Source organism: Diadema setosum, chromosome 13 (genome assembly GCF_964275005.1).
Source record: "Diadema setosum chromosome 13, eeDiaSeto1, whole genome shotgun sequence".
NCBI classification, from domain to species: domain Eukaryota; kingdom Metazoa; phylum Echinodermata; class Echinoidea; order Diadematoida; family Diadematidae; genus Diadema; species Diadema setosum.
In genome coordinates, this window is record NC_092697.1 from 13,557,205 (window position 1) to 13,845,562 (window position 288,358).

The 288,358-nt window shown below is 38.4% G+C and overlaps 5 protein-coding genes across 5 annotated transcripts; 2 read left to right on the forward strand and 3 right to left on the reverse strand.

Annotated features, from left to right (window-relative positions):
- Positions 1-8,710: 8,710 nt before the first annotated feature.
- Positions 8,711-14,439, reverse strand: LOC140236997 (TM2 domain-containing protein 1-like). Its single transcript, XM_072316944.1, has 6 exons — positions 14,370-14,439; positions 12,698-13,293; positions 11,958-12,031; positions 11,343-11,436; positions 10,461-10,626; positions 8,711-8,923 (listed from the first exon to the last, which is right to left on the reverse strand). The coding sequence occupies exons 2-6, from the start codon at positions 12,835-12,837 to the stop codon at positions 8,810-8,812; spliced, it is 588 nt and encodes a 195-aa protein (XP_072173045.1). The 5' UTR covers positions 12,838-13,293; positions 14,370-14,439; the 3' UTR covers positions 8,711-8,809.
- Positions 14,440-21,269: 6,830 nt separating this feature from the next.
- LOC140237229 (multiple PDZ domain protein-like) lies at positions 21,270-103,902 on the forward strand. Its single transcript, XM_072317172.1, has 38 exons — positions 21,270-21,318; positions 22,046-22,688; positions 33,718-34,048; positions 34,431-34,595; positions 41,821-42,177; positions 45,286-45,388; positions 46,419-46,513; positions 47,271-47,418; positions 48,923-49,075; positions 50,154-50,233; positions 50,922-51,098; positions 52,006-52,263; positions 53,521-53,697; positions 54,804-55,031; positions 55,798-56,049; positions 57,095-57,322; positions 62,940-63,315; positions 65,738-65,933; positions 66,627-66,755; positions 67,448-67,581; positions 68,698-68,807; positions 69,391-69,510; positions 88,223-88,315; positions 89,537-89,612; positions 89,860-89,944; positions 92,419-92,530; positions 93,052-93,201; positions 93,753-94,004; positions 94,255-94,543; positions 95,581-95,676; positions 97,086-97,190; positions 98,960-99,138; positions 99,668-99,751; positions 100,684-100,907; positions 101,553-101,697; positions 102,256-102,388; positions 102,840-102,936; positions 103,516-103,902. The coding sequence occupies exons 1-38, from the start codon at positions 21,303-21,305 to the stop codon at positions 103,781-103,783; spliced, it is 6,864 nt and encodes a 2,287-aa protein (XP_072173273.1). The 5' UTR covers positions 21,270-21,302; the 3' UTR covers positions 103,784-103,902.
- Positions 103,903-114,815: 10,913 nt separating this feature from the next.
- On the reverse strand, positions 114,816-115,649 carry LOC140236427 (uncharacterized). Its single transcript, XM_072316352.1, has one exon. The coding sequence runs from the start codon at positions 115,647-115,649 to the stop codon at positions 114,816-114,818; it is 834 nt and encodes a 277-aa protein (XP_072172453.1).
- Positions 115,650-123,291: 7,642 nt separating this feature from the next.
- Positions 123,292-226,335, forward strand: LOC140237233 (phospholipid-transporting ATPase ABCA1-like). The gene is made up of 49 exons (XM_072317176.1): positions 123,292-123,371; positions 127,005-127,098; positions 135,082-135,223; positions 138,709-138,890; positions 147,294-147,418; positions 175,985-176,193; positions 181,159-181,300; positions 182,069-182,266; positions 183,491-183,556; positions 184,299-184,566; positions 185,398-185,564; positions 186,486-186,563; positions 187,121-187,420; positions 187,927-188,020; positions 188,441-188,558; positions 189,038-189,214; positions 189,683-189,905; positions 191,033-191,254; positions 192,802-193,009; positions 193,534-193,659; positions 194,047-194,227; positions 194,884-195,015; positions 195,471-195,610; positions 196,219-196,356; positions 196,880-197,109; positions 199,539-199,617; positions 200,244-200,461; positions 203,074-203,272; positions 204,478-204,627; positions 209,292-209,446; positions 210,492-210,718; positions 211,371-211,628; positions 212,502-212,622; positions 213,174-213,251; positions 213,826-213,995; positions 214,470-214,647; positions 215,202-215,317; positions 216,743-216,893; positions 217,439-217,562; positions 218,134-218,260; positions 218,783-218,903; positions 219,416-219,484; positions 219,998-220,246; positions 221,064-221,198; positions 221,871-221,974; positions 222,613-222,705; positions 223,425-223,668; positions 224,993-225,110; positions 225,449-226,335. Exons 1-49 carry the CDS (start codon positions 123,306-123,308, stop codon positions 225,844-225,846), a joined length of 7,908 nt encoding a protein of 2,635 aa, XP_072173277.1. The 5' UTR covers positions 123,292-123,305; the 3' UTR covers positions 225,847-226,335.
- A 9,302-nt stretch (positions 226,336-235,637) lies between these two features.
- LOC140237084 (biotin-dependent 3-methylcrotonyl-coenzyme A carboxylase beta1 subunit-like) lies at positions 235,638-248,566 on the reverse strand. The gene is made up of 10 exons (XM_072317023.1): positions 247,994-248,566; positions 246,736-246,914; positions 245,846-245,926; positions 244,965-245,143; positions 244,262-244,451; positions 240,619-240,710; positions 239,810-240,086; positions 237,696-237,791; positions 236,973-237,095; positions 235,638-235,906 (listed from the first exon to the last, which is right to left on the reverse strand). The coding sequence occupies exons 1-10, from the start codon at positions 248,445-248,447 to the stop codon at positions 235,820-235,822; spliced, it is 1,758 nt and encodes a 585-aa protein (XP_072173124.1). The 5' UTR covers positions 248,448-248,566; the 3' UTR covers positions 235,638-235,819.
- Positions 248,567-288,358: the final 39,792 nt, after the last annotated feature.

The window sequence follows — 288,358 nt, forward strand, 5'->3', positions numbered from 1 at the left end:
ATAAAAAACCTTGCGAAATATTTGGTATATACAGTATATAGTGTACAGTGCACTCCCGTTATAACGAACACGGTTATAACAAAATTCCGCTTACAAAGAAGTAAAAATTCAGGCTGCAACATTATCCGCTGTTTTTTTTTTTTTTGTTTTTTTTTTTGTGTTCATTTGTTCAGTTATAACGAAATTTCGATATAACGAAAGAAAATTGCGGGTCCCTGAGGACGTCGTTATAATGGGAGTCCACTGTACTGTGATGATATCAGTATTGTATCTGATTATCGTGCTAATTGCTTTTAAACAGCCTTCATGAGCAAGATGGCACTGAACAGGGAGGTGTCACCTCCCTGCACTGAACTATTCTTTGCCCTCATGCATTTCAGGAGTAGTTGAGAAACACAAAAGGACTCACCTAAGCCATGTTGTGTAGAGCAAGGAGCTAAAGGGTTTTTCAATGAACACATAATTATTTGATGTACTTTGTATAAAGCCAGCAATGTTGGTTACTTACATGGTTGTAATTTAAGAACTTCGGGAGATTAAAAATATATATATGAATATCTTTAAATGTGTATATATCCTGGCCCAGAGTAAGTCTGGTATGCATACATTTTTCCGCTTAAAAAGTGCTTGTTTTGATTAAACAGTGGTTGAGAGCCTGGTGAGAGACCACTGTATGGTGGCTTCAAGAGAGAAAAAAAAATCATCAAGAGTGTATTCTTGTACTATCATGAAATTGTACAGGTTGCTTGGATTTTTGTGTATTTGATACGACAACAAAAAAAAAAATGGAAAAAATGAGAAAATGTGATGCTCTCCAGGGATCTTTTCCTTTCATGTTTATTATACTTCTGTATGTGTAAGAAATTTAAGAATCTTCTTGGAAAATGTGCGATGTTAGGCTCCCATTCTTTTTTTTTTTTTTCTTTTTTGATGTGAAATGTAATAATTTTACAAATGTGAAGAGTGACTTTGAATACAAATATGAAGAAAAATCCAATTACTTGTATTACTCCTTGTTTATTTTACGTTAACTTTGTGCGAGAGTCTTATAGGAATTCCATTTCATGATAAAACTAACTCACACACTCATGTATGCATACCATTGTACTGTACTACACACTTGTGCAATTCATTTACATACACACACACACATACACACACACACACAGATGAGTGCCATGCATGCCATCTTTATAGAGAAATTATTGAGAAAAAAAAAAAAATCTTGTGCCAGACAACTTTTAATTCTTTGATACTCGTGAACTACAAATGTAAAAATAGAAAAACATGGCACCACTATTTTTAGTGTTTGTACAAATACATTGCTGGGACATGTACACATACCTTAATTAGGTGATCCGAGTATCCTTCGGATCACCTTCTGTATCTGTACGGATTCTTTTTCCTTCTTTATTTCTGGACAAAATTTGTGTAGAGATTAGCTCAGAAAGTGCATTGCCTATGAATGTCAAACTTATACCATATATGTATCATGTCCCAAAGACGACGGGTCAAGTAAAATCGTAGTGATCAGTCGACCGTGACGTCACTATGACGTCATTATATGAAAACACATTTTCAATCATATCTCATTAATGGAATGGAATTTTTCAATGAAATTTACGTCACGTAAATTTCAATTCAAGGGAATTCTACTCATGTTTTCAAAATTCATCGCATCGTTAAAACTTGCGCGTACGCGCGCGTTGAAATATTTGTATGCTCCAATCGCGCTCAAATTTTTTTTGCATACGTTTCAGACCATTTGGCGCATTTTTTGAAAAATTGAAAAAATCGGACGGACGCGTACGCGCGCGCACATATACGCACGCACAGCTCATATACAATAGAAATTTCCCGTTTTTTCACTTTGATCGGATGTCTGAAATGTCAAGGAATATTTCTACCAAGTTTCAAGTCAATCCCACTCAAAATGACGTCATATGGGTCCGTCAAAGTTGAAATTCCGCGCGCGCGTCAATGGCGATATACAGTGCAACAATGCCAAAAAACTGCCAATTTTAAATCCGATTTTACTCGTCAGGATGGACGGTGACCCCCCATTTTCTTTACATATTCTGAAAGCTGATGAGTTGTACATGTCATTTCATGGGTTGGCAATGCTGGAAAAATGATTAAAATATATGAAATTTCTTAATAAAGTTAAAAAAGTAAATTTTCAAAATGACGTCATCGAATTTCAAGTTCATTCAAGCATATCTCACTTATTCTTTAGTTGATTTTCGTCCAAATTTCAATATGTTGTAGCTTATTAAATGGGCTTTCAGATATATAATAACAACAATTTGATTGGATGACGGCATCACCTCGTAACAAGGGATTAAAAGTAACATTGTTAAATTTGACCAGTTTACGTGTTATCTCTATGGGAGTGCAGTTTTTCTGGAAATGAAAACTGACATGACTATCTTTATCGAGCACTAGCTCACTTATGCTTCGGTGAATTTCTCCCATATTTTAGTATGTTGTAGCTGAGACTTTGGGCTATCGTAAGTGTGCCCTTTGTTTTTTCATACGGAGTCGGCATCATGCCCAAAAACTTGGTTGAAATTAAAGCTTATCTTCCATGTATTTTCATATTCCTTTCTTTCTGCAACTTTCTTTGCAATAACTCAAGAAAAACAAGCTCTATCAGCCCAATATTTTGCACATGTTTAGTTTATGTCACGTACAATATTTCATAAAATAACAACTACTTGATCGGGCACCTTCTTGGGTATGTAAATTAGGGTCAAAGGTCAAAAATGTTTCATCCTGTATCTTAGTGAATACATGTCTTATCTTTCCCATATTTTGCATACGTAAAGACCATGTTACAAGAATCATTTCACAAAATAACCACTTTTTGCTCAGACGCCATCTTGTCTGTGCAAAGTAGGGTCAAAGGTCATATGTACTTCTTTCTTTATCTTCATTATGACGTGTTATCTCTATGGGAGGGAATTTTTCTAGATGTGAAAATTGACATGATTGTCTTTATCTACGACTAGCTCACTTACCCTTTGGTGAATTTCTTCCAGATTTTAGTATGTTGTAGCCAATTTAATACTCTTTAAGTTCTATTTATCAAAAATTTAATCGGATGATGTCTTCACCTCGTGAAAATGGATATAATGTAACCTTGTCAAATTTAACCAGTTTACGTGTTATCTCTATGGGAGGGAATTTTTCTGGAAATGAAAATTGACATGACGGTCTTTATCGAGCACTAGCTCACTTACTCTTCGGTGAATTTCTCCCAGATTTTAGTATGTTGTAGCTCAGACTTTGAGCTGTCGTCAAGGTTCGCTTTATTTTTTCATACGACGCCGAGATCACGTCAAAAAACTTGGTAGAAATCAAACTTATCTTCGATGTATTGAGATATTTCTTTCTTTCTGCAACTTTCTCTGCAATAACTCAAGAAAAACACCCCCTATCATCCCCATATTTTGCACATGTTTAGTTCATGTCACGTACATTATATCATAAAATAACAACTACTTGATCAGACGTCATCTTGGGTATGTAAATTAGGGTCAAAAGTCATAAATGTATCATCTTGTATCTTGGTGAATACATGTTTTATCTTTTCCATATTTTGCACACGTAAAGACCATGTTACAAGGATCATTTCACAAAATAACCACTTTTTGCTCAGATGCCATCTTGGCTGTTCAAAGTGGGGTCAAAGGTCATATGTACTTTCTATATCTTCGTTATGACGTGTTATCTCTATGGGAGGGAATTTTTGTAGATGTGAAAATTGACATGATTGTCTTTATCGAGCACTAGCTCACTTATGCTTCGGTGAATTTCTCCCAGATTTTAATATGTTGTAGCTGAGACTTTGGGCTATCGAAAATGTGCCCTTTATTTTTTCATACTATGTCGGGATCACGTCAAAAAACGTGGTTGAAATTAAAGCTTATCTTCGATGTATTGAGATACTTTTTTCTTTCTGCAACTTTCTTTGCAATAACTGAAGAAAAACAGACCTTCTCACCCCCATATTTTGCACATGTTTAGTTCATGTCACGTACATTATTTCATAAAATAACAACTACTTGCTCAGACGTCATCTTGGGTATGTAAATTAGGGTCAAAGGTCATAAATGTATCATCCTGTATCTTGGTGAATACATGTTCTACCTTTCCCATATTTTGCACACGTAAAGACCATGTTACAAGGATCATTTCACAAAATAACCACTTTTTGCTCAGATGCCATCTTGTCTGTGCAAATTGGGTTCAAAGGTCAAATATACTTCATTCTGTATTTTCGTTAGTGTATACGGAATTGTGTACCATAGATGTCAGGTCTGACTACCTTTTCTAAATGACAATCCAAACATCACACGGCCAATGTCCACTAAACACAGATGAAACCGGTATGGTCATGCCTATTGGGATCAGGAAACTCAAATCGTTCATTTACGAACAGATCGGATCACCTAATTTGTCAGTGTTGACAAATTCCAAGTCTAGTATGTGTACATGTATTTCCAAAAAAGCATGAAACACGTACATCAAAATTTTTCAACCAAAAAACTGATAGGAATACTGTATTATATGCTAAGTTCAAAGAAAAAAAAATGGGGGCTTGTCCGCGGGGAAAGGTATATATATACACCAGTTGTAATTGGAGATAACAACAATTTATAAACTTTTCTGCATCTTATGTGTGATAAATGTAATATATTCCAAGCATGGCAAACCAGTATACAAAGCTCACTTGATTAGATCTATAAAACAAACTTCCTGTCTGTGTGTGGTACAGGCTTATAAGAGTTATATAGAGTTCACCATGCTACGATAGAAACTTTTTTTTTGTATCCTTTGCATTTAATGTGCATTATTTTGCTCTCACATGTTAACACGAAGCTGTTGTGCAATCTAATACATGCATTGTTCATGAGAAATTTAACTACATAAAGAAAATAGTGTAAGAACTACTGATAACCCGAGTATACATGTATGTCAATGTTTTCCTACACAGTTAAAGGGACTGTACAGTACTGGTTGAGGTAGAGATTCATGTTTTGAACATTCCTAAGTAAGATAATGAAAAGCCTCTTATGAAATATGAAAGAGCATGTAATTTTAAGAAGGATTCAACGTTTATTTGATGAAAATTGGTTTTCAAATGGCTGAGATATCCAAAAACGTTCTAATAATAAAAGGCGACATGCCCCAACTTTATTAGTATCTCTTTGTTTCACCTTGTTTTTGGATATCTCAGCCATTTCAAAACCGATTTTCATCGAATAAACTTTTGATACCCCTTACAACTGCATGCTCTTTGACATCTCATAGAGTGGTTTCTGAATATCTCACAAAACGTTAAAAGCTAAATCTTCACCTCGACCAGAACTGTACACACCCTTTAATTTGTATACACCTTGGATGTAGGGCATACATGAATCATACATGAAAACATTTCACCTTCTTTCAATGCAAATACATCTATAGTGCCATTAACATTAGCAACACGAAGGCCAGTCACAATGCTTCTTACTTTCTGTCCTTTTGTAGTACACTGTACCATGATTACCTAAACGGTACAGATATAGCTCTACAACACTTAGTTACCTTCTCGCCAAACATGGAAAAGAAAGGGGATAGTGGTCAAGCACAGAAATGATTTAATATAGTTCTCAACAAATCATGTGGTAAAGTGCATACTACTCAATCATAGTCAAGTATCCAATCGCATTAGTGTTATAACCTTCCCTTGTTTTTGCCAAAGGGTGCCTGTCAGACACCCTCTTTGAGCAGGCACAGAAAAAGAAAAGAGAAAAATCACAAATTACTTTCACTTTTTGTTGCAAAATGCATAGATGGCTATAAAGATATTATGTTGTACTTTTACACATACCTGGCTCTCCTCTGCTCCAGTATATACATGACTGTATCAACACTGCACTTTCCGAAATTCAATTGAAATGGTGGAGGTATTACTAGACTACTTTCCAAAAATACCACTGGGCTAAAATTGCTGTTTTTGCTGGTTTGCCTGCTACACAAAAGAAAATAATGATATTGCTTTGGTTTCTTGGCATGTTGTACTTGAATATAATTATACTTTGAACAAAATTTATGAAGGACTACCAAGTACATGTAATCTTCATTATTACACTGGAGTTCACATGTTAGATAATACCCCCAAAACACAAGCAATTATCATGCAATGGTTTTCATCATTCTTTCAGCCTCCACGGCTAAATTGCACATTAATTTTGACAGAGTTGCCAGTGATCACACTAAGTTTTAACAACAATCATGAACACAATACATCACATATTAAACAGAACTATTCGATACTCTCCACACCTTTACTGGGTTGAACCTAATCATAACTCAATTTCACCATGATACAAAAACCGCTCACACACAAAAGAATGGCATTTTCGTGCTTCACGATTGGACAGGGAAAGCAAAACCTACAGAGTTCTATCTCGCTTATCATTTTCATCAACATTCCATCAGCTCCTGTGCCCTTTCTCGGGATCTTCACAAGACACCTGTACAGGGCTTGTATGTATTATTAAAATGCCACAAGATTCTTTAGAATTCAGCCAAATATGCCATATAAAGATAACGCCACTGCAGTGTATCACACGACAATTGAAGTTTGATTACACGTACAATCAATTTTGCCTAGCTACTATATACTGTCCTTGCACATGTTAATAAACATTGCCTCAACTTTTGATGAGATATTCTTGGACATGTGATACCATCCTTAGTCCATAAAGAATGTACCTAATAATGGGAGCTGAATTCATACAGTAGACAGATGGAGCTTGATTCTCATTTTGCAGACTTACATTGTGTTATACATTGCCAAAACTCTTTTTATCATTCTCAGTGCTCTGTACCTATTTTCACAAAATGGTATCAAGAAGTTCTTATTTTCTTTTTGTTATGACAATGACATTGTTTAAAGTGTATTCATCAGCATTTCATGTGAACTGCACTATATAAAAGATAGTTCAATATCAATAATCATTCTCATCTCGTTTCCATGGGAGGAAAAAAAAACAATACAAAACTGTATGGTATTGGTTAAACTTTGGCTACATATGAGACTCGCTACTAACAATGAGCAGTGCAAATGAAAACAAGCAGATACATTCAATTTTCAAAAACATGGATACTTCATTTCTCTGGTAGGTCTGTCTTCAAAACACTGCTTCTTTCTACTCAAAGTGGTGATGCACTCATGTCTATGTAAGTTGGATCAGAGCTCATACAGCCATCAAAACCTAGAACAAGAGACCCTGGGGTCACGCGCTCACCTGAGTATCGCAATTTCACCTTCCATGCATTCTTGCACACTCATACCTGAGAACATTGGAAACTTAGGTCTACATGTATGGATCCCCCCTCCTCATCTCCAGGGTGGGGGGGGGGGGGGGGGCAGGCAGCCCTGGATCTGCAATGAACAAACTTGGAACTAAAGTCATCAATGTACAAACTCATGGTATTAACTTTGCTTTATCATTTCTAGTTCTAGAGTAGAAGATTTTAAATATTCCTTAATGTGGGGGGTGGGCCCCCTAAGGGCCCCCAAGAGGGACATGGTGCCCATTTGAAGGAATTGAGATTCTATCCCCCTAGGGATGCTACCTGCTAAGTTTGGTCAAAATTCATCATGAGGTTTTCAAAAAGAAGATGAACATGTACAATTCAGGTCCCATTAGGACCCATCCCCATCCCCTCTCCTGGGTCACAAAGGGGGGGGGGGGGGGCACCACTGATTCCACCAATCCCATGAACAAACTTGAAACTACAGTCATCAATGTACTAACTCATAGTATTATGTAAGCCCTGTCACTTCTGGTTCTAGAGAAGATTTTTAAAGATTCCTTAATTTTAGGGGGTTTGGGCCCCCTGGGGGCCCTCAGGTGGGCCATGGTGCCCATTTGAACAAATTGAGATCCTATCCCCCTAGGGATGCTACCTACCAAGATTGGTGAAAATCAGACATGGGGATCTCAAAGTGAAGATGAAAATGTACAATTTAGGCCCCATTAGGACCCCTCCCAACCCCCTCCCCTGGGTCCCAAGGGGGGCACCCCTGATTCCCCCATGAACAAACTTGAAACTACAGTCATCAATGTACTAACTCATAGTATTAACTAAGCCCTATCACTTCTGGTTCTAGAGAAGGAGATTTTTAAAGATTCCTTAATTTTAGGGGGTTTGGGCCCCCTGGGGCCCCCAGGTGGGCTATGGTGCCCATTTGAACAAATTGAGATCCTATCCCCCTAGGGATGCTACCTGCCAAGTTTGGTGAAAATCAGTCATGGGATTCTCAAGAAGAAGATGAAAATGTAAAAAGTTTACGCAGGACGGACAACGCACAACGCACGATGCACGACGCACGACGCAGGCCGGACGAAGGGCAATAGCAATAGCTCACTTGAGCCTTCGGCTCAGGTGAGCTAAAAAGAGCCTGACCACAATTTGGTTGCAAAGAAGAAGTTTCACATAACAGATAATCAGCCTTCTACGAGTGAACATATGCAGTACAGTAACCAACACAGATTTATATTCAAAGTTTACTTGATTCACCTGAGAGGGTATTGCCGCAATTTGAACTTTGAACTTTGTTACCAGAAGTTATGACATCACAGAACACACTCTCACAGTGTTCATAAACTATGAACATGTTATCTGCATACGATACTTCTTCACACTAATTTCTCTTTCAAAGAAAAAAAAAACTTAAAGCCTATTATGAGATCATGTGGGTGCATCTATACATGTAGTAAAACAGTAAAAGCTCTTTGATGTGTGAATATCACGTAATTATATCTTGAGGCACAAAATATGTCTCATTGTTAATTGTCATCTTTACTAGTCTTGGAGAATAGAAGTCCATCACGTATGCTGAACCATCTGCAGGACCAACAACCTGTGAGAATTATGGACAAGACAGATAAAAATCTGAGTGAATTATTACATCAACGTAAATAAACAATGCTTAATATTTTGGTGATTCAATTTGAAAAAAAAAAAAAATCAAATGTCGCTAACTCATACAGCAATGTTCAAATGGATGAAGCAAACACTCTAGCAAACAAAATCAGTGAAAATTATTGTCAATAGCAAGATATCTACGAACAACTATCACCATCCTAATAAATGGTCATGGTGTATTTATTTTAACACTTCTGTCCATGGAAAATTTTAGTATGGTAAATTTTTTCAGACACAGATTTTACTTTTCCTATTTTGGAATCATGTAGTGTCCATAATACTGAACATTATTTCTTTTTCCTTGGCTTTAGTTTTACAAAATTTCAAAGACAACAGTAACATGTAAGATCATGCAGCTCAAATTTTCATATTGGAAATGTTGTTAAACAATACCTACATTCTGCACTGCTATTACAACAGACTTAAAAATGAAGGTCATTTTTTCCCTCAACAGAAAACTTCCTTTAAGAAGAGATAAACAATTAGCACAGTTCTTCAACTGAAATGTCCTATGAGCTAAAGAAAATGCAAAGCCTCACATGCTCTTGCACCCATTCAAATTATTGCTAGGGAGAAAGAATAAAGTTATGTGATTGGTGTGACATTAATAATATTTTAAAATATTGTATTAAAGAACAATTCCGTTAAGCAATGACATGAAAGCATGTCTGAAAGTTCCCTCTACATTCTTTGAGTGCCTGGAACTTATGGCAGTCCCACTGAAGAAAAACAAAAGTCAGCCTTTCAGCAGATGATGCACTATAATGACAAATCAAATCTTTTGATACATCTAGTATATGAGCCACTTTATGGAATAAAAAGGTTTGCCAACAAAAACACATTTCTATTCAAGACCACCTTGATGCTGAGCAGACAGGATCAAGAGATGCCACAATGCATATCATGCCTCTAGTTTCCTATACTTCTTTAGAGGTTTTAACAACTTTGAACAGACCCAAACACGCTAAGGGTAACCTATGAAATCACAAATACTACTTGAGCTGTATGACCATACTCCCCATGTGTCATTGTAACCTGTAAAACAGAAACCTTTGCGGCATGAAACTTTCGTGAATTGGAGCCAATAGCCTCTTTTGCAGCATGGTATCTTAGCGAATTGCCAACCATGAAAAAATTAGGATTATAAAACTATGTAAAAGTAATACAGGAATTTGTTGAACACACACTGCCAGTCAATATAAAATACACAAGAAATCTGAATGGCACTACTAAACATGCACAGTACAGCAGGAAACAGGCCAACACTTTCAAGTACATCATACAGTGTGGTATTGGCATTCAAGGCATTGTGGAGACAAAAACTTTCGTGGCCATTTTACTTTTGCAAATCTCGACTCCCAAGGAAATTCCCAAAAGTTCCATGCATGCGAAGATGTCATGAATTCCGTGAGGAGCCAAAATTCGTAAAAGTGAAATGCACACGCAAAATTTCTGGTTGTACAGTACACTACCTGAGTAGCGATGAGAATGACATCCACAAAATGCCCGACAAAGAGCAGCCCCATGGTACAGAACTTGAGGAGTCCCAGTGCCAAATAGCCAAGGTAGAGTCGGTCGATGCCAAACATCCCCAGGAATATGGACAAGAGCAGGGTCGTCCTGTAGGAGTATCCATTTCTGAGAGGAAGAATAGGGATTACGTGGCAGCTAAATCAAACTGCCCTGGTTTATTTTACTTTTTTTCCTACTCATTTTACAGTCTGCTTTTTCTAATGGAAAACTCTTGTTGACCAGGACCATTAATTATTTCGCTATGACTGCTAGTTTGCTTTATTTCAATAGCTGCAAAAACACAAGAAGAAGAGAAAAGAGGATTAAAATGTAATTTGAACCACAAGTGACAGGAGACAAAGCTCATTGATTTTTACCACCAACCAACAATCTACCTCTAAGCCCCTAAAGATGATGGAAATATTTTCCAGTTTATATCAATCCTTTAAACCAAACAAAATTATCATTGGACTAAACAAACGGAATTTGAGGATAGAAAATGGCATTTTCACTTAAATTTGGTGGCCTTTGAGTTTGACCTTTGAGCTTCAGAGAGTTCAGAGACCTTTGACCTCTACCTTTGAGTGACTTCACCCAAATTCTAATCAGAACATCTACAAATGTAAAATGCCTGAGCCACGTACCAAGGAAATTCATCCAGCACTTTTTTCTTAAATCATTATAATCAACTGTGGAACAGATGGTTGGAGAGACAGACAGATGAATAACCAAGAACATTATGCCTTTGGAACCATTCGAGGTAGAGGCATAAAAAGAAAGAAATAGAATTAGAAAAAGTAGAGACAAGAAAGATGAAACCTTAATCCGAGGCCGACACTTACGTATTTCTACAAGGAATGGGCTTCTGGAATCCAACCGTTGATCCATTATGAACAATGCCATCACACATAATTCCTGGCGCAGGATAGCAGTTTACTATAGGGGAAACACAAAGTCATTTCATATCCAGCAGTCATTCAATGAATATTGACAGAAATAATAAACAAGCATTTCCAATAGAGTACCGAAGTGATGATGTCACAGTTCATTGTTGTACTAGTAGCTTGGGTTGGAACCCGGTGCAAGCATTGTGAATTCACATACTATGATATTCCGGCCAGGCGAGGTTGATTAGAACAAGATTCCATGGTGAGGAATAGCTATAACAGCACACCTTGGTATACTATACTAATGTCAAGATTTATTTTCAGTAAGGGAGTGAGCAATTCAAGTTTGCATAGTGTCGAACTCATGGGCCTTGTTTGCCTACTGTCGGACTCATGGGCCTTATTTGTTCAAAGTGTCGAACTCGTGGGCTGTATATCTCATAGGCTGTATGACTCATGGGCTGTATGAGTCATGGGTGATGTGCACCTCTGTAATATCATGACACAACAATGGCATAGATAGAACTACAACTACATAAAGGGACAAATGATGTAAAGAACAATTCTTACCAAGTGCTTCACCGTTTGAACACCCCTGAGCTGCCTGGGTTGACAGATTGACCTGCGGTTCTGCACATTCAAATCTAGTGACAGGAGGTTAAGTTCAAGTACAGTTGTATATAATTTCTCTCACAGTGCTGTATTCCAAAATACCACATAAATAAAGTGCTACTCGTACTGACATGGCAAATTTAGAGTATGTATTAGAGAGAAAAACTACGAGATTATAAATCAAGTCTACTTGCCCTTTTCCAATGCATAATCTATATAACTGTCAATGTCTACTCAATAAAAGTACATGCTTTGGAGACAAAGAGCATCAAAACCCTATGATTATCTCTTTTGGGTACAAGATTCATTACAATGCACAAGATGACGTGCATGGACTACTAGACCAGAGCACTTCTTTGGGGTTGTATGCAGTTGCTAAATTATCAAATACATTTACCCCATGACCTTTTTTTTTTTTTTTTTTTTCTTGTACAGGCTATAGGAGAGCTGTGAGTTGATGACATCATGCCTTTGCTAATTTACATGTATAACTGGTTGGGCCCACTGCAATCAATCAGTAAAAACATGGCAAATTGTTGAACTTCTGGAGGGGTTTCTCACTTCCCATCTGAATTTGATGAAATTTCTACCGACTCTCTTCATCTCATTCAACTCTTCACACGGTGATACAGACTCACACTTTTCATGTAAAATTGTGTTAATCCTCGATGCAAATAAATGTGCCCCAAAAAGGATACTGTCCAAGAAGCAACTCTGTGCAGGTGAAGTCAAATTCCTCCGGGTGTGCTGAATTGGCCAACATGCCAACTAGTAATACAAGGCACAGCCAAATCCATGTACGTGACAAGCTCCTGAGCAGCCTTGCTGGAACATCCATTTTTCAAGTTCAGTCTTCTTGCCTTCAGAATCAGAGGTAACAGTCAACGTTGTGGGATTGTAAGTGTTGCACTGAGCAAATCAGGCTCTCAATGTGTCGTAGAACGTTGCTACTTCACCACCTTATATGCACATTGGCAATTTTACACTTTCTACAGTCACCTTTTTAAAAGTCTTGCATTTTACCAGTGATGGGGATTCACACAGGTTAACTGGTATCTTCGATCATATTATGTTGCAATTTGATGACAGGGATCAGAACAAATATTGAGTCGTCAAACTTGCAATTTCACTTCACACTCAATTACAAAATGCAGGGGATGCGCAGTGCGCTAGACTCTACTCTAAGTCTCTAGTTTGTGACTGTCTCATTCAACAAGCAACATGGTGAGGGTATCCACCAACAATGCAGTTCTGGTCATCAAAGTACATCTGAAAGCTCCGTGTGGTTGATGTTCTGCCAATAAAAATGAAATTTATAAATATTTTAAGCAAACGGAAAGTTCATTCCAAACACAGGGGAAAAGGTCAAGGGATTGAAACCAATAACATGTCAATATGCAGACTTGACATTATACATCATAATCCATGAAAACTCATGAGCACTTCACAATGCCAGTTTTATCATATGATTGTCATGCCGCTTTATTACAGTTGAACCTCTCTTATCCGGCCTCCCTTTATCCGTATCTCTCTATTATATGGACGCAATCTCGCCGTGATTATTTTTTTTAATAATTACGGGAGGAAAGGGGGATTCCCAACTCCTTGAGAACTCCTACACAAACACACATGAATAATACTTCCAACATTAACATACACCTCTATTTTGGGGTCTGTTACTGAGTGTAACAATAAAAAGGTTGCAGTATAGAATCTACACATTACTACATGTGGTACTACAATGGGCTACATCAGTACATGTGTATATGTACATGTATAAAGCATTGAGTCTCCCCGGACTACATACACATGGTGTCACCGCAAACTTTTTTCCCTCATCGACTCATACTTCACCACATGCAAACCTTCAAGCAACACATGATCAGATGATTGATCGTTGTTGATAGGGCCTAGCGTAGTGTAGGCTATAAAGCAAAAGATTTTTGTAAATTTTACTCTCTTTTCAGACATGAGATGATACTGTCCAGTTGGCCCCTATTTAGGGGTGTTGGACAGCATCAAAGAAGAAGAAGAGAAAGTCTTCTGCAAAATCAGGGAAACTTGGCAGCTTTCCTGCCTGCCAGTGTTTTCAAGGCTCAACAATAAAGACAAATTTTTTCTTGGCGAAGCCGAGTGCCGAGCTAGTGCACGTGAATATGAACGCATGGGACTACAGTGCTTTCGCCCAGATTACAGCATCCACATCGGGGATCCTGTTCGATTATTGACATTGCATTGTACTTCAGAAAATAAAACATCCCTGTCAGAATGCCGAATTTTCAAGCACTTAAACTAAAAAATAGGGTAATCAATCAACCCCATTCCATTCATATCGAAATATACAAGAACAACAGAGTCAGAGAACTTTACCGTAGTGCCTATGTCTCTCTCCTGTGTTGTTGTCGTTATTGCATTGTTGTGTTGTTCTTGCTGTTTCGCTCTTTGGTTGAGATACTAGTAGATGGGGCTTCCTCACTTTTTTGTAAGTGTATGATGATCGAGAAACCTCTTATGAAAATGAAAGAGCATGTACCTGTACTCTACTATGCTTGGCCGGCGGAACCGTGGGGGCCGTGGGGGCCGTGGGGGCCGTGGGGGCCGTGGGGGCCGTGGGGGCTTGCCCCCCACCCCCCCCCCCCACTTTTTTATGCACCATACAAAGAAATGCATAAGGTGTCATCACTTTGGGTCCCCCCCCCCCCATTGTTTTAACCCGGAAGTACGTAAGTGTCACTAATTTCATAAAGAGAAATAGAAAGAGATCTTGAAATGTGAGTGCGGTAAGGTTATGTTTTTCCGATGAAGACCTTCTTTTTTTGCTTGTCAGCTGAAGAAACCCGGAAATGGAAGGGGAGAGATGATCTGAGGACTTTTTTTTTTTTTTTTTTTTTTTTTGCTTGTTAGCTCATGAAACCCGGAAGTGCCCCCCCCCCCCCACACACTTTTGAAAACGCTCCGCCGGCCCTGTTATTAAATATGAAAGAGCATGTCATTCTAAGAGGGATTCAAAGTTTACTAGCAATATGAAAATTGTTTTTGAAATGGCTGAGATATCAAAAACAAAGTGCTCCTAAGAAAAGGTGGGATTCGCCTTTTGTACTGTTACTAGGATCGCTTTGTTTACTTTGTTTTTGGATATCTCAGCTATTTCAAAACCGATTTTCATGAAATACACTTTTAATGCTCTGTAACATTTCATTGGATAAGTTGTTTCTAGTGTCTCGCAATGGGTTAAAAGCGCAAGCCTCCTCTCAACCAATACTGATATCAATACATATCATCCATTTTTAGGCCTACATTGTATTTAAATTCCATCAGTCTTTCGCCGAGTCTCGTCCGCACTCACAGTAGACGTGTGGTGTACACGAAGGAAGCTATGTTCTCTCTAACTTCTCATCGTGGATGATATCCTACGAGGCCGTTTAGACTACAAACCGATGTACATTTGTACTTTGCGGCAGCTATATCTATCACAATAATCTTGAGAATTGTGAGAATTAGAAGCTTAATACAGTTCCATAGTTCATCACGTGGTGTGAAAAAGATATTCTCTTAACGCCTCTGCATGGCTATAGTGGGGACAGTAATGATAATGATGATGATGATAATAATAATAATAATGATGGTGATTGTGATGATGATGATGATAATAATAATAATAATAATAATAATAATAATAATAATAATAATAATAATAATAATAATAATAATAATGGTAATAATAATAATAATAATAATAATAATGATAGAGTAATAATGATAATAATAATAATGATAATAACAACAACAACAACAATAATAATAATAATAATAATAATAATAATAATAATAATAATAATAATAATAATAGAGTAATAATGATAATAATAATAATGATAATAACAGGGGTGTTCATAATGCCGTTTACCACTCAGTCTGAGTACTCAAAGGGCATGAAAAATCCTAGTATTGCAATTTTTCATCAAAATCTAATGTAGGTCTACCCTCTTTAATGGACTCATTGGCGGATTCAGAAATCTGAAAGGGCAGGGGTTTTTTTTTAGAGGGATGGGCCTAATTCATTAAAAACTTTGTTCAAAAGTCGCCTTTTGATAACACTTTTAGAGTCGGGAAGCACAAACATAAACATTGTTATTCAATGAGTCAGAGACCGGGATTGGTTGTTTGTAATAATAGAAAAAGGGAGATGAAATAGACCTATCGCTTGTATTTGAGTCATGATAGAAATATTGCCTTTATTAATGCACTTAATCCATTTTAGGCTCATCATCGTCATGATGAGGATCACTCAGGTCAGGGCACCATTTCATGAAAATTGTCAGCCTTGGGTCTGTTTCGTGAAAGTCATATGAAAGACATTTTGCTCATTAAAAAACAAACAAACAAACAAACAAACTTCCAGTGCTACTTCTGATGTGCTATAGGACCTACTTATCAGAATTTCCATAATTCAGCACAAGAATTGATCACCAGTCGCTCGTATTAAGTTCGTAACTTTACGAACAGCTCTATGAAACACCCCACTGGTTAGTAATAATTCAGCACAAGAACTGATCACCAGTCGCTCGTAAGTTGTTCGTAACTTTATGAACAGCTTTATGAAACACCCCACTGGTTAGTAACTGTGATATTGGTGATTGCAGACACGGACAACTTGTCAGGGTTGACACCTTTTATGAAACGATGTCGAGGTCTTACGTGAATCAAACCCTTTTCACATGTTATACATTCTTTAACCCAACAGGTTTTTTTTTTTTTTTTTTTTTTTTTTTTTTTTTTTTTTTTTATAGTCCATCAAACTGACAAGTCAATACCGAAAAAGGGCTGAATCTGGATCCAACTTGTTGCACTATTTTTATGTGTGTATCTTTCGTCGAACATCAGTGTTCATCTCTTTTGCATTGTATAAAGTGGAAAATACATGTACCACATTAAACTCATCGTAGGAGGCGCCCTCTTCCTGTAGGCACACGGGTAAATAATTCCCCATAGAGACGTATGTTCAAATTTAAATTTCAAAAAATTCTGTAAAATAGCTGGGAGAAATGAGGTGTTTCAGCTTCACTAACCTGAATAAGTGAGATATACCCTTTCATCCATCAGATTTCCAGGGTGGGTTGTTCTGCTTTAATTCTGTCCAAGGGTCCGCAAAGCCAGACTACGAGTTCTTGTCACTCAAAAAATCACCTATTTTCTGTACACGTACCTAATGAAATATATCAGAGAAGCTTTCATCTTCCAACCAAAATGCAGTTTGTAGAGGAATCCACACTCAATGTCTACAGCTATTCAGTTTTTTGCCAAACTACATCATTGATTTTTAATTATTTTTTTCTTCATTTATTTTGGTATCTTTGGTACGAATTTGTGAAGGGGTCTGGGACAGTCCATTTTATTTACAGGTGTGAGCCCTTAACTGCATGTATAAGGAGATGGGCGCCTCCTAGTGGTTTGGGTGATAACAAAATATTGTTTGACAGCGGACCCGAAGAAAATTCACGAAAACTCGGGCTATATTAAAGGCTATTTGACAACTATACTAAAAAGAATGATAATGAATACGTGGCTTTTCGAAAAGAAAAGAAAAGAGAAGAGAAAAATTATCCTTTATAATAAATACCGCTGTCGTCGTTTGTAGTGAACTAAATTCAGTTCAATTCAATTCAATAGTTTATTGATTTCCATTAAAAAAAAACTGTATAAAACGGTAAACATGTGTCAATTTGACTTTCATTCAACTGATAAGGACAGTTCATTGAACACAACATGCACGAATGATATTATAACAAAAAAATGCACACTTTGTCATGATATACCAAAAAAGAAGAAGAAGAAGAAGAAGAAGAAGAAGAAGAAGAAGAAGACGTGATCATATCAAACGATGGAAAAGAGTATTCCACTAAAAAGCCAAGCTTGTAGGACGTGGAACACCGGATTGAAAACAACAGCAACACCAATATATACAGTAGGTCCCTACCAACAGAATATATTAATATTGAATTCATCTATAGAACACTAATACACTCAAAATCAGTGATAACATGATGCTGATAATACAAGCATACTATCAACAATACTTACAATAGTTTTAGAATGCATATAAAATATATCATAACATATAGCAATAGTATGGCACAGGCACTATCTATTTGGCGTTGTATACCAGGAAATGTGACCAAAAGAGAAGATATACACGCAAAACAACAACATCAACAACAACAACAACAAAAATCAAAGAAATAACAGAAATGAAGAAAAATGCACATCGCGCAGTTACTGGACAACGAAGAACATAGGAAAGAGGAGCAGGGAAGAATGGAGAAAGAAAATGAAGAAGAAAGGAATAGAAGAGGTCTGTGGACACTCTTCACAATCTCAAGGACAATCAAAAATATGGATGATTTTTCATAAACAACAAAGTGACTGGTATATGTGAAAAACATTTTTTTTTTCAGTTTATATTTGAATGTAATTAACTTAAGGGATTCTTTCAAATCATCTAAGCTATTCTAAATCTGGGTTCAGTATATAAACACATGTATTTTGGCCATACAGTTCTCATTAATGAAGATGGAATTCATTGGATTGTTTTGTGGGATAGTTATGTAGGCTACGTGGCTATTACGATAAAATAAAGAGTGGAACATTTTGGGTAGCCTAAATGGTTGCAATTGTAATTAAACATAGATCGACCAAGTTGAAATAAATACAAATCTTTTTTTTTTCAGGATTTTATGTTCAAAGAACAAATTATCAGTATGTGCTCGAAAATGAAGGTTAAAAAGGGGGTATTCTGAGCGCCATCTTTTGCAAAAGAAAAAGTTTGTCTAACAATGTCAAATAATAATGATATTTCCCCAAGTAAGAATTCCATAATTTACATACAAAAATGGAGTGAAGAGTCATCAGAGCAGCTGAAGGAAGAAAATATTTCCACCTATCATTGAAATAATATATGACACTTTGCAACGCGATATATACTTTGTAAAGCAATATATATTGATATGACACTTTGCAAATCATTGCAAAACAATGATCGTCACATAAAGTAATTATGAGCTTGAAGTGGAGCACGTAATACTCAGACAACTTCGCAGAGCTGTACATCAGGCATGTAACTATATGGATGGGGATATATTTCATGTTTCGATAATTATTATATACAATGTATCATGATAATCTGCTATGCGCAACATAAACTTGGGGCATCATGCTGCGTGCACGATAGCGATCCTCTTGGTTTGTAAAAGAGGATTACAGTATACTGCCACTGAGATGAGGAGCTCAAAGTTTAGCCTACTAGTAAGTATATGGGTGCAAGTTTTCATGAAAACTTGAATTTTTAGTTCGTGGCGGGGGGGCTGGGCTTACATTGTTGGTATCACGCTGATACAACGCGCTACACTATCCTCGCCCATATTTACAAATCTGTGGTACACAGAACGCGCACACACTACGTTTGACAGGCGCTAGGTTAGCATTATAATAGCGCGAGATCACAATGGAATGCGGCACGGTTAAGCCGTGAGTACCTCGCCTCACACACAGACTACTACTAGTAGTGTAGAGAGCTGAGATCCTATCCTATCCACCATCGCGATCCTCTCTCTCGAATCAGACATTCAGAGTGCGGACACTTGCGAAGCACATACCGGACAGTTGTGGCGGCGGACTCTTACCAGCGTAGTGGTACCGCCCTTAAATTCCTGGTGAGTAATGTAATGTTGAAATCGGTGTTTACATCAGATTGTGAACTATGCGTGCGGGTTACAAGCAGAGTGTAAAGCAGGTACATATGCCGCCATATTAAGTTAGGCCTAAATAGATTTTTTGCTAGTTGCGATCCCATTATCTCTACCATCATACGAATTAGACAGCCATTGCATTGTTGCTGTCATTTACAGTAGTAGCAGGCATATTGTTAATAGATCTAGCTCATAGCACGTCAAAACTTATTAGCAGCGTGAAATTGACCAGTTGACAGGCGCAGGTAGGAGCAGGTCCCCGCAGGTCGAAGATAGAGTCAGAGAGACGAGTACAGCTTAGCCTCTTTACGTTAATACCTTTTGCCAGCAGGTGTTAAAGGCTTACCTTTCTAACATGCGCAGGGATATATATGGAATCTGTTTTCTCAACCTCTAACCTCAATGTTGTAAATGACAACGGCCCTACTATTGCAACGGTAGAGAATCAACATCACTAAACAGCAATTGCATTGTGCACCCACCCACTGCACTGGACACGGGTCCAGTACTAGAAATAGTAGAGTAACGTTAATATGTTTAGTGAAATACTACAAACACAGTGAACATCATGAAAATGGTGAAAGCAGATGGCATGTTTGTGTTTAAAGCGACATTAATTTACCTTAATGGTATTGCCACAAAGATGTTCCGTAATCATAAATGAAATGAAACAACAAAAGTAAAACCCATGCAAAAATTAAGAAAACACTTGTCTTTGTTTTAAAAACAATTGTGTGTGTACATGCGGGCACAGGCATATGCATGTACGCATACCATGACTATTTAATAGTACGAGTAGTGAACAAATCTTAACTGGTATGCATTATTTGTGCATGCACTCAGCTCAGCAATGCTTGCACTAGTTTCATTATATTTTTTAATACTTTGATAGCCACAGTCGCATCATAGTGACATCGTAGAAAAGCTGAAACATGAGAATATAATTCTGTTGCCCAAAATATGAATAGGAGTCATTCTGAGGTAAAAACTGTGTATGGCCCCAAACCTCCTTGATTGCTCAATATTGTGTATATCTCTCATGATTTCAACATGATTGAGAACATTAAAACTTTGAATTTATGCTTGAAGTCCTGTGAAGTGTAGTTTTTGTACATGTGTATCATCTAGAGTCCTTTATGCTTTAGTTTGATACATCAGATACTAAACATGAAACTGTCATATTAATGTCAGATTACATGTTTTAATTGGCTGCATTAATTTTCCTACTTTCACTCCCAGTTTCACTCTTCAAATTTCTAATTCTTCTGTGGTCGAGACTCGGCAAGTGATCAATTACCTGTTAAATTAAATTGTTTATTTATATGTGTGTTGAGAATTTATATACTGTGCTACACACACTGTTGTCAAGAAAAGTATGGTACTTTAATGTGCAGAGAACTTGTTGAGTTGGTGACAGTTGCATGTTTATTAAATTACTTTGTTATTGTCTTGAATGCATTATTTGAAGTAAAAATGTATCACTGATTGTTCTCATTCTCTTTCTCTCTCTCTTTCTTTGAAAACAGATATTTACAAGTGTTAACTAAACCGAAGAAGAATGGCAGTAGTTGCAGGTATTGCTCTTGTATTTTTCTATTTTATCTTCGATATTATATGATTATCCACTTTCTTTCTTTCTTTCTTTTTTTCTCCTTTTTTCTGTTCAGAAGGAGATCAAAACATTGTGGATTAAAGTTACTTTACCAGGCAGGCATCCTACATGTAGTTAAAGAACTGATCATTTCAATCTAGCTGTGCGATTGTGGATTGGATCTTTGATTTTAAAAGTTTATAAAACTTGACATTTGTCATTGTTGTGGTTAGTTATAGGTAGTGTAGCATCATTAGCTTCTTAAAAAGTTGATTTTTTACCAAATAAACTAGTCCTGATTATTAGAATGAAGGTTTAAGTGTTGAGTTTTAAGAATTAATAAAAATGAAGATTAGATACAGTTGTACGATAACCTGTCATATTGACAATTAACATTTAGGTTCAAATGGGTTTGATCCCCCTTTAGTGTGTAATATTCATTGACATTTTCTATTTGCTCATTCTGCATATTGTAACATTTGCAACAATTCAAAGTATTCTCTGAAAATATTTGATGTGGTCTGTTGACATTCTTTTTGTTTGTCTCATGACTTTTAGTCTGGCAGTCATTAAAAATCAAAAATATCCAGTTGCATCTTCTGCTGGCTCAGAATTGGAAAGATTGTATCAAACAAGCATTGTAGATGGCGCCTGTTTGGCTATTCATAGACAATCAGTTGACTCTGGGTATTTATGGTATTATATTCCAGACACACAGCGAGCAGTCAGTGTGCTGCAGGGTCTGCAGGGGCGGCTGGTGGCGTCGGGAGAGCCAGAGCTCGGGGAGCAGGTGGCCTCCATGATCGACCTCCTCGCCAGCCCCACCTTCCGGCACCTGCTCAACCTCCAGCAGTCGGTGCGCCAGCTCAAGCACCACCTGGACACGGGGACCCCCAGCCAGACAGTGGAGGACTACAGCTTCGCCATCAATGGAGACCTAATCCTGCCAGAGGTGGAGTCGGACCAAGAGCCAGAACTGCCCTACCTGCCACCCTCGCACCCCTACGCCTTTGAGAACAAGGTGTTTGAGGGGGACGAGCCGCAGATGAAGAAGACGGCTGTGGCACCGGTCGCCTCTGCACCCGCTCCTCGAGACGAGGAGGAGGAACAGGAGGAGGAGGAGGAAGAAGAAGGGCAGCCATTGACCACGAGGAGTATACCGATGGAGGAGGCCAGTGAGGACTTGGAACAGGCCTTGAGGTTGCTGGCCCTGGGCAGGGAGGTGCTGAGCATCGAGTTGATGAAGCAGGAAGGGCGGGGTCTAGGCTTCAGTGTGGTGGGCTTGAAGAGCGAAAACCAGGGAGAACTTGGAATCTTTGTGCAGCAGATCCAGAAGAATGGCATGGCAGCAAGGTAAGCACCAACCTTATATTTAAAATCCCCCTTTTTTTAAAGCTGATGGGATTTATTCATCAGATGTGGTTTGAGACAAAACACACAAGTACGCTCTGCCATCATGGACTTTTCAGGTAATAGTTCACTGATCTTTTATTTATTTTTTGCTGGGCACTAGGGAACAAGTTGCCCTACATACCTTTCAAAAAGCTTGTAGATGATGATGTCCTGTGATACACTTGAAGTCAGGATTACCAGGTATGCTTTGAGATTGCTAGGAATCAAGTCAATCATTCTTTACACTGTCTTTGACCTGTCTCAGACAATGGAAGTCTCTCATAATGTGTCATTGTCCATATAAATGATATTAAATATTTTTAGTGGAGAAATACATGCGTATTGGAATATCTATAATGTATGAGGTGCTGATTAAAAACTTTTATCTAATATTCTTAGCCATTTGTGATGCCCAGATGCAAACTTCATGTCGCTGTTTTCTGTTTGTTAATCTAGATGCAGATGTTTAATGTTCAATGCACAGTTGAATGAAGTACTGATATTTATTGTAGAAGACAGTCTGATTTCATCAACATTTCACTCCAGATCATTTTGCATAGTCCTCTGAAAACCCAGAGAGGTTTAGGTATGATGAGCCAGTTGGCAGCAGGTATTGATTTAAACTTGATGACTGAAATCTGGCATTGTCATTATAATGACTATTGCCTTTAACTTTCATATCACTCTATTCCTTGGTAACAGGTGTTATATACAATTTGTACATGAACTCAGCCAAGCAAATGTGTGGATTAAACAAGACTAATGCAATGATGTATTCAATGAAGAAAATAATGATAGAAATGCACTTCAGAAACTTTTTATTGTGAAAGCAATTCTACAGTGTAGCAACCATATGACAATTTGTATAATTAATGGATTATACATTTGTACTTGTCATGGTAGATACTACATACAAGGGGATTTGGAAAGAAAGCTTAATTACATGTACCGGTACATTGTACACTGTAGACACAACATTCCCCCTGCTACTCCTCTTTTTTGTAAATTTCCTCATCATTTTTTTTAGGTAAGTTCATGTTTTATGAGACATGAATACTGGCTGATTCCCAACATAGATTTGTACAATTTTGTAAGATTATTTTGGAAAATCATGCAAGTTGAGCTTCATTGATGGCTTGCATTCATTACAGAAAATTTGTGGTTATCGGAAAATGATAAATGGTTGGTGAGCTAACATGTACCATATGCTGTGTGCAATTGACTCTGTCTGGAGTAACATGAGCATTATGATAGAAGTTGCATTGTAACATCAAAATTGGATATAAAAGGAAAGTAACAGAATTTTAATGTTCCGCATGTTTTCATGTTACCATTATGAAATGATTATTTCATAATGACAAAATCCAACGATATCATTCCCTCACAATTTGACAGGAGAAATGCAAAATGTACAATCTCATTTTTACTGACTTAATTCAAAAAGAAAATTTGGTGAAGATTTACATTGTAACTCAGTGGAAGGCTTGTGTTAGCAATAACACCATCACCTTTGCCAATTTGAGTACATGTTATTGCAACTAAGTACCACTGATTTTTGAAAACATGGACAAGCTGAATACGCCCTAGTTCCACAGCTCGCTCACTTTGAAACTGAATTTGATAAAACTTCTACCATTCCTGATTTTTATGCCTCCACCACTAAGTGGTGCCAGAGGCATTTTAATATGTTTTCGGGTTGTCCGTCCGTCCGTCCTTCCGTCCGTCTGTAATGAATTTTGTGGACAGGGTAAGTACCAAAACCTTTTGAGGTATCCTAATGAAACTTGGCATGTATGTGTATTAGGGGATGAAGTTGTGCCTATCAACTTTCGGGTGCACATGCTCAAGGTCAAAGGTCAAAAGGTCAAGGTCAAATGCTTAAAATTTTACTACACTGTATTTCCCCCATATCTATGCCATGCCTGAAGATATTTTCTTGAAACTTAGTGTATACATGTATTACTCAATCAAGATTCTCTAGTGAAAGTTTGGGATCATGCTGTCAAAGGTCAAAGGTCAAAAGGTCAAGTAAAAAAATGTGAAATTTAACTTTTTTCTCCATATCTTGGAAATAGTTCAAGGTATCTTCATGGAACATAGTATATATGCATGTACTGACTGGCAGTGATTAGCTAGGGAATTTGGGGTTCATGGGGTCAAAGGTCAGGGGTCAAAGGTCAAAGGCAACACTTCAAAATTTTACTATTTCCCTCATATTTGTGCAATGCCAGCAGGATTTTTTTTTAAAACTTGGTGTATGCATTTTTAACCTGATAGTGATTCTCTAGAAAGTTTTGTTTTTGTTTTTGTTTTGTTTTTTTTGCCAAAAAGGTCAAAAGGTCAAAGATCAAGTGAAAGTGCTGAACTTACTTCTTCCTCCATATCTCGGAAGTGGCTCAAGTTATCATGAAACTTAGTACATATTTATGCATGTTCTGCCTGACAGTAATTCTCTTATGAGTTTTAGGGTCAATGGCCAGATGAAAATGGTAACAATTTACTATTCAATACAATAATTGCATTTTTTCTCCATACCTTGAAACTTACTCAAGGCATAAACTTATGAAAGGGTCAAAGTCAAGTTAAAGTCCTTCAATCCCCAAATACGTGCTCTCCTATTCGTCCAATTAAACCTATGTCAAGGAAGGTGAACATTCAACACTTTTGTGACAAACATGTCATTTTGATATTTTGCCAGTTTTGTGAAAATGTAATCACACATTGTCCACATGTACTATTGACCGATTCTGTGACGCGCTATGTGTATTTTTGGCATGGGCGCAGCCATAGTGGGTGTATCACCCGACCCCCCCTCCGCACTCCCCCACCCCTCTCCCTACATTAGCACGCGCGCAGAATGAAAAACTGCTTTAGCCAATAGGCGTCTCGTACTGAGTGCGCGAATGCTTGCTAGTGCGCGAACCTTTGTTACAAGTGCGCGATAAACATGTTGCCCGGGGGTGGGGGAGAGCAGGGGGGGTCGGCTGATACACCCACTATGGCTGCGCCCTGTGCCGTAAAATGTCTGCTGCCCTCAACGAACCCGAATCGGTCAATAGACCTATTAGGAGAATCATGCATTATGGCGGAGGCATACCAGTCGCCATAGCGACATTTCTAGTTCTTCCATAATTCACTATTTAAAGTCATCTTTATATGGTGGTAATTTGCACTTTGGTTTTAAAGTGAGGTTAAAATCCCCAAGAGAATGTTGTGTGTATGTATTGAAAGGCAGCGGCATGTGAGTGTGCAGTGTTACAATGGTTGAATCATTGAAAGTTTCATACCCATTGTGGTAAAACGAGTGAGCAAAGTAACCACTTGTGGTTTCTGCCAGGTACCCTGGAATACATCATGAGCCAGCAAGTGGTATCAAACAGACATGAATGTGTCATCCAAGAAGGAGAAGAGTAGAAAATTTGAGCAAAACCACACAAAATGAGATTTTATCAAGAAAATTCCTGATTATGTCAACATTCTGTAGATGAAGTGGAATTAAGACATTTTCCAGCATTTCTTCAATTATTGAAATTTGTTGTCTCTTAGTTTAAAAGAAAACAAGCAAAAGGAGCAATAATGGGAAAAATATGTAATTCAATTTTTTTTTTCACCATGGAAATGTAACAGTTCTAGATTTTAAAAGCTGGTGGCACACTGTATACAAATCAATGTACTGTGAACATAGACTTTTGATGCAATGCATTATACAGTATGTCCAAAAAAAAAAAATAATACAATCAGATTTTCGCATTGATGACATCCAATATGATTAAACTGTCTAAATGCTACTTCAGGGTATTAAAATATAACATCTTAAAGGTAGGGAATCCCATTTGCAGGCCTTAAATGAAGAGTTGTATAAATACAGTGGTATGCTGGAGAGAGTATCATTTTAGAAACTCCCATAAAGTATTGAAAGTGGAAGGTAACATTTAGTACATTTTTATTGACCGTTAGATTTTGAATTGAATTTTTTTCGGGGCTCACCGTAAATTCCAGTACATTACTAGGCTACCTTTGCAGACCCATGCACTGCATGTGTGTCCATCATGTGTATTTTGTGAAGAAAGTTCATCGAAACTTACAAACATTTCTATATACATTCTTGCCACTATGTTATTACATCAGCTCTTATACTTTTAGATTTGTGTTTATAGATAAAAAATACAGAAGACTGCAACAAAAAGGCTTAAGTGTGGCTGACACACAGAACTACTGAGTAGTTGAGTTTTGTGCATTATTCAAATTGTAGATAACTGTTTACTTCCAAATTTCTCAGCAGTGGCCTAAACAAGTCCCCTGAGGTTCATATTTAATGTTTTGCTGCATTTTGGGAGGTCTGTAAAAGGTATCCCCTACCTTTAACTCTATTTTGCAGAAAACCCCATCTGATTTGGATAAGCGGTCACAAGAAATGTGGATTGTTGTAAAGCATGTCATGAGTCTGATTCATCCAAGTTTAGCACTTCGATGATCTTGTGTGTGAAAACAATAGACAGAACTTGGAGGGAAGAGATTCCTGACATTCTCTACAAAATTCCTCATTTCTCTTTGACCACTGAAGCAAATCGAATGGGGTTTTCTGAAAGATGTTGGTAATGAGTTATAGTTTCATACCCTGAAATTGTATTTGGATTGATTCACTATTCTTAAAGCTGTCATTGTGGAGGGTACCGTTGTAATTTTTTGGGGGACATACAGTATATATGTGTCGTCAGAGACACACTTGCTCCTTGCCAAGACTGTTGTGTAGATGTCATTCAACTATGCCAGGAAATCAAAGAGAAAAAAAAAAAAAGTTTTTCCAAGGATCACACTATTTTCTGCATATTACCAGCATTGAATTTTTTGTTAAATCAAATCTTGTCAACAATATTAAAGCTTGCCATTAACACTCAAATGATGTGATCATTCAAGGTCTAACTTTAGACTATTATTCAGACATGTTTCCATCTTAGGAGTAAATTGTTGGTCTTGATTGGGTATTTATCAATATTTATGTTTTGTGTGAATATGCGTGTGCTTAAAATTGATATTACCCTTATGTTTCTCTGGGAATTGATATTCATAATATTATTGATTATGATTTTTCACTTGTCATTGTTTGTGTTTGATTTAGTTCAAATGAAATACTCTTAAGTTTCATTTAAGCCCTTTGCTGTTTACTTTCAAGTTTATTCTGGTTTCAGAATTTTCAAAGCCTGTAATTACTCAAATTCACAACTGATTATTAGATTGGCAAAACATTAAAGATAGTCTTCCTTATCCTCTCCCATTTTGTCTTTTGGCAAATTTCTTTCTGGCATTGCACAGATTTAATTGTAGACTGAACCAGTTCCATCCGTTCCCCTATATGAGATATAAATACCCAGGCCTGTACACAGCCATAAAAGCAGGAAAATTCTGAGGTGCAAATTTGATAATGACAAGATCATCATTTTTGCAGCAAAGTTAACAAGGCCTTGATGAGTTACGAATACGTACCTGACCCTATCCCGACAAATGCAGACACACCTGTTATCACCCATATTCTGCATCCCAGCGATAACTCCAGTAAAATCCTGGCCATGTTTGCCATTTCTGCTTTAAACGTCCACCCTAATTTTTTACCCTGCATTTCATGGTTTCCCTGTAATCTCACCTAGCTAAACAGCATGGCTGCTTCTTTAATGCGTGCACATCCTTCACCCCCAACTTCTGCGGCTTGTCGAGCTCTATGGGGCAAATAAGCAAGCATCCTGACAAGAAATGAATGCAATTTCGAAAAAATTAGCACGGGACGAAAATCTAATCCACATCAGACTATCTGCGCTACGACTCCCGACTGCTAGTTTCTCTCACTCCCTGTGCTGTTTTTTGAAATGAGACAGTGCTCAGACAGTTTACACAGAAGAACAGCAAAATTCCTGGAGCTTTTTCAGTTTTCACATTTACAGAGCTTGGGTTCCTCTCTTGATACATCATACCAGTAAATTGTGTATTGTGTATGCTGCTTTTCTGACTCCAGCGTTGATAGTGATTGGAAAACCTCTTGTGTAAGTAACCAAGTACATTGTGTGTATTACCATCAACCTCATATTTACTGTACAAATTGTTGAATATGGTGGATGTCATACCAGTAGTTTATACAGTGAGTGATGAAACTCTGTGTGTGTGTGTTTGTGTGCGTGTGAGAGAGAGTTGTACATTAAATCATTAATGTGTGTACATTTGTACCGTAGTTATGTGTTGATGTTGTGTCTTTACAAGTACACTTTTATCTCTTGTTCACACCTGTAGGCATGAGAAATGGAAAGTATCTACTATGTATTGTACCTTTATCAATGTCTCCAGCTCTTCAAGAATTAAATGAGTTCCACTTTATTTTTGTCCTCTTAAGACGTGCAATACACAGGTATCATTCAGTATCAGATGCTGTGATACCTTTCATGATCAAATTGATAATATGTTTTGCCAATATTTGCATCATACATAGCATATATGTATACTCCATGGTCAATACAAGCACAATCTGTGATCAAGAGTGCATAATAGCTGTCTTAATTTGATAAAGTTCTGATATTGCTGATGGCTTTCTTTGTACTGTGACATGGAACAGACTGACCACGGCATCAACTGCATGTCGACCCCCATCTAAATTTGGAAAGTGAATAATCTCACAGCGGAATGAGCAATACTGGCAAATATCAGTGAGGAGTGAGTGTCCCATGTAGTCAGGATGCCAAAGTGCAAACTGATGTGAAAAAGGACCCAGATTTCCCACATGAACAGGTGATGTTGCCAAGATGTTGTCGTAGGAGACTTACGTCAAATTGTGAGATCATGGATATTAAAGTGCTGAATCACTTTGATTCTTTACAATAATCTTGACTCATACAAAAACCCTTTTTAACCCGATGAAGACGAGTCCAGAATATTACTCGGGCAGGTGTCTGTAGAAAATGCGCATTACAGTTGTATAGCAAAATTAGCCCATGGGTCCCAAATGGGTTAAGAATACAATTGTAGATGTACACCTATTTGTAGAAAAGACCCCAGGGGTGTTCACCTCACTTGAGCCCAGGTACTGGTCACTCGAAATTGAAGTGATGTGTGAGTCATGTCAATCACTTCAGAAGCCTGAATACACAGCAAGGTTGATAAATCATGATTATGACTCCTCTCACGATAGTGTGACTTGACTGTTTTTCATAAGGCTTTCTTTTTATTTCTTTTTTATTATCTACAATAGTGTACCATGACAAGTAGTTATCAATCCATGAACACATAAAATAATACAGAAATTGCCATAATGGCTGATGATATTGCTTTCACGATAAAGATTGTGTCTTGTGATTACTATTAAATAGTTTTCATTTGTCTTGTTTAACTTTTCATGATATTTGCTTGGGTGCAATTTGTACAGCCACTGACAATTATTAAGAAAGGAAATTCCAAAGTTACAGACAGCAGTTATTATTCATTTACAATGCGAAATTTTAGTTACAGTACTGTATACACCATTAATATATTTCGCGAGTCTAAATTTTCACGAATCGGAAATTCCCAACAATTTTGCGAGTGGTTAAATTCGTGATCGTGGAGGGTTGCATTGAACGGAGAAGTGTACACACATACATGTACATCACATTCACATCGGGATCAGAGTCAATATTTTCGCGTGTCTTTAATTTCGCGAATAGCACTTGACTGGCGAAATTCGCGAAATTAAAAACCTCACGAAATATTCAGCGTATACAGTATCAGGTTTCAACCAATACCTCCTGACAACTTGCAAAAATGTACCTGAAACTCCGAAATTAGAAGACTATGCAAAATCATTTGGAGAGCAGTGCTGATCGACAACGTAACTGGCACTGGAATAGGCAGCACTCTACAGACAAGCTCGCCGTAGGATCACTGCAAATGAAAACAAGAAATTTTCACATACATGTTGCATGGTATCCATTGACAATGACGACCAATGACCTATGAACCGACTCCTAGGGTGGACCTACCTAGCAACCAAATAGTATTGTGGTCACACAAATTATTCTTAAAGGGAAGATAAACCCCAAGAACAATGTGGATTGAGTGAAAGCAGCAACATTAGTAGAACACATCAGTGAAAGTTTGAAGAAAATCGGACAATCGATGCAAAAGTTATGAATATTTAAAGTTTTGGTGTTGGAACCGCTGGATGAGGAGACTACTAGAGGTTATGACGTATAAGTGGACTACAATATCAAGAAAATATAAAGAAAATACTACAAAAATCCATTTTTCATGAAAATTACAAATTCCGTCAACTTGATATTGACATAATATGTTAAGGGTAGCAATTATTCCCCTGTTTTCTGAAAGCGGTTGGTCCACTGCTCTTTCATAATTCTAGAAAAGTGAATTTTTGTTGAATATCCTTTATATTTTCTTTGTATTGTTGTCCACTCATACGTCATATCCTCTAGTAGTCTCCTCATCCAGCGGTTCCAACACCAAAACTTTAAAAATTCATAACTTTTACATCGATTGTCCGATTTTTCTCAAACTTTCACTGATGTGTTCTACTAATGTTGCTGCTTTCACTCAATCCACATTGCTCTTTGGGTTTACCTTCCCTTTAAAGTCCATGAAAGTGTGAGGCATTCTCACATACAGTACCCCTGTAGATTTCCTCTGTGTGTTCAACTACAATGTAAATGTTAAATTTATGTGTAGCGCTCTAGTTTCTAATTTGTTGAATTTCTGCGAACATGACATCTGTTCTTCACATCTCATTTCAAAACATCATGGTAAAAGCTTTACAATAGTCAGAAAGGTAGGATGTAGCATGGAGCAAACTACATGTACATAAAATTGGAAAAGTCTTCGGTTTTTGTATCACTGTACTACATGTAGATGTCAACAAGATGTTTTATTTTAAAGTACTTGTAATAGAGAAACCATGCCACATGCTTGTACATACTGTGCATAAAACTGGCACATGAATTTAATTTTGCTTCAGTATCGTACAAGTATGTTTGTGTAAGTGTGATGTGTACCTGTACAATGTAGGTGTGGGGAGGGGGGTACATGTGGTACATGTAGATTCCCCTTGTCGTCGTGTCTGAGAAGTTACATAATATAGCCATAAAGTGATTTTTAAATGGGTCACATGATACACCTGTTCTAACCAATCAATTTTAGACTCATTCTTTAATTGAGTTCAGTCTCATCCTTTGTAAAGTATGTGTCTCTGAATTGAATTATTGAATTATTGTAATATCAAGGGGGCAATGAAGAGACATTGACTGTATACTGTACCCCTAATTGCAACTTAAAAAGATGACTCATGTCATATACATGTCACATCCACTGTAATTGCAGTGATGATCTGTCTGAAACTGTACCTGGAGATAATGCTCTCTTAAAGGACAAGTTCACCTTCATAAACATAAGAATTGAGAGAATGCAGCAATATCTTAGAACACATCAGTGAAAGTTTGAGGAAAAGTGGACAATCGATGCAAAAGTTATGAATTCTTAAAATTTTTGTGTTGGAACCGCTGGATGAGGAGACTACTAAGGCTCGTGGTGTCACAACAGTATAAAGAAAATGTAAAGAAAATTCAACATATTTTCACTTTTTTCGCATAATAAAAGAGTACTTGACTTGCCTCTTTCTAAAGGCAATGGGAATAATATCACCCATAACATATGTCAGTAACGAGTCAAGGGAATGTGTACTTTTTTCAAAAGATGAAATTTTGTGAAATACTCTTTATGTTTTCCTTATATTGTTGTACGCATGTGACATCGTACACTACAGTAGTCTTCTCATCCAGCGGTGACTGCACAAAAACTTCAAAAATTCATAACTTTTGAACGGATTGTCCGATTTTCCTCAAACTTTCACTGATGTGTTCTACTATTAAATATTGCTGCATTCTTTCAATCCTTTTAATATGTTAATGATGGTGAACTTGTCCTTTAATATGAAGACAGTTGGAAGAGACTAATTATGCAAGCATTCATGGGGAAACCTGAGATATGGCAATTTAGACATCAATGGATATAACAAGATTTTAAAGAAATATTTCTGTTTCAGTTAGCCTGACAAGGGCAGCTTGAGTCCTTGAAAGATTGTGTGACTTAAAATCTTAGGCTAATCATTATCTATAGAGGAGAAAAAAAAATTATGTAGATATGGTCCACTCTATAATTTTGGTTGCGGATTTTTGTGTGTTTATGTGTTTTGGGTTTTTTTTTTAATCTTTGTTTTATACTGAAAGTTTCAATACCATGTACCATTGATTTTAAATTACAAATATGAGTGGTATAGTTAGCTTATGGAGGGAAAAATTAGATTTCCCTGAAAGATTGCAATTATCAAAACCTTTAGAATACAATAGAAATCTGAAGTATTCCATTCATGAATGCACTTATCAATTCCAAGAGGTAGCCCTGTCACAAGGCATGGCGGCTATAAAGGCCTTCCCATAATGCATCAGGAGACATGCGTGTGGTTCATGACTGTGTAGCATTTGTTTGGAGGAAGGGATATTCTAATTTGCGGATGTGCTCTCCATTAAAGCATTACACTGCAAGCTGACTACTCTTTGTATTCATGATAGATGTCCAGCATCCTCCAGCAATCAGAGAAATTGTAAGCTTTGATGTTGTTTTATGCCCTAAATTTTAAAACTTTCATATTTGTGATACTTTTGTTACTTCTATTTCTGATGGATATTTGATATGATGCTTATATTCTATCTTTGGTCGGATAATACACTTTACAAGGAATCATTGTGAAGACGTAATGCTTGTTTATAATGTGTGTTTGTTTACGTGTGTGTGTGTACGTGTGTGTGTACAACTTTCTTGTACACGATTTCAGTTTCATTGTACTTTTCTTTGCATATTTTTATAAAATTTTGCAGGAGACACATCTAAGTAAAGTGTGGATCCATCAAAAGTTTGTCTTTACACAGTTTGTAGCATTCACCTCGTCCCGCTCCTTGTCTCTCCCTAGGGACGGAAGACTGCGAGAAAGTGATCAGATTTTGGCTATCAACGGCGCCCTCGTTGACTCCACCGTGTCACACAAGCAGGCCATCGGCATGCTACAGAGGGTGAAGGACAAGGTCAATTTGATCGTTGCTCGGGGTGGCTTGCACCTTCCGACGCCACCGAAAGGCGAGGCGCCGGCCCAGGCGCCCGCTCCTCGCGTTGACAAGGAAGCAGAGGTGCCCAAGATGACTCTTGATGAACCACAGGCACCAACGGTTGCAGCTGCAGCTGCTGCCGGTGCATTGGATGAGCCGCTGATTCAAATGAATGCAGAACAAGATGTCCAAGGAGCGGTGAGAAAAAGCTACAAGTTGTACATTATTTTCATGAGTTTCATCTTGTGTTATTATGATTATTTTTATCATGCATCATACTGTGTATTTTTATAACAGTAGATGATCAACGTTGATAGTTCCAGTTTTCTTATGTTCTCTTTCATATTGCTGGAGTGTAATTTTTTAATGTAGGACAAAATGGTGTATTAATTGAAATTACTACACAGATGATGTTTTGTATTATATTCATATCTAAAATGCATCTCGCAAATTACTATACAATAATAGGAAAGCTTTTCTCTGCATGTATACAACATGTTAAGTACTGTACATGTAGCTCTACTGCTGATTAAGATCCATATGTTTAATATATACAAGTATATTGTTTTGTATTTTGAAGCCGTCCCTCGGAAGACCAGAACCATCGGGTGAGGAAGGGTCCCCCCCTGACATAGAGGTCATCGACCTTTACAACCAGGGGTCGGGGCTGGGATTTGGCATCGTCGGCGTGCGGGACATTGGTATCGTTGTCAAGACGATCGTTCCAGGAGGAGCTGCAGAAAAGGTTAGAATGACTCCCCATCACATTTATTTTTTGTTTTGACATTTTGGTTCATTAAGCCATTCTTTTTTTTTTCCACTTTTCTCATGTGTCATTTGTTCTTTTATTAGCTCACCTGAGCCAAAGGCTCAAGTGAGCTATTGCGATCGCCCTTCGTCCGACGTCCGTCGTGCATCGTGCGTCGTCCGTCGTCCGTAAACTTTTTACATGTTCATCTTCTTCTTGAAAACCCCACGACCGATTTCCCTCAAACTTGGCAGGTAGCATCCCTAGGGGGTTAGGAACTCAATTTGTTAAAATGGGCACCATGCCCCACCCAGGGGGCCCCCAGGGGGGCCCAAACCCCCCAAAATTAAGGAATCTGTAAAAATCTTCTTCTCTAGAACCAGAAGTGATAGAGCTATGTTAATACTATGAGTTAGTACATTGATGACTGTAGTTTCAAGTTTGTTCATGGCAGAATCAGGGGTGCCCCCCTTGGGACCCAGGGGAGGGGGGTGGGGAGCGGTCCTAACGGGGCCTAAATTGTACATTTTCATCTTCTTCTTGAGAACCCCATGACCCATTTTCACCAAACTTGGCAGGTAGCATCCCTAGGGGGTTAGGATCTCAATTTGTTAAAATGGGCACCATGCCCCACCCAGGGGGCCCCCAGGGGGCCCCAAACCCCCCGAAATGAAGAAATCTTTAAAAATCTTCTCTAGAATCAGAAGTTATAGAGCTAAGATAATACTATGAGTGAGTACATTAATGACTGTAGTTTCAGGTTTGTTCATAGCAGATCCAGGGGTGCCCCTCTTGGGGCGGGGGGGTTGGGAAGGTCCAAATAGGGGCCTGAATTGTACATTTTCATCTTCTTCCTGAAAACCTCATGATGGGTCAGGATCTCAATTTATCAAAATGGGCACCATGCCCCACCCAGAGGGCCCCAGGAGGCCCCAAATTAAGGAATCTTAAAAAAAATTGGGCCCTTTTTTTTTTATTGTACATTTTCATCTTCTACTTGAGAATGCCTGGTCAAATTTTAGTAGAGCTGTGAATAATTTAGATTAGTGACTGCGTGAAAGGTGAACTTGCGATACTCAGGTGAGTGCTAGACCCGCGGGTCTCTTGTTAGTAGTAGTCATCACAGACTTCTTGAAAAATAGGCAATTTCAGATAATTGTATTCAATGGTAACCATCAGAAATTCCCTGAAAGTATTCTAGTAATAGACATTTGTTCAGGAAAAAATTATCCCAAATGGCAAATTTTGGGGTTGAGACTTAGCAAGTAAAATTTGATTTAGCAATTATGTACACAGAAATTTAATGGTATGACAAGAATGTCAGTTTATCATTTGATACAACAGTATTGGTTCCTTGAAGTACATTGTGGCTACCATATGGTCAAGAAAATGTACAATCACTTTCAGTGCCATTATGCCCTTCTTCAACTTCAAATATGTACAGAAATCCATCAAATTCTTAGTTTCTCATTCATATTTGATGGAATAACCCTCTGTTGTCAAGAGTGCACAAAAAACCATATCGTTAGAATTTCATTTTCTCGTCATGGTTCAGAGTGAAATATACCTATTTTTCAAAGCCAGAATAGGTTGATATACATTCTTTCCCTCCGCATGTTGTCCAGTTCCCAACTTAAAATCGTTTGCTGTGATCATTCTGAATGACCGTAGAAATGTATTATAGGGCAGTATGCAAAGATAGCTGAACACATGGTCAAAAGTTGGATTAATTTGAAGAAAAAAAAAAGATGTGTCCCTGCCAACAGAAATTAATAATGCCTTTGTACTTTGGGTAATCCCCTTTTTCAATGCCAACTGTTTTGTTAAACGGAACCCACCCATTTTGCTTCATTTCCCAACACCAGTCGTGAGCGGTGTGAGGAGAAATGTGGCAAGGAAATTGAGAGTGACTGCCATGATGGTGATCGCTGGGTCGCTGAAAACCGTCTTACTCTGCGGCAACAGCGTCTGGGTCTCTTAATTCCCTTTCCTTGATCCCGGGGTGTGCCACTAAAGCCATCCGCAGCGCTTCATCTGAATCTAAGCTAGTGAATTCAGAGCATCAGCTCACACTTTCAGTAATCTTTGCAAGGATTCCAAAGATTCCATGGCTGTTGTATAGAAAAAAAATGATAATGTGCACAATTCTCTGTGATCAAAGATGCCTGATTGAACCTACATACGGTGTAGTCATCGTGGATTTTTGTCTATTTTACATTTTTTTTTACCTGCCTTAGTTACATGGTATGCATATTTGTCTGCAAAGACAAATCACCTTTGTATAGATATATGCTCACTGCCAGACACTTTGTTCTTCTCTGTAGAGGAATTTTACCATTTTCCATCACACAAATGTGATCTAAGTACACAATCGAGGGTGTATTGCATGAAAGCTGCCAATGGAAAGCATATTTTCTGTTGTTCATATATACATCACTGCATGCCATTGATGAATGTGTTCAGATTGACAGTCACACGTTGATGTGTTTGAAATGGGTCTTTCTGTGCTACATACTGTTGGTGTTCACTGTGATTTAAACTGATGTGTGTGCGAGTGCGTCAAGTGCCATTTCCAAATAAATTTGTGATTGTCTTTATACCTGCCACCATATTTGAGGGAAGAAAATGATGTCAAGTCCATGTTTAGAAGCCCTTTGCAAATTCAAGTGTTCTAGTCCCTCATTGACAAATGTGTCAATGCATTTGACCACTTTTTTTTTCTTTTGTGAAAGAGAATCACATAGAATTGTTGAGCCTTTGATATCTGCTACTTGACTGTAACTGAACATTAAAAAGCACATTTGTAGAAACTAAACTGCTCAAATCACAGTATGCTGTAAGACTGTAAGCATACACTGGCAATGTTTTGTAAATTTGACAGTACAGCAAACATCATGTACAGTGTACGTAGAATGTTTGACTATTGTGTGTTTTGTATCAAAGTTCAGTCACTGTGTGAGAAGTCAATTTGTAGTTGCACAGTCACACAGGAGTGCACAAACTCAATGGGAGGCACAGTTCGACCCCACATTCCTTTCTAATGAGATGAACCACAATAATTTTGGATAAAAGGTCATCGCGAGGGTGTAATATGAGTAGAAATAGCAGAGTCTGAAAATAACAGGGTGCATTTATATTTGCTGCACACAATTTATGAAGATTATGAGACAAGATACAAGTTAAAAGTTTGAATGTACATGCACAGTTCATACACCCATTTAGTGCATGTATTTTTGACTATTTTCCCTTGAAGAGTTGCAAGGATAGAGCATGGTAATTAATTAAAATGTGTAAGGGGCATAATGTTAGTGTAGACAGGAACAAAATCAAAACAAATTACATGTAGAGAGATACAATGTGTACATGTACTTTCGATACTATTGCTAAGTGCTGTACAAAATGGTGCCATGCACTGTATTTACGGTTGTTTTTGCTGTGTAAAAGTCCAAATTTGACAGAACATCTACAAATGCTGGGTACTACAGTAACTGAAAACTATGCCTTCTGTAACATGGTAACTTGTGTTTGTATGTACACAGTTTGGAAAGTCATTCAAAATGTAGACATAAATTAGCATTGGAAGTCCTGTAAGATGTGATTGAAAACAGATTCTGTGGGATAACTTGGTTTTTGCCATAATGATCTCCAAATGTAATCTTCATTGCAGCATAATGATGCTGATAATTATGCTAATTTCTGCATCTGTTTCTATGATTACTTCATGTACATGTTGTATCTCCATTTTCTAACATTTTCAAAAATAATTTCTGGAACAAACTTTGCAGCTAAATAGAAAAGCAAAATTTGGCTGAATTGACACATGTTAGATTGTTGAGAACCAGTGCAGGCAGTTAGAAGCAATTTGCTAAAATGTGCTACTGGTTTGGATTGTAGAGAACCAATCAGAAAAACCCTTTCCAGTCAGTTAGGAATATCACAGATCACGATAAATGGCTCTGCAGTATGTGACACTCAAACATCAGTCTGCCAGTGCTTTGAATTTGAATGCATTTCTCTGGCTAATTTATCAGTCATTTGCTCATTCAGTTGGCGCGTTTTATCCCTCAGTGTTGTGCCAGACTTTTTTTCTTTTTTTTTCACAGCACCACTACTGCCTACATTGGTTAGCATGCTCATAGCAAGAGTAAAAAAGGGGGAGGGACTTCAGGAGACAGTCCAGCTTGCCCATTGGCCAATGCAAGCAGCTGACTCGAATGTTAGTCATAATCACTGATGCCTGGATCGGTGAAGGCGGTGACAGAGATCCCCGCATGGGTATCCCCACGTGGGGGCAGTTTGGTTGTTTTGCTGCTCCGAGCTCAGTCTTCGGAGGGGTGCGTGTAGTACGGGGGACCGCTCCTCCGATCTCAACGGGGAGCTTCCTTCCTCCCGCAAAACAGCGTGACAGATGCGAGGCAGTCCAGAGGAAATTGGTTGTCATCGCCAAGCCACGCTCTTAATTCCATCAGTCGGAATCAAATTAAGCTTTCACTTAAGAGTGAGCGTACATTGACAGCTCTCAGCTGAACATACTCAGAAGAAGAGGAGGTTTTCATGCCAAAGGCTAATGTTAGTCCTAGTCATGCTACTTTTTTTAGCAAGGCATCAAAGAGAATGTGTATTTTGAAAAAAAAAAGTGTGTCAGGAAAAGATGATTTTAGTGCTTTGCGTGCAAATCCTCATCCTCCTTCCCCTCTTTCCATATCCTTATATCATACTTCTATCCTATTTTAGTGTAGTTTTATTGTTTAAAGGTTTCGAGGGAATTCATTTTCTTCTCTCGTCCCATTTGTTTCATTCTTCGCATGGGCAGGTACTCTTTTCTGTTGAACATCTTAATTTTCCTGCTAATGTGTCAGTAGCAATACACCATTTATATCTTCATTCCTCATTTCATTTTGCTCCACTCTTTTTTTTTTTTTTTTTTTGCTGTCATTTATTTAGAGTTTTTAAAAAGAATTGAAAATCTAATCCCAAGTCATTCCAGAATATGTGACCCGCTACAACAAAATGGTCCTAAAGTCGCGCACGGTCGAAGCCGTGAAAATCGAGTTTGAAGTTAGAGCATCAAAATTGGTCAAAACTTACGATTTTCTGAATTTGACATATTATTAGAGTCTGACATGTCTTCTATCATCTGTCGAAATTTTGAAGTGAAATGATGAAAGGAAAGACCAAAAAATAGCTTTTTTTATGGGCCATGTTTTTTTGGCGTTTCAACGAAGCAGAAACTGGTTCGAACATTTGGATTGAGTGCCACACATAGGCTCCGCCCCTAACAACGACCAGAGTGATCTCATTGGTCAGTTTGCTGCTTGCCGCTAACCGAAGCATGAAGCTCGCACACTACCCAGTCGACTGGTGCGTGCGGGCGGGATGCACTATGCCTAGCCGCTTCTCCTGACATCCTGGTCACTGATTGGTCGGTGAGGAGACCACGGACGCTGTGTTTGAATGAGCATTTTGGGGGTTGCTAGGGCTTAACTTATATTGTCCGGAGGTGAATACTGGCTTGCGTGTCTCTTGATTGTGATTGCGTCGCAAGGAGAACTTTTAGGGCGCCTTTCTCGAAACAGTGATTTCCCAGACGTCTTGACATGCTCTCTTTTAAACATCGATATCTCCGCAGCCGATTATTTTTGTGAGACGTGTTATATATCAATTTAAAGCAGAAAGATTAGGGAATTGTGTCATGCAATTTTCAAATAATCGACCTCGCCCGACTTTAGGATCATTTTGTTGTAGCGGGTCACATATGCTCCCCTTTTGTACAGAGAATAAAGGATGGAATATTTTGAGGGTCCAAATAAATTATCTGGAAATCTATAGCATTGTTTCCTTTTCCATCATAAGGAAGTATTCAGTTTTATTCTTCTTAGGAAAGGTCTGAATTACCTAACTCTGCAATCTACCAGCTTTTCAAAGGAATCTAATTTGGGGGTTGCAAAAAGGACACACAAACTTTAAGTCCTTCTTATTAAGGTTATCAGCAACTTAGAGTTGCTTGGTATTGCATTATTGTACAAGTACATGACAAACTTGATATCCTCTCTGTCTCTTTGATACCACCAGTCTCACTCTCCATCATTCCTCTTTTCCTCCCATCACTCGTCTTTTTGGCGGGGCATTGTGGCATGCGCCTGTAATCCACCTACTTTGGAGGCAGGGGCGGTGTTATGGCTCAGTTGATAGCGCATCTACCTTCAGATCGAAGGGTTCCGGGTTTGATTCCTGAGTCTCACTGAGCAATGTTGTATGTAGGCATTCTGTCCCCTCTAGTAAGAGGCAAAAATGCTCTGTCACTCGGATAGGACAATAGATGGAGGTCCTATGTGTGAGTTAGCCACGACTCATGCATGTAAAAGATCCCACTTCATTCATTCATTGCAAAGAGCAGGGTTCCAACCCGGTAAAGTGGTCCCCTACCCACCCACTCAAGAAAATGGGTGTATGATGCTGACCCCTCATGGTTTGCCCTAGGTGACTAGGACCCCGTTTACAGTGCGAGGCTCGGCCGCGGCTCGGCCGCGGCCGAGCCCAGCCTTGCTTCAGTGTAAACGCGCAAAAGGCCAAATGTGAGGCCGAAATTGGCCTCGCATTTGGCCTCGCTCTGGAGGCCTCTTCTTGGTGTAAACGCAAACTGGGCCAAATGCGCGGCCAATTTTAGTCTGGCTTCCAGACCCTCTGCCCGTACTATTTTGCTATTCACGATATTAACCCCCTTAATGTGGAAAACTAGTATAGTTTAAGGTGGTTTTGTCCTGCAAAGGATTTTTCCTTCGGCAAAGGCCTTTGCCCGAACGGCGACTTCATCGCCACGGAATCCAGTTGGCAAAGGGTCCGAAAACCAGGCTATACCAAGTTGTGTTTGTTTACAAGCAGAGCACCACTACGACAAAATATTGAAAGGTTTGAATTAAAAGCGCGGCCGAGCCCAGCAGTGTAAACAGACAAAATTGCGAGGCTCGGCCGTGCAATTGAGGCCGGGCTCGGCCACGGCCGAGCCCGGCCCCGCACTGTAAACGGGGTCTAGCAATAGTCAACAAACGGTATCAACCAGGCACATCATGTCATACACTTGAATAAACTTCTCTTTATATTTTCCATCCTCCCTTATCTCTTTCTCCACTCTGTTTCTCTGGTCTTCAACCACCTCTTTTCATATGTGTCGCCTCTGATCTCTAACCCCCCCCCCCCCCAATCTCTCGGTCCCTTCCGGTAGGATGGACACCTCAAGAGCGGCGACATCATCCTCCGCATCGGCGAGACGGACCTGGAGGGGATGAACAGCGACCAGGTGGCCAGCGTCCTGCGGCAGTCTGGCAGCCACGTCCAGCTGGTGGTGGCCCGCAGCACCCTCTCCATCATCCAGCCCTCGCCCCACCCACCGATGGAGGGAGACGGGGACATGGAGGACATGGAAGATGATGATCTGGAGATCGAGGAGGAAGAGGAGGAGGAGGAGGAGAAAGGCAGGGAGCAGGAGCAGACGCGACTACCACCACTGGGGCTGGACCTCGGTCAGGGCCAGACGATGCCAGAGCCTCTGCCGGTCTCTCCACCACCAATCTCCCTGGAGGTTAGTTGAGACAGATGGAACATCCCTTGGGACTTCACAAACCTTAGTACACCACTGGGTAGACACACTGTTCAGTCAGTCATCTGATGTTAAATAGCCTAGGGTCTTTTTCATGAAATCATCACATAAAAGTCTTTGCATAAATTTCAGAATGACCAAAGTTGCTCATAAGTAGCTACGTAGAGAATTAAAATGCATTTCATAAAGTCTCTCAGAAGTGTGTCATATGGGTGAAAAGTCTGTCATAAGTTTTTCATGAAGACCCAAGGAGAAGTATCCAGAATATACATGTGGGCAATTCCACGGTAACGGAAGGACATTCAGACAGAATTTTCACAGTTTAAAAAAGTACTCTAAGAAAAGTTTGATGGATGCAGCATTTTATACTTTATAGATGTAATACCAGAGCCAAAGACTATGATTTCCACCAAAATTTTTGTCATACCTGCTAAAGAGTAATGAAATATGCATATTAATGAGGTCGGTAACGGAAGGACATCAAAATGGACATGGGTTTTCAGGCAAATTAGTTTTTATCAAAACTCTGTGAAGTTTATGGAACTATCTTAATTTATTGGTATACAGTTTAATTGCCATAGTTTTAGCTATAATGGAATATATCTGACTTTCTAATATGTTTACTTATTTTTTAATTAGACAACATAATGTCCATGTGTGTTTGGTAACGGAAGGACGGTAACGGAAGGACATGCAGATTGTCTGTGCAAAGTGTATGGGGAAGATGGGTTATGGTTAGTTTTTATTAAACCTCTCTAAGGTTAATAATTTTTTCATATGTGGCAGGTACAGTTTGATCCAAATAGTTTTAGCTTTACTTTTATGTATTCAACTTTGAAACATGTCAACTGGTTTTTTAATTACAACACAGTGTTTTCATTAATGTATGGTAACGGAAGGACAAAGAGCTTTGTGTGCATACAGTGAAGGATGTTATTTCCAACTTTAACGTTAATCCTTGTAGTCCAAAGTGATATTTTTTCTTTCTTTGGCTTAATCCCCCAATTAGCCAAATCTTATGGACCCATTTTACGGCAGGGGGTGGTGGGGGGTCTTGGGGGCTTATCCCTAGCCCCCCCCCCCCCCCCCCCCCCCCCCCCCCCGATCTCGTATACTGTTTGCATAATCATGACGGACCAGCTGAAGAACAGCCATTGACTGAAGCCGGTTCCGTGCGAAAATAAAATATAAACTGAACTGAACTGAACTGATTAAAATCTGCACACATCACCCTGGAGAGTAATCTACATGAGACCATAGTTAGATTGTTCAAAATACTGCTAATTCCTAATGAATTGATTATGCAAATTTATTCAGTAAATTATATTTTAGCCCATAGAACACTAATTTGTGAAGCAATTTACAGACATTTTTTGGTGTGGATCTTCATTTTGAGGTATTTAACAAATGTAACTAGTGATAAAAATTGTAAAATCAATCTCAATTCTTTTACTTTGTATTGTTTCTTGAATTTCTTTTGTATTTCTTTTTTTTCCTTTTGTTTTTTTTTTCAAAGGAAATTGTCACAGACCACTTTTTAACCATAGTTAGGCAAAAGTCAAATAATCAAAGTGATCAAAAGAAAAAAATTATCAGATGTTTATGAGTTTTATGAAAGAGCACTACACCTGTATTTCCCTTAGGGTTTGTACACAAAATTACAAAATTGAGCCAATTTTGGGTCAACCCGCATTTAGGAAAGAGGTGTGGCTTCATTTGTCATTTGAATTTAGTCAAGGGTACTTACAGTAGGTTCTGACACATTTGTGTTCTCATCTTAGGGACATTAAATAGCTAAAAACAGACTCTAAATCCTTCCGTTACCACAACTTTGTCCTTCCGTTACCAGCTTCGGTAACGGAAGGACATTTTTAATTTATTTATAATAAATCAAAGAGGAGGGGTTTCATGGATGGATGGGTGCCAAGTTATAGGCCTACCTAAACTTGCTTTGCACTGAAAATTTTATAGTTTTTATATTACTATTTTTGATAAAATATTAAAAAGACCTCTTTTTATGGTAACGGAAGGACAAAATACAAGGTCACCTTTAGGAAGTCACTGAAGCGTAACAAATCGTGGAAACCGTAAAAATATTAAATAAACTGTTTCTTTCATAATTACTAAGTTCTAAATATAACAATTCATAACATTTATTTCTCAAATATTGAATACAGGCCATGCTACATTTGTATTATAATTTATGCATTTTTGAAAATTAATAAGGTTAGTTAAACAATTGAAAAATTGACCCCGAATATGTTATAAAACTAAATATTTTTACTCAAATCCATAAAATTCAAACTTTAAGCTTTCATTTGATACCAAAATTGCGTGGGAAATATGAATTTGAAATTTTAGATGTCATGTCCACTTTGGCGTGGAATTGCCCATGTGTATAACCTGACAGGCATTGACACAATCACATTTGAAGACGACAACTTTATTCGTCAGTGATCTTTGTGATGACAATACAAATATATATATCCCAATGTGTGTTCATTGTACCAGTATATACATACTTAGCACATCAGTGAAGATATTCAGTGATATATCCCATAGAATCTGATATGATTAATTTCGATTTAAAAGAAAGAGAAGGTAATTAGTAATTGTACTTATTCTATTCAAGAATGTCCAAAATCTTGACATGCACTGTACTGATTTATGGATGACCGAGTACAAAACAATGTCTACTAGACCTTTTCTGTGAGGTATTACAATTCATAGATGTTTCTTTTCCTACGACCTTGTAACAAAGCATGTCATTTACCTGCTCCCTCCTATTAAGTTCCTTAGGCAAGTAGATGTTAGTATAAAGTAGGGCAAGCCTCTGGCAAGCTTTGTGGTTGTCACGGGCAACTTTTGTGCACAAAGCATGCGTAGAATGTGAATACATTACTGAAATGGTCTGTTAGTATGAAAGCTTTGTTGCATTGACTCAAACTATCAAAAAGATTTATCATTTGTTATAATTCAGCACTAAAAGTAGCAGAGGTAGTAACATTGTTGTTATGGTTGCCATCGGTGTCATTATTGAATGCTGGTATTAAATCATGTATGTATTGATTTTAATCAATTCTTTGACAGCATGCCAATGTTGTGAGTGGACAAGTATACGAGGCTCAGCTAACCAAGGGAAGTCAAGGCCTGGGTCTTTCCATCGCCGGCTTCATCAAAAAGACTCCCGACGGTAGGCAGACAAACTTATGGTTATTGTTTGTACCTTGTATAACATCCAATGGCACACAGTTCAGTTTCCTCTTTTTAATATACAGATCATTCATAGGGTGTTCTTGTTCAAAAATTCAGTCGTGAGTTATTGTCCAGTTACCGTCCAGTTTGTATTCACAGTTTTTGAACAGAAAAATCGTAGAGTGGTGGATTCATTCTAGACAATTAAATTGTTTTATCTTTCTTTGCAATATTCTGAACAGAATGAAACAGGGATAGATGTTTTTTGGTAGGGAATTTTACTGATGGATGTCAGGGGAAAATGTCCCACTTACCAAGGATGTCACTGAATTAATAGGGGTGAATAGATGGAGAAGGGAGCTAGCTTTTGCCGCATTTGTTACTCCATTTGTCACTTTGTTGTTTGAGGTGTTTTTCTTTCAATTCAATCAATAATATTGATAAGAGTGGAGAGGCAGCTTCAGAGTGGCCTTCGCTCATGCACACTCGGTCTTCTTTTCTTCATATGGCACAATGTACCTGATCATTGATATGGTTTGCTGACTATTGACAGTCACCTGGGGCGAACCATGAGGGGTTGGCATCATTGGCCATTTTTGTGTGTGGGCAGGTGGGAGGACCCCTTCGCTGGGTTTAATAGCAACCTGCCCTCTGCAGTGACGGAATACAGATTCAGTAATTTGCATGAAAGCTTTTATGGAGAATTTGAAGAGCATGACACTCAGTACACTTTCTACCACATAAATAATGCAGAGCATACTTTAAAGCAAGATATTTTTGTGAATCGGAGCCGATGGCCTTTTTTCGCGACATGAAATTTTCGTGAATTGCCTCTGGCATTCAATGCATACAGTGTAGACAAGAACTTTTGCATGCATTTTAATTTCAGGAATCTTGGCTCTCACTTGTGAAAATCTGTTCCGTGGAACGATGATGCCTAACAGTTCTGGCAGAATAATGGAGATATAAATTTCCCGCATGTATTTCATAGATTTCCTGTATGTTATGTAACATCGTATCTCAAACAGGTGGAGAAACCTCCGGGATCTTTGTGAAGAAGATAGCTGAGGGGAGCGCGGCAGATCTTGGAGGGATCATCAGAGTTGGAGACCAGATCATTGAGGTGAGCTCCATTGGTTCAACTGACCAAATTATTGCTTCCTTTATCCTTACCTTGAATGTTTCATTAATGTATGCTTTATAATAGATACTGTGGCCCAAATAAATTTCAATCGAATCCATGGTATAGATTTGGTCCATGGAGTATAAGAAAAAATAGCACAAAATATGTGTTACTTTGTGTACCTGTTAATGTGTGACAGTATACATCCTCTTATTGGATGTCTGTTCGCATATGCAATATGTCATTACTGTATACCATCAAAATTTGCATTTTATAATCCATGGACTAGCTACAAACTATCATTGTGACTTCTGACCTTTCAGTTTACATTTCAGGTCATATGCAAGTAGTGTTTGGTTTCAAGTAAACATCTATGTAAATTAAGATCATATTTGTTGTGGTTTCATTTTACTGCTAATCAACTTGAGGGAAAAAAAAAGGTAATTGATGACATTTCATTAAAAATGTTTATACGCGGTCTTCCAGTTTCTTTATGATGTGAATTGCTAAGCCCTCTGTGTGCTGTGAGTGGTTGGTTGGCACAGAAAAACCCATAGCACTTTACATAGATCCAAAGTTTGTGGCACAGAAAGGGTTTTGGAGACACTTCAAAGTGGAGTCCATATGATGGCACTCCTGTGATGCCATTTGAAGTTGAAGTGAAGATGTCTATGTATAAGATGCTGCTCCAAATTCCAAGGAGACATCATTCGAATGAGGGGATTTCCCTTTTCATCCCACTGTATGCATGCCGCAGGTGGATGGGGTCAGTGTGCAGGACTACGACAACAAGGCCGCCGTGGATCTGCTCCGGCAGACGGGGGCGGTGGTGCACCTTAGGCTGGTCCGGTTCCCACCGGAGGTGCCAAGCGAGGTACCCAGTACACCGGAGCCAGTCATAACAGGTTGGTCACAATACAGTCAGGAATGCAGTTGTGTAGTTTCATGGCATGTACCCTGTGAAAAATATAGGAATGACAGTCCATGCACCATGCATAACTGTAGTTACAGCCTAATTTTCTCACAAACATCACAATGACTTATATGTACATGTGTATACTGAAGAGGAAATATTATTCCCAGAGCAAAGCTAACACAGATGTACTTCAACACAAATGTACTTTGTATCTTGAAAGTGGCTATTGGTATATTTACGATGATATCGGATATCTGTATATTTACTGGATGCTTTAATATGTGGTATATCAAAATATGAATTTTATTCCACCCTTCATCACTTGTGTAGACATATATATCATGTTCATGTCTCACCAAATTCACCATCATCATCACTTCTTCATCTTCATCAATATTTTGCCATCATCTTGAAACAGACATGGCATATGTATTGATGAGTACTTCCGAAAGCACTCAGCCAAAGCATGCTTATGAGACCTCTCTACCACCTGTTCCCATCTCACCATAAAACTACCTGTGCCCCTCCCCCTTTACAGAAACATTTGAAAGACATTGCTTTATGCATGCTAAATGCTTATAAAAAAAAAAAAAAAAAAAAAACACCAGGACCAGTAAAAATCTAGGTTAGGACCAGTAAAAATAGAAAAACTGGGTATCTACTTGTCTGACAGGGACAGGTCGGACCAGTAGAAATAATGAGTTACTAGTAGTGTGCAGCCCTGCATAAGAGACTGATAGTTAAGGTCTAGGAGTGAGTATTTTCGGTCACTTAAAGAGGAATTTGCCTCACATAATACATTTGGATTTTGATAGTGAATGCAGAAATATTAGTACACATTAGTTAAGTTTCAGGAAAATTGGAAAATTCTTTCAAAAGCTATGAATTTCTCAAGTTTTGATTGAATCCATGTACTGTCATCACTAGAGGACTGCAACAATTTATAATGTCACAGTTGACCAGTTATAATGAAAATATGAAGAGAATTCTGCAAAATTAGATTTTTCTCAAAAAGTCCACAACGTTGACTTATTACAGGCATATGCTCAGGGTAATATTATTCCCCTGGCCTTCCTAGAGAGGTAAGTTAAGTGCACTTTTATTATGCTACAAAAATCAAACTGTATAGAATTCTGTATTTATACTCTCTTTATACCATTACCCTACTTTTACATGACAAATATTTGTAGTCTTGTCGAGCGATGATGGCATATGGATTTAATCAAAATTGTTAAAATTCATTACTACTTTTGAACAGATTGTCTGATATTCCTCAACTTTAATGGTGCATGCTTCTAATACATGTAGTTCTGTATTTGCCAAATCCATATATTTGGATGAATTCCCCTTTAGGTACCCCATATCACCTAGTCCATTGTTACCCTACTAACAATTTGTACTTATTTCCCTTCCTGCAATGCTGGCCAGTTTAATACTTGTTCATGTATTATGTAGAACATGGCATGATAACCTGCTTTTCCATTAAACCCCAGCCCAAGCAGCACCCCTGCCCGACCTAGCCCTTCCCCACATGCTGGAGCCCGAAGCCCCCGCCATTCCCGAGGATGAGATCCCCATGGCCCCCTCCCCCTTCCCCCCACGGGTAGGGGTGATGGAAGAGTCTGATGTAGGGGAGGAAAGCTTTGGTAAGTCTTGGGTTACATTCAAAGCAGTACCACCCACATTTCACCGGCATCCAACTACTCGTATATTGATATATATGCTTGTATCTAATCAGGTGGTATTCATTGTCATGGCGTCCTACACATATTGTAGTATATGGGACATGTGCTTAAATCTGTACCCAGAGAAATACAGCTTTACTAATTCATTACATTTATATGCATACTATTCTAACAAAAGCTGTTTATGACAATCAGAAGCCTTAAAACCAGAGTCTTACTAGACTCAGCAACAACATGTTCAGTCAAAACCAAATTCCAAGTATTGACATGCACTTGATAGAAATACATATGTGAAATTGTGTAGGTTCTCACTGTGAAAATATAGCCATCAGTTTGAGGATGTTTGTAAACTAGCCTGTTGTGATTAAGCCATTGTGTAGAGAGTTCTCAACCCTTCTGCACTGCATGTTTTGCGCAAAATATTGTACCTGTTTTTCCTCAAAGTCTTGTACACTTTGTAATGCCAGTGTCTTCTATGTCTCTTCAGTAATCGCTTGTGGAATCTGAGTTACAAAGTGTCTTGCTCCTCGTATTGAGTTTGTTTTTTGTTTGTTTTTTGTTTTTTTGACATTAAAGCAGTAAATAAAGACTAAATGTAACAATTCTTGTGCATAACAACTCCACGGTTGAGTACTGCAGGTCCTTTCAATGCTAGTTAGTGAGACTTGATATTGCCTAGACAGGGTTCAGAGAAGAATTAATAAGTGCATGAACTACTGTATGTGTTAATATACCTGTATTAATTTCATGATTGCAGGTTTAAAGCTTTGATGCAAATGGAGAATGAGTCGACTGGGATAAAAGTCAGTGTGGACATTATATCTTTATTTGCAAGACATGTTAATGGGTTGTAGCTGTCATAACAAGGTACCATGCCTACGTCATCGGAATGCAGTCTTGAAGAAGAATATTGTCTGTGATATCTTGAATTTTCAGCGCTGTAACAACAAGCAGTAAATGCAGTCTTATGTTAGCATGTGTACATTTGTAATTTGTATGTCTCTCTGTCTGTCTGTCTGTCTGTCTGTCTGTCTGTCAGAAGGAGACCTGAGTCCTGAGGAAGAGATTGCGATCATGGCACTATGGCAAGGCCTTGTGGGATTGGACAAGGACATTGTGGTACGTTATTGCAAGTTTTGTATTTTATACATTAAACGAAGATGGAGCTGTGATTACAGAATGTTGATGAAGATGATATGCTTACATGGCATGAGATTTAGTTTGTCTGTTGCTGTAACATTGACTTTGCATATATTCAAGCGACTGATTTCATGCCAGTTAGGCTGTATTTTACACAGTTATTTGCTGAATTTGAATCTACATGATAGGAGATTGACACTAACAAAATTCTTATGAAGTATGAAACACCATTTGCTGTTCTACAAGTGTTGAAATGACATTCCCATTAATGTTACCCAGATTTAATTTGTGGATTAGATTAATTTTTAGGTGTATTCTGTTCATTTTATCAAGTTCAATAAACCAACGATTCCCAGTGTTGTTTTCTTGTACGTTTACCAATCATTCCCAAGGTATAGTGTGCAGAAACTACACAGAGATGGGTATGTGGGCCTACATGGATGGTTCTTGTGTATTTGACTATATTCCTTTATTTATTTTAAAAGAATACTCATATTGTGGTTCTAAAGTATATACCATGTTTTCCATTATTTTCCAACCCTTTCCTCTACAGATAGCCCATGATTTTTGCACTTTTTTTTTTCTTCAAAGGTGGGAGGTAGAAATTATCCTCTATTTTATCAATATTTTTCTGTAATATTACGTTTACTGTCATTTCATGTACCAGATTGCCCAGCTGTCCAAGTTTGAGGAGGGTGGTAGCCTGGGCATCAGTCTTGAGGGGACGGTGGACATCGATGAACATGGCCAGGAGGTGCAGCCACACCACTACATCCGCTCGGTCATTCCCGATGGACCTGTGGGCAAGACTGGACTCTTAGCAGGAGGCGATGAACTTTTGGAGGTGTGTACCCATGGAGCGATGGGGCAGAGCAACAAAACCTCATAACTGAGTAATTCCAAATGTTCAGGAGAGCGAAAAGACATGGCAACCCAAGCACTACAACAAATGGGATTGCCTTTCCTTTGGCTTGCCATGGTTGGTTCATTTTGGGGGTTAGACAGCTAGGCTTTGGACAGGACATCACTGAACTGATTATCTTGACAATCATCCAAAAAGCAACTTTCACCAAAATTTGAGATAAAGGTTTTGTCACCCCTGTAACGATATCTACAGTGTATATAATTATATGATGCTGTATTTAGTTTCCTGGGGTACCAACTAAAATTTGCCATTTTGTTTGCTTGTTTGGATTTTTTTTTTTTTTTTGGGGGGGGGGTGGGGACGGGGAAGTGGTTTTTTTTAAGTGCTGAATTATGGGTTACCCCAAAAACGTGCAAAATTAACTTTCTGTGCTTAAAGCAAGATTTTATTGTGTTAGGGATATTCACACAACAATGAATCAATACTGAAATATGAAATAAATTCAGTATTTTTTTTCTCTCTCTCTGATTATGGTATCAGTTGGTGTACTGATAATACCATGCCCTGCTGCCATAGCGGTATGCAAGTGCAGCTAAGCTGCAGCACCATCTCCACTGCACTTTGCATTATCACTCCACTGACAAAAATAATTAATTGTGGGCCAAGTTTGTAGATTCAAATGATCTCTTTCTGAATTACTGTCCAAAATGAAATTTTTGAAAAAGGTGCCTTGCACCTTGAAGGTATAATCCTGATACCAGCTTGTCCATGAAGGGATGGTTGTGTGATGTGACAGTATATGGCAGTGTTGAAAGCAGATGCCTGATGTGAGGATGTCTGCATTTTAACCAAATACATTCTTTGTTGGTATTGCTTGGGGTCAAAGGTGAACGGGATGCGGCTCCTGGGACTCAAGCACGACGAGGTGGTCAAGATCCTCAAGGACCTTCCTCAGCACGTCCGGCTGGTGTGCGCCCGTCACCCCACGCCCATCATCCCCCAGGCCATAGCGTCGGACGAGAGCCTGCCCTCAGCGGAGTCCCCGGGCAGGGAGAGCGACGACGTGCCACTCCCAACGATCGGCTCCCCCAGCAGCGAGATGATGGGAGTCGAGGGAGAAGTGACTGCAGATGTTGCCGCTGAGGTAATGTAGCACATATACTGTTAGTGAAGATGCTGAATATTTTGTGGGGGTTTTATTTTCATGAATATTGCAGGTCAAAACAAAAAATCCATAAATGTATGTGACCCGCTATAACAAAAGGATCCTAAAGTCGCTGACGGGTGAGCCGAGCATGGCGTAAAAAAAATGCTATTTTCAGGCCTTTCCTTTGATCATTTAGCTTCGAAATTTCGGCAGATGATAGAAGATACATTGCACTCCAAAATTATGTAAAAACAGAAATCCGAACGTTTGACAGATTTTGGTGATCTGACTTCAAACTCGATTTTCTCGGCTCACCCGTCAGCAACTTTAGGATCCTTTTGTTGTAGCGGGTCACATATTCAATAGCCTGCCAAAATAACAACCTCCAGTTACGCGAGTACCAAGTATGAAAGCAATGTATGTAAATGCAAAATTGGCATGCAGCAGCTGCCTTGGTTCCTGGGATACTTTGTGCATATGCATGTCTATATTCTGCACGCATACAGGCAGCGTGATTTTTGCATTCCATATCGCGAATCCAACCAGTCACCAAATTGTGTCATATCTCCCAATTCACGAAATATCATGCCCACAAATAATTGCACCATAGTAGTTATTGTTTGCCTCTAGAGTTACAGCATCCGGGAGAGCTAGCCAGATATTGACAAAACCGTTCATGTGTTGGTTCGTGTGACTCCTACCATTACATCTGAAGGTTTTGCTTTTATGACAGTAAGAGTTTTGTTCAGTGTTAGCCGAGTTCTAGAAAATCATTGCTGTGACGAGTGAGTGCAACAGGCAGTGCTCAGAAGCCTTGGAGGAACTAATAAAGGATTTGCTCTTCTAAGCCTCTAAGACTAGTATGTATCATGCTGATATCCTACCATACATGCTCCAGAATACAACCTTTTGCATTCCTGCTACCAAAATGTACTATTAGGATGATCTTCTGCAAACATATTAGGTTTTTTTTTTTTTATGTTGTTGGGTTTTTTTTTTTTTTGTGGCTACAAATTCTGCTATTACGATGTGTTCATTACAGCCCTTATTTTGGCATGCTTCAAGTCTGGAAAAAAAAAAATGTGGTCAATGCATTGTTAAATACAATACATGTACTTGTTTTTTCTGGAATTGCCTTACAAGCTTTTTATGTGATTACCCTATCAGTAATTTCACTTCTCTGTCTGTTTTAAAACATGGTGTTACAAGCCTGCCTCTTTCAAAATCAATGCCATTTGCACATCCCATCTCCAGCTGGAAATGACAACCCCCATGCTCCCCGCCCTGGATGACACCGGCAGTAGTCCCCTGGACCTCAGCACCCAGTCTGATGCCACGCCCAGTAAAGAGGAGCTGTGGAGCAGTGAGATCCAGTACATCGAACTCATCAAGGGGGACCGGGGACTCGGCTTTAGCATCCTGGATTATCAGGTTTGTTTGTTTGTTTGTTCATTTCCATCCGAGAAGATGGCTGGATAGCCCATATTCAGCTATGCTAAGCTGGTCTTCCATGGGGTCCAGTTGGATGTGAGGTGGGACCACTTCACCGGGTTAAACACCCTGCTCTTTGCGATGAATGAATGAAGCAGGATCTTTACGTGCATGAGCTTTGACTCTCTCATACACGGGACCTCAATTTTATGTCCTATCGGAGGGACAGAGTGTTTTGCCTCTTGCTAGAGGGGACGGTATGTTTACACACAACATTGCTCAGTCCAGACTCGGGTTCGAACCCGGGCCGCGTGATCGTAGGCAGACGCGCTACCGACTGAGCCCACTCGCTGCCCAACTCACCGACTCACCGACATTCGCAATCCTGTCCAGGGGTGATGGATACATTGCATAATGAGGAGCCTTTGTTTCTCAGTGGATAAGGCCGCAGACCCTCAATCTTGAAGTCCTCAGTTCAAGTCCCTTGGCAGCAGCAGTTGTCTCCTTTATTGGCGAGGCATTTTATCCCCATTGCCTAGTCCATCAGAGGTGACCTCATGATCCCATGGTTGCTTGCTTACAAGCATTTCTTGCTACATTAAACATAATTCAAGTCCATTCCATTCAGTTTGTGTGCTACTGAGTGGATATATAATGTTAAGTGGATTTAGACTTAAAGGTTTAACCTGCGTTCATATTAATTGTTGTTTGAGTTTAGATGACAGCACATGCAAAGAAGGATATATATTATTGAGATGCTAGTGACATTTGTAACACCATTGGATGTTTATTTTTGGGGTGTTTTTTTTTTTTTTTCAAGTTTTAACTATCGCAACATTGCATCACTACAATCACAATTACTGATCAATGGAGTAGGCATTCTTATAGCACATGTTCAAATATTTCATGATATACAATCAATATGTTTATTGATGACATATATCATTTGATTAACTGCTCATGAAGTTTCCTCTTTTTTTTTCTCTCTCTCTCTTTAATGTCTGTATCTGAGGACATGATTTTTAGATCATTAAGTATTAAAAAGGTGAAGTGAGGATCACATGTCTGAAATGGATTTGCCATTTTCTCCTCTCCAAACACCCCAGGACCCCGACAATCCAGCAGCTTCATTGATCGTCATCCGGTCCCTAGTGCCCAGTGGGGTGGCTGCCCAGGATGGGAGGCTTGACCCCGGGGACCGACTGGTCTCCGTCAATGACTCTAACCTGGCAGACTGCACCCTGGATGAGGCGGTGCAGGTGCTAAAGGGTACCCAGCAGGGCCTGGTGCGGATCGGGGTGGCCAAGCCCCTGCAAGGCGTGGAGAGTGATGAGGTGAGCCCAGTTGGAGTATTATAAACGTGTGACTTTCTTTTTGCAGGATAGCCTCTTTAGTGTTGTTATAGCTCTACCGGAGGCAGATACTCCAACTCTCCCGCTTTGAAGCCATTTTCTGAAAATTTCTCACTTTCCCACTTTTGAGTGGCAGAAAATTTCCCATTTAATAGATGTTTAAGGTTTGAGTCTGTGCAGAGGACCTAGCATTACCCTAGCATTACCAGGTGTAATCCTGGGTCAAAAGGGACATGGTGGGTAAAAGCATCTTATCCAAAGACAGTGGCGGATCCAGAGGGGGATGCACAGGGAGCACGCCCCCTCTTAATTTTTTGTTAAAACAAAAAAAAAAAAAGTTAAAAAAAAATTGGGGGGCACATTTGCCTCCCTTTATTTTGTAAAGGTGCCTCCCCTTTACGGAATTCCTGGATCCACCCCTGCAAAGAAGTATGCAATTGACGGGGTTTTAACTGGGAATCTATGATTGAAAGTCAATAGAGTTTTATCAACTTTACCACAGTGCCCCTGCGAATGTTGCATCATCTTGTAGGCTGCCAGCTGTGTTTCGTCAAAGACCTCATAGTTTTCACAGGAATTCCATTCCCATCAGCCCTGCTGTGTTGCTGTTTCATTTAGATGTTATTTTCTTGTACCGTCATTCAGCAATTATGATGAAGATATGATACTTCCTCATGGCAGTCAAATCTGGTGCACAGAAGCGTGTGGATGGAATCAAGATATTGTACCTAATTGTCTTTGCCACCAGAGTCAAATTGTGAGCGCCACTCCCGCCATGGTGGAGGAGTCCCCCTCCCCTTACACCACCCCACCCCCTTTCACCACCACCCCCATGCTGCCCGACATCGACATCTCGCCCTTGGCTGAAGCTGTGATGGCGCAGGAGGCCATTGAGGAGGCAGAAAAGGAGGTGCGGAGGGAAGAGGAGGAGGAGAAGGAGGAAGAGGAGAAGACGATGGAGAAAGAGGAGGAGAGGGAAGTTGAAGTGCAGCAACCCAAAGTAGAAAGTAAGGCATCATCTTCAGCCCCAGAATTTCGGAACGGCATTTTTATCTGGTCTTAATGTTATCCATAGATTATGTGATGTGCCAAGTGGTACAATTTTCTTTTTTACCTCACTTCATCACTTCATGGTTTTTACGCTTAAGACGAATGAGGTCAGAGACATTTTGGGGAGAAGTAATTTTTGCTACTGGACACCAGGCTATCATTCGTTCTGACACTTTTATATTGTTAATAGGCGATATTTTCGCATGTCAGTAGATTTGCCGCCCAACGGTGATTTGCGAAATCTGCGAAAATTATTATAAACCCATGTGAAAATAATGGCTTTTGCAGTAGTTGGTATCTTGCACTTGTTTTCAGTTTGTCTTTGTCTCACAAATTGGTGTACCTGAGTTACTACAACAGTAACCATAAATGTAGTGGAGCAAAGTAAGCTCTTCTATGAGTGTCAGCGAAGGCTTGACATTTTCAAATGACCTCAACTAAGAATCAGAAGACACATTGCAATGTATTATTGTAATAAACCTTTTTCATGAAAAAAAAAATGTGAAAGACATTCTTTTTTCTCACGTTCAGTTACAGTGTTTTTACCGAGAGGGATTACAATCTTTGTTATAATCTGTTGTGACATTGATATGGCTTGATTGTATGTATTCATACACTTTAAAAGCACAGCGAGAACAGTAGGTGAGTTTGGACAATTAGCCCTTTACATGCCCGGGCAATAAGCTTAATTTGCTAGGTTATTTCATTAGCATTTAGTAATCCATCTAAACTTGGCCTAGTTGTAAATTCGCAAGCCCCCTCAGAAGTAGCAGCATTCCTCAGTCAAACCCAGTCAAACAGACATGATAATACAATAGGGATTAGGGAGATTAAGTAATCTGTATTCATAGACAAATAGTTTCCGTACATCTGTGCCAGTCATCGAAGAAAGCTCTCCAACATGCATGCCAGTCAGCGGACAAAACACAATAGGGGTTGAATGATCATGACATCCTCATCATACCTTGCCTTTGCTCCTCCCGTCTCTAGTTGAGGCCCCAATGGTGGTGGCAGCCGCCGTCTCTCTGGCCCACAGCGCCCCACCCCCAGCCCCACAGCAGCCGGTCTCCCCTCCGGACCTGGTCACGTCCGTCACGGTGACCGACGGTCCAAAGCTGGCCGAGCCAGAAGCGCCCTCGCCCGAGCCGCCCAAGCCAGACATCCCAGCACCGACGCCATCACCACCAGTTGCAGCGGTTGCCGTGGTGAAAGATATCGAGAAGGTATTTTGGCATAAGTTTATTTCGCTCCAGCATCTTAGCTCAGTATGTCCATTCTTAAGGAGATGATATGTTGTAAATCTCCTGCATTGCATCATGCATATGGCATGCAAACATTAGCATACATTTTGGAAAATTTGCTAGGAGAGATGAAAATTTTCATAAATAGCATAATAATTGGAAATTCCAGTCAGAGTGAACAGTGCAACTAAGTTATAGATTGGACTTGCAAGTGAATGGACAAAAACATAAAATGTATGCGGGGTCAGTATGTTGATTTCAAGACCAGTGATATTATCTTGGATTGGGGGGGGGGAATTTTATAGAAGTCAGTAATGCTGCCATTACACATAATATCAAAGTGACCACAAGGAATACTAGTTATGGGATAGGTACAGTAATATTGTAGATGATTGTACAGATGTGAATCACCCCCAGTCCTTCCCTGTCCACCTGTAGTACTCCCATCAGGTGGTGTTCTGTCTGTTCAAATATGAATTCCAATCCCCCAGTTGTTGTGAGAAAGTTCTGTATAGCATTCTTGTTTTGTGTATGAATGAATATGGCCTTTCCTCAAGTCAAGTGATTACCAATAAGATTAATCAGTAGAGCTTAATTTCTGAATGTTAATTTGAATTTGGAATGCTTGTTGCTGTGAACAATAATGTAAATTTTTGCTTGCAGTTTGAACCATAATTTTTGTCTTATTGGGAAAGAAAAAATAGTTTTGTCTGTGCCAGCATGTTTTGCAGTGTGGTATAGTGAATATAGAGAAAAAAAATCCTGATATGCATGAAGTGCATTTTCCTTCATTGTGATTTTCCTACATTCCAATGCCTGCCTGAATTCTTTGTGATTCTTTATTGTATTGTGTTTTTGGTTGGTTTTGCTGTTGTTGTTGTGGTTTGTTTTTGTTTTTTTTTTTCATTCTTGAAATATCATAAAACAAAACATCAAGTGTTGATTTCATGCTGCTTCATCAGCTGTTAATAAAGTATGAACTAAGCTTATGCCTTTAAATAACTGATTATTGTTTTAGAATTATTGTTTCAACAAGAACAAGTAGAATCTTTCCTGGAAGTTTGCCTTTCAGAGTGAAATATCTGATACATTTGAAGTGCAGTCAATATCTTTACCATTCTGTACAGTATAATTGCGTCATTACTGCATGTGATATTTTAATTTTTTCCTGCCCAAAACAAACAAGATTTTATAGCTGATGAAATTTTACTTAAAAGAGAGAGCAGGAAAAAATGCTTCTGAGATACAATTTCTTTCCCAACGGAGACCATGGAAGCTGTTAGTCTCACTGAAATATATAAAGATGTCAAAACTTCACATTGACTAAACATTGGGCACCAATTAAATGGAGAGACTACTATTAACATTTTTTATTTTTCTTCAAAAAGACAAGAAGAGGGCAGATTTCATACCAATGTGACATCTCAGTTGTAGTGGAAGAAATTTTCACCATGAAATAGAGATTCTGGTATAAAGTTGTGTGATGTCATACACTGTACCGTATGATTCAAGCTTGCTTATTGGTCTTCATGAAAGCGATGCTTTGCAAGCGTAGGCAGCTAGACCAGACATTTTATGTAATGATCCCCTCACCCTTACCCCTCACCCCCGAAGCCTCCACCCCTCCCTACCCCATTCTTTGCCTCTCCAAAGTCACTAAAGGTCAAAGTTCATCTCTCCTCTTGATAAAAGATACTCACTGTGAGTAGTATGGATTCAGTAGAATGAAAGTTTGTTGCATCGATTGTAGAGTTTACCACATTGCTAGATTAGGAATACCGTAAAGGGTTGGTATAGTATACAAATAGTGAATGGTCACGAGTGCAATGGCACGAGATTTCGCACGAGGTGAAAGATAGAGGCGCTCTATTTAACGAGGCGAAGCCGAGTTGAATAGTGCGCCTCATCTTTCACCAGGTGCGAAATCTCGTTCCATTGCACGAGTAAAAACCATACACTATTTGATTTATACAACGTCCAAGTAGATCTTTTTGGTCTAAGTAGGCCTAGAAGTCTATATATGTATGAAAAATATAGCCATACGTACATGTGGATCCACTGCGATTCTCTTTCTGGCTTGTGCAATCAGTGTAGATACAGGTCACATATAGCGCTCATACACGTACACTAGCACTACGTAGGCCTACGTACGCACATGCATGTACCGCACACGTACCTGCGTTAGCTGCATGCGATCCTCAATATGCAACACACAGTAAACGCAGTACCGTACAATAATCTCGAACCGTGAAATAGAACGAAAAAATCGAACCAAGTTGCACACAAAAATAGAACCAAAATTGCACGGCGCGTTGAATGGAGTACTTATTTAATATCACGTCACCAACAATCCTCCAATCAAATTACAAGGATCTACTTGGACGTTGTATAATTTCGGTTAAGATGGGGCTTCAGGTTTCCAATTATTTTTTGTGATAATTTTTTTTTTAGATATTGAGAAACCTCTTATGGAATTGAAAGAGCATACAATTCTAAGAGAAAGTCAAACTTTATTTGATGAAAATTGGTCTTGAAATGGCTGAGGTATCCAAAACAAAGCGATCCTGATAAAAGATGGTACCCATCTTTTATTAGGATCGCTTTGTTTTGCTTTGTTTTTGGATATCTCAGAGATTTCAAAACAGATTTTATATAATAAACCTTGAATTCCTCTTCGAAATATATGCTCTTTAAAATGACATATTAAAATGTCGTGACGTGGTTTCTAAATGTCTCGCAAAAAGCTAAAAGCTGAATCCTTATCTCAACCATTACTATACCTTCCCTTTAAGCATCACTCCTTTTTGTTTCAGAGCCAGACCTACCTCATTTCGTATTTGAATTTCCATCAAACATCTCAGTGTAGCATACATCTGTCCTGTAGGAGTGAAGTCAGTCAACAGTTTGTCATTGCATAACGAGTGAATGTAGTCAATAGTCAACTGCAGTGCTTACGGTTATGTGATCTCACTTAGTGATTCCTAATTGTGTTCAGTGTATCATTTGCTGAGTAGACCATGCTCTCTATCCTCAGTAGTTAATATTGAACTTAAAAATCTGGCTTAACTACTTTCTTCCCGAGTCATTCACATAACTTCTATATACATGATAATCACAACATCTACAGTGTATTTCCTCACATCATGACTCAGATTCATTTAAAAACAAAAAAACTGTACATGTTATTATGTGTCAGTGTTGGAGTTGTTAATCCAGTGAGTAATCTTTCAAATGTGATTGTCTCAGCCGTATCAGTCACTTGGCCTGAATTCATTTACCCCACTGCCATGTGAATGTTCATCTTTGCAGAGGACTAGAGGCATACTTGTGTTTCATGTTCATGCCCAAAATTTCATGAAAATCTGTGCTTTGGTGCCAAGTTATAGCTCTCATACAATACTGTGCATCACATTACCATAGTTATGAAATCAAGATTTATTTTGAGCATTCTAATCAACCAATTATTCAAATAGCCACTCATTTCTCATCTTCTTATCATCACTTGGTAGCATGGTAGTAAAAAACCTGCCAGAAAATTTATGATTAGGTTATGATAACTTTAGTCATCAGGGTTTAAAATCAAAAAGGCATTCATTACCTGGTATCTTCCATTAAAAGCAACAACAACAAAAAGTCACATAGCAATTAATCATCACTTCCAAGATCCACCACACATCACATTGTCTCATGATATGGATGTGCTTGGATCGTGCCCAGATGGTTAGGGCTTACCAATGTGTAAATTTTCTGCTGCATTTCACCCTTTGGGGAACTGGACTTGCATGGCAAATGCATGAAATAGGGATCCTTTTTGCATGGCACTCTGATAAAAAAAACATTTACACTTAAATGAAATTTAAGATACAGACTTGTACAATTCGAAGAAAAGCACTTTTACTCCATTTTTTTTCACCATACATTGTGATTAAAAGGATCATACATACCCCCACCTCCACAATTCCATCATTTTATTCATCCATCCTTAAATTCAAGTTAGCATCCATCAACATATTTGCTCCATGATTGATATACTCCTACAGTACATATTTTACATTTACCCTCTTTCTTCAGAATGTTCGCTTTCATTCAAATCATACCAGAAACAGCAATTGATTTTTCATATTACTGCACAACATAACAGAATAATTCCTTTAACAAAGGTAGTAATTGAGACATGCGTTTAATTTTTCAATATGACTAATGAAATGACAAAAGTACAGTAAATTACCCCCCTTCCCCCCCCCCCCAAAAAAAAAAACCACACACACAAAAATGTAATACACACAGACACAAACACACACACAACTTTATCCTCTACATTTATGCTTACCATAGACATTAAAAAGATTAAGTGTGCATTTCACTGCCAGAGCAGTTAATTTGATAGTGCTTCAAAATAAAAAGAAAAACATACACGTACACACACGTATCCTCCCCAAGTCTTGAAGTGTTTTTAGCGGCACATCACTTTGCATGATTCATTTGCACACTTTTGCACCATGCCGCACGTGCGTTTGAAGTTTGCCCATGTATGAAACTGCACAAACTCAGTCTGCACGATAAATTTCTCATCGAAATTCCCTAGAATTTTGAAGAAAATGCTTTCACAGTTTTGCAGTTTGTTTGTTAGTTTCATATCAAAGTTAATATGTCACTCTATGAATTTTTTTTGTTAGTACTTGATGTGTATTCATTTGATATTTGCTTCTGTGAAAGACGATGATTTGAGTGTGAAAAGTTTACAAAGAATTACTTGCATCTGAAGAATTATAACCCTATTCATCACACAGTATATAACTCATGTACAGGGCCATACATAGCAGATCAGTACTGAAGGGGCAAAAGCCCCTGGAGATACTTTCAGAGTTGGTCTTTTTATGGGACAGTCAGTGCTAAACATTTCAAGATAACAGATTAAATGTGACAAAATGATGTATCTCAAATGATAAAAAGGTATACTAGAGATATATGAAATTCTTGCAAAAGTTGAGGGCATAGGGGGTATGGAAAATACCACTGCCCCTCTACAGAAAATTCTTCTGTGTATGGTCTTGCTCACATACATATTATATCATCCAGAGTGAACTAAAGATTGAGATACAGTACACATGACAACATGCAACACATCACATTTCTATTTTAATTTGCATCTTCCTTTTCCATCCCTTTTTTGTTTTGCTTCCTCTCATTCCTTTCGCCCCACCCACCTGCCCTCTGATCCCCGTTAAACACACTCACCTGCCCTCCAAAACTTCAAAACTAATATCGTGTGCGCTTTTATACCGAATTGCTTTGCAATATCTACTCCCTGTGTTGTGTTAATATTGCTTTCTGCAACCATCCCCATGATGTCTGTGCATGTGATGGGTGTGTTTGGAATTTTGGACGTACTATGTCGGAATTGTCCTCCGGTGTTGAATTTTATGTTGTTTGTACACCTGTATGTCCATCCCTTGACCAAAATTTGTTCAAATTGCCCTATTCCGTGTATGTATGTGTTTACCACTAAACCTTCGTTCCTATTCCAAATGTTGTGTTCCCATGTATGTCCCATTACGTGTCACCGTCATTTGCACCAAACACAATCACCCACCGTCAGCCCTCGGCACCTTCCACCCCGCCTCAACCCAAACGCACCCCGCCCAAACCTCCCCCCAAACCTGTCCTCCGCCCCGCCCGCTCCGTCCCCCGAGCCTCCTCTGCGTACGGGATCAAGGGCTTTGCCCCCGTCAGTCCCAGCAGGGGGTTTTCCACCTCCTCCTCCTCTTCCTCCTCCGGCAGCAGCGGCTGGCCCAAAAGGCCCAATAGTTTCAGCTCTGTCTCCCTACAGCAGCAGGTTCCCGAGGAGCGAGTGATGCCCAGGGCTGTCGTCACGAAGGTGGAGCCCCCCACTGCGGGTAGGAAGCGGTCTAACGTGGTGCTACCACCTAGTCTGGAGGAGACCATTGTGCTGAAGAAGACTAATGCAGGATTAGGTGAGTTCATTGGTTGCTTCTATCCTGTTCACCCATTGTTATGAACCAAAACTGCAATTTATGTGGCACTGGTATTACACAATGCTATCCCTCTAATTTAGAATTTATCAACTTATCCTTATAAATCGCTTGAAATACGTCTCTTGATTTACTAGTAGGTCACTTCAAGTTTTAAGTTTCCATTCTTTCCGGACTATACATCATGCTTTTATACAAACCAACATGCCTTACAAACCAGCTTGTCAAAATGGCAAAACTGTTTTGAGACCATGGTCCTGTGTGGGTTTATAAAGCGAGATGTGAAGCCACTTTGTGCAATGTTTCGATTACATACAGAAACAGATGTGTTTTGTGCAAGCATCCCGACCACCCCACCCCACTTCCCACCTCCCCTGTGTGATAATCTGCCAAGGTTATCACCAAGCTATTGTGTGATGACAGTTTGGTAGGAACTTCCTTGTGGATAACACCATTCGACATGTACTGAAGCATTGAGCCAGACAGTGGTCACATTGTTCACCGCGCTTTCATAGCAACACCGACCAATCACTTTTCACTGTCCATCAGGCTGACAACGGTCTGCCCTTTTTCCTGCTTTGAATTTACCCATATTCCTCCGCTGCAATATTTGTTGTTGCTTAGACAGTGACCTGATAGGAGTAGCGAAAGCTGACATACTGTATTAAGTGTTGGAAAACCAGCTTATAGCACCTTACATGTTCAAGGGAAATGCGTAGACACAACAGTCTCAAATACAGGCAGTGTCATACCTTGTGTCATGGGTCGTTCAAACCCCCAGTCAGTTCTGAACAGGACGGTATGTATGTTAAGAGCAAGATTTCTGATTCCTTTGGTCATTACTCGGGTCTGTGGTAACATACTATTACGCATGGGTGTATCTCTTTTACAGTTGTAAGTCGTGTTTGTAATTTTGTAATGAGCTCATTAAAGGCAAATGTCAATCACCATATGCCCTTTGAATGCCTCCTGGGCCCCATTTCACAAAAAGTTGATGCGATAGCAACTCTTGCTAGAGTGGCAGTTGACATGGTAGCAACAAGAATCCAGCTTCCTGATTGGCTGTTGTTATGGGAAGTTGCCATTCCAGCAAGAGTTGTTATCCTAACATCTTTCATGAAATGGGGTCCTGGTGTTCAGCGCCTGTTGTTGTTTCAATGCAGTAGATACAAGGAAATGTTAAAGGTAGGGAATCCCATTTGCATGCCTTAAATGACGAGTTATATAAACACAGTGGTATGTTGAAGAGAGTATCATTTTAGAAACTCCCATAAAGTATTGAAAGTGGAAGGTAACATTTAGTACATTTTTATTGACCGTTAGATTTCGAATTGAATTCTTTTCGGGGCTCACCGTAAATTCCAGTACATTACTAGGCTACCTTTGCAGACCCATGCACTGCATGTGTGTCCATCATGTATATTTTGTGAATAAAGTTCATCAAAACTTACAAACATTTCTATATACATTCTTGCCACACACTCTATATGTTATTACATCAGCTCTTATACTTTTAGATTTGTGTTTATAAGATAAAAAATACAAAAGACTGCAACAAAAAGGCTTAAGTGTGGCTGACACACAGAACTACTGAGTAGTTGAGTTTTGTGCATTATTCAAATTGTAGATAACTGTTGACTTCCAAATTTCTAAGCAGTGGCCTAAACAAGTCCCCTGAGGTTCATATTTAATGTTTTGCTGCATTTTGGGAGTTCTGTAAAAGGTATCCCCTACCTTTAAGAATACAATAGATTTTTTTTTTTTTTTTAGTTACCCAGTACAGGGAATTAATTGTACGATTGATTGTACTGTATTTGATTTGGCATAAAATTGATGCAGTTTTGTTCACTGAAAATTTATGTACAGTGCTTTCCCATTATAACAGACACGGTTATAACAAAATTCCAAATACATCGAAATAAACATTCAGGCCTCAACTGTTTTTTATTATCATTGTTATTGTTGTTGTTATTATTGTTATCATTTATTTGGCCATACAATTGCAATATAATATACATACAGAGGTACATGTATAAAATGTAACGAAGTGGCACATGGGCCAGGGCTCACAAAAGTGAAATTCTTCACTATTACCTGGGGGCATATGAGCCCCCATTGTTATTTATTTGTTTGGTTATAACAAAATTTTGAAAGAATTTATTTTCGAAAGAAAATTGCCAGTCCCGAGGACTTCATTATAATGGGAGTCCACTACATCAAGAGTTTGTCTTATTGACATAAAGTGCAGGAAAGTAAAGCCCAAATATAAATGTGGATTGAGTGAAAGCAGCAATATTAGTAGAACACATCGGTGAAAGTTTGAGGAAAATTGTGCTATCGATTCAAAAGTTACGAATTGTGCATTAAATATATTTCTTCAAACTTTTTTTTTCTTGTCAAACAGGCCTGACGGTCAGTGCCGATAAGTCCAATGGAGTGGTCATCAAGTCCATCATTCGCGGTGGCTGTGTCCAGCAGGATGGCCGGCTTTCCGTCGGCGACTACATCACGGCGGTCAACGGAGAGAACATGCGGAACCTGAACAACAACACAGCGCGGGGTGTGCTTAGGAGAAGCTTCCTCCAAGGGACTGATATTTCGTGAGTGTCTCGATTCGAAGGCAACTTCCACGGTTCTGTTGCATGGAATAAAAGAGTCAAATGGCTCTGGGACGCAGACTTTGGTAGATCTGTACTGAAAAGCGTAGTATATACATAGTGTATGCCAATTGGAAGATGTTGGTCTTATGAGCCGTTTGTACCACGCCGCCATACAGACAATCTTTCGGCAGCATTCAAGTATGTGTGTCTTATGCTAAGATCCTGAAGTGTGAGGTATTGATGAAAGTGTTGCCATTTTGAGGATTGTATATTCTGATTCAAAGATTACCCATGACCAAATACATACCATGCAACTTGTTTTAAACTAAATCAGCACAAAATTTTATCTTTCACTTACAAAACCCTACCCTATCATCAAGTTACTGTAAAAGTGAAAATTTTCATAGAGTTCAGACTGCAAGAAACTAGTGCAAAAATAAAGCATGCATGTTTTGTTTTGTTTCTTGTCTGTGTATTTGTGCATTAAATATATGAAACACTATTTTACTGTGTTTTGATTCTGCAGGATAAAAAAAAAAAAAAACATGTAAAATGTGTGAGCACCAAAGATTACTCACAGGAAAGCTTCTTCTTTTACAATATTTCCAAAGATTGCTTTCATTGGTAAATGTCAGGAGTTGATTTCTAATGATATTTCTTTTTCCTTCTTCCCCTTTAAAAAAAAAATGGCAGTGTAACTTATATTGCTGCCAGTAAAGCAGCAGAATGCTTGGAGAATGGCAGCACACCATCAGATTCCCCGAGAGGAACGCCTCCCCCAACCATGCCCCGCCCAACACCCTCACCGAGACTGGCCAGCAGGTAACGGGGCTGACCCTTGCACCCCTTGGGTTTATTTAGATCAGTAGAACAATTCAGGAAATCTAGTCCCACTGTGATCATGTAATGACCATTATTATGCAGTCTATGGAGATGATAAACCTTTCTTTCCTTCCCATCTCTGTCCATCTCTCCATCTCTCTATCAATCTGTCTGTCTATCTATCTATCTCCCTATTTCTTTCTACCTACATGTATTACCATAATTATGTTGGGCAGACCTTTCCCTACATGCCAGGTTTGAAAGCAAATATCTGCACTTCTGAGTTTACACAGAAATTTTAATAAAGCTTCCATTCACATTTAAAAGGCTATATATTTGGTCTGCTTGGAAGCTAATATATCAACTGGAAGTGCTTTAATTTAATGTTTGTTGCATTTTCAATGAGTAATATGTAATCACTTTTGAATAAATGCTGATATGTGCTTTGAAGTGATTACGCATTTACTTTGAAATGTTTTTCTTTTAGTTGCCCAGAAACACGCTCATAATATTACATTTGTAAATTTTTCAGTAATGAATGTGTTGAAAGTAAGAAATTATTAAGCAGGGGGGGAAGGTTGAAGTGTGAATTGTAGAGGGAGGCAAATTGAAGAAAATTCACATCTCAATGAACGTGTTATTGCTTGAAACCTACACAATGTAATCCCCCTTCTGTTACCCCATTGATGCAGTCCTCCGACAGGCCAAGCCTCCAGCCCTGAGGTCCTCCAGACAGTACCAACGGAGGAGAGCCAGTGGGGGGATGTCAAGACGGTGGTGGTCACCAAGGAGACGGGGCGGAGCCTGGGCATCAGCATCGTTGGAGGTACAGTGGCTGTCAACCCTCCATCTCAAAGCAAAGATTTAACAAATGCTAATAAATTCTTATTCAGTTAGGTCATGCATGCAGGGAAATGATTGTAAACGGTTTTGGAATGAGACTACCATACAAGCTGCGAGCGCAGTTGCATTAAACTCATTCTTAAAACTGCATCTCTCGTGTGTCAATGTGTGTGTTTGTCTCTCAAAATTATATCTGCTTGTACGTTGTAGTAGCAGTACATAACAATTCATAACCAGCATTCAGCAAAATGTGCAGTCAATACATCAGTGAAACTCAATATAAAACACTTCATATGATGCTTAAAGGACAAGTTCACCTTCATAAACATAAGGATTGAGAGAATGCAGCAATATTAGTAGAACACATCAGTGAAAGTTTGAGGAAAATTGGACAATCGATGCGAAAGTTATGAATTTTTAAAGCTTTTGTGTTGGAACCGCTGGATGAGGAGACTACTAAGGCTCGTGATGTCATATGAGTACAACAGTATAAAGAAAATGTGAAGAAAATTCAACATATTTTCACTTTTTTCGCATAATAAAAGAGCACTTGACTTGCCTCTTTCTAAAGGCAATGGAATAATATTACCCATAACATATGTCAGTAACGAGTCAAGGGAATATGTACTTTTTTCAAAAGATGAAATTTTGTGAAATTCTCTTTATATTTTCCTTATATTGTTGTACGCATATGACATCATACACTGCAGTAGTCTTCTCATCCAGCGGTGACTGCACAAAAGCTTCAAAAATTCATAACTTTTGAACGGATTGTCCGATTTTCCTCAAACTTTCAATGACGTGTTCAACTAATATTGCTACATTCTCTCAATCCTTATGTTAATGAAGGTGAACTTGTCCTTTAAAGAAGATTGCAGTATGATTTTTTTTAGTGAATGTTCTGCCGTAACGTTTACCGACAGAACTGATATGATGGTGCCAATGATTTGAGTGCAGTTCAGTATGATTTGAATCCAGAGCAGTGATGTCTTGCACTTTAATATAATGAGTGCTATAACTTTGAATTCATCACCAAGTTCATTGTCGGTAGTGAGTAGATAATGAGATTGTGAGTACTCTCGATGTTGATTTCTTACAGGACGGTCAGGTGACGGTCAGGTGGTTCAGGGTATCTTCATCAAGCACGTCCTGGAGGACAGTCCAGCTGGGAGGACTGGTCAGCTGAAGACAGGAGACAGGATCCTGGAGGTGAGGTTGATAGCTTGTTACCACAGCAGGAGAGCTGCCGCATCTCCCTTATTCTATAGGAGGCTTGTAGAATATCTTGCCATGTGCTGACACAAGGAATAAAAGCACCCCCCCCCCCAACTTAAAAATTATCATTTTACATCTATTGAAATGAACACAACACTTGAATATATCCCTGATTTCACTTTAAGACCTCCCAGATTTTTCTTTTGATTTGTGAATATTTGCAGCCTTGCTGTAGGGGCAATGATGGCTTCTGACCATTCAAATGTACAAGGTACACAACATCTGAAGAGCAATTGTCAAAGTTAGCAGTGAAGAGGGAACTTTACAGGACACTTTGGATTTTCTTTTCACATAAAAGTACAAATCTGTTTGATTTTTGATACTTCAGCAGTGTTTGATTTTGTTTGGCAAAAATGTTACATTGAACTATGAATTTGAGTACTTTATGTTTATTGTAGATATTACCTGAACTATAGTGGAGTGTTTTTTCTCCTACCTTGAAGTGTTTCCTTCTCCCATTCAAAACTGTCATCTGCAAGTGTATATCAGAGTCAATTCTCTCCCTCTTTGCTTCCAGGTCAACGGGTGCGACCTTCGAGAAGCCACCCACGACCAGGCGGTGGCAGTCATCCGCAACGCTTCCAACCCGATGCGCTTCCAGATCCAGAGTCTGACCCTGGGCTCCCCAGCAGCAATCGTAAGTTCCATCATTCCGTTGTCCAAACGCCCCAGCCGCGTCAGCCAGCTTTCTGGTCTCTTTCAGTGAAAGAAAGAAAGAAATAAAAGAACATAACCCCCTCCCCCCTCAAAGACAAAGCAAAGAGGCACTTTCCTTTCATCTTTGTCCGCACCCTGTCATCACTTTCCTTCACTTCTCCTCACCTGGCTAACTCAAGATTTTGCGGGAAGCAGTGTGTGCTGGTTGTAAGTGTGATATTAATCATTGTAAAGGCGTATGCGGGTCCCCTTTGGCTCCTTTTTCTTCTTCTCTACTAAATTCCAAACATGTCACCAACTTTTAAGAAGGAGAGCTTGCTGCTTTTAAAGTCTTTTACCATCTGCTCAACCCCCAAAAACTCCTTGGATGGATCATCAGGAAGAAAGTCAAATTTTGCCAGCAGACGTTTTAAAAAGTTTCCTCAAGAATTTGACTACTGAACATGTTAATAGGTGGATTGGAGAGGTCAGCTGCACTGACCAAGTGGTAGCGAATGAGTATCATGCCATTGCCAGTGGTCTGCAATCGGTCAAAGAAGGCAGTGGTCTGCAGACGGTCAAGGAAGACCAGTCCGTGCCACCTGATGCTCACTTTATAGTGCTGTGTAGACGTTCGTTCAGATGTGAGCGGAAGGCATAACAGTGAAGGGAGTAAAGCAGTTTTCATTACGCCAACTTGTAAAGACCATGTGTGCTAGGGACCATCACAGAATACAGTATATGGGAACAGTGCATGTATGTCATCTTTTCAAGTGTAGGATAGAGCGTAACACAGTGAATTATCACAATTTTTTTTTTACAATACTCTAATCCTTTTGTATTGTTTTATGGCACACATTCTATAGAATGTCTCTTTTCATACAAACTTGTAAGAAAAGCAGAGTTGAACATTTTGTTTGATGACATCATTACACAATTCATACATTTTGAGGCAAAATATCTTCCTTTGGAACTTGTGTATTACATGATTAAATCATAATTAGGTGTTATCAAGATGTTTGTTCCAAGTCGTTCCATCCACAAGGCTTTGTAAATATGTGTTGATGACCAGACTAGCTATAGCATACCTCATGCTTCAACAGGACACGGTTTGTATGAGAATACAAACCAAAGTGAATGGGCCAAATTTTCAGAAACCATTCCAGTGCATCTGAGGAACATGGGGTAAAGTCGAGATAGTATTCCATGTGATTTAGTATCCAGTGCTATATATATTTTACCAATTTCTTACACTGTTTCACTCTACAAATTGCAAAATAAGGATCTTGGGTAAAGATCTATATTCATCTTTTCATGTATGGAAGGCAGTTTGCAGGCAGATTGCCATTCAGTGATGTTCCATTTTGATTGAGTGCTGACTTCAGCCTGAATCCTGCACAAACCATATTTATTAGCATGGGGAGTGTGTCAGCTCTGTATTGACTCGAACCATACGACTTGCTGATGGAATTGTAATGGCTGTTAGTTAGTCTTGGTGACCAGCCGTTTAGATAAGAGCACAATGTACAATTTGGACAGAAGCGATATGCTTCTGGAGATTTGTTGAGTCTGTTCATGACATTACACCAGGATGGTCCACAAGGGGTTTCAGCATGTCGCTGCAACATGCGCAAATTCTTGTGCAACATCCTTAAAAGCCAGCAACATGCTTTGCAACATCCTCAAGAATTTGTAACAAGCTCAAAATAATATGTATTCAAACATGTGAAAAACATGTGACAAAACTTCAAACTACCTATTACTTTAACCCTAAAAGGGCCGGGGGGGGCAGAATCCGCGCCCCCCCTCGACGTTTCGCGCTATAATTCTGTAACGCGAGAAGGCCTCATCGCGAGGCTTCTTGACTTTCTTCGTTCAAGTCTCGCGCAACTTTTGAGACCAAATTTGCAACGTCCGCGCATACTTTTGCGAAGCCACGCCCATTTTTGTAACGGAATGTCGCTCCAAAACGGGCACAATTTTGTGATTTTGTGTGCATTTCCTATGGAAAACAGTGCTCTGTCATGAGAGGCATAAAAACCTGATTATTTTTACAATTAATCACTTTCATTGATTAATTTTGTGCTAATTATGGTAGAAAAGTGGTCAGTGACAATTTCCAATGAAAAAACAAAGAAAAAACAAAAGTTGAAAAACAAAGAAATACATAAGAAATTCTGAAAACAATAAAATACATAAGAATTGAAATGAGTTTTGGAAGTTTTTGTGATGTACAATTGTTGAATATGCTAAAACAGATTTACAGATCAGAAATTAGACTCTCAATGCTTTTAATTAAGCTAAAATATCACCTTGAGCTTAATTTGCATAATTAATTAATTAAAATTAGAAATTGATTGTTTAAACAAATCTTATAACACAATCTTGTAGATTATGACGCGGGTCTCACGCATGCAAAATTTCATCGCGATCGCACCACCGATGGCCGAGATCTCAGGGGGGGGGGCGGAATCCGCCCCCCCCCCCCCCCCCCCCCCCCCCCCCCCCCCCGGTCTGAGCATAGCCAAAAAAGCCCGGCCCCTTTAGGGTTAATATTTGTGTACAAAACATGAGAGAGAACAATGAAAGTAAGCAGCACAAAAAGAGATATGCTGCAAAATATTGCATACTCTATGCTAATGATGCGCTCTGCAGGCATACAATTTCTGCAATATTCTCACATTCTGAGCTTGCAACATGCTCAAATTTCAAGTTGTGGACCACCCTGATTACACTTTATTGCACCATTCAAATTTTTGCATTGGAACCAAGGCCTTTCTGTGTGAAAGACCAATGACAAGATTTAAAATCCAGTCAGCAATGCGTTTGTGTATTTTAGACCTCAACTCATACCATACAGTTGTACATGTAGCTTTTTGATGTTGTAGTGATTGTAAATATGTGTGCTCCATTCCGCCAGTATCAAGTGTGCTTTCATTCAGTGTTACACTGTATGGCGATAATTGTCTGCAATAGTTGCCTCAGAGTCACATGTACAGTCAAACTCGGATACCTCGACGTCGGATAAGCCGAATATCACTTACCTCGGGGGCAAAATGAAAGTCCCGATTGTTCCTATGGAGTTTCCGTGTATTAAAATTCGCGTAGCTCGAAAAAGATAACTCGAAGTTCGGTTACCTCGAAGGGAAATCTAATGTCCCGATCTTAATTAACTTATTGTTTTTCCCAGCATGTTGCTCGAATCGAAATTGCAAACATCACTCAGCATCTCCGATTGAGCGCGCGTGGACAGCGAAGACATGTCCAAATGTTTTCACACTCGATTGTAAATATTCTGAGACCAGAACAATCGCGCGCCCAAGAAGAAATACCCGATACACAGCTGACAAGGAAAATCCCCAACACCTACCAACACACGTACATGGTATGCACATTGCACCCGTGCCAATGGAGTGCTTTACGATAGCACTACGCGCTGCCTCATCATTTGCTTTTCTTTAACCACTGTGTTTTGATTTTTGATCGAGACGTCATACCGTGCGCGTAGATTTCCCAACCGTCGGGGCGCACCTGCTTACGTTGACAGTTATATCTTTGCCATTAATCACGCTCCACTGTCAAAACATCAATCTCCCTCGTAGTGCCTTTTCTTAAACTATTTTTTTTTTTGCCTTTCACGAAGTTTACTTCCCCGAGAACGCAAGCACTGAAACTTTTTTTTTTTTTAGCAATGCGATTATGAAAATCTGGAAGTATAGGCCGATCACAATGAAGAATAGAATACACAGGGCTCCGCACTAAGTTTTATCGGGCCACCAATATCATTGATTTTTATTTTCAGGTGGTCGAAAGTAAAATCTGGTGACAAAAAAAAATCAGGAAAAACAGAAAAACTAAATCGGTCCTACTAAATATAGACAAATTAATATTAAGCATTATTGAAGTGATACAGATGCCCATGTCTAAAACAAATGAATAGAAAATTCAATCATCTTACTCTGTGTTTAAAGATTTGACAAATAGGTGTAGAGATTATTATAAAAGTTGATGCCCATATATTGAGGAGGTCAAAACTTACGTTTGAAATGAGAAAATTGGAGGATTTGCTGACATTTGTTAGCATCCGACATTTGTTTTAGCATTGTAAAAAGCCGAAAGTTACCGTTATTCATTTTTAAATGTAAAAGCAAACTACCGACATTCATTTTAGAATCTTACGGAGCTGAATACTATCCTAATCCATTTCCAAACGTGAAAGCAAACATCCGCTATTTGTTGTAGCATCTAACTGAGCGGATTAATACCATTAATCATTTCCAAATGATAAAGCAACAATCTGTTATTTATTTTTGCATCGTACGGAGCAGAATATTACCGTTATTCATTTCAAACATCCGACATTTATTTCATTATCGAACGGAGCCGAATGTTACTGCTGTCCACTTCCGAAAGTGAAATGAATCATCTGACAATTATTTTATCATCGCACGGAGCCGAATGTTACTGTTTTTCATTTTTGAACGTCAAGGCAGACATCAGACATTTTGGACCATGAAACGTATAGCTGAATGTTAGTGATATTTATTTCGAAAATGTACCGTAGCAAATATCCAATATTTTTTTATCATCATATGGGGCAGAATGTTACTGCAGTTCACTTCCAAATATGCCAAACGTAAAAGCAATCATTCGACATGTATTTTAGCATCTTCCTGAGCTGAATGCTATTGACATTTACTTTCGAACGTAAAAGCACACATCCGGCATTTATTTTATCAGCGTACGGAGTTGAATATTATTGTTATTCACTTCAGAACATCAAAGCAAACATTCAACATTTATTTTAGCATCTTCCGGAGCTAAATGTTATTGCAATTTAGTTTCGAGCGTAAAAGCAAACATCCAGCATTTATTTCATCATTGTCAGGAGTTGAATATTATTGTTATTCTTTTCCGAACGTCAAAGCAAACATCAAACATTGATTTTACCATTAAACGCAGCTGAATGTTACTGTTATTTATTTCGAATTTAAAAGCAAACATCATACAGTTATTTTAGCATCATATGGACATGATGGAGCAGAATATTACTGCTATTTTCTTCCGAACATAACAACGATCATCTGACATCTATTTTAGCATCTTCCGGAGCCGAATGCTATTGCTATTTACTTTCGAAAGGAAGAAACATCCGACATTTACTTAACCATCGTTCGGAGTTGAATGTTATTGTTTGTCATTTCCGAACGTCATAGCAAAAATTCGACATTTATTTCAGCGTCTTCCGGAGCCGAATGTTATCCTTATTCATTTCCGAACGCAAAACCAAATATCTAACATTAGTTTTAGCATCATACGGAGCTGAGTCTTATCGTTATTCATTTCCAAACGTATGAGCAAACATCCGACATTTATTTTAGTATCATACCGAGTCGAATATTACCGTCATTCATTTCCACAATTAAACGCAAACCTCTGACCTTTATTTTAGCATCTTACGTAGCCGATTGTTACCGCTGTTCATTTTCAAAAGTCAAGGCAAACATCCGACTTTTTTTTCTTTTTTTTGGTGGCGCGATCGGGCCACCAAAATCTTTATTTCTGAAATTTTCATTTCATTTCCGATTTTCACTCAATTCATTCATATAAAAGTTGATTCAATTCAAATTGACAAGCATGCAAATAATCAATAGGCACTATAACAGACACCATGTTGAACATCGATAAACGTCGAACATCGATAAACATTGGATAAGTCGAAGAAAATTCGACGTACGCGTACCTCGAAATTCGCGTACGTCGAACCATTTTCTTCAGTCCCGACGAATTCGAGGTATCCGAGTTTGACTGTATGTAAAATATGACATTGTGTGTATATATTTAGACTATTTTGCAATTATTACAATTACACAGAGGCAGACCTTGCCATAACAAAGGTATTATAAAGCCCGGAAGACATTATGCTTATTTTTGATAGCAATGTGTCACTACAGACCATCATTTTTGTTTAATTTCTTTTTCATCCTGAAAGATTTTGTCAGTGAAGTCAGGAATTCGGTTACATCTAAAACTGTATGTGTGTTACAGTGGTATTTGGTTTTGTAATACACTTGCACACTGTGCAGTCTCAAGGCACATGTATTGGTGCATTTGGTTTCATTGTAGTTACATCACAGTAACACTTGCACAATCAGGGAGTGCTCACTTTTTCTCAGAGTCTATCGTTCATTTTGTACTAGATTAGACGGTCACATTCCTCACAATGTTTGCAAAGAAAAATATCCCTGCCAGATGAATTTAATCCTCCAAAGGCATATAATCAATTCTTATGCTTGTTCCTTCCTCCACCTGTGAAATACTGTATTTCCCGTATATTTCGCAAGGTTTTTATTTTCGTGAATTTCGCAAGTCGGGTGCTATTCACAAATTTAACGACATGCCAAATTATCAACTCTGATCTTGACATACATGTGATGTGCACGGGTACATTCCCATGTTCATAACTGTACTCCACGTTCCCAAATTTAACCACTCAGAAAATTGTTGTGAAGTCCCGATTCATGAAAAATTAGACTCAATAAATTGAATTGTATATATATGGCATATACAGTAATCATTGTGGATCTAACTAGTAGTTTTTGTTCAGCTCACTATAGGTTTTATGTCATGTAGTTCATCGTATATTATCTATCAAAATACATACTGTATGAAGGAAGTACTTTTGATATCCACTCAACATCTTGAAAATTTATCTACACATTGGAGTGAACGGATTTTTACAACTCATATCTATAGAGGGACTATTTATTTGCCAGTTTGATGTATTCTTTCACATTTATCTGCCAAGATACACACAGCGCAGTTGATGGCCTGTGTTGTTGCAGTTTGGCCGTGTTGACCTGTATCATTTGTAGGAAAGTAGATCGCAGAGTTGATCTTTGCATTTTCATTATAGTGTTTTGTAACTCTGTATTCACATTATCACTTCTGTATTCATATCATGCAAACATTTGTCAGTGTTAATTTTCTGACCGAGCAAGGTTTATGCTTATTTTTGATTATGCTAATTTCAATTCATTCTTACATGTATTCATGTGATTTATGAAGTTGCTAAGTACAGTGTAATTATTATATTATTTAGTTGTTTGATTTTAATCACATATTAGTGATATATTAACTACATTGTATTCAAGACTGTCTCAGTTTAGACAGTTTTTGACATGCATTGCAGTGGACTAAGCATTCGGTTGGAATTTGGCTAGCTGACATTTCAATTTAGGATGACTTTTATCCCACATTGGTTACTGGTGCTATTCTTTGACATGTTATTAGTTTGCTGCTCAATATCAATGCAAAATAATGTGTACTGCCAAACTCCCCAAGTTGATGTGTGCAAATGGAATGGTCTACTAATGTACATCAAAACATGCAGCAACAAAATAGATTTACATGTACTGTATGTACATTCTTTATGAATAAAATCAACTCATTCTTTAAGCATTTCTTTTTTCCTTTGGGCAATTGCTTGTCTTAATGCAAGGAAGACACATTCTCTTTTTTACAATAAATTGTGCAAGACTGCATTCAAAATATACCTCTTTCACATAAATTTTGTTCAAGTCGCCCTCGAGCCTTGCCATGTTTATCATGAAATGTATGAATTTGTGCAGGGTTCACCCTTGGATACTTTTGTTGCGCTTCCATCCATGCTTGCCACAATGTGCTTTGCAATACAATATACATTATCAACAATTTGTTTATGGTAATTGAACGTGTACAATATTTTCATCATAATTTATCAGTCATTGGATGTACTCTTGATGTTTGTAGTTGAGTGTATTCACTGTCAATTATTTATACAATATTTTGTGTATTTGTGTCATACATAATAAAGCAGCATTATGCACTTTGAATATTCACACTCCAAGCACTATGCAACTTTTCTTTCATCAAATGCATTCCTCCCACACAATTTATGTTTCAACTCCTGTAAGTTGTCATACGGTGATAAGGGATGTGGTTATAAATACAGTCTTCGACAAATATTTGAACTCTTGGGTGAATGTTTTTGACATGACAGTATAAATGAAGGACTTGGACCCCTCTCAAGCGGAATTATCAAACAAAATTATTTGTGACAGATCACCCATGAAGATAAGGGGGTGATGAGCATTTCGGAATTCATTCTACATAATTTGATTAAATGATTTCAAAAGTTGGTTTCAAATATTGGGATTCTTGAGTACTTGAAAAGTTTGCAGGTTATGATTTGATTCTTTGACATTTGAAAAATGAATATCACATTTATAACACATGTATATTTTGGTTATTTCTCAGATATTGTCACAAAACTGAATGATATGGTCTGATAAATATCACATATCAGCCTAGGAGTTTTCAAATTCATGAATTCATTGATGAAATTTCATTTCTCTCACAAATCGAACATAGATTTAACTGCTTGATTTCACCTTGTTTTTGTATTTCATTTTTTTTTACACGTTTCATTTGTATCATAACTGGTGAAAAAGCATTCATTAGATATCTGTCTTGGAGACAATTAGTCTCAATTTAGATAAGTCTCCTTCACTCTTTTTATTCAGGAATGTTTCAAGTTTTAATACAGTTCTTCTTCCATTTGTAAATCTTTTACAAACATTTGTAAATCTTTTACAAATGTTTAGATAGTCTTTACCATTTTGCTTTGAAAACCAAGAAATGCTGCTCTTCATAAGGTTTTGCTTGTCCCACCATGCCGGACTTACAATACTTGGTACCAAGTGCAGCTAAAGAGAGCTATAGATCACATCAAGATATGCCTTGAATACATGTTTGACTGAGCTTGATATCTGCATTATGTGTGATGTGTGTCATTGTATGAAAGCCATAAAAAGAAATTAATTTAATTAAATCACCATAACAGACAATGAATCATCTGCAGTCATACAAGTTTGGTTGCACCTGCAATAGATCACCCCAGATACCCACAGCTTGACTTTGATCACCTTCATTTTGCACATCAGAGGTCCACTAACACAGGCGCTTGGAAGCTTTGAGGAATGCCTAAACATACATTGTAGCCAACACAAAATGAAAATGTATCCTACATGAAGAGAGAACAAAAAAGATAAGTGATGTATATTGATTATATGCCTTTACAGTGAAACCAGTTAATGGTATAATCTGTCAGACATTGATAAGAATTATGTGCTCTATACTTCAATTAGACTAAAAATCCTCACTTGTTATAGGAACTCCAACTTCAAGTTAAAAATAAAAGGTTGCAGGTGTATATTATGGATGTGAATGAAGTCACTGCTTTACACCTGTGCCTTCTGTTTTAAGGCAGTACCTCAATACCAATGCTGTGCATCACTCTGGCACAATACGTGTATATTTCCAAACCGAAGTTACTGGGTCTAGGGCATTTACCCCCTTGACAATTACCCCAGACCCTTCCCCTGACCCTAACCCTAATCCTAATCCTGAGCCTAATCCTAACGCTAACCCCAATTCTAACCCCAATTCTAGTACTAAACCTAACCCTATCCCTAATCTTTAGTCTAACCTTATCACCAACCAATATTTAGTCGGGGGGGGGGGGGGGGGGAATTGTCCTCGTTGGGTAATTGCCCTGATACGGTACCAGCTTAAAATCTACCATAAATCCACATACAGTATCCTGTGTATTTCTGAGTAATGTATGGGGAACTCTGCTTAGGAAGAATATGAAGTACTGAATGCAAGTTCATTGAGATATATTGCATTTTTTGCTGTTCCTGCGAAATGTATGAAAGAGACATGAAATTTAAATCCAGTAACTTTTACATGAGCACAACATGAGCCCTTATTTCTACATGGCATACATCTTTCAAAAAGATTGGTGCACTCTATGTTACAAAGGTGTACTTTTAGCTTTAATGTATTCATGGAATAGTTGCACATTCATTCTTCTTACAGATTATGCTCTGTTGCTGTCTGTTGAACTTATGACTGTATCATCGGCAATGCTGAAGTCTAAATAAATGTGTACACAAGCTTTGCTCATATGACTTTACTCAATTATCATGCTTAATCGTTAAAAGCACATGTTTGCTAACTCCATTTTGTTCATGTGATATTCCTCCCCCTGTTGTAATTTCTACAAAACAACACAGAAACAACTAAAGCTATCCTATTGCTGCAACCATTTTTAATTCTACAAAGACTGCCACTGCTTTTACCATCACTTCATCTGCAACTTCCACAAACAATTTTATTTGCCTTGCCCATATTAAACTGCTTTTTCACTTTCTCTTTCTTGCCACTTCTAATCTTACTCACTTAAATTGATTGACAAATTGCCCTTTGCGGATGTAAATAAGCACTTATTGTTCAATGTTTCAGTATAAGCCATGATAAAAATCAGGCATACATCTATACTCAAGGTTGGACTCAAACCAATAATTTCCTGATTACTAGACAGGTGTCATATCCAATAGACTGCCAAGCTTCTGCTCAACAGCCAGGGCTTGCTTTTACTTTTTATAGCAGAGGGTACTGCATATTTATTCAAATGAATGAATTAATTAATTCAACATGGCATTTATAAAGCTTATTAAATGCTTCCTTTTTTTGACAAGTATCGGTGCCCATATAGAGTAGTATTACAAATTTTCATTCTTTTTTGTTAAAAAAAGTGAAAGTTCCAATTTGGATTATTTTATTTCCTATACAAGGCTACTCTTTCTTGATTATGATTTCCCCTTGTATGTTAATCAGTGTGTGCTGGCAAGAAAAACTTGGGATTGTTTTCAACTTTTGTTTGTTGTTTGTTTGCTGTGAAAAAAAAAATGATGACAAATTTTTGCATATATATTTCAAACATGAGTGACTGATTCTCAAGATCTTCAGCATGAAAGGCTTGTGATAATTCTTTATGATTGATCAGCAAAGAAGGACAGTGGTATGAAGCTGAAGCTGCAAAAAGGTGTTCGATACTACTTACCTCCTATTTTTGTGAAGAAGGGTGAAGTTCCTGGCTTAGGCTCATTCATTCTACAGTCTTTTGTAGGGGGCTATCTTCCCCTAAAGTTCTGGGTGCATATTGCTAGCTAGGATTTAGGGGCTTGCTGTGAGGAGGACACGTTCTATAAACTTCTGAAGAGCGCCGGTCGAGCTGGAAAACTGCTTTATTACGTGGAGGGGCATACAGAATCCGGCAGAAATTTGGGTTTTCGCTGCAGTCATAACGTAAGTTTGCATGCCCTGCTGTGTCCCTACAACTTGAATCGTGATTACGGTGGTTTGTGAATGTGGACTTGCGACCTTCGCAGTATGATTACACTTTAACTGTATGAAGTTGCCACAGGTCCTTGTGACATCTGACGGATTTCATTCAATATGATTTGTGAACATAGATAGCTTATCCAGGTTTGCAAATTCGTATGATTCCTATCTGATGTCATATAACGTCACTTTAACATCTTATAGAGGCTCCTGTGTTCTCATGAGCTTAGATAATACTTGCAGAAACCTGAAATTAAAATGTAGTAATACTCTTAGCTGTTGGAGTATTATTGTTGATTGATATGATTATAGTAGAGAAATGCAAAGAAAAAATGTCTCAAAAAATGTCATCGCCCCTGACAAAGTCTTCCAATTGCCTTGCTACCTTCTGGAAAGATCATTTTGGCACATGACTTGCTCGTTTTGAAAATGCAAACCATAGCAAAACATTGTTCTCTCCACTAATTGCTATTTTTCTCTTTCTTTTATGCCATATGTTCTTTTCTGAGTTTACTCTCTCGGAATGACACATAAGCTCTCCCCCCTCAAAATGAAAAGCAAGTAAGTTTTGAAGAAATCAACCTTTGCATGTGGATTTGAGCTTTTTGAGCTCCGCCCCCTCATTTTGCAGGCTCCGCCTCCTCATTTTGCAGGCTCCATTATCATGTGCATATTTGACCAACAATCAAACTTAGTCCACTAGCAATACTGAACTAGTGTATTCCTCTTTTTTTTTCTTTACTCATTTTCATTTTGCCCATTAGTTTGAAATAACTTGCATGGACTGGTTACTCCACCTGTCTTGTGCATTTGTCTTGTGCATTTTGCTATAAAACATTAGCTGACTACACAATCCAAAGCAGGAATTTTTGTGCTGTGTAATACACAATGCTTATTTTGCATATCTCCCAACCCCACTTACAAGTGTGCCTTTTTATTTTTAGTAGTTTGAATCCCTGCATACAGCTTCATGTAACACTTTGCCTAAGTCTTTATTGAAGAGTCAATATAGGCAAAAATATTTTACATCGTAAGCATACAGCACTGTGTGATTCTAGTTGAAAGTTGACACGGAAATATCAAAGGAATGAATATATATTTTTTCCCCTTCCTAGTTTGTCAAATTGATTTTGTAAGGTAATCGTTTAAAAGTTCAGAATACAGTCCTCTCCTGGATTTGTTAATCATACACATTTGTAGTTCAGATTTCAACAAGTCATATTTACATACAATGCTTCATTTGATATGGAGCACCCCACAGTGAGTTGTTGTGGTTTTCTTTCATCATTTAGACCAGTGCCGTATATAAAGAGAGTCTGGCCAACTCGGTTTTTGGCTTATGTGTTTTGAAGCCTGTGATTGGTCAAAAGCTGGTCCCGTGATCTACAGGCGCCATGTCGTTACTGAAGTGCGCTCATACGCAGTGCCCATTGTTAACTACCCCTTATTTGGCTTGGTTATTTTGTTACGTCTGAGCGTAAACGCTAACCCTGTAACGCGTAATACGCTCGGTAACGACATGGCGTCCAAATTAGCAGTTGGCCAGACTCTCTTTATATACGACACTGATTTAGACAAAAGTTGTAATCATCATCTATTCTTAATGATCATTTTGACAGGTAGGAAGCCTACCGTGCATTTATAAATTATAGATCCCTGTAAAATGTCAGCTTGCAAATACAGATGGAATCTCCACACATCCCATCATTGATTTTGTTTTTGAATTGATCAGTTCTAAAAACCAATGCATCTTAATTTTACCAATTCGGGGCAATTGTACATCACAAAACTCACCATGCATATCATAGTAATCACACCATACAAAAGTTTACCATAAAATTCATTTATTTCAATTTTTTGTGTTCTTTGGGAAATTTGGGAGCATCCTGTGAAGATTCCAGCTGAAACAAAATGTGACATATTGGGGGGGGGGGGAGGAGGGCTTCAGTTAGATAATCAAAATAATGTGAAAGTGTATCCAAGTAGTGCAATACTTACCTGCAAAATTTTTAAAGGGTAATGTCTTCTGAAAAGATGATAACAAACTCCAATGTCTATTTAATCCAAAAGATATTTTATTCCTCACCCTATAATGGAATATCTAGGTAAGCTGTAAAGATACATACTTTACTCAGGGCTCAATATTAGAGGTGGTGGCCCAGTGGCCCAGGGCCACTAAAAATTGATGTCGGGCCAGCAAATTTCTAGAAAGGATATCTGATCAGACAGCTAAAATTCAAAATTAATTTCTATCTTTCCTTTTATTTCGGGCTGCTACATTTCTTTTTCGGGTTATCAAAATTTCAGATACAAAGATTTTAGTGTCCTGAATGGGTCACCAGAGAAGGAAAAAAATAGTGTCGAGCCATGCTTTACTACCCACAAATGTATGGATTAAAAATTTGTGCTTGGTGTGTATTTTATGCATCACGTTTGACTCTGAATGTGACACTTCTTTTGAGCATTAGCATACTGTAGTTACACTTGCCTACATACAGATGTGTAGCACCCAGTGAAGTGTTTTAGCTGGCCTGTTTAGTAAACTTTTAGCAGCATGCATTACTGTGATGCTGTTCACTCGTGTTCTTCGGCATTGATGCTCAGTAAAGGTATATATATATGACAAGATAACTTCAAAAACTTGTACAATTTAATAGAATACCTCTGCCTTGCTGTGCACTTTCAAGTGTACATGGTGTACAAGCTGTAATATAATATCCTTTAAAAATTGCTTTCATTTCCTTTTGTGTGAAGTTAAAATTTGTGAGGGCTTATTCAAAGATAATGTCAAGTTTCAGTAAGGGCAAATGTTTCTCCAGAAAAGTTTGATGTTATCTTATGTTAAATGCATAAACTTGAACTTGTCTCACACACAACCTCTGAATATTTTTGGCACCTTGAACATATATGTGGCCACCCAGCTCAAATCCCACAAAAAGTCTCAGATTAGGATTCTCAGTATTGAACCAAAATAGTCATTTGGGTTGACCGACTCAAATTGTTGTTGGAATATATAATACCAAAAGCATTTTGGGTTTAGACATTACACTTCAACCAGGGTTTAGGGCCAATCTGCTTATAGAATATTGTTCTGGTAGTTTTCTAAAATTGCTGAATGTTTCTGCTTAAGCCAAGCACACTATACTTCACTACCTGAAAGTAATGTGTCATTTATATCATTAATGGGTAAAAGGGATGGTATAGTTTTGGTTGAAATGGGGCTTCAGGTTTCCAAGTCTTTTGAGAGAAAATAAGAAACCTCTTTTGAATAATGAAAGAGCACTTTTGAAATGGCTGAGATATCTGAAAACAAAGTGAACCAAAGTGGTCCTAATAAAAGGTGGGTGGTACCTTTTATTAGGACCACATAGTGTTTGGATATCTCAGCTATTTCAAAAACTAATTTGCATTAAATAAACTTTGAATTCCTCTTAGAATTGTATGCTCTTTAATATTTCATAAGTGCTTTCTAATTATCTCGCAAACAGTTAAAGGGTGTGTACAGTTCTGGTTGAGGTGAGGATTTAGCTTTTAACGTTTTGCGAGATATTCAGAAACCACTCTATGAGATGTCAAAGAGCATGCAATTCTAAGGGGTATCAAAAGTTTAATTGACGAAAATCGGTTTTGTAATGGCTGAGATATCCAAAAACAAGGTGAAACAAAGAAATCCTAATAATCCGCCTTTTATTATTATCACTTTTTTGGATATCTCAGCCATTTGAAAACCAATTTTCATCAAATAAATGTTGAATCCTTCTTAAAATTACATGCTCTTTCATATTTCATAAGAGGTTTCTCATTATCTCACTTAGGAATGTTCAAAACATGAATCCCCACCTCAGCCAGTACTGTACAGTCCCTTTAAAATCTGAATCTCCCATCTCAACCAAAATTCAGCCATTCCTTTAATGTGATTTGTAGAAAGACATATATTGTCATTACCAGTTTTATTTTCCTTTTGTCAGAATGTGGACTTGGTGCTATCAAGGAGGTATTTCTCTCATACCTCCTTGGTGCTATCTTCCACTTTCAAGTCATTTTAACCTCCGCCAAGGAGGTTATGCTTTAGTTGTCGTTGGTTTGTTTGTCTGTTTGCAAAATAACTCAAACGTTGTGAACAGGTTTGGATGAAACTTACAGGAAAAGTTGCTGATGACATGAGGAACAGATTATTGAATTTTGATAGTGATCTGGGAATTTTTGAAGGATATTTTCTTTTGGCTGATATGGTCAATGTACTTAAAAGTTCAAGCTACGCGTATTTGAGGTTTGCATACACACACATATGCCTGTGCTCTGTTCGAGGTGCTGTGCAGCAGGAAGTTGATGAGGTAAACACAAGGACAAGGCTCCTGGTTCAAGTCCCATGGCTGTAGTGGCTGTGTCACTGGACAAGGCACTACCGGTCTATCCTCGGGGTCATCCCACAAGACCGACACCCATGAGTCATAGCCCATAAGTTCGACATTGAAAAGAGGTCCATTAGTCATACAGCTCATGAGTCATACAGCCCATGAGTTCGACATTAGGCAAATAAAGCCCACGAGTCCGACACTAGGGAAAAACAGCCCACGAGTTTGACAGATACAACACGGGGCTTAATATGTCGGTCTCATGGGCCTTGTCAGCTTAGTGTCGAACTCGTGGGCTGTATGACTCGTGAGCTGTATAACTTACGGGCTGTATGACTCGTGGGCTGTATGACTCGTGGGTGTCGGTCTCATGATGTGCACCCTTATCCTCATTGCTTTGGATAGTCACTTGGATGGGACTGAAAGCTACATAAGCCCATGGTTGCTTCCTCAGCATTCATGTTAAATAAATTAATTCTGATTTTTTTTTTTTTAAGTCAAGAACTAGGCTGTGTTGATTTCTTCTCCTTTTGGGTGGTTATTTTTAAACAATTTTGTGCTGACAAAATGCCTCTCCTGTGCAAACACAGTAGCTCCACATTGCTGGATGATTTTGTCCAAATAATGCTCATGGTTACCATGTCAACATAATATGTAATATTTACTTTGTGTTGATGAAAATCAGGAATCAGTGAATATCAATGTATCAGTATCAACAATTCTAAACATCAGCTGAGGCCATTGTGATCCAGTGTTGACTCCTTAACAACAACTAAGGAGTGTGTCAAATTGTCATGTCAAGAAACTCGTCAGGTGTTTAGGGCAGACTCTGTTTGTGAAAATTGTGAAATTAGCTGGGATATCATTTTGGATCGAATCAAATATTCAATTTCAAATCTTAGAATGCTTACTGTTGCATTTTTCTGTACTCTGGCAAGGACTGACTGTTGGTCTCCGTTCTTCCAGCATAATCTTGATAAATTTATAATTTACACCATTTGTCAGTTTTTTAGGTTTCAAATGCCTCGTGAGGATTGTGCTTCAGTTTGCGGCATTGCATCATTTAAGTTGGTTGAAATAGATTCACAAAACAACAAAGTTTCATGGAGATTAGACGCGTTGAGGAGCATATTAGAAGAGCTTTGGTGAAAAACTCAAGTTTGTGTTCATTTGTACTACTTTGGTACTTCCAAATTTCAAGGAACTTGAAGATGGTTGAATGATTATTCATATGTTGTTGGTTGATTTTTCCTGCTCTTGTCATAGGAACATGTATTGGAACATATTTTTGAATGATCCTGTAATACAGTTAGCTTGATTTTTTTAAAGAATGGAAAAGTATGTCAGTCATTTCATTTGTTTGTTTTCATTATTTTGCAGCTTTCCAGCATGTGTAGTATTTACCGAATGCATGTACTGACTGACGTGTCTTGCATTCTGTTTTGATCAAAGTAAACAGCATGTTTTGATTTTGCAAGATTCATGTGAAGTAGCTTCTAGTTTCTATTTGTTTTGTCAACGTAAGATATGCCACATTGATGAAAATGAATGTCTATGAATGTCAATGCCACTTTTACCATGTTTGTGCTTGTCAGAAAACTTTTGATCACATACAGTAGTGCAAGGGTAAAACTATATGAAAATGAAATGGTGTGTATTTGATAGATATGTCATGAACAGCCGACTTTGTGAAATGCCAATTTGTATTGTGAGGCCGTGGACCAAGAGATGTCCAGCATGGTGGCAAAAACCTGTTGTACAGTATGTCCCAAAAAAATTACAATCAGATTTTCGAATTGATAACACCCAATATGTTGACCTGTATAAAATGCTACTTCAGGGTCTTAAGATATAACATCTTAGCTCTATTTTGCAGAAAACCCCATTCAATTTGGTTATGTGGTCACAGAGAAATATAGATTGTTGTAAAGCATGTCATGAGTCTGATTCTTCCAATTTTAGCACTTCGATGCTCTTGTGAGTGAATACAATAGACAGAACTTGGAGGGAAGATATTCCTGACATCCTCTACAAAATTCCTCATTTCTCTTTGACCACTGAAGCAAATCGAATGGGGTTTTCTGTAAGATGTGGGCAATGAGTTATAGTTTCATACCCTGAATTTGTATTTAGATAGATTCAATATTTTTAAAGATATTGCGGAGGATAATGTTGTCATTTTTTTTCGGGGGGGGGGGGGGGGGGACATACGGTATACCATATTACCGATAGTGATGTATCTGCATCACTATGTCACAATGTGTAGCTACAAAGAAGAAAAGCTATATATGTGTACTTCTCAGTATTAATTCCTTTAGAAGGGATCAATCATACCAGGTTGATGTTGTCATCCATGGATTCACACCCCCTCCCCCTTAAAGGGTGTGTACAGTTCTGGTCGAGGTGAGGATTTAGCTTTTAACATTTTGCGAGATATTCAGAAACCACTCTAAGAGATGTCAAAGAGCATGCAGTTCTAAGGGGTATCAAAAGTTTATTCGATGAAAATCAGTTTTGAAATGGCTGAGATATCCAAAAACAAGGTGAAACAAAGAGATCCTAATAAAGTTGTGGTATGTCGCCTTTTATTATTAGCACTGTTTTGGATATCTCAGCCATTTGAAAACCAATTTTCATCAAATAAACGTTGAATCCTTCTTAAAATTACGTGCCCTTTCATATTTCATAAGAGGCTTTTCATTGTCTCACTTAGGAATGTTCAAAACATGAATCCCCACCTCAACCAGTACTGTACAGTCCCTTTAACCTCTCCTTTAACACTCTTTTTGCAGTATGAGACTGGAATGAAAACTTACTTGTTTGTTCAGTGTTCAAATCACTCTTCCCATTTGTCAAATGTAGTTGTTGCAATGCCAAGACCCCAAATGTATATTTTCCCAAATGTATCTCGTAATTAGTGCCAATAGTAAAGTTAATGTAATTCCAATGTCCCACATTTATATTTCCCAAAGTCAGTCTCATAACTAGTGCCAAAAGTGTTAAATTGTGAGATAAGGCAACTAAATGGAAGACTGACATTATTTCATCATTATCATCATCATATCAGAGAAGTTTGCACGTTATTTCTAATTGTTGTTTTTCCTTCCACTTTGATCTTGTTTCTTCTAGTTGCAGGATGATGGGGGTCAGGGAGAGGTCGTTGCCGTGGAGGCCAAAGTCATTCAGGCTGGAGCAGATGAGCCCGATGGCGGCGGTGTAGTCGTAAGTCAATGCAACAAACACACTATGAGCTTGCTCTATATGCGATGCAGCTATTTGGAAGCATTCTTTATCAAAATGCATTTTTGCAAATGTTTCTGACCAATGGACATATCTTGGACTTTGACCTGCTCAGTTAATCCTTCACAACTTCTTGTTAAATAAGTTTTTGTTATAAAACAGTCTAGTGTGTCATATTACAAGATGATTTATTCTATTCTTTTCTTTGAAAAAAGAAATGCTATTGCAACCAAAGGATTTTTGTAAAGCAGTCCATTAGTCATAATGAGGTACTGATATTAAAGGTATTAGCCCACATTTGTAAACCTGCAGCAATTGGTCTCATACACTTGTAGTTAGCATGGAGTTTGGGTATGATTGCAGTAACACCTGTGCAAAATTTCGTTCCAATTAGTCCATTACTTTCATAAAAATAAATGAAAATGCACCGTAATCCGTATGCATGCGTATAACGCTCGCTAGCTCCGGTCCACGTACGTGTTACATGTACAATGTACGTAGCTATAGCCCGCGCACGTAATTCGATTTTGGGTCGGGTTGACCCGGTTTGAAAATTGATTTTAAAACAATGATTTTCTCTCTTTTATCGAATGGTATAGACAAAGAGCGACAGGTGAGGTATGTTACTGTTATAACTTGTACTTGAAGTCATATTGGACCTGTTTTATGCAGTTTTGATTTTCGTGTGTTTGCAAATGTGAGCTAGTACCTTTAGATTCTATTATCACATGATAAATAATTGGCTTGAACAGATAGTGATGCTTATGCCATAGTATATCCGTGTACACCTGAATATGAAATTTGTTCAGTGAAGCGCATCCACATTTGAATGACACTATGCATTTGACCTTTGACATGAATGTATGGTGGCAGGTTGTTTGAAAAGAGATGTTGATATTAGTGAATTATAATTCCACCACTTACATGTATATCACATCCTTCCAGGTAGTAACTTGTGTATGTTTTCATGCAATTACTACACTGTACACTGTATATTCATAATGCTGGTTTGTTGATGTCCGCAGAACAAGTGGACCTTTGGACAATTGTTGCCCGATACAAGAATATAACTTTTGTGTCTAGTGTTTGACTTACTAGTAATAGTTTGGCTTCACTCCATTTAGGAATGCAAGAGTATGCATGACTGAATAGTCCCATGTGTATTCAATTTTGTAATGTTTGTAATTGTGACTTTATAAACAGGATCGGGTGCCGGAGGGCCAAGAGAGAAGAGAAGAGACAGACAGCGAATCGGAGGATGAATTTGGATACACGTGGAGTGAGTCCCAGTTATTCTTCTTTTATTAGTGAAGTTTTGTAGCAGTTTTTTTTTTACATCAAATTCTTTTCCCAGTACAAGTACCAATAGAGAGGGTATAACTTCATGCATGCTTCTGTGTATTACTTATCCTTGTGGTGAATTATTTTTCAGCTATCTGCTTCCCAGATTATTATCATTTCATTCTAAATATGTCATTGCCATGTCAGTTTGATTACTCTGTAAACTTTTTACCACCCATCCACAGAAAAAGTGAGTGAGCGCTACAAAGATCTGGAGGGAGAGCTGCATGTGATTGAACTCAAGAAGGGAGACAGGGGACTGGGACTCAGGTAGGGTTTGAAGGTCAAGTTCAGTCCAGCATCTGACTTAACTGCCTTGACTCAACTCGAATCAACTGGAATTGACTCGGCTTGACTCGACTGGACTCGACTAGACTAGACCAGACTTGACTTAATTTGATCTGACTTGATATGACTGATTTAATCTGACTTAAAGGGGATGGCTAGTAACTGATCAGTGGGAATGCTGGGGGATGATTGTTCCAGTCCTTGTGGGATTCGAGAATGACCCCGTTTACAGTGCGAGGCTCGGCCGCGGCTGAGCCGCGGCCGAGCCCAGCCCCGCTTCAGTGTAAACGCGCAAAAGGCCAAATGCGAGGCCAAAATTGGCCTCACATTTGGCCTCGCTCTGGAGGTGGTCTCGGCCGCGGCCGAGCCGCGGCCGAGCCCTGCCTCTTCTTGGTGTAAACGCAAACTGGGCCAAATGCGCGGCCAATTGCGCGGCCAATTTTAGTCTGGCTTCCAAACCCTCTGCCTGTATCTTTCGCTATTCAGGATATTAACCCCCTCAACGCCGAAAACTAGTATAGTTTAAGGTGGTTTTGTCCTGCAAAGGATTTTTTCCTTCAGCAAAGGCCTTTGCCAGAACGGCGACTTCGTCGCCACGGAATTAATTTGGCAAAGGGTCTGAAAACCAGACAATACCAAATTGCGTTTGTTTACAAGCAGAGCGCCACTACGACAAAATATTGAAAGGTTTGAATCAAAAGCGCGGCCGAGCCCAGCAGTGTAAACGGACAAAATTGCGAGGCTCGGCCGCGCAATTGAGGCCGGACTCGGCCGCGGCCGAGCCGCGGCCGAGCCCGGCCCCGCACTGTAAACAGGGTCTAAGAGTATATTATACATCTATTGTTGTGTGAAAATTATTTGCTTCAGACTGGTCTCATATTCAAGTAATGTGCAGTTAAATGTTTCCAGGTTAGCATGCCTGTACAGTGTTGGGGTAATGTTAACAGCCCGTTAATGATCGCCCCGACACTGTCAATTTAAGGACTTGATTTGATTTACTTTGATTTGATCTAATCTGAATTGAATCAAATGTTCAGGACTTGATAAATTTTTATGTCATTTGATGTATTTGATTGATGTGATTTGATGGTCAAATATCTGACAATCATTCATCAGTTACAGGGTTAAGTTAACCTGTTGAGGACGAGTCCCGAGTATACTCGCGCAAGTGTCTCTGGGAAATGCGTGTTGTAGCAAAATCAGTCCGTCTTCAGTGGGTTAAAGAATGAAAGGAGAGGAGGGATTTTTATGCCTCCGCCACGAAGTGGTGCCGGAGGCATTATGTTTTCGGGTTGTCCGTCCGTCCGTCCGTCCGTCCTTACGTCCGTAATGAATTTTGTGGACAGCGTAACTAAAAAACCTTTTGAGGTATCCTAATGAAACTTGGCATGTATGTGTATTAGGGGATGAAGTTGTGCCTATCAACTTTTGGGTGCACATGCTCAAGGTCAAAGGTCAAAAGGTCAAGGTCAAATGCTTAAAATTTCACTATTTCCCCCATATCTATGCAATGCTTGAAGATATTATCTTGAAACCTAGTGTATACATGTATTACCCAATTAAAATTCTCTGGTGAAAGTTTGGGGTCATGAGGTCAAAGGTCAAAGGTCAAAAGATCAAGTAAAAATGTTAAGATTTCATTTTTTTCTCCATATCTTGGAAATTGTTCAAGGTATCTTCATTGACCATAGTATATATGCATGCACTGACTGGCAGTGATTATCTAGGCAATTTGGGGTTCATGGGGTCAAAGGTCAAGGGCAACACTTCAAAATTTTACTATTTCCCTCGTATTTATGCAATGCCAGCAGGATTATTTTTTTAAAACTTGGTGTATGCATGTATATCCGAATAGAGATTCTCTGGGAAGTTTTTTTTTTTTTTTTTTTTTTTTGCCAAAAAGGTCAAAGGTCAAAAGGTCAAAGATCAATTGAAAGTGCTGAACTTACTTCTTCCTCCATATCTCGGAAGTGGCCCAAGTTATCTTGAAACTTAGTACAAATTTATGCATGTTGTGCCTGACAGTGATTCTCTTATGAATTTTGGGGTCAAAGGCCTGATGAAAATGTTAACAATTTACTATTCAATACAGAAAGTGCACTTTTTCTCCATACCTTGAAAACTACTCAATGCATAAACTTAGGAAAGGGTCAAAGTCAAATTAAAGTCCTTAAATCCCCAAATACATGCTCTCCTATTCATCCAATTAAATGTAGGTCAAGGAAGGTGAACATTCAACATATTTGTGACAAACATGTCATTTTAATATTTTGCCAATTTTGTGAAAATGTAATCACACATTGTCCATATGTACTACCGGTATAGACCTACACTGTATTAGGAGAATCATGCATAATGGCGGAGGCATACCAGTCGCCATAGCGACATTTCTAGTTTTTTCTTTCTTTTGGCGTCATGGAATTTTTATTTGGTTCTTTTTGCCTACCCCTTTGCAGCCTGGCTGGTAACAAAGACAAGAACAAGACAAGTGTGTTTGTTGTTGGGGTCAACCCTTCTGGAGCAGCGGGGAAGGATGGCCGGATCCTCATAGGTGATGAACTCCTGGAGGTATGGTGGTTCCCATGGTAACTGCTTGTGCTTATGCTGATGATGGGTAGGATGGTGATGATTGTGATCACGACTATAATGATGATGATATTTTTTTCTTTTTACTCATGAAAAGTAAGATACAGAGTGCAGTGACTATGTTTGATAGGATGATTTTGTTATTGGTAGGGCAAGTTCATGTACCAGGGAGGTACCAGTAGTCATCTTTGTTTTCAGAAATAATGAAGGATCTAGTTTGATATCAATTCTCTGGGTGATGATGTTTTTACTGATGCAGGTGACAGGCATCATTACTGGTAGTATGTTCCTGATGATGATGATGATGATGATGATGATGATGATGATGATGATGATGATGATGATGATGCTAATGATGCTGATAATCCTCTGTACTTAAGAGTGTGCTCTGGTAATGAACTGGAAAATTGGCATAACACATTTCCTGCTGTTGGACGGGAGTGGAAAATTCCAGAAACCTCTTCACACACTTCCAGCACTTGTCTTCCTTCGAACCCTTACAGATCAACGGTATCAAGGTGTTCGGCCACTCCCACCAGAATGCCTCTAACATCATCCAGGGTCTTGCCCCTGGCACCATCAAGATCATCTTGGTGAGGAACAAGGCTGCCATCAAACAGCTGGCAGTGCCACCGGTCATCTATCCCAACCAGGTATGTTTGTCCAGCCCCCCCCCCCCTCCCCCCCTTGATGACAAGGATGACGGATGACATCTGTACACAGTTGAATTCTTCAGTAATAAACCATATGGCCCGAATTCACGAAGGTGGTACAAATGAAACCATGGTTTAAACCATGGACAAAAACCATGGAATGCCAAGTGTCGCATGGGATATTTCGCTACGAAATCAGTCATTTCATCGATGAAATGATTATTTTTTAAAGAAATGACAACATTTTGTAACTAAACGAACATTTAGTTAACATTTCGTTAACGAAACAGTCATTTTGTCGACGAAATGACCAATTTCGTAACGAAATATTCCGTTTGACACTTGGCGCTCCATGGTTTTTGTCCATGGTTTAAACCATGGTTTCGTTTGTACCACCTTCGTGAATTCGGGCCTATAAGTCTGCAAGTAGCTAACTAGATTGTTTCAGGATTTTACAGGATGTTGCTTGCAGGTGCGACAGATCCAAGTGTCATCCTCCACATTTGTTTGTTTGTTTGATTTTTGATCTATTTCAAAATTCTCTATCCCAGACATCGATCCAGACTGTCGTGGAGAGGCAAGAGGCTTTTGATGTGGAGGACTTTGGGGAGAGTTCCACCGACCCCGCCCCTGCTTCGGTGGTGAAGCCGACCCCGAAGCCGGAAGACTACCCCAACGTCCAGACCATCGTGCTGACCAAGGGACAGAGGGGTCTGGGCTTTGCCATCTACGAGAACCAGGACGAGAAGGGACTGTCGGGGATCTTTGTGAAGGACGTGACCATGGGAGGACCGGCAGCAAAGGTGAGATGGGAAGATGAGAGGAAAAGAAGATTTTCAAGGTGCTGTGATGTTATCATGGTAGGAGCACCATAGTATGATGGATATAGGCTTTGGTCTCTCTGGAACCGGAGATCGTTGAATCAAATCTGTGGCAGTGTAAAGATAAGTGCAAATGTGATAGCATTAATACTGTAGGGTAATGAACGTCTTCAAATTGTACACTTGTAGTTAGAGCTGAAGAACAATTCAAGTTTGTGTTTCTTGTTACCAGGAGGGCCATCTTAGGGTTGGGGACCAGATCCTAGCGGTCAATGACAAGTCAGTCATCGGCCTGTCCAAGCTGAGCGCCATCAGCGTGCTGAAGGACACCAGGGGCACGGTCAGTCTGACCATCAGCTCGGCCAAGCCCACCCAGTCCCCTTCCTCCCAGCCCCACAGTCTGTTCCCAACCCTGGAGGTAGGGACCGCTGGTGCCAGAGGGGTGGAAGGGGGCATCACCTTCCAGACTGCACAGAGCGACATGTCCGCACCAACCTTTTCCACACATGCTGGCATTGGAAGTGAGTGACAGTTCGGTATCTCTTGTTTGACCCCACCCCCCCCCCCCATACTCTTCTCAATCTAATTCTAATCACATGCTTTATGACACATGTATATTCTGGTAAACTAACAGGTAGTATGTGGTAAAATGAATGCCCACTGTCTTATAATGTATTTCTACTACATATCTTTATCTTTTTTTTACATGTATGTTTAAACATTTGTACTATCTTCAAGAGATGAGTATAACATATTTGCTTGAAACTCTTTCGGAAACTTCCCATCCGCTTGATTTACCCCATTCTCATACTGTAAAACCAGAATTGTATCCATGCATCAAACTTTCGCTGCAAATTTCATCAGGATCCAAAACACACAAAAGTAAAATGCACCCGAATGTGTTTGTCTACACAAAGTATTTGATGCCATCGGCTCCAATTTGCGAAAGCTCATGCCACAAATGTCACTAGTTTCACAGTGATTGTTGTGAAGGAACATTCACACACTATGAAATATAAGTGTGGGGTTCATATATATCAAGTGCTAGGTGTGTACCAGACCCTGCTCTGGTGCCATTAGCCATTGTATCTCTTTGCTAATATTGTACTGTTGTGCATCATAGTGGCACATCATCTGTTGCCAACCAGTTTCTGACTATTGCATAATAATAATGATATTTTGCCTATTAGATACCTTTATTGCAACTATAATGCATGCTCAGTTATGCCATATACTAATTGTATATTTTCATTGTGGTACATTAAACCATTATTTATGTAAATATTGCTAATTTGACTTTGGTAAAGTTATATCTACACTTATACCAGTATTCTGACTATAAAGGTTCATTTATATCTATGGTGGTAGTCTGACATTGGTGCATTGGTATTATATACCAGTGCCCCCAGTGTAGTGTATAGTGTATCTCATCCATGAATACCCTGGTATACAGTCTATCTCATCCATGAATACCCTGGTATACAGTCTTGTATGTCATATACTCATATTTCAACTACTATGCTGGTATATCCACTATCTCTGCTTCCTACTGCCAAAGATTTCTTCCCAGCCTTGGATCTGGGGGATGAGCCCCACTCCCTGTACTTGCATGAGTCCAACTCCCTTGATTCTCGCCCCTCTCGGGACACCGGTAGTAAGTTAACCCATCGAATCCCAACTTTGACATGTTGTGGTCCACTTCTTAAGTTTCCGTGATCATTACCATGATCAAACACTAATACTTAACTCATCTAGCTAGCAGCAGTTGTCGTGTCATGTTATTTATAGTATCATTTGAAATAAAACAGAAACGTCATTTGAAGTGTGTTATGCTAATGTTAACGTCAAAAACTTTGCAAAACTTAACATATATTTTTGGTTTTTTTATGGAAGGGACTGTTGTATACAAATTACATTAGATAGGCATTGGCGTAGCCATTAGTGTATCCATTTGATTTAGTGTGCCCTTTCCACCTTGATTGATAAGGTGTTCAAATTTGTCACTCTTTTTGATTAATAAGGTATTCGAATTTGTCACTCTTTTTTATCTATTATAGGCCAAAATATAGTGCATAGACATGAAAAAAAGATTATATGTGGACTCCACATTGGAGACATAGTTCACAATGTCCACCACATATTATTTATTGGTGGTAGTTGATATCAATACTGCTTTTATCAGCTCAAGCCATAGTTCATCAGGTGTTGTAGAGTGGAAAAATACAAGCTTTGTTTTGATATTCTTTGTGTATTTTTTTTAATCTTGAGTTCTTTTTGCAACTGTTGGTCAATTTTTAGACTGTATGCCAAAAAAAAAAATGTAGTTCGTAATACATTATAAATCTGAATGCACTTTGTGACATATTTACAATGCAAGATACTGTTTCCCTTGATAATTTACAGCAAGACAGACATAATATATACATTTGTAGGCTACTTGGTCATATGGATCTTTGATCTGTGCAGCTCGTTGTTTTATCATGTGAACACGGAATACATTGTAGATGTTCTCATTTAACTCCTTATGTTTGTATGTGTTACATCTTAACATCCTGTTCATGCTTACTGCTAAATAATGTGTCACCACATATACCCACATATTTAAGAACAGCAAGAGTTGTGTTGCTGGAACAAAGATTAACTGTATGCACCATAGTTTAGCTGATAACCTGCTTGCTTGAAGCTAGCCAGAGTTGTTCATACTAAACCGCTGATGTTCTGAATGCACACAGTAACCATACATGTTAAGTAATCTTGTCATCTGCACATACAATTGATGTGATATAACTAAACTGAAGAATTTTCATATCAGTAAATGCTACGCTGAAAGATTTAGCTTATGCAATTCATTCTAACATTTGCAGATTAATACAAATAGTTTATACGAAATCAAATTTTGATAATATTTCTACTAACCAAATAGTCATTTATATAATCATTAATTTATCTGGTAATCCATTTAGCCGTACAGGAGGGAATCAAAACCTGTACCATCTTTCAACTTTCAACACACCAGACTAACACAGACTAACCTTCCTTATCCCTTCCCCCGCGTGGTGGCAGATTTTTTCCCCTCTCTGGACCCTGAGATTGAGCTGCAAGAAATCTCCTCCTCTACCTCCTCCTTCTCCTCCTCACATGGTAGCTTAGACATAGAACCAGGAGACAGTAAGTCCAGTCCAGAAATCTTTAGAGTGGAATTCCAGACCAGTTACAAAAGTTTGTCTGAAAAGAAAAAGTATAATCTTATAAGCATAATGGTAAAAAATAATAATAATAATAATAATAACAAAGAAATAAAAGAATATGTCAATCAAAATCAGATGAAAATTAGGGAATTTATGAAATTGTGAAGTTTTGGTAATGTTTTGCAAAACTGTTCTCAAGCACTCAATTTGAATATAGAGAAAAAAAAATTGAGTGAACTGATGATGCTCAAGATTTTTCATTGAGTGTGACTGAAACTGACAAGAACTTTATTTTTTCTGATCTAAAAGTGTATAACAGAATGTTATTCCCACCTGAATAATTGCAAAATAACAATCAGTTTGATATTTTAGGATTTGAGAAGAATATACCCGGTAGATTTAACATTTGGAAAAGTAATAGTTTAGAAATGGAAGATTTTGTGTGCAAATCACATGGCAAGCTGTGAGGTGATGACATCAACTCACTTATTCACATAATCATATTGACTGTTTCGGGAGTGTTTTGTGAAATTTAGCAAAACTTCATAATTTCATCACTTTCTTAATTTTTGTTCCATTTAAGTTGATCAAATTCTCACTGTTGTGTTCATGAAATTTTATTCATTCATATTAAACTAAATTTTAACTGGTCTGGAATTTCCCGTTGTTAGCGTGAAGTTAAGGTCATTTTGTTATTTTCTGTTGAGAAGGGGTAATCTCTTATCAAGTTGTTCTATGCAAATACAGTACAGTGTCTGTGTATTATAAATTATAAAGTCACATAGGACAACATGTGTGAAAATCTTTACACTGTTCTTTTCTGTATTAATACTTCTGTATGTTTAATGTATGAATGAATTTATGCATATTTCCACCATTACTATTATTAATCATTATGACTCATATGTTTGCTTTATGAATGTATATTGTGTGTATTAGTTAGCATGATGTATGTTTACAGCTTTGCTTGATTTATTAATCGTCCAGCTGATGTAAGCAAACTCACATTCTAGCTGTAGAGCAAAATAATGAATAAAAGGCAGCAGATAGAATAATACTGCATCCCCCTCTTGTGCTAGGTACAATTGTAACATGACATAATCCAACAATCAAGCACATTAATTCACAATCCACAGGTATTTTGTGTGTCACAATTTTCAGCTCTAATGCCTATGTGTACCCTGCTTGTGTTTGTAGACATAGCTTTCCAACAAGTAGATAGTGCTTCGCTATTAACAGTTGCTATGCTGCATATGTTCACATCCCTTGATAATCACATTTATCTCACCAGAAATAAGAAGTCACAACCTTGTTTAAATATATATTGCACAATATTTGTGCAAGATGCATGTAACCAGTACAGTTTTGTATATACATTGTATGTAAATATTTGGAAAGTAAATACAAATGTTGTAAAAATAAATGAACAGTGTCATTTTATTTCCTTATTTTTATGGTCCAAGAGTGAATCAAGATCTGGTTATAAAAAAAAAGAGAGATTGATACAGCTGTAGATGCTGGGAACATGCAAATTTACTCAAATAACACTGAGAGCTCAAACACTGCCCTCCCTTTCCGCCATGTTTAATGCTCACACTGTCGTTCACCAATGGATTTATGAATGAGATTAATTCACAACTTTTGTCTTTTTTTTCTGCTGTGTGTGAAGTATTATAAAAAGTGTTCTTTTGCAAGGCACATTATAATTTCTAAATTGTTTCCTTGCCTGAAAATCTTTACACCCTACAGGCACTGGGTTCACCCTTCAGTTGGCTGACCCCGTCCCGAGCGAGTCCAGTACAGATGCCCCGCCCTCTGACCCCCTGACCTGTCCAGTGGTCAAAGGTCACAAGACGCTGATTGTGGTTGACTGTGGCTCGAGCGCAAGGCTGGGGATCAGCATTGTTGGAGGAGTTGACGCATCGCAGGTAAACGCACAAACGAACAGATGCTCCCATGGCAATGACCAAACCCTGTCCCCATGTGATGCTTGGAAGTTTACTGAAGCACACAAGAGGTGCTAAGTCTCTTTAATTTTCACCAGGAGTCCTGAAAGCTGTAATATCTCTCTAAATCTTGATAAGAGAGTACAATTATTGCATTTTTTAATTTGACTTTTGAAGAGAGGCCTTGCTGCAAGACTAAGCTAATTGTACCATTTGTGACTTCATGAACATGTATATTTTTCTTAGTGTACAGTACGTGTAGTTCACAAGTTTACCCCGTAAGAATGACTAGAATTATTCAATTATTACACCATTCATAAGCATTCCTCTCCATTATAGTGTCAAGCTTGCAGAAAGAAAAGGACAGTACCATGCACTGAGTATAGTTTGCACACTGCCACTTCTCACCTTGTTTTGTTTTTCACTTTTGTATATAATAGTTAATATCTTCTTACTATCTGTCCTTCCTCCTCCCCCCCCCCCCCCCCCAAACTCCACCGCATCCCTCCAGCCTCTTGTCATGGTGAAGGAAGTCCTTCCAGGAGAAGCGGCTGCTAGAGATGGCAGACTCCAGCCAGGGGATCAGCTCCTAGAGGTTTGTACCATCAGAGCAATGCTTATCCTGCTATTTTTTCCTTCCTTTTTGTTTGTTTGTTTTCTTTCTTTCTTTCTTTCTTTTGTGTGTTTTGGTTTATTGTGTTTTGGTGGGTTTTTTTTTCTTTTTGTTTTGTTTCGGATGTCTAGTGTAAGGTGGCACAGATTACAGTCGCAGGAGGGAAAATGGTGACAATAAAAATGTATGTGCCAATATCAAATGGTATCAATGACGATTGCACTGCCAAAGGGTTTATGACTGCAGGTGTAGTATTTGGAATGGTACCAGCAGAGGTTTTGTGGGTGACACATGCAACTTCAGAAGATATGAATGTTTGTGAAACCAAATGATGGAGATGATGTGTGAGACCAAGATTATTTTATTCATAATCGAGATCATGATCAATAAAGATGTCATAAAGGAAGATAATCATGATAGCAGTGATATCTTTCATCTTTGTTACCATCCTGACCATTATGGTTGTAGTTCATTTGCAATGGTAATTGTAATGGGAGTGAAAATTCAAAAGTATTCATAATTTTGTTCAAACCAATTTATCAAATTCATTGATCTGATCAAATGTGCTCTTGTTACAATGTCATATCTGCCCAGTCACAGAGATTATTTAAGTAAGCTGCAAATCACAAAGAAACATTTAATTTCTTTACTCAATCAACATCACAACACTTACACAGTGGACTCCCATTGTAATGAAGTTCTCATGACCAGTAGTTTTCTGTCGTTATATTGAAATATCGGTATAACCGAACAAATAAACTATAAAAAACATGAGCAGATAATTTTGGGGCCTGAATATTTACTTGGTTGTGACCGGAATTTTGTTGTAACTGTGTTTGTTATAACGTGAGTGAACTGTATAATATCCTGTGTTGAGTCTATTTAACTTCTTGGATCTGTCCATTCACGACCAGGTTGACGGGCTGGACTTGCAGAATGCTACCAATGAGATGGCGCTCAATGCCCTCCAGCAGACCTCCAGCAAGGTCAGGATGGTGGTGCTACGTGAGGACCGCCCTCCTCCGTCCATCCCCCAGGCTCAGGGAGAAAGTGAGGAGGGAGGAGAGGGTGAGAACGTGATGACTGTGGTTCTCCACCAGCCGGCTGGTCACAGCTTGGGGCTCAGCATCGCCGGAAAGTAAGTCAGCAATCCTGAAAGTTGTAGAGTCTTACTCATTGGAGGTAACCTGATAAGCATTGCACCACTCTTATGATAATGAGTAAAGAAACGGTGATGAAAGTAAGTCAGCCATCCTCATAGTTGTAGAGTCTTATTCATTCGAGGTAACCTGAAAAGCATTTGGACCACTCCAATGATAAAGATTAAAATATTGATGATTGGTGATGATGTCAGTGTGCATGAACATGAGGATGATGAGGAGGATGAGAATAAAGATGACTGATAAGCATCATCATCATCATTGTCATTATTATGATCGTGGTATCTATGGTACGATCATAACATCTATGATTGTGATTGCAGCATTGCCACAAACCTAATTATGCATCAGGGTCAAGATGGATGTAGTGGGTATAGAAGCTTGTTCAGGGAGGTTTACACTGAACTGTACTTTCTTGCATTCTTTGAGGAGTTTTTCTCAGCTAGTGTGGTGGAAAAAGTGCAGATGATCCTGAGAAAGAAGTCATGAAATTTCTAATAACATTGTGTCAAGAATTATGATTATGATATCATATGTGTGACATGTCAACTTGTTTCAAGATATTAGCAAGTTAGTTCTTTCCCTGTTGTGACAATGGCAATGTTTCTTTTTACCACATGCAGAGCTGGAGCACTTTACATCTCGGACATCGTGCCTGGCAGTGTTGCCGATAGCAACGGTCAACTGATGAGAGGGGATCAGATTCTCGCTGTGAATGGACTCAACGTGAAGAATATCCCTCAGGAAGCCCTTGCCACTCTGCGCCAGGTCAGGATGCAAAGCCTTCCTCTTTCTCGCATTCTTTCTTCCCCCTTCCTCTTTCATTTTCATCTCTATATTCTTCTCCTCATCCTCCTGCTTTTCTTTTCCCATATCCTTTCCTCCAGTACCTCCTCCTCTTCCCCCTTCTCCTCCTGCTCTTGCTCCATCTAATTTTCTTTTCCCCTCCTAAGTCTAATCTCCTTTCTTGTGTAAAGATATATTTGTTGACTCTCTGTTCTTAATACACATAATATGGTGATTTTCAGCAGTCTTTCACTCTTTTTCCATATTTTCAATGATGTTTTTTGTACCCATCATTTCTTGCTGTGTAATTTATGTCTTGGTGGTTCTTGTCTCATCATTATCATGTCCGATCGTCACAGCGTAAATCTTGAATATGAGATATGGCCTGTAAGTTCAAAACAATTGGAATGTTGCAATGATAGCTTACTGGGGATGGGTAACATTCAATCAGTATAGTAATCATGACAATAGCACTCATATTACAACCTCGATATCAAAACTGCTCAGTCATTGGATGTTTTTGTGGTCTGTTTTTCCCAGAATGCTGCGGGCAAAGTGAGTCTGAAGGTATCCCGCCAGACCGGTGAGAAAGGTTCCCGCCTCAGCATGAGCTCATTTGAGACGGTCGTCAGCGCCCAGCCCATCATGGCTGGACAATCTGAGCCGAGCACAGGTGAGGTCAATACCACACCATGTCATGTGATCAATAGTATACTGGTACATGATCTAACCACACTTTGCCAATCAGTTACTCTGACATCATGTCTGTTTCTCCGCTAAGCCTGAACTTTGTTGAATGCAAGGCATTTCAAAATAGATATTTTCTACTTGACCGAAGGGGCATGTGGACCAGGGCCCCATACTTTGAACAGGGAAGTGCCTATTCATTTTAGTTGTCCAACAGTGATTTTTAGTCACCCCAGGCAAGAGGGCAAGTTGGTTTGTTCTTCCCTGGAATGTGTATGTGACATCCATGGTCTAATTCTCCCACTAGAGTTTGCATTTTGTGACATCCATTGCTTACTTTGCGAGGGGTCCGTTTCAGCCCGCCCAGCATATTACAATGTATATTTCATAGATGTTAAGAAATGAATATTCATGACTGTGTTTCCCATGATGCCTAGGCTCTGAGGGAGCGGCAGTGGATGCTAGAGCTGCCTTCATGCAGCAGGCAGAGTCATTTGGCTCCAGCACAGAGATGCCACCTGATGAAACACCGGGGTATGTCATTCACTCCCAAGATTATTAGATGGATAGATAGATATGTGGTAGATAGATAGATACAATGGAGATGTAGATAGGTAGGTAGGTAAATAGGTAGATAGATAGATAGTCAGGGTAAATAGACAGGATAGATCTAAAAGTTGCAAGTTTTCATTTTTGTCACATTTTTTTTTCATATAATTCATTAGTATATGATAAGAGTAATATGTTTTTGCATGTCCTTCCCAGCAGATGAGTTCTGTTAGTGCTAACATGTTTGAGAAAAATGAAAATTAGTTAAATTTTGTGTACAAAACAAATTAAGAGCTGCCCAACGCCTAGCACACACAGTGTTTCCAATTAGTCTCACTCTCTAAAGTTTTTGAGTTCTAAAATTTTTGTGTGTCTGATTTTTCTCCCCAAATTTCACTGATGAACTTCTCTGAATTTCCTGCTTTCATACAAAGCAACAAAATATCAGGATGGACTTTCCCTTTAAGCAATATAGAAGTATGTTGGCTGATATATTTTGCATTGTCTTGGAATATCTTTTCGTGAGCATATCATTTACTTAAGATTCTTTGCTATCGTCTGCAGCGAGTCGGTGAAGACCGTTGTTCTGGAGCGAGGTCCAGACGGTCTCGGCTTCAGCATCGTGGGAGGCTTCGGCAGTCCCCACGGCGACCTCCCGATCTACATCAAAACCGTCTTCAACCGGGGCGCCGCCGCCGAGACAAAGCAGCTCAAGCGGGGCAACCAGATCCTGGCCGTCAACGACGAATCGCTCGAGGGCGCCACGCACCAGAAGGCCGTCAGCATCCTGAAGCAGGCCAGGGGACAGGTCACCCTCACCATCGTCTCCTAGGTAACGGGAGAACACATCCTCCGTCAAAGCAACTCAGTTTTCACCCAATATGCCTACTCTCTTTTTTTACCCCCAATTTTAGACAATTTTATACGTATCCATATCATGTGATCTCACCGATGGTACGTAATACTCAAAGACAATGTGAACAGACGCAGGACAAATTTCATATTCCTTTGATGGTTATAGGTGTATTTATTGATCAAATATTGATGTGATTTTAAAGGTGCATCGTAATCCAGTGAAACTTTTTTATCTTACAACATTACAGATGTTGCATTTTGGGGAGAAAGGTGACATAATTTATTTGTCTAAACAGTACTTGCAGAAATGCCATATAGAAAAGGAAAAGCAACATTGCCATTTTTTTTTTTTTTTTTGGGGGGGGCTCTATTTCTTCTGGCTGTTTTATCGCATTGTGCATTGGCCCTAGGGTGTAATGCTTGGCGTGATGAGAGACATATTTTGTTATGGGAAAGGTAATGCTTCATTGTCTTGTGCTCCCCCCTCCTCCAAGAAAAAACAAACAAAACAACAACAACAAACCATAAATAATGATAACAATCATTGTAATGGTGATGACAATATCAATGATAATCTATGGTGATGATAATAATGATGATAAAAATAATTACAATTATGATAATGATAATCCTAATGACAGTGAAAAAAACAAACAAAAAACAAACAAAATCAAGTGTGTTGTTCCTCCGCTCATATTGTTCAAGTCTTAAATTTATAAGTTTGAATACACCAACATTTACTTCATGATGAAGATCTGTTTGTACGTAACTAATGTTTGGACTTCCATTGCAATCAATGTGCCTCAAATTCCAGTCCATGGCATTTTATCAGATTCTGTGTAGTTCTATTCCTCAAAGTGTTAATTGTGTGCTGCATTTTGTTTGTTTTTATATATATTCCAGTCTGTGTTTTCTTTTCCACGTAATGAGTGGCATTCCTGCAGATGGCATTAAATTTGTAATAGAGTATACCCTGTGTTTTCCCCCATAAAGTGTATCTTAATTGTATACCTGTAATGATGTGTACATAATGGTGGGGTGATTTGCTTTTGACTGCTTTTATATCTTGCTTTTCTTCCCCCCCCCCCCAAGCTACCTGATTTGATAGTATATGTGTGTATTTTAACTGTTTCAGTACTTTATCACCATTCCAGTTTTTTAATCTAAGTATATCATCTGTGGTGCATGCCTCTCTATATCATTGTTCTCTGCACACTCTCCCTGTACCTAACACTATGACTTATGTTTATTGCATGCTAATAATCGAGCTTCTCTGTGGGTGGTGTTAGACCTATTTTTTATCATTTTAGCACAACAGTTAAGAGCATCTGCCTTTATTTTTTTATTTTCTGCCATATGACTTATTACATATCGTGAAGTGAAAGTAAAACATCATGTGTTTTCTGTGATGGGCTTATAGTAAAACACATGATAGTGATTAAACTTTGTGAAGTTAGAGTCCTGTTTGTGTTGCACCCATTTTAAGTGCAACAGGTTGCTTGTCACCAAATCAAATATGGCACATTCCTTCCCATCATGAAAAGAAATATCTTCACAGAAGAGCAAGAATGAACAAGGAAATATGAGGCAGTGTATTGAGAACCCTGTGTGAAAACAAGATCAAATAGAACTGCTTTCGATTTAAGATTTCTGTTCCACTAAATGCTCTGTACTAGTCTCAGTTAAGTTTTAATGGGTCAATTTAATATAACTGGCATATAAAATTTCTCGCCCCATTTGTGTAGCACTGCAGAGTGTGTAGGTCTTTGCTCTGTCTTGAAAAGCTTCTTTCAGAATTCTCAGATTTTGATGCACACACACACACACAATCCATCATGACTGTAGCACCTCAACTGTCAGATCATTATGAATTTACTCTCTGTACAGTGACTATACACATATATGGGTACGCTGATCTGTACGTCAACATTCTCTATTCACTACAATTGATCAGAAGTAGTCAATTTGTCTCTTTATATGCTATTGATTATTTCTGACATTTTTCAGTCACTCATTAGGATGAGTAACTTTTCTGAAGAGGGATTTTATTTTCTTAGCCCATGAGATCAAGTTAACTCTTATGTCTGCTCATGTGTAAGTGTGCAGAATGTCCTTTAAATTCTCTCAGCTAATCCCACTGTTTCCAGAACTTGCCTTGCTCTCTTGTTAAATATCATGCTGTTACCATCTCCTATGTTGAGTTGTGGTTGCAAGTAATTCATATGTTTGCAATATTTTAGGCTACTTACATTTACTAGTACTTTACACAATCATAATGTATCTTTAAAATATCTACGGCGTGAAATACATTGTACATGTTACAGTACTTAATATCTCATTGGAAATAGTCTGCAAAATGTCAAAGATGGTAACCTTTCTCACTCAAACAGTTGGTTTGGAACCAGAAGGGCATTTAAAAAAAAAAAAAAAAAAAAAAAAAAAAAAAAAAAAAAAAAAATCTGCAGAATTCATTGCCTCTCTCATCTCTAACTTACAGACGAGGCAAAAAGTGCTTGGATATGCTATACTCACTTCATTGTACATTAATAATGGTATGTCTTGGTCATCTTAATACACCTAAGTTTAAACTAGAAACCGATGTTTTGTGTCATCTTCATGAATCTGATTGCAAGTACATTACTTACATACTGTCCAAGAACATTTCAGTGTAAAGAACAAAATTACACATATATATATATTCTTTTCTCATCCTTCACAGTCAAATAGAAAGGCATTTGGATTCTATGAAATGGAGGGCATTGGTTGAGAGAGAATCTTAAGACATCACCCAGTAATACTTTTAAAAAAGTTACATGTATGTATTCACTGGGTTTTATGATCCTTGTCAAGTGTATTCATGTGTTGAGGCATGTAGCATACCCCAACTGCTTATGTTTTTATAGTATATATAATTACATTTTTTCTTCTTTCTTATAAAACTATCTTTGAATTCAGTAGACAGTTTGTGTTCATTTATCAGATATATGGCATCACATGTCGAATGGAATCGAAGTTTATTTTGGGACTGCCTACTGTTATACAGCTGTAATAACTTTATTTTTTGTGCCTTGAAAGACAAGATTCACAATTGTTTTTATAGTGAGTGAATGTGTTAAGATTTGACTGTTGTTTATCACCCAGTGGGTCAATGAAGTGTAAAGTCCAAATTTTAATAAACAAAATGCTATAGTCAAGTCATTCAGTAATAAAGAATATCGTATTTATGCAAACCTGCTCTAATGTGCTAGTGTGTGTTCATTTCTATTACAAGATGTAGTACTAACCAATGTTTTGTCGAATATATGTAAATCCTTTGCCATGGTATATTGTGAAACCAGAAACATTCACAGCATGAAACTTTTGAGAATCAGAGCTGATGACTTTTTTCCACGGCATGAAACTTTTTCAAATGGTCACTGGCATTCTGTGCACTGTGTAGACTAACCAGTTCGTATGTATTTTTACTTTCGTGAATCATGGCTCCTTGTAAAATACACAAAAATTTCATGCATGCAAAAATTTTGGATTTTGCAGTACCTTTGCCATGATTGTCACAAGAAAATATTCATGTGAAGTGAAGAATGAAAAGAGGAGTAAGTGGAGCAAAATCAGAGAGAGAAAAACAAACAAACAAAAAACATAGAAGCTGATGCTAAGCCAGTTGTTTCATTTTTGGTCCTCTTCAGTTCATCATTTTGTAACACAACCCCCAGCACACAGCACACAATATGTGCAGTTACTTAAACCAAGAAGGGTATGTAGATGTACATTCACTCTGTTGTACCAATATCATGTTTTATACAATCTATCAACATATACACACATATCTTAATTAGTGAGCTTCCAAGAATGAACTGGGGGATTGACAGATTGGTAATCAATAATGCAAATTGAAAGATACATGTAGCTCAAGGGGCAGACTATCAGAGGAATAGATAACAAATAAACACATGAAATGATATTGAATTATATGTTTGATGTAGAATCACAATACATACAGATATATAGACTAGTGAAGTATATATATATATATATATATATATATATATATATATATATATATAATGTGAAGCGGGCTTGGCCTCGTACGTGGTGGGTACTGCATCATTGGTAGACTAGTGAAGGCTAGTGAAATAGCCGAAAGCTCGGGGAATAAAGGCAAGACTGAACACCACTGCAACGTCTATACTGCAAGTTTTCCTTCCGTCTCATATATATATATATATATATATATATATATATATATATATATATATATATATATATATATGCATATATAAACAAGTTAACAGCATGTTGTTACCAAGATAATATTTTCCGAGCACTGTAATGGTATGTGCTATTAAAAATCTTAGATCAATAGGCCGTCAACTTAGTCATTTCATGAATGAAAGTACAATTGTACATCTAAGGAATGTTTTGATTTTCATATGCTAAATCTAAATGTGATGTAATGTAAACTGTTATATACATGTACGTGACTTAGATTTCACTCTCCATTCTCAGGTGAAATAACCAAACATTGGAGGGAAACATTGGAGAGTTGGTATAGCATCATTATTTTCTAACCGTTGCTTTGACAAGGAGGATATAGATACAGATAAACTTAGCAAAAAACAGAAAGTGATCACGTTTTCAAGCTCATATTTCTCATGGAATATTTGGCTAAATATTGATGTTCTATCTACCATGTTAAAGGTAATTCAATTGGCTATCAGCCTGGTAGGTCATTTAAAAGTGAAACTCTACGCATGAGTGTACTTATGCATTTTTCTCTTCCAAGGCACAAAAGTAAAATTTGCAAAAATGGACAAGTTTTCATTCATGTGTACGTGCTCTTCCATATAACAATGAGAACAAGACAAATATAACACAATAAGAAACGCAAATTAATTTGCAAAACCACCTACCAATCTCTATGTCTTTGTTACCTCCAAAGATAAAGAAAGTCAAAAGATAATGGAGAAAATGAAGAATCTTCTGTCAAATCCAAATTCAAATGACATCAAAGAAGAGGAGATATTAACAAAAATGGTAGAAATTTGAAATGTTATTTCAACTTAAGAAAATTGAAAATGATATTTAGTTCTTTAATTTGCCTCATGAATCTACAATTCCAAAATTAAAAGAATGAAATACTCCCTATGTCAGTTGAATTTGAGTTGACAAAAAAAAAAAAACCAACCTCTTATATTCCCCCATTAGTTTCCCAGTTTGCTTTTTACTGTTTGAGGATATAAAGAGATACAAGGGAACAAAAAACTTATGTTTGCTATTCTTTCATGTCTCTCATTGTGTCAAACTGATCTTTTGTTATCAATACTATCATGAAGGGCATTTGCAAATGAATGACAAAATGTCAATTTCTGCAATTTTTACTTTTGTGCCTTGGAAAGAGTTCACTCATGCGTAATATTTCCCTTTGTATACTAGCCTACTGGGTTAATAACCAATTAAATAACCTTTAATATGGACTGGTATAAGAGAGATTTTTACCAAAATCTTCTTTGGAAACTATGAAATGGAAAAAGCGTTTACTTTCTTTCTTTTCCTTTTCTTTTTTGCTGAGTGTAGATAAAGAACAGAGATGCAAAGAAGAAGAAGAAGGATACACATTATATTCTAAACGCATCCAGGGCCAGTAAACAGATTCGAGTCACACTTTCTAGGTTGCAGATGGGTACTCTCGAAGTGCGTGTAGGATAAAGACTAGACAACAGTAGGTTGTGTGTGAAATAATGACGATAATATTGCGGTTGATATCAGCGTAATAATCACCATCTATCACTTTTCTGTTTTTCTTACAACTGCGGGTATATCGTTATTTTTGCCATCATCACTTACTCGAGAGGTGGAAGACTTTCAAGTACCTACTTTCTGTCCTCATCACCGTTGTCATCATTACCGGTATCAATACAAAGTCATTCGAAATACTGTCCTTCCCTTTCTCGAATGGAATGAATTTGTCGCAGAGGGGGGAAAGGGTGAGTTTGAGAAATATACCTGATTAGCCTGAAGAAAAAAAAAATGCAGTTTACAATCAACATCGATTAAATTGTACGATGCTGTTCAGGATATAAAAATCAGCATGAAATTTTCGTAGTGCTGACTATTCTGCACGAACATTCTTCCTTCTGACCTGTAGATACATTATATCCCAGTGAGTAATAGGCGGGAAAACGCCAAACGTTTAATCATAGTTAAAGAGATATTAAATACGAACTTACCATGTTTTTTCAACAACACTCTTCTCGTATTGTTTGTATTGTCTGCATTTCTTTCCGCCAGGAGACGCCATTCCGTTGCTATGGACAGTCACAAGAGCTCACACACTCACACACACACACCCACACACACACACACACACACACACCCACACACACACACACACACACACACACACGTAATCAAATTAGGGAAACGGGCAAGAAGACACGGTCTGTAGGGACTACATTGTAGCAGGGAGGTGATTGTAGTTATCATGCAGTTTTCTCCAAAATACAATAAAAAATGAGATGGGATGACACAGGTGGGTCGTAGAGTACAAGCAATTGGTTAAATGCAGACCCCCGGAAATGTTGCGGCACACTGTGCGTCACGGGCCGCGGAACAAGGGGGGGGGGGGTCAATGGAGGGGACTGGAGGCTGACAGAGCCTGACACACGCACAAACTTTTGGCGCTTAGAAACAAAAACCAAAAAATGGATAACCAAGTAATTAAAAAAAAATCACAACAAAACCCATAACTCTCCGAGGATTCTGCCCGAAGATTTTTCCCGTCGGGGTAAAGGGAGGGTATGGTGAGGAGGGGGAAGAGGGAAGGGGGATGGGCGGAAGTGGAATACAGGTATTCCTTCCATTAGCCCTTGACCTCTCCCTTCCTCCTCAGAAAAAAAAAAGCAACAACAGCAACAAACATATAAATAAAATGAAATCGTAAAGTGGCCATGCATTGATAAACACTGACTTTATGTCAAATCCTTTTCTTTCATGGGCATGCAGTAGACGCGGGGTGTTTCTTTTTACTATTATGTAGACCTATACCAGCACTCCCACCCCCACCCGCTCGTCAGGCGATATATACAAATGCGGCGTCAAAGTGTCGTTAATATTAAGTACACATTAGCAGAAATTTAAGTGTTACAAGAGTTAAACGCACCCGAATTGAAATATCCCGGATACGAGTCTAATCAGTGTCATGTTTGTCACCCTCGGTTGCGCAGTGACCATAAAATGGAACATTTGCCTGATTGTGTTTGCTCATGGATAATTATACGGAATTCCCCACTGGTTAGAGATTATTGTTTTATAGGCACGTTTTGATGAAAAGGAGGGTCACAATCTACTTAGTACTCATCAACCTGTCACGATTCTTGCTGCTGTTGTGATTCGTCCGCAGACGGTAATTATTTTGATTGTGTGTTTTTCTTGTTCGTTATTATTGTTGATTATTTCATAGGTTATAACATTTTATAACACTATTCTGTAATCTCGTTCCATCCCATGATGCTATTTACTACAGTGCATCTTCTGTACTTTAATATCAAGCATTGCTTCAGCAACTTATACAATAGGGCAATAACAAATCCACGATGATAATCTTTGCTGTGGAGGTTAAAGGGATGGTATAGTATTGATGGAGATTAGTATTGGGCTTTTAACTTATTGCGAGATATCAAGAAAACACTTGTGAAATAGAACAGAGCATTCCATTCTAAGAGGAATTCAAAGTTTATTTGATGAAAATTGGTTTTGGAATGGCTGAGATGTCTTAAAGACAAAGTAAAACAAAGCAATTATTGTAATAAAAGGTGGGTCCCGCCTTTTATTAGGATTGCTCTATTTGGGGAATCTCAGCCATTTCAAAACCAATTTTCATCAAATAAATGTTGATTTCCTCTTAGAATCATATGCTCTTTCATATTTCATGAGAGGTTTCTCATTGTCTCAGCCTATAATGTTAGAAACCTGAGCTTAGGGCTCAACCAAAACTATACAATCCTTTTAACGGTTTCGATTTTTTTTTAATAATTGCAAGCGTTCTCGTAAAACGTGGACCATGAGTGAGTGTCAGTGGTTGCTGGCTTGTAGGTAATTATTGCACATGGCGTGACAATAGGACCGACCCTTCTATCGCGAATGTCATTTCTAATGACCGGAAATAACTATTATACCCTGTAGTACAAATTCTGTGTTTCGACGTTGGTTACTGTAGTGATTAGCACAGTGTGTTACAAGGAAATCACAGATAAACGCAAGAACATTACTTTGATGAACACATTTTATTCACGCTTGGCACGTGTTAAAACTCAGTGACAAGAATTTGCGCTATAAGATGCGGAACGAAACATGGATCTATAGATAGTATTCTTTTCGTTCATTTTACATGTCAGTGGCTTATTTTTATTATTATTATTATTATTATTATTATTATTATTATTATTATTATTATTATTATCATTATTATTATTATTATTATTATTATTATCATTATTAATGGTATCTTTATTCAACAAATCATTGATCGCAGCCAGGAGCTGAATTACAAATGATTTTACAAAAATGAGAAACATACATACACAGTTATACATAAATATACAAATGTAAAATTACAAAATCAAAATAACACACATGCTCATACAAAACAAGATCAATTCAACAACAACAACAAAATCGTTCTTATCGTTCTTAAGTCGTTTCCTTTTGATTTTTTAGTAACATATTTTTATCAGAATGTCCGCCAACATACAGTACACCTTATACATGCGCTAAGCGCACACGATTCTGTAAAGAGCGTTCCACATTTCCTAACAAAGGCCACCTGTAACCATGGTAAAAGTATAATCGCTCTCTTGACCCCCCCCCCCCCCCCCCCCCCTTTGTGGTGGTGTTTGCGATTTGATTAGAACTTTGTATGACGAAATTGATTATCTTATAGGGCCGGATGTAGAGGCTACCTGCACATGACGAGAGATACATGACAACGAAACACAACAATAGAGTTGGTCAGACAGTGGACAGCAACATGCAGAAATAATAGCATGATACCTTGTCAGCATATTCTAATGCAGAAGATACACACAATATGGACAAGGTATCTATGGCCTATTCCATTCTGGAAGATAAAAAATGGCTAAAATACAGTGTTGATAATAACTCGGTTACTAGTAACATTTGCACAGACAGTAGTATGAAAATTCAATATTAATGCATACAGTATTACGCGATTACAAATTTCGATTTCTATCGTGTGTCATATGAAGTCTTGGAAAATTTTGCCGCAGAAATTACCATTTTGTCCTTAGACAGGCCACTTCGAATTGCATTAGGGCCTGATGTTTTATTATCATTAAAGATTAGCTAAAACTGAAATCAGAATGGAAATGGACGAAAATTATTATTTGAGCCAGTGCATAGTTTCACTTTGCGCATGAGCACACACAAAAAAAGTTCATTTGAGCAATCAGGCAGGTTTTCTTACTGAGATATATAAGCATATGTGATGTAATGATTATTGATGTAATCCTTATATGGTGTTTGCTAACACATCCACCTGACAGCAAACTCTAGTACTGTAGTATGTGACAATATTAATACAAAAAGGTTGCTAATGCATTCAATATAAAACAATTAATGGACGCCTGCCGAAGTGTTAATTGACGGACAATTCTGGTATCCGTTTCACTCTCTGTTTGAATGTTGCATGAATTGTTAAGTCGGGCATGCTTATGCATTGCGCCGCTTTGAAAACGAGTTAAGTATATTTATTTATAACAACTGAGAAAAGGGGGGAAAAGTAATTTGTACCAATTTGCACATGAGCTAATTGTGAACTGGCTCATTGGAAAGTAGAATATCGGTATATTATACTTCATGAAAGCGACGTATTCGTAAGAATTGAGCCTCGAAATCATTCATCTATTACAAGATCTTTTCGGACCCATGCAGATACCAATTTTTATCACCGTACGATTTCGTTCGTGCTTCGTCATAACGGATGAGTATACACCGACAACTCTCTCCCAAGTATACCATTTTCGTATGTTATTATATGAGAGAAATATGTTATTATCTTCTATATACATGTAAATTTTCAACCAATCCTTTAAAAACAATTATCATTTTAGAAACAATCTTGTGTTACTTGGCAAACGGATGGCGCCTATATGCCGTACATTTCAGTGGGAAATTAAACTAAAAGTAATTGGAAGTTATTCCAATATCGCTGTTGAGATGACGGGTCTTATGATGGATTCTTCCTCTTAGCACAGCATGGATATCTTTCATGCTGAGCGGTACTTTCAAGTTTTTATCACTGACAAATTTGGCAATGGTTTTAAAACTATCAACATATATCATTACCGGTGATGTATTATAGGGCATATGTCAAAAACTTTACACATCTGTGGTTTGTATGTAACTCGGATTTCGCGCTTTTCTCAAACATCGTTTGAACACATCATGTCAACAGTAACCATTATGAATAATATCACACGGTAAGAAACACTGTTATTGACTGCTCTGAAATAAATGAATATCGCAAACGGAAATGATACCATAGTGCTGCGGCTTTCATGCGTATCTCATGTGAGAGTAATATAAATATTCGTATTTAATCAATAGTAGTTCACTGTTTGCAGTATGTTCTTTTGCAGTCATATTGGTTATAACGGCAGACTGCAGCTTATTGGATGTAGGCCTGTACGTTGATTAGTTTATGTTGCTTTCTCGATCTAGGACAGAAACGATTTTGTCGTGAATTACCACGACGTGCTTTTTCGCTTAAACCGGTGTCCACTTCTTATGAAAGAAACCTAAATAAACTTTCATTCAAATTGTCTTGACAACATGATATTTACCGGTACTGAAATTTGTCAAAAGACCTGACAGCAATATTCCAAGAGCAATACCAGCATTCACCAGACAGGTGACTTGGGTATAATCATGTTTATGGGTCAAATGGAATAATGATTATTTAGTAGACATCATATACACGCATATTAATTGGTTTATTCATAGTAGACCCCGTACACAGTGACCACGCAAAATAAGGAGCTATTCTGGAATCGGTAACTGACGAATGAATCCCGCTGGGGGTCCCAGGAGTTCCTGCTACCGATCTGCATGCCCTGTCCGAACAGCTTGCCGATGTGCACCAGCGTGATCAGCTTGTAGCGCCTGATGCCGAGCGTCTTCACGCGGTCCTTGATGAGGTCCGACAGCTCCTCTGCTTCCTTCGAGCACCGGATTGCGTCGTACTTCATGCTTTCGAGCCGGGAATCGACCAGGCTCCTAATGATGTCGTGGATGCTGTTGGTGTAAATGGAGAATCGTTCGCGGGGCTCGAGCTGGTAGCTGTTCTCGACGCGCGGCTGGTGCTGGGCGGTCGGCGACCTCCGTCGAGGTCGATCCGTGTAGGAGATGAAGCTGACGCCCCGTCGATCGGCCAGCCGTTGCGACGTTCGTTGTCGGAGTGATCGCGCCATCCGCTTGGTGATCATCAGACTTCTGAAGCTCTGCTTGAGGCTGGCGACGGTCCCTTCCTGGTCATCTCGGTCTCCTCGTTTGCTGCCGACACCGCTGGCCTGGGACATCTTCCTCGATGTGGCCGAGCTGACGGACTGAGATGATTTGTTCATGATCGACGGGGCCTGTGTGCTACTCTGCGATATCTTCCGCTGTGGTGCACCTCCCTTGAGCGAAGTCATCGATGACGAATTTCCTTTCCCACCAGGAGGCACTGACGGGGTCGAAGATCTGGAGCTTTTCGGCATTGCTCCACCTCTGGGCGAATTCTTCGAAGGCGATGTTGAGCCTTTGTTTTTCCTCGGCTTAGAATTCATTGTCCATTTATCTATTCACGAAGATAAATATAAAACGAGAAAGTGTATATTTAAATATATACGTTTCACTTATTCCTCAGCGATGATTTCAAAATCAAATCAGCTTTCCATCACACATTCTCCTCTAGTGAGCAATTAAGAAAGTAACACTGACGAAAACACGGAGGTCGACTTCTCCGGGTTTGTGTGCTCTCCGTTTTCTCCAAGTGAAGCATTAGAGCAAAGCGTTTCGTCGTCTGAGGAAGACAATGACCCCCTCGAGCTTAGTCAGGTTAGATGAAAGTAACTGTGTACATGAAGAAAGCTGAGTGGAGGAGGGAAAATAACATTTCGAGGCACGTTCTTCCTCGTTCCGCAAGTCTCAAATTAGCTCGAAGCGATTCATGCGCGCTGCAGCAGCCTTGCTCCAGAGTATCGCTTGCGTCAAGCGATCGCCTCATCCCCGCCACATCTGTGCTGTTTCCCACATAGTAGGTTACAACATGCACTATAACAGGCTAATGTTCGTCAACATCAGTAGAATTCTCAATCCTATGTCCAATTCCAGATCCGGCTGCGTTAATGTGCGCTCAAATTTCGTTGAAAACAAAGTCCATGCAGAACCTCGCGATTGTTTTTTCTCCGCTCGATTCCATGACGTTAATACATACCGCTCTACGTCTCTCAGCCGCCGTCCAGCCTGTTATAAGTCAGAGTGGCTTTGAGTTTGGATGGGGCAAGAAGGTAACGCTAAAACGAACACACAGGCCTATAATCCCGCATAGTTGACATAGGTGTCTCTTTAATAGCAATGCAAACACTCATTCTGTACTACACTTTTCAAGGTTTTGTCTCCTTTTTTAAGCAGCAGTCTTTTTTTTTCTTTCTTCTTTTCACAGAAACAGTGACTTGATCTATCAAGCGGTCATTGGTTTTCGTCAACACACATTTACACACACTTCACCTACATATCTACACACAATCCTCACACACACGCACAAACACACACACATGCAAATATACAACACACAGATGAAGTTTATGACGAATTTTGATCTTATGCTTTTATGGACCATGTGAATGAAATCTCTGTTTTGTTCATTTGCTTTGTTATTAGATGGTGGTGTTTGTTTTTTTTTTTTTTGTTGTTGGTTTTTTTTTTTTAGGATTGAAAGCATGAGAGAAATTTGGGTGTTATTTAACGAAAACAGACTTTGTTATTGCCGCTATTGGAGCATTGTGCATGTGTGCATTATTTTTTTTCCATGCAAGCCAGGAGTAGTATAGTGATATACTACTACTAGTAGTAATAATAACAATAATCACCACCGTCATCATCATCATCCATTCGTTCATTTCCTCATAATCACGACTCGGTAAGACTTCAATTTTCTACATTCAAAGATACAAGGACTGGACTTGGTTGATCTTCTTAGCAGCATTCTTCGCACATCAGAATTATCTGTATCCTATATAGCAAACTATTTCCATCCACCTTTCGGAATAGGCAATTAATATTCTGGAGAAAAAAAAACATCATAGAGATGATTGCCACGGAGAGGTGGAAATCAGAATCATTTCATCATTTTTTTTCAAATCAAACAATAGAGTATTTCATTTCGATTCCATCATTCATCCTTGATTACAAGTAGGCCTAATCATTCAGTGATCGTTCGCTTGCTGCATGACATACTCGCTGAGTTCTGATCGATCTCATTACAATCAAAATAGTTGCCGCAAGAAGGGCAGATGAGCCAACTGGCACTCGACGAGCCGCAGAGTAAACAGACCCTGTTCATGTCGGGTGCTTATGCGCAAAAGGCGCCACACAGTAGAGCATTTTGACAGGATCCAAACATTGGCGTTGAACGCGACTTGTCCTGACGTTTCGGTTGCCATGGCGCGAAGAGGGGCAGAAGTCGCCATAGCTTGATGATATTTGTCCAAACTCTTAAACGCTTGTCACGAACGGAGACTCGAGTTCATGAAGAGAGGGGAGGGGGGGGGGGGGGGGGGGGACGGAGAGGGATGGATGGATGGATAGACCATAGATAGAGTGATAGAAAGATACAGGCCTACATAAATATAGAGGGACAGAGATAGGCAGATAGGGGATAGCGAGATATATAGATGCAGAGATTATAAAAGATATGAATATAACAGAGGGAGATAGGAAGAGGGATAGAGAGATGGAGAGACAGACAAAGGGATAGCGAGATATAAAAGAGGAATTATGACACATAGAGAGAGAGAGATTATAGAGAGAGGAGGGAATAACCATATAAAAGGGAGAGAGTTTATTAAGAGATATAATAATAATAATTTTATAACTTTAAATACATAGAGAGATACATAGAGATATCGAGATATATAGATAGAGATAGAGTCATAGATAGATAAACATATAAAAATAAAGTGATAGAGAGAGGGAGGGGAGAGAAATAGAAAGAGAAAGAAAGTCATTAACTTATTTTTCTTTGTTTATTCAGGTCAAGAGGTTCAGATTCAAGAGGATAGTGATTATTGAAGAAATATGAAGAAGTCTAATAAAATGCAATACAATTCTATTGATTTACAATATTTTGTTTGTCATTCACACTAACTAAATGTTTGTGGAAATACGTCTGAAAACTGAAACCCATTTTCAGGAAGGAAGGATGTGTATGTGTGTTTTATTTTGTTTTGACTGAAATCGTCTTACAATATTTTGATCACCTGCTGCGTCACTTAAAAAAAAAGTGAAAGTTGAGTTGGTTATGACGTTGGTGGATGTACAAAATGCGCAATATTTTTGTGAATTTATTTATACCACTAAAGAAATAGTGAGAATGATAATAAAGATGTTATAGATAATGTTTGTTACTAACATCTGTAAGCTTTATATGCTTCTATGGTTCTTGTAGATCCAATTTACAATATCTAAAGGATCACGACAGCCATAACGTTAGGCCCTGCAAATAGAAATACTACTGATGACAGGCTTGCCGTTGCAGTGTGCGTAATTTGGATTAAAGATAGTGCATTATCAAAAAAGTGTGGTCACAATGAAGGATTAAAGTGCAAATCAAATGACAACAGACGTAAAAATGATATTTTACTCGATACCAAGTTGCGACACCTTTACCATACATGACAAAATAAAATTATAGAAAGAATTGAGAAAGATAGAGATATTGCGCATGTATTGGAAAAGAAAAAATGATATAATGAAAATTTCGAAAAGGCGTACGTCTTCCATTCTCCTTGTCAACCAATCTCTTCCTTTTCTTTCTTTTCTTTTCTTCGCGAGACATGTAAGAGATACACTAGTATCCTCCGTCATTCTAAGAAGGAATTCTCGTGAAATTTGACAGGTCATAAAAGATGTATATGACCTTTGAAAAACAAATTATTGGAGCTTCCACTTCGACCGTGTGAGCCGCGTTATGAATGACCCCGTTTAAAAGCCCTGCAATTAAGATTTGGTCAAGTCATATTTTTGTGCATCTATCTTTGTTCGGAATGATAATTAAAAAAATGCAATTCTTGTGCATCGTTAAAACCTAACCTATCAAATTTGAATGATATGTATCCTTTAAATATCCTGCTTTGAGGCGTGGCACGAAGGAAAGGAAATAAGAAAGAGTGAAATACAAAACAAGCAAGTAAAAAGTGATTGATACAGGACGATTGTTTCCTTTGTCCTATCAAGGATTGATAAAAAGCCATCAGCCAAAGGAAAAAAAAAGTTTTAAATGGAGACCGTACTCATCACAAATAAGAGCTACGAACCTATACACGTCTTACTCACCATAATCAAAAGCATTAAAGTACAAAACATATCATAGGCCAAAGAGTAGCCTGCGTGGAAATTAGGGCCTACGTTAAAAAAAAAAAAAAAACAAACAAACAAACAAACAAATTTTGTGGCGATAGGCTGACAGGTTATCAGGCATGGAATTAACCGTTTATTTTATTCGATGTTACATGCCATAATATATATATCATTAGAAATAATGCACAGTGTTCTGCATATTGGACTAAAATGCTCCATTATGATGCTTTTGTGACGTTTTATTTTAAGTGCTGAATAGATCCAACTCCCGTTTGCCTCATTGTTTTCATATGATATCGAACGAAAGCACATACACACACACATACAATATATTGTACACTGTGCATGTCAGAAAGAATTCGATTGTAGACACTCATGAACTGTTATGAAAGATGATATTTCAAACATTAGGTAAATTGACAGTCAACTTGTAAAGAGAAATTAGAAATATCGTAAGTAAAGGGCATGTATTTGTAAGTAAACAATCAATTTCGGAATGGATAGGCCTACAAACATTTTAGTTCAATGGTGGTATAACGGCAAAATACAATAAAACCACAATTGCAAAGAAAGACTGCGATAGAGAGGGGAGAGATTGAATGTCTGTAAAATATCTATATTTTTTTCTTTGAAGTATTATTTTGTGATTAAATGTTACAATCCATTGCAAAAGAACCAGTTCCTGCCATTTGAATTATACAAAATTATTGGGGAATCATGTGGAGAATTTCATGTTTCAGTGCGCATGTTAATAATAGGCCTATGTATGGTCTGAATTTAGGAGTAACTAGAAATGTAGCAATCAAACCATTTTAGAAGATGGAGAAACTCGTGAAATAACAACATTTTACCTTACCTTTGAACAAATGGCCGAAAAGATTCAGAGAATTAATATTTGGTACTACGTGTGTATAGAATACAAACTGGTATGAAGATATTTTCCTCATGCACCGCAGAGACGCGGGAAAAAATGTGGCATCAATTCAAACTTGACCAATGACCTTTGACCCCTGACCTTAGGTATGTGCAACCAACCGTTGATGGGGACAGCTTTATCAACTTATTCATACATGTGCAAAGTTTCAGTTGGGTACCTCTAGCGCATGTCGTCCACATATTATAGCTTATAAGAGACAGATGGAAGACATTTCCACTCATTAAACACAATACACACATGCACACACACAGATACACACACATGATGAATTAGTATAGTAATGAGGGACATTGTGCTATGATAGACAATTATATCTTTGTAGACCATTCGGACTAAAAGCTGAAAAAAATATCAAAACTCTCTTATCTATTGCTTTATACCACACCATTAATATAGCCGACAATCCTGTATATGATTCAAAGAACGACCCAAGTCCATATGATTAAAAAACTACCCAAGTCCATCACTCAAAATGACCTCTCCACATTTAATGTAAATAACAATTACGATAATATATTATGTATCAATTTCTATTTACAATGTTGCCTTCCCATCATCATTTTACAAATAAAAAAGATATGAAGTTTTTTTTAAAGTTTACTCGAAACTACCTCCCATGGACTTGGGTCGTTTTTATATTCAGATACTCATATACACCATACACTTCCATCTCGGATCGTGTTGGGTGTAATGATGACACAAAAGAGCCACGTCCATGATTCCTTGTACATGTATGTCCCCCCCCCCCCCCCCCCCCCCAAATTGGTAACTTACAAGTGGTACCCACAGTACCGTACGCGTACGTTAGGGTATTGCGCCATCTATCGTCACTTTCACTATATTGTTTACATCAGTCAGCCGGTCGGTGAGCAGTTCCAGATTCGTGGAAGCCAGCTTACATCCGCTCCGCTCCAAAGGAACCGAAGAGCTACATGTAGCTGCACTGCTTCGCTGCGCTGCATGCTGGCGTTTGTACATGGGTTTCCGAACAACGAATCTACAGTGAATTACCAAACAGCTAGCCGGCGGGAGGCCGCGGGACAGGGACGGTGTTACATGCTAAAATGACTCTTCTGTAAGGTTAAGCTTACATGCCAATATAAGTGCTGCCTTCAACACGGGGGAAAGAGCAGCTTGAAACAGGTGAGACAGGCCAATTTCTCTCGCTGCTTGTTTGATATGATTAACTTGGTAGTTTTTGTTACATGATGTGCCCTTTTTGGGACCTTTGCTTGGCTTTATTATGTGCGATGTCACGATACGCATGAGCGCCGGACCGAACCCGCTGGCTTGGCTTTGTTCCCATTCAGTAGGCCGTAGGCTTACAGACAGTCAACAGCTGTGCCAGGTACTAGATCTAGTAGTAGTTCGTGGCCGTGGGTTTTGTACTGGTAAATGTGGGTTTTGCGCAGCCAGGGAGATGGGTCTAATTTCACCTCTATTGTGATTGTCCACAACAAACGGATTTTACTCGTTGTGCAAGTCACATATTAGCGAAAGTGTGTAGCATGTGTAATTACTAAGTAAAAATGCTTAAATTCAAATCTCTTGCAAAAACATTTGCGTTGACTTTAAAACAATGCTATTAGTATGATCAAGTAGATGATCCTACCCCAGGATCTGCAGCAGCCTGGCCATTACAAACAAAACAAAACAAAAACAAAAACAGTTTTGTAATGTTGACAATTTGTGCCATATTTTGAATACAGAATTGTCTAATTAATCTTGGGCAATCCCAATCAGTAGCATGCAGTCTCATTTTACCTGGCTGTCGAGTACAGTGTTGTTTTAACATTGGACAACCTTTTTTTTTAGTCTGCTCAAATGTGCAAAAAAACAGACCCCCAAAACAGACTAGTGCCTGTATATAGGCCTGTCTTCTCAAAGCTGTTTGGTAGACTATTTTTTTTCAAAGGAAATTTTGAAAGAAATGTTTGAAGAGAACTTGAACCTAATTGGTATACATGCGTGCAACATCAAATAATGTCAGTGTTTATCCCCTATACTGTGTAGTGAACTGTTGTGTTTCTCATTGCTTTCTGACTTGTAACAATCTGATGAACATTCTTCAAATGACATAAACTTGTTATCTAGGTGTGCGTATAATTGACCATATTGTCTGTTGTTTACGGTTCATTAATATTCACCAGTTAATCCATGCGATTGAAGTTACATCAAATTGTAACTTTAAATCTTCTTTGAATTAGATACAGACCAGTTTCAGTTATTGTGTTTTTCTCATACTACTGTTGTACTGACGAAAAGAAGATCAAATATCATTTATGTGCCAAATGTACCAAGTATTGTGCTTGAAATGCGGTAGCTTATTATTTGCATGAACAGCTCATGAAAAAAGAGTACATGAGAAATACAAATATTTACAAATTGGATGTGAATCTATACAGGTACCATGAAGATTCAAAATACGTAAGATTTGAAAAGTAAATTGGTGGGGGCATATGCTGTGAGCGATGTGGTTCTGCATATTATGCAAAGGCCACATGTAGCCCATCCTCATTTATGTGTGTCATGTAAGCTTCTAGTATGATTACCTGTAGATCAACTTGTTCTGATGCCATTATGTGAAAGTTACAATATTCCATATGTTATTGGTATACTGCTTTTAAAGCCGTCATGTTTTTCTAGCAGTACGTACTTGCTTTTAAACAGAATCTTGACTGCAAACTCTTCCTTTGTTTTATTCTTTCCTGTGTGATGCAGGTGCAGTCATCAGTATTACCTTCCCAGCTTTCCTGTTACTGGATTTTGTGACAGAACAAACGTTAATCCCTGACTGGGACAAATGCTTGATGGTGGAGAATTATTCTTCTTGCAAGTGACTTCTTTTTTTTTTAAAGGAATCATTGTCAGTGAATGTTAGTCGCCATTCGTTCTGCAAAGAGAGTGTAGTGAGCACGCGGGGAGTATGGGGTTCTGGCGACAGCTGCAGCTCCTCGTGTGGAAGAATTTCACGTCGAGAAAACGACAAAAGGTACGAACTGATCATGTGACAGAGTTGTACATTGTATGTAAAAATTTGAAGTGTGGATTGTGAAAGAGTTCATGTGTTCTTACATTGTGGATGTTACTTTGCTCTGTACAGATGGGATATATACACTTGTACATATATTTACAAGTAAATGACATCACATTTAATAGGTTATTGACTCTTTTCAAACTTAATTTTACCAACCAGAATTCTTGATTAAGTTATCCCTAAAAAGATAGAAATCTTTATTATGGAATGTGTATGATTTCTAGTTAAGTTTAACCCACATGTACCAAATAAAAGGAGGTACTATGAATTCTATTGTAGATCAGGGAAATATTTGGAAACTATACAGTCATTTACACACAAAAAAAGAAGAATGCTGGATTTGACTATAATTTCTTTTTATGAGGTGGGTGTGTTGTTCCTCATCAAGTGCTTGTATCTTCCCCACCACCCCCACCCCCCCCCCCCGAAAAAAAGAACAAAAGATTATTTTAAAAATGATTGTATTTTTTTAGTTTGCAAAAAATAATGTGAAACAGGTCACTTGTTCAATGAAAGCTTTAGCCTTAGAAAAGTGTACACAAGTTGGAATGAACCCAATTTGATGCAACAATAGTGCCAAGAAGTGTGTTGCTGCACAAAAGAACATGAGTTCAGATGGTTTCACATGTACGGTACACGTCTTGTTCGTGCATAAATTGGGTGATTTTGCCTTTGTGCGGAGAGGAAAAGACCAGGGGATTAAGGAGAAAGGAACAGAGCAGATTCTTGTGAAAGTGGTGATTCACGATCGGCAGGGTGCTTTAAAAAAGAAGAAAAAGACAAGAAAAAACTGCAAATAGCAGGGCTTCTTGGAGAATGGGAGTTGTCACTGTGAGTGTGAGTCAAAGGTCGCAAGCTGCACAGCAGGCTCCGGGGGAATGGTTGGCTGTGAGGTCTCCCCACAGCACCCTTCTGCCCCAACCAACGAAACCTGATTACGATTTGCAGTTTTTCTCGCTCGTTATAACAAAGTGTTGTCCTGCGATTTGTTGTGAGGGTGCTGGTGGTGGGTCTGTTAATGAGCTATGTAGGGCTTCCTGGTCTTTTGTTCTCTGGAGGTGAAATCTGCCAGCTACAAACGATATACCTTGATGATCTGACAAGCTGGCCCTATTAGTAAATTCTTTTGTTCATTCATATGGCTTTGTAAAATTCTGGTTACAGAAGGAAGCGCCATATAAAAAAAGAAAAGAAAAAAAAAAACCCATATTACCAAAGCAAAGCATCTACTGACCTTTGACATGTCATCTGACACACAGTTTTCCCAAAATGGCTTCCATCAGAACAATTTTGTTTTGTTGTTTTTTTTTTTTTCCAAAGATTTGATCCTTTGTCATCTTAAACAATAACTAGTACCGCTGGTACAATTATGTAATTACTAAAAAGCAAAATGGATGCCTCACAGAATTGCATGCATGAGTGGCTTCATGCCCTTTGCCCCCCCCCCCCCAAAAAAAAAAAAAAAAAAAAAAATACATGCACCCAAAGATTAAAAAAAGGAAAAAATAAAAAAGCAAAATCTGGGTTAATGAAGTACGGTATTATAAATTGTTCTATTCTTTGCACTCTCAGTAGCAATGTGTGCAGGGCTTTCATTGTCTGTTGCAATAGTTACTACACTCCGGCACGTGCTTGATCAAAGCAGCTGTTTTTCCACTCACGGTAGTAGGGATTACATCCGTTTAAAAGAGCAAGTAAATTGTATTTAGTAGAAGGTTGGATATTGTAGTTTCTATTTCATTTTCTGGCAACTTTCCACTGTCCAACTTTTCCCCAGTCCAAATTTCCCTGGTCCTGCCAGCCTCTGACAAAAAGACAAAGTGTGGAAAAGGAAAAGGAAAGAAATGAAGCATGGAAAATAAACAGCATCAACAATCCGGGTTTCTTGTTGTCAGTTAACGTTTTTAAATGACATTTACATGTGGCTACATTACTTTTTAACTCTTTATATGATATCATCACCTGATGGTTGCCTAGTGCATCAAATTTGTGGTGCATTTGTAGTGTACATTGTAATACAAGTCACTGGTGTAGCCATGGACATTGATGCAAGTTTTTTTTTTCTGAAAAATTTAATGTCTGAATAAATCTAATCAAGGAATGCATGCTTCTTTTATTCACTTTCTGATTGTACATAAAGTTACAATATCTTAAAATTGTTTTGTCTTCAAAGGCAAGTGTAGAACTCATTGTTTTCTGAACAGGATGAAGAAGAACTACATACCCCCTACATACAGTGTATAAAAACTTGTGATGTATTTAATACTTGATTAGATTCAACATCCAATAAAAAGGGAGAGGCTGTATTTCATTGTGTATCAGGTACTTCAGTGTATGTGTGTTTTCCTTTTTTATATAATTTGGAACAAAAGCTTACCAGGAGCTTCACAAGTGGTTTAGAATAAGTTGTTCTACCATATGGCTGAAACAGCCAAAATGTGTGTAATTTGATGCTGTGTGTTGTTTGTATGTTTGTGTGTGTGTGTGTGTGTGTGTGTGTGTGTGTGTTTGTAAAGTGGAATGATTTCCAGTAAATGTTCTCACACACCAATATACTGTACCAGTACATGATATGCTTCTGCCATTTATAGAGTACAATTTCTTTGATATGGACCCCGTTTACAGTGCGAGGCTCGGCCGCGGCTCGGCCGCGGCCATGCCCAGCCCCGCTTCAGTGTAAACGCACAAAAGGCCAAATGCGAGGCCAAAATTGGCCTCGCATTTGGCCTCGCTCTGGAGGTGGTCTCGGCCGCGGCCGAGCCCGGCCTTTTCTTGGTGTAAACGCAAACTGGGCCAAACGCGCGGCCAATTGTGCGGCCAATTTTAGTCTGGCTTCCAAACCCTCTGCCTGTATCTTTCGCTATTCAGGATATTAACCCCCTCAACGTCGAAAACTAGTATAGTTTAAGGTGGTTTTGTCCTGCAAAGGATTCTTTCCTTCGGCAAAGGCCTTTGCCCGAACAGCGACTTCGTCGCCACGGAATTCATTGGGCAAAGGGTGTGAAAACCAGACAATACCAAATTGCATTTGTTTACAAGCAGAGCGCCACTACGACAAAATATTGAAAGGTTTGAATCAAAAGCGCGGCCGAGCCCAGCAGTGAAAACGGACAAAATTGCGAGGCTCGGCCGCGCAATTGAGGCCGGTCTCGGCCGTGGCTGAGCGGCGGCCGAGCCCGGCCTCGCACTGTAAGCGGGGTCTTATTCAGTCATATAGTGTGTACAATTGTATGTATCGTAGGTTCATCTTATCTCAGGCTCTAATGAGAAATCGAAATTTCTGCAAACTGTTAAGGCACTTTCTTTCTTGAATGTCCTCTATAATCAATGTTTCACATGCTGCCCTTGATTTTGCAGATAATTCATAATCTAGCCCTTTTGGATATTATTTGATCCCATCGCATCATTAAACAATCTGTTGGCCTGGAATCATTATTTGAAGACATCACATCATTGTACAGTTACATGTATGAGTGACTTAATAATGAATGATGATACATGGTTGACAATCTGTCATGTTTATTTATTTTTTTCTTAGCACCAGTTATTCCTCACCGTCAAAATTGATTTGATTCTCTCTTTCCCTAGATCCGCATTATTATTGAGCTCCTTTGGCCACTGGTCATATTCATCATCCTCGCTTCAGTCCGGAAAAATGAGCCACCAGAATTCAAGCAAGAATGTAAGTTTTAAATACCACTTGGCAGGAATTAGAGTTGACCTTTTTAAAGACATTGTCCTCTGTAGATTTCATGAAATATCCCATATTTTAGTGTGGACTTCCTGCATTTAAAGTGAAGAATTAAATGAAAATGCCTCTCTAAAGTTCAAGACAGCTTCAATGTACATGTACTGTACTGTACATAATGTGTACATGTATGTCCCATTCTAATAAGAGTTTTCCCAGTTTGGTTTTGCTTTACCATACTAGTGAAGTAAACTTAAACATCTATGGAGTAGTCATTCAAATTATTGTTGTGCAATAAGAAGGGGGGGGGGGTTTAAATGTAAACTAGAGGTTGAAAGCTAGGCTCTTTCTCTATTCCTCACCCCACCCACGCGCCTGTTGTGGTACATCAAATGTTGTCACATGTGCAAGTCATGCTAGATTCATGGAAGAACTCAGTCAATGCCTTCTCAGAAGAGCTCGGGCAACCACCGCACAATGCATCCCTGGATATAAATATCAAAAGTGAAGTGGAAAAATGCAAAATGCTGCATGAAATACGAGAAAAAGTGGACTTAACATTTCTTCTTGAGATAGAATGGGAAAAAAAAGCGAGCTCATCAATGTGCAAGATATGACAGTACTAAATTGTTGACATTTTAAGCCTGCCTTTGATAGTAAGAAAAGAAAACAAAAACAGAAATATATTTAACAGAGTCTGTAGAGTGGAAGATAGAAATTTGACCACTATAACTACCCTGGGCATGCATTAAGTTTTAGATAAGGAAGAAAAAAAGTTGTTGCTATGGCAACCAATCTTAATGACGGTTTCTGTATCTATAGCTGTCAGATACTGTTCCCCACTTGCGGTAGAATATGTCTGCGGTCTTTGACGCCTGATAGCTTCCTGAACTATGCTGAAAATAATGCTGTACGAGACAAGTTAAAAGTGGGATCTTCTTTGTTTCCCTCACTTTTGAGACAGCTCTCAAAATTGCAGACACAGCTCATTTCTTTCTTGCTCTCCCTCCTCCTCCCCCCCCCCCCACTTTGTCCGTTGCCCAGACAAAATATGCATTCTTGGAAACAAAGAATGAAGAGGAAGTTAAAAGGCAAATTGTTCTTTAATCTCTGGCATACATTGATTTCAGAGATTTCTCAGTGTGTGGATTTCCACCGATCTTCAAAATTCAAATTTCAAGTAACCAACTGGTGCGTGCATAGCGCTTTCCAGTTCAACCAGGAACTACATTTCATAGAATGGTAGCAATATTTCACTTCATCTCTGAACAGTTGGAAATATATTATGCTTGCTTTGGAAGAGAGCCACAAATGTCACCAGGGTCCTGAACATAATTGTGATCATGATATCAATTAACATTCTTCCAAAGTCGCAAACTTTTATGCATGATCAGTCTTGAGTGTCCACAGTTAATCCTAGTCTAGGAGTCATGTCATTCAATCTATCATGCTGACTTGCTGTATATGGCAGTAATAATATGTGTCTGTTAAGGATACTTTAACAACTGCCTGGCATTGAAAATTAAAGTTTCTACTGGAGAGGGGTGATTCAGGTGCAACGCAGAACTGCAATTGAATGGAAATTCAGCTGTGCCATGTATTATGATGGTGGGTCCATCCTCAAACTCTCAAATACAGGGCATCCTCAGGAATGAAGAGTCTCTCAAAATTATTGTGAAAATGCTGATCTTCCCACTTAGGTTGTTTGTTTTTTTTACAAAAAATCTGAAAGAAACACACTTGAATGCAAGGAAAAGGTGACGCATTTGACAAAGACTGAACTCACCCTTCATCAAAATAATATGTGACTGAATAGCTATTGTAGTCATATCCTGTACTTTGTTCTGTTTGTTTGTATAACAATGTGGTATGGTGGATATGATTATTGACATAGTAGATAGACTGTGCCTTGTTGGACCCTATCTCATAGCCATGTAACTTCTTGTATGTAGTTGACATGCACCTACAAATGTGTAGTATCTGAAACTACTTTTTGTACATGTATGTGAAGGCTGTTAGCAGTCTTCAGATGTACATGAACTACAAAAATGATTTGATTTCAAATACACCAAGGTGTAGAACTTATAGACTACTGAGTACACTTTGTAGTCAGTAATTAAAGCAGAATACCAGTGTTCAAAGTTGATGACAATGTATCTTACAAATGTTTGTTCAGCTTGATAGATTGAATATCACATGCTTCAACAGTTGTGTCCCTTTCTTTTGATACCAGTATTAAATTTCATCAAGTCATACATGGATGTATTTTACATTTCATTGGGTAATCACTGATGTTTTACGCCTGTGTTTGCATTGCACCCCTGAACTGACAAAGCCGTGATGAGGTTTCACTTGGCATTAAAGGCATAATTTACCATTTGCAGATGAAACAAAAACCCAGCTTTTGTGCTTCAAAATAGTTCTAAAATGCGAGTTAGGGATAGCAACAACCCGTGTAAAAATTTGAATCAGTATAATTAATGTTATTCTATTGTTAAATGTACAAAATGTGAACAATAATTATAATAAAAACGTTTCTAGACTAAACCGTCTACACTACTACAGTTATGGTTTATTGAGAAAAACAGTGATTTCTCCCTATATTTTGGGCTTTATTGCAAAATTTTTACATGGTAGGATGTTTTATGATCCATACAACTGATCTACACATTGTATGCATCATGATGTAATCTCAAACATCTTTTAAATCACTGCTCCCAATGGTAAACGATACATTGTACCTTTAAAATGAACAGAGATCTAATTCTGTGAAGTGACATTTAATCCTGTTGACAAGTGAAGAATAGCAGCCCTTGTTGCCTGGGGGGATTGTCATGGCTCAGAATTTATTCTGGAGATTGTTGACTATGTTGCTAATTAATCACAAAATTACATGCTTACTTGTCCCCCCCCCCCCCCCCCCCACAATCTGATTCGATGCACTTGCTGGAGTACATTTACAGAGTGTATAACGTATGAATACTGTACATTGTATGATTCCCTGCCTGCTACTAAAATGTATTAAACAGTACTTACCTGTTTGCCCCAATCAAGTAAGTGGGTGATTATTTTCTATGATGATATGATCCTTGATATCTTTAACAAGAGTAGGTCTGTATTTTTGCTATTAGTGATCTGAGATCTTAGAGGATGTGGCAATGGTATTATATGATTTTTTTTTTTTTTTGTGCCACTGCAGTTTGCCACTGTGCAGCTGCTTTGCTATCATTATTGAATGAGATCTGCAGCTATTGAGCTGTTTGGCTGGAAAAAAGTACAAGTAAGGCAGAATCCATCGTTCTCTGTTTGTAACTTTGGCAATTTCTCTGCACGTTCCAACGCACTGTGATAACAGTACTGGTATACATACAAGCATCTTGCAACCAGAATGGTAGAAGCATCCTAAAAAAAAAAAAAAAAAAAAAAAAAAAGATGGATGTGGTATGACAATATGAAGTTATGATATTATCAAGGCTCTTCGTATGTTTTTACAGAGCTGTTCATGAATTATACTTTATAATGCTTTTGTTTGTAAATTGTGCAGAGTCTCTAATTGCAGTGATGGTCAACTAATATCAACTTTTGAGTTACATCGTAACTCATTAAATATATATATTTTTTTTTTCATAATATGATATATTGGTGAAGTTGGCAGATGACTGTTTGAAGTACTTTAATCCACTTTATCTTACATTTCTATTGTGCTGTGAACTTCTGTCAGTTTATTTGCCCATGTTTCATGGTCAAAATGATCCTGTCTACCTATTAAACTACAACTTTTAGCACATCATTAAAACTTACATTCTGTTACAGACTGTGGAGAATACAAGACTACACGTACATGTAGTGAATGCAACAATGACTGCAGTTTTGAAACTTATGACACCTGACATGCTGCTGACATGAACAATGACACTTGCACTGTAACTGGTTGAAGTGTACTGATAACTGCAGTTGTACTCTGTGGTGATAGCGTTGTCTTTTTGAAAATGGGATTGAGCTGCTTATTTTGTCTTGACGATCTGGCCTCCCCTTTTGACCAGGGTAGTGTAAACAGTGGACAAGTTTGGTATTATCAGCCTGGAAGAAAACCTTCATTGTTCATTGCCCAGTTGCCAGAGTTAAATAAAAACCTGAAAACAAATGAACAAAGGAATCTTCTCACTGCAACTCGCATTGACAAGCATTGTGCGATTATTGCACATAGGAATACAGTCCATTGAGTGCTGTGCTGTACATTCTGTACTGTTCATCCATGTCTTCATGGATTGATATGTCAGTGACCTCTAGACATTCTTGGAAGAACTTTACATTTTCCTGGATTTCTTTTTTGTTGTTGAACATTTGAAGATGCATATGATATATGCCTGAGACTTAGAGAAGTGATACTGATAGAAGAGTTACGAATTATCTTATTTTGTTTTCATTTGAAGAATAGAGTAGGGGGATTTAAACTGTACCATATGGGACTATTGAAAATGAATGAGAAAGTAACAGGAAGCAATTCAATGAGTTGAATGAAGCTGAACCTCAAGAGGGAATGCAAATGACTTCTCATGATCAGTGTGAATCACAAACTGGTCATTGACTTTACCTGTGAGCTTGAGCAGAGTGGTCGTTGACTGCCTGATGAAATGAGCTAGACGTGCACAACTCCATTGTTGCCATGGTTACCCCTCTTTTGTCCCATGATTCTTTATGACTGTTGCCCATAGCAACTGGAAAGCATGGTTTTCATGGATGATGTGTATGCCGTTCGCCTTTAAAAAAAAATATATCTTTCTTTCTTCCCTATTTAAGGGTTTAGACAGTTTTATTCCTGTCTCAGTAGCAGTAAACTCCCTGGATCGGTTTATTAGACATCGCTGTTGAGGGGTAATGTTGTCAGTCACTCTGTATCAGACCAAGGAGCTATCACACACATATGTAGCTCCTTGATCAGACAATGAAAACTACACTTTGTACAGCATATCATCCCTGGAACATTCTGTTTGTATGAGGAGCAATTTCCCAGCTTTCTTGAATACATAATCTTCAGGCTGCCATGGAACAATGTATTATGAGGGGAAAAGATCGAGTACAAATGTATCTATCCAGCAATATCTCTTCTTCTATACATTCTTTTTAGACACAGAATTTTGAAGGGGAAAAAGTAATAATGTCTAAACTTTAATATATCAGGAAGGTAAACAGATAAGTTCCCTAAAGAACTGTTTCAGATTCACTGATAGCTACTGTACAGTGGATGTGGCGTAAGATATTAGATGGTATTTTAAGATTTCAGTCTTTGACAGGGTTTTGTTATTTGTTTATTTCAGTCAACAACTTGTATGTTTGGTGATTTCCTGCTTGCCAGTGATATGGGTATAGTCTCTCTTCTAGACATTTCCATTCTAATTTGCAGATAGAAAAAGGGTACAAAGGCCAGCTTAAAATAACATGCCAAAATGATAGTTGGGCAAGATCTGCCCCAACAAGCAACTGGTTGAGCAAAGAAGAATATGAATGGCTAATGATTGTGTACTGTTCTGCATGTTTACACATTATACAATTGTACATTGTAGAGCAGAGCTGGAGGATTTCTGTACTGTGCCTAGAGTTTATCTGCAGTTGAAAAGACAAAGGTTCATTTCTTTGCCACTGTGCTGCCGTGGCATTGAGACTGTGTGTTGTGCAAGTCATACTTTACAGATGGCATCGATTCAGCAGCAGACAAAACAGTGTGTGTCCTGCCCACAATCTCATGCAATAAACAGATCAATATGGACGGAGATGACAGCTAAAGTTTGGTTGTGTCAGACCACCTGACATTTGCTCTTTTCTTTCATAGAAACCTTTTCAAATCGTGATTCTCAAATTCTTTGATGTACAGTGTGCCTTTGCCAAGAATTCTGGGCTGTATGGAATAGTGCCCTCTAATAGTCCCTTTTGGTCAAGGTCAATAAAGGGCTAAAAGCTTTTGAGTCTGGAATGAGACTATAGTTAGACACAAGGACACACACATTTTGACTGTGGCATTCACTGCTTTGGAGTTACTGTTTGTGCTGCATTAATGATGTCATTACCTTATTAAATTTGCAGTCAAGATTGTAACTTATATCATTCTTTCATGCAAGTCATGCAAAATTTACCATTTCTAAAACTTTCTTACATGTAGCTATGTAAAATTTTAATGAAACTTGAATAACTTCTGACAGTTCAATTATAAATACTTTTTTACCCATTGAGGACAAGGTCTCGAGTGTACTTGGGCAAGTGTCTATGGGAAATGCATGTTGTAGCTAAATCAAACCGTCCTCAGTGAGTTAAACATGGACTATAGTGTTTCTGTTTTTAAGGCAGTATAATGTCTAATGATACCTAAATGGAATATATGTATAAATGAAAAGAAAACTAAAACCAAAACACATTTCTAGAAATCATGATGGGTTAGGAAAGAATTTCCAGAGATTTGTGAGCATTGTACATGTACTGGGAAGAGCATGGTGAAATGAACAACAGCACGAATTTTTCATTTGCTGTCAATCATTGAGAAGAAATACCGGTAATCATTCAGAAAATTGATTAAAACTTTGAGCCTGCTGTAACACCTCTCTGAGTCTCCATGGTGATGATTAGAAGGACTCGTGGAGAAAATTCTTCATCATGCTTGTCTCATGGTCACCGGAAATGATATAACCACTTCTTCAATTCCTGGAATATGTTGCTTCTTTTTTTTTTTTGTGAATGGCAACAAGACTTCCTAGTTTTCATAATTTGGACTTGTAAAAGCTCTTGAGTTTCAATTTTGTTAGTAAAAAAGAGAAAATGGTGATGGGGGAGGGGAGGAGTGCAGTACTCTTGTATAACATCCAAGACAATGGTTTTCTAATAGGTTGCGCGAGAAGGTTCATCGTGTAATAATTAGCGTTGCCGAGCAGTGCCAGTTCGTGCCAGGTTTCTGTGAAAGGCACTTCAAGGCAGTATTAGCCTCATAAACGTGGCTAAGCAGTGATACACTTCTGACACAAATGGAAGTCTCATGAAAAGTCAGATGGAATTAATCCAGATATTCTATATGGAAATTTGGTTGAAACTGTACGGTGATGTTTGTCATTACAATATATAAAAATCACAGAATTAATATACCAAGACCTGTTCACATTATCAGTGACTTTAACACTGTTTAACATACACATGTACATGATTTCTTTGTCAACCCATTTCATTCTTTTTAATCTTAAGTCGTAATTCCCTTGTAGTGCAGCTACATGTAGCCTTTGATTTAAAGTTACATCGCAAAATACTGCAGAAAGAGGAATGTTCGCATGCATTTTCATTTCATGAATTTCGTGAGCGCCAAGATTTGCGAAATTAAAGTTCTTGTCTACATGGTATGCATTGAATGCCAGTGGCAGTTCGCGAAAATTTCATGTCGCAAAAAAGGCTGTTGGCGAAATTAGCGAAAAATTCATGCCGCGAATATATACATGTTTTACAGTTTTTGTAGCTACACTGTGTAAGGCCTGGATGTCTCTTTCTGTTTAATGTATATAGAATTACTAGATCATCTACATGTAAATGGCATGCAATTCAGCCTTTGGGCTGCTGTGTACCATTTTTGTTTGACCAGAATATTGTAAAACCAGGAATGTTTGCATGCATTTTAATCTTGTGAATTTTGCAAGAGCCAAGATTCCCCAAATTAGAATACATGTGAAAGTTCTTGTTTACACTGCATGCATTGAATGCCTGTAACAATTTGCGAAAATTCCATGACGCGAAAAATTCACAAAAATTTTGTGTTGTGAATCTATCTTGCTTTACAGTTAACCAGTATGTATAGATACTATCTTTATATTCATCTATTTCTGTAAATGAAATCAGATGATAGTATCACAATCTTACAAATCTGTCATTGACCTGTTATATATATTATCGTCACTGAACTTCCCTTCGAAACGTTATGTTTGATCTGCTTGTCTCTTTCTCCTCTAGGTCATTTCTCTTCCAAGGCCATGCCGTCAGCTGGAATGGTTCCATTCTTCCAGTCGCTGGTCTGTGACTCCCTCAACAAGTGCAGTAAGACCGACCTGGAGAGCGATACAGCGGGAAAGGTCAACGACTTCTCTCAAGCCAAGTAAGCTCAATTCAGTTCAAGTTGAATTTTCCATTCCACATAAATATAACAGACAATTGGTGCATTAGCAACAAATAAAGTTGAGATTTGAAAAAAAAAAAAATATATATATATAACAATATATATGCTGATTTGATTAATGAGGAAAGGGACACCAAAAAGGGAAAGTGTTACATAAACGTATGTTAACCCATTGAGGACGAGTCCCGGGTATACTCGGGCAAGTGTCAATGGGAAATGTGTGTTGTAGCAAAATCAGCCCATCCTCAGCGGGTTAGTGAGAGGTAAACAGGAACGAGCAACAAACCATTTAAAATGCTGACTTCTGATAAAAGTATGGGTAATCTTTTTCATAGCGTTACTGATCGCTAATGATACTAATACTTGATGATGTATCTACAACGTATGTAGGCCTATTGACCTTATTTTTAGTATGTGTATGTGTTTATGCACACGTGTATATGTGAACATATGTTCAAGTGTGTATGATGTATAGTATGTTTGAGTGTTGATGAAAGAGTAGGGTACAGCTGTAGATATGTATTCTGCTGTAATATGTCATGTCATTTATCATATCATTTAGATTCATTGTTCTTAAAGAAAACAGTTGTGTAAAAACAGAAACATTTGTGGCAGGAAACTTTTGTTATTTTTTTTATTCATTTTTTTTTTTTTTTTTTTTTCGGCGTGAAACTCTCATGAACCGCCACTGGCATTCAATACTTTGTATAGACAAACACATATACTACAAAATGTATGTGTGCATTTTACTTTCGTGAATCTTGGTTCCTCACCAAACTTTCATGCATGCAAACAGTTCTGGTGTTTTACTGATGGAGGAACACTGTGCTGAAAACTGTAGCAAAATGTTTTATGAGATATTTCCAGCAGATATTCTATCAGATAACAAGGATGTGAATATTTATGTGCATAGATAGATAGACAGATAGATAGAGATAGAGAGAGGTAGATAGAAATACAAGTAAAGAGACAGATAGATAGATAGATAGATAAATAAATAGATTGATAGACAACAGATAGATAGAGATAGATAGATAGATAGATAGATAGATAGATAGATAAATAGATCTGGATAGATTGATAGATAGATAGATAAATAGATAGATTGATAGACAACAGATAGATAGAGATAGATAGATAGATAGATAGATAGATAGATAGATAGATAAATAGATAGATAGATAGATAGATAGATAAATAGATTGATAGACAACAGATAGATAGAGATAGATAGATAGAAAGATAGATAGATTGATAGATAGATAGATAAATAGATAGATAGATAGATAGATAAATAGATAGATAGATAGATAGATAGATAGATAAATAGATAGATAGATAGATGGAGAGATGGAGAGGGAGGAGAAGACAGAGTGAGAGGAAAGGGAAGACAGAAGAAGAGAAAGAAAGGGAGAGTGTGTGTTTTCTTGTAGAGCAATAAAGTCAAATTGAAGTACTAGTACATCGTAGGACCTACATGTATATTCCTTCTATATACAGAGACTTAAACTAGTGTGAAAGATGCTTGGTTGTTCATACATGTACATGTTTGAACCTTGGTATTTCATGATGCTTCATTCAGTTGTTATTCAGTTCTTTTTTTGTTTTTGTTTTTTGTGAGTGGTGAGGGAGGGGGCATACTGTTAGATACTCTATGTGATATTTATGAATTTTATGTGGCTGAATTTGTGTTGCACAAGTATTGTAGAAGAGCAGCACCATATACGATGTACCACAGTCTTGAGCATGAAGACCTTAAAGGGATCGTATAGTTTTGGTTGAAACCTAATTTCAGGTTTCTAACATTTTTTTGGTGAGATAATGAGAAACCTCTTATGAAATATGAAAGAACATGTAATTCTGAGGAATTCAACATTTATTTGATGAAAATTGGTTTTGAAATGACTGAGATATCCAAAAAAGAGCGATTCTAATAAAGTGTGGGACCCACACTTTATTACAATCGCTTTGTTTTACTTTGTTTTTGGATGTTTCAGTCATTCCAAACCAGATTTTCGTCAAATAAACTTCGAATTCCTCTTAAAATGGTATGCTCTGTACTATATCATTTAGGGTATCTCGCAAAATGGATAAAAGCCCAACTCTCATCTCCACCAATACTGTACCATCCCTTTAAATGCGGAGGAAAGAGAAAAAGGGTTGGGAGAGGGAAGAAATGTGAAGGCAATTATGTGGTGACATTTATCATTTACAAGATAATGCGCTTGATCGATACACAATGTATTGGCCATTAGGGCCACGCCCCCACCATGGCAACTGCGTAGCAACCGGAAGCAGGGTTCTCCCTGTGCAGATTCGATCATGGCCTCTGCTCTAGAATCGTACAAAGTGCAGCATGGATGTAGTGCCCAGTACGGTACTGTAGGTCTCAGTTCGGTGAAAGTGATTACCAAATGTTTGTTGTGCACAGCTGAGGTGCTGCTACTGTAGTTTATGTGGTACTTGACATGTTGCTTGACTAGTCTCCAGAAACAGACCTTTGTTCATTCGTTTTAAAATCTAATTCATAGCATCACTCTGGGAATATACAGTTGTATTGGACAGTTTCAGCCACAAGTAAAAAAGTAAACACTTGTTCGGCCATGATGATGGTTGTTTCATACCATCTTGGTATGGAACATTCAGAAATGTCTGTGCAGTAAATGACAACCATGATTTTGCAAAACAAAATGACCAACAATAAAATAAAACAAGACCAAACTGAATTGCAGATGCACTGAAATGTGAAAGTGAAAAGTTTAGCTAGAACTGCAGTCCCGTGATTGTGCAAAGAAAACCCACCATTTGTAACTGATTGAAAAACCATGGCTGTCGCTAACAGCTCTTCTAAGGTATCATTGTTAGGAAAAAAAAGGGGGGGGGGGGCATCTTGACAAAAACATAGGGAGACTTGTGACTTCTTGGCAGTAAATTGCAGCAAAATTGTTTCTGTCTGAAATGCTGAAGTCATGTGATGAAAACCAAAAAGTATTCCTCTATCCACTTTTACCAACTTTTATCATTGAAACACAACTGGCATGCTTCCAGGAAAATTTTAAGAAAAACTGCTAAATTGTTTTCTTGAACACACTGCAAACTTCCTGATGATTTACTGTGATGCGTATTGTTAGCTACTGATTGATTGTAAATGATTTGTTTTTTTTAGATTGTGTTGCACAAATATAGATCACTTGCATTGGTATGTGTGATATATCTGTATTTTGTGTAATTGCATTGATATTTTCTGTTTCCACAATTTGAAAGTATCCATCCTGATCACCATAGAAATGTCTTTGTCTGATTCATGATAGTAAAAACAATGACATTTTTTTTTCTCTCTCTGCAGTGCCAAAAGGCTCTTACATCCATTTGCATTTTTCTTTATACCATTTACTGGTACAAGGTACCTTCATTTGTATGAATGTGTTCATTCTTTTATACTCCTTTTATCTTTGCTGTGATAGATTATCCATTCTGATTGAAGACATCCAGAAGATCCTCGGCAACAAGACCTTTGTCGATGACCTCGAGAAACTCCTTGCTCAGCTCGGTGACTTGGAGCAGCGAGGGGACTGGTGGAATCAACAAACGGGCTGGTGGAAGAGACTAACAGAGCAGGCTGTTGCCAGTGGGCCTTCTGTACCAGGTAAGCCTAGAGATGTTCTGACATTTAAATCGGCTTCCAAACTAGTGAAATATTGCTCCAGGGAAACCAGTTTATAAGGAGCTTGCTTACGAGGTATCGCTTTTAATTAAGTAAAAATTGGCAGTCCCAGCATCCTTGTTATAGTATTAATCCATTGAGGACAAGTCCCAAGTATACTCGGGCAGGTGTCTATGGGAAATGCGTGTTGTCGCAAAATCAGCCCGTCCTCAACGGGTTAAAACAGAGTTTCCCTGTATTTAACATTCTGCGAAATCATCACCAATATTGTGTATGCAAGGCCAGTTTCATAGAGAAAAAAAGAGGTCGGGTTGCCTGATTTTGATTCCTCACTCCACACTTGATCAAAGTGCAGCCAAAGTACAGCGATTCCCCCAACCAAATTCCGCAATATTTTGGGCATGTACTGCGCTTGGATGTTCCCAACTTGCCTGCTGAATATTTTCACAGTGCATAGAAACATGAGAGCAAGACATTGATGGGCGACTTATAGTGAGCTTGTAAACAGAGCCATGGGAGCCAGAGGATGTCATTTGAGTATTCAAAACTTTGCAGCATTTTGTGCCACCAGATTTACACTGGCAAAGCTCCAAGAAGACAGAAGGATTTTACAGAGAGTTTAAACTCTAGAATCAGATGCCACCGTATCTGAAAAGCTGGTGGTAGTTAAAAGGGTTGGAGATAAGGGTGCATATACATCTTTTGCTGTCTTTATGAAATATAGTTTGTATTGACTGACTGTAATAATGGCTGCCATGCGCTCTATGTGGCTTGCAATGAAGTGATGGTGTAATGTACATAATGTATCTATCCAGAGCTTCCCACTAGCTTGATTTACTCATTTTTAATATATTTCTATCATTAAAGGGATGGTATGGTTTTGATTGCGATGGGATTTCAGGTGTTTAACTTCTAAGTATTAAAGAACATACAATGCTATTATGAGGAATTCAAAGTTTATGAGATAAAAATTGGTTTTGCAATGACTGAGATATCCAAAAACAAAGTGGTCGTAATAAAAAGTGGGACCCACCTTTTAGTAGGACCACTTTGTTTTACTTTGTTTTTGAATATCTCAGTAATTTCAAAATCAGTTTTCATCAAATAAACTTTAAATACCACTTAGAATTGTATGCTTTTTTTTTTATCAGTGGTTTCTGATTATCTCACAAAAAGTTAAAATCTGAATCTGTATCCAACCAAAACTCTACCATTCCCTTTAAAAAAAAATGAGAAAATGTGTTTGAATGACAAGTTTTTTGTTTCAAATGAAATTTAATCTGTCATAAAAAGTTACTGTAATTTTTCGATTTTTTAGCCAAATCATGATTTGTTTTTTTCAAGATGTTTCTTCCCCCCCCCCCCCCCCCACTCTGCAAGAGTGCATCTTTAATGTGCTGAGGTTGGCAGTATTGGACATAAACGTATCTGAAATATCAATTACAGTGCCAGAAGAGCGGTTTTCCCTGAAAACCAAGTAATATCCTGCCATGGCATCTTTCCAGATATCTTACAATAGAACATGAACTTGCTTTAATGTGTAGTTTATTCTGTTTATTCTGGTTGGACATGAAATCCACAGTCTTATCTTTTGGAGTTTTATTTTATTTGTACACTGCTTGCAAAGGTGAATGAACTGTTGTATCTATGCTCTTCAAGGAATTTATGGCTTGGTTTACACAGTTCAGTAATCCCCACAGCCTTTAAAGGTAGTGATTACCATTTGAAGCAGTGATTTAAAAAATGTTTTGAGTTATCACATTTGATGCATATATATATGTGTGCGGTCAGCTGTATCATAAAACATGCTACCTTATAAAAATTTTGCAATAAAGCCTAAAATATAAGGAGATACATTACTATTTTCTCAATAAACCACAACTGTAGAGGATTCATTCTAGAAACAATTTTATTATAACTATTGTTCACATTTTGTATATTTAACAATACTTAACATTGATTACACTGATTAAAATTTTTACTTTGGGTGTTTCTATCCTTAATTCACATACTGTAAAAGTGGAAATTTTCGCGGTGTTGAAATTTTCACACATTTCGCGCAACCAGAATCTAGCGTGAAAGTAAAAGCATGCAAATATTTTTGCTTGCCACATGTGCCAGTAGCTTACGTCTTGATCCCGCGGAATTAAAAGCACACGAAACTCTTCTTACCCTGCCGAGTGCGAAAAATTAGTCGCGCGAAAATATCCACTTTTCCAGTATTTAGAACTATCTTGAAGCACTAAGGCTGGGTTTCGTTTCATGTGCAATTTAAGGTAAATAATGCCTTTAATACTAGATGCTCTGTCTTTCCATGCTGTGTTTGACATTGGCAAACTTCTGTGAGATTTATAGGCCGTGATTGTTTTTGTAAGTGTGATGTAGCCTCATCTTGTGAAGGCTGTAGAGTTTGGGATTGTTGCTCTAAGACTTCATTAAAGCATGACTCGTGCTATTAAATGCTGTAATGCCAGAAATTTTGGCATGCATGAAGCTTCCGCAAATAAGTCTAGATGTCACAACAACACTCAAAGAGACAGAGAGATTTACAAACTGCTAAGGATATGAATCTAATCTAATGTAAAAATGAAACATCTAGGTGAATTCATCTTGTTTGAACCCAACATCTAAGTCTTGCATACATTCAGTTGTTTGAAAAGATGAGATTTTTTTTCTTATGGACATGTTTAGTACATCTGTTCGTGTCCCAGGAATCATGGTTATTTTTATACATTGAACCTGTACTGACATTTGTGCATTTGTCGTGTACATGTATGACTGCAAACCAGACATTCAGAGTGCGTATGAATAGAGAGGACACAATGTCCTCGCCATGCCTGTCTCCTTGGATACCGTGAGACCAGGTGGTGTCTACGGTGGCGAAATGCTAGGGATGAAATATGTCATCAAAAACCTTCTAAGCTGTGACAGACTGCTCTGAAATCAGACGATATAGCGCTCTCATCTGCAGTAGACCATTTCTGTATCAAAGTGTATTCAAATTCAATGCAGTGTACGTTGTTCACAAAAGATTGCCTTGACAACCTAAAGGCTTGCTGGAGGCTTGCCCCACCTAGCAATAACAGATGAATGCTAAGTGAGTTCCTACCAAAGAAACTTGATTGGAGGTAGAAGGTGAATGAAATGGTTTGTTACTGGACTGTAGGAAAAGAATACAGTTTTAATGCATTAAAGGGATAGTACAGTATTGGTGGCGGCAAGGATTGGGCTTTTAACTTTTTGTGAGATACCAAGAAACCACTTATGAAATAGTGCAGAGCACACCATTCTAAGACAAGTTCAGTGTTTATTTGATGAAAATCGGTTTTGGAATGGCTGAGACATCCAAAAACAAAGTGAAATAAAGCAATTGTAATAAAAGCTGGGTCCCACCTTTTATTAGGATTACTCTGTTTTGGGTATCTCAGCCATTTCAAAACCAATTTTCATCAAATAAACGTTGAATGCCTCTTGGAATTACATGATCTTTCATATTTCATAGGAGGTTTCTCATTATCTCACCCAAAACTGTTAGAAACCTGAAGTTAGGTCTCAACCAAAACTATACAATCCTTTTATTGCAGTTACAACAACTCATAAACTACACAAGTTGTATTCAACACGGACCTGGAAGACTGTTAAACTTACTGTTTATCATTGTGAACAGTGATTTTAAAAATGTTTGAGTTACCACATTTGTTGCATATATATGTGTAAGTCACTTGTATCACAAAACATCCTATCATATAAAATTTTCACAATAAAGCCTAAATATAAGTAGATATCATTATTTTTCTCAATAAACCATAACTGTAGACGGTTTATTGTAGAAACAATTTTATTATAAGTATTGTTCACATTTTGTGTACTTAACAATACTTAACATTAATTGTACTGATAAACATTTTACATTGGTTGTTTCTATCCCAAACTCACATTTTAGGACTATTTTGAAGCACTAAACTGGGTTTTTGTTTCATCTCCAAATATAGTGCCTTTAACATGCAGAAGCCTGTAGAGGAACATTTTGGTCACCAGTGTTATACTTCGTGAGGCATACAAAGTGTGTACAGTCTAATTTGTGGGACTTTTACTTGCATTACACTTCATCTGGCTGATCATGATCCCCATGTGAGAATCTGGAATGCAACTAGGTGAAGAAAAAAAACCAGCAACAACAAAACAGCACAGGCAACCATGAAATAGCATTTTTTTTTTCTCTCTTATTGTCGAGCAACAGATGTTGTTGACAGTTGGGGTAAAAGAAGAACCTGGGAATATGGAAAATAATGACTATTCACAGACCTCTGTTTGGTGAAACCGGTTTGTATAAAATGTTTACAGCATTTGTGAATAGTACTCCTAGTAAGAAAGAGCTAGCATTATTCTTATCATGTACAGCATGTTGTATAACCATACACGTAACAGTGACTCACTAGAAATGCATGCTGTTATAAGTTTTGCTACAGTAATAATGCTACTTAGACTTTCAACCCAGTCCAGCTCTTGGTGCCATGTTAAAAGTCATAATTCATACACTCACATGGCCGTGCAATGTGAGCTATGTTGTTTTATGATGCTGGAAGTGTACATGTAACATATGGGGGGGGGGGGGTGGGGGTGGGGAGGGCGGATGTGGATTGGAGGGTGGGGTGGTGGGAAGAATGATTACTATTGTCTGTGATGCATGCAGGTACCATGTTGTGCCCTGTGATTACACATACCACTCTATGGGTGGGGGCAGAGATTTATAGTCAGACTGTGTGTGTATTTCATGATAACAGATGCATGGTCCCTCAATGTTTGATTCTCTTGTTTGCCATGCATTTCCTAGCATAGACCTGGGAACTGTCAGGCTTATCAGGGTCGCGAGTTGGTCATGTCATGTAAGGAATTGGACAAGCAGCAATGCGTATAGAGATTTTAAAAAAATGGTCCCACTCAGAACAGAAAGAAAAAAAAAAGATTAGGGGATGCGGAAGATATGAGGTGATAATTTTGATGCATAATGTCACAAAGAAATGTATTATTCAACAGCATCTCTAAAGGGTTTTTTTTTTTTTTTTTCTTTTTGGAGCTGACATACTATCACGGGAAGAACTTGTCCTTGGATAAGAATTTCTATGCCCCATACAAAGGACAGCCATCAGCCATTCTTTGTCCACAATCGCTGCATAGATGTTTACCAGTGAGCTCTAGCAAATTGTATTCATGCACATAAAATGCAGCCGCTGCTGTTATGCATCACTTCATGAGTGTGCTGAGTGATATATCACATCAGCTTTGAAAATGCACTCATGTGATATATCCGAGCACAAGAGACTCAAGACGTTTTAAAAGGAGAAACTATTCCCAGAATGCGGCAGAACCTTGCCGATGAACTCACAATTGCCAGGACTTGGCGCCCAGGGAAATATCAATATCAGTATGATGAGGCCTACACTAGGAAATATGATACTCATAGACCCCGCTTACAGTGCGGGGCCGGGCTCGGCCGCGGCTCGGCCGTGGCCGAGTCCGGCCTCAATTGCGCGGCCGAGTTTGCGTTTACACCAAGAAGAGGCCGGGCTCGGCCGCGGCCGAGACCACCTCCAGAGCGAGGCCAAATGCGAGGCCAATTTTGGCCTCGCATTTGGCCTTTTGCGCGTTTACACTGAAGCGGGGCTGGGCTCGGCCGCGGCCGAGCCGCGGCCGAGCCTCGCACTGTAAACGGGGTCAAATTCTATCAATACAGACAAAAGCAACAGGTTGAGAAAAAAAAATAAGAGCAATATATCTGATAGACCTTATAAATTCTGGATGATATTTCAAGTACATTATTCAACTGATCCACTGCATAAGGATAAATCATGCATGTTGATTGTCATGTTGTATGTCTCTGTGACTGTATGATTTTACTCTAGCAAAATATGTTGCCATAAAAATTGCATACAATAGATCAGAGTAATAGATTTCATTTCCTTCATTGTGAAATTTACCAGTTTGATCTTTGCCGAAACGATCCCCATGGGAAGTCAAGAGTCTGTCATGTGACTTGCATGCTAACCTACATAGCAATTATTTCCACCAGTTCTACAGAAAGTGTGAATTGTGACCCGCAGAATATTCTGTACTTACATGTAGTATCTAATTGCATACAACGGCTGCAGCATGCAAACTTTACATGCTTTTTAAACAACTTTTTGTTTTTGTCAAGGATGGTGACATCTTGACTGTATGAATGAAAAAGGTTCAATATTTTAACAAAAATAATAATTATTATGATTTTTCTTACAATGAGGATGGGCCAATAGACATATTGTGCTGGTTGTATCCTTACAGCAACTATGTAGGCCCCTATACAATGTACTTGAGTGTCAGTGTACAAACGCCTCGATAATTGGTGATCTTAATTAATCATTATTGCTGCATATCGTTATGGTGGTTGGCCTTTATACATGAGTGATGCTAGGTAGTCAGAAATGACAGGGCACATAATGACATGAGGAAGACGAGCTAGTGTTCATGTACAGTACAGTGTGCTTCGCACTGTTGTAATCCTACTGTGATATGAACAGGTGGTGCCGCATGATACAACTCATCATCAATATGACATACTCCATGGAACATACTGTACATCCTTTTCATACATTATTTCCAAGTTGTTCTCTAAAGATGAGTTGATATTCATAAAAGTATATTATTGGTCTGCCATACTTCAGGAACTCTGTGTGGTATAGGCCTTGTGTAGTTTCTAGCTTATAGTAATACCATCCTCCTAATCATGGCCATTGACATTCATTCGGTATCGTGTGTGTTACCAAGCATATTACAAGCGGCCTTCAGCCATTATGATTGTCTGGCTCCAATGACCGCATTGAAATGATGATTGACAGGGCATTATGCTGTGTATTGATTATCATAATGGCTGTCATGTTGTGGGTTTTTTTTTTTCCTTTTTGTTGCCTTTATCATTTCATCATCATTGTCATCATCACTGCTGTCACTATTGATTTCATGTAGGCAGTGATATTGGTCACTAATTTTTGTCATGTATTATACACGTTGTATGTACACTGTATATGTGTGAATAAATGATGATCAGCGATGATGTTGATGATACTTATGTTTCAGTTTTGCTGTTAGAATCACAGCGATGATTATGTACAATTACTTAGAAATATGAGGGAATACCACATTCATTTGGACCATTAGATATTCTGTTTTAATTTTTCATATATTAAATTGTTTTGGCATTATATATTTGCGTACATTTTTGAATGTTTGAAATGTCATTATCAAATCAATATACAGCTTATGACAACTGCACATGAATGTTTTGATATAATTTGTATACCAGCAGATATCTACTTGGAGAGTAGAAGCTTGAACTCCATGCATCCCATTCTTAAATACATGTATCTAAAAAGCATTCAGTTCAATTCAAAATTGTTTGTATTATCAAGCAGCAGAAGCACAGTTTTCCCAAAGAAATATAAAATTGTGTGGAGTGAAAAAGTCAGAGCTTCAAAGTTCCCCTGATTATGCAGGAGACTGCCTTTGGATGTCTCTCTTACAGGACAAGTTCACCTTCATTAACATAAGGATTGAGAGAATGTAGCAATATTAGCAGAACACATCAGTGAAAGTTTGAGGAAAATCGGACAATCCGTTCAAAAGTTATGAATTTTTGAAGTTTTAATGCAGTAACCACTGGATGAGAAGACTACTGCATTGTATGAATAACTTAGATGTCACATGCGTACAACAATATAAGGAAAATACAAAGAGAATTTCACAAAATTTAATCTTTTGAAGAAAGTACACATTCCCTTGACTCGTTACCGACACATGTTAGGGGTAATATCATTCCCCCTGCCTTTAGAAAGTGGCAAGTCAAGTGCTCTTTTATTATGCGAAAAAAGTGAAAATATGTTGAATTTTCTTTACATTTTCTTTATACTGTTGTACGCATATGACTCACAAGCTGTAGTAGTCTCCTCATCCAGCGGTTCCAACACAAAAATTTTAAAAATTCATAACTTTTGCATCGATTGTTCAATTTCCTCAAACTTCCACTGATGTGTTCTACTAATATTGCTGCATTCGCTCAATCCTTATGTTTATGAAGGTGAACTTGTCCTTTAATATCCTTTACAGATAATGAATTTGAGTATCTCCCTGGCTTTGCAATTATTATCACCTGCTGAGATGCACATAACACACAGATGTATTTATTTCTTGTTTCAGTTTTTTGGAACATCCCTGATTTTGATGAGGGTTTGTTTGCAGGCCTGGGAAATAAAACCTACAAAACTGTGAAAGACTGGACTGATGGAATGAAAGTCTTTGATGTTATTCATCATTGTCAAAATACTCCCATTTCACTGTCCTTTTTCAATCCAGACCTCTCCTCTCTGAGCAACATCGTCGACGACCCCCAGGCGGTCAGCGACTACCTGAGGGAAGAGATCGGCCTCTCCAAACCGGTCATCACGGCAATTCTGAACTCTGAGCCAAATCCTGCCGAGGTGAGTTGACCACGAGTTTTGTCTCTCAAGTCTAGTCTTACTTAGTCTTGTTTCCAGACCATCTGCCTGTACTAATTTGCTTCCCAGAATACTGACACACTCCCATGATGAAAGAAGGAGCAGGTTGAGCTGGACATATCCCTTGAGTAATAATTGAAGGAGGTTAATTTTTTTTTTATTCATATGAATTGAAGGGATATCATATTCTTTATCCTTCTGAGCACACAAATAATATTTAGAGCATTATGTGGAAATAGTGACAAGAAATATGACACAGATGACTACATAAAGGCCCTCTGAAAATAAGACAGAAGAAGGCCACCTGAAAATCAGAATGCTGCACCCTTTCTAACATTTGTCAGATTTTGCTCAACCTGTGCTGAACTGTTGCTTTGACTTTACCAATTTATTAAAAACAGCATTCTGTTGACGCTAATTGATATAAATCTTGCTTTCCTGCTAAATACAATTTAACCAACAAACAAAAAGTTTGTGGTCAGGAGTCAATGCTATCTAATTTGTTTCTAGTGTACCTTTAGCAATCTGTGGTGCTTTGCTGCCCCATTTTTTTGAAGCCAAACATATTTGCAGTTCAAAGCAAGGTAGGAGAGAAGGAAAAATAGATCATGTGTAGATTTTACCAACTGGTTTTAAATATTAAGCAGGAAATATTAAAAACCATGGTATTATCTGGTTAACTTGCAATAATGGAGCTTCCGTCTCCTACGTCCTTCCATACAACCACAGGATTGTGGTCAATGGAAATCTAGCCTCAATTCCAGACCAAATTATGATGATAAAGTGAGACACGTAAGCAGAAAGCAGCTGATTCCTATTGTACCAAATCCAATCATCAGGGCTGATTTTCAATCTCATTTCAAACTGTCGCAAGCGAAACAGGGCAGTATGGTTCTAAGACATACACGTACTTGCAAGGTACATCTTCAAGGTGTACGATCCCATGTTTGTGCATGCACATGTTCATATGCTATGGATGTTGTGATTACTGTATAAGCTGTTATTTTCCTGTACAAATATTTTTGTGAATGAGGTCACAGACATTTTCAGGGAGATGTTGTTTTTGCGAATTGACACCAACACCACCATAACCTTGCGCGTGCATGGTAACATTTTCGCATGTTGTTAGATTCGAGATCCAATTAATTGTGATTCAAGAAATTTGCGAAAATTAAACCTCGTGAAAATAACAGCTAATGCAATATGTATGCTACATGTAGTAAGACCCCGTTTACAGTGCGGGGCTGGGCTCGGCCGCGGCTCGGCCACGGCCGAGCCCGCCTCAATTGCGCGGCCGAGCCTCGCAATTTTGTCCGTTTACACTGCTGGGCTCGGCCGCGCTTTTGATTCAAACCTTTCAATATTTTGTTGTAGTGGCGCTCTGCTTGTAAACAAATGCAATTTGGTATTGTCTGGTTTTCAGACCCTTTGCCAAATGAATTCCGTGTCGACGAAGTCGCCGTTCGGGCAAAGGCCTTTGCCGAAATAAAGAATCCTTTGCAGGACAAAACCACCTTAAACTATACTAGTTTTCAATGTTGAGGGGGTTAATATCCTGAATAGCGAAAGATACAGGCAGAGGGTTTGGTAGCCAGACTAAAATTGGCCGCGCAATTGGCCGCGCATTTGGCCCAGTTTGTGTTTACACCAAGAAAAGGCCGGGCTCGGCCGCGGTTCGGCCGCGGCCGAGACCACCTCCAGAGCGAGGCCAAATGCGAGGCCAATTTTGGCCTCGCATTTGGCCTTTTGCGCGTTTACACTGAAGCGGGGCTGGGCACGGCCGCGGCCGAGCCGCGGCCGAGCCTCGCACTGTAAACGGGGTCTAAGATGACATTACACAACACATCAGTGTTGTGTAATGTGTGTTGCTTCGGATGAGCAGACTGACTATGAGGTTGTATGTGCACTTCTATCAAAGAAACACACAGGAAGGTATATTGCATGTTTGCATTGATTTCAAGTTGGTTGTCTCTGTGTCTGAGAAAGGGGGGGGGGGTAAATAACATGATTTTCTTGTTGTTGTTGTTGTTGTTATTGTTTCTGCACAGAATATAGTGAACGGAAATATCAAAAGTCAAAATAGTTCTGTGGGTTGCTGAGCAGACCTGACCTTAAATAGATTTAATAAGTTTCTGAAGAGGAGTTAAAAGGCGCCTGAGCTTTCGATCCCGGCAGAATCTTTGTCAGAGGCAAAATCAAATTTTGAAGAGAATGACTCTCTTTAATACCTTGATGAATCTTAACATCTTCCTATGGTGACTAAGTAAGAGTCGGTCACATTGTAAGCCACGACATGATGACCCCTTTCAGACTGACTTCACCATTAAACCTCAAGATGATTCAGTGTGAAGAATGATGTTTAATCTGAGTGGGGAATTTTTCCACATACAAGTATCTTTCAGACCAGAAGGTGGTAGAATGCTCCAAAAATGTGAATCACCCAATGTCAGTGAGTGGTGTCTGTGCATCAGCTCCACAGCAAGGGTAATGCTGTAGTAATTTCACTCTTTGTCAGATAGCACTTCACAATTTCTTGGTGTTTTTTAACCCGTTGAGGACAAGTCCCGAGTATACTCGGGCAGGTGTCTGTGGGAAATGCGTGTTGTAGCAAAATCAGTCGGTCCTCAACGGGTTAACATGAGAGATTTTCACACTGGACTCTCCACGTAGTACAAATAACTGCAACTATCAGGAATACCCCAGGGGTATGTACAACAGGTATTATATACCTCATAAGTGAGATTCGTATCACTGATTGGTCAAAAGTATATCACGTGACAAGGTGTAGTCCCGTCTATCTTGCCTTAGGGTTTTCATGTAAAGTGATAGAAAGGCAAAACCCTCGTGATAGAAAGGCAAACCCCTCGTGATAGAAAGGCAAAACCCTCGTGATAGAATTCGTAAACCCTCCGCGACTGTTGTACACATAACAAGTACACTAGACTACGCGCGCGGTGTCCGCAACCCCTCCACCCTGTACCCAAGGACGTTCACTACGCGCATCGTATAAACACATGCAAAATCATCGCACTAGCGCACAACAGGCATGTTTCAACGTGGCGCGTGATCGAGCGCTCCTCCGTGATTTGAAGTGAGCTGGATCAAAGATCGTACACTTTGCAATTAGAATTTCTTAGAATCCCGAAGCAGAGACAAATCTCAGCATGTCGGAAATATCGAATTAAAACACGAGCGACGGGAAACTGGATGTATACTGTAATCTTCTGCCAAGATTTTATGCAGGAGCTCGCCCAAGGCCGTGTGAGTGAGTACAATGTACCGTGCGTACTGGGTAGTGTACGAAATGCACGAAAACCATGCAAGCAAGCGCAGGCTGTGGCCTGACTTTAGCTAGGGCTAACGTTTAGGCCTAACAGTTAAAATTTACTTCGTATTTTCCTAGCCCTAGATCTTGGTTAAGTCTTAAACGATGAGGTATATAAAACAAATATTAACTGCTCTGTATTCGGATGGTGGTGGAAATTATCACTCCCTCGGTGCTTTTCATACCGACCCTTCCATCACCCCTCGGCTAACGCCTCGGGGTGATAGAAGGGTCGGTATGAAAAGCACCTCGGGAATGATAATTTCCACCATCATCCTCATGAGCAGTCAATATTTGTATACTACACTAAAAAAAGAGAAAATAATAGTAATAATATCCATTTACTGAAATGTTTATTGGAAAGAGATTTTAGGCTTTAAAAAAAGCATATGTAGTGTAAATGGTTGTACATCTTTAGCTGTAGAATATCTTTAGTATGAAAGGGGTATTAGACTATCATCCCATGATTCACTGTGATGTATTTAGCTACACCTGCCCATTACACTTGTCATCTCGGCCAGTCACTGTTCACCTGAAGAATGGGTAATCGCGGCCAATGATTTCAATTAGGAGCAAATCTTCCTCCAATTAACCCAGCCTTATCTGTCTACAGCAAGAGCAGTTGTGAGTGGCACTTTTTTCTCTAAGGATTTTCCTAGATGTGTCACAGTTCAAATTCAAGTCCAAATGTAGTCCAAGTACTATGAGTATGACTTTCTTTGTTGAAAACCAACTGTGTGTGAAGGAGTACATGTGGAAAAGGTGTCCTGTCAGGTCACAAATGCATGGGGGAAAAAGCATCATATTTCTGGTATGCATATACAGGAAATGAATAGAATGAGAAAAGCGTGAAAGACTCAATTTGGCCTTGTACATTTTGTGGAATGATTGATACAAATTCATGTCTGTATAATGTTCCAAGGGAAACAGTGTAGACAAGTATACCCTATGTTACAAGTCCACTCAAGGATTCAATGTGTTTTTGCCTGTCATCATCTCCAGTGATATATGGGAATCTGCACAATAAATCACTTATTAACATTAAGGCAATTTCTCTCTTCTCTCTCTCTCTCTCTCTCTTGCTGAACAAAAAAAAAAAAAATGAATATGATGGCCCAAACTGCTCAGGCCAAAATGACAACTGTGTTAATACTGCCTAGTTTGTTTCTGGGCCTTGTTTGATTGATCAATGTTGTTGTTCATTCTATACTTTTTCTTTTCCGTCAAGCAATGAATTGAATTTGAAGTTGCAATTCCATCATTCATTAAATAGTCTGAACTTAATGGAGACTGACCATCACTATCTAGTAATACTTCAATATCAAATTTCCAGCAGCCTCGGTTACGCTGGTATGGCTTCTCTGTAGATATAATCATACAATTTATGTACATTTTTCATTCTACCTTTTTTTTTTCCTTCCTGATAATGCATTCCTATTTTATAAAAGACAATGTCAGTGGCATTGAAGAAATTTATTTAGTGTGAGTTATTTAAAGACCAGTGTTAACTACAGTCTAGGTGTTCGAGGAACATATTTAGGTGATACGCTATCAGCGTATCACCTATTGTAATTGTCAAAATTTCTCTTTTTTTTTATTCTTCTTTCTTTCTGCCACATTTTGTGTCGTCAATATCTCAACAATGACATCACGGAATGACATGACATTTTCAGTCAACATGTCTCATAACAATATCTAGCCACAATAAGGTTTTCATGACAGTAACATATCTATGACGTCATCTAGGCGCCATTTTGTGATTTTCGGACCTTGTCACATGATCAATCATAACTTCATAACTAGATGTCATTTCTGTATCATTTTCGCTGGACATAAAGTTCAGGTCACGCTCTATCTTACTTTCTAACGCTAGTTACCCAGGTCATCATTAGGCGCGCGTAAGCGCGCGTCAAAATTTTAAAAGGCTCAAAACGACTTCCCAATGGGAAATCTCGAAGTTTCAGACAATTATAAGCGTTTCAAACATTTTCTCGCGTGCGCGTCCGTCCGCGCAATTTCGCGCGCAGAGCGCTTAAGAAACATGGAAATGCAATTTTTTTGACTGATTTGGATTCCTGATACTTTGAGTAACAGTATCCATTGATTTTCGATCGATTTCGACCCATAACAAAGGAATGCACAGGCGTCAAAGTTGAAATTCCGCACGCGCGTCTTTCTGCAAATATAGTGAAAAAACATGTCTTTGTTTATTTCGTCATAGCTCTTTAAATCGTCCGTTGACCCTATATTTCTATTGCATATTACAAAAGCATATGAATTGTAAATAACATTCCAAGTATCAATATTGCCAGAGAAACGCGATGACGTCATCAAATCGTCATTTTATATAAAAAAAGTGGAATTGATTTTTTTGAGGTACTGTTTCTGACATTCATTTGCTCGTATCTCTGTTGTTTAAGCTCAATATTATCCCAAATTCAGATATGTTGTACTTTGAACATTTGCCTCTCAAGTCCATTTGATGGTTTTGATATATGATGACATCATCATACTAGAAATTGTGATTAAAGGTAAAGACTCAAAATCAGACAAGTTTACGTGTTATGTCTATGGGAGGTGATTTTTTTTCAAACCATGCATTGACTTGACAACGTTTAAGCACCTTTACCTCATCTGATTTTGCTCCATTTCCTCTGAAACATAAATATGTTGTAGCTGAGACAATAAGCTGCAGTCATCATGCATTTTATATTTTCAAATCTCCTCATCAGGTCGACAATTTTGTAGTTAAAAACTGAAAATGAGAATGCAATCTGTACGGAATGATTCCCGATTGTTCTTTGCAACTGTATATTGGTCGAATCCACGCGGCCACTTGTGGGAAGTTGAATAGCGCCATCTCAGTCAGCACTGTCACGACAGTATAATCATACATTTAAGTTTCGCAAAGAATCTCCAGGACAGCCATATGGCGTAATCGCTTAGCGCGCTGGGTGTTCATAACGCCATACCGGAAGGCGAGAAGTTCGACTCCCGCGGAAGTTTTCTCTTTCTTTTTTTTTTTTTTCCGGCAATTCAGCTTTACTCCGATGTCATTTATCGTATTATTTTACCAAGTATACGTAACCCGTGAACACGGCTGCTCTATTTCCCTCGTTTTGTATTGGAGTTTGGAGATTGGGTTTGCTTCATTAATTTTGTCACACTTAATGTTGTAAATTGCCCCTTGTTACAGTGTCCCGCTTGCCACCTTTCGTTTGCTCTTTCCTTTTCTCTTCATTGGTTCTTGTAATATTGTAACAGGATAGGTAGGAACATGTACGTTTAGATAACTGGCAGGAATGGGAGCTGAATTGATTAACTCTAGTCCAGGTGTATGGCGTCTCGCTCATCTCTTTGAAATTCCAGGTTGTTATTGTTTGACCCAATAACGGAGTTGTAGACAGGTTTTATGTTGCTATAGAGGTATCTTGTGCCACATGAATGGAAGGCATCACTGTTTAGTAGTAGTAATGAACTTTTTCATGTTGTAAATGATATAAAGATATGAATTTCACATCCAATCTTCGGGACAGCCGTGTGGCTTTATAGTCGCTTAGCGCGCTGCATGGTCATTATGCACTACCTTAGGACGAGATGTTCGGGACCCGCAGGACGCTATTATTTTTTTTTTTCTCTCTCTCTTTCTTTGTTTTTCTTTTGGCAGTTCAGCCTCATTCCGATGTCATTACCCCACGACACACAGTCACTCAAGTTCCCTTTTTTTTTTTTGTCGGAGGCTGGAGGTTGGATTTGCTTCATTTATCATACGTAATGTTGTAAATTGCCCTTGATATACAGTGCCCCGCTTGCCACCTTTCGTTTTCTCTTTCCCTTTCTCTACGTTTGTTCCTGTTACACTGCACAAGACAGGTCGGAAAATAATTTACATAACTCAACTGGAGCAGGAATGGCAACTGAATAAATTAACTCTAGGACAGGTGTATGGCGTCTCGCTCGTCTCTTTGAAATTCCAGGTTGCTATTGTTTGACCCAATAACGGAATTGTAGACAGGTTTTATGCTGCTATAGAGGTATCTTGTGCCACATGAGTAGAAGGCATCACTGTTTAGTAGTAGTAATGAACTTTTTCATGTCCCTCCATGTCAATTATAGTGTGTTCAAAGGGGTTGTGTGTCTATCTGCCAAAGAAAAGGAAAACCTTATTTTCGCCATGGCTATTTCTCTATACGTAACCGTAGGTGATGAGTGTTGTTGGTATCTGAGCAGTGAATAACACAACATCAGGCTAAAATCCCCCTTTTATACGCGCTAAGCGTTCAATTTGATATATCTTTATTTATGTAGTCAATCACTGCTAATGGCGTTACAGAATTATGTTATAACACCTTTCACTGAAAGTTTATAAAGCAAAGTTTATGGACAAGGCAAGCAATTGTACATGAATAATACCAATGATTTCAGAGGGAAATTATGGTATACCTAAATGTAAGGGTATCATTGCTTTGGAATTGCTGAAACAATATCTTGGCACGAGGTCTTCCACCTCTAATAACTGATCCCTTTAAAGATGTGTCGGTCACGGGTGATCGTCATGATTCATCTTTCACGTAGAAGCTTCCGTTCCACACTCTTAGTTCGAGAAGACTTACCATCATACTTCAAATTGTGATTAAAGGTAAAGACTCAAAATCAGACAAGTTGACGTGTTATGTCTAAGGGAGGTGATTTTTTTTTTTTAAACCATGCATTGACTTGACAACGTTTCACCACCTTTATTTCAGCTGATTTTGCTCCATTTCCTCTGAAACTTAAGTATGTGGTAGCTCAGACAATAAGCTGCAGTAATCATGCATTTTATTTTTTCAAATCTCCTCATCAGGTTGATAATTTTGCAGCTAAAAACTGAAAATGCGAATGGAATGTGGACGAAACGATTCCTGATTCATCTTTCACATACATAAGTTTACATTCCTCATATTTTCTCGTCGAGACGTATGGCCGAGAGGATAAAGGCGACGTCACAAGATACGTGAGGTTGCACACGTACGGGTTCGAACCCCATAAGAACACGAAACAAAATACTTACATCTTTTGCTTTTTTTCTTTTATGGAGTATTCACCTTCGTCCATGTAGAAATCACGTTTTCATGTAAACGTACACACACACACACACACACACACACACACACACACACACAATATCCCTTTGTTTTGTGTTGGAGACCACATTGCTTTGACTGGCAACTTGGACTTGAAATTACAAATGTTAAAGTGAAGATGGCTCTTAAAAGACCGCATGGCCATGTTTGATTTTTTTTTTACAATATAAAGACCTATTGGTAAATATTCATTCACATATCCTTTCCAATCAACTTACTTGGAGACGCCGACACCACACGAAATTTTCAATTGGTTGCATGACAGAAACAATTTCATCTGAATTATGTAGGACTGCATAAAGAATTGGACTTCACGAATATTTCTCAATATTATATTATACTTCAAGTCGCTACTTAACATTATTTTCGTTGTCGATCACTGAAAATGAGAATGGAATCTGGTCGAAACGATTCCCGATTTATCTTTGTAACTGTATATTGATCGAATCCACGCGGCCACTCGTGGGAAGTTGAACAGCGCTATCAGTCACTTGACGTATATCGCCAAAAAACTGAATATCAATGTAAATTTGTGTTGTGTATAGCATACATAGATAGATTTAAGTTTCGCACAGGATCTTCGGATCTTCCGTGTGGCAGAATCGCTTAGCACGCTGCGTGTTTATAATGCCCGACCGGAAGGAGAGAAGTTAATCGAGTCCCGCAGGACTTTTTCCTTTTATTTCTTTTTTCTTTTCTTTTTTTCAGCAGTTCAGCTTCACTCTGATGTCATGAACACAGCTACTCTATTTCCCTTGTTTTGTATTGGAGTTTGGAGGTTGGGTTTGCTTCATTAATTTTGTCACGCGTAATGTTGTAAATTGCCCCTTGAAACAGTGCCACGCTTGCTACCATTCTTTTTCTCTTTCCTTTTCTCTTCATTTAGATTTTGTTCTTGTTATACTGTAGCAGGATATTTAGGAACGTGTACGTTTACATAACTAACAGGAATGGGAACTGAATTAATTAACTCTAGTCCAGGTGTATGGCGTCTCGCTTATCTGTTTAGAATTCCAGGTTGTTATTGTTTGACAAAAACGGAGTTAAAGACAGGCAGGGAAGGAAGTGACTTGATATTGCTTCATATTATATGAGGAATTTCGGGCAATACCTTTCCAATTAGTGTAGTGATTTTGACAGGGTTCTCTGTCGTTTATTTTCGTCATGGCTGTTTCACTAGTTTAGCCATAGGTGATATGTGTTGTTGGCATCTGGGAGAATAGAACAGATCAGTACCAAACTGGAATAGCCCTATAAGCAGTGTGGTAAGCATTTAATTTGTTGCATTATCTTTCTTCTTTAAAGTCAATCACTACTGATCGAATTACACCATATAATATGGCACGTTTCACTGGTAGTTTAGGAAAAGGGAGCTAATTCAATGCAAGATACAATGATATGTGCTACCATTGATTTTAGAGACGTCATTGTGGTGTGGTGCTGGTGGTGGTAAGGGAATCATTGCTTTTAAATTAATGAGACAATCCTTGGAACTTTGCATCAAGAATATAATGCATGTTCGTGCGGCGTTTTTTTTTTTTTAATCCTGACGTGGACATTATTTTTCTTTATCTTGTTTTTAATTCAAGAATGTTATATCTGAATATGTTCGATTTAGTTACGGTTTCAATGCATCTTGTTTACCATCTTCTCTGACATTAAATTGATGGTTTTTAAATTTGACATTGTCTGTTTATTTATCTGTTTATGCTCATAAAACACTGCTATAACAACTAAAACATTTGTTTCACTTGTCACACGCAATGCTATGGATTGCAGTTGTGCATGCAGTTTTCCTTTTGCCACCTCTCGTTTTTCTCTCCCCTTTTCCCTCACTTTGGTTTTGTTATACTGCAGATGGGAATGATTACAATAACATAACCCAACTTGAAGTAGGAATGAGAACTGAATAAATTAACTCTAGGCCAGGTGTATATAGCGTCTCGCTCATCTCTTTGAAATTTCAGGTTGTCATTGTTCTATCAACGGAGTTGAAGACAGGCTTTATGTTGCTATAGAGGTATCTAGCTCCACATGAATGGAATGCATACGCTGTTTAGTATTAGTAATGAACTTTTTCATGTCCATCCCTGCCAAGAAAAGTGTGTTTGACGGGGTTCTGTGTCATTGTGCCTATGAGAAAGCAAAGTTTTATTTTCGCCATGGCTGTTTCTCTATGCGTAGCCGTGAGTGATGGATGTTGTTGGCATCTAGCTGGGCAGTAAAAAACCGAGTATCATGCTATAATACCCCCCCCCCCCCGTTAGGTTCTAAGCGTTCAATGTGATATATATTTCTTCTTCATTATGTCAATCACTGCTGATGGAATTACAGAATTATGCTATGACACGTTTCACTCAAAGCTTAAAAAGCAAAGTTTATGCACTATACAAGTAATGGTGCATGAATCCTATAGACCATTGATTTTAGATGAGAAATTATGATATGCCTATAGTAGGGATGTCATTGATTGGGAATTAATGACACGATTAAGCATTTTCATAATCCTTATCCTTCACTCTAACCTCCGTGAAAATATCATATTTGAATTCAACCAATAAGATGGTAAAAAATGCATGCATTCATGTTTTATCAATATACAATGTATGGACTTTCCAAACATTCAACAGCGATTATCTCAAAATGAACATTGTGTGGGTTAGCACTATATTGCATCGACCCCTTCAATTGTCTATCAAGTTCATGTCGATGTTTTCTAATTTGATGACGTCATCATACTAGAAGTTGTGATTAAAGGCAAGATATCAAAATCAGCGAAGATTACTAATCGCTGCCTCATGTTCCTGTGTTTGATCGTCCAGTCAATACCAAACTGACGACATACGTTGAATATGTTATACTTTGAACAATTGTCTATCAAGTCCATGTCGATGTTTTCTAATTTGATGACGTCATCATACTAGAAGTTGTGATTAAAGGCAAGATATCAAAATCAGCGAAGATTATGTGTTATGTCTATGGGGGGATTTTTTTTTTTTAACCATGCATAGACGATAACGCTCAAGCACTTTTACCTCACTTGATTTTGCTTCATTTCCTCTGAAACTTAAGTATGTTGTAACTGAGACAATAAGCTGCAGTAATCATACATTTTATTTTTTTTTTCAAATCTTCTCATCAGGTTGACAATTTTGCAGCTTAAAACTGAAAATGAGAATGGAAGGTGGACGAAACGATTCCTGATTCATCTTTCACATACATAAGTTTACGTTCCTCATATTTTCTCGTCGAGACGTATGGCCGAGTGGTTAAAGGCGACGTCTCAGAGACGTGAGGTTGCACACATTCATTCATTCATTTTCATTTTCATTTCATTTATTTCATTCCTTCTTTCTTTTTCGTCAAACATAACACGAAATGTATCAGAAGATATAACATAGGCATGTATTCGACTTTACATGGTAGATAATGGTTAACAAATACGAAATTATACATGCATACCGGCAAAATACAAAGTTATGTTTGGAGGATAAAAAAAAAAGAAAGAACTGAGAGGTTCACTGAAAAGCATGCTTGTAAATTGTGAACCACTCAAAAGGATTCTTGTGAATACATGAAACTTTTTTTTTTTTTTTTTTTTTTTTTTTTTTTACAAAGACAGGAGAGAACAAGACAGTAGAAACACAACGACATTACATGACTTTACAGTAGGGTATACCATGACACATGCGGGTTCGAACCCCACAAGATCACGAAACAAAATACTTAGCCATTTTACTTTTTTTTTTCTTCAGTGGTGTATTACATATTCGTCCATGTAGAAATCACGTTCGTATAGAAACGCACCTATACACACACACACACACAATATCCCTCTTTCTTGTGTTGGAGACCACATTGCTTCGATTGCTGCAAAATTTTGCAGGCTGACTTTATCAAACCGATTATAGTATAAGTAATGACGACTACGGAGGTGTTGTACTTTGAACAATTGTCTTTCAAGACCATGTCATTGTTTTGTACTTTGATGACGTCATCACACTGAAAATTGTGATTAGAGGTAAAGACGCAAAATCGGACAAGTTTACGTGTTATGTCTATGGGAGGTGATTTTTCTTTTAAACCATGCATTGACTTGACAACGTTTAAGCACCTTTATCTCAGCTGATTTTGCTTCGTTTCCTCTGAAACTAAAGTATGTTGTAGGTGAGACAATAAGCTGCAGTAATCATGCATTTTATTCTTTGAAATCTCCTCATCAGGTTGACAATTTTGCAGTTTAAAACTGAAAATGAGAATGGAATGTGGACGAAACGATTCCTGATTCATCTTTCACACACATAAGTTTACGTTCGTCATATTTTCTCGTCGAGACGTATGGCCGAGTGATTAAAGGCGACGTCTCAGAGAAGTGAGGTTGCATACGTGCGGGTTCGAATCCCACAAGATCACGAAACAAAATACTTTGCTATTTTACTTTTTTTTCTTCAATGGTGTATTACATATTCGTCCATGTAGAAGTCAAGTTCGTATATAAACGCACCTATACACACACACACACACACACACACACACACAATATCCCTCTTTTTTGTGTTGGAGACCACATTGCTTCGACTGCTGCAAACTTTTGCAGGCTGACTTTGTCAAACCGATCATAGTATGTAATGACGACGACGGAGGTGTTGTACTTTGAAAAATTGTCTTTCAAGACCATGTCAATAAGCCAGTTCGGGGTTAGCTCATGGGCACATGGGTACAAATGACCTTTCTTCTTTCTCAGTTGATTAGGCACTCCACTAGTTTCAAGCGACAGAAGGCATGAGCTTGCCCAACGTAACAATTTATGGAATTCATCAGTCATGTTCAAACAAAGGATGAACTTGCATAGACCAGGTGACCAGAATGATCCTTCCATTGACATTTTGGAAAGCATCCATTTCATTATTTTGCATTGAATGTATTAACAATCTCTTTCTATTGATATTGTCAGACACCGCTTTTGCTGTCATGTGGATGTGCTGGCAAGCACCACTTATAGGGATCAGTTGAATAATCATTACATTACAGATGCTTATCTCAGTGAATTTAAAAACCACCATGCTCTGCTGGTACAGATGACCTTTTTCTGCTCATGCTCAAAGTGGAACCCCGAACTGGCTTATTGTTTCGTACTTTGATGACGTCATCACACTGAAAATTGTGATTAAAGGCAAGGTATCAAAACCAGCCGATTATAGGTTTTATGTCTACGGCACGTATTTTTCCCAAGTCGCCAGAAATGGCATAGCGACATCAGTCGTTACAAGGCCGCATTTCCGTCTAGCAATGCAATACATGTTCACGCGGCCCCGTTTGTTGAGTGGGCATTGACTTTTCCCCCCTGTAATACCTATACATTTTTTTTTTTTTGCCTAACCATTTCCGTGGATGTCCCGTGGCCGAGTGGTTAGAGAAACGGATTTGCATGCACGCTGAATAATTTCAAGGTGCCTATATCACATTCTTTTCTTTGTCGATCACGGATGACCGACATCTGATGACCCCAAGCGTATCACCTAACTCGTCCTTAGTGTGACGAGTTTCATATCTCGTTTTGTGTTGTGTTTGTGTGGGAGGATATTTTGGTCCTCCAGGGAATGGTCTTGTGTTATATCAGATCCGTTTTTTTTTAAAGACATGCGGAGAGAATCTCTTAATTTTGAGAGCACCAGCTGTGCAACTACATTTAAGCTTTGGTTTTGCAAGTAGGTGTATGGAATAGACCTTGCACAATCAGTGCATGCTCATCGAAAAAGAGAGAAACAGACAGACAGACAGACAAACAGACAGACAGACAGGACAAAATGATCACATGTGATGAAATACCATGAGGAGAGAGAGAAAAATCAGAGACAAATTGGAAAGCCATGAGGTCACACTGCAGGCATGGGGAATTGTTGGAGAGCAGTGGGCGTGACAGACATGCCTGATATGTTTCTGCGAAAGTTGCATTCATCCTGTTTTTGTCATTCCCGTCTATGGGTGCTGGTACTGACACATACAATTGTACTGATTGCATTGCCGGATTTCCCCTTTAATCTGATTCCTTGTGCAGTCAACCATTGCGTTGTGTGGACAGCAGGATGACTGCTGTTTACCTTTGGAAGCAGTGATTTCAAAAGTGTTCAAGATATCAGATTTGACGCATATGTGTAGGTCTGTTGTATCTCAAAACATCCTACCATATAAAATTTTCACAATAAAGCCTAAAATATAAGGAGATATATCACTGTTTTTCTCAATAAATTGTAACTTTAAATGGTTTAATCTGGCATTCATGTCAGGATCAAAATAGATACTTTCTGGGTGTTTCAAAATCTGTGAATAGCAACTGATTTACAAAATTCACAAAAATAAAAACCTGAAGATATTATATGGCATTTATACAGTACTTCCATGAATGCATGACTGTAACATCATTACCAGGGTCATATACTGGTAGTCTGGCAGTATGCTTAAATGTGATTTGCATTGAGTGAATTTATCTGGCGGTAGTGTGTTTAGAATACAAGCCAGGGCCATCACCTCTCACAGAGCTGAGGCTGGAGTGATTATTTCCTCAAATTCACACAGTTCTCCAAGTTCCAAATATGTCAGAATTATAGTGCCTCTGTTATTATGCATCCACTCAAGATCATACCATGTAGGCCCTAGATGCTTTAATCAGATTGATGATACGGTATGTTTGACAAATGCAGGAATTAAGTTAGTTCAAGAAATAGAATAAAATGAAATGGAGTTAAAATTAATAAATGAAATGTAACAATTAAAATAGATGCAAAAAATAACAGCAACTTGCTTCAATAACAAAAAATAAAAAAAAACAGAAAACCCACGGTAACAACTTAGCAATTCGCAAATGCCTAAGATAGAGCATGTAGCAAAGAAACTGCAATCTGCCTTCTACAAGCCAAGCAAGAAAAAAAAAGTTAGAGATGATATACCACTCCTTACAATTGTAGATTATTGTTGAATTTAATCTTTCTTGATGAGTAATGCGTATACCAATTATTGTTGCATAATTGTATGCTCTGATCTTTCATTACCTTTCTGAAAAAATGATTACAAATGGGTGTGTATTTTGTTTCTCAGTAATGGATGTTGTGACACTACAATGACATTCAGAGCCGCTTGCACTTTCTTCTATAATATGCTTTTATAGAAGGATGTGATGCAGATACTCCTTATGCAAGTGTACAAAGCAATTGCGATAGAGTGTATTGTGTTGTGTTACGTGTGTGTGTGTTTGTGTGAGAATGTGTTTTTTTGTATGTGTGGCATGTGTGTATTCTTTTTTTTTATGTGTGTGTGTGCACGTGTTCGTCACACATCGGCGGATGGCTTCCGTGTTACATCATCTCGCGACCAAGAGATTGGCATGACTGTGGGTCTCTTGTGGCACGGTGATCAATAAACCTTAAGTGTGTGCTGAACCATGGAAGGAAAGATCAAGAGAAAGTTACCTTAGGTAACAGGGTCAAATGCTTCTACAGCTTGTGGAAACACACACACAAACACTGTGTTAGTTTTCACAACTTGTTACATATTGCTGAATTGATCATTGCCGCATGTTCTCAAACAGGTTACTTGGCAGAGTCAAGGTTATACTGTATAAAAAGAAATGACTAGTGACTGATCATCTGCACTAAAAGTACCAACATTGTGCTGATTATTTGCATAGGACACTACAAAACAGATACCAGACATATCCGGGCTGTACTTCCTCATGCTGTGTGCAATATATGTCATTTTATATTAAAATCTTTAAAGATGCATGAGGTCTCATAATGTTATATAAAGTAGTTTTCCATGACTACGTTAAAGAGCTAATACATCTTTAGAGATGCAATAAATTCATAATATGTAACTTTCTGAAGTTACTATAATCTAGTGTCTGTTTATTGCATCAAATCAGCAGCTAAGACCAAGTTGTGGAATAAAAGAAGAAGAAGTAAGATTCTGTTTGTGAAAAGTGATATTGCTCAATTTATTTGCATCATGTACCCATGTTTAAAGGGTACCCTTGAGGTTCTAGACCCAGTGCAGATGAACTATACTGTGATGGATTTGAACCTGTATGCTGATGTCATCTTGTTTTATAACTTGACTCTTCTGTCTTCAAGCATTGATAGAATGTTTGTAAACCTTCAGAGCATGTGGTAGAATATGTGCAAAACAAATATATCCAATTCTACTTCTGTTTGCAAAATGTACAGGGGGTACTGTCTGTTAGATTTTGACATGTGTCATGTTGATAAAGCTGATGAAAGTATCTTTACCAGGACTTGTAAAGGATTTCTTAAAGGAATGCTTAATGTCTTAGTCAACCACAATAAAAGGAATATCAAGAATAAACAAATCAGAGACAGTTGAACAAAAAACTGAAAAAGTAGAAGAATTTAAAGGTCCTAATCTTTTTGCACATCAGTGATATATGTCATACTTTCATATGATATGGAACATAGATAAGTAATAATGAATCCACTCTCAATTTCCCACATCTTTTTGTACATAAAAAAAAAGATTTTATGAATGCCAGGTTTGTCAAAACCTAGCTCTATCCACTGCTCTTTAGGGAAAAAAAAAATCTCAAGTATTACTCTGTGGTTATTTGGTGCACAGGTATATTTATTCATTACCAAAAAAGAAAGATAAAAAGCAAAGATCTGTGTGCAGGCACTTTTCCAGAGGCCTGTGAGGGCATATTAGTTTTGATTAATGTCACTGTTTATTGTCAATAGGTTTTTAGTGTACAATGGCCATACAATACACTAAAATATTTGTTTAAATTTCATGAAATATTGTGACACTTGAGATGATGGAATGAAAGTGTTAGTGGTATCACTTTTACAGAAATATACAGCAATCTACTGTACTTTTTTTTTGTTCTATTGTCTGGTTTCTAATTGACTCATATCATCAAAGTCAACTTGAAAAATTAGGTAGGTCTCCCTTTTGAGTGTCTCATGGGAATGGGATTTTTTTTTTCTTAAAGGAGATCCGAGCCACAGTAGATGTGAGTGCGTGTCTAAATGTTTGTTCAACCGTACCGTAAGGTCTATTGTGTTTGTGTCAAGTGGTTATGGCAAATCTGCAGAACCTGAGAAAACAACAGCTGGCGAAGGAAAGATTAAAAAGTTTCTTGACATCTCTCATTTTACCTAGTTTCAAATTTGAGATAGATGCATCAGTGGAAGACATGCAAATGTTTAATCAGGGAATAATTTTTCTGGTACCGCATAGCAATTTGCTATGCATTTTGGTATGACTGCTGTACAAAATGTAATTTGCATAGCAGTTTCGTTACATAGACTTGTATACCATTTTGTTGAAAATGTATGTCCATCGACAAAAATTGCTATTCAATTTCAAGAAGGAAAATTATTCCCCGTTAATGTAAGCAGACATGCATGTTTCTCTAACATTTACAGATCTTTCTAACCCAACCCCCCCCCCTTTTCTGTTTTTGTATGAAATATTGTTCCAGCAACATCTAGCAATATTTCCAGTATAAAAATGCTTTGACTATAATTAGTTCTGTTTTGGCCTTTTCTATGTGATAATCGCTCTGACGTACTGTAAATTTCATTTCCCACATGAGATATAATTTTTTTCAGACCTGTAGGCCCCTAGTGTTATACAAACTTTCGATAATTATTTAAGTAATTAATGTAATAGAATACTTGGACTATAACTAATTCTGTCCATTTAGTCTTTTTTATGTTATAATAGCTCTGACATAAATTTGATTTCCCACATGAGAAACAAAATTTTCAGACCTGTACTGATATACTAAATTTCGATCATTTGTTATATGACGCTCGCATGGTGTTAGAATATTCTCTTTGGCATGGTTTCACAAAAGTGTTTTTTTAGTCCATTGATTATGAAAATTTAAAATCATGTGAAGCCACAATATATTGCGGACGCCAGCAAGCATCCAATAATGAACATGCATGGTCACGTACTTGTGCAAAGTACTCCAATCCATGGACTAAATTTAAACCATAGATTTGATTTAAACAACATTTGGGAATTCAGGCTGTAGAGTTAAACCTAGTTAAAGGTACTGTTTACCATTGGAAACAGTGATTTAAAAAATATTCGAGTTCTCACATTTGATGCATATGTGTAGGTCAGTTGTATTACAGAACAGCCTACCATATAAACATTTTGCAATAAAGCCTAAAATATGAGGAGATATCACTATTTTTCTCACGAAACCATAACTGTAGATGGTTTAGTCTAGACACAATTTTAATATTATAGCTATTGTTTACATTTTTTTTTTTCATTAAACAATACTTCAAATTGATTATACTGATTATCTTATTTTACACTGGTTGTTTCTATCCCTCACTCACATTTTAGAACTATTTTGAAGCACTAAAGCTGAGTTTTTGTTCTGTCTGCAAATGGTAAATTATTCCTTGAAGTATGCACTTAATCACAGCTGGAAAAAAAAAAAACAATCCCGGCAGAAACCAAGACAGTGTGCAGTGCTGTGATTCTCATGATCCATTTTCCTCAAACAATGGTTTGAATTGCATGAATCGAATGTTGGAGCATTTCTTTTTTCTTGATTTTTGTTGAGATGTTGCTCATGGAATGAAAATGAAAGTGAGAGGATGGAAGCCATGATTTTTCTTTAGAGCAGATCAATGTGTAGTATACTATTAAGATATTAGTAAGTCATGTGTTTTCTGCATAAGATTTGGGACTTGTTAGATGATTTTGCGAGTAGGTGAATTCTGGATCAAAAACCACTGACTGAATGAGAAATACATCTATTCTTCATATACTATTTAGAATATAATAATATATATATAGAGTTAGCCATTCCGAGCTTCGATATGATATATACAACATATGTAAAGTGCTACAGGTGGCAATATTTTTGCAAAGTTCAGTCAGCTCACAAAATTTGCAAAAGCGAAAATACTGCAAAATATTTTGTGTTCACAGTGTGCTTTGATGGCATGCATTTTTATTTTCCAACTGTATATACAATTTGTATATATGTATATTATTTGTTATTCTTATTGTTTCTATTCTTTTTCATTCATAGGAAGCATAATGTGAGAATTATTAATTTGTAGAGCAAGGTTGATATTCTCCCCACGCATCAATATATTTCATATCATTGTGCAACCAAGGATGAGTATACCTTAAACAGAAAAAAAAAAAAAGTGGAGCAGCTTTGAATTCCTTAGATAATTATTTCACCAGCAGTGAAAGGCCCAAAGGAAATGTACACTTCCGATACGTCACAGATTGCCGGTAACTCAAAATGCAGACGTCATATTCCTGTGACGCTTTGTTCAGTCAAGTCACATGATTACTATATAGGCCTAGAGCCCTGATTAATAGCCTACAGCTTTATTTGAAATAAGCCAATGAATGTCTTGTTTAACAAGTTTATTTCCATGATGGTGTTTTAAATCAATATACTTCAAACTACTCAAATATAATCTTTGATATTTGATTTAAATGTCACAGATCCATAAATATACATAAAAAAGGCAATATGAAGTTTATGAATTTCTAATACTAAATTGCAGTTGGCTGTAGATTATGGCCTTATGAAACCAAATCTTTGAAAAAGTAGTCATGCATATTAAAGATGAAAAATTGCGCACTTTCGTGTATCATATCCCCTTATCCCACCTCCATACTCTTACACACACCTTCCCTATTACCAGTATACTCCATACATAATACACATGACAATTTCACATGGGAGAGTTGCACATGTTATGATTGAATTACCTTACATCTATTTATAGCCATGATGTAAATGTAAACACAAAAAAAAAGCGTGTGTGCTGTAGTGGATTATTCAATCAGTAGAGCTCTGTGTGTGAGATAAGATTTATGTTGTCTGACATTTTGAAGATGCAATAGAGCTAGAGAGTGGTGGTTGAGGAGAATGTTTTTGAGATTATTGAATAAACATGTTCAACCAAGGTATTTGTAGCTGTGATAGATGTATCTGTGTGTGTGTGCATGTGTGTTATCAAAATACACACAATACACATCTCTGTGTTATGTATTCATGTATATTTATTGTCAGTATTGGTATACAAAACGAAGATACCGGTAATACATTTAATGAAAATATTTTCACACTCACTTGTGTGGATGTGACACGAAACCCTTTAAGAAACGCCATACTTGCAAACCTATTTTTAGTCTTTTCGAACTAGAGTGGCAACCACGAAAAGTTTATGTACATTTTTATGTTTGTTAGCGTAAAGGTCAATGCTCATGAAATGATAGAGGGAGCTATCTAAAATCTGGCTCTGTTATTGCTCGTTCTATATATCGCTGTTTACGCATGGTACGTGGATGTGGCATGCCAACGTGCCAAGAATACAGTTGGCGCTATAAACACTCATGAGATACGTTATCTCACAAAATATGTTCACAGTAAAGAGATTCTTGTTTGATCTGATGGTATGATTTTTGTCGCCACTAAATATGGGTGGTCATGAATTCCAAGTCAGAAATGAAATCTTTCAACTGACCCTCCTTTGAAAGCATCTAGTAATCATTGTAACTGGTGTAAAAAAAGATCCAAAATTTTGGAGGAAACACTTCTTGGTCTTGTGAATGTAGCCATCTAATGATGGAAGATTTGATTGTATTAAAGTCATTGTTGTTTTCAGACTTACATCTTGTTTACTCACACTCTCTCTTTTTCTTTTTCTTTTCTAGTAATAATAGTGTTATTGTTATCATTACTACTACTACTACTACTACTACTACTACTACTACTACTACTACTACTACTACTACTACTACTATTAATGATAGTAATAAGAAGAATATTCAGCATTAATAGTAATATTAATATCAATACTAATATTATTACTACTTCCTCTTCTTCTGTTACTATTAATGATGATAATTATTATTATCTAAAAGTACTTGTATTAATCATTGTCTTTTGGTCAGTGCAATCATTATTGTCATAATTTTCAGTCTACTCTTACAGGCAGCATACACTTGTTTGTGTCTAAACACAGACCCCGTAGTCTGGCATCTACTGTAATATTGGCATCTGTGTTTTGTTGTTGTTTTTGCTTTTTTTTCAGGTATAAATATAAAGCATGTATCTAGAGCAGCTTTTGTGATGACCCCAGGGGTTACATGTACCTTCTTTTTTTTTTTTCCTTGACACTTGCATCACACACAAGACATCTGAATGATGCAACGCTTCAGAGCTGGCCATAAAAACTGTTTTCTTTCATCGGTGGGTTCAGAGGAATGCTGCTAAAAACAGGGCTATTGATTGCGAGAGGAGGGGAAAAAATGGAATAAAAAAAGAGGTCTGTAAAACTGGACCGACACAGGTTGACCATGCCCTTGTTGCGGCCATGGACTTTCACACAATGGAAAGTATTGATCTGTCACAATTTACCCACTCTCATTTCTACACTAGCCTGGTCTCTATGACGTATGCAGAACACCTGTTGTGTAGGCATACATATATGCGCAGCACCAGATTGAGCCCGTTAAAAAATGAAAACATACCAAATCTTATCTTGTTTTCAGTATACATATATGGGGTCTAGGGCAATTACCCCCTGGGCAATTACTCCAATTACCCCAGACCCTTCCCCTGACCCTAACCCTAATCCTAACCCAAACCCAAATTCTAACCCTAACCGAATCTTTACTCTAACGTTATCACTAACCAATACCTGGGAAGGGGGGGGGGGGGGGGGTAATTGTTGTACAACTTTTTTTTTTTTTTTTAATAAAGAAAAAGCCTACAACTCTGTGACAGAAATGAGGTCTACATTTTAGGGTTGAGGCTTAGAAGAATGTTTTGAGTTTGTTGATACACTTCTGGCAACTTTGATGCCCTAGATTCGTTATTAAACAGGTGGGCAGTAATGTTATGACGCACAAAATATTGGTGATTTCACACCCTGCAGCTTTCCCGGTGATGACATGATCACCGTAGCTCTGCCAAAAGTATGTCAACCTGTTGAAACTGTAACATGAAGAGTGTTTATGACTTTCAGTGGATGTTCGTCTGTGTCGGTCATGACAGCAGTAGCACACACATTCATTTCTTCATGTTCATGTTTGTTGTGACTGTTCCTTGAAAAAAAGTCTGCATGCTGCGAGGCAGGGCTGTTCTTGTCTCCTAGCTCGTGTCAGGATGAGGGTGGTGGTTGTACTTGTGACCTGCGAAAGCAATCGTGGGACCCCGCACTGCGGCTGTCGGGTTAGGCTGTTACGATGATTATTGTGATCAGATGTTGTCTGCGTGACTTCACTCATTGCCAAAAGGAATGTACATCAGTTATCTCAGTTGATGGCAGTTTTTGTGTCTTATGTTCTATTATTTGTCATTCTTTCAAATGTTCCTTTTCCTTAAATACCTTCTTGGTCCCCCTTTTTCCTTCTTTTCTTTTTCTCCTTGTGTCTCACCTTCCTTTTTCCATTCCACTTCCAGTGCATTTTCATTGAAACTTTAAAGGGATCGTATAGTTTTATACCCCTTTCATAAACTCAATAATGCGGATAATATCCGCAACATTTGGTCGTAAAATCGGAGCGGGGATAGAATAATGCGCATTATTTCGACCCTTCTATTATCCGCATAATAGCAGCGTCGGGACCAGATTTTGAGTTTATGAACGCAAACCCAAATAATGCGGATAATTGCCGGGGTGCGGTCAAACGTCACCTGTCTTTCCCGCAGGAGGGACGTGTGCAGTCACCATGACGATTATCCGCCTTTTTCAGGACGGACGCTCGTAAAAATAATGCGGATTATTTTCAGAGTTTGTGAACGCATTTTTTATTGAATTGTCCGCATTATTCTTATGCGGATAATAGGAGGATGAGTTTATGAAAGGGGTATTGGTTGATACCTAATTTCAGGTTTCCAACATTTTTTGGTGAGATAATGAGAAACCTCTTGTGAAATATGAAATAGTATGTAATTCTATGAGGAATTCAACGTTTAGTCGATGAAAATTGGTTTCGAAATGGCTGAGATATCCAAAAAAGAGCGATTCTAATACCCCTTTCATAAACTCATCCTCCTATTATCCGCATAAGAATAATGCGGACAATTCAATAAAAAATGCGTTCACAAACTCTGAAAATAATCCGCATTATTTTTACGAGCGTCCGTCCTGAAAAAGGCGGATAATCGTCATGGTGACTGCACACGTCCCTCCTGCGGGAAAGACAGGTGACGTTTGACCGCACCCCGGCAATTATCCGCATTATTTGGGTTTGCGTTCATAAACTCAAAATCTGGTCCCGACGCTGCTATTATGCGGATAATAGAAGGGTCGAAATAATGCGCATTATTCTATCCCCGCTCCGATTTTACGACCAAATGTTGCGGATATTATCCGCATTATTGAGTTTATGAAAGGGGTATAAGAAAGTGTGGGACCCACACTTTGTTACGGTCGCTTTGTTTTACTTTGTTTTTGGATGTTTCAGTCATTCCAAACCAGATTTTCATTTAAATAAACTTTGAATTCCTCTTAAAATGGTAGGCTTTGTACTATATCATAAGTGCTTTCTTGGTATCTCGCAAAAAGTTACAAGCCCAATTCTCATCTCCACCAATACTGTATCATCCCTTTAATAAGTCGTGCTTTCATCTTCATTGTCTTTGGTGTTTCCTTTGTCCTTTTGTTTTCCTTCATTGGCATATTGCTGCTGTCTTCTCATCCAGTGATGAGTGCCCATGGATTTGACCAAAACTTGAAGATTTTTTTATGACTTTCGAATGAGCTCTATGAGTTATCTGAAACACCACTTATGTGTACCACTAATACTTCTGTTTTAACTGAATCTATGAATATATTAGATAGATTTCCTTTTAATATGCAATGAGGACACAGAAAATCAATATTTGGTATGTATATTATGACAGGTTTTAATAAACATTTATATTACTTGGGTTTTAAGAGAGGAAGGTGTAATAAAAAGAATTTATGTTTTAGGTTACATCCGTAGCAGCACCTCCAATGCATATAAATACAAATGTAGGCTTTATATGTACATGGCAGGAGGTTCATGCTAGCTCTGTCAACAGGGAGGGAGGTTGATTTGTGGAACCAAAGTTCAAAATCAGTCATGATGCAGAAATGTTCTTTAGGCATGCATTTGAACCTTGTTCACTCTACTCAGTATCCCAGCAAGAACACAGTATGTACAAACTTAAGGATTGGAAGAAAAAAAAAGGTTTATCACGCTCATACAGGAGAAGGAGAAGGTTGATGATAGGAAGATGGGGAATGCGTAGTCAGTGTATGTGTATTTGGGCTTTTTTTATTATTTTTTTTACTCAGAAGCAATCAACTCATAAATTCATAGTTTTCCATCTTGGAAGCTATCATAATGTACAACTACTACATTCTCACATGAATGTTTGAAAGGGTACACCATTCCTGCAAAGCACCTATGTTTCACTGGAAACATTTCACTCACAAAATTCACAAATCTGTGTGGGGGGGGGGGGGAAGTTATCACACACACACACACACACACACACACACACAAAATATGTCCCTTTGTAGAAGTGGTTAAGATTCATGGCCTATCTATCATTCAAAAAAAAAAAAAAAAAAAAAAAAAAAAACGTTGAATGAAAATGACCACTTCAGAGACGATGCAAGATAGTAAATTTGACATCGGTGCTGTCACACTGTCTTCACCAGTGTCTGAACTTTGACAAAAAGTACACCATATGAAAACTTTGGTTTATGGAATTGCCATAATTACTGTAAAACCAGGGCCCCATTTCATAAAAAGTTGCTATGATAGCAACTCTTTGCTGGAATGGCAATTGTCATGGTAACGACAAGAATCCAGTTTCCTGATTGGCTATTGCTATTGGAAGTTGCCATTCCAGCAAGAGTTGTCATCCTAACATCTTTTATGAAATGGGGCACAGAACATTCATTGCACGAAAATGTCACAAATTGGAGCTGATGGCCTTTTTTTTTTTTTTTTTTTTTTTGCAGCATGAAACTTTTGCAAATTGCCACTGGCATTCAGTGCATTGTGTGGGCAAAAACTTGGCTCCTCGCAAAATTTGCAAAAGTTTCATGCATGCAAATATTTCTGATTTTACAATATGCTAATTACTAAATTGAAAGAAAAGCAATGCAAGTGTAGGCTAGTAGGCCCTAACTTTATGACATAACCAGCAGTCATCTATCTCCTTGACTTTCTAGTGTTTTTGTAGTGTATTCATGTTTATTAATATGAACTAAATGTGAATGACTTTATCAGACAGCTGCCAAGTGCACCATAGCTTAAATTTCTAGCTGAAAAATAGCTCTTAGGTTTTTTACCATGGAGCACGAGACATTCCTTCAAATGCTTATAGTCAAGGTCACCTCAAATACTGTAACAATAAAATTAGAAAAATGAGTTTTACAGGATGTTTGCGCATCAGCAAGCTTCCTGACAATTCACTTACCAACAGAAGCGGAAGGAAAAAGCAGAAAGGCACAGGAAATATTTTTGCTATGGTTTTTCTGTCATGTGCTTTGTCTTTTGGAGAGACACTCTGCTCTTTTCGGAGAAGTGGTGAATTGGTAATTCTGTAGATTGGATCGCAAGACAATTTTGGAGGAAGGAGTCAATCCTGTTTATGGTCGCATGATTTTTAGAGAGGAATGATGGGAAAAAAAAAAGATAAGAAGAGAAAGAGAGATGCACTATTCCAACATGGATGTGGTAGTCACAACAAATGCTCATCATGATCATTCATTCCAGCTGCCTAATGGTTGATATGGGGGACTTGGAATCCATGTGGAGTACATTGTTATACAGCATGAAGAGTATGCTCTGTCAACTGCTGCTGTATGCATTAAAGGCACAATTTACCATTTGCAGATGAAACAAAAAAATAGTTTTAAAATGTGAGTTAGGGATAGAAACAAGCAAAGTAAAAATTTGAATCAGTATAATTAATGTGAAGTATTTTTAAATATACAAAATATGAACAATAGTTAAATAATAAAAATTTTTCTAGACTAAACCATGTATTGTTATGGTTTATTGAGAAAAATAATGATATCTCTTCATATCTTACCCTTTATTGCAAAATGTTTATATGATAGGATGTTTTGTGATACAACTGACCTACACATATGCATCAAATGTGGTATCTCAAACCTTTTTTAAATCTCTGCTCCCAATGGTCAACTGTACGTTTAATGTCTGCAAGTTCAGATGTCAACGAAAGATTGTTCTGCGTTGGGGACAAGCCTACAGGCAGCATAAAGAGATATGGGGAGAAAGACTTCAGTGTACCGCACATGCTGTCATATTTATTGTCTTTTGCGGCGGCGTGATTTACGCCGGAAATAGCCTCGAGAGACCGACAGAGGTAGCAAAAATTAAAGATGGCAAACTGTGCTGGCCTCATTCAGTTCCTGGAAACCAGTCAGATTAATGGGAATGATTTGTGATGTGCTTTAATTGTATGTCTGCACCGTAAATGCCATAGCCTAGAGCGTAGGTAGGAAGGATTGGATTTGAATTTGCAATATTCATTTACCATAACTCCCCCCCCCCCCACTCTGAAAATAATAGATTAAAAAGATTAATATTGATAACCAACACCAACTATGGCGTGCTTGGAATGATGAATCCACTGTGTGTTAAAGTACGTGGCCTCTGTGTATATTGTACCTTCTTGCACCAATCAAAGTTGGCTTAATGAGGCCGAAGTCCACATTCTGGGGCAGGATATTGTGATTTGTTTAATGTCATGTAAATCTGTATTGTATGTTTGCCCAGTAGTCTGTCTCACTATAATATACAGTCCACCTGTATAAAGCGAACACTTAACTCAAAAGGTGGCCTGTATTGACAAGTGACCACTGGAAACAGGTTGGGGGCCAATTTGATATCATCAAATAATATACTCAGTAGATGCCACAATCGGGCATTTCTCCCATACTGTTGTCAAAGGTTGCAAGATGGATGTGATTTCTGAATGTTAGAATTGAAAGAGAGCAAAAGGCTGCATTTCATGTTTTAATTCCTTTTCTTGTTGGTAATGAATGTATTTACCCCCAGAATGGCCGTAGTGAGATGAGGAAACTGGCAAAAAAGAATAATGACCTTTGAAAGCAGGTGGCCACTTTAAATAAAGGTTTAATTACTTTCAATCTATATATATATATATATATATATATATATATATGCTTCTTTGAAGGTTATCTTTAAAATGAAGACAAAGAGTTTGTCTACCTTGTATTTATTTGATGGTGGTTGACCCTCCAGATTTTGATGGGGGGGAGGGGGGGGGGGCGGAATGAAATACCAGCTTATCAGTGCCTGCGACACCAGATAAGCTGCATGGAAATATGAAAGGCCAACCAACAATTGGCCTGAACGATCAGATAACAGTGAACAGTGATTGCAGAAATTAACCTTTGTCCGATAATCTGTCTTTCTTAATTACTGTGTGTATGCAAATATTTTTGTGAAAGAAAAAGTTGAGAATAGTCAGATGACAAGGTATTTCTTTTTTTCCCAAATTTTCAATATGGTTTCCCAAATCAAGAGACAACTATGTTGGTTTTGTACAATTTGGAGGTGCAAAGGAGATATATTTCAGCATAGATATATTGTGTATATTGAACCTGTATGTGTGCATTGTATTGCAAGCAACTACAGAGCAACGGTTTCCAAAAACAGTGCTCTGTAATAAATCAAATCAATAACAAGGTAGGTATTATTTTTTTTTAATTTCTCAAGAAGCAAAATTGCTTTTCTGTGCTACCTTTTCTTTGTGACAAATATTCACAACACCAAAAACATTAATTACCTTGCTCATAACTCTCTTCAAGGTGACAGAGGAAAATGAAAAATAAATGGAGGAATTAATTGGATCAGAGAGGTGAATTCAAAACACTTCTGCTTCAAACAGGTCATTGCAGAAAATCATGCAGACTTCCATGATATGATCCACTTCTCATTCTGGTGGTAGTCAGCCATCATTCAATAACTTGGTACAGATTTTTACAATTGTAGTGCTGAGACTGTGGTGATACTCATCTTTGGTACCATTTCCCATTGTGTCTCATACAGTTTGTGGTGCTAACAGACCCAACCTACCTCCAAGCGGCCTGCGCGACGGGCACCCTGGGCCTCATCTTTGGCATAGAGGACCCCCTGTTGCTATGGGAAACCAACCGGGAGCTGTGCTCGCTGACCGAAAAGCAGTATGGGGAAATCGCCACAGAGCTCCTCACTCACGTCAACCCAAGTGCTGTTGCTGCTCTGGTGAGCTCTCCTTCTCTTCTGCTCCATTTCCTTTCTCTTCTCTTCACCTCATTCTATACCTCCTCCTCCTCATTGTCCCTCTCCTCCTCCTCCTCTTCCTCCTCCTCCTCTTCTACCTCCTCCTGCTCTTCCTCCTCCTCCACCCCTCCTCCTCCACCTCCTCCTTCCTCCTCCTCTTCTTCCTCTTCTTCTTCCTTCTCCTCCTCCTCTTCTACCTCCCCCTCCTCCTGTTCTTCCTCCTTCTTCTCCTCCTCCTCTTCCTCCTCCTCCTCCTCCATCCCTCCTCCTCCTCTTCCTCCTCCTTCTCCTCTACCTCCTCCTGCTCTTCCTCCTCCTCCACCCCTCCTCCTCCTCCATCCCTCTTCCTCCTCTTCCTCCACCCCTCCTCCTCCTCCTCTTCCTCTTCTTCTTCCTTCTCCTCCTCCTCTTCTACCTCCCCCTCCTCCTGTTCTTCCTCCTTCTTCTCCTCCTCCTCTTCCTCCTCCTCCTCCTTCTCTTCCTCCTCCTCCTCCTCCTCCATCCCTCCTCTTCCTCCTCCTCCTCTTCCTCCTCTTTCTCCACCCCTCCTCCTCCACCTCTTTCTCCTCTTCCTCCTCTACCTTCTCTGTCTCTCTTGTCCTCTTATTCTTTCTCCTTCCTTTCTTCATTTCTTCCTCTATCTTCTTTTCTTTCTCCTGTTCCTCCGTTTATTCCTCCCCTCCTCTATCCCCTTTTTTCACCTGCTCCTTCTCCTCATCCTCATGTCCTCTTCCTCTATTTTTTCTCTTTCTCCATTTCTTCCACCTCCTCTACTTCTTCCTCTCACTTCTCTTCTATTATTATTTTCTTCCCTTCTTCTTCCTCTGTCTCTTCCTTTCTTTATCCTCTTCCTCCTCTTCCTCTTCTCTTTCACCTCTACCTCTCTTCGTCTTTTTTCTCCTCCTCCTCCTCCTCCTTCAGCCATCTCATCCCCCTCCTTTTCTTCCCTCCTCCGTCTTGAAAGATGTGATTCTATAAAAGTGTTGGCCATTGTGTGTTTCCAAGCTCTCTCAGCTTCTGTATCACTTCACTGACAGATAGTATCATGCAGGGATTTAGTGGTAGCAGCTCTCTTATGAAAACACTTTTAGTCTTATTTACCCAGGGGATCCCGGTCAGTGTCGGCACTGCTCTTTCAACAGCACCCTGTTTTGGTTACTGTAAAACAATATTTTTTGGGCATGAAATTTTCATGAGTTGGAGCTGACGGCCTTTTTCACAACATGAAATTTTCGCGAGTTGCCTCTAACATTCAATGCATATAGTGTAGACAAGAACTTTCACGTGCATTTTAATTTCGTGAATCTTGGCTCTTGCAAAGTTCGCGAAAAGAAATTAAAATGCATGCGAACATTCCTCGTTTTACAGTATCATCATTACCTGAGCATCGAACATCCGGGTAACCATTTCCATGCTGTAGTCAAAGACGGACATTTTGGATTAAATTCTTTAAAATTGTCTTATCCAAGGATAAGGCAGGACAATTAATCCAACTCAGAATCTCCCATCTTGGGTTGAATCATGCACTTTGTCAATGAGGCTTGCCTGGTACGATCAGTGTGCATACATGTGCCCTGGTACTATTGGTAGTATTCACTTGAGAGTGTGTATGTATAATAGTAATTTCTGTGTAAGCCGGAAACTCAAATGATTGGGCTGCGCATCAATTATCATATGAAAAGAAAAAGAAATGCTAAATCAAATTCTGTCTGTTTTGTGAATTGGATTAAAACATAAAAGGTATTGAATTTGTGCAATGCGAATTTACGAACCCGCAAGTATGCTTTTTGCGCTCCTCAGGGCGAGAAATTAATCATGCAAAAATATCAGCATTTACAGTAAGTCTCTGTGATTCCCACATTTGCAAGCTTTCATACTGACGACAGCCATTTTTTTTTTTTTTTTTTCAGTGTGGCATCGTGTAACACAGACGGCATGGGTCATATGTCAGATGATCAAGCTGTGCACGTTCACATTTGGCATTGAGCAGTGAAACTATGTCTTGAATTTCCACTTATTAGTTTTGCCTGTTTTGCGGAATCATCTTCCAACCAGAAAAGACATGCAACTAGTGTGGTTGTAGTAAATTGATTCTCCTATCATCCAACACTTGATGTGAGAGTACATTTGCCAGCTTCCATATGTGAGCTCTACACTGGAGCTATCATTTAAAGAGACATTTTTGTTTGAGATCCAAAAAACTGTTGTTAAAAATTTGACCATGTACCCATTTTGTTTTCAAAGATGGAATTGTTGGAAGGGGGGGGGGGGAAGAAATAAGCCTACTCAACTTGTTTAGGGCTAGAATTTACAAGTATTTGTATGACATGAAGAAATGTCTTTCCAAATGAACAATTGTGATAATAAGTGAGTACAAATCACTCATGTCTAACAGATTTCTTGTAAATTCAGTACATTCTACAGGAAATTATAATTTCTTTCTATAAGATTTCAAATTTACAATAAAAAATATGCTGGCATAGAATTGTACCATTGTCCAGGAAATAGGAAAAAAAATGCTCTACCTAGTTCTCTGTTGAGTTTTAAGTTGAGGCAATCGCAGTATGAAATGCCTGGTACAGAGACTAAGCATGAAACCTGTTATCTCAAAAATTTGTCTTGGTGGAGTATGAAGTTTGTTTCAAGGTCAAGATTGTGCCTCTGGTTTTATATTGCCCGATCAGAGATTAGTAACCGTTAAATGTTAACACAGTGTACATGTTCTCCCTGATAAGATTGTGATGAACAATAACTTTTTTTTTTTTTTTTTATATAGGTGGTGGTGCTATCTTGTTTTTGAATATCACCTCGTACTTGACACCACACAAGACACTTTATGGGAAATGACAAGTCCTGATGAAACTTTACACAATTGTATAGCACTGTGAATCTCAACCAAATAAAAATATTGCCATGACAAAGACTCAAACTTAAAATGTGTTTTAGGAAAATCACTGCAAATCTGTCTTTGCTTGTTTATTCATACTGCAGGCAGCATGCATTACATGATTAGTGAAATTAATAAATAAACAAAAAGTGACTATGATTTATATTTTAAGTACATGTAAGAGGTAATCTCTACTGTTCATGAAAGGCGTGCACCAGTCCCACATACTTGCATCCATGTAGGTCACATTTCAGTGAGTTTCTGCCAATAACATGCTTCTGTACGTGTACAATGTAGTTGGTCCACACCTTAGTAATTGAAATTTGGAAAATTACATGCATTTTCTATTTCAAACAAAGTTCAGCCTGTTTCTTGAAAAATACATTTCCCTATATTACCAATGGTAACAGGGCTTTAAAATAAATTGAAATCAAAGTAGATCCGTTATGTGTGCAGCAGCTCAGAAGTGCATAAGTCTTAAATCAACAGCTTGGTCAGGTTGCTCACACTTATGGAACTTGCCCAATAAGGGGAAAATCCATTTAAAAACAACAACGCTCTCCTTGAAGAATAAAGCAAGGCAGCTAGGAGATGAGATGAAATTTCATGATGGCTTGCCAGAAAGTTTGCAATCAAAATGAAACTGGAACTCTCGGGAAGCTACCCCCAGAATGACAATGTTTATGTGCAGTTGCGTGAGGTGTTATTTCCTGGTAGTTGCTCTGGAAGTCCATTGACGACTTATCTTTTAATTATTTGTTTTCCCTCTCTCTCTCTCTCTCTCTCTCTCTCTCTCTCTTTGTTTCACAAAATTATAAAAGTGTTCTTGAGCTCTATTACACTGCTCATATTTGAGAGCAAGGGGTGCCTATAGATATTTGTCAACTGCCTATCAAACCATGCATCTCAAATAGCAGCAATTCGTTTTGTGGAACCTGAAGTTACAAGCTTTGCTTAAATTGTGTTTCCTTCATGTTTTATATTTAATATTGAGAATCATCTTTTATGTAGATCTCATATTATGCTGACACACTTTCTAGTCATGATCCAGTGTGTGTTATATTTTGTATCTTGTTTGTTTGTCATTTTTTGATATTTATAACATCAGTGTGAAGTGAAATAAAAAAAATAAATGTGCTGGAACTGTCCACTGAGTCATTGAGTGTAAGACCGATGAAGTCTCAATAGCTTCATACCCGTTATGTCTCAATGTTTTGCTTTGAAATGATAAGACAACACATTGCAAATTGCAATTCTGTATAGCTTAGTTATGCTGTGCCATGTTGACCAAAACAAGAAACTACAGAAGAAAGAGACAGGACTATTTATGGAACATGAAATGTTTCAGACAAATGTTCTTAAGCTGATCTGTAAAATGGCAACACTTGAGAAAGATTAATGTTAATGATTATCTCTCAAATTGGCAAATTAATATTTGTTTTCATTTCAAACATTCAGAATTTATCAGGAAGCAAACGACCTGTAATTTTGCGTAGTGTGACTGCCGCTGTAGAAGAAACCTGATTATGAATATAGGACAAAAAGAGAAAATATGTTAAGTTGATGTTGCATTTAATTTACTGTCATACAAATATCTGTATGGTTGTATTATTTTTTTTTTTTTCAGGTGAATCCAGATGCATCTACATCTGACAGTTCGCTGGCATCAGGTAATGAATACTACTGTAGACTCTGAAAAGAGACTGTACCGGGTATAGCATTTGTGGAAGAATATGCCAAAACACTCAAGTTGTTTGTTTTTTATTCAATCTAAGATTTCTCTATCAGCAGTATGATTATGTGAGTGTGCTTGTAGCATATACTAGGTGTTACAAAAAACATTTCCTACTTTTGATCCTTAATAGTTCAAAAACTTGCATTCACAATTTTGGAAAATTTGCTGTATATTTCAAATTCTGGTGTTGTCTTCAAGTAGAAAAAATAGGTAAAAATCTAATAAAATCTTGTGTTAAGTGGACTAAGAAGTTGAAGGAAGGCATGCATGAATTATGGTGTAACTTGGAATTATGGTGTAACTTGGAGTAGGGGTCCTGGTTTTTATGCTTCTTGTTATTTTTTCTTTGACCCAAGGAACCTTCACACTGGCGGACATACTCAAAGATCCTGTTGCCTTCGAGGAATTGCTGCAGGCGGACCTGGGCATCGACCCCAATGTCACTGAGGATCTCCTCCACACACCCATCAATCCTCAGGAGGTGAGTTGATAAACCACTGTAACCCTGTCGCTACCTTCAGCATCCCGATTGAGTATGATGTTAATGTCATTGTGAGGTCACAGTCCTGAAGGTATCAAATGGAATTTAGGGGCAAGAGTAGTAGGTGTAATATATACATATTATTCATCACTACTGGCATCTCTTTACATTAATCTTTCTTTTCTAATATGGAGTACTGTAAAAAGTTAATATTTTTTAGCAAGTATTTTTTTTTTTTGCGGTCCGAGTAAGATGAATTTCGTGAATTTCTAATTCTGCAGAATCAAGACATTACATAGTGGTACATAAACACACAAAAATATTTGTGTGCATTTATTTTCGCACTAGTTTCTGGTTGCGTGAAATGTGCAGAAAGTTCCAGTTTTAGAGTAAGTTCTTGAAACCATTGCCTGATGAATGAAGAAAAATGTAAAACATCAGTTTACGTGGCTGAAGTTCACCCAGTGTGAGTTTTTTTTTTTTTTAAGCGCACTGGCACTAATAACAGCCATACTCACTGCATCCATTATGCTTTGAGTTTGAACATTTAATTCCTGTAACATCTTCATTCCTGTAACAAAGACATGACATTTAGAGTAGGGATGTAGAAAATGCACAGGACTGGCCTTTGTTGTTGATTCAGCGGAGATTACAGCTGTAATCATTGCATTTTCTGTTTCATCAGTCAAGAGTCAAAATGCTGCTCATAGTGTGGTTTGAATGTAGAATAAAGTTAAATTCTATTTTGTCTTCTTTTTGACTCCTCAGCTACAACTGCTCCTCCAGGGGAGCGGGATGCACGACATCGTCTGCAACGAGACGGCGCTCGGGAGGATCATCGAGCCCTCGGACCCGGACGATCTCCAGGAGATCAGCGGGACGCTGTGCAACCTGACCGACGCACAGCTGGACGAGCTCTCCAGAGACCTGTGGAATTCTCTGGACAAACAAAAATTCATCGACTGGGTAATTCCTCCTTCTCCTCTCTCAGCTGGGTCTCAAAGTATTTTGATGTCTGCAAAAAAAAAAGTTTTATAAGTTTTACTGTAAAAGTGGATATTTTCGTGTGACTAATTTTTCGTGCTCAGCCGGGTAAGAAGAGTTTCGCGTCATTTTAATGCCGCGGGATCAAGACATCAACTACGGGAGCATATAGGAAGCAAAAATATTTGTGTGCTTTTATTTTCGCGCTAATTTCTGGTTAGTGCGAAATGCACGAAAATTTCAACACCACGAAAATGTCCACTTTTACAGTAGTCCTGCATCATTTAAGAAAACAACAAAATTTGTTAGGATAAATCCTTTATTTGTGATGGTACTTTCATTATCATTGCAAAGTTCAATCAAAGTTTTCCCCATCTTGGCAACTCACAGATGATAATTAATACAAAACTTAATTTTTTACAGTTGATTTCTTAAACTTATGTCCGAGAAGGCAAGTGAAATCCACATTCAGACATTTTTGTTCGAGGGAAATTTTGAGAGCTTTGATGAGTTTATCAAATTATATGAAGTCATCTTAACCCGTTGAGGACGGGCTGATTTTGCTACAAGATGCATTTCCCATAGACATCTGCCCAAGTATACTCAGGACTCATCCTTACCAGGTTAATACGGTGCGGGCCTACAGCTTTGATGCCAGTGTGTGCTTTATTAATCCCTCATGGAGTAATCGTAGTGCGCGAGCAAGGACAATTCTAACACTTGACTTGAAACTGAAAGCTTATTAGTGGGATGTGTTAACCCTCTTTGTCATTATGGACAAAGTAGATAGCTGTTAGCATCTGAAGAAAACTTGAGATATCTGGAGTAAACTTCATGAGTTAATTTTGGATCTTCATGATGGCAGTATATTAGTTCACTCAACCTCTTTTGCTTTCATCAGTGTTAAATGGAATATTAGATCCTAATATTCTTCATGAGTCACTAGCACACTGAAAGTGATACTTTCTGTGTACTGCCCTGTTGTTTGAAAAATTTATGGAAACTTTTAGGCAGAAAGAGGGACAGTTTCAGAGTGGTACGTGACTCAACTTGCTTGGGGCCTTCAATATAAGTTTCCTTCTTCTTTTTCTTTGTCTCTCTCTCTCACTAGAGTGGTACTTTATTCTTAGCTTTTTGGGGGATCTTTAATATGTTTCTCTTTTCTCTCTCTCTCTCTCTCTCTCATTTTCTCTTTTTGTTGTCCAGCTAAGAAATACCACCGGAGATGTTCCGCCAGATATCTATGACGAGATCCAGGACATCATGAAAGAGGTAGGAGTCTGTATGTGTGTATGCGTGTATGTGTGTGTTTGTGTGGGCATTCACTGAAAATTTGAGATAGTTCATGTGTAATGAAAATTTGTGGTTGGTTGTGTGTGTGTGGGGGGGGGGGCGCATCCAATGTTAATTTGTGATGGACTATAGTCTCAGTTCACAGTGTTTCCATTTTCTGTTATATAATAGTTTATATGCTAATGTTTAAAAATGAAAAATGTCACAGTATAAATCAGCAGTTTTTCCCCCACTAAGCTTATCATTTTCTTTTGTGTCTAAATAAAAAAAAAAGTAAACAAACTTAATTATACGAGAGAAATGAATGAGCTTGATATTTGTTTTGTTTTAGGATTTGAAGCTGTCATGCATTTTTCCAAAATAGAGTTTTATTCTGTTATCATAGGAAGCTTGGAAATAACTGTTGTGTTTTATGGGAAAAAAAAATCAAGAGAATCTGTCATGGGCAATGATTTTTATAGGAAATAAGGGATGCTAGTACTTACTGGGAGGGAGGATTCTTGACTTCAGATCCGAGAAATGGCAAAGGAGAGTTTCACGCATTTGTGGAGAAATGTTAGTGATGACTAAAAAGAAAAAGAAAATTTTTTCTTGATGTGGGATCCAAGAACTTGAGAGCATCTAGGATGTGATGCAATAGCTTGTCAATTATTTGTGGAGAAATATTGGTAATGACTAAACAAACAAAACAGAAACAAAAACAAATGTGTTTTTACTGTAGATTCGAGAACTTGAGAGCTTTCAAAGCGTAGTGGAGGAGATCCAGGCGATCATGAAGACCAACAACACCGGGGAGATGATCTGCGGAGACCTGCCGTTCCTGACGGACATCAGCCTGGACGGGGGCCTCCCCTTTGGTCCCTCGGGGGACGAGGGGGAGGAGCAGGAAGAGGAGGAGATGGAACGCGAGGAGCTGGTGAACGAGGAGATCAGTACGGAAAACGTCGCTGCAAGCTCCGGCGAGAAAGTGAAAGGGCCGTCAGATAACGGTGAGACTAGGTTTCCTCGTCCTCACTTCTTTTCTCCCTGTAGCCGCAGTCATTATTAGTATGCATGTATTTTCTCCTTTGTTAGCAAATGGGAGTTAATTGACTTTCAAAATTGTGGCTTTTCATGTGCAGAAACATATTTTAGTGCATATCAGGGCAATTACATGTACCCCCTGGCTAAATACTGGTTAATGATGAGGTTAGAGTAAAGAGTAGGATTATGATTAGATTTAGGGTAAGAGTTTGGGGTAGGGTTAGGATTAGGTTCAGGATTAGGATTAGAGTCAGGGTTAGGGTCAGGGGAAGGGTCCACGTAATTGTCCAGGGGGTAATTGCCCATTAAGCATGAACCTTTCAGTGTCTCTTATGTTGTCTCATATAGCACAAGTAGATTGTCAAAGCTAGAGTTCAATTTTATTCAAATAGAGATGTGTATAAGTTGAGAGGAGCTGAAATCTAGACTGGCATTCATTCTGAACTAGGATTCCCTGCTAGTCAATTTTGAAGTTGATGGTGTGGTTAAATGCATGTTCATGCATATGTGTATTTGGTGCTAGACCGGGATGTTTGCAGGTGTTGAGACTGTTTCCACTCATTGGGGATTTATTCTTGAGATACAACCTGTATGCTTCCCACAAGTGATAAATTCTGTATCGTAATCACCATAATCAGAATGCTAGCAGCCCATTTGGACTGAATCTCATTGCGAGTTGATTGCTCTGGAATCAATGGGGACTTCATTTAGTGGTCATTGATTTTACAGGGCCTCTATGATCACTCTGCTGGACATCACTGTCACATGTTCCATCGACTGGTTGTTTTTACCCCCAGGTACCCACCCGACGAGTGACCGCTGCCCCTGGCTGACCCAATTCCTCCTGAAGGGATCCAAGAACGAGAAGCAGACAGACTACATCCTCTCCCTCTTTCTGCCCCTCCTCCAGGGGTACATCTTCTACACCCCTGACACCAATGCCACAAGGCAGATCATACAGGAGGTCAGTTGGGAGTACCACCATCCGGGGGATGGGATGTGCAAAACGAGTGTGGGCGTTGAACCTGGAACCTTGAAAAAAAGTGTCAGATATGTTTCCCATGACACTTGAGTATAACTGTGGTGGATATGCCCTACATTAGCATCAAGAAATTTAACATTTGTTACTGCTGCCATTACTGTCAATATTATACAGATATTGACTGCTTTTGGGGGCATTTTTTACATATTGCCTCTGGTAATCTCAACTCCACGGTATAGAACATAGTATTTATAGCATTTACATAGTAGTTGAGATCCCATTTGACAATAATATCAACATTGACCTGAATAAAAGCAGTCCATATTTATTTTATATATGCAGAAATAAAATCAAGTAAATCTTACTATGTTGCTGGTTATGATTGCACTAGCCAATAAACACATCAACACAGCCATTGATGTTTTTATATTGATCACACTGGACAAGGGTCACCTCTTGTGCTCTGGAAGCCAAGCGTTTACAGCACATAAACGTATGTACATACTGCTGCAAATCAACTGACGACGGTTTAGTACTGTGGAACTGAAGGCAATTGTTGAATTTATGCCCCCAATTTTAACCGATCAGATTCATGCATTCATCAATTAAAGTACATAAAACAGTTTGAAACATGTTTTGGGGATGTTCATGTGGAAGTGGTTTGTACCGAGAAATATTTGCTATATATACTGTAAGCATGCAACACAGAATTCCATCAATCCCTTACCACTATGCTGTTGTTATTGCATGCACCTTGAAAGGTATGGTTTTTTAAAGTATGGTTTTTTTTAAAAGAAGTTTCTCTTTTAAAAAAAAATATGGGATAGAAATATGATCGCTTCTGTCTTTGTAAAATTGTCTATCTTTCCTAATTCTATCTCTTTCCCCCTGGTCTCTCAACAGGCTGATGCTGTGTTCAACAGTCTCCGTGACATGAAGGATCTTGCAGAGAAATGGCTTGTGGTATCTCCCTGTATTAGGGTAAGATTTTCAGATATTCAAATGAATGCAGTGATACTTGAAGACTGCTCTCAAATAAAGAATGATTCATCACTTTCAGAGATGTAGGCGCTTTCTCTGAAATCCTCAAATATCTTGTTTCACTTGTCATACTGTCCTGATATCTCATATATAGCAATGTTTTATTATTGCATTGTGACTTTATATTGTGGGAAAAGTTACTATGTTGCTTTGTTTTCTTGTTCTTTTTATCTGGTAATTTGAAACAATGAAATTCTTGGATCTTAACCATAAGGTTCAATGTTCGACAGTTGAAACTTAGCAAGCACTGTCCTGTCTGTAACATACGTGTGCAGTTTACTAAAATAAAAGTGAAAGAGACTGTATGAATGTCACGAATCTAACCAGGGTATCCATGTTTTGTACCTCCGTCATGAAGTGTTGCTGGAGGCATTATGTTTTCTGGTTGTCCATCCGTCTGTGTGAGATTTGATAACCATCACCAAGTGATTATCAGTGATGATAAGAAGGAGATGTGCTCATTGTACAGACTCTGAAAACTTCAAATCTCTGTGCAGGTGTTTGTGGAGGAGGACGACCCGCGTGCCATGGCGTCCTGCCTGAACCGCACCAGGCAGGGGCTTTCCCCGTTCCCCGACGACCCGCAGGACCTGGTGCCGACCAGGGTGCCCCTCCCCGAAGGCTTCACCCTGCCCCCGTACTTTCCCGGGGTGCCCACCCTGCCCCCCTGGCTGAGGAACCAGACCGGCCTGGGGAACGTCACCTTCCCCAACCTCTTTGGCAACAACACAGAGAACATCCTCCAACTTCTGGACACCATTGATGCGTTGGCCAACACCACCCTCATCGCTCTCGAAGTGAGTAAATTTGATTGCGCTCTTGAGATGTGACGATAAAAGATTAAGCATTGTGCAAGTAGTGATCATAATGATGAGAACTGGTTTGAGTTTTTTTCCCCAGAAGAACTGCTGATAAAAGTAGTTTTCAGTTTAAGTTCTTACTGCATCAACAATGCACACAATATGATTATGACATAATGTTACCTCCAATCTAGCTATCACAGTTTGTATGAGCAGACTTTGATTGTTGATTAGGTGTCACTGTCATTACAGGTTACAGTGCTGTGTGGGTCATAAATGTGACTTATGTTGACCTTTCACCTTAAAGTTTCAAACTCACAAAGCACAACCTCACAAATTGATCCCTGCTGTTGTAGCTTATAGCTGGTGCTTTAACTCTTGCTATGCCAGGGTCTATGGACAGTGTACAGTATGCTATCAGGCTTTTTGTGCCATTGTACTCAAAGCACACAAAGGGTTAACTGCATTCATCACTCATCATGGGTTCTCTCTTTCTTCTCCAGTGCTTTGAACTGAACAGGTTCCATGGTTACAGCACCGAAGAACAGCTGGTTGCTGATGCCAGATTGCACATTGACAATTACACCTTCTGGGCTGGTAAGTGTGTAGTGTTTATTGCTGGGGAGGAATATGGCAAGAATTTCTTGTCTCATCCGGCACAGATCAAATTTGGCGGAGAGGAAAATCTTGATCCCAACAGTAATCAATTTCAGCACTTTAATCAACGAAAGTCAAGTTTATGTGATGTGGACCTTACCCTGTCCTTCCCAATCACTAATTCATTCAACCAAGTAAATGTGTACCTGTTCACATCCAAGAACGGAAGCATTTTCTTGTCATCTCCATGTCGTTACGAGATGAGATGCCTTATACAATTATCTGCCTTTTCAAGACATGAAGCTGTTACGCTGGCACTGTGGCAAGATTTACTTTGCATTCATGTATGTCTTAAAGTGTAGGGTATCTAGGGAGGTTGTGTATTTATCATGTTTGCTCTGGATTTTATACTTTGTGTAGGCCTTGTCTTCACCAACATGGACTCGGATCCAAACAGCACCTACGTCCCTCCGCTGGTGGACTACAAGATCAGAATGGACTCGTCCGTCAGCGAGAGCACCACCAAAATTATAGACCAGTAAGCATTTTTGTTGAAATAATTATAAGTTTAATATTTCTACACAAAGTCAGGCTCAACACTTCTGGAGCGCTTTGACTTGTGCCCCTTTCGGTCTTTTTATACAGGGATTCACCACCTGCCAAGACCAGACACAAAGTGGCTGAGATAGGCATAACTTGTTTTTTGATTAAACAAAGTCCATCATCAGACAGCAAAAAACTTTTAGAGTGATAACTCACATGTAACATGACAGTGAATTTTCTTGAAGTTGTGATTAAAATAGTAAATATTTTCTTATTGTTTTCTTTGGTTTGTAACAGCTTTATTCCCAAATAGGTCAACTTGGCAAGAGTGGCGTTAACTCATTTTGCAATCAAACTCTTGATATTTATGAACTGGCTAGCAATGGCCATACATCCTCAAGCTAAAAAAAAAAATGTCTCACCGATGATCGTCACATCCCACTTCCATCTGTTTCTCTCGCTTGTCCCACTCAGGTACTGGTTTCCGGGGCCCAGGGGGAACATCCGGGACCGGAAGTACTTTGAGAGCGGCTTCATCTTCATCCAGGACATCATGGAGCAGGCTATCATCAAAGTGCTGACGGGAAAGGACGACCTGGGGGCGGGGATGTACATCAAGCAGTTCCCTTACCCCTGCTACATCAATGACCTGTGAGTCTATTTTTGTTTTTGTTGTTTTGTTGTCATCCTCTGCCTTCTTTTAGCTGCGTCAGTATTGTATAAAGAGTGAATTCTCGTTGCATCATTACTATTAAGATTTGTTTTGTACCAAATACAAAACTGCACTTACAAGTTGTACACATGTGTGCTCAGTCTTTTAAAAAAGGAGAAACACTTGCATGTAACATACATGATATACCTTTAACAAATCATGCTTCAAATTAATCCTCTATCACAATTTTCCGTGATCATCAAAGACTCTAGAATATTCATGCTGCTGAGGAAAGTATGCATATGCTAATATACATGACATATAATACAGCATTGTAATTAAAACATGTAAGAAATTAGTGTAAAACACATCACGAGAGATGAAATGAAAAATACATTCATCCATTTTGTGTTTTTGTTTATGTTTATGTGTGCGTATTTGCATATCTGTTTATCTCTTTACTACAGGTTTGTCCAATCACTGTCAGGCGTCCTGCCCCTCTTCATGATCATATCCTGGATCTTCTCCGTGGCGATGATCATCAAGGGCATCGTCTACGAGAAGGAGCGGCGACTGAAGGAGGTGATGAAGGTGATGGGGCTGAGCAATGGCGTCCACTGGCTGGCCTGGTTCATCGACAGCTTCCTGGTCATGTTCACCAGCTGCGTCCTCCTCGTGCTCGTCCTCAAGGTTCGACGGATGATGACAGTGATGATGATTAGATGATGACAAAAATGATGATGACAATGATGATGGTGATGATGACGACGACGACGACGACGACGACGATGATGATGATACTGGTGTTGGTGATGGTTGTGATTGTGGTGTTATAGCAAGTTTCTAGCACTGGCTGGCCTGGTTCATAGACAGTTTCCTAGTCACGATGCAAGAGGTGACTGCAGGGATGGTGATGATTATGACGGTGGTGATGATGATAATGATGGTGATGATGATGATGATGATAATGATGGTGGTGGTGGTGATGGTGACACTGGTGGTGGTGATGGTGGGGGTCATGGCAGTTTTCTCACTGGAGAAGATGATACTGTGACAGTGAGGAGTACTTGCATGAAGAGGGTTAAAAAATGCAGCAAATAGAGCTGGTATGCATGGATATAATGCTGTGATGGTCATGATGACAATGATGATGATGACGACGACAACAATGATTATGGTGATGATGGTGATAGTAGTCACCAGGAAATATTCATTGGAATGTGTGTGATGATTTGGGTTTGATTGTTCTGTATACTCATTGTGGGAGAAGATGATATTATATTCCACGAAAATGGTGAAACTGGTCTCCACAGATCTATTACAGGTTGTGTTGATCGTGCTCAAAATACAAATAGATGGAGCAGGATTAAACGTGATGACGTCCCTCACTGTGACATGATGATCTATGCCAGAATCAGTCCATGATTTCAACTGAGATTTTGGGTTTTTTTTTTTTTTTTGCAATGCAGCGTGCTACAAACCCACTTTCGTACTTACCTGTAGCAACAAAAAAAATCACTCTTTGGGGTGTGACATAAAAAGCCTTATTAAAAGTGTGGAGCACTTGCCGACGAGCCTTGTCAGAGAAGTTGGAGAAATATATGTATTTTGTAATGCCATGACAGTTAGCCACCTACAATGTAGTATGAGTACTTCTAACCTTCTGTCAATTTGTTCCTCTTTCTCTCTATCTTCTCTCTCTCTCTCTCTCTCTCCATCTCCAGTTGTAATGCTATGACAGTTAGCCACCGATGAGTACTTGTAACCTTCTTTTGATATGTTCCTCTTTCACTCCATTTCTCTCCCTCTCTCTCCAGTACGGGAACCTGATCACCTTCACCAGCTCCAGCATCCTCCTCCTCTACCTCGTCTCCTTCTGCGTCTCCACCATCATGCTCTGCTTCCTCATCAGCGTCTTCTTCTCCAAGGCCAACCTCTCGGCGGCGTGCGGGGCGGTCATCTTCTTCCTCACCTACGTCCCCTTCACGCTGGTGGTGGCCTGGGACAGCTACATGACCCGCGGTGCAAAGCTCGGCGTGGTGAGTGGCGTCGTCGTGGCAACCCCAATCGGCATGGATTTTTTTATACCCCCGCCAAACGAAGTTTGAAGGGGGTATATAGGAATCAGCGGGTGGTCGGGCGGTCGGGCGGTCGGTCCGTTGCAAATCTTGCGTCGCGAACTACTTCCTCAGTTTTCAACCGATTCCCATAAAACTTGGCACAGATGTGTGCCTTGGGTTGTAGATGTGCAAGACATATTTTTTGACAGTACCCAAAAGTACGTTGCCATGGTAACGGCATATTATGGGCAAAAATGGGTACAAATCTTGCGTCGCGAACTCCTCCCACAGTTTTTGATCAATTTTTATGAAATTAGGTACAGATGTTCATCTGAATATGTTAATGTGCAAGACACATATTTCCGCAGTGGCAAAAAGTGCGTTGCCATGGTAACGGCATGTTATTGGTAAAATATAGGGCAAAATGCTTCATGGCAAAACTGCTTCATCAGTGTTCTTCCAATTCTCATGGAATTCATATTGAATGTTTGTCTTAGGATATAGGTCAGCATGACACATTTCTTGACAGTGACAAAAAGTATGTTGCCATGGTAACAGCTCACATATTATGAGCCAAAATGATGGAAAATTTTGTGTTGCAAACTACTTCCTCAGTTTTTGCCCAATTTCCATGAAACTTGGTACAGATGTGTGCCTTTGGTTGTAGATGTGCAAGACGCATTTTTCGACAGTACCCGAAAGTACATTTGTACGTTGCCATGGTAACGGCATATTAATGGCAGAAGATCAAGGAAAGATCTTGCGGATTTAACTACTTCCTCAGTTTTTTGACCAAAGCTTATGAAATGTTGTTTGGCGGGGGTATAACCAGTCGCTGTAGCGACATTTCTAGTTTTCTCTGTGCCCGCCCTCTCACATAGCCACGAGAGAAGAGAGAATCTGAGAGTTGATCTGCATGATTAACCCATTCTGTGTCAGAAACTTGTGACAGTATGTGCAAGTGTTATGGGAGTTTCTGTGCCAATTTGCACAAAACTTGTTAAGCATATTGTTTTTGAGAGCCTGTAATTTGTTTGTTGTCACTGAATGGTTGGACACTAATTGTATCATTAGTTCTTGTCAATATTTTTCAGCATCAATACATGGCATCTAAATTCTACACTAACATAGATAATGCAGTCTACATTTATTCAACCGTGATTTAGAGGTGATTCTTATTGTTCAGCTAGCAATAATTTTTTTTTTTTTGAAAAGTAATTGACGCTGCCCAAGTGGTTGAACATGAGTCATATTTACATTGTGGTAATTTCAGTCACTCCGTATGTATGTGTGTATATGAGACAATATATTTTATGTCATTGGTAGCAGATGAATTCACTATTTTTGCCCCTTACCCAATAAGAAATTGAGAATATTAATTGCTCTGTTTGAAAAGACAAGACAGGGATGTCATTTTACTTAGGTGATGGTATTGAGAGAATTATTTCTCTGGAGTGATTTATCTTTCCTTTTAATATTCATCTTTCTCCTCATTCCTATCTCACACTCTGTCTTTCTGTCTTCAGTCGGTGCTAAACACCATAGCCTTTGGCTACGGCGCCATGTACCTGGCCCTTTACGAGGTGCAGGGCACCGGGGTGCAGTGGAGCAACATTAACACCAGCCCCCTGAAGGGTGACACCGGCTTCACCTTCCTCCAGGCTCTGGCTACCATGTGGATGGATGCATTCCTCTATGCCATCCTCACCTGGTACATCGAGGCCATTCACCCAGGTGAGCTCATCCTGAAATCAATCCTTTTTAATATGCCTACTAGAGTTGTAAAAGTCAGTGCCAGATCCTGTGGTGTGAGGTTTGTCAGAGACTTTAGAGAAATGAGAGTCACCCGATGAAATACTTTTTCAACCAGCAAGCCAGTAAAACTGTGAGAGAAAGAGAACTTGATACAACAAAAATCTAGTTATATCACGGTAATTTTTCTTGCCCTAAACTTTTCTGTCTTACGTTATTGTTTTTTTCAAACCCTGATATGACTAACTTGTAATATAACAACGTTGATCCTAAGGATTATGTTTGATAACGAGTTCAGTGAAATGATGGAATGAGTCATGTGTAGTGTGTGGAAGTGTGACATGTAGCAAGTCTAACAGAAGTTTGGCAAGCACAAGTTAAACCAAAAGATGATTTGTATTAGTAGCTTCTCTCTTGAGTCATTTGATGTGAATCCAGAATTGCTGCCATCACATGATGGTACATCCCGAGGTTTTCACACGACATCCTGTGACAATCTTTTCCAGGTACCTACGGCATGCCGCGTCCCCTGCACTTTCCCTTCACCAAGAGCTACTGGTTTGGACACAGCCGGCCACGGACATCCGACCCCGACAGCAACATCGACATGAGCGGTGTCAGATTCCAAGGCGGTATGCCAACTTTCTCCATCATTTCTAATGCATAAGAGTTACAAGTTTGTTCACATTACACCATAAAATGAGACTTCTTGAGTTAGGTTTTTATTACAGTTATCCTAATGACATTTTTGTCCTTATGTAGTGGTCATTTTAATAAAGGCATGACATCTTTTTTGAACTTTACTTTCAAGCTCACTTTATTGTTGAATTTAAGTTTTATCTGTGTTATATAATTGGTCAGAATATTGGTTCTGGGATAATCAGGACTGATAACTAAGTTTTGATTATGTAATGCATTTTTCGGAAAAGAAGATGACGTCCTTTAATAATATGATATCAATGTGGCATCCAGCAGTAGAGAAGAATCAAAGTAACCCATCCCTTATCCCCCAACCACAGGTCCGCAATCCGACTATGAGTCTGACCCAACCCACCTACCACTGGGCGTGTCCATTCGCCACCTGGTCAAGGTATACTCCAACGGACGCAAGCTAGCCGTGGACAACCTCAGCGTCAACTTCTACGAGGGGCAGATCACGTCCTTCTTGGGTCACAACGGCGCTGGCAAAACCACAACCATGTGAGTCCAATCTCACAGTGAAGTTGTTGTAAAAAAAGGTTGTGGAGAGGAGGAGGATGGGGTAGAAATATGTCCTCCTTTTGCTTCACCATGTATTCAGTGAAAACAATGTTTTCAGTAACAGTTTGCTCACAGTTTGACTGTGAGCCTAAATTTCTGGTGTGAGATGGATACCCTGAGGTCAAAATTACACCTCTAAATTTAAGGTTTTGTTTGACCCAAACTGCATTGTCGGGTGTAGAGAATATTCTCAAGAGCAAAATGGCCTCTGACAGCTAATGTAATATTTGAGATGTTTCAAGTTCTCTTTTATCGACATTGTTGGACTCTGTTCAAATGAATAGGGATATGTCACAGACTCCTTCTCTGAAGATAGAATCCTGCCATTCACTTTGAGCATTCTGTTAGACTTATGCAGACATATTAATGAACATGACAATTGCATTTTCAGTATTTTGTGTGTGGTGAGTTTCTGTCAAGTTTTCAGGAAGCATTTTAGTTGAGAAATTGATGAGATGTTAGCAAGCATTTCAACCAAGAATCTTAGTCCAAATGAATTCAATATTTGGAGACATAGTATGTACATGTCATGATGAATACCTGTGCTGTTCATGCTGTGGAAATAATATATTATACGGATATGATCTCTCCTCTAGGTCAATTCTGACTGGTCTGTTTCCGCCAACTGAGGGCACCGCATACATCTACGGCCGAGATATCCGGACCAGCATCGATGAGATCCGAAAGAGCCTCGGAATGTGTCCCCAGCACAACGTCCTCTTCGACAAGTTAGTCCCTTTGTTTGAATTTATGCAGTTGATTCCAATTTCACTTTCAATCCATTTTTTCCTGGTATGTATGAAGAAAAAACAATAACAAACCGCCTGTATCTACGTAAGAAGCATGTGATGATAACAATGACATACAATGTATGCATTGACAGAAAAAAAAAATGCAAAAACAAGCAAAAAAGTATATGAGATGATAACCAAGTTTAACAACACAAACAACATTCACTACAATATTCTTTGTTGTAGTGGTATGTACAAATATATTCTGTAAATATTGATTTAACAGAGAGAGACATGTTCTTCCATGTCTGTTCTCATTTTTGCATATTTGAATTCACATGAGACTTATTACAACACATACAGATCAGACATTTACTTAGCAAAAAAATCAAGAGAAAGTAGGATCAAAATGATAAGGTACTAATGTTTAACATTGATTGCCTTTCCAACAGGCTGACAGTGGCTGAACACCTGTGGTTCTATGCTCGTCTAAAGGGTGGCACCTCCACGGATGTCGCCATAGAGATGGAACAGATGCTGAAGGACTTGGCCCTCCCACACAAGAGGGATGAATACTCTATGAATCTTTCGGGTAAGATTTGAAAAAGACTCGGTGGCCTCCTCTAGTGTTGCAAGACCTGGGTCCCATTTTCATAACAGATGTTAGGGTAGCAACTCTTCTTTGATTAGCAGCTTCTCATTGCAACAGCCAATCAGGAAGCAGGATTCTTGTCACTACAATGACACATGCCATTGCATGAAGTTTTGATCACAGCAACTTTATATGTAATGGAGCCTCAATGTTTTTGCACTCTAGATATGATTTTGGCACTCTGTAAGCCTGTAGGGATACAATTACTGTGCACATTTTAAATACATATACTTCCTCATCATATTTACAATGTACTTCATTGTGATCACTGTGTTAGACATAATAAATATGCTTATCTCTTAATGTGCACAATTAGATCTGGTCCATGGGAAATTTGACAAGGATACAAGCACACTCCTCTAAAATTGATCGAAATTCATGCAAAATTTATCCATAACCCTGTGGGACCCTCATCCTTACTTACCACTGAATTAAATTTTGTGTGCAATGTAATCACCAGAAATTATTTCAGAGTTAACTTGCCAACCAGACTTGTTTGTGTCGTTACTGCCATTTACCTCCTATATTTGATTCTTTGGTTTCTTCAGGTGGCATGAAGCGAAAGCTCTCCATTGCCATTGCCTTCATGGCGGGCTCCAAGACAGTGATTCTGGATGAGCCAACTGCTGGGGTGGACCCTTACGCCCGCAGGGAAATCTGGGACCTCCTGAGCAAATACAAGACAGGTAAAAGTGTTAGGCATATCATGAACTTTGAACTTTGTTTGCAGATTACTATAAGAGTGGAAAGTTTCACAATGTGGAAATTTTTACCCAACATGAAGCTAGCCCCAAAAAAAACCAAACATGAATTTTTTGCTTGTTATATCATTTCATGTCTTTGGTCTCAAGATAGGTTTATTGTGGGTGTGTATCTGTCATGATATTTGTAGTTTTCTTCACATTTGCCAGTCCTGTAGTGCAAGTAAGTTGGCCATGATAATGTGGACCAGTTACCTTTTACTAAAGTGTGTGCTGTAAAGGCCCTTTTAACCACCCATTTGAGCTGTTTTAAGTGATTTGCTGAATTTTCATGACTGTCCATTTAAAAATGAAAAAATATGCAAAATTGTCTTACCTGGCAAAACATGCAAATTGCGTACACAAAAAAAATTCTGCTTTTACATGATATGCCTAGTGATTAATGGAAAAAGGAAAATAATGTAAAATGAAATACAAGCCAACCTTTCCGTCTCCTTGCTCTGCGCAGGTCGTACCGTGATCATGTCCACCCACCACATGGACGAGGCAGACATCCTCGGCGACCGCATCGCCATCATCGGCCACGGACGTCTGCGCTGCTGCGGCACGTCCCTCTTCCTCAAGAGCCGCTTCGGCTCCGGCTACTACCTCGTGCTGACCAAGAGGACGCCGAGCCTCAGCAGCGGCAACATCTACGGCAGTCGCAGGGACGACGACGACGACGACGATGTCGCACCGGTGAGTTCGGTTTTTGCTCCTATAATGTGTAGGTCTTGTTGGGAGATGTGTTTAGTGAAAAAGATGCATTTGATGAAAAATTGTATCTACAGTTGAACCTCTCGTATCCGGACAAGTCGGGACTGGGGCTCATCCGGATAAGGGATTTGGCCGGATACGGGAGACTCAATGCTTTATACATGTACATATACATACACATGTACTGATGTAGCCCATTGTAGTACCACATGTAGTAATGTGTATACTGCAACCTTTTCATTGTTACACTCAGTAACAGACCCCAAAATAGAGGTGTATGTTAATGTTGGAAGTAATATGTAATTCATGTGTGTTTGTGTAGGAGTTCTCAAGGAGTTGGGAATCCCCCTTTCCTCCCGTAATTATTAAAAAAAAAAAAAAAAAAAAATCACGGCGAGATTGCGTCCGTATAATAGAGAGATCCGGATAAAGGGAGGCCAGATAAGAGAGGCCAGATAAGAGAGGTTCAACTGTATGTGTGGAGAGTTGAGAGGAAATGGAAAACGTGTGGTGTGGAATTCAGTGGAAAAGTAGCGGTTCACTGTCCCCAATCGTAAAGTGCACCAGCTGATTTTAAAGCATTATTCCACTCTATTGAAATTGGGTATGTAAAATTCAGTAGACATTTTTTTATGCCTCCGCCACGTAGTGGTGCCGGAGGCATTATGTTTTCGGGTTGTCCGTCCGTCCGTCCGTCCGTCCGTCCGTCCTTCCGTCCGTCCGTCCTTCCGTCCGTCCGTCCGTCCGTCCATCCGTCCTTCCGTCCGTCCGTAATGAATTTTGTGGACAAGGTAACTATCAAAACCTGTTGAGGTATCCTAATGAAACTTGGCATGTATGTGTATTAGGGGGTGAAGTTGTGCCTATCAACTTTTGGGTGCACATGCTCAAGGTCAAAGGTCAAAAGGTCAAGGTCAAATACATAAAATTTCACTTTTTCCATCATATCTATTGAATGCCTGAAGATATTTTCTTGAAACTTAGTGTATACATGTATTACCCAATTAAGATTCTCTGGTGAAAGTTTGCGTCATGAGGTCAAAGGTCAAAGGTCAAAAGGTCAGGGTCAAATACATGAAATTTCACTATTTTCGCCATATGTATTGAATGCCTGAAGATATTTTCTTGAAACTTAGTGTATACATGTATTACCCAATTAAGATTCTCTGGTGAAAGTTTGGGTCATGAGGTCAAAGGTCAAAGGTCAAAAGGTCAAGTAAAAATATCAAAACTTCTTTTTTTTCTCCGTGCCTTGGAAAATTGTTCAAGGTATCTTCATGGAACATAGTATATACATGTACTGACTGGAAGTGATTATCTAGAGAATGTAGGGTTCATGGGGTCAAAGGTCAGGGGTCAAAGGTCAAGTGCAACACTTCAAAATTTTACTATTTCCCTCATATTTATGCAATGCCAGCAGGGTTATTATTTTTTTACACTTGGTGTATGCATGTGTAACCTAATAGAAATTCTCTGGAAAGTTTTTTTTTTCTTCTTTTTTTGCCTCAAAGGTCAAAAGGTCAAAGATCAAGTGAAAGTGCTGAACTAACTTTTTCCTCCATATCTCGAAGTGGCTCAAGTTATCTTGAAACTTAGTACATATTATGCATGTTCTACCTGAAAGTGATTATCTTACGAATTTTAGGGTCAAGGACCAGATGAAAATGGTAACAATTTACTATTCAATTCAGAAATTGCACTTTTTCTCCACACCTGTACCTTGAAAATTACTCAATGCCTAAATGTATGAATGGGTCAAAGTCAAGTTAAAGTCCTTAAATCCCTAGATACATGCTCTCCTATTCATCCAATTAAACCTAGGTCAAGGAAGGTGAACATTCAACACATTTGTGACAAACTTGTCATTTCAATATTTTGCCAATTTTGTGAAAATGTAATCACACATTGTCCACATGTACTATCTAGACCTATTGGGAAAATCATGCATTATGGCGGAGGCATACCAGTCGCCAAAGCGACATTTCTAGTTCATTTAAGAATTTCATTTCATAATCTGTTAGCCTATTTTCATGATGTCCTCACATCATATTCTCGTCCCTGTTTCACACAGCATTTTAGAAAGAAGATACCCCTTTCAGTTATTTCATGTGCTGTGGAAACAGCTAGAAAGCAGTCAACCAGCTGTTTTTAAAAGCCATTTCCAGTGTAAATGCAATCATCGTGATTCTAAATTGTTGCAATCTTCTCTATCTAAACAACCCTGTTTTTTGATAGTAGAAAAAAAAAGTAGAAACAAGAAGAGATATTGCTTGGTAATGTGTTCAATTTTCTTTGTTGCTCACACAACTTATGGTGATTGGATATAATTCATGTGTATCTCCAAAACATGTCTGTAAGGTGTGTGCATTTATGACCATATGTTGTCCATGTGCTATTTGTTGTCTTTGCAGCTGGACCTCAATCCAGACGACCAGACAGATGGTGGAGTTGTCAGTTCGGAGAAAGCGAGCGAAGCTGGAGACATCCCAGGTTTGTTCTGACCAGTACAATATGATACAAAACATATGATACATCATGCATTTGTGTTTTTCTAGGTAGGGATCTATTCCGTGGTTTATGGACAGAGACATGTTACTAATTATAGATATGTATCAATTATGATAGATGGATAACTCTATTTAGAGTTTAGTACCATTGTATGGTTAAGTTGGTTTGTGCTGAAATTCAGAATAACTGAGATAGCTTGTGGGAACAAAATTTTGTAGACAAATCAAAGCAGAGATAGCGAGTTATCATTCCCAAATCCCATCAACATGAAATCAGTGTTAATTGTATCGTATCTTGAAGGGGAGTAGCATGTTTTAATGTGTTAGTAAACCAGCTTCATGGAAAAATCACCCAGAATTGAGTAATTATTTAACTTAAGATGAATAGGTGATGCAGTGGGATATTGCTAGTGTTCTCTGGTAAGATTTCATTCATTCATCAGATGCAGTTAGAGAGTTTATCATTTGATATTTCACCTAACATCAAAATCCTCAGACATCCTTCTGACAAGCTGTGAATGTTCAATAGAAAAGGCATGGTAGAACAATATCATGCACACAATTTCGTCACCATCCCTCCCTCCCACCCCCTCCTCCATCACATAACAGACCTTGGCTACTGCAGCGAGGCTGTTATCACGGCCTTCATCAAGAAGTTCGTTCCCAAGGCGATGGTGGCAGAGAACATTGGCACAGAGCTCTCCTACCAGCTGCCCCTGAGCCCCGGCCGCAACCGGGACCTGTCCAAGCTCTTCAGGGAACTGGAGATGAACATGAGCAAGCTGTACGTCAGCAGCTATGGCCTCTCGGACACTTCTCTGGAAGAGGTACAATTTTGATCATCCCATCAAGTACCAAAAGGCTCATTTCTGTTCCTCAGTGCTGTATATATTTTTGTGAAAATTGTGTATTATTCATTATTGTGTTTCAGTTTGAAGCAAAGTGAAATAAACATCTTTTAATTTGAGCTCTTTGTCATTCATTTATAATTGCTTGTTTTGGTCAGAGAATTCCTTTAAGTCCCTTATTGCTAAATTTAATCCTGGTTCTTTAAATTGGCAATGTACCTGAGATGATGAAAATTCCTCCTCCTCTCACAAAGTGGCAAATTTGTGTAGGTTTCTCTCTGATTTTTTTAAATATTGGAATAACTGTAACTACTTCTGGTAGTTCCATATGTGACCGTGCACCTCAAAACGAACATAAAGTCGCACACACTGATTTTGCGTGAGGACTGAAAATAAGTGAAATGGGTCAACCCAGCCGAACTTGACTTTTTCATATTTTCTGAAAGAGCGGGTCTTCTTTTATATTATGTTAAAATTTGGTATCATAAAACGGGCAGGAAAGTGTGTTTTTTTAGCAGATTATCGCAAACATTTTTTGTAGAATAGTGTGATTAGTTGTGTCTAATAGATTAATCCCTTTTTATGCCTCCGCCACGAAGTGGTGCCGGAGGCATTATGTTTTCGGGTTGTCCGTCCGTCCGTCCGTCCGTCCGTCCGTCCGTCTTTCCGTCCGTCCGTCCGTCCTTCCGTCCGTCCGTAATGAATTTTGTGGACAAGGTAACTATCGAAACCTGTTGAGGTATCCTAATGAAACTTGGCATGTATGTGTATTAGGGGGTGAAGTTGTGCCTATCAACTTTTGGGTGCACATGCTCAAGGTCAAAGGTCAAAAGGTCAAGGTCAAATACATAAAATTTCACTATTTCCACCGTATCTATTGAATGCCTGAAGATATTTTCTTGAAACTTAGCGTATACATGTATTACCCAATTAAGATTCTCTGGGGAAAGTTTGGGTCATGAGGTCAAAGGTCAAAAGGTCAGGGTCAAATACATAAAATTTCACTATTTCCACCATATCTATTGAATGCCTGAAGAGATTTTCTTGAAACTTAGTGTATACATGTATTACCCAATTAAGATTCTCTGGTGAAAGTTTGGGTCATGAGGTCAAAGGTCAAAGGTCAAAAGGTCAGGGTCAAATACATAAAATTTTACTATTTCCACCATATCTATTGAATTCCTGAAGATATTTTCTTGAAACTTAGTGTATACATGTATTACCCAATTAAGATTCTCTGGTGAAAGTTTGGGTCATGAGGTCAAAGGTCAAAGGTCAAAAGGTCAAGCAAAAATATTAAAACTTCTTTTTTTTCTCCGTACCTTGGAAAATTGTTCAGGGTATCTTCATGGAACATAGTATATACATGTACTGACTGGAAGTGATTATCTAGAGAATGCAGGGTTCATGGGGTCAAAGGTCAGGGGTCAAAGGTCAAGTGCAAGACTTCAAAATTTTACTATTACCCTCATATTTATGCAATGCCAGCAGGGTTATTTTTTTACACTTGGTGTATGTGTGTGTAACCTTCTGTAATAGAAATTCTCTGGAAAGTTTTTTTTTTTCTTTTTTTGCCTCAAAGGTCAAAAGGTCAAAGATCAAGTGAAAGTGCTGAACTAACTTTTTCCTCCATATCTCGGAAGTGGCTCAAGTTACCTTCAACTTAGTACATATTATGCATGTTCTACCTGAAAGTAATTATCTTATGAATTTTAGGGTCAAGGGCCAGATGAAAATGGTAACAATTTACTATTCAATTCAGAAATTGCACTTTTTCTCCACACCTGTACCTTGAAAATTACTCAATGCCTAAATGTATGAATGGGTCAAAGTCAAGTTAAAGTCCTTAAATCCCTAGATACATGCTCTCCTATTCATCCAATTAAACCTAGGTCAAAGAAGGTGAACATTCAACACATTTGTGACAAACTTGTCATTTCAATATTTTGCCAATTTTGTGAAAATGTAAACACACAGTGTCCACATGTACTATCTAGACCTATTGGGAAAATCATGCATTATGGCGGAGGCATACCAGTCGCCAAAGCGACATTTCTAGTTCATTTCTGAAAAACCTTGTCCACACTCTTCAATTTCAACTTTTGAAAGGATAGTGCTACTGCTTTGAAAGTTGGCATTAATTATGGACAGAATGTGTTAATGAGGCATGCTTAATTTCATTTTAATCTGATAATCCCTTCATTGTTGTTACTCTGCTGGTTTACTTCCTGTTTTTTGTCCCATTCATCGCACAGCCAGCACGGTTTGGTAAAGATTAAGCGCTTGAATAGACACTGTACGTCAGAGCCTCTTTTCTCAGTTCACACTTTTCCTGAGTTTGTGCTTTCTTTCCAATATTTAGATAGGTTAGGAGAGTCCATTTGATTTGAGTTATACATCATTTTAAAGCTTAAAGTCTGCTCTTTCAGAATATGGTCTTAACTAAAAATTCATGTCTGGCGACTTTTTGTTTGTTTTGAGGTGCAGGGTCACATATAATCTCTCCCTAATATTTGATATACACTGAAATTCAGAAGTTCTGATTTGATGTAGCCTCTTGTCAATCTCTGTTCAAAATTTTGTGTCGATAGGTCTTCCTGGCAGTGACCGAGGAGAACGAGATGGTGGACATGCAGCCGGGAACCACGGACATCGCCACAGACGGCGGCCGCCTGCCCAGGCCCTTCATGGGGCGGGGTAGCATGAGGCGGAGGCACTACCGGATGCCCTCCGCCTCCTCCATCAACCTCAGCATCAACGAGGAGAACGAGGGCCTGCTGTCCAATGACGGTGAGTTCATTGTTGGCAACGGGTGTGGTCTCATGGTTTGGGAGATCTGAAGAATCATCTCAGTGATGATGGTGATGGTGGTGGTGGTGGTGATGGTGATGGTGATGGTGGTGGTGATGGTGGTGGTGGTGGTGGTGATGGTGATGGTGATGGTGGTGGTGGTGGTGGTGGTGGTGGTGGTGATGGTGGTGGTGGTGGTGGTGGTGGTGATGGTGATGGTGATGGTGGTGGTGGTGGTGGTGGTGGTGGTGGTGGTGGTGGTGGTGATGGTGATGGTGATGGTGATGGTGATGGTGATGGTGATGGTGATGGTGATGGTGATGGTGATGGTGATGGTGATGGTGATGGTGATGGTGATGGTGATGGTGGTAGTGGTGATGATAGTAATGATGATGTTGACGATGATGATGATGGTGGTGGTGGTGATAATAATAATGATGTTGACGATGATGAGGTGATGACGGTGATGATGATGATGATGATGATGATGATGATGATGATGAAAATGAAGAAGAAGAATGAGATGTAATACATGTGTACAGAAAATGGGAGGTAGGGTACTAGTATAACGTCGCTGGGGTGACAAGACCTTGTATCTCAAATTTTGGTGAAAATGACTTTTTTGCACAAGTGGTCAAATAATCGGTTAAGTGATGTCCTGTCCAAATCCCAGCTGTCTTACCCCAAAAATGAAGCCACCACGGCATGTCAAAGAACGGCTATCCCATTCAGTATAGTGCTTTGGCCGCCATGTTTTTTGGCTCTCCTGAACATTTGACATTTTTGAGATACGAGGTCTTGTCGCCCCAGCGACGATAAGTCAATCATGTAAAAAAGAGTGGTTAACAATGAAAGTGATTAACGGGGAGAATCGAGTGACAGATGGTAGTGGTAAGGATTGTGATAAAGCAATGAAGAGGAGAGGAGGAGGGTAAGATCATCCACGTTGGTATGGTAGGATTCCTAATGCTCTGTGTTAAATAGCTTTGATGGTTTTTATTATAAGGGAGCAATTAATGAGTAGGAAGTGGTCATGAATGTACAGTATGTGATTTGACTGAAACAGGTAACGGAGATAGTGTTAAGGATACTATAATGGATTCAATAATAGATAAATTTACCACCAATCTGTTGACACATTTGATGTGTATGAGTTTTCAGCATCAGCGATGTTACCGCCATCTCAACTTTTCTCCTCCCTGTAGTCGTGGATGCTGTACACCAGCATGTTGCTTCTCAACCTCATCCTCCACCACTTGCGACTGGTGACGGGGATGGTGACAACAATGTAGATAGTGCAGGGGATGCCACGCCCATGGCTGCCCTGCAGAGAGAACCCTTACAGAGGCAAGAAGGTAAGGTTTCATCCGGCTTCATCGTCTCCACTTCGAAAGTGGATTGGAAGTCTTCGCATTGAGTCATTTTGCTTCATTTCCACTCAATTTTGTTTTATCTTTACAAAATTGATCTTCAAAATGAGATCCTGTTTGGTTTTATATGATTATATGACTTTAAAAAGACACCCCAAAATTGCTATTGACAATGTCTTTCAAGGGGTGCATGCGGAAAATGTTGATATGGACGTTTCAGCCGAACAACCAAATCCTTCATAGTTGTGTGATATTGGAACAGTCCCCCTGTCAGCAGAAAATAGTCACTGTAAAATTCATGTCTAGCATAGATTGCATGATTTCTTTTCTGCACCACAGGATGCACATGTCTAGGTCTCATGGAGTGACCTTAAATATTGCTGCAGTACTTTCTGTAAATTGTTCATTTTGTCCACTTATTTTGTGGAAGCACTTTCAGATTTATTACTACCACTTGTAGCTCTTCTTGAAGATGCATTAAATATTTTTTTTAATGAGACATTCATTGTACTGACAAGTTGAATAAACATCCTAAATGTATTAAGATTCATTGAAATGCAAGCGTCATTGAACACTATGTGTATCTTGAATTTTCCTAGTTGGGATATCTTTTGTAGCTTTTCTATCTCTTTGGGCAGAGTAAAGTAACACAGATACCCTCATAAAATTAATTACAAGAAATCCATACGTATTCAGGTTCGATAAATATGTGTAAATTAGTACAATAAAGGGCTTTGTAAAATTGTTTGGTATGCTGCTCTGACTGTAAATTTTGGAGGAATACCAAAAGATTTCTTAGTAGTGATCACCCTGTTCATCCTTCATTACACAATATCATCATTTGGGATTGATTAATTTATCAACTTCTTGCTTTAATGCCACCCAACTATTCATATGGTGAGTACAAATGTGGACAATTAACATGTATATCTTTGAATGTGAAATGAAAGTGGTGAAATGAAGTGGAGACAAATTATAGTCTTCCTGAGCGAACCCTCCAAATATGCCAACCAAAATTTAGTTTTAGCTCACTGAAACTTAATTTGCAATTTGCATGTGCAGATATTGCTATGTCAGAGTGGGTGAAAGATTAATATTTTTTTTTTTCTTTTGGAAAAAGTGGAAAGCATTTTAACATGTCAATATTGGTGAAAAGGCAACTAATACTGTGGTGGTTTTTCTTTATTTATGAAGACCAAGGTTATTTTTTTTCTTCTTTTTTTTTGTGTTGCAAGTAATGAACAGAGATGACTTTGCCCTATTTTGAAAAAAGGAGGACAAGTTACAATACATCAAGAAAAGCAGATGAATTTTCTGGATGAAAAAAAAAAAAAAAAAGCAAAGTTGTGTGGAAGAAGATTTGCATGTTATAATGCAACCAGTAACATGTTTTCTTTTTGGAGGGGGCACATTAGAGAAAGATATTTGTGTGCATAAATGGATACTGTTTACTCTCAAAGATCTGTCATCATTGAGTGAGATGTATTCAGAATCATATTTAAGCAAAGGCTGTCTGCATGGTGTCTTTTTTCATTGTGGGGCAATGTCATCCAACTTTTTTTACAGTTTTGTTTCTTGCTTCCTCTACCACTGTGACCAATGTTATCTTTTACTTGACATAATTTTTCTTTTTCTTTTTTTTTTTTGATCGAAAAGAAAGACCATCGTTGAGATCAGGAGATATAAGTTAAAGTATAGAAAAGTAGTTTGTTCCATATTTATATGTATATTTTTAAAATTTATTGCATACTGAACTTTTTCCTGAGTGCAGCCGAAATGGGGGTAGGGAGCACGGAAGCTCAAGGTGCATCTGGTGGTTTCAGGCCGGCAATGAAGGGTCATAAAAGGGTCAAAGGTCATGCGCGTCAGGTCAGCTTTAGCCAGCAGGAGGGTAGGTTGCCGAGTGACAAATTAACCCAACTGAAAAGAAAACAAAATGTGAATTCTTGTGAAACTCACCGCATGAACAAGAAATTTCTAACAGTAGACAAGTTGATTCTAACAAACAAACTAAACACTGCAGATACAGAAATTTTGATATTAAAGTTGATCGACATTTAATTGTGTCGTGATATAACTATAACACTGCTGCACGATGTAAAGGTTTATTTGTTGTGTGTTGGAATAAGCACGTCTGTCGTGATGTTCATGGTATATTTTGTCAAGTCTAAACAGAGCCATTGATCTATGTAAGAGTGCACATAATCTCTGACCCTCTCTAGTTTCATCTCTTGTTTTCCCCAACAGTAGATTTTCATCTACTGGATAGTGATCTAGAGGGCGACAAAATTCAAATGCTGGCAGCTTTTGTGTGTCGTGATGGAGTGACATACATACAAACATTCTGTAGCTCTTTACTTATCTCTTGAAGTAGGTGCTACACATATACACTTCAGTATTCAACAATTAATGTAAAAATAATGTCACTCATTGATTTTTGATAGGAAAATTTGTATTTGATTCCAGTCAGCAGAGATAAAGAGCGTTCAAATTATGACCATAGAAGCTGCTACTGTGGAATAGTCAGCAGTGTTTGTGTTTATTTCTTTTAAACTAGTCTGCACAAATCAGCTCCATAAGTTTTTTTTACATTGGCTAAAGATAAAGATAAAAGCATTTCTGTATGCTTTTCATTGGGTGGTGTTTCCCTCTTACTGCAAATATTCAAGTTTTATTTTGCAAAAAAAAAAAAAGAAAAAATGCCATGTGTGACAAGCTGAAGCATCAGTTGGGCGTGAAATCCAGCACATCTTACTGCAGCAGCTTGTACACAGTCATTTATTTGCGCCACCACGCAATTTGCGCCTGGCGCCAAATAATGAAGCGTAGTAAGTGGAATCTTGAGATGCGATTAGAAGTTAGTAGACGGTGTTACTGTGATCGGGAGGTTACATGTAGCTTTCTCTTCTTCCTTGTTCCACCTGTCTTTCTCGACCTGCTATGTTTTTCCTTCGGGAGCATTTCACGATCTGTTCTGCCTTGGCGGCATCCTACAGTATAATCACTGCATGCTGTGTCGACGTATCATAGAGACAACCTGCATGTTTTCCTCTTTGTCTGTCTAGCCAGATTCATTCACGTCGCCTTGAACTTGTACTTGTCTTGTGTCATGCACATCAGCTGGATCATAGCATTCAGCAACATTTTCTTTACCCTACGATGTCCTGAAAATAATCCACTAACCATTCCATACCACACAAACATTCTTAAGTGTTGTAATCAACCTGTGTATTTGTGGGTCAAAATAACAACAGCAATATAACCCTGTATGTTTGCATACAAAGAAAAAAAAAGCACAAAACAAAAACAAAAAACCCCTCTTAATACTGGTGAACTTTTTTTTTTTGGTTCTCTACCATCTGCATAATGGATTTAACTTTTAAAGATTGAGAGGAAAATGTGAATAAGGAATAAATGCCCAAGCATGTACATGAGTACATATATTTGTAGATGTGCCCATACACCCAGCACACCATGTGTGCAGTAGAAATTATGGGCTATCTTTGTTTAGTGTAAAAGAAGAATCGTAAAGTACATGATGAATTAGGGGAAGGTTTAATTCTTATTAATTGACAGATCATGGCATGTTTGTCCAGAGATTTTTGGAGTATTCATTTACAAAGAATTTGAGTGCAAAAACAGATTTAATGTTTTTTTAAAGTGAGGCCATGATCAAATAGAGAATTTTTTTCGTGATACTGCATCTGTAACATAAAAAATATATATGTATTTTTGAATATGTTATTAAGATTATCACAATTTTTCCGGAAATGCGGCATCTTTTACATTAAAAATTATCTTTGAAGATAATATTAAGATTGTCTTATATATTTTCATTATTTTATTGTTTTCTGTAGATTCATTTGCAAATATCTGAAGTTGATAAAAATGCATATATCAGTTTTTGCATTTAAACACTTTCATTTGCAGATACAATGTATGAGTGTGACAGGAGATAAAGTGTGTCGTGTATGTAAAGATCATCACTAACAAGCTAAAATACATCTGATCCATCATTGTTAAAGTGAAGTTTGTACAGTCAAACTGAGTTTACTGGGTCATACTTGTTTGTTGACAATTGTGATATGTGTTGAATATGCACCATAGTTTGTTACTGCTGTGCTTTAAAAAAAAAAAATGATATATCATCATTTGAAGAAGATTTTGAATCAATTCCTTTGATCTAGAAAGGAAATCATTTAATAGAATGATAGACAGATGAAGGCAAATCTGATGATAAAATTAATTATTAAAGTGTATCTTATTCAACGCAATCAGGGGCCTCTAATATGTGCCTACATTGTACCTGTGTCTACAAGTGGCTTTGGTAGCAGAGTTACAAATTGTAGGGTTGTTTTTGGTGAATTTGAATTTTGTATACAAAACATTGTGCAGAATTGTAGAATGTTAGAAGAAGCTATCATGAGTATCCATTGATCAGCAAAAATTGCTCCATTCCAAATATCAATTCTGTAGTTAATTCCTTTTGTTATTGTTGTTGTGCGTTGAGTGTCGTTTTTGTACAGAAAGGGTTTGAGAAGTTACCCCCGAGATTTTCTTAGCTTGTTTGTATTTTTTTTAATCATTATTTTTTCTCCTCCTTATGCCAACCTGACCAAACCTCACACTGTTTTCATACGTTACCATAGTAACCGTGCTGACTCCCCCAGCCCACGCACAAGAAGTGCTGGACTTGAGCAACAAGCGAGTGACGGGACTGAAGCTAATCAGGCGCCAGTTTGCTGCCCTCTTCTTCAAGCGATTCCACCACGCCCGCCGGAGCAAGAAGGGCTTCCTGGCCCAGGTTCGTACACGCATCGCACAAGTTGCAGACTGTATAGGCCAAATATTTTGTAAGGTTTTTATTTTGGCGTACTTCGTGAATGCAGTGCTGTTTAAAAATTTAAATTTAAATTTAGAGACACGCTGAAATATTGACTCCCATCCCATCACGTATGTGACGTGCACACATACATTTCTCTGTTCAGTACTGTACTACACGATCGTGAATATTATCACTGGTGAAAATGTCAGGAAATCCCGATTCACACACACATACACACACAAAAATTAGACTCGCAAAATATGTGCTATATACAGTATTACATCTGTCATTACAGAGCATCATCCTGTACAAGTGTTCTATTTTGCAGCGCTTCTGTTTCTTCACAAATGTCACTGATTAACTGATATATTGCCTCCCTTAGTGCAAGTCCTGTAAGTAGAAAGCATAAAGATCATTACATGTTGAAACACAGTTGAGTGACTCATTACACATTTGCATGCTTCTGGAATAATTTTTCTCGACCGGCAGCCCAGATTTTGTGACAATGGACAGCACAATGTAGCTATTGTAGATATAGCAAGTCATCTGCTACTCTGGCAAATGGGTCAATCTGCCCTCGTGTCCTTTCAATTTCTCTAAAAATGAGGGGAAATTATATGTTATGCCTTGGAAAAAAATGTATTTGCTTTGTTTAAGTCTGTCATCACCCTTTTTGCATATATATGTGATCTTGCATCAGAAAGGCAACAAAAGTTGATGGATATAAAAATAAATATTGTAGTTGAGGCAAGTGTAAAATACTATCCATTCTCTGCATTGAACTTACAGACTTTAAATTCCATTAGAAAAATGGGATAATGCTGTCAGAAAATAAGACCCTAAGTCTGCTGAGTTGACCTCAAAAGGCATATTTCTCATACCGCTGAAAAATTAACCCATGATATGACTTTTGTTGGCCAGTGGTTATGCAGAGTCATATTATGATGTATAGTGGAATTTTGTTGTGGAGTCCTTGTTTAATTCGAGGGTTTAATCATTTCTTGATCTTTTGGACCCACTCCAGGTGATTCTGCCGGTGATCTTCGTGTGCTTCTCCATGCTGTTTGCCACCCTCATCCCACCGATCCAACAACCCACCGCCCTCAAGCTGGTGCCGGGTCTCTACGGACCAGACAACTACGTCTTCTACAGCCAGGACAGCCCTAGCAACCCCGTCTCCATTGCCATGGAGGATGCGCTTCTCAACGGGCCAGGCCTCGGCGTCAGGTGCATGCCGAACTCTGACAGCCCGTGAGTTTCTTTCTTTATGCTGCCTTGCAATGGCATGCTAGTATCTTTGCCTTTCTTCTGTGGATGGATATTATTGTATGTCTACATATTATTTTTGGTGTATCTTATTTATTTGTTTGCAGATCCTTGAAATCAACTGTGCATATGCATTGGTACAGATATATGCATTTATGAAGCCTAAATATTGCTGTGCGATTTCAGTCTGACGATTTCTTGTGGTATTATCGTAACATGACATACATCCAATACTTGGTAATTGCCTAGTGTGTGCTACGAAAGTCCAGCAAATGTCACGTTATTGTCCGTTTTATTGTACTGGCAAACTAGGATATGACATACAATTTGTAGCATTCATTGAGAATAGTTTTGACGGTGGCTTCTCTCTGGTCACTTTACTTGTAGGATATCTATTTCTCATTCAAGTCATATGCACAAGAGTGCAGTGATGTGTCTGTACTGTCTTTATGTGAGTGAGTAAGAAATTATTGTAAGACTTAACTTCACTGCTGCTACAATCTAACAACCCTCTGAGGGCTTCATCTCGAAATATCAGTGATGCATCTTCCCGAACTCAGAGAATGATGATGATAATTAAAACAAGACTTACAGGTAATATGGGCTTCATACTGTGTATCATCGATATCTCCTACAGATATCCCTGTGAACCAGACATTGCTACCAACTGGTCCAAGCCGCCCAAGCCGTACTTCCCTGACTACCTCTACGAAGACTTCGACCAGCGGAACCTCAGCTGCACCTGCGAACTGGGCTTCCAGAGCTGTGACGTTGGGGCGGAGGGGTTGCCCCCGCCTACCAGGATGGAGCCCACCACTGACTACCTGCAGAACATGAGCAGCACCAACATCAGCTCTTACATAGTCAAAACTATGGAAGATTTCATCCTCAACAGGTACAGACATCCTCTGGGATGGTGCTTATCCCAACAAGATGAATGACTCCCCCTCCTCTTACCCACCCCCCCCCCCCCCAATTGCAACAACCCACTCGGCCACTTGCCCATTGCTACTAGAAGTTCTCGGTGGGCAACTGAAAAATCGTATGAGCACTTTTGCATTGTCAAGTATGGGACTCCTGCCCAGTCAATTCCCATTCACTGAAAGATGGGGAAAGTTATTGTAATGTCTTGCCTCCCACATTTTCGTCAATGCTAGTTTGGATTCCATGTCTTTGTGTACAGGACATTCAAAGTTGAGAAGCATTTAGAAATCATTGGTCAACCGATTTTGACCACTGTCAATAGTCGTCTTGTTTATTCATAATTCTTTTGGTTTACAGATAGATTGGTATCAAGATTGCCAACCATCTCTTGACTGCCTGGTTGTCTGTTTAATTCAGTTCTTTGACTATTAAAGAATGAACTATCTGGAGTTTAAAGTGGAAACATGAGGAAAGTTTGAAGTAATTATATGTGGTTGAATCAAGTCTTAACATAACAAATGAACATTTTTTAGCAAATTCTCCCTGTACTTGCTGTTACTTTCTGATGGTGACTTAAATTGTCAAACATGGCACAGTCTGGCAAGAGTGAATAATGTTTGTATTTGTTATTGTTGATCAATATATAGTTGCATACAAAGGGAAAATGAAATGTGGGCGTGCACCAAAACTTCAGAAGTCCTGTGAAATTTGTCAGCACATTGTACAAAATTAGCCAGATTCACATGTGATTATAGCAGAAAAAAGTTGGCATTGAATACAGAGAGTAGAGAGCAACATTATGCTGTGGTCTTGATGTTGTTGTTCCTATGGTGATTGCGTGCAGGTATGGTGGCCTGAGTTTCATCGAGGACAATGAAGACGCTCTGATCAGCGTCAACGAGAGTCGTGCTCTCATCCGGGAGTGGATCAGGATCAACCAGTCCCAGAACTCTGGAGGCAACTCCGTAAGTCCTAGTCCCTTCTCCTTCTGTCCCTGGGACTTTGTGGCAGAGTACCATGGCTGTGTATTTGTACTCCCGAAGTCTTATTTTCTGTGATACTTGTACTTGTTGGAGCGTCATTGATATTCAGTATGTTTTTGTTGATTTTCAAACAGATGTGAAGGTTGAAACAAGGATGAAGGTGAAGGGAACAATGTTGTTCTTTGATTTTTCCATACATATTCTTCATCTATTGTTTCTCAGTAATTCTCATAGCATTGATACATACTGCACTCAGCTGGCATGGAAATGGATTTAGTGTTTCAGAAATTTTTTTAATATCTAATGGATGTATGTATTATTTTTTGTGCAATGCTTAAGCAACTGGGTCAAAGCCACGACAACAACTTATTAAATGAGAAAATAACCATGTTCTAATGTTTTAAGATGAGAGATTAAGATTTTAAAAGCATCATTTGCATTGGAGACTGTTAATGGTAATATATTAAGTGTCACTATTGTAGAATATCCCTCTTTTATCCCAATTCTCTCATCTTTTTTTTATTGTGTTTCAGGAATTCCTGCCCTCAAAGAACACTATTCAAGAGCTGTACGAAGTTCTGGCCTCTTTGACCACACCCTCAAATGTGAAGGTGTGTATCCTATACAGTGTACATGTTCTTCTGTGCAGACTGTGATGATCCTTTGAATAGAAAGAACATGTTGAGCACCTTCTGCCTTCTTTGTTTAACTTTCTTTTCAGCCACAGTAATAATTATGTGATGATCATATGTTTCCTCAGCAAGTAGCATTTGAACATTCATTACAGTGCTATCAATCAAGCAATTAGGCAAGTTGTCAAAAACAATTGATGAAGTTTTGAGTGTATTTTTCTATGTTAGAAAACCTAATTAGCTTGAAAGATGACAGTATCATAGAAATGATAGCATGTCTTATTTGCATTGTAAGCTTTTAAAACAACTCTTGATATTTTGTTATGCAATGTCTCTTGTATAATAGTATTCCAATTTTATTCAGTTTTCTGGTATGAAAGAAATGAATTATCTGGTGATTGTGGTTTCTTTGAAAGAAATTGAAGTTCTGAAATGTGGCTGATGTTCTAAGAAGTGATGAATTATCATAGAGATCAAAGAGTAGGATGAAGTGGATAATAACTGAGAAACATCTTCCAATGTTGACTGAGTTTCTCCATGGTGAAATTTGCAGGTGTGGTGGGATAACAATGGCTGGCATGCCTTGCCCATCTTCATGAATGTGATGAACAACCTGCTCCTGAGGGCGCACATCGACTCGGCCAACAGCAGCAGTTACCACGGCATCTCCGTCACGTCCCACCCCATCAACTTTACCGACACCCAGCTGGACGAAAAGATCCAGTAAGACTAAACAACAAATCACATTTTTTCTTTCTAGATATGTGGTATTTTATGTTGGGGCCCTCCTACATAATGACCTAAATGTCCTTATAAGCGTCAATCAATAACTTTGCTGTGTGTTCAATTAATATGATTGCAGTTGCCACCATAGAGGTTTCCTGGTCCATAAATGAAAGACAAAAAGGAAGGTGCAAATTCTAATCCTGTTGGTTGTAGTCATTGTGTACAGTGCTCATCATTAGATTTTATAGATAGCAAGCAATTGTCTCCAAAGCATGATAGGGATTGTGCTTTGAAGAAGTTGCATGCATCTATTACTAATTCTTGAAATTGAAAAAAAAAGAAGACATGTTCAAAAAGCAAAAAGAGAAGACTTCTTTAGTTTATGATATTGAGGAAATAAAGTTGCCAGTGACGGTAATGCCAGATTTCCCCCCTCTGATGTTGTTTGCATTGCTCATTTTGTCCCACAAGGTCTCAGTCATCTGTAAATCTAGCGGTGGCCATGTTTGTCCTCTTCGCTCTGGCTTTTGTGCCGGCGAGCTTCGTCGTCTTCATCATCAGCGAGCGCACGTCGAAGGCGAAGCACCTGCAGATAGTCAGCGGAGTGAACCCCACGGTATACTGGATTAGCAACTTCTGCTGGGATATGGTAAGTTATATATGTAACAATATCTGATTAATGTGGTGTGTGTAATTGTGTTAAAGTGTAGTCATTGTGTCTGTTTAAAATGTCATGTGCATTTAAATGTAGAGTGTATCTATGTTCAAGGATGTAGTAAACGTGTCCCAATGCGTTTAGGCTGACAGATTGGCGTGCGTAATAGAGGGCGAGTGTTTGTATATATTTTATTCTAAACATTGTTTTAAAAAGGCCTTGCCAATCTGTGAGTGTTTCATGATGTTATCAACTATTTCATAACATTGAAATATAAATCAAATGTGTGAGTACTGTGTTGGAACTGTTGAGTTCTTCATGTTTATGTTGAGCTTGAAATACTACTGTCTTTTCATCCTTGAATTATTATTTCTTTTTTATCATTAATCTTCTCAAGATATGCAAGCCACAGCCACAGCTAAACCACAAAATGGAAAACAAAATCAATAAAATAAGCAAGAGAAAACACCGTAGTGTTGTATACACTGTCCGAAGTCCCTGGCTCAAAAAGGGGTTGAAGGTCATTCTATTTCTTTGATTTCCCTCAGGTCAACTATCTCCTGCCTGCCATGCTGACCATCGTCATCTTCCTGGCATTCAAGATGACAGCCTTCACGTCTGGAGACAGTTTGCCCTGCGTGGTCCTCCTTCTCGTGCTCTATGGGTAGGTCAAAGGTCATGACACGATTCTGCAAAAATAGTCTCATACAGAAGTGTGATGAGGAATTTTTCATTATGCAAAGGGCAGTGGCTAAAATGACACAAGCAACAACCCACCGTCTTCGTACTGCATCTAAACACTGTTGTACTTACTACGTTTTGGTATCAGAACATCTCCTGGGAAAATGCCTGAAAGAGTAATAATTCAAGTTAGGAAGGTATCCTGTTCATTGAGGAAAGTTAAAGGAGAACTGACTCCAAATACACTTTCATTGAATGGACTGAATTCACTCCAAATATGCTTTCATTGAATGGACTGAATTCACTCCAAATATGCTTTCATCGAATGGACTGAATTCACTCCAAATATACTTCCATCGAATGGACTGAATTCACTCCAAATATGCTTTTATTGAATGGACTGAATTCACTCCAATATGCTTCCTTTGAATGGACTGAATTCACTCCAAATATACTTCCATTGAATGGACTGAATTCACTCCAAATATGCTTCCATTGAATGGACTGAATTCACTCCAAATATGCTTTCATTGAATGGACTGAATTTACTCCAAATATACTTCCATTGAATGGACTGAATTCACTCCAAATATGCTTCCATTGAATGGACTGAATTCACTTCAAATATGCTTTCATTGAATGGATTGAATTCACTCTAAATACACTTCCATTAAATGGATTTAACCAATAATATTTTTTTTTTAGTTGAGTTGAGTTTATTAACAACATACATATGAATATGATAACATGATAACATGAAATTCCACAGTGTAAGATACAATAACATGAAATTTTTATGAGAATACAATGATTTTGTACAAGGTTCTTACAGCTTTGCAAGCATATATTTTACATTCTTATATCTACCTTACATAAGAATACATGTGTTATAATACATTTAGTTTCGTTGGATACATTTTTCACTGAAAAGGCAAAGAGAATGAATAAGTATGTAATGTAGACATATATGCATAGACAGAGGTTCTGAAAAAAATAATCGAAAAAAAAATAGAAAAACAGAAGATAATGTTGTTAAAGGGGGAACCAAAAGTTAGCACAAGTGCTAGTCGAGAATGGTTCTCCCATCATAGCTACATGTATATTTAAGCTGCTTATTGCAAGGTCTACTCTTTTAAAGTAACTGTACTATAGAAGTACATTAAACTGAACACTGAAATTTCTTTTCATCACTAACTTCTTTTAACAGGTGATTTTTTAGGTTTCTTCTAAATAATAATTCATAACTTTTTAATGCATTGTCAGATTTCCCTTCAACTTCCCAGATGTGTTTTAAGTCATAATTCTGCATTCTCTATTTAAGTACCCATATGTTTGAGGTAAATTCCCTATCCAAGAGTGGATTAACCAGGGTATATGATTTTCTTCTGTCTCCTGTGTTGATATTCAGATGGGCCATCATCCCAATGACGTATCCAGCAGCTTTCGTCTTCAAGGTACCAAGCACAGCCTATCTGTCCATGGCATGTGGCAACATGCTTGTTGGGATCACCACAGTACTCTCCACCTACATCCTGGATTACCTTGGCAATGATAACCCAGTATGTTTATCTCTTTATCTCTCTCTGTATATCTATCTGTCTCTATCTATCTACATATGTATTTGTCTATTCCTATTTCTCTCTCTCTCTCTCTCTATCCATCTATTTATCTTTTTGTCTATCTATGTTTCCCTGTCTCTCTCTCTCTATCTATCTATTATCTATCTATCTACCTACCTATCTATCTATCTATCTATCTATCTATCTATCTATCTATCTATCTATCTATCTATCTATCTATTTGTTTGAATACCCAGGTGTATAAATGGGTACCTGGCAATGCTGAGGTAATGATAATGACAGGGCCCTCTGGTAGAGCAGTTAAAACACTGAATGATATAATTATCATTTATTGTTACTGTGCATGTTGAATAAAAAAGTGCAGAGTATTGCATGAAACAATTTCAAGCAGCACCAGGCATAAATGTTCAGGTTGATCATGATTGACGATGAAGGGAGGAAACTGAAATGTGTTTCCTGCATAGTGTACCGTATTTATTGAAGGGATGGAGTCAGTACCTCTTCCATTTCATATCATTCTGCAGCATCTCCAAGACGTGAATGTGATCCTGAAGAAGGTGTTCCTTCTCTTCCCGCCGTACTGCCTTGGGCGAGGCCTGATGGACATGGCAACCAATCAACTCATGGCGGACGTCCTCAGTGTCATAGGTACGTATGTACAGTTAACCATGTTTTGGGTCCCCATGGAAGAGACCCACCACATAGATACAGTGTTTTGATGGGTAAAGCATCAGATCATCTTGTACAAGAGCATCTGTGGTATGTCATGGCCAAATACTTAACTTTTTAGTACCATGTGAGTCTACAGTTTTTTTTTTCATTTGAGTCATGAGTTTACAATATAGTTTGTATACTGTATGTACAAGTGTAGTCTGACTTAATCCCAGCTATTTGTATCTACAAACTATATTTGTGTTTGTAACGCATATGTTTTTGTACAAAATGTATATTTGTCTATCAATATGTGTGTATGCATTTATATGTTTGCGCATACATTGTATGTTAGTGTGTTCGTCTGTCTGTACGATATTTATATGTATGTGTGTACATGTATGTATTATAGTATGTACAAAATGTGTATATGTATGATGTAAGCTTGTGTGTACATGTATATTTGTGTACAATTACACATCATGAAAGTGTGTACTACTGTCGATTGTTCACCCTTCTTGTGCTTATTTGTACCTTCTACCTCCAATCTTCCACCCCCATCATCCAGGCTACGAAACCCCAGACCCACTCCACTGGGACCAGGTGGGCAAGAGTCTCTTTGCCATGTTCATCGAGGGCTTTGCGTTCTTCTCTATCACTCTCCTCATAGAGTACAGGTTCTTCATCAAGCCCAGGTGAGGTGCTGGTTTTCGTAATGTACTCTTGGCAGCCTAATGCAGTTTATTAAATGCCAACCTAAAGTGATTTAATTTTTATCACTGTCTATTGTTCCCACATCAAATACTACGGAAAAATCCCTGTAGTAAAACCTGTGTCGTAATCTTTTATTTTTAGAGTGGTGATTTCTCATTGATTTAGTTTTTTTTCCTCAACAAAGAGCATTTTCTTTATGACCCTGCTTTAAAACTTAGACATACATTTATTCTCTGATATAATGGAAAATCTCATAATCTTTGATGGAAAAACATAAACTAGTACCTAACTTAAAAAGAGCCCTTGAAGTTTGATTACTTTTCCTCCTTGAGTGTTCCCAACCTTGCAGGCTTTGGATCCTGGAAAGTTCCAGAGCCTTTTGCAGGTACTATAAAGTTTCTCCTGCCGATTTAGCAATGAGAATGTTGAGAGTTTCTAAGCAGAGGCTGTAGACATTGATATTCACGCAAGCACGCATCATTTTGCTCTGTCGCCCTCTGTAGGCACATTAATCCACTGCCGACATCCACCGAGCAGGAGGACGACGACGTGGTGAGGGAGAAGCATCGAGTGTTGACGGGCAGAGCGAGGAACGATGTCATTTGCATCAAAAACCTCACCAAGGTAATACAACTTTTCTTCTTTCTCCTTCCTTACCCCCATTCTGTATCTGGTGTTGTGCATAGTTTGGTTGTCGCTATGTCAGGCAAGCCTTGTATGTTTGACAGGCTATGAGATTAACACCTGAGAGTCCTGCATCATTGGAGTATATGATAAATGCATAAAATTCCTGTTAGTGTGACAGTTGCCTAGCAATATCTCAATAGATAGAAATAGATAGCTACATGTAGATGGATAGATAGATAGATAGATAGATAGATAGATAGATAGATAGATAGATAGATAAATCCTTTGTAGATAAATTGAGATTAAAAAGATAAAGATAGAGAGAGAAAGACGTATCCGCTGAAAGTGCAGTCATCAAACAGTGTGTAAACTTTGTTTGTAAACATGTTTCATTAGCAAATATATTGCTGCCTTCACGAATAGATGTACTACTTGTACTCTGTGTGTAATGAAACCATTTGGATTGTCTCGTTCATGCCCAACTTTAAACTCAAATTTATACTCAACAGGTGTATAACACCAGCAGGGGACCCATGACTGCAGTGGACCGAATGTGTGTGGGAATCTCCAATGGGGAGGTGAGTAGAGACATCCATGACCTGTTGGAGCCAAAATGTATCTTTCCACCCCTATTTCTTGCCTCCTTCGTGGTTAAGTACCTGTGTGCTGATGCCATAGATTTTTTTTTTCTTACAGATTTTTCCATCCGATAAGTCATAATTCAGTCATGTGTTTCTTGACATTAGTGTCCAATTCACACATGTTATATATGTGTGATTCTTTGCCTGTACTTCAAATGTCTGTGATGTAACAAAAAATAAACTTTGGCAAATTTGTCATATTCTGCATGTACTAAACTCTGTCTGTCACATTGAAATGAAATAGGAAGGTGTGCTTGTTATGTGTCATACTTCTCATTTCTGTTTTTTGCTTCAAAGTGTAAAGGTTTGTGGTACAGATGTGCAAGAATGTTTAATGATTAGACAGTGCCGGTTCAGCATCAGCTTGTTATACTTGTAAGACAAAATCGTCCTTCACATGAAAAAGATAAGCCGCTGAACCCTCTGCCGCAATCTGGTGCCCATTTGCAGTGCTTCGGTCTGCTCGGTGTGAACGGGGCGGGCAAGACAACGACCTTCAAGATGCTGACGGGCGACACGAACGTGACAAGCGGGACGGCCTACGTCAACTCCTTCAGCATCCTGGAGGGCATGCAGGACGTCAACCGCAGCATGGGCTACTGCCCCCAGTTCGACGCCCTGGACGACCTCCTGACCGGGCAGGAGCACCTGGAGTTCTACGCCCGTCTCCGGGGCGTGGTCGAGGAGGAGGTCACTAAGGTAGGATGGATGCTACACTCTTCCAATCATCACCTGGCTCCAATCGCTAGTTTTATCATGGTTACTCCGTCCTGTTTGCGGCTATTTCTTATGTTTGGCATAGTGGACATGGTCAACACTGTTTACCAAATGCCTCTTTTCATCACGTGGGAATGATAAGGGCGTTTAGTTGCCACTAAACCCATAGTGTTCGAGGCAACTTAACACACTTCTCATTCTCAGCCGATATATTTGTCTGTTACCAGACTTGAGTACACATTTTTTTTTTTTTTTTTGCTTGGTTTATTCTCTTTTAAGACTATGATGCTGCAGCCCTGTGCATGAAGTGTGATCTTCATAAGTTTTGACTTTCTCTTATACTGAAAATTCTATGTCATCTCCTAGCAGATATTGTACACTGTATCTTTTTGTCGCTTTCACAGGATATACTTATTTACATGGCAAAGTACTTGCACACAAAATAGAAATTCAGTACTCCTTCCCTGGATTCAAACCAGTAAAGTCCATGCCCAGGGGACACAAACTACTTACAAAAATCATACTTACATCGTACTTGTTTTACTTTGTAATTAAGGTTTACAGTCTCAATGAGAATGAAAGTGCTGATGACTTCTTTTTTTCCCCAGATGAATTAGTCTAGGAAATGCGGCATTTGCTCGAATCTGTTCTGTGGTCTGTTGACCTTTCCTCTTTCATATTGCACTCATAGATATATGATTCAAGGAAAAGTTTCACCACTTGTTCGATATCTGTACGTCATCTTGTATTGACAAACCTATATCAAACACCATTTGAAATGTCTACCTGTACTGTGCAGGTGGCAAATTGGGGGATCCGCAAGCTGGGACTGACGGAGTACCGGGACCGGTCGGCGGGGACGTACAGTGGAGGAAACAAGAGGAAGCTGTCAACGGCAATAGCGCTCATCGGCAACCCGGCCGTTATCTTCCTGGTGAGTTGGGATGCACTGATTACCTTTTGGACAAACATTTGAATTGCTTTGAATTTGATGTACTTTTCGTATTACACAACAAAATACGATACACTTGACGAACAATTTGAAAATCATCAAAATACTATTCGAAACAGAGAAACTAACTGCAAAAGTCAATGCAATGATATATAAGCAAATAAATTGGTCAAGGCTATGTTTATATGAACGATGAAACCAAAACTCTAGGTGCATAAGGAATAGGAGTTTTAAATATGATGGAACCAACTAAAAGTAATGCTTACAAGTATTAGTTGTTTCCTTCCGTTGAGTGCTTCCTTTGATCACATAATAAGAGGAAAAAAAAGATGAGACATCAGTTATAGGGACAAAGATATTCATTTTTTTTTTCTGATGCTGATAAACAACAACAACAATGTACCATTGATGTATTCATAACTTTATCAAGCACCCCTTGAATTCAGGGTTGAGGAAAAAGAATGTAGAAGTGTCAAACAGAATCTCAATCTGCCTGAATGTGTTTGAACTTCTGAGCTAAAGGTCTGATAGTATGGTGTATACCCAATGCAATTTCTATGTTCTGCATAATTTACCGTCAACATTGTGCTGCACTGGTAAAAGGAAAAAAACAAGTTTCTTGTCATCATTACTCCCTTGCGATTTGATTTTCAGGATGAGCCAACGACGGGCATGGACCCGAAATCGCGGCGCTTCCTGTGGAACTGCATCACCAGCATAGTGAAGGAGGGGAGGTCGGTGGTTCTCACATCTCACAGGTCAGTGTCTTATTAACCCTTTCCGTGCCACAGACTTTGGACAGTGTGTACAATGGTGACACAACATTTGCTCCTGCAACAATTGCTCCGGTCTTATGTTCTCCAATGACTTAGGGTTAGGGTTATGATAGGGTTTTAGGCTTACATTGTAGTTTGATGTGAGCAATTAGGATTAGTGTTAGAGTTATATTTGCAGGTTAGATTTTGAATATGTTTGGTTTTGCGTGTACAATGTAATACGAGCAATTGTCGCAGGAGCAAATGTCATGGAACCATACACAACGCTTTGCGGGTTTTCTGTGCTGATCGGCACTTACAGTAGAGCATGCAAAAGGGTTGTTTGCTGACATAGCTGTATCGAGTAATCAAGTGATCGTCGTCCATTCATAGTTACATGTATATCGAGTGATCATGGTACTTATAAGACCTGACTGGATCAGAATTAGTTCTGACTGTATGGACTCTTTACATGTGCATGTATATGTTTAGTTTACTAGACCCTTGCAACTGTGAATTTTACGACACATGAAAATATCTGACAAGTATAATACCTTAAAAAATACCTGCATACTACAATTTCGGCTTGTCCAGTAGTCATAACTTACTTTTCATAACGTCTTTCTGATTGCATCCTTTAGTATGGAGGAATGTGAAGCTCTGTGCACACGCCTTGCCATCATGGTCAACGGAAAGTTCAAGTGCCTTGGCAGTACGCAGCACCTCAAGAATAAGTGAGTGCCACGCCCCCTCCCTCTCTGTGTGTGATTTTACAGACAACTTTTCTTAACCCATTGCACACTGGAACAGAATATGTTGTGTAGAAACTCTGTGGTGAATTACAACTGCCTTGAAGGCAGTGAGTTAATTTTCGTGCCATTCATTATATCTGCATCTGACTCAGTCCATGAATGTGTGACAGAGTTCAGGGTTCATGTTAAAGAATTTATGTATTACTGTTGATGCAGGGTGTGCCTGTTACAATAGACATGCTTATAACAAAATCTTTATTATAACAAAGCAAAAATTCAGGCCTCCAATCTTATTACACATTTCTTTGGTTGTAATGAAATATTGATAAATGAAAACTGCGGGTCACAAGGACTTTCTGATCATGGGAGTCGCCTGTAGTTGCAGTGCCTATCAGTGACAATTGCAGTTTCCTTTGAAGTCTGGCATGTTGCGAACACACACACACACACACACACACACACACACACACAGACATACGCACTACTTACTCCAGTTCCTAGGTCATTCAAATGCAATTATACTTTAACTTGGTGACTGGAATGCACCTGCATCATTATTCTCAATGTCTTGGAAGAATTCCTCTCTCTCTTTAATTTTTGGATGGCAAGATATCTTTACAAGTGTACCTCTCTCTGTCCCTCCTTCTCTCCCTCCACCCCCTTATATCCCCCCCCCCCCCCCTCCTCCGGCTCGTCAACAGATTTGGCGATGGGTACACGCTGACCATAAGGCTTGGCGGGGAAATCCCCTGCACGGCGGCCCTCATCGACTTCATGTCCCTGGAGTTCCCCTACGCCATGCTGAGGGAGCAGCACTTCAACATGCTGGAGTTCCAGCTGAGCTCCGCGGACGCGGTCCTCTCCAAGCTCTTCCACCAGCTGGAGGAGAACCGCCCCCGCTTCCTCATTGAGGACTATTCCGTCAGCCAGACCACGCTGGACCAGGTAAGACCTTTCATTGGTGATCTATCACTTGGTCTACTCCCACTTTGTCTAATAGCCACTTAGTCTCCACCCTCAGGGTCTAATCCTGTTTCATCTGCAACCAGTTCGTCTAATGACCATTTAGTCCAATTGCCACTTTGCCTCATTACACGTGGTCTACTTCCAGATGGGCTATGCCCACTTCATCTAATACCCACAGTTTCTTCAACAAAATGGGAGAAAGTCCAAGGAGACAAAACTGCAAGTAGACCATCTGGTCATTAGACAAAACGATAAGTAGCCAAACTGGGAATTAGACCAAGTGAAAAGGAGACCAAACGGGCATTAGACGAAATTCACGGTAGACCAAGTGAGTTTAGCCGTAGTGGTGTTAGACTGACTGGGAAGTAGACCATCTGATGGTAGACCAAGTGGCAATAAACCCTTTCATTAAGTCTTTCTTTGCCAGGGACTCTGGACAGTGTGTACAGTCCTATGTGGTTATCCGTGCCGGCACTCACAGCACATAGAGGGTTAAAGCATGAATTGATCAAAATTGGAAGCTCTCGTTTTGGAATCAGCTCAGAGTGCATGGAAGTCAGTCCTTACATTTAGGGCAGTGTTACACGAAGTGAAGCGTTTGTTTGCAAAAACCGATAAGTCCATATTTGCCAAACGGAGATATTTGAGATTAAAGGTCAAGAAAAATAAAGAGAATAATAAGAAAAATGTGGCTTCTTTTGACCATAACTTCAAAAATGTACCTTTATATGTAGTGACCAATATATCATTTAAAAGGTATTATTTTGTACTTCATGACAGAGATTGTACTTCAAAATCTTCTAAAATGGACTTATCGGTTTTTGCAAACAAACTCTTCAAGTATTTCACTTGGAGAGAAAATAAAGTCACACTGCAATAATGGGAATCAGCCCCTGAACAGTGCATAGTCTTTACAGTACCTGTGAAATATTAGAAAATTATGCCAGGAATACATTTATGTATAATACAGGAGTACACACCCAGGAGTGGCTTTGCTATAGGAACACACTGCTATGATATTTTTAGATCTACCTAGTTCATGGATCATTATGGATAGCTTCAGAGTCTTGTGTTTATTTGTTTTGCACAGTTTTCTTTTGATATGTCTAGTAACAATTCACTATATGACCCATGATATTTTTATCTAACCCTTCTTTCTTTATGGCACATGCCTTTTGGTTTAATCATGGAAATGTATGTGTTCCCACTAGTATATCAATGCACAGCTTTCAACCAAACATGATCACCATGGCAACCGCATCCTCTCATTGACTTTTATTTGCTCCCTCCTCCTTTCCTCCAGGTATTCATCAACTTTGCCAACCAGCAGAGGACAGGAGATGAGACCATGGTGGAGCTTACCCTGTACCCGCCCGAACCCAACAATATACAAGCCAACAACAGGATAGCGCTCTCACCAGGTGAGTTAATCATCGGGGCAAAATGTAAGCATGGATTGCAGGGGAAAGTTTGCAGCAGTATCCTTGGTTCAGCTTCTACTTAAAGGCAAATTTTGCCCCAAACATATAAATGAGTTCAGTGAATGTGGCAATATTGATAGAATACATCAATGAAGTTTTAGGAAGTTGGACAATCCATTAAGAAAGTATGAATTTTTCAAGTTTTTGTGTTGCCATTGCTGGAAAAGAAGACTACGACTGTTGACAATATCAAAGTAGCTTAACAATAAAATGAAAAAATATAAAGAAAATCTCACATGTACCTTTGTCTTTTTCTGTTTTGAATCTGAAATGTCTAGATGGAGCATCAGCAAGGTACATCCCAACACCACACGAGCTGACAAGCATAAATAGCAATGATGTACCTCTCCAGCCAAAGAATACCAACATCCGTCACCAGCGGCAACGCAGTGGCCAGCTGGACAAAGTCACCGTCAACTCTCTTTTTGCGACACCTCCTCCCGGGGCAGGGCACCAGCCCGCACCGGCGGCCCCACCCCTAGCTACATCATCGCCTGTAGCAGTGGCCCGTCCCCAGAATACAAACACGATCATGACGCAGTACGCGGGCTACAACAATCCGCTGTACGAGAGCAGCGTGGGGACATCTGCGCCTTTCGCGTCCGCCAACTCGTTCGGTGGCGAGGGAGGTCTTCAAATGGAGGAGATTGATATACAGCCTGTATCCCAGTGCTGAAATCTCGTGAGAGAAAACTTTATGACTGTGGACAGCTATTGTTTTCAAGTGTGTTTCTCCAAACCGAATGACAAGCGAATGAAACGAGTTTCAAAAATGGACTTTACCAAGAAAGGATACTACTTAAGCGACTGCCGAGTGAAACTAAAGGAAGCGTCCGCTATGAGGTACAACATACTCAGAGATAGTCAGTGTCATTGTGGAATAAACGTAGAAGCTGTTTAACCTCAAGTATATCCTTGTATTTATTGAATATTGCACACTAGAGAGTAATCCTTGAAGTGAATCCTGCCACATCAAGTTTTAAGAGAATAAAAAGACTGACCAAAGAATGGTTTCATCGCTCAAACCTCTTTCACAGCTTTCCATTCCAGTCGTGATTGCAATGCTTGCTCCTCAAAAGAATGTATTAGATTTTAATCTCATATTTTATCAATAATTTGCCAGTTCAAGGGATGTGAATGAACTGCAGATAGTGTTGTCCTTGAATGGGAGAAAAGATGGGATCACCGGAGTATTCTTGTATCTCTCTCTTTTTCTCTTTTTTTTTTGGGGGGGGGGGGGGTTGGCAGGGGATGGTGGGGATGTGTCCTTTGGGCATTACACAAATGTTTAAGCATTCCACATTGCACATAGCACTTGGACAGTCAAACAGACAGGAAAATACCTCAGATTGTCTCAACTTGTACCATACCAGCAATGTTTACATCTCATTATCAGAGAGGGTGTACAGAGGACCGAGGGTAGAATGGTGTAGACCAAAGGAGAATTCTTATTCATGGTACAGTACTGGTTGAAGTGCTGCATCAAAGAATACAAAGTTATGTATATTTAAAACCAGTGAACTTTCTTTCTAAGAGTCTTACCATGCGTACTGCGACCATAAAGTCCAAGGTACAATACGAACGTATGTGAACCTGTTTGTTTTTACCTCCTAGACTATCGCCCGTCATGAAAGTCATACGAACAGGTAGCTGTTCTCTTCATCGTGATTATCCTTACCTGTACAGCATGTTATTTAAGAAGGGAGTAGGAGAATGCAAGTCATTTTTATCTGCAGAGAAGAGAAGAAATGCGAGGGAGGGAAGTCAGAGTAAGTCTCCGACCATCATTTGCTATTGATGGATAGTGAAGGGTCAGAGGTCAAGGTCACAAAGGTCGCATTCTCCATTTGCAGCCGATAAAAGTGTGTTCCGATTTTGCAATTTATTGGAGGTTGATATCCCAAGATAAGGACAGTTCTTAAAAAGGATAGTGTTCCAAGCAGTCAAAGTGATACAAAGTTTCACATTGCAGCGTGCTTGAGCGCACTGGTCAGTAAGCGGTCATCATAAATATGTGGATGTCCATTTGATCAGATGGTAAGATGCGCAAAGCTAGAGTTATGCCAGTGCTGGCTTCAAAATCGTATTTATTCTTGAGCTATTGTATGAATTGGAGCTGGCCTTGCATATTGTTGTCCTGGCTTTGAAAACTTTCACATGATAGTGATGTGGAGAAGTAGTTAGGGCAAAATTGTGTCAGAGGTACAATGAATTGTGTGAAAGCCAGGAAGGGCAGAAAAATAGTAGATATCTTCACTTCATTTGTTTTCTGTGGTTCCATTTGTACACCTGATAATGTTTTTATTCTGCAATCAGCTTAGTGCAAAGTAATGTGCTTGCATTCTGTTTAGAGGCAATGGGAAAAAAAATCAACACATTGATATTTCATGTTCTGTGTGTAGACATCCCTCATACATTGCCAAAATCTATATCTTTCCTAGGCATCTGATTTTTCTGCTTTCTCAGTGATACGTTGCTGGTTTTGAGCCGTTTTTTAACCTCTTTTTCTGCAAAGATGCACACATCATGTGCAAGTCTCACTGTCATCCTAAGTAGTTTCACAGTATGCAGATTTTGTGTTGTAACACCAATCATTATACAATTTGTATCATCAGGACATGTTTGTTTGTAGCAACGGTGTCATGTTAGCTCAAAAGAAGTTTTGTTTGTGTGTGTGTGTGCATCTCCGTTTCAACAGAAATATGTTATACATTAAGTATTTGTAACCATGCATGCATTTTCATATGTGCTACCAACACTGTGGTGTTACCATGGGGATAAGTGTATGAAGATGTAGAGTATAGGTCAGAAGCGTGAAAAATCCAGTGTGATGTCATCCAAATACACTCTTAGCAGTACTATAGGTGTAAATTACAGTTGTAATCTTGGAGTTTAGAATTATGTCTTAATATTGTACACCTGTATCTCCTCTCGTGCTGTCATTTGTGTTTTTTTCTCTCTCCATTTTGATGACATATCATAATTCTGTAGTATTGATTGTGAACTTGTAATATATATATATATATGAGGCACTGATTATTGACAGAAATTATTTACTGTATACGTAGTGCACTATGCTACCCAGCATGACGATCACCTCCAAACCAGAATCGTCCATTCATCACCGCTGTCCGTCCCCAAACACACACAGGGAAAGTGGGCAGATGCTGACCCCTTGTGGCTTCCACCCCAGGTGACCAGGGGGATGTTTCATAAAGCTGTTCTTAAAGTTACGAACGACTTAAGAATGACTGGTGATCAGTTCTTGTGCTGAATTATTGAAATTCTGCTAAGTATAGCACATCAGAACTGATCACCAGTCATTCTTAAGTTGTAAGTAACTTTAAGAACAGCTTTATGAAATACCCCCCAGCAATGGTCAGCAACTGATATCAGCCAGGCCCGCGGTGCCACATGAGACGAAGAAAAACCACCGAACTTGAGAACATCAAATAAAGTATCATTGTTGCAGCAGCTTTGCTCGTCTTCAACCTCTGAACACCGCCAGCAATTGGTAAACTTTCAAACTTATTTCGTTGAAAGAGTGCAATTAATTCATGCTACAAGAATAGCAGGCCTTTCTGCTATGTTTCTCTTTCATGTGTATCACAAGATACTGGGTTATTGGATGTATGTGACCCTGACATCAATAGTTTCAAGGTGAAAAAGTTTCCCTGAATTCATATGTATGTGTGGATTTAGTGAATGCAAATGAAAAATGAGGAATGCGCTGTCCTCATAAAAAGAAAATAATAATTTGTTATGTCACATTGGTAAGAATGGTATCAAGAAAAAAAGAAAAAATATATTTTTTGTTACCGAAATCACAAAATTACATATTTCTACATCATAAGAATGTGTCCCTTTTGGAAATGTGTGTTTACAAAGAAAAGAAAAAGATATTGGCATTCTAGCCACTTTGTTGTCGACATTGCTACATACATATATGATTGACATAGAAGGAAAAAAAAAACTGTTTCAATGATGATCTGACCAATTGTGATACTTGAGACAAATGTGATTATATAATGTATAGTTGTGAAAAACAGTGATTCAGTCCTGAATAATGAAAATTTTTGTATCTATACATCAAAATCCATGACCATTTTCTGGTTTGATCTGTGCATATTTGATATGCAGTGTCATAATGAGTGTTGAATAATGGCAGATGTGACCTTTTTTAGTGGTTTCGACAAAATGTACCTGTGGTTCCAAAGGAAACTTTACATGACATATCTGAGAAGGTTTTTGTTTAAAAAACGATAGTATGGAACAACACAATCTGTAACTTGTGATTGACAATTATGTTAAAAAGTACAAGTAATCGTCTTCACAGTAAATTGCACCATGTGTCTGTATCCATTAGGGTAACTTATGAAGTGTAAGGTTACAATTTTTTTTTTCATAGTGGTTTGCATACCCTTATTACAACAAAGTAAGTGCATCAAAGCTAAATATGATGTAGATATCATGTTAAAATCAATTAATGTGATCATATTTGTGGTACTTTTCTTAAAAACACTCCTCTATATCATCAGTTCTTCCCAGGCCCGTGAGTGAGTGAACTGATGCAGTGTCGTCACTTCAGGTTCTCAAAAAAAGAAAAAAGGACCATATAGGTCGTTCAAACATTTTTTTTTTCTCTTGTGCAATGTCTATTGTTACAATTGGTACCTGCTGTCAAAGTGTGGCCAATTCTTGGAAACCTCATGTGCATCATGTAATTCAGTAAACAGTATCACAATTTCATCCAACCTCACTTGTATTTAATGGTGGCCATAAAATATATGTTGCTTTAGATTGTGAGATACTAGTAAACTATGTGGGCAAACTTTATGTACACATACAGTGTAGTGAGTGACTAGTTAAAGTTAATGTAGCATCTCTAGGGTTAACATGGAGTGCTCTTTCTGATGGCACTGTTTCTACTATCACCCCGCCATTGCCAGGTACAATACCTTGTTTGAATTTCTGCGTTGAGAGGAATATGTCTTTTTGGTAAATCATCTTGTCCACCAGTGCTTGTGCACCACAAGAGATTTACTCTTACATTACCATGGACAACCTGTGTATACACAATGTCAGTGGCATGCAAAGCTTGTGGTCCATAAAGGGTTAAAATCCCAGAGTCTCCTTTCAAAAGAGTCAGATGTACATTACTACTAGGTCATTGGTACACTGTAGTATGGTGGAAACTCGTTAGAACGAGATACCTTATATAATGAGGTAATTATGCAGGTCCCATTCCGTTTGTAGGGCCCCCTGTTCTTTTGTGTTTATCCCAGATACACAACATAATGAGGAAATCTTTAGCAATCTCAAGCAGCTCATTATATCATAGTTCTCCTGTGTGTACAAATAAAGCTGTGAAAGCTTGTATTTTTCTCAAGAATTATTGGAGACTATGTAGAGAATGTAGAACGTGTATATTGATTGTCTAACAAGTATTTATATTCACGTCAGTGGAGTCATTCCTTGTGCATGTACAGTACATGACCGCGTGCATGCATTACTGTGAAGGTGGGAAGTTTTGCTTGAAGGAAGTTTTTTGCACTCAGACAAGTGACACGTATATCTTGTCTTTGTAATTTTGCTGACTTTTAATGCATAAGTAGGATTATAGTGCTAATTCACATAGACAAAATGTATGCAGCTAGAGATTTCAGTGTTTTTGATTTTTTGCACTAGTAGACAATTTCCACGCCATCAAATAGCCTTCGTTTATGGTATGCATGTCATACTTCATGTCGAGTACATTGTTTCAATCTTAAAGTGCAATGGAAAATGTTGTGACCAATTCAAGCAATAATGCTTGATCTGCCCAGTGGTTTGCAAAGCTTGATACACTTACATGTATCCTTCAAAGCAGCGTGACATCTTCAAAACAATTAGTACTGGTATATTTAACCATTCAGTGTGTGCATGTGTGTGTGTGTTTGTTTGTTTGTGTGAGGACCCTTTTAAAAGCTGCCTGAATTGGAAAGGGGCTTACAAGTAAAAGTAGGCAGATTCGTTCACACCGTTCGATAAAATCGGTGTTTAACAGAAAAATGGCATGATGACCTTAATAGCAAGTTTACGTTGACTTTGCACTCAATGTTCTGGTTAACACAAATGAATTATGTGTAACATGCAGGACATGGAAAGGGTGTAAGGTTAAACTAGAAGAGATCTCTTTTGTGAGCAGCTGATTTCTGCTCCATTTTAGATAGCAGACATATATTACGGCAGCATGCGTTATTTTGGTCACTACCATCGTTAACTTGTTTGTATACTGTGTCGGTGGCATGCTGACATACTGAGCAGGAAAAGGCGTAAGCCAGAATGGATTTAGTGTAACTGTATCTCATTGTTCGTAAGAGATACAAGTGTTTGTTGAGTTTTACTCATCTTCTGGAATTTGTCATAAGAAGAGAAAATATTTTGTTGATAACAAATCTAATATGTTAAGATTTTTTTTTCAATAATTAAAAGAAGAACAAACTGTAGATTTCTGCTTTATAACGTACAATAATGTATTTAGATCTTTCTGAAACATCCTGCAAGTAATATTTTCCAGGAAACGGCAGCTACGTAATATGATATCTTGTATATCTTTTAATCATAGAGTTTTTAATTTGTAAGTAGAGCGAGAAATTATGTGCAAATGCGTCTGTTCTGATTCTTACGTCAGCTGGATGAGATTCATAGGCATGTATATTTAAACAGATATCATTATTGGTGATCTAAAAAAATGATTTAAACATTTGCGGGCCAATGTGAGTTGACATTTACCACTTTTTGATACTTCAAATTCTTCTTCTCTGACTTTGTACTTCGCTTGCTTCTTTCTTTTGTCATAACATTGCATGTGGGGGAGGAGAAATATTGTCCCTTCGACTCAGTGGAGCATGGTCAATACAGTGTGATGATGGTTCAATAAATGCTTGAATATGCCTTGATATTCTCATCTGTTGACCCAGGAAAACTTATTTTCAGATGTTGACTTCTTGTGTGTGTGTGTGTGGGGGGGGGGGGGGGGGTGTATGATACAGATATTGATAGGTGCACTGTTTGTGCAACTACCTATTAAAATGTATAGGTTAAGAAAAAACTTAAGCACGGGTACACATATCAGGCGTGGCCTCAGAATAACAACACACTGCTACGACATCTGTAAATCAGCAGGGTTTGAAATTGGCGATGGTCCGCTGGCCATTGGCCACCCAAAATCACATCGGACTAGCTAAAAATCGTAAAATTCTAAAGTTACTAGTCTGTCTGGCTAGCCAAAATATTGCTTCAGTGTCAAAATTGATTCTAAGTAGTCCGCCTGGCTAGTTAAAAAAAAAGTTAAGTGCGACCCCTGAATCAGACTCGTGGTTCATGATGTTCTGTCAAACTTTATAAGTTTATGCAGTGTATTGTGGTACCAAAACTTACCAGCATGAACATACAAATGTATATACAAACACATGCTCCACACATACACACGTATACATACATTCAACCAAAAGAAAATATGCAGTCAACCTTACTTAAAATGAACATCCCAGGAAGACTGAACAAAGTACATTGACCTCAACCCTGTGTCGATCTATCCATATTTAAAACTTCTTCGGCCCGCAAGGGCAGACCCGTACATGTGAATGGTACCAAAAGGTTTTGTTTTTGGATATAATGTATTTTCAACTCATGCAAGCTTGACCGTGTTAATGTTGTAAACTCTTTCAAGGGACAATCACTCTTCACGAAAAAAAAAAATCCAAGAGGGACAATTTATAAAGAGACGACACAATTAAAAGAAGCACGGAAGTGAGGACATTCAGTTCAGATTGTTTATCACTCTTTCCTTTTAATATTATATATATGTATACCATTTACAATTGAACAACAATTACACACAGTTCATTGGTTTTGTTCTTGTAATCTTTCTACAGTAACCGATCACATGTCAAGGAATACAGCCATTACTGTTTAAGCATCAAAGACTCCGGTAAATGGAAACACTGCCTTCATGGAGCAAGATTACCGCATGATTTCCAAAAATTGTTTTTTTTTTTTATTACCTGGATGACACAGGATGGTGGTTGAACCATAAGCATTTTACACCAAATACATATATAAAACTTTAAACTTTGTGTAATGTTCAACTTGCTGGAAGGAGAGAACTCATTAAGATAATAATGTAAAAAACAAATTTCTGGCAGAACACTTATTTGATGGACAGTGTATTATTCAAGAGTGTACTGTAACATACAGGGAAATGTGTACTCCCATGTCCAAGTAGTCCATTTTTATATTCTGTGGTGGCTGTACATATCTTTACCCTTTTGTACAGTTGGAAAATACTCAACATTTCAGTCTACATGGCGTGCGACAGGAATACATGCCAATTTTACAAGTAAAATACATGCCATGTCAGTACATCAATGTAAGGCAACAAAGTAAGAAAAACAAAAAACAACACAAAAATAACAATAACAAAAACAAAATAACATAACTGAGGCCATATATCTGCCCAGAACAAATACTGACACTACAATGTAGATCAATGTTATCACCAGTGTTCATTATGCTACAGAAAATATGTATTGCTTGCTCAATTGATGTATCAGAATAAAACACCATCACTCCAAGCACTTTTTGTCAAGCCGTTGAGGACGGGCTGATTTTGCTACAACATGCATTTCCCATAGACACCTGCCCGAGTATACTCGGGACTCGTCCTCAACGGGTTAAAATATGATTTGCAGGATACAGAGCTACAAAAAGAAAAGAGATGGAAGATTATGTTACTGTTTTGCCAAAGGAGGTAGATCATAACAGCATTGTGCATGTACTTGCTCAGTCCCATCTGTACATATTGGTGTATACTGTATCTTCAGCACAGTGCTGTTATGGGGCAGTTCAACAGCTTCATGTGAAAAAGAAATAAGACGTGAAGGAGCACATCATCTATGGGTGAATTTGAGCGCTCTGAAGCCAACCAAAGTGAACTGAACCAAAGCGTACCATACCGAACTGTGTCAGATTTGAAGCATTCGAGCGCTCTGTAGACAAAGCGTACCTCACCCGAACAAAGAGAATGATGTATTTGCATTGTGACGTATGCACATGATACGCGCATGCTTTACAGCGAACTTTTGGTATGCTTTTGGTACGCTTATGGAGCACATCGGGAAGTGGTCCACTTTTGGCTCGGTACAGTACGGTACGGAACACTTCAGGAGCGTTCGAGCGCTCCTCTGGCGCGGGTTCGATACGGTACAGTTCGCCTTCAAAGAGCGCTCGAACGCACCTAGTAATACATAAGGAGATTCATTACCAGCAGTCTTCTTGTATGAAATACATTGTTTATATCCAAGATTAATAAACTGTACTACAGCAAGGATGTGACACAACAAGTGCACTACCATGCAGGTTTCCTTACAATACTGTGATTTTGGTGATATCTTTCATATTGAGCCCTGACATAATGAATTTAAATTTTGAACCCTGATTATACACAGTGTAAAGTATAGAAAGCCTTGAAAATAAACATCTTCGCATTTCCTCTGTTAATAAGCTAATGGGATAAACCTGGAAATGTAATCATCTTTTTAGTATGACAATTTAAGGTATCAAACTAATACCTGATTGCCACCATACAAATGTATTATTTCATGAGAAATTAAAAAAAAAAACAATTTTAGGGGTATTACCTGGTAATATTTTTGCAGACAACTGTACATGTACGGTGTATGAATGTGTTTTGCAACATTATCAGCACTGCATTGAGATAGATCGTCCATCCATAACTTATGCGTTTTGGCTTACACACTCATTTCAGACAAGCGGATCTGATATTTCCATCTTATGGTGACAAGACACAGGCAAGTTTGTGTAGTATCCTGCCCCCATCCCCACCACCCCCCCTCCAAAAAAAAAAAAAACACCCAAAACAAACAAACAAACAAACAAACAGAAAAATAAAAAAAAAATGTGGGGTACAGGAACAAAGATGGCAACTAATGCATTCTTTTATTTCAGGTGTCCTTTGCAGCTACATACTGTCTTAGGAAATTCACTTTTCTAAACTTGTCTCCACTTTACACACATCTACTCACACACAAGAAGTTTAAAGGCACTTACTCCAAACAAAATCATACACAATTGATCCTCACTTGGTAATCCATCAAAACAAGAGCATCCTACTGCAGAGCTTTCACAGATGTTACTCATTATTGGACAAGTACAATACATACAGACAAGAGGTCCTATCCATCTCATTGCATTCATATATTATAATAATTATATTTCATGCATATTTTCCCCTAAAATAGGAGTATTCATATACTGTACAAGCAGTGGCGGATCTAGAGGGTGGCTCACCGGGCATACGCCCCCTCTTTATTTTTTGTTAAGACAAAAGAAATAAAGAGAACAAAATGGGGGGGAGGGGGTGTGCACCCCCCCCCCCCCATAATTTTGTAAAGGTGCCTCCCCTTTATGGAATTCCTGGATCCGCCCCCTGACAAGCACTGCTTACATGGAATGATAACTTCAGTAAGCACAGGAAATATTGTACGATACTGTAGAGCTGCAGTGAGGTGAAGGTGTACAGTTACATACTCTGTCACTACACTGCTCAGGAGTGTGTACAATGTAGACCCGAACTCTCGCAGACATCACATTCGCAATACCGCCCTCTTTTCGTAGACGAACGGCTGACTAGCTGCCTGCTGCGACAGTATACTCAGGCACTGCCCAAGAACCTACAGAAGAATTGAAGTTGTAGTGTCACATTTCATTTCTTTTCTTCCAGGCAATGAAAGAACACAAATCACAATAATCAATGTCTGAAACCCGAGCACTATACACAGCATTTATTTTGCAGGGTTTTTATTTTCACCAAACTTGCAAGTCGAAAAATATTCACTGAATATTGCCTACTGTCATAAATATGCAATTATATATATATATAACATCCTAGGTGGGATACTGCTCACATTGCTTCGTGGAGATGGAAAAAACAAATTTTTCTTTCCATCGCTGTGAATCTCAAAAGCACTCTTAGCCACTTACAAAATTCTCATACAAGCCCCTTTCCATGACATGTTATGCTCATAAAATACTTGGCATACATAGTATTTTATGAAGTTCACTTAATAATCAGCTTTAACACAATGAAATTAATAACAAGACTCTAGCACAATTTAATAACAAACAGCAATTCCTTTTTTTTTTTTTTTTTTTGGAAAGATTTTATGCAATACTGTTAACAAGAATTATTAAGGAATTTGCACCATCAGCTTTGGACCTGGAAAAATGAAGATTGGAAGGAAATATGGTCTTTTCCTGTCATTACAGACCTACCCATTTTGCTTAGGTACACGTGTCATTAAAGTTTGAAAGAGGTTTTACAGAAAAAGATAATGAAGAACATGACAGAAGATAGTTTGGTGGCAACTGGCTGTGAAAAGTGAACTATTTCAAGCTTGAGCTGAGTTGATCTGTGGTCCACCATGCACCAAATGCTTTCTTTGCTGCATCATCTTAACCCGTTGAAGACAAGTCCCGAGAATACTCGGGCTGGTGTCTTTGGGAAATACACGTTATAGCAAAATCAGTCCGTCTTCAATGGGTTAATGAGGATCTACTCATTCCTGTTTTTACCAACATGTTAAAAACTTCAGCAGGAACACCCCTGTCAAAACATCTGGTCAGGAGGTCCTTGTTTCGTCCTGACCAGTATGCATCTCGAAAGAATATGGTACATGGTGGTCAACAAAATCACCAGTGCCCAAACCTTACTTGTCACGGCAATAGTTTTGATCTTACCTGTCTTGTATCCTGGGGTGCAATGACACCATCATTCCACAAGCGGCTGGAGGCATAGACGGCCGTTGCCTGTTTCTCGTACTTGGCTCTGAGCGATTCCTCCTTCTCTGGCTGCCCATATTCCTTGGTAATGCGCAAGGGAAGAAGAAAGTAAAGAAAAAAAAAAAAACTTGTCAACACAAAGACAAATAGACGATCTGACATCTGTCATTTTGAATGTACCGGTACCAAAATTGTATATTCTAGCATCCAGTTTGGCATAAAGATTTCAGTTCATGATGATGACCGCCAAAAAAACTAACGACAACACAGTCACATGAATGCACATCTTTCATACAGTATACAATGTACATTTAATGTTGGGGTCTCATACCAATGTAGTCATAGTAGAAATTGAAATGACCCTAAAGAATTGCACTGTCTTGGCTCTTGATATAAGAGATAGATGTTTTCAGATTTGTCAGAAACTCTAAGTCAATTCAGTATGTCATCCTGCTTGCATTATGTCTGCTAGTCCCACTATGTGTTGTACCAAATGTTTTTATAGGTAGAAAACAAAGACACTGCCATTGTACAATACTTCTTATAATTTGTCAAGGGCATTTTAAAAGTTTAAACTTTGCTTCACATAATCCCCTTGCAACATCTGCAATCCTACTGGGATTGTGACATCGCAACATCAAAACAGAGCAGAAGAAGTACAGTTCAAAGCAGCACCCCTACCTCTGCTACCAGTCTTGCCCTTTCTCCAGGCTGCATGAGAGCAAACTTGGCATTGGGCCACATGAAGCTGAAACGAGGGTCAAACGATGCACCACACTGCAATCATAAAAACAAGGACACAAAGAAAGGGGGAGGGGTGAAGGTATTATACAGAGAAGGACATACATAACCACATCACATGCCAACATCTTCATTTTGGTAGTAACAATTAAGATGGTGTACAGTGCTAATGTGTGCCATCCTTCTAGTCCATATAATATTCAGAGGAAAATAAAAGGGGGAGGGGAAATGGGGGAAAAGATTACAAGCAAAGTTTTAAACAAAATGTCTTCAGTCTGGCCTTGAATGCTATTGCAGATGTTGAATTCCTCAAACTAGTAAGTTGAATAAGTGTCAAAGACATCATTTTCTCCACTGACTCTGTGTGTGTGTGCACAAGTGTATGTTTATCAATTTATGCAATTATAAATTTTCTTCAAGAGACACAATGTTTTAGTTTCAGTTTGTTTTTACTTCTCCACTTGCACAAATGAAGTCATTACAATAAAGTCAACAATTTTCATATGAAATAAAAAACAAGAGTACAGTAAAAGTGGATATTTTCGCGCGACTAATTTTTCGCGCTAGGCCGGGTCAGAAGAGTTTCGCGTGTTTTTAATTCCGCGGAATCACGACATCACGCACAGGAACGTATGGCAAGCAAAAATATTCGCGTGTTTTTATTTTCGCGCTAGTTTCTGGTTGCGCGAAATGCGCGAAAATTTCAACACCGTGAAAATTTCCACTTTTACAGTACTCAAAAGAAACTGATTATTACATGTATGGTATATATGTACATCTATTTCATGATATCGTAAAGTACACAGGTGAATAGACCAGATCTATCGATTAGCAATTTGCTTCACTTGGATAACGGCCTCTGGGCATCATAGTTTGTCACAGCTTGAACAGTTAGTGAAGTATAGAAGTTGATGAGACCAGCTGTTTCCCTCACTACAAGTGGTATCTTCCTGTCTACGGACATGCCTTCCTGTCAGTCACACTAAATAAGCAACCAAGGAACCAGAGAAGCACTGTCCTCACACCTATGCAGCATTGCGCCAACTTTGCGGGACAAAAATGTGCTTCCCCGTACCAAGAGTGTCTTTTTTTTTAATAGGCTGACCAAAGCTTTCATGCTAACAAAATACTGAGGATCAACAAATTGTAAACTTTTTGTTGTGATAAAAATCAGATTTTCTGGGATACCTCATAAAGTGGCTAAAGCAGAAATTTATTGTTGCCCTTCTGCTACATCATTAGGTGTTGTAGTCTCCTTATCTGGAGACGATGGCACATGGACTAAAGCAAAAATTTGAAAATTCATAACATTTAAAGGACAAGTTCACCTTCATAGACATGTGGGTTGAGTGAATGCAGCAATATTAGTAGAACACATCAGTGAGAGTTTGATGAAAATCCGACATTCCGTTCAAAAGTTATGAATTTTTAAAAGTTTCTGCTCAGTTATGGCTGGATGAGAATAAAGACAGTATAAAGAAAATTCACCTTATTTTCACTTTTCTCGCATAACAAAAGAACACTTGACTTCTCTCTTTCAGAAGGCAAGGGGAATAATATTATCCTTAACATACATCGGTAACAAGTCCAAGAAATGTGCACTTTATTCAAAAAGTAAAATTTTGTGAAATTCTCTTTTTATTTTCATTATATCGTTGTACGCATGTGACATCACACTCTGTAGTAGTCTTCTCATCCAGCAGTAATTGCGCAGATATTTTAAAAATTCTTAACTTTTGAACGGATTGTCAGATTTTCTTCAAACTTTCACTGATGTGTTCTACTAATATTGTTGCATTCACTCAATGCACATTTACATGAAGGTGAACTTGTCCTTTAAACAGACTGCCTAATTTTCCTTAAACTTCACAGATGTACACTACTAATATTTTGGGATTAATCCAAATCAAATAATTATCTGAGGCAAATACCCTTTTGAAGCATTCAACCCTTTCAGAGCCAAAGACTTTGGAAATTGCGTTCAATGCTATGGCAGTTTTGTGCCAATCGGCACTCTGAGCATTCACAAGGTTAACTGTCGTGATCTTGCTTACCATGGCAACGCTGCTGGAGCCGATGCTGTTGCCGACGATGAACGTGATCTTGGGCACTGTCAGGCAGGCCACCGCCGACGCCATCCCGGCCCGGGCCCGGATGGTCTCCCCCAGGAGCTCCGCATCCCCCTCCGCCCAGCTCTCCTCGATGTCCGACACGCTCTGGAGGAAGACCAGCGGGACGTTCCGATGCTGGCACAGCTGGGCAAAGTGCGCCCCCTTGACGGCGGCGTCGTGCGTCAGGGGGCCATCATTGGCCGCAATGCCTACCAGGTGGCTGATGAATGGAAAGGTAGAAATGTCAATTAATCATTTGTTTGATGGTAGACATTCAAAATCTTACAGCATGAGTAGACAAACTTTGCATACAGCACAAAATCAACTTTCTGTGTTTGATCATGTCACAGACTTAACCGTGTTAATGCATACGGCTATCCCCATAGCGATGATCAGATTAACAATCCAAAAATGTAGACTTCAGTATAAGACTTCTTAAAATCCCAATAAATGCACTTTTTTTCTTTTGCCATATGCAATGCAATTTCAAACAATTCATGATTACAGTATTAAGTTGTTGTGTGCCACATTAAGCTGAGACCAGGATGCATGAGCACTTTTGGAAAACATTCAAAAAGCAAAGTGTGCCTTCCCTTAAAACATGACTTGCTCACTTTTACATGTATCAAACAATATTTTGCTCTCAACTGATATTCAAGATTTTAGAGTCATGGGGACAGGACAGTGAAAGCATGTACATGATATATATATTTTCACGTGAATTCTCTTACAGATTTTCTGATCTTACTCACCCTTTCACAAATGCAAAGCCTGTGATCAGAGTGGGACCAAAGAGCTTCTTAAATTCATGCAGTCTACTGCCGTCCACAAGTCGTGCCAATATCTGCATACAAGACAGTCAGGAGATATTTTAAAAAATTTGTTATCAAACTCTACCGTGAATACATGCATAAAACTGTCACAAATTCATGGGAAGTTGGTGGGGCAGTTTTAATCCTCTGCCTCTCGAGTTTATTTTTTGTGATTTTGATTCCCTGGTGTTTCCCATGCATTTTGACATAACATTTTGCCACTTGTGCATTATCCAAATGGCAAAGCAATGCCTTAGTTTTACCATTTGCAAATTTATCCTTTCATTAATGTATGTGTTGCAATATCATTATGTTAAAAAGAAAAATACATGTACATATGTATTAGAAATGTAAAATAATGAAATAAAATAGCAAATACAGAAGTATATCAGAAAAACAAAGAATATGAACTGCGAAGTTAAATAAAAAATCTGCAAGAAAGATATTTTGTGTATGACTTTCACTGGTCAACTGATAAGCAACTTCAAAGCCACTCTGCACTTAAAGATCTTAAAAACAGAATAAATTTATATATATTGTAATGTGAGCAGAAATTGACACATAGATCTACATGCTGTAAAAAAAAAATGAGTACAGACAATAACAAGAGAATATAAAAATAGACAAATATTTACATATTGCAACATCGAGCACAAATTTGCATATTACATGCTGATGGGATAACAAGTACAGTAGGACCTATAGACAATATATATCTCTTCTTTTCTTTTCTTTTTTAACCACATAGGCTAATCATTCATTACATAACAATCCACTGAAAAGACAACCATTTGCAAAATTTGGTGATAAGAACTTTCCCAATTTCCCAGCCTATTCAAGGTTAAAACACTCCCAAAAGTGGTTTTACCATGCAGCGGTGCTAAGGTCACACAAAAACAAAACAAAACAAAACAAAACAAAACAAAACAAAACAAAAACATAAATAGATAAAACAAATTTTCAAAAAAAAAAAGGAACAAGAAGTCCAACCATATTGTTTTCTCTACCAGATGCCTTCATTCATATTTTCCTGTTAGAAAGACTACTTCAAACACTGACAAATGACTACATGTACTGTCCTTCACATTGATATCTGCACATAAGTACCAAAAATTATTTGACAGTGACACTCCTCTTATTAACTTCTGCAGTTACCTTGTGTACGCTGACAGAGCTAATCTATGTCTAATTACACTTCTGCGCTCTGCAGCAGCTAAAAAACAAATGCACTGTAATGATTAACAACTCCTGGTCAAAGTTCATGCAGACGTTTCATTTGTCCATTCACATGTTCTGGATGGACGGGCAAGTGTAGCACTACTCATTGATATGATTACTAGTAAATAGTATGATCTTTATCAAATACTACATGAATATGCTACAAAGGTTAAAATGGCTAAGCTTTTCATATAATAGAACACACTATTGATGACTGAACTAGCTGGGGAGCATTTCAGGGTGCATTTTAGTGTGCAGAGAATGCGTATAAACCAATAAGAGTATTTTCTTTACACGTCCAGCAAGGTGTTGTGAGGATATCAATCATATGGGCAAACACCACACTTGATTTGAAGCTTTTTTCAATCATTTATCATGTGTGACATAAATACATGAGTAACTTTCCTGCACTCAACTGACAACAGAATTTTTAACGATGAGAGCTTAGCTCTCGAGAAGACCGCATGGTCACCCATCTATCATTTTGGACAGCAAGTTTGTATTGACCACTATGTAGCAGATGACTCATAAGCATCAAAGTTTTACATAATCACGATGAATTGTGAAAAAAGTAAAAAAGTCAAAACCAATGAAAACATCACAGTATAGCCAATTGGAAAGCTTTATTCTTTAGCCCTAACCCAGACAGGCATACCCTATCTCCCAGAGCACATTAGACAAAATGATTTGACCTGTATCTTATCTGTGGTAATAGGTGATCAAGATAGATAATCCAATCAAGTGATTATATTTCTAAAGAGAGAGAGAGAGATTGAACTAGAAATGTCGCTATGGCGACTGATGCCTCCGCCATAATGCATGATTCTCCCAATAGGCATAAAGTACAATGCCTTCACAATGTGTGATCCATGACAGTTTCACATAACGGGCAAAATATTGAAATGACAGGTTTGTCAGAAATGTCTTGAACTGGGTTTGCTATAATTTTCTAAGAGTGCAGGTACACATATTTGGGGAATTTTGGGAAAGTTTATGCAATGAGTAATTTCCAAGGTACAAAGAAAGAGTGTGATGACGGTACAAAATAGATTTTCTTTTTTTTTTTTGGGGGGGTGCATTGAAACCTGGCCTTTGACCCTTAACCTTTGACCTTCTGGCTGGAAATTTCCCGGAGAACCTCCATTAGGTAATGCATACGTATTCAGTTTTGAAACTAATAATGCAAGCATTGCATATACTAGTATATGAGGGAAATAGTAAAATTTTGAGGAGTTGACCTTGACCTTTGACCCCTGACTATTGACCCATGACCCCTAAATTCCCTACATAATCCCTGCCAGACAGTACATGCATATGTACCAAGTTCCACGAAGATACATTGAAGCATTTGAGAGAAAAGTAATATTGCAACATTTTCACCTAACCTTTGACCTTTTGACCTTTGACCTTATGACATGAAACTCTCTCTGGAGAATCTTTACGCAGTAGTACATGTCCACACCAAGTTTCAAGAAAATACCTTCGGGCATTGCATAGATATGGGGGAAATTGCAACATTTTTAGCATTTGACCTTGACCTTTTGACCTTTGACCTCTTGCCAATGTCACTAAAATCTACTCAACTATTTGTCCCATCATACATCATCCTTGGACCAAGTTTGGTGAAAGCTGCTTCATCCAGTTTTCAGTTATTACGTAAACAGATAAATTTTAGGATTTGACCTTGATCTTTGACCTTTGACCTCTGTCCGATTTCACTGAAAAACTAATCAAGTAATTGTCCCATCATACATCATCCTCCAACAAAGTTCGGTGAAATTTGCTCCATCCAGTCTTGAGTTATCGCGTAAACGGATACAATTTCATGATTTGACCTTGACCTTTGACCTTTCACCTTCAGCCAATTTCACCCAAAGTCTAATCAAATAATTGCCCCATCATACTTCATACTTGGACCAAGTTTGGTAAAATTCCAGTAAATATTACTCAAGTTATCGCGTAAACGAAAGCGGACGGACGGACAACCCGAAAACATAATGCCTCCGGCACCACTTCGTGGCGGAGGCATAAAAATGCAGCATTCATTACAGATACAAAATTCTCACACAACCATCAACTGTATACAAAATGTATGTTCTCTCTATAAAACATTCAGAAATACCTTCCATGTTCAACAAGACAAACTTGTTCAATTTTGCCAGAACTAACAGCTCTGTTGTACTGTGTCATTCAATAAATCAATCTGTTTTTGCAAAAGAACAAAAACATGAAATATTTTTGAGAACTTTGTTTTGTTTCAAGTCATGTGTTCACTGTTACATGAACAAATTTGTACAAACTTTACATCTAAAAGTGGGGACAAAATGCTAAAATCATCCAGAATACAGAGCACAAGAATCTTTACCTGCCTCATGTGACCTTCGACCTCTCCCGTTGCGCTGACAAGCCCAAGAATCTCGTCCTGGCTGTAGAGAGGCTCGTTCCAATCCTGGGGCTCTTCGGGCGTGGCCACGTTGAAGGTGGAGACGGCATCCCGCCCCATGGCAAACGCCTCCTCCTCGGTGGCTGCAAAGTGGTCCGTGACCCCGCTAACCCTTTTCACGGGCACAGGCAAACACACGCAGAGGTAACACAAAAACAAATACAAAATGAAGACCAAGACAGAATGTTAGCCTTACAGTTGAGCACTCAGTATAAAGAAAAGAACCAATCTGGAGCTAGCTGACATCCAGTGAATATCAAGCACTTTGATAATTGTTTTTGACTTCTTCTTTTTTTTTCCGTTGCAACCTACTGCCTTCTCTTCATTCAAAAATGTTCGGATATTTTTTATGTCAGATCCCAAAAGAGGAATGCAAGTGATGTCTCTCAGCCTTGTAGCATAATAACATCTTATTTCAAGTCAAAGCCCAGACTCAAATGTGTACGACCTTTAATCCAAACTTTGTACTTGAAGTTTAAACAGTCAAGTCAATTTTACTTTTTGAGGCTTGGTCATGAATGTGACACATGAAGATCAATGGTCAAATTATCCTTCATTCATAGACTTGGCAATTTAGTAAACAAGATTCTATTGCACGAGAGTCCAATGACATGATGATTTTTACCTGCAGTGAAGTGTAGCTCCACCCAGATTCTCTGCAGTGACTACTTCCCCCGTGGCTGCTTGGACCAATGGAGGACCTCCAAGAAAGATTGTGCCTATCTTGTGGACAATGATGGCTTCGTCCGCCATACTGGGAACATAGGCTCCGCCGGCAGTGCATGACCCACACACGATGGCTGTCTGAAATGACAAAACATGTTCATTTAGTAACCTTTTTTACCTTTAATAGCTTTGTCTCATTTCATTATTTGATTATGTTGTTCAATTTGATTTGCTTTGATGTCCTGGTTCAAATCCGTCTACCTGGCACAAAGACTAATCAGGGGAAAGAGGACATGCTACAATGGTCTTTCTTGGAATATGGGTCTAATCAAGTACAAAAATCCCTCATGCAAATAAAATCTAGAAGTCTACATAATATGTAAATACATGCCTAAAAATGCTTAAGAAAAAAAAAATTGACAGTATTAGCCTTCCAAGGTCAGAATGGCACAATAGGCTCACATACTGTAAACGATCAACCAAAAAAGAGAGAAAAGAAAGAAATGAAAGAAATGAAAAACAAAAACAAAAACAAAATGAAGAGTGAGGGAAGATGAGTCTTGTTCACTCAATAGTGTGGAGTGCTTCACATAGTTTCACAGTGACTGATTACCGATCAATAGTAGTGTTGGTAGTATCCACTTTTCAATCCAGAGGGGAAAATTCTTTGCCTCAATACCTATCATGCTAGAGCTTCTAAACTTGCTACACACACACACACACACACACACACACACACACACACACACACACACACTTTGGTTTTAAACCCATGGCTGTAGAGGAGTGAGATGACATGTCCCAGCCATTCTGCCAAGGCTACTGCTTTATAAAATTTACCTGTGAAACACCGAGCGCCGAGAGAATGGCCTCTTTGTAGAAAACACGTCCACCGTGATTCTTGTCTGGAAAGATCTCTGACTGCAAGAGAGAAATATACATTCAACATTAATAGTCACTGCCACATGATCCTGATAAGGTGTGTTTGAGCTTACCAAGCTAAAAGTTTCTTGACCTATATTTCCCATGCTCACCCTTACAAATAAAGAGGGAAACCCTTAAAGAGATGGTACAGTATTGGTGGAGATGAGAATTGGGCTTTTAACTTTTTGCGAGATACCAAGAAAACACTAAATGATATATTGCAGAGCATACCATTTTAAGAGGAATTCAAAGTTTATTTGATGAAAATCAGGTTTGGAATGACTGAAACATCCAAAAACAAAGTAAAACAAAGCGATCATAATAAAACGTCGGTCCCACACTTTATTAGAATCGCTCTTTTTTGGATATCTCAGCCATTTCAAAACCAATTTTCATGAAATAAACATTTAATTACTCATAGAATTACATGCTCTCTCGTATTTCATAAGAGGTTTCTCATTATCTCACCAAAAAATGTTAGAAACCTGAAATTAGGTCTCAACCAAAACTGTACGTCCCTTTAACAAACACCAACAAAAACTGTCTACAGATTTAGAAAAGGCAGTTATTCACTGGGGTCAATCTTGCCAAGATGACCAGTATCTCCATCACACGCTAACAGTATGAGTTTATGAGACCTGTTCAAAAGCAAATCTTTATTAAGCAACAAAACTCGTACACTTAGATACATGGAGAAAAAAAAAATTTTTTTTGAAGGGGGGGGGGGGGGCTACTGCTTGCCCAATAAAGCACATTCATTTTGGGTTTAAAAAAAAAAAAAAAAAAATTAGCATTATCTGTTTTACCTGCATGGGAAGGAAGGCCCCACCGCTGTCGATGATGTATATTGCAGGAATCCTGCTCTGCTCACAAATATCCTGCAGACGCAGCTGCTTCTTGACGGTAATGGGATAGCTGGTGCCCCCCTTGATCGTGGCATCCGATCCGCTCACTGCACACCACTTGCCACGAATCTTCCCAATGCCTGTAATTTGTAAACAGTGCAGTGGAGCCAGACAGAAAAAAAAACAATAATAAAAAATATGGCCTGAAGGCATGGCCTAAAAATAACTAACAATGGCATATGTTGACAATTTTAATGTCAGTGGGTGGTGAAGCATGAAATTCAGTAACTGCGACCGGCCTGGGTATAACTGTGTACAACGGAGTGCCCCGGGGTTAGAAATTCAGATGTCATTGGCTTGTGCTACAGCTGTAGTTACACAAATATAATTTTTTTTAAAATCAAAGGTTTTTAGTATTGGTCTGATGACAATAATACAACACAAGAACAAAAAGTGTAGGGGTATAAGATCTAGCAAGAGACAATACGAAGGTGGGAAAGGTACTGCTGATCTGGAGCACAATACTTTGAATCTTTTCAAACTAGAATGAAGTCTTGCATCCTGATTTGACGGCATCTTCTGATCTAACTAGTGAAAAGGGGAAAAATTTCAAGTCAATAAACTGCCATGAGAACCACACAATGCCTTTGGCTTTGACAGTAACTATTAATAAACAGAATCGTTCAGCACTTCTGAATGACAAGTACAATGTATCTCAAGCCTTTCCTGATGCAAATCCCTACAACAAAGTTAGTAATACAATCATACATAAACCTCCCTCGTCTAGGTATTATCTAGGCTTCGTAAGGCCTCTCTCCTTTTGTTTTGTTTTGTTTCATCTGCTTTACAACTGAGCTGCACACAGAATTGTACAATTTGCAGTGAGGTTTTCACTTGAACTTTATTTGGGCACTTGACAAGAACAATAATAGTAATAATTTACACCAACAGCAGTCTGTATTCAACTTGATCGAGAAACAATTGTTGAGAATCTTTTTTTTTTTTTTTTTTGGCTTAGCAGAAAAAAAAACAACAACCAATATTTAAAGCAGGAGCAATGCCATTGTTTGCAGGATTTATCTTAGATTAGGGCATATTGTTTGCGCCTAGAAATGTCGAACGATAGCTAGCCAAAAAGTGCACATCTCACTCCCTTACATGGCCTTATATTTGCCCTTCATGATTGTATGTTATGAGATGTAAGTAGACCCCTCTTTACCACAAACATTGCTTCCAGCTGGTATTGTTCCATACTCCATTTCCCAGCCACAAAGGGGAGACAATTCCAAGAACTCGTTGTCGTAATCATCCAGAAGAAGACGAAGTCTGTCTCGGATGAACAGCTTTTTATTGCGTTCGGTGTGCTTTTTCATTGCCCTTTCACCACCTCCAGCTCGAATAACTCCGAGCATTTCAGTCAACTGCTCATTCAGTTCATAGTTGTGGATGTAATTCGTCTGATAATCAAGATGCGACTGGTCAACTTCCCCGTCGATGGGTACGAAAGGAGTTTCCCCTCGCCGAGACGCCCCCGCTGCGCTACAGGAGCGGGACGGCGTGCAGTGCCACTTGCAGCGGCTCGATGTCTGCAACTTGGCTCTCGAGCAGCTGACAGTTCGCGCGATCGAGCAAACCGACTTCATTTTGCAAAATCCAGTGATTAGGTTAGACATGCTTATTCAGTACCAGTAGGCATGTATTACACATGTGCAAATCCACTCGTACTCCACACGGTTTACAGGTTAGTAGCCTGCCTTCTACGAGTTCAGTCGTCAAGGGCAGCCATACTGTCTCGGTCTCACCCTGGATGGTGGTTCCAAACTAACTGCATGCATTATGCATACAGGAAGCATGTAAAAGGTACAGGTTCTAACGTTCTGTGTACTCCACATGCGACAGTACAATCAGTCAGTGCGTCCTTGTGCTGCCCTACTACGCTAGCCCTCTACTGGCTGATGTGTACAAGCTATATACAGGAAAACAGTCGGGTGTTTCCCCATTGAAGGGTGGAGAGGAAAAACGGATCCCTCGATCCAAAGAGATCGAGGGGGGGGGGGGGGGGGCGGGAGGGGTGTGTTTCACCAAGAATTTACTAGTAAGTCGAACTTAATATTCAAGATTGACTAAAAATTATGGTATGCTGTGTATGTCTTCATTGTTGCTCAGTTAATGAAATGAAAATGAAAAATTTAGAGACTTTTTTCATGTACGGTAGACACACATTGATGATACAACTACTACAAAGGAATTAAATAACTGTAAATTATATTGAAGTGGATGGTGAAAGGCTAATAAAATTGAACAGGAAAACCACTGACATACTTTAGAGTACCATAATTTTTAGTCAATCTTAAATTTTTAAAATCGACTTATAGATTCTTTGTCAAACAGGCCCCATCCCCTAGCAGTCAGTTGCGGTCGAGACAGTTCAAGTGGGTGAGCGTCTTACCAAAGATCGTAAACTGAGTGCACGATCTTTACGTGGTTAAAATAGACGCCTTTGGTTAGACGTTACCTAACCCCGTCGCGGGGCGCTGTAACACAGTATAGGAATAACGCATGCCGCGGAGTTGTTTAGCGAGTATGCAGTGCACGAGAGGTTTCTTCTGAGCATGCGCACTCCACACGAGCCGGAGGCGAGTGTGGAGTGTGCATGCGAAGAAGAAACCTCAAGTGCACTGCATATCGCTGAACAACGACGGGAAAATGCGTTATTCCTTTTATAAGATGGCTAAGTAATTTCAAACGCGAGGTGAATATACCGTGTATGAGAAAGAAATAATGAAATAAATCCAATATCAAAGATTTTGAAATTGTACTCACCGTTGGAAAATGGCCCAGAGTAACGTTAGGCTTTCTCCGAGATTATCCCAGCTTGTGTTGAATACTGTACTGTAAAAGTGGATATTTTCGCGTGACTAATTTTTCGCGCTTGGCCGGGTCGCGCTAGTTTCTGGTTGCGCGAAATGCGCGAAAATTTGAACACCGCGAAAATTTCAACCGTGGATTAGACAATTTGGGTGCGCGAAAATTTCACGGGCGTGCAGGGATAGACACTTTTCGCGAATGATCACGTGGTACACTTTGACCAATCAGCAAGCTGGAAATTACTTAGCCATCTTATAATACGTATTTGTCCGTATGGGGTCGCTGCTGCGGTTAGACGTTACCTAGATTAGGGTCTAGGCTTAGTATAACTTATAGACTCACAAGCTAAAGTTCTTTTCTCCTTTTTTTTTTTCTTAACTTCTAGGTCGTCGCCAAGGAAAATAATCCGGAAAGGACATTGGATTAGATCATTAGTACTTTCCACTGCAACTGGTGAAAAGGAATTTACACACATGGAACTTTTGGAAGATGTTTTTCTGTCGAGAACGCAGTTACGATGCGGAGGTGAACGCATGTTGGTTAAACACGGTACACAACATACAGTAACGTAGTGTGCCGGAATGCTCAGCATCATCATATCGGTGATCAGCACAGTGTTGTGCATACAGAGGATGCGATCGACGCAAAATCCAATCTGGACTGTAACCTTACACGCCATGACTGGAAAGAGGCTAGTAGATCATGATTTGAAACCCAAACAGAACCAACTGAACAGAACGAATTTAGACACAGCCGTAAGTTGCATCTTCACTATTCATATTTTAACGTGTTTAAACTTTAATGCATCGCTACCTTGATACGAAAAAAGTGTGTAGGACCCTACCGGTAATTTAAGTTGTCTAGCTGCATGTTTTCATCATATTATTGCAGCCCGGAACCAATTGCAGGGGTCTGATTTTCGAACTTGTTCAAACTTTGATGTCCCTCGATCTAAATATTCTACAAATAGGGCATACAAGTACAACACGTGCAGATGAATGAACTATGAACATCCCGAAATAATCATACAAAAAATAAACAAACTTTAAAATCGATGCTTTTCTTTCAAGATGAATTGAGTAGACCTAGATTCTACATAGATCTAATATGCACTGTTTGGAATTAATCGCTCCAGGCACTCCTTTATTCTACCATTACAGTCTACACCAGAAAGTGAGTAAGTGCATTATGGTACGGGTATCTATTTATTCATTCATTCATTCATTTTCTTTTTGTCGTTGCTTTTTTGAAGATGCATCAAATCAAATTTGTTTTTGTGTCACACTGCCTTATGTAACTAACAATTGTGTAGCCTGCTTGTGGTTAGATTAGACTTTAATTAATGACTGGCAAAATTGATGATGGATTCGTACAATCAAAGTCTGGGCGTGACATTTCCTCATTATCTTGTTGTTTTGAGACATGATTTGTTTCTTTAGGCCTACTGCTCATTCAATACTTGGGTATCTTAATGGAGTATGCATGGATGTCATCTAGGGAGCAAACCTGAGGACACGTGCAGTTTTCGTGTTCCTAGATGTCCTACAGCGATTTACTGGTTTATGAGACAATCCCTCGTTCCGGAAGGCCGGCCATCTACAGAGAGAGATTTTCCCCTTTATAAACAGGCAATTAAGGTGTAGGCCTAAGTCTAGTTGCCGTTTTAATAATTGCAATTAGTTCAAGAATGATTTGTTGACTTGATTAACTTAGTCGTTATCAAAGCAGTTTTTTCTTGTAGAAAGATGTTTAATGTTTTCTTAAATATTTTGTTTGTTTGAAGACGAAAGTATCCATCACCCATACTCATTCCAATACGTTGTTACGGAATGCCTATATCGTGTATACAAAGCAAAGAATGACGGCGACACAGGGGAGATTTCCCGACATGTAAATCCTCCAATAAATTCCACTCCACGCCGAGGCTGCGTTTCTATTCAAGAATTAACAATGGAATACAATAATTATGTAGGCTTGAATGGCATAGGTCCACTGAAAATCCGTCCTGCCCCCATCCCCTCGAACGGGAGGGACATACTTTAGTATGTAAAAGGATATCCTCACATACTTACTTTTCATATATTTTTCTTGATAATTCAAATCCAGTGCTTCTTTTCTGTCTTTTTCTTTCTTTTTCATCAAAACGATATTCCACAGACTCACTGCGCCAATCTCACCATCTTCCGAACACAATTTCAAAATGCGGCCCATCGGTGAATGCCTGGATGTCTTCATCGGAAAGATTCAGGACCTTCCTTGAAAAGGGGCTTCTATCAGAGGACGCATCCAGAAATGACAGCGGTTGAAGCATAATTATGGACTAATGCTTTGATAGCGCATTGTGCCGGAAGAGCAACCTCTATAGGGTGCCTACCAGGGAGCTTACATCCATGATTATCAAAGGTCATTTAGTCAATGGCGAACACTTTGTCAATGTCAAACAGCACCTGCGAAAATTCACAACATTCTAACTTTTCAATTTACATTCTAACTTTTCAGTTTCTCAAAGATACCAGATTTGGTCGCGTCAAAGTTTGTCCACATACAATGTATTGATAACGGGCAAATAAACTTCTGTATCAGACTATATTTTATCTGTCCATATAGGCCTAAATAAACAATATCACACATAATGTATCTTTGAAGATTTAATGACTGATAAATAAAAGCAGAGACTTTCTCTGTCAATCAGTGATCATTTCATTCTTGGTACAATTGCAAAGTTATTTTCATAATGGGAAGACATCTTAGAATTGTGAAATAAAATTTTCTCATTAGAACAATGAACGATAGTTAAGTATAAAAGTCAACAAATTACATTAATAATGATAATTATCGTCATTCGAAAGAAATTTCAAAAGAAAAGATGAATTCCAAGATATTCGATTCGAAAAACAACGGAAGCCACATGTGATACGACCCTGCCGTTTCTTTTTTTCCCCCTTAAACATTATTCAAATTTAAGGGGTTTCAACATTTGAACCGCTCTTGAGACTGAAAACAGTAAAGGGAACTTTCGTTAATCAACATGATGGTCATGTCTTTACAATAATCCGATGTCTGACACATTTTTCGTTAAAGTGGCCTGGTATGGAGCCACTTATACAGTTTTAGCGAAAATGAATGTAACGTAAGGTATCTTAAGGCAGTCATAGTACCGTATGGAAAATAGGTGTGTATGTGTCTTGAGATCATCTCCAGCTCACCGTTGGGATCACCCTCCCTTTCCCCCTCCCCCTGACCCCATGGTATGCCACTTTTTAACATAGCCTTTCAAACGAGAGTTACCGTGACGACGTCCAGGCATTTTTTTTTTCTACCCTGCCTATCAAAACGTTCACAGCAAGATGTTACTCGGACGTCGTGGCGATAACTTTTGCCAAAGTCTACCCTAGCCAGGCGAGGGTGATTACCCCGACATTACCCCGACAACCCTCTAAAACGCTCTCCGGTAACACTCCTGTGATACACTCAACACGCATGCGTAATAGTCCAAACAGAATGACAAACTGCTCGCCGATCACGTGAATGGATTGAAACTACATCCCTCGCGGATGAACGGTGGGTTGTTATGGAAACCTACCCGGAGAAAGTTTGCGGTGTGTGTCTGTTAAAATGGTACCCCTCGCTCTCTCCTGCGGTTTTATTTCCCGAGGCGAGAAACTTTGTACTCCGAACGTTGTCTCGATGTTGTCGGGGTAAGTTCTGTTTAAGACTATACGTAACTTTTTTTTTCTTTTTCATGGAATATGTTTCATACATTCATGAACATTTATGACAAATGTTATGTATAAGATATGTATCTTTTTTTTTAACTGTTATATTTTCAAAGGATATGGAATTAATAAAAAGATCACGGAAAACAAAAAGTAACTGCTTGCCATGAGAGACCACGACATAGCTCATTTCGCGATCCTGTTCCCAAATGTTTCTACGTGGTTCTTATGCCCAATGCTTACTCAGACAAATTCCACATTTTTCAAATAAAACCATTAAAAAAAAAATGTCATGAGATATTGTCAAGTGTCAAATTTCTCAGTTCAAGTGCTAATCTGGAAATGTTACTGCAAACCTAAAGTGTAATTTCATCACAGTTTCTTTATTAAAAGAACTTCGATTGTATTTATAATTTTTATGCTGGAATTTGTTTATCATTTTGTCTGATTTTGACAACTTTCCAGAGATTTACTTTAGTTTCATACAATTGCGATCCCGAAAGAGATCAGATTTTTGTTGCATTGCTCAGAACATGTACATCTCCTTAAAAGTGTAAAACGCTGTCTTTACGTACATGATGACTAATCTCGAGCGGATTATATACACGATGTATTGTGATGACTTCATACTCATTGAATATACGTTATCAATTTAATCGTTTTGCTTTTGGTTTCTATATACTGTGCAGAGGGGAATCTTCAAAATGCACTTCAAAGACTTCCGAGGAACTTCCATGTCTGTGAGGGAAAGTTGGCGGAAGTGACCAGGACAGAGAGCGAAAGTGCAATTAGCAGAACTACAAAGTAAAGTACAATCGAGGGCACTTTTCTGACCAGGAAATTGCTAAAGGGACCAGCTACAAGAATCGTCCTGCTCGGTCACTGCACTGAAGTGCGCGGTTTATGCAAAGGAAGGAGAGAGCGTATCGTCATATACTTCGCCATTGGCTGAATGATGTACCATAGATACTGTATATAACACAGAATAAGCGTTAATGATGTGTAATGATATAAGCATTGAAAATGAACACGTTTGCCTGCCATTTTCATTGCTTTCTTGCCAATAGATTAAATTTCCAATTATTTCAGTCCATTGTACATTTCCCCCATACACTGTTGCCGAATGATATAATAAAATAAATTGTTCAAGGAAAGATGAAACTGCTTTCTTTGTCTTTAATTGTTGTTGGTATATTGGGTGGCAGCCATGTGGCCTTGTATTTTACGTAATGTACTGGTAGATTATAGTATAATCTGCGCAGAGGCAAAAAAAAAATCACATGGTTTGTTTTGTTTTGTTTTTTGTTGGGGGACCATAGAACCCCTTCGTTAGCATTTTCGTCCCTTATCACACCAATAAGTAGGCCCTATGCAAGGTAATCACAACGAAACGAATGTTGTTGTGCTTTTTTTTTTTTACTTTACCGAGAGAAATTCAGTGTTTCTTTTTTTTTTATCAGTTGCTTCAAGTAAGAGTCACTTAACTCATGTACAAATCGTACACTAAGTCTTGTCTTTAATGCAAGCATTGTAAACAGAATGACTTCTTTAACTCCCATGTTTAGTTCACTTAAATATGTGTTTTCTTTGTTGTATCATACTGCTTATCTCCGTTCAGTTTTCCCGGTTCCACCTCCCTTTCAATTTTATTGTATTTTACCGTTATACTGTGGAAGAGTCTGTGCAAGGTCGGTACATGTAACGCTAAATCAGTGAGTTTTTATTAGGTTGGCTGCTATTGGGCGCGAAATAAAGGTTGAAGAAAAAAGAAGGCCATGCATGTCATCAGATTTTTAGGTAGTTCAATATAAGTAACACCTAGTTCATGTTTATGACGGACTCGCTAATTCTCGTCTCTTCCTAGACTTTAATAGTAATATGTATATATATATATATATATACATACAAAGCTAGGGTTAGGTGGACTTCTGTATGAGACCTGTGTAGGTTGACTCGTACTTCCCCCTACTTTTATGAAAAATGACAATATGTTTCAGATGAGAAATTGTCTCAGGAAGCTATATATCGTTATATAGCGCCTTAATTCTAGCAGGATTTTCGGTGACATGCCATTTTATGCGTCTGTATGATACCTGGTTAGGTTGCCATTGGTCCTCCTAGACAGGTTATATATGAAATCGTCCACATAGACAGGTGTATATTAAATTGTCCACGTAGACAGGTATATAATTAACTTGTCCTCATAGACAGGTATAAACCAATCTGTGCCCATTTCATGGTATAGATCACGATTACTTTACCCTGAGTAGCTTAAAATGAGTGACTTAATCTTATTTTATGTACTCCTAGATATCACATGAAACTGTACCAGTAAAAATCTCGCTCCGTGATCCATCCACCATATCACATGGTTCTATATACCAATATGTCTAGATTACGTCAATAGCAATGTGAGACGACAGTTTCACATGTTTGGCAAAATATTAAAATGACATTTAGGGATTTGAGCACTTTAAGTATATACCCTACTTCAATCCTTAACCATTAGAATCCATTTTTGTGACAACATTTACAGTTATTTCAAAATAAAGGAATAACGATTGTACCATTCTAACTTTTATACTTGGCATTTAATCCCATGGCATATTTTTTTTTTCCTTTCGAAATCATCATGTTTGATCAAAATGCACCCAGTAATTTCCAAGATACGGAGAAAGATTAATTCCAGCATCACATAATACTTTAAGCCTTTTAATGTGACTTTTCACTCAATGAACCTGAATTCCCGTGAGAAACATCGCCAGGATGTATATGCATATATCAATTTCATGAAGATTCCCTGAGCCGTTTCGCAGATATGGAGAAAAAAAAATGAATTATAGCATTTCAGTTCACTTGAACTTCAACGTTTCACTTAGAGCTCTAGAGCTCATGACCAAAAAATGTCCGTAGATAATCTTTACCCGGTAATACACGAATAGATACAGGGGAAATACTGACTTTTGCAGAATTTGGTCTTTTGCCTTATACCTTTGACTTTGAACATACGCACCGATAAGTTTATAGGCCCACTTTGTCCACGCATGCATACAGTTGTACATATACCGGACAACAAGAAAACTTAACTCCTCCGAAGGCACTTCGTGATGTAAGTATACAACTGAATAAGAAATAAATCTTACATAAAGTATGTGTTTAGCTCTTAGTAAGCCTGGATATCAATAAAAACATAATAATACAAATTTCAAGGCTAGGATGCTCTTTGCCCGTATCAGTCCATGGGCTAAGACCCTAAAAATTGGTTATTGGTACCACCTGAAGTATATAGCAAGTTCTAGTTGTACATTTTGACAATTTATAGCATATATTTAAGGGTTATATTTTGCTATGATAGCATTTCTAGAGTAGTGCGTAGCTTGGTGATAGATTTCAGCCATTATCCCGACCAATACCAAATAACGGTTTTTGACGCTCTGTGACCAAAGACAGGCAGAGCGTGACTTTCATAATTTCAAGATTTTTCATCCAATTCCTCTGAAATTTTGCACATATAGTCAGCATAATTATGATGACACCATCAAAATTTCGCCAAATGCCGGATTGGAGTACACTCAGTCAAAATACGCTACAAACAAAGAAAAATATCAAAATAGTATTCAACCACTTTGTTCTAAATCATGAATTGTGCATGCGAGGTAAAACAGAATCAAATTGTGCTGTTATTTCAAATCTATAAAGACAAAAGAACATTATATATGAGCCTTGTTTTGACAAATTCAGTGCATTTAAAGGGCCAAATCTCACAAGAAAGAGGTGATTACCAGATAAGAAATAAAGACAAAATTAAAGAGGGCGCTATAACCGTTTTAATAATTAATGAATATTTCCTTAAAGTAACCTTTGTTGTGGTTCCGACTGTACATTATTGCTTTGAAGCAGATTGATAGCAGGCGCTATCACAACTGTTATGGAGACGCTGCTGTGAAATAGTATTACAATTAGGACAAATATTACCTCGGAAAATGTAAAATCAAAGTGCACAGAAAAAAACAAAATTTATCTACTAGTAATCACATTTCATATTTCATGTGACGAAATTATATCGAGCCATGCGAGAGACTTCTCCCAATCATACATCTTTGGGAAAGCATTAAAAACTATTCAGAGCTTGACTTTGTATGCTGGTCGCAGTGATAACCAAAAAGGGTCAACACAAATTAATCATATTTTGTTTGAAATTTGGAGGTTATCGGATAAGAACCTCAGCAATGGATGTATAGTATAAAATGGAGATGTTCTTCTCACCTCCCTAGGGAGCCCCTCACTTTTTGGCTTTTCAAGATCAATATATTATCAGCGTACGTACTTTAAGTGAGAAATCCGAACCTAATAGCGGCATTGACATACAAATCTTAGCACACAAATCCATACGACATGCTGGCCCACATATTATTTCCAATAAACGTTCACTTGAGTTAAGTAACACCAAGTCTATTTATTAATTTAAAAAAGCAGTAAAAGAAAATGATGATTTCACAGTACCAGTGCTACATTATCTACACTAGGCAAAAAGAGAAAGTTAACACTTTTTGAGGTCATATTTTTCATTGAAGATTTTTATGAAATCAATGTCTTATAATATACCTTATTAAAGGTAAATTGATTAGATATTTTAGCTAAAAGGTTAACTCAAAAGAAAACGTTACGCATGAGTGAGCACATTCCTTTTTGTCCTCCAAGGCGCAAAATTAAAAATTGCAAAAATTGGCATGTTCTCTTTCATTTGCAAATGCCCTTCACGATAACATTGACAACAAAGGACCAGTTTGACACAATGAGAGACATGAATGACATGAGGAAAATAATTTTTTGTTCTTTTAATCTCTTTATAACCTCTAAGAAAAACGAAGTGGTAACCTAAAGGGGAAATATAAGAATTTTCTGTCACGTCAAACTTCAATTGACATAGGGAATAATAAGCATAAATGTGCAGAATTTATCTATTTATTTATTTTGTTCTAGTGATTTCAAATCCACGTGACAATTTCAAGAACCAAACATTCTTAAGCCTGTTGAGAATGAACTTGAACACTTTGGGTTTAGTGGCAACTTAACGCCCTTATCATTCTCAACAGACGAATTTCCTTATTTAAAAACACCTCAAATTTCTATCGTATGAATGACAACTTGTTCAGCTTTGCAATTTTTACTTGTGTGCCCTAGAAGAGAAAAAAACAACGGTGTTCACTCATGCGTTAGGTTTCCGTATTTGTTGACCTACCAGGTTTATAGCCAATTAAATTACCTTTAATATGGTATATAATACATTAGCTTTCAGGCAAATGTTCTATGAGAAATCTAAACTTGACAAAGCGTTGACTTTCTTTCTTTTTTTTTTTTTTTTGCACCTGCAGTTTTACTGTGCTCCTCTGATCTTTGGTGGGATTCATCTCTTCTCTGTTGTTCATTGTTCATTTTATATTGGGTAAATCATGATTCTCTATAACGTCATGCCCTGAAAGGGCACATAGAATGTTATGCTTCGTAGATGATTGCTTTTGTTTTCTTTCTCTTCCCTCTCTCTCACTCAACGTGACTATCATGTTACTTTTACGTGACAAAAGCAACACTTATATGAATGCATCACTGTAACTTCAAGTATGAGCAATCATGCTGTATGCAAATTATTATGTCCATTGCCGCGCAGTGCGATTGTATCCCCCGGCACTATATAGCAGCAACTTTTGCTTCATCTTCACGTTTGAGCGAGGGACAAAGATCCCCTCCCGTCTTCAAACATAAAGGTGAATGTTGTGAAGACTATGATTTTCTTTCTTTCTTTCTTTCTTTCTTTCTTTCTTTCTTTGTTTCTTTCTTTTTAAGCAGATCTATCTTTTGAAGACACTATGCTCTTTTACAATTATTATTATTTATTATAATTCATTGAAGTGTACTGGTACATTGTAGTTGCATTATGTTTCGTTGTTGGATGGAAATAAAGCGACAAATTGGAGTGGCATTCGCGTTTTCACCTGAAAATGGTGAATAATTGGAAAAACAATCAAATTACGAAAAAGATACAAGAGGAACTGTTTGTTTGTTTGTTTGTTTGTTTGTTTGTTTGTTTTAGATAAAGGGATATACACTGTATCATAACCTTTGGATACTCCCTTCGCTGTAAAATGATGAATGATTAAAAAAAAAATCAAATTACGAAAAAAAAATGTAAGAGGAATTGTTTGTTTGTTTCTTTGCTTGCTTGCTTGTTAGTTTGTTTTAGATAAAGGGATACACTGTATCATAACCTTGAATAAAGACTAAGCGCACCGTGTTTACAACAGAAGACCCGTGGGCATCATAACCTTCGGATATTTCCTTCGTTGCCGTGAACAAAGACTAACAGAACACCTGTGGACATACCAAGACAAGGCTTCTGTTGTTGTTGTTATTTGAATTTATTTGGCGTTTATCATTTCTCTAAGAATATTTACACGAAATCTATATTCATTTAATTACTTTAAATATTTAAATTTTACCTTAAATTATTTTCATTTTATTGAAAATAATTCAAATATTATATATTACATCAAATAAATCTACCTCACTGGCCTCCGTTCGAGCTGCCCAATCGACGATCGTATTTTGTGGCCAGCCCGGCTCGGTACTTTGAGCAGACTTCTCAGCAAGGAAAGGCCGTGATTGGCTGTCCGCCTGCCTAGGCCACTCCAATACACGAGAGGGGCTCGATCGATTCTCGTGATTATTTGGGAGTATTTAACGCGAATTTTATCACAAATTTACATGAATTAGAAAACAAAACAACACTAAGATATAAAGCAAATATCTGGGCTGTGTGCAGTGTGCAGAATAATTAAATCAAAACATACTTATCTCACAAAATTATGTGTTAGAGTGAATCTTCTAGTCCTCTGGACATACTGAATAAAAGCACGGATATGCTTTAAGTAAGTACTTCCTACAAACAGCAAAATATGACGCTCATCAGTGATATCTATTTCTGCTAATAACATAATTTTTTTTCTATTATATACTTTGGACATTCACATAAAAAAAAAAATGGGTCACTCTTTCAAACATTACTTTTGTGAACAATTCGGACACATCCCATTTTCATGCATATTCAATCTAAACAGATCATAATTTAAAGAAATGTTTCCCATTCTCAATTTATTCATAATAGACTGTTCCTTCTGGTTGCTTAGCGAACTGTTTTTTTTTTAATCAACTTCAGCGGATATTCTGATGTTTACATTATGCCATATTCATTTTCAATAATAAAATCAATAACATTTCGAAATAAAGCAGCTTTTGCCTCTCTGTCCGCAACCTCATTTCCATTAATACCACAATGACTGGGTATCCATTCAAAATTTACATTTATTAAATCCTTTATATTTCAATTCCGTAAGTCTTATAACAATTTCACTTACAAAAGTTTCCGGCTTATTTGAATTAATAGCCTATAAAACACTGAATGTATCACAAAAAATAACCACTGATCCAGCGTACAGATTCGAGACTTGTTCTAACCAGATCAGAGACATGACAATGGCAATCAGTTCTCCTCTGTATACATAGACGTAAAGTCTTGTATGCGTTTTGCTTGTGCATACTTCCAATGAGGAATATAAAAAGCAGCGGACACTTTGAAAGTTTCTGAGCCATCGATGTATACATGAACATAATTTTACCATTTCCTGTCTTTCAATTCAAGAGAGATTTGCTGCTGATGTATAACATGATCACACTTTGACAGCATCATGTCTGATCTTAACTCCGTGGCATCTGATGGCATCTGCCAGTGCCAAAACGGTTGATGAAAAGGTTGCACTTTTTCCATATATTGCGAAAATGATATGTCTTCACTTTTCATGGACCTTTCACCAAAAGGGGTGTGAGGATTTCCATTTTCGTAGAAATCAGATTGTCAGCATTTTTTGATATCCCGTTTTAAAGGGGATGGCTAGTAACCGATCAGTGGGAATCAGTGGGAATGCTGAGGGATGATTGTTCCAATCCTTGTGGGATTTATTTAAGAGTACATTATATATCTACTGTTGTGTGAAAATTATTTGCTTCAGAACGGCCTCATATTCAAGTAATGTGCAGATTAATGCCCCGTCACTAACCAGGGACGCTTACCTGGAAACATTAAACTGCACATTACTTGATTATGAGACCATTCTGAAGCAAATAATTTTCACACAAGAATAGATATACAGTGTGGGTGTAAATATTACTAAGTTGAGACACCAAGTTTATGTATTTCATAGTTTTGATATATTATTGTTTCTTTTAGTAGGGCGTTCAAACATGGTACGTGACAGCTATCACAGGTCTGTTCAGTAACTTGTGTGTGTGTGTGTGTGTGTGTGTGTGCATTTTTGACCCCTTAGGTGTTTCTCTTGTGTGGAACAAACGGGTTTGTGATCCCATCGGGACACACTTTACTGATACCTTGCACCCGATTAAAGTTTGCATCGTTTGATTCGCCATAATAGTTAACAGTAGAAAGGGGATGCATGTAGTGCTTGACAGCTTTTGTACAGGTGGATCAGCAACCTTATTGTTCTCTGTCCATGTGATAAAAGAATCTTCTCATTGTAGTATTGTAGGCTCTACAAAACTAGTGGGAGGAATGTGTTAACGGGTGTATTTCATAGGCAGGTGTGTCAGTACTGTTAGCCCTCCTAACTATAATAGGTGAAGGCAGTTAAATGTCATGAGTCTTTTGTCCACGTGGTCTGAGGAAAGAGACACCATCCTCTAGTCATAACCTGCAAATTTATGGAAATAAGGAATAAAATTCGTGATATTGACTTTGAGAAGTATTCATGTGAGGTAGATTAATTTTCAGCTCTTTGACAATTGCCACGCCCTTCAAAGCCATGAAAATATGGTTGGGTGTAAGAATGGCAGAGGTAAAAATGGCAGAGGTAAAAATGGCAGAGGTAAAAATGGCAGGGGTAAAAATGGCAGAGGTAAAATGGCAGAGGTAAAAATGGCAGAGGTAAAAATGGCAGTGGTAAAAATGGCAGGGGTAAAAATGGCAGAGGTAAAAATGGCAGAGGTAAAAATGGCAGAGGTAAAAATGGCAGAGGTAAAAATGGCAGAGGTAAAAATGGCAGGGGTAAAAATGGCAGGGGTAAAAATGGCAGAGGTAAAAATGGCAAAGCTAAAAATGGCAGAGGTAAAAATGGCAGAGGTAAAAATGGCAGAGGTAATAATGTCAGAGGTAAAAATGGCAGAGGTAAATAATTATCATGTCAGTGGTAAAAATGTCAGATGTAAAGTTGTCAGTGGTCGTAATGTCAGCGGTCAACGGAGATAAAAATGCCATTGATAAAAATTTAGTCGTAGAAATGCAAGAGGACGAGGTTAAAGTGACAGAGATTTTTTTTTCTTCATGTTTCTGACACTTTTCTCGCAATACGCTCTTTTCGTGCCTTCTCCTGAAATAAAGCACGGGGGAGACCGAGGAGAAATATGGGACACTCATGTAACTTGAAAAATGCTCGGCCAGTCAACAATCCAATTATATCAGTGAAAAGATGAGCCTCGGTACACCTGAAAATGGACATATTAACCACTATACAGCTCTACAGGTATCTTGTCAGTAAAATATCAAACTTACTATAGATCTGGTAGGTCCTATAGGTATTTTAATAAGTGTGCAAACTTCTGAAAATAAAATTACTTGATAACAGACATGCAGGTATGAAAAATTCGCAGGGATCTTTTACTGTTTCTGTTACCACTGGGAGAAATTTAATAGGGCAGTGTTACATTTCTCCCCGCGGCACATGTACAGTGTAAATCCTACTTTGGTCATGATGGTTATCCAATTTCTCTCCAGGTTGTCTCATTTCTCCCCGCTTGATGTCCCATTTCCCCCAAAATTAGGGGTTAAACAAATCATTAATTACACGAAAATGTTTATATATATATAAGGGTATCACTATCAAAGTACTCTACTATAAATTTCAGAACCTATACCGGTACTACATAATTATGATTATGACCTAGTTTGACAAAATATTTTAAAAGTTACAAGGAATCGTTCATGATGATGCAAAAATGTCCCATTTCTTCCCGGTCTCCCCTACACTTTCGTGCATGCTTTTTTTCTCACGGATAACCTCTGCGTTTTAATGGAAAGGACCAAACCTCCCACTCAGCCGCCAACGTCTCTAAACTATTGCAAATGGAGCATGTACAAAAATTGTCCAGAATGAAAACTGTATTCCTTCACGACCAGTAGGGCCTACGTACATGTACAAAATATTTTCCTCGTTTTCCTCACTTACAGATAGAATGCATATCGCCTCACCTGGCCTCTTTCTGGTTTATTCGAAACATTTTCATCGGGTTATGATATAAGAGTGCATAAACCGTGACGTAAATGATGTACGTTATTATAAACATTAAAACGAAAAAAAAAAAGTATACATGTGCATAATGATGTGCATAATGATCACAATCGATCTTTCTCAAGGCAGCACAAAAAGAAGAACGTATTCACATTCATAGACAGTGTGCGTGTTTGCATGATAAATATGGGGTTGGTTCATGCAGAAAAGAAAGTAGGCGTATACTTCATATTTGTCCAGCACCCGGGGGTTGGATTGTTTAACTGTTGGCTTCCTTTTCACTGTGTTATGGTACATTAAATTTAGCATGACTCGAAAGTCTTCAAAATAGAAAAATCATGCACAACACCAGATCGTAATACCCATGTTAATTCAAACTTTCACACCCTCTCGAACGAGGGAGGGGTAATTACCCCATCCAATGATGACTTTAGATTAAAATAGTGACAGAGAACTGCCTGCAAACAGGTTTTCTTACATGGTTATTTCATGTTATTTTCTGTGACCCGCGTGTATCAAAGGATATCCTTTTTGTGAGAAATTTGTCATTTGTATTATATCTAAGGAGCCTATTTTAATCAATAATGAAAAAATAGCTTTAATTCATTTTCCATGATTACTTCTCATGCAGCAGTAGTGTTGTAATCGATCTCATATATCAATGCAGCACAGAGCTCTGAATTTGCTACACGAGCAAACCCCGGAAATGAGTATTCAAATTGAACTGCCAATAGAATAAAGACTTCTCCACCAAATTGATTCTGATGTTCTTTCAATGAAGAATGGATGCTCCACCCAACAAGCTAAACTACTATCGCATTTTATCCCAGCAAAGTCCTAAAAACCTGCTGTTCAAATTTTTTTGGGCCACCCTGTATAGTGTAAGCTCACCGTAATATTGTCGTTGATCTATTTGCATCTAATTATCAAAGTGCCACAGTTTTCGTAGCATTGTGGTCTTTCTAAGCAAGTGTAAATGACCCTATATAATGTATAGTACAAACTCTGCCAAATTTAGCGACTTCCCATGAAAACGAGTAGCATTAGTTCTCACCTTTAAACTGACATGGTGCAATCTGTATAGTCACTGTAAACAGTTTTTGAATGCATACATTATAAATCAAAATCTGGAAGTCAATCACGAGCCCCAAATGTTCTTACACTCCTGTGTAACATACTACTTAACTACCCCCCCCCCCCTCCCGAAAAAAAAAAAAAAATATGTTTGTCAATCTAATGAAATGCTTTTAACGATCAGAATCGTAAAATCTTCGTTTGACACCTGGGTATATCCACATTTATTAACGAATTTTGAGTCTGTATATTTCTCTTACTCCCCTTTTATAATTTCAGCTGAAAGATTCGTTTTACTTTTTAGTGAAGTTTTCTTACTGTTGTTGTATAACGAGGGAACGACGACATTTTCGGAGGCTGAATCTACCAATCTTCACCAACACACCATGTTGATAAATTTACTACGTTAATCATAATGGAATCTGACTTTGCACCTTTGCTGACCTCATTACGGTGCCTCTCTTGTGTGAACAAGAGCTTGTGAAACTATTAGCACACATTCTATTGATACCTCTCATCTGATCAAAAGTTTGCATTGTTCAATGTCACTTTTACCTGTGAAAATGGAATACATGTGAATCCTTGACTGCTTTACATCGGCTGGTTCACGAACTTATGAATTCCCTGTCAACCCTGCAAAAGAATCAAGATTTTGTAGCTTTGTAGACTCTCCCAAATACTAACAGAAGGAATGGGTAAACAATATCATTTTCTAGTCAGGTGTGTCAGTAAGGTTTTTGGATGGTCAGTCTGGATGGAAAAGATGGTTTGTGTGATAGGACTTAAAATATAGTGTACCATATGTAATCGGACATTTAGCTTTCCAACTTGTTTCATCACATTACACCATGCTGATCAGGTTCATATAGCTAAGTCATCATAGGCAGGAGTATATGGCTTTAGTCCTCTTAACCAGGTGTAAATATTACTAAGTTGTGACACCAAGTTTCTGTATGTCATAGTTTTGATATATTATTGTTTCTTTCATTGTAGGGCGTTCAAACATGGTACGTGACAGCTATCACAGGTCTGTTCAGTAACTTGTGTGTGTGTGTGTGTGTGTGTGTGTGTGCGCGTGCATTTGTGACCCCTAGGTGTTTCTCTTGTGTGGAACAAACGGGTTTGTGATCCCATCAGGACACACTTTATTGATACCTAATTGCACCCGATTAAAGTTTGCATCGTTTGATTCGCCATAATAGTTAACGGTAGAAAGGGGATGCATGTAGTGCTTGACAGCTTTTGTACAGGTGGATCAGCAACCTTATTGTTCTCTGTCCATGTGCTAAAAGAATCTTCTGATTGTATTGTAGGCTCTACAAAACTAGTGGGAGGAATGTCTTAACGGGTGTATTTGGATGCTCAAGTCCTCATAGGCAGGTGTATATACTGCTAGCCCTCCTAACTAGGTGAAGGCAGGTAAATGTGATGAGTCTTTTGTCCATTTGTTCTGAGGAAAGAGAAACCATCCTCTAGTCATAACCTGCAAATTTATGGAAATAAGGAATAAAATTCAGCTCTAATGTCAAAATGACACCAAAAATGTCCTTACGTGATATTGACTTGAGAAGTATTCATGTGAGGTAGATTAGTTATCAGCTCTTTGACAATTGCCACGCCCTTCAAAGCCATGAAAATATGATTTGTTTAGTAACGACTTTACAATCTGTGATAGTACAGGTTTGCAGACCAATTTGTCAAATAAGATATATGCTGATCATTTCAATATACCAAAAGTCCTCATAGGCAGGTATATATACCATTAGTCCACGTAAGCATGTGGAAATATTACTAAGTTGTGACACCAAGCTCACAAATTTCATGATATTACTATAATCATTGTTTCTTTTGTAGGGCATTATGACAAGGTACGTGACAGCTTTCAAGGCTCTGCTCAGTAGAGTTGCACCTTTGCTGACCTCATTAAGGTACCTCTCTTGTGTGAACAAGAGCTTGTGAAACCATCAGCGCACACCTCTGTTGATACCTCACATCTGATCAAAAGTTTGCATTGTTTAATGTCACTTTTACATGTGAAAATGGAATACATGTAATCCTTGACTGCTTTACATTAGCTGGTTCACCAACTTGTGACTTCCCTGTCAACGCTGTAAAAGAATCAAGATTTTGTAGCTTTGTAGACTCTCCCAAATACTAGCAGAAGGAATGGGTAAACAATATCATTTTCTATTCAGGTGTGTCATGTTTTTTGGATGGTCAAGTCCTCATAGGCAGGTGTATATACTGATAGCCCTCCTAATATGGTGAAGGCAGGTAAATGTCAAGCATCTTTTTTCCATGCGGTCAGAGGAAATAGAAACCATCCATTAGTCATAACCTGCAAATTTAGGGAAATAAGGAATTAAATTCAGCTGTAATGTCAAAATAACTCTAGAAATGTCGCTATGTGCTATTAACTTTGGTAAGTATTCGTGTAGGGTAATTTAATTATCAGCTCTTTGACGATTGCAATGCCCTACAAAACCGGAAAAACATGGTTTGTGTGATAGGGCTTGAAATATAGTGTAACATATATAATAGGACATTTTAGCTTGCGACCTTGTTCTATGAAATTACACCATACTGATCATGTTCATATAGCCGAGTCATCATAAGCAGGTGTAAATGGCTTTAGTCCTCGTAAGCAGGTGTAAATATTACTAAGTTGTGACACCAAGTTTATGTATTTGATAATTTTAATAAATTATTGTTTCTTTAGTATGTAGGGCGTTCAAACATGGTACGCGACAGCTATCACAGATCTAGTGCCCAGTATTTATTTATTTATTTTTTTTTTTTGCATTTGTGACCCCTTAGGTGTTTCTCTTGTGTGGAACAAACGGGCTTCTGAGCCCATCAGGACACACTTTATTGATACCTTGCACTCGATTAAAGTTTGCATCGTTTGATTCGCCTTAATAGTTAACAGCAGAAAGGGGATGCATGTAGTTCTTGACAGCTTTTGTACAGGTGGATCAGCAACCTTATTGTTCTCTGTCCATGTGCTAAAAGAATCTTCTCATTGTAGTAATGTAGGCTCTACAAACCTATGGGAGGAATGTGTTAACGGGTGTATTTGGATACTCAAGTCCTCATAGGCAGGTGTATATACTGCTAGCCCTCCTAACTAGGTGAAGGCAGGTAAATGTGATGAGTCTTTTGTCCACGTGGTCTGAGGAAAGAGATCCATTCTCTAGTCATAACCTGCAAATTTATGGAAATAAGGAATAAAATTCAGCTCTAATGTCAAAATGACACCGAAAATGTCCTTACGTGATATTGACTTGAGAAGTATTCATGAGAGGTAGATTAGTTATCAGCTCTTTGACAATTGCCACGCCCTTCAAAGCCATGAAAATATGATTTGTTTAGTAACGACTTTACAATCTGTGATAGTACAGGTTTGCAGACCAATTTGTCAAATAAGATATATGCTGATCATTTCAATATACCCAAGTCCTCATAGGCAGGTATATATGCCCTTAGTCCACGTAAGCATGTGGAAATATTACTAAGTTGTGACACCAAGCTGACAAATTTCATGATATTACTATAATCATTGTTTCTTTTGTAGGGCATTATGACAAGGTACGTGACAGCTTTCAAGGCTCTGCTCAGTAGAGTTGCACCTTTGCTGACCTCATTAAGGTGCCTCTCTTGTGTGAACAAGAGCTTGTGAAACCATCAGCACACACTCTGTTGATACCTCACATCTGATCAAAAGTTTGCATTGTTCAATGTCACTTTTACATGTGAAAATGGAATACATGTAATCCTTGACTGCTTTACATTAGCCGGTTCACCAACTTGTGACTTCCCTGTCAACGCTGTAAAAGAATCAAGATTTTGTAGCTTTGTAGACTCTCCCAAATACTAGCAGAAGGAATGGGTAAACAATATCATTTTCTATTCAGGTGTGTCAAGTTTTTTGGATGGTCAAGTCTTGATGGAAAAGTTGGTTTGTGTGATAGGACTTGAAATATAGTGTACCATATGTAATAGGACATTTTAGCTTTCCAACTTGTTTCATCACATTACACCATGCTGATCAGGTTCATATAGCCAAGTCAGCATAGGCAGGTGTATATGGCTTTAGTCCTCGTAACCAGGTGTAGATATTACCAAGTTGTGACACCAAGTTTATGTATTTCATAGTTTTGATATATTATTGTTTCTTTCATTTGTAGGGCGTTCAAACATGGTACGTGACAGCTATCACATGTCTGTTCAGTAACTTGTGTGTGTGTGTGTGTGTGCATTTGTGACTCCTTAGGTGTTTCTCTTGTGTGGAACAAACGAGTTTGTGATCCCATTAGGACGCACTTTATTGATACCTTGCACCCGATTAAAGTTTGCATCGTTTGAATCGCCATAATAGTTAACAGTAGAAAGGGGATGCATGTAGTGCTTGACAGCTTTTGTATAGGTGGATCAGCAACCTTATTGTTCTCTGTCCATGTGCTACAAGAATCTTCTCATTGAAGTATTGTAGGCTGTACAAAACTAGTGGGAGGAATGTGGAAAGCGGTGTATTTGGATACTGAAGTCCTCATAGGCAGGTGTATATACTGCTAGCCCTCCTTACTAGGTGAAGGCAGGTAAATGTCATGAGTCTTTTGTCCACGTGGTCTGAGGAAAGAGATCCATTCTCTAGTCGTAACCTGCAAATTTATGAAAATAAGGAATAAAATTCAACTCTAATGTCAAAATGACACCGAAAATGTCCTTACGTGATATTGACTTGAGAAGTATTCATGTGAGGTAGATTAGTTATCAGATCTTTGACAATTGCCACGCCCTTCAAAGCCATGAAAATATGATTTGTTTAGTAACGACTTTACAATCTGTGATGGTACAGGTTTGCAGACCAATTTGTCAAATAAGATATATGCTGATCATTTCAATATACCCAAGTCCTCATAGGCAGGTATATATGCCCTTAGTCCACGTAATCATGTGGAAATATTACTAAGTTGTGACACCAAGCACACGAATTTCATAATATTACTGTAATCATTGTTTCTTTTGTAGGGCATTATGACAAGGTACGTGACAGCTTTCAAGGCTCTGCTCAGTAGAGTTGCACCTTTGCTGACCTCTCTCTTGTGTGAACAAGAGCTTGTGAAACCATCAGCACACACTCTGTTGATACCTCGCATCTGATCAAAAGTTTGCATTGTTCAATGTCACTCTTACCTGTGAAAATGGAATACATGTAATCCTTGACTGCTTTACATTAGCTGGTTCACCAACTTGTGACTTCCCTGTCAACGCTGTAAAAGAATCAAGATTTTGTAGCTTTGTAGACTCTCCCAAATACTACCAGAAGGAATGGGTAAACAATATCATTTTCTATTCAGGTGTGTCAAGTTTTTTGGATGGTCAAGTCCTCATAGGCAGGTGTATATACTGATAGCCCTCCTAATATGGTGAAGGCAGGTAAATGTCAAGCATCTTTTTTCCATGCGGTCAGAGGAAATAGAAACCATCCATTAGTCATAACCTGCAAATTTAGGGAAATAAGGAATTAAATTCAGCTGTAATGTCAAAATAACTCTAGAAATGTCCCTATGTGATATTGACTTGAGAAGTATTTATGTGAGGTAGATTAGTTATCAGCTCTTTGACAATTGCCACGCCCTTCAAAGCCATGGAAATATGATTTGTTTAGTAACGATTTTACAATCTGTGATAGTACAGGTTTGCAGACCAATTTGTCAAATAAGATATATGCTGATCATTTCAATATACCCAAGTCCTCATAGGCAGGTATATATGCCCTTAGTCCACGTAAACATGTCGAAATATTACTAAGTTGTGACACCAAGCTGACAAATTTCATGATATTACTATAATCATTGTTTCTTTTGTAGGGCATTATGACAAGGTACGTGACAGCATACGTAATAGGACATTTTAGCTTGCCAACTTGTTTCATTACATTACACCATGCTGATCAAGTTCATATAGCCAAGACATTTAGTCATCATAGGCAGGTGTATATGGCTTTAGTCCTCGTAACCAGGTGTAAATATTACTAAGTTGTGACACCAAGTTTTATGTATTTCATAGTTTTGATATATTATTGTTTCTTTCATTTGTAGGGCGTTCAAACATGGTACGTGACACCTATCACAGATCTGTTCAGTAACTTTGTGTGTGTGTGTGTGTGTGTGTGTGTGTGTGTGTGCATTTGTGACCCCTTAGGAGTTTCTCTTGTGTGGAACAAACGGGTTTGTGATCCCATCCGGACACACTTTATTGATAACTTGCACCCGATTAAAGTTTGCATCGTTTGATTCGCCATAATAGTTAACAGTAAAAAGGGGATGCATGTAGTGCTTAACAGCTTTCGTACAGGTGGATCAGCAACGTTATTGTTCTCTGTCCATGTGCTAAAAGAATCTTCTCATTGTAGTAATGTAGGCTCTACAAACCTAGTGGGACGAATGTGTTAACGGGTGTATTTGGATACTCAAGTCCTCATAGGCAGGTGTATATACTGCTAGCCCTCCTAACTAGGTGAAGGCAGGTAAATGTGATGAGTCTTTTGTCCACGTGGTCTGAGGAAAGAGAAACCATCCTCTAGTCATAACCTGCAAATTTATGGAAATAAAGAATGGAATTCAGGTCTTATTAAAAAATGACACCAAAAATGTCCTAACGTAATATTGACTTGAGAAGTATTCATTTGATATAGATTAATTATCAGCTCTTTGACAATTGCCACGCCCTTCAAAGCCATGAAAAGATGATTTGTTTAGTAATGGCTTTACAATCTGTGATAGTACAGGTTTGCTGACCAATTAGTCAAATAAGATATATGCTGATCATTTCAAAATAGCCAAGTCATCATAGGCAGGTATATATGCCCTGAGTCCACGTAAGCATGTGGAAATATTACTAAGTTGTGACACCAAGTTTATGTATTTCATAGTTTTGATATATTGTTGTTTCTTTCATTTGTAGGGCGTTCAAACATGGTACGTGACAGCTTTTTGTAGCTTTGTAGACTCTAACAAATACGAGCAGGAGGAATGGGTAAAGAATATCATTTTCCATTCAGGTGTGTTAATAAGTTTTGTGGATGGTCACGTCCTCATAGGCAGGTGTATATACTGCAAGCCTTCCTAACAAGGTGAAGGCAGGTAAATGCCAAGCATCTTTTGTCCATGTGGTATGAGGAAGTAGAAACCAACCTGTAGTCATAACCTGCAAATTTAATGAAATAAGGAATTAAATTCAGGTGTAATGTCAAAATAACTCCAGAAATGACCCTATGTGCTATTAACTTCAATAAGTATTCAGGTAGAGTAGTTTAATTATCAGCTCTTTGACGATTGCAATGCCCTACAAAACCGGAAAAACATGGTTTGTGTGATAGGGCTTGAAATATAGTGTAACATCTATAAAAGGACATTTTAGCTTGCGAACTTGTTCCATGACATTACACCATGCTGATCAAGTTCATATAGCCGAGTCATCATAGGCAGGTGTAAATGGCTTTAGTCCTCGTAAGCAGGTGTAAATATTACTAAGTTGTGACACCAAGTTTATGTATTTGATAATTTTAATAAATTATTGTTTCTTTAATATGTAGGGCGTTCAAACATGGTACGCGAAAGCTATCACAGATCTAGTGCTCAGTATTTTTTATTTTTTATTTTTTTTTGCATTTTTGACCCCTTAGGTGTTTCTCTTATGTGGAACAAACGGGTTTCTGAGCCCATCAGGACACACTTTGATACCTTGCACTCGATTAAAGTTTGCATCGTTTGATTCACTATAATAGTTAACAGTAGAAAGGGGATGCATGTAGTGCTTGACAGCTTTCGTACAGGTGGATCAGCGACCTTATTGTTCTCTGTCCATGTGTTAAAAGAATCTTCTCATTGTAGTAATGTAGGCTCTACAAAAATAGTGGGAGGAATGTGTTAACGGGTGTATTTGGATACTCAAGTCCTCATAGGCAGGTGTATATACTGCTAGCCCTCCTAACTAGGTGAAGGCAGGTAAATGTCATGGGTCTTTTGTCCACGTGGTCTGAGGAAAGAGATCCATTCTCTAGTCGTAACCTGCAAATTTATGAAAATAAGGAATAAAATTCAACTCTAATGTCAAAATGACACCGAAAATGTCCTTACGTGATATTGACTTGAGAAGTATTCATGTGAGGTAGATTAGTTATCAGCTCTTTGACAATTGCCACGCCCTTCAAAGCCATGAAAATATGATTTGTTTAGTAACGACTTTACAATCTGTGATAGTACAGGTTTGCAGACCAATTTGTCAAATAAGATATATGCTGATCATTTCAATATACCCAAGTCCTCATAGGCAGGTATATATGCCCTTAGTCCACGTAAGCATGCGGAAATATTACTAAGTTGTGACACCAAGCTAACAAATTTCATGATATTACTATAATCATTGTTTCTTTTGTAGGGCATTATGACAAGGTACGTGACAGCTTTCAAGGCTCTGCTCAGTAGAGTTGCACCTTTCCCGACCTCATTAAGGTGCCTCTCTTGTGTGAACAAGAGTTTGTGAAACCATCACCACACACTCTGTTGATACCTCACATCTGATCAAAAGTTTGCATTGTTTAATGTCACTTTTACCTGTGAAAATGGAATACATGTAATCCTTGACTGCTTTACATTAGCTGGTTCACCAACTTGTGACTTCCCTGTCAACGCTGTAAAAGAATCAAGATTTTGTTGCTTTGGAGACTCTCCCAAATACTAGCAGAAGGAATGGGTAAACAATATCATTTTCCATTCAGGTGTGTCAAGTTTTTTGGATGGTCAAGTCTGGATGGAAAAGATGGTTTGTGTGATATTACTTGAAATATAGTGCACCATATGTCAAAGGACATTTTAGCTTTCCAACTTGTTTCATCACATTACACCATGCTGATCAGGTTCATATAGCCAAGTCATCATAGGCAGGTGTATATGGCTTTAGTCCTCGTAACCAGGTGTAAATATTACTAAGTTGTGACACCAAGTTTATGTATTTCATAGTTTTGAAATATTATTGTTTCTTTCATTTGTAGGGCGTTCAAACATGGTACGTGACAGCTATCACTGGTCTGTTCAGTAACTTGTGTGTGTGTGTGTGTGTGTGTGTGTGCATTTCTGACCCCTTAGGTGTTTCTTTTGTGTGGAACAAACGGGTTTGTGATCCCATCAGGACACACTTTATTGATACCTTGCACCCGATTAAAGTTTGCATCGTTTGATTCGCCATAATAGTTAACAGTAGAAAGGGGATGCATGCAGTGCTTGACAGCTTTTGTACAGGTGGATCAGCAACCTTATTGTTCTCTGTCCATGTGCTAAAAGAATCTTCTCATTGTAGTATTGTAGGCTCTACAAAACTAGTGGGAGGAATGTGGAAAGGGGTGTATTTGGATGCTCAAGTCCTCATAGGCAGGTGTATATACTGATAGCCCTCCTAACATGGTGAAGGCAGGTAAATGTCAAGCATCTTTTTTCCATGCGGTCAGAGGAAATTGAAACCATCCATTAGTCATAACCTGCAAATTTAGGGAAATAAGGAATTAAATTCAGCTGTAATGTCAAAAAAACTCTAGAAATGTCGCTATGTGCTATTAACTTTGGTAAGTATTCATGTAGGGTAGTTTAATTATCAGCTCTTTGACGATTGCAATGCCCTACAAAACCGGAAAAACATGGTTTGTGTGATAGGGCTTGAAATATAGTGTAACATCTATAAAAGGACATTTTAGCTTGCGAACTTGTTCCATGACATTACACCATGCTGATCAAGTTCATATAGCCGAGTCATCATAGGCAGGTGTAAATGGCTTTAGTCCTCGTAAGCAGGTGTAAATATTACTAAGTTGTGACACCAAGTTTATGTATGTCATAATTTTAATAGATTATTGTTTCTTTAATATGTAGGGCGTTCAAACATGGTACGCGACAGCTATCACAGATCTAGTGCTCAGTATTTTTTTTTTTGCATTATTTTGTGACCCCTTAGGTGTTTCTCTTATGTGGAACAAACGGGTTTCTGAGCCCATCAGGACACACTTTGATACCTTGCACTCGATTAAAGTTTGCATCGTTTGATTCGCCATAATAGTTAACAGTAGAAAGGGGATGCATGTAGTGCTTGACAGCTTTCGTACAGGTGGATCAGCGACCTTATTGTTCTCTGTCCATGTGTTAAAAGAATCTTCTCATTGTAGTAATGTAGGCTCTACAAAAATAGTGGGAGGAATGTGTTAACCGGTGTATTTGGATACTCAAGTCCTCACAGGCAGGTGTATGTACTGCTAGCCCTCCTAACTAGGTGAAGGCAGGTAAATGTGATGAGTCTTTTGTCCACGTGGTCTGAGGAAAGAGATCCATTCTCTAGTCATAACCTGCAAATTTATGAAAATAAGGAATAAAATTCAGCTCTAATGTCAAAATGACACCGAAAATGTCCTTACGTGATATTGACTTGAGAAGTATTCATGTGAGGTAGATTAGTTATCAGCTCTTTGACAATTGCCACGCCCTTCAAAGCCATGAAAATATGATTTGTTTAGTAACGACTTTACAATCTGTGATAGTACAGGTTTGCAGACCAATTTGTCAAATAAGATATATGCTGATCATTTCAATATACCCAAGTCCTCATAGGCAGGTATATATGCCCTTAGTCCACGTAAGCATGTGGAAATATTACTAAGTTGTGACACCAAGCTGACAAATTTCATGATATTACTATAATCATTGTTTCTTTTGTAGGGCATTATGACAAGGTACGTGACAACTTTCAAGGCTCTGCTCAGTAGAGTTGCACCTTTGCTGACCTCATTTAGGTGCCTCTCTTGTGTGAACAAGAGCCTGTGAAACCATCACCACACACTCTGTTGATACCTCACATCTGATCAAAAGTTTGCATTGTTTAATGTCACTTTTACCTGTGAAAATGGAATACATGTAATCCTTGACTGCTTTACATTAGCTGGTTCACCAACTTGTGACTTCCCTGTCAACGCTGTAAAAGAATCAAGATTTTGTAGCTTCGTAGACTCTCCCAAATACTAGCAGAAGGAATTGGTAAACAATATCATTTTCTATTCAGGTGTGTCAAGTTTTTTGGATGGTCAAGTCTGGATGGAAAAGATGGTTTGTGTGATAGGACTTGAAATATAGTGCACCATATGTAAAAGGGCATTTTAGCTTTCCAACTTGTTTCATCACATTACACCATGCTGATCAGGTTCATATAGCCAAGTCATCATAGGCAGGTGTATATGGCTTTAGTCCTCGTAACCAGGTGTAAATATTACTAAGTTGTGACACCAAGTTGATGTATTTCATAGTTTTGATATATTATTGTTTCTTTCATTTGTAGGGCGTTCAAACATGGTACGTGAGAGCTATCACTGGTCTGTTCAGTAACTTCTGTGTGTGTGTGTGTGTGTGTGTGTGTGTGTGTGTGTGTGTGTGCATTTCTGACCCCTTAGGTGTTTCTCTTGTGTGGAACAAACGGGTTTGTGATCCCATCAGGACACACTTTATTGATACCTTGCACCCGATTAAAGTTTGCATCGTTTGATTCGCCATAATAGTTAACAGTAGAAAGGGGATGCATGTAGTGCTTGACAGCTTTTGTACAGGTGGATCAGCAACCTTATTGTTCTCTGTCCATGTGCTAAAAGAATCTACTCATTGTAGTATTGTAGGCTCTACAAAACTAGTGGGAGGAATGTGGAAAGGGGTGTATTTGGATGCTCAAGTCCTCATAGGCAGGTGTATATACTGATAGCCCTCCTAACATGGTGAAGGCAGTTAAATGTCAAGCATCTTTTTTCCATGCGGTCAGAGGAAATAGAAACCATCCATTAGTCATAACCTGCAAATTTAGGGAAATAAGGAATTAAATTCAGCTGGAATGTCAAAAAAAAAAACTCTAGAAATGTCGCTATGTGCTATTAACTTTGGTAAGTATTCATGTAGGGTAGTTTAATTATCAGCTCTTTGACGATTGCAATGCCCTACAAAACCGGAAAAACATGGTTTATGTGATAGGGCTTGAAATATAGTGTAACATATATAATAGGACATTTTAGCTTGCGAACTTGTTCCATGACATTACACCATGCTGATCAAGTTCATATAGCCGAGTCATCATAGGCAGGTGTAAATGGCTTTAGTCCTCGTAAGCAGGTGTAAATATTACTAAGTTGTGACACCAAGTTTATGTATTTGATAATTTTAATAAATTATTGTTTCTTTAATATGTAGGGCGTTCAAACATGGTACGCGACAGCTATCACAGATCTAGTACTCAGTATTTTTTATTTTTCATTTTTTTGCATTATTTTGTGACCCCTTAGGTGTTTCTCTTATGTGGAACAAACGGGTTTCTGAGCCCATCAGGACACACTTTGATACCTTGCACTCGATTAAAGTTTGCATCGTTTGATTCGTCATAATAGTTAACAGTAGAAAGGGGATGCATGTAGTGCTTGACAGCTTTCGTACAGGTGGATCAGCGACCTTATTGTTCTCTGTCCATGTGTTAAAAGAATCTTCTCATTGTAGTAATGTAGGCTCTACAAAAATAGTGGGAGGAATGTGTTAACGGGTGTATTTGGATACTCAAGTCCTCATAGGCAGGTGTATGTACTGCTAGCCCTCCTAACTAGGTGAAGGCAGGTAAATGTGATGAGTCTTTTGTCCACGTGGTCTGAGGAAAGAGATCCATTCTCTAGTCATAACCTGCAAATTTATGAAAATAAGGAATAAAATTCAGCTCTAATGTCAAAATGACACCGAAAATGTCCTTACGTGATATTGACTTGAGAAGTATTCATGTGAGGTAGATTAGTTATCAGCTCTTTGACAATTGCCACGCCCTTCAAAGCCATGAAAATATGATTTGTTTAGTAACGACTTTACAATCTGTGATAGTACAGGTTTGCAGACCAATTTGTCAAATAAGATATATGCTGATCATTTCAATATACCCAAGTCCTCATAGGCAGGTATATATGCCCTTAGTCCACGTAAGCATGCGGAAATATTACTAAGTTGTGACACCAAGCTCACAAATTTCATGATATTATTATAATCATTGTTTCTTTTGTAGGGCATTATGACAAGGTACGTGACAGCTTTCAAGGCTCTGCTCAGTAGAGTTGCACCTTTGCTGACCTCATTTAGGTGCCTCTCTTGTGTGAACAAGAGCCTGTGAAACCATCACCACACACTCTGTTGATACCTCACATCTGACCAAAAGTTTGCATTGTTTAATGTCACTTTTACCTGTGAAATGGAATACATGTAATCCTTGACTGCTTTACATTAGCTGGTTCACCAACTTGTGACTTCCAGTGTCAACGCTGTAAAAGAATCAAGATTTTGTAGCTTCGTAGACTCTCCCAAATACTAGCAGAAGGAATTGGTAAACAATATCATTTTCTATTCAGGTGTGTCAAGTTTTTTGGATGGTCAAGTCTGGATGGAAAAGATGGTTTGTGTGATAGGACTTGAAATATAGTGCACCATATGTAAAAGGGCATTTTAGCTTTCCAACTTGTTTCATCACATTACACCATGCTGATCAGGTTCATATAGCCAAGTCATCATAGGCAGGTGTATATGGCTTTAGTCCTCGTAACCAGGTGTAAATATTACTAAGTTGTGACACCAAGTTGATGTATTTCATAGTTTTGATATATTATTGTTTCTTTCATTTGTAGGGCGTTCAAACATGGTACGTGACAGCTATCACTGGTCTGTTCAGTAACTTGTGTGTGTGTGTGTGTGTGTGTGTGTGTGTGTGTGTGTGTGTGTGTGCATTTCTGACCCCTTAGGTGTTTCTCTTGTGTGGAACAAACGGGTTTGTGATCCCATCAGGACACACTTTATTGATACCTTGCACCCGATTAAAGTTTGCATCGTTTGATTCGCCATAATAGTTAACAGTAGAAAGGGGATGCATGTAGTGCTTGACAGCTTTTGTACAGGTGGATCAGCAACCTTATTGTTCTCTGTCCATGTGCTAAAAGAATCTTCTCATTGTAGTATTGTAGGCTCTACAAAACTAGTGGGAGGAATGTGGAAAGGGGTGTATTTGGATGCTCAAGTCCTCATAGGCAGGTGTATATACTGATAGCCCTCCTAACATGGTGAAGGCAGTTAAATGTCAAGCATCTTTTTTTTCCATGCGGTCAGAGGAAATAGAAACCATCCATTAGTCATAACCTGCAAATTTAGGGAAATAAGGAATTAAATTCAGCTGGAATGTCAAAAAAAAACTCTAGAAATGTCGCTATGTGCTATTAACTTTGGTAAGTATTCATGTAGGGTAGTTTAATTATCAGCTCTTTGACGATTGCAATGCCCTACAAAACCGGAAAAACATGGTTTGTGTGATAGGGCTTGAAATATAGTGTAACATATATAATAGGACATTTTAGCTTGCGAACTTGTTCCATGACATTACACCATGCTGATCAAGTTCATATAGCCGAGTCATCATAGGCAGGTGTAAATGGCTTTAGTCCTCGTAAGCAGGTGTAAATATTACTAAGTTGTGACACCAAGTTTATGTATTTGATAATTTTAATAAATTATTGTTTCTTTAATATGTAGGGCGTTCAAACATGGTACGCGACAGCTATCACAGATCTAGTACTCAGTATTTTTTATTTTTCATTTTTTTTGCATTATTTTGTGACCCCTTAGGTGTTTCTCTTATGTGGAACAAACGGGTTTCTGAGCCCATCAGGACACACTTTGATACCTTGCACTCGATTAAAGTTTGCATCGTTTGATTCGCCATAATAGTTAACAGTAGAAAGGGGATGCATGTAGTGCTTGACAGCTTTCGTACAGGTGGATCAGCGACCTTATTGTTCTCTGTCCATGTGCTAAAAGAATCTACTCATTGTAGTATTGTAGGCTCTACAAAACTAGTGGGAGGAATGTGGAAAGGGGTGTATTTGGATGCTCAAGTCCTCATAGGCAGGTGTATATACTGATAGCCCTCCTAACATGGTGAAGGCAGTTAAATGTCAAGCATCTTTTTTCCATGCGGTCAGAGGAAATAGAAACCATCCATTAGTCATAACCTGCAAATTTAGGGAAATAAGGAATTAAATTCAGCTGGAATGTCAAAAAAAAAAAACTCTAGAAATGTCGCTATGTGCTATTAACTTTGGTAAGTATTCATGTAGGGCAGTTTAATTATCAGCTCTTTGACGATTGCAATGCCCTACAAAACCGGAAAAACATGGTTTATGTGATAGGGCTTGAAATATAGTGTAACATATATAATAGGACATTTTAGCTTCCGAACTTGTTCCATGACATTACACCATGCTGATCAAGTTCATATAGCCGAGTCATCATAGGCAGGTGTAAATGGCTTTAGTCCTCGTAAGCAGGTGTAAATATTACTAAGTTGTGACACCAAGTTTATGTATTTGATAATTTTAATAAATTATTGTTTCTTTAATATGTAGGGCGTTCAAACATGGTACGCGAAAGCTATCACAGATCTAGTGCTCAGTATTTTTTATTTTTTATTTTTTTTTGCATTTTTGACCCCTTAGGTGTTTCTCTTATGTGGAACAAACGGGTTTCTGAGCCCATCAGGACACACTTTGATACCTTGCACTCGATTAAAGTTTGCATCGTTTGATTCACTATAATAGTTAACAGTAGAAAGGGGATGCATGTAGTGCTTGACAGCTTTCGTACAGGTGGATCAGCGACCTTATTGTTCTCTGTCCATGTGTTAAAAGAATCTTCTCATTGTAGTAATGTAGGCTCTACAAAAATAGTGGGAGGAATGTGTTAACGGGTGTATTTGGATACTCAAGTCCTCATAGGCAGGTGTATATACTGCTAGCCCTCCTAACTAGGTGAAGGCAGGTAAATGTCATGGGTCTTTTGTCCACGTGGTCTGAGGAAAGAGATCCATTCTCTAGTCGTAACCTGCAAATTTATGAAAATAAGGAATAAAATTCAGCTCTAATGTCAAAATGACACCGAAAATGTCCTTACGTGATATTGACTTGAGAAGTATTCATGTGAGGTAGATTAGTTATCAGCTCTTTGACAATTGCCACGCCCTTCAAAGCCATGAAAATATGATTTGTTTAGTAACGACTTTACAATCTGTGATAGTACAGGTTTGCAGACCAATTTGTCAAATAAGATATATGCTGATCATTTCAATATACCCAAGTCCTCATAGGCAGGTATATATGCCCTTAGTCCACGTAAGCATGCGGAAATATTACTAAGTTGTGACACCAAGCTAACAAATTTCATGATATTACTATAATCATTGTTTCTTTTGTAGGGCATTATGACAAGGTACGTGACAGCTTTCAAGGCTCTGCTCAGTAGAGTTGCACCTTTCCCGACCTCATTAAGGTGCCTCTCTTGTGTGAACAAGAGTTTGTGAAACCATCACCACACACTCTGTTGATACCTCACATCTGATCAAAAGTTTGCATTGTTTAATGTCACTTTTACCTGTGAAAATGGAATACATGTAATCCTTGACTGCTTTACATTAGCTGGTTCACCAACTTGTGACTTCCCTGTCAACGCTGTAAAAGAATCAAGATTTTGTTGCTTTGGAGACTCTCCCAAATACTAGCAGAAGGAATGGGTAAACAATATCATTTTCCATTCAGGTGTGTCAAGTTTTTTGGATGGTCAAGTCTGGATGGAAAAGATGGTTTGTGTGATATTACTTGAAATATAGTGCACCATATGTCAAAGGACATTTTAGCTTTCCAACTTGTTTCATCACATTACACCATGCTGATCAGGTTCATATAGCCAAGTCATCATAGGCAGGTGTATATGGCTTTAGTCCTCGTAACCAGGTGTAAATATTACTAAGTTGTGACACCAAGTTTATGTATTTCATAGTTTTGAAATATTATTGTTTCTTTCATTTGTAGGGCGTCCAAACATGGTACGTGACAGCTATCACTGGTCTGTTCAGTAACTTGTGTGTGTGTGTGTGTGTGTGTGTGTGCATTTCTGACCCCTTAGGTGTTTCTTTTGTGTGGAACAAACGGGTTTGTGATCCCATCAGGACACACTTTATTGATACCTTGCACCCGATTAAAGTTTGCATCGTTTGATTCGCCATAATAGTTAACAGTAGAAAGGGGATGCATGTAGTGCTTGACAGCTTTTGTACAGGTGGATCAGCAACCTTATTGTTCTCTGTCCATGTGCTAAAAGAATCTTCTCATTGTAGTATTGTAGGCTCTACAAAACTAGTGGGAGGAATGTGGAAAGGGGTGTATTTGGATGCTCAAGTCCTCATAGGCAGGTGTATATACTGATAGCCCTCCTAACATGGTGAAGGCAGGTAAATGTCAAGCATCTTTTTTCCATGCGGTCAGAGGAAATTGAAACCATCCATTAGTCATAACCTGCAAATTTAGGGAAATAAGGAATTAAATTCAGCTGTAATGTCAAAAAAACTCTAGAAATGTCGCTATGTGCTATTAACTTTGGTAAGTATTCATGTAGGGTAGTTTAATTATCAGCTCTTTGACGATTGCAATGCCCTACAAAACCGGAAAAACATGGTTTGTGTGATAGGGCTTGAAATATAGTGTAACATCTATAAAAGGACATTTTAGCTTGCGAACTTGTTCCATGACATTACACCATGCTGATCAAGTTCATATAGCCGAGTCATCATAGGCAGGTGTAAATGGCTTTAGTCCTCGTAAGCAGGTGTAAATATTACTAAGTTGTGACACCAAGTTTATGTATGTCATAATTTTAATAGATTATTGTTTCTTTAATATGTAGGGCGTTCAAACATGGTACGCGACAGCTATCACAGATCTAGTGCTCAGTATTTTTTTTTTTTTGCATTATTTTGTGACCCCTTAGGTGTTTCTCTTATGTGGAACAAACGGGTTTCTGAGCCCATCAGGACACACTTTGATACCTTGCACTCGATTAAAGTTTGCATCGTTTGATTCGCCATAATAGTTAACAGTAGAAAGGGGATGCATGTAGTGCTTGACAGCTTTCGTACAGGTGGATCAGCGACCTTATTGTTCTCTGTCCATGTGTTAAAAGAATCTTCTCATTGTAGTAATGTAGGCTCTACAAAAATAGTGGGAGGAATGTGTTAACGGGTGTATTTGGATACTCAAGTCCTCACAGGCAGGTGTATGTACTGCTAGCCCTCCTAACTAGGTGAAGGCAGGTAAATGTGATGAGTCTTTTGTCCACGTGGTCTGAGGAAAGAGATCCATTCTCTAGTCATAACCTGCAAATTTATGAAAATAAGGAATAAAATTCAGCTCTAATGTCAAAATGACACCGAAAATGTCCTTACGTGATATTGACTTGAGAAGTATTCATGTGAGGTAGATTAGTTATCAGCTCTTTGACAATTGCCACGCCCTTCAAAGCCATGAAAATATGATTTGTTTAGTAACGACTTTACAATCTGTGATAGTACAGGTTTGCAGACCAATTTGTCAAATAAGATATATGCTGATCATTTCAATATACCCAAGTCCTCATAGGCAGGTATATATGCCCTTAGTCCACGTAAGCATGTGGAAATATTACTAAGTTGTGACACCAAGCTGACAAATTTCATGATATTACTATAATCATTGTTTCTTTTGTAGGGCATTATGACAAGGTACGTGACAACTTTCAAGGCTCTGCTCAGTAGAGTTGCACCTTTGCTGACCTCATTTAGGTGCCTCTCTTGTGTGAACAAGAGCCTGTGAAACCATCACCACACACTCTGTTGATACCTCACATCTGATCAAAAGTTTGCATTGTTTAATGTCACTTTTACCTGTGAAAATGGAATACATGTAATCCTTGACTGCTTTACATTAGCTGGTTCACCAACTTGTGACTTCCCTGTCAACGCTGTAAAAGAATCAAGATTTTGTAGCTTCGTAGACTCTCCCAAATACTAGCAGAAGGAATTGGTAAACAATATCATTTTCTATTCAGGTGTGTCAAGTTTTTTGGATGGTCAAGTCTGGATGGAAAAGATGGTTTGTGTGATAGGACTTGAAATATAGTGCACCATATGTAAAAGGGCATTTTAGCTTTCCAACTTGTTTCATCACATTACACCATGCTGATCAGGTTCATATAGCCAAGTCATCATAGGCAGGTGTATATGGCTTTAGTCCTCGTAACCAGGTGTAAATATTACTAAGTTGTGACACCAAGTTGATGTATTTCATAGTTTTGATATATTATTGTTTCTTTCATTTGTAGGGCGTTCAAACATGGTACGTGAGAGCTATCACTGGTCTGTTCAGTAACTTCTGTGTGTGTGTGTGTGTGTGTGTGTGTGTGTGTGTGTGTGTGTGTGTGCATTTCTGACCCCTTAGGTGTTTCTCTTGTGTGGAACAAACGGGTTTGTGATCCCATCAGGACACACTTTATTGATACCTTGCACCCGATTAAAGTTTGCATCGTTTGATTCGCCATAATAGTTAACAGTAGAAAGGGGATGCATGTAGTGCTTGACAGCTTTTGTACAGGTGGATCAGCAACCTTATTGTTCTCTGTCCATGTGCTAAAAGAATCTACTCATTGTAGTATTGTAGGCTCTACAAAACTAGTGGGAGGAATGTGGAAAGGGGTGTATTTGGATGCTCAAGTCCTCATAGGCAGGTGTATATACTGATAGCCCTCCTAACATGGTGAAGGCAGTTAAATGTCAAGCATCTTTTTTCCATGCGGTCAGAGGAAATAGAAACCATCCATTAGTCATAACCTGCAAATTTAGGGAAATAAGGAATTAAATTCAGCTGGAATGTCAAAAAAAAAAACTCTAGAAATGTCGCTATGTGCTATTAACTTTGGTAAGTATTCATGTAGGGTAGTTTAATTATCAGCTCTTTGACGATTGCAATGCCCTACAAAACCGGAAAAACATGGTTTATGTGATAGGGCTTGAAATATAGTGTAACATATATAATAGGACATTTTAGCTTGCGAACTTGTTCCATGACATTACACCATGCTGATCAAGTTCATATAGCCGAGTCATCATAGGCAGGTGTAAATGGCTTTAGTCCTCGTAAGCAGGTGTAAATATTACTAAGTTGTGACACCAAGTTTATGTATTTGATAATTTTAATAAATTATTGTTTCTTTAATATGTAGGGCGTTCAAACATGGTACGCGACAGCTATCACAGATCTAGTACTCAGTATTTTTTATTTTTCATTTTTTTGCATTATTTTGTGACCCCTTAGGTGTTTCTCTTATGTGGAACAAACGGGTTTCTGAGCCCATCAGGACACACTTTGATACCTTGCACTCGATTAAAGTTTGCATCGTTTGATTCGCCATAATAGTTAACAGTAGAAAGGGGATGCATGTAGTGCTTGACAGCTTTCGTACAGGTGGATCAGCGACCTTATTGTTCTCTGTCCATGTGTTAAAAGAATCTTCTCATTGTAGTAATGTAGGCTCTACAAAAATAGTGGGAGGAATGTGTTAACGGGTGTATTTGGATACTCAAGTCCTCATAGGCAGGTGTATGTACTGCTAGCCCTCCTAACTAGGTGAAGGCAGGTAAATGTGATGAGTCTTTTGTCCACGTGGTCTGAGGAAAGAGATCCATTCTCTAGTCATAACCTGCAAATTTATGAAAATAAGGAATAAAATTCAGCTCTAATGTCAAAATGACACCGAAAATGTCCTTACGTGATATTGACTTGAGAAGTATTCATGTGAGGTAGATTAGTTATCAGCTCTTTGACAATTGCCACGCCCTTCAAAGCCATGAAAATATGATTTGTTTAGTAACGACTTTACAATCTGTGATAGTACAGGTTTGCAGACCAATTTGTCAAATAAGATATATGCTGATCATTTCAATATACCCAAGTCCTCATAGGCAGGTATATATGCCCTTAGTCCACGTAAGCATGCGGAAATATTACTAAGTTGTGACACCAAGCTCACAAATTTCATGATATTATTATAATCATTGTTTCTTTTGTAGGGCATTATGACAAGGTACGTGACAGCTTTCAAGGCTCTGCTCAGTAGAGTTGCACCTTTGCTGACCTCATTTAGGTGCCTCTCTTGTGTGAACAAGAGCCTGTGAAACCATCACCACACACTCTGTTGATACCTCACATCTGACCAAAAGTTTGCATTGTTTAATGTCACTTTTACCTGTGAAATGGAATACATGTAATCCTTGACTGCTTTACATTAGCTGGTTCACCAACTTGTGACTTCCCTGTCAACGCTGTAAAAGAATCAAGATTTTGTAGCTTCGTAGACTCTCCCAAATACTAGCAGAAGGAATTGGTAAACAATATCATTTTCTATTCAGGTGTGTCAAGTTTTTTGGATGGTCAAGTCTGGATGGAAAAGATGGTTTGTGTGATAGGACTTGAAATATAGTGCACCATATGTAAAAGGGCATTTTAGCTTTCCAACTTGTTTCATCACATTACACCATGCTGATCAGGTTCATATAGCCAAGTCATCATAGGCAGGTGTATATGGCTTTAGTCCTCGTAACCAGGTGTAAATATTACTAAGTTGTGACACCAAGTTGATGTATTTCATAGTTTTGATATATTATTGTTTCTTTCATTTGTAGGGCGTTCAAACATGGTACGTGACAGCTATCACTGGTCTGTTCAGTAACTTGTGTGTGTGTGTGTGTGTGTGTGTGTGTGTGTGTGTGTGTGCATTTCTGACCCCTTAGGTGTTTCTCTTGTGTGGAACAAACGGGTTTGTGATCCCATCAGGACACACTTTATTGATACCTTGCACCCGATTAAAGTTTGCATCGTTTGATTCGCCATAATAGTTAACAGTAGAAAGGGGATGCATGTAGTGCTTGACAGCTTTTGTACAGGTGGATCAGCAACCTTATTGTTCTCTGTCCATGTGCTAAAAGAATCTTCTCATTGTAGTATTGTAGGCTCTACAAAACTAGTGGGAGGAATGTGGAAAGGGGTGTATTTGGATGCTCAAGTCCTCATAGGCAGGTGTATATACTGATAGCCCTCCTAACATGGTGAAGGCAGTTAAATGTCAAGCATCTTTTTTTCCATGCGGTCAGAGGAAATAGAAACCATCCATTAGTCATAACCTGCAAATTTAGGGAAATAAGGAATTAAATTCAGCTGGAATGTCAAAAAAAAAACTCTAGAAATGTCGCTATGTGCTATTAACTTTGGTAAGTATTCATGTAGGGTAGTTTAATTATCAGCTCTTTGACGATTGCAATGCCCTACAAAACCGGAAAAACATGGTTTGTGTGATAGGGCTTGAAATATAGTGTAACATATATAATAGGACATTTTAGCTTGCGAACTTGTTCCATGACATTACACCATGCTGATCAAGTTCATATAGCCGAGTCATCATAGGCAGGTGTAAATGGCTTTAGTCCTCGTAAGCAGGTGTAAATATTACTAAGTTGTGACACCAAGTTTATGTATTTGATAATTTTAATAAATTATTGTTTCTTTAATATGTAGGGCGTTCAAACATGGTACGCGACAGCTATCACAGATCTAGTACTCAGTATTTTTTATTTTTCATTTTTTTGCATTATTTTGTGACCCCTTAGGTGTTTCTCTTATGTGGAACAAACGGGTTTCTGAGCCCATCAGGACACACTTTGATACCTTGCACTCGATTAAAGTTTGCATCGTTTGATTCGCCATAATAGTTAACAGTAGAAAGGGGATGCATGTAGTGCTTGACAGCTTTCGTACAGGTGGATCAGCGACCTTATTGTTCTCTGTCCATGTGCTAAAAGAATCTACTCATTGTAGTATTGTAGGCTCTACAAAACTAGTGGGAGGAATGTGGAAAGGGGTGTATTTGGATGCTCAAGTCCTCATAGGCAGGTGTATATACTGATAGCCCTCCTAACATGGTGAAGGCAGTTAAATGTCAAGCATCTTTTTTCCATGCGGTCAGAGGAAATAGAAACCATCCATTAGTCATAACCTGCAAATTTAGGGAAATAAGGAATTAAATTCAGCTGGAATGTCAAAAAAAAAAAACTCTAGAAATGTCGCTATGTGCTATTAACTTTGGTAAGTATTCATGTAGGGTAGTTTAATTATCAGCTCTTTGACGATTGCAATGCCCTACAAAACCGGAAAAACATGGTTTATGTGATAGGGCTTGAAATATAGTGTAACATATATAATAGGACATTTTAGCTTGCGAACTTGTTCCATGACATTACACCATGCTGATCAAGTTCATATAGCCGAGTCATCATAGGCAGGTGTAAATGGCTTTAGTCCTCGTAAGCAGGTGTAAATATTACTAAGTTGTGACACCAAGTTTATGTATTTGATAATTTTAATAAATTATTGTTTCTTTAATATGTAGGGCGTTCAAACATGGTACGCGACAGCTATCACAGATCTAGTACTCAGTATTTTTTATTTTTCATTTTTTTGCATTATTTTGTGACCCCTTAGGTGTTTCTCTTATGTGGAACAAACGGGTTTCTGAGCCCATCAGGACACACTTTGATACCTTGCACTCGATTAAAGTTTGCATCGTT

Coding starts and splice junctions, on each gene's coding strand:
- LOC140237233 (XM_072317176.1), top strand. CDS start 123,306: ATGGGGTTCTGGCGACAGCTGCAGCTCCTCGTGTGGAAGAATTTCACG. Junction 182,267..183,490: donor AACAAAAATTCATCGACTGG/GTAATTCCTCCT, acceptor TTTGTTGTCCAG/CTAAGAAATACCACCGGAGA. Junction 184,567..185,397: donor GAAAGGGCCGTCAGATAACG/GTGAGACTAGGT, acceptor TTTTACCCCCAG/GTACCCACCCGACGAGTGAC.
- LOC140236427 (XM_072316352.1), bottom strand. CDS start 115,649: ATGAATTCTAAGCCGAGGAAAAACAAAGGCTCAACATCGCCTTCGAAG.
- LOC140236997 (XM_072316944.1), bottom strand. CDS start 12,837: ATGGATGTTCCAGCAAGGCTGCTCAGGAGCTTGTCACGTACATGGATT. Junction 10,627..11,342: donor CCCATTCCTTGTAGAAATAC/GTAAGTGTCGGC, acceptor TCTTCCTCTCAG/AAATGGATACTCCTACAGGA. Junction 8,924..10,460: donor TCATTCTCATCGCTACTCAG/GTAGTGTACTGT, acceptor TAATTCTCACAG/GTTGTTGGTCCTGCAGATGG.
- LOC140237084 (XM_072317023.1), bottom strand. CDS start 248,447: ATGTCTAACCTAATCACTGGATTTTGCAAAATGAAGTCGGTTTGCTCG. Junction 244,452..244,964: donor GGAGCTACACTTCACTGCAG/GTAAAAATCATC, acceptor GCCCGTGAAAAG/GGTTAGCGGGGTCACGGACC. Junction 237,096..237,695: donor GGGCAAGACTGGTAGCAGAG/GTAGGGGTGCTG, acceptor CGCATTACCAAG/GAATATGGGCAGCCAGAGAA.
- LOC140237229 (XM_072317172.1), top strand. Junction 69,511..88,222: donor TGGGCTCCCCAGCAGCAATC/GTAAGTTCCATC, acceptor TGTTTCTTCTAG/TTGCAGGATGATGGGGGTCA. Junction 102,389..102,839: donor ACAATCTGAGCCGAGCACAG/GTGAGGTCAATA, acceptor CATGATGCCTAG/GCTCTGAGGGAGCGGCAGTG.